At 27.7% G+C, this 288358-nt stretch overlaps 8 protein-coding genes and 1 pseudogene across 18 annotated transcripts; 5 read left to right on the top strand and 4 right to left on the bottom strand.

Moving 5' to 3' along the window:
• The first annotated feature begins 8536 nt into the window (after window positions 1-8536).
• On the top strand, window positions 8537-30828 carry LOC107161358 (hemicentin-1-like). Of its 2 annotated transcripts, none has more exons than XM_089217045.1 (14): window positions 8537-8655; window positions 9514-10191; window positions 11352-11581; window positions 14536-14901; window positions 15119-15269; window positions 16919-17091; window positions 21197-21269; window positions 21373-21514; window positions 21600-21721; window positions 23952-24098; window positions 24212-24346; window positions 24449-24555; window positions 25332-25595; window positions 30330-30828. In XM_089217045.1, the coding sequence occupies exons 2-14, from the start codon at window positions 9939-9941 to the stop codon at window positions 30516-30518; spliced, it is 2352 nt and encodes a 783-aa protein (XP_089073171.1). In that variant the 5' UTR covers window positions 8537-8655; window positions 9514-9938; the 3' UTR covers window positions 30519-30828. The 2 variants fall into 2 exon arrangements, with proteins under 2 accessions (XP_089073171.1, XP_089073172.1); XM_089217046.1 differs by having other exon boundaries at window positions 9955-10191.
• A 9138-nt stretch (window positions 30829-39966) lies between these two features.
• Window positions 39967-45444, top strand: LOC107161360 (kynurenine aminotransferase-like). Of its 4 annotated transcripts, none has more exons than XM_089226888.1 (8): window positions 39967-40078; window positions 40847-41008; window positions 41907-42057; window positions 42136-42372; window positions 42454-42700; window positions 44645-44998; window positions 45089-45252; window positions 45320-45444. In XM_089226888.1, exons 2-8 carry the CDS (start codon window positions 40941-40943, stop codon window positions 45398-45400), a joined length of 1302 nt encoding a protein of 433 aa, XP_089083014.1. In that variant the 5' UTR covers window positions 39967-40078; window positions 40847-40940; the 3' UTR covers window positions 45401-45444. The 4 variants fall into 4 exon arrangements, with proteins under 4 accessions (XP_089083014.1, XP_089082572.1, XP_089083378.1 ...); XM_089226446.1 differs by having other exon boundaries at window positions 39984-40125; XM_089227252.1 differs by lacking the exon at window positions 39967-40078 and adding an exon at window positions 40337-40445.
• A 4814-nt stretch (window positions 45445-50258) lies between these two features.
• Window positions 50259-56251, top strand: LOC107161381 (kynurenine aminotransferase-like). Of its 4 annotated transcripts, XM_015507771.2 has the most exons (9): window positions 50259-50401; window positions 50579-50782; window positions 51476-51631; window positions 54367-54517; window positions 54581-54817; window positions 54887-55133; window positions 55251-55604; window positions 55672-55835; window positions 55901-56251. In XM_015507771.2, the coding sequence occupies exons 3-9, from the start codon at window positions 51579-51581 to the stop codon at window positions 55961-55963; spliced, it is 1269 nt and encodes a 422-aa protein (XP_015363257.2). In that variant the 5' UTR covers window positions 50259-50401; window positions 50579-50782; window positions 51476-51578; the 3' UTR covers window positions 55964-56251. The 4 variants fall into 4 exon arrangements, with proteins under 4 accessions (XP_015363257.2, XP_015363255.2, XP_015363256.2 ...); XM_015507769.2 differs by lacking the exons at window positions 50259-50401; window positions 50579-50782 and adding an exon at window positions 50911-51054; XM_015507770.2 differs by lacking the exons at window positions 50259-50401; window positions 50579-50782 and adding an exon at window positions 51163-51316.
• A 437-nt stretch (window positions 56252-56688) lies between these two features.
• Window positions 56689-175702, bottom strand: Ac3 (Adenylate cyclase 3). The gene is made up of 20 exons (XM_089228240.1): window positions 174649-175702; window positions 94249-94398; window positions 77404-77522; window positions 74840-74951; window positions 74560-74687; window positions 74324-74482; window positions 74107-74245; window positions 73958-74020; window positions 73652-73758; window positions 68268-68429; window positions 68075-68162; window positions 67074-67190; window positions 66738-66997; window positions 64790-64865; window positions 64468-64693; window positions 64273-64355; window positions 64089-64187; window positions 63860-63983; window positions 61897-62021; window positions 56689-60741 (listed from the first exon to the last, which is right to left on the bottom strand). The coding sequence occupies exons 1-20, from the start codon at window positions 175162-175164 to the stop codon at window positions 60484-60486; spliced, it is 3111 nt and encodes a 1036-aa protein (XP_089084366.1). The 5' UTR covers window positions 175165-175702; the 3' UTR covers window positions 56689-60483.
• Window positions 175703-193764: 18062 nt separating this feature from the next.
• Window positions 193765-199293, bottom strand: LOC107161361 (alpha-tocopherol transfer protein-like). Its single transcript, XM_015507734.2, has 7 exons — window positions 199182-199293; window positions 197477-197568; window positions 196466-196616; window positions 194760-194953; window positions 194185-194295; window positions 193986-194127; window positions 193765-193849 (listed from the first exon to the last, which is right to left on the bottom strand). Exons 1-7 carry the CDS (start codon window positions 199291-199293, stop codon window positions 193821-193823), a joined length of 831 nt encoding a protein of 276 aa, XP_015363220.1. The 3' UTR covers window positions 193765-193820.
• A 3790-nt stretch (window positions 199294-203083) lies between these two features.
• LOC107161366 (uncharacterized) lies at window positions 203084-209496 on the top strand. Of its 2 annotated transcripts, none has more exons than XM_015507742.2 (7): window positions 203084-203529; window positions 203838-203964; window positions 204033-204201; window positions 205699-206310; window positions 207326-207400; window positions 208127-208195; window positions 209051-209266. In XM_015507742.2, the coding sequence occupies exons 1-7, from the start codon at window positions 203417-203419 to the stop codon at window positions 209164-209166; spliced, it is 1281 nt and encodes a 426-aa protein (XP_015363228.2). In that variant the 5' UTR covers window positions 203084-203416; the 3' UTR covers window positions 209167-209266. The 2 variants fall into 2 exon arrangements, with proteins under 2 accessions (XP_015363228.2, XP_015363229.2); XM_015507743.2 differs by lacking the exon at window positions 209051-209266 and adding an exon at window positions 209304-209496 and having other exon boundaries at window positions 203086-203529.
• A 6029-nt stretch (window positions 209497-215525) lies between these two features.
• On the top strand, window positions 215526-229098 carry Acsl (Acyl-CoA synthetase long-chain). Of its 3 annotated transcripts, none has more exons than XM_089216234.1 (14): window positions 215526-215687; window positions 216121-216284; window positions 220471-220597; window positions 222895-223110; window positions 223677-223854; window positions 223984-224238; window positions 224304-224504; window positions 225161-225297; window positions 225372-225511; window positions 225590-225762; window positions 225835-225960; window positions 227295-227432; window positions 228427-228711; window positions 228793-229098. In XM_089216234.1, the coding sequence occupies exons 2-14, from the start codon at window positions 216277-216279 to the stop codon at window positions 228945-228947; spliced, it is 2139 nt and encodes a 712-aa protein (XP_089072360.1). In that variant the 5' UTR covers window positions 215526-215687; window positions 216121-216276; the 3' UTR covers window positions 228948-229098. The 3 variants fall into 3 exon arrangements, with proteins under 3 accessions (XP_089072360.1, XP_089072361.1, XP_089072362.1); XM_089216235.1 differs by having other exon boundaries at window positions 216142-216284; XM_089216236.1 differs by lacking the exons at window positions 215526-215687; window positions 216121-216284 and adding an exon at window positions 217103-217476.
• Window positions 229099-229182: 84 nt separating this feature from the next.
• Window positions 229183-239007, bottom strand: LOC149060567 (lymphocyte antigen 75-like). The gene is made up of 5 exons (XM_089216237.1): window positions 238636-239007; window positions 237039-237158; window positions 235876-236118; window positions 232023-232229; window positions 229183-229304 (listed from the first exon to the last, which is right to left on the bottom strand). Exons 1-5 carry the CDS (start codon window positions 238952-238954, stop codon window positions 229183-229185), a joined length of 1011 nt encoding a protein of 336 aa, XP_089072363.1. The 5' UTR covers window positions 238955-239007.
• LOC149060568 (uncharacterized) lies at window positions 232499-233561 on the bottom strand (annotated as a pseudogene).
• Window positions 239008-288358: the final 49351 nt, after the last annotated feature.

Raw genomic sequence — 288358 nt, forward strand, 5'->3', positions numbered from 1 at the left:
AGTTTTCCATAAGTTTTACTTCAAATAGCTATAGAGAAAATTTGAAGCGTCATTATAGGAAAAATGTTTTGAGCGTTTGAGTTTTAAATTTTTATGAAATCGCGTAATGATAACGATTTATCCTCAAACCAGGTATTCGTATATATAAGGTATTATGAATTATGATAACTACATGATAACTACACTAATTGATTAACCATGCCATATGCAAAATGCGTCTTAATTGAAAAATAAAATATTTGTTTCAAAATAGAATATATGACAATATTTAAATATAATATAATATAATATTATATCCTAGACTGACAAATCATCTCCGTTCAGAATCGTTTTTCGTATACAATGATACCTATCATTGCATTCAAATTTAATCCCATCCATTACAGTAACCTACAGTACAGCAGAGCGACATCCATGACTTACCCGCTTTTTTTTTTATATACTTTTAGGTTTATGTTTTTCTAAAATCGTATAATATTTAAATTTTTTTCACCCTTATATTTATAGGTGAAACCACTATCAACTTTTGATTTTAAAATGGTAACATATAATTAGATTATCATAAATTAATAAAAATGATAAATTCGATATTGCTGAATCCAATGTAACAAAATAAATTCAGTTAGTTCAAAAGTTAATAAATGATAAGGGTTTAAAGTACAATAATAATCTTTAATCAGTGGCGGACTGGACGACTGGGATACCGGGAAATTTCCCGGTGGGCCGCTGCTGGTATAAAATATATATTTATTAATATTATAATGGTGAAATAATAAATTTAAATATTATCTTATAAGTAATAAGTATATATGTAATATAAAATATTATTAAACATAAAAACCTAGATTTCTGATTAGGTATTTTAAAATGCAGGACTGGCTTGTGTTCGGCCAGACCAGGCTTACAGTAGGTTACAATAATAGTAGGTCACTGTAATGAATGGTATTAAATTTGAATTCAATGATATAATATTATTGTGATTAAAGTATTAGGCATTAGTATCTTCTACAGTAGGTTAAATTCATTTTTCCCCCAAAAAATACATTTGAAAATGTCATTGTGTGTATAAAATACAATAATATGTCAATATATTCTTAAAAGTTTCTTATATCCACGAATAATATTTATTTTTAAATTACAACAAAATAACCAAAATCGATATTATTGGATTTAATATGTAATTTCGTCCAAATTTTTGTTTAATAATAATAAATTTATTTATTGCTTGTAGTTGATAAATGTGAACAAAGTGTATGGTTAACATATGAATTTGCTAGCTTATATCTTATCGTAGAGCAAGAATACTTATAGAGATGTAATTAAAAAATTTTATTTTATTTAAAATAAAGAAATAAAAATTCACAATTTAAATTTAAAATGTCTATAAGAAATAATTGTGTTAATATATATTTTTTAGATTTGTTGGGTCATAATAAGAACAATTTATGAGAATCTATATTTTTAATTTTTAATTCTTAGTTATAAATACTGTCCTAAAAGGTGATAACAGACACAAAAAAAAATTAAAAAAACACATATCATTGTAAAAACAATACGAGTACATTCATCGCTCCGCTCAGAAACTAAAATAGTTATTAGGTATTGTATAGACCGTTATAGCATCCTCATGACGTATAAAAAATATATTATATATTTAAAAGGCCGTTATAGTATATTGAGGGCCTCTACAATTATGATTTTCCCGGGCTGTGTTTTTCTCCCAGTCCACCACTGTCTTTAATTAACTATTATTTATTTTGTTACCTTGGATTCAGCGATATCGAACTTATTACTAGCTCTTGGTCCTTACAATTATTGGAAAAATAGTAAAAACTACCAATACTTTGAGGAGCTGTATCAAACAAACCAATCAATGAAAATTAAAAATGTTACACGCAAATTTATATAAAAAAAAAATGGTTTTATTAATTCGTGATAATTTAATTATATGTTACCATTTTAAAATCAAAAGTTGATAGTGGTATCATCAATAAATATAAAGATGAAAAAAATTTAAATATTATACGGTTTTAGAAAACCATAAACCATACACTAAAAAAAATGTATACTTTTCAAGATAATTAGTTTACACACTTAAATGGATCAACCTGCATAATAATGTCACCAATACCTAATTCCTGATGGTTATTTTTATAAATAATATTTTAGTTCAAATGTATAATATTTAATATTTAATTTGAATATTTCAACAGGCCTTTTTTGTTAGTTCAAATCAATTGGCTGTCGATATTTTTACCTAATCCTATCCAGTTAACCAGTTAAGGATCAGTTGATTAGCTATTCCCACTAAACGAAATGGTTTTGAGAACTGGGTTGTCAAATCAATATATTTAGTTACCAAGTTTTATTAGTTTTCTGAGTTTTTTACAAGTCCTAGAAACTTATAAGTTATGATTAATGTTCATAAATAAACACAATATAGCAGTATAGCAACATATCCAAGGTTTATTAAATTAGGTATAGAAATAGTTATAATATTATAAGGTTCACTATCAAAATATTACCTGAGTTACCACTCTCTTAAGGGTGATATACATATATAAGATCAGGAGTGACATTATCTTTAAAATGTCAAATTTAAAAATTTAGCTTCAATGTGAAGTGCTAGGTTAGGATCTATAGTTTATATAATATCACCTATAAATCACCTACCAAATTTTAGATTTACAGAGAGAGAGACTCATATATATTACGTCGACGTCGCGATCACTTGCATTGATTTTTATTAAAATAGATTATATTATATCAATAGAGAAGCTTATAACAAAAATTTTAAAGTTTCAATAAAATTATTATTTTTTTGAAAAAACTAAAAAAAACGTAGGTATCTATAAAAATTACATTAAAACTTTTTTGAGTTATTCTGAAATAAAATACTTTTTTTTTAGTTATGAAATGAGAATAATACAAATGTAAATTACTAGGTAAAATTTAATTTCAAAACAAAACTATGTGTAGGTATATTTTTATTGGAAAAATGAAGACATGAGTTTAAAATTGAAATATGAAACTCGATATAAAAATCCTAAAAAAATATGTGAGTATAAGTTCTTCTGCATCAGTATAATATTTGATTTTATAAAAGTAGTTTTAAGATTTTTATTTTGAAGCCATATAGATAAAGAAACCTAAACAAAAAAAATAAACGTTTAAACCTTATTCAATTTCCAAGAATCCAGAATCGGTGTCATGCACATCGATTAAATATTTTATTTGAATACTGTCGAACAGTTAATATAAATTTTTACTTTTACTAGAATTATATTATTATCGTTTAGAATATCACATTGCATGTTAAATATTAGATTTTGAACGAATTGATGAATGTATTGATTTTACAATGATGTGTTTTTTTTTTTGTGTGTCTGTGTACAGCATTACTAGTCGAAATATTGCTTCAATTTCAAACTTTGGGGGTGGTTTCCGATGTAAAAGTGAATATCCTTGGTACATTATACAGGTCAAAAGTAAACATTTTCCAACAGTTTTCAAAAAAATCGAGAAAAACAAAAAAAAAAATGACAGAAAAACGGGAATTTTTACGCAAAACCAATTTTCGACCAAATCGATAATTTTATATGGTTGTAATTCAAAAACTTATCACTGTAAATACTTGAAATTTTCACCAAGTGTCGGTTAAAAAAATGTTGGACAACCAAAAAAACATGAACATTTAATATAAGGTTTCTTATGAGTTGTTCTAATTGTAGCTAAAAAAAATTAAAAATCGTTAGTCACAATTTTTTTTTATAAGCGTTTATAGTTCAAATTTTTACGAAATCTGTCGAAAACGCGCATATTTGCAAGTAATTTTGAAGTTGAAAAATCATAAAATTGTTTGTGTTTATAACTAAGAATTAAAAATACAACACTAAGTTTTCCATAAGTTTTCCTTCAAATAGCTATAGATAAAACTCGAAGCTTCATTATAGGAAAGATTTTAAGTGCGTTTGAATTTTAAATTTTTTCGAAATAGCGTAACAATAACGATTTATCCTCAAACGAATTTAAATATTTGTTATTATTCAAAAAGTATACAAGTAGGCACATAAAAATTTTACCAGTTATTAAGATTGGAATTTTCTTTACATGATTTAATTTTCAATATATTTTGACTTTTTTTGAGATATTTATAGACAACTGAAATTTTCAATTTTTCAGAAATTTTTTTTTTGAAGGGTCGATAAAAATTTTTTGGCCCTAGCAAAATACTTGAAAATTGTATACAGAGTTTGTCATAAGTTAGTCTTATAGTGATTAAAAATTATAAAAATACAAAGGCACAATTTTTTTTTTTAAGCGTTTGAAATTCAAAAATTGACTTAATACGTAAAAATTACGAAAATTTACAAATTATCTTAGATAGAAATTAATAAAAATTTTCTTTTTAGATCTAAGATTTGAAAATTAAATACAAGGCTCCTAACACATTGTAACAATAGAATTTGAAAAATATTAAAAATACATTGACATTATTTTTTTTTATAAGCATTCAAAATTCAAATTTTGACTAAATACGTAAAAATTATGGGAATGTTCAAATTGTCTTAGATAGAAATTCATAAAAGTTTTTCTTTTTAAATCTAAGATTTGAAAATTTAATACAAGGCTCCTATCATATTTTTACAATAGCAGTTGAATAATAAAAGAAATATTTAGTCACAAACTATTTTTTATAAGCATGTATAGTTCAAATTTTGACTAAATACATAAAACTTACGGCAATGTTCAAATTATCTTAGACAAAAATTCATAAAAGTTTTTCTTTTTAATTCTAAGATTTGAGAATTTAATACAAGGCTCATAATATATTTTTTACAATAGCAGTTGAAAAATAAAAGAAATATATAGCCACAATTTTTTTTACATGCATTCAAATTTTAATTTTGACAACATACGTAAAAATCACGAAAATCACGAAAATTCGTAAATTATTTTATCCTAGAAATTCATAAAACATTTTCCTTTTATATCTGAGATTTGAAAATGTAATACAAGGCTCCTAAAATATTTTTACAATAGCAGTTGAAAAATAAAAGAAATACATAGTCACATTTTTTTTTACAAGCATTTAAATTTTAATTTTGACAACATACGTAAAAATCACGAAAATTCGCAAATTATTTCAAGCTAGAAATTCATAAAATATATTCTTTTTAAATCTAAGATTTGAAAATTTTTAATAATCTATAATATATCCTAGACAGATAAACCGTCTCCGTTCAGAATCGTTTTTCGTATACAATGATACCTATCATTTCATTCAAATTTGACCTACCCTAGTTAGAGGTCCACCCCACCCCCAATGTACAGCAGAGCGATACGCACTTATTCGCTTTTTTTTATTGTAGCCATGTGAAGATCAGTTGCTTAAAAAATGCAATTTTAAAAAGATAATATTCCCTCATGGCTTAATGGTTTTATACTTTTGATTATTGGTAAATCTTATTGAAAAAAATTATATATATGAAATAAATTTAAAATGAATTAGTTCATTTTATATTTATTTCCATGTTAATTTAATATAATGAAAAAATATACGGTGATCACGTGCAAGGTTTTTCAATGACTTTCGCATACCTAAATTTTTTTATTTTATACAAACAAATGAAATGATGAAATATGCATGACTACACCGTAAAGGGATTATAGTATAATATTATATTTAAATATTTTGAACATTCTCAATCCTCAGTTAGATTTTCTGAGATCGTTTTATTTTAATATTGTTATATTCACGCAGAGTATCTGAGTGTATTTGATGGTAAATTTTACTAAAACTAAAATGATGCCTCCCCACAATAATAGCCGTCGATATGTTCACCACTACCATACACCTACTGGCAGTTGCTCTAAAACATGTCTTATTATCATGTGATGCGCGTTTCCTGTCTTTGTGTAACTAAAATTATGTATTTTTAATCTTTAAATTTTAGCATCGAAATTTTTTTTTTCATTTTAATAATGACATAAATTAAAATTTCTATAATATAATCTCAAACAATAGCAATACGATTATTACAGTGACCCAGTATACATATATGTAACTATTTAACTTTAGGTCACCTACGCACATTATGTATATAAATATATATATTGAGTGGTATATGTATATATGTATATAAATACTATCACATAAAATATACTATACTATAATATAATATGTATGTGGTATATATTATATACCATATGTTGAAATTATGTACCTATATACAATACATTATATACCTACCTAAGTACATAATTTTAGTTTCTGAGCCGAACGATGAATGTAATTTTTAAACGTTTTTTTATAGTGAATGTTTAGTGTTCATTTTAATAAAGCAATAATTATTCATTATTAAATCGTGAATTTCCCTATAGTGTAAATATATTAAACGCTGGTACTTTAAATAACGATTATTAAAATACTAGTATTGAGTATAAAGTAGTATATTTACTTATCTTACTACTTATACTTCAAACATATAGGTATAAATAAAACAAGATAGCTGATATATCTAGTAAGTCAATATAAAATATTTTTAATTAAATTTAATGGTATAATGTAGAGATTTTAAACACCTAACTACCAATTTCCCATATTTTATTATTAATTAATTACATTAATATCATCTAATTACAAGATTCTAAAATTTTTAAGCCATAAATTTGCTCTGTCCAAATATCACGATAAAACGTAAATAAATAAAATCTATTCCCTACAATTTAAAGTATATACAAAATAAACATTTTTTTTTATTATTCAACATTGCCCTCAGAAACAGTGGTCACTGATCATTGTGGAAAGTTTACAAGTTTAAAATTATAAAAATCTAAAATGATTTATAGTATCATTATCGCACGTTTAAAATTTTAGACAACACGAACCCGGCATTTAACACACCATTTGCCGTTAAGTTAGTATCTATTATAAGTAAGGGCGATGCCCGTTTCCACCAAAAGTGTACATTTCCCTTTTCCACCAATACCCGTTTCCGCCAAAAGTGTATCTTTCCCTTTTCCACCAATATCCGTTTCCACCAAATAAAATTATTTACCACATTTTTACAAAAACAATTGTAAACTACTATATTCTACGATTGAAAAAAAAAATATCAACCAATTATATATATATATATATATAAGTAGATACAATATATATACATAACTAAATACACTAATATATCATTTTTTTCAATCCAGCATTAGTATTTTAAATAAACTTATTACGGTATTAAAGATTTTAATATAAGCGTAGACTGCGTAGTATACAATTAATTATTTTGGTGAATTAACCGTGGTTAAATTATAGGTAGATCTCATTTGATGGTAACAGATATTGGTGGAAAGGGGAAAGATACACCTTTGGTGGAAACGGGTATTGGTGGAAAAGGGAAAGGTCAACTTTTGGTGGAAACGTGTTACGCCCATTAGTAAGTATCTAAAATTAACTATGTAAGACGTTTGGATCGAACTATCCACAAATTTTGCAAATTAATTTTCATCTTAACTATATTGAAATCTTCAAAATGAATACAATTTTTATAAACACGAATAATCAATTTAACGTAACAGTTCAAAATACGTTATATAGGTAATAATTTAATTATTCATTCTTTTGATATTTTTCTTACCCCGAGCTGTTTGAAATTTTGAATACCAGTAAAAGTAAGATTTTCATTAAATTACTTTAAGTGCTAAAGCCACGGGCTATTTAAGCACGAATCTTAGCATATTTCTTGTTTACATTGTTTTCAATTATATATGAATTATTAATAATGCCTAGAATAGGTATTTAACTTATAATATATATGCTACATAGTTTAGTATTTTATTTGCATTTGCGTATATGTAAGTGTGCTTAATTTATTTAACTTAATACATATTATATTATCAACCTTATATAATTAAAAATAGGGCCACAGTGGTAAGGTATATTGTATATTAGGTACATTAAATGTTACAATTACTGTGCATAATTTAAATTACATAAATATACAGTATAAGTACATAATACATAGGTTTCATATTTTAATTTGTCTACTTAAACCAATATGTAGTGTTGGTCACGAAGACGATTTACACTGTACCTACCCAGTACCCATACTGTGTCAGCGTTAAATTATGCCGTTAAAATTATGTTTTGGATTTTTTGAATTGTGTTCATGTGTTATGCATAATTAAAACGAGTCTCTAAAAAGAAGAAAACTCGATTGAGAAAGGTGTCAATGTATAGTACTTTAATACGCATTGTCGTATAACTCTCGCCATAGAAATCTAAACGTTTATGCTGAGCAAGTATATTATGTAATATGTACATTTACATGTATATGTATATGAACGTAATTTATATTACCTACTACCTATTCTATAACAAAACACGACCTTTGATCTGAAACCAAAAAAAAAAAAAAATAATATTTATATACATATCGTGTGGACTTACTGACCTTAATTAATGATACAATTTTACACTGTCATTCTATACCTTATTGTAATCGACTAACTATGTATAACATAACATTTGATTAAGAGCACGAGAAGAAGAACGATATACCTACCAGTGATCCAGTAATCCTTCAATTCTTGTTCACGTTTTTGTTTATCACTCGTCTTGTTCAATTCATTCAAATATTATTTTTACAAAAACAGGTAAGTAAACAGTCATAAAATACGCATATATTTTTATATCTAATATATATATACATGTTGATACTTGTTTATACATTTACATCATTTGTATATGATCATTACTGTATTATGAATATAGTTACAAATTATAATTATAAATGTTGGTGAATTATATTATAATGATAATAATAATTAGATAATTATCATTATTAATAATAGCAATGTTAGGTGGTAATAGATACCTAAATCATATGAGCTATTTACAAAAACAAATACATTAATATTGTTTAATGTTTATTATTTATGTATTTATAGTTACGGACATAAGTCAAAATACATAGTACATAGGTAGTAGATAATTATAGAAGATAGAAATTACAAAATAACTTAATAACTAAAACAAAACCAACCAAAATATATTGTAAAATGTCATATTTTGTATATTTGACGTTTCTTACACACTTGAAGTATTTTTTTTAATATACCTATTATTATAATTTCTATACATAACTAGTTATCAAATTTCAACTGGAACAGTATATGATATACCTATAGATGCTCTAAAGAGAACCCTTAAAAATGAATTGGATTACGTAATTACTATCCAAGTTTTGTTGTAGTAGGTATTCATTAGATGTACTAGTCAAATTTGCATTAAAAAGTTATAATTAGTAGGTTTTTTAATTTGTATACATAACTTGGGCGGGTACTCGCGAAAAGTAAATTAAATAATAGAATTTTTAAAACTGTACTCTTATATTTATAAGCCGAAATAAGTGCTATGGTCTAAGATAAATATTTTTTAAGTATTTGTGTTTTTGTTATTTGGACATAATAAAATTAAATCTATTTTTCATACAGTTTATGAATTTGTTTCAGGAAAAGCCAGAACTTTTATTCATATTTAAATTAAAAATACATTTATTTTCACGTTAATTAATAATAACTAATACCATCACTATGGTTGTTTAGAGATAATTTTATGGCCATGTATAAAAAAAAAAACTTATGAGTATAACACTAAAACGTAAATGTTACATTGTTACTAATCTATTATATTCGATTTTACTACTCGATTAATTACACAGACATATTTTTTTACACGCGTTTTTAAATTAAACATTTTTTTAATTATCGTTCTTAAACAGCAGACATTTTTTTTTTCAATCGCATAATAATATATTATTATTATATATAATATATTGCAAGATTGAAGCGTGGTCACTACATTATATTGATATTGAAAAATAAATAAATAATAATTATCAGTAAATTGGAAATGATTTATACACTTTATATTAATAATGACGTTTATTCAAGCAATGACTTGGTTAGTCTCGCTGACCATCGTTTGCTTGGCAGTGCAGTGCGGCACTGTTGCAGTGCAGTATCCGGAAGATGTGTACAGCAGCTTGGCTTTTGTTTTCGATACGACGGGTTCCATGGAAAATGACTACATACAGTTGAAATCACACGCGGAGAGCATCATGACTTACGTACTGGCAAGGAACAACACTGATATCAAGCATTTCGTTTTCGTACCGTTTAACGACCCAGGTATAGTGGAAATACTATATCATTACCGATGTAGTGTAATCTGTATGTATATATGATATATATATATATATATAATGGTACATTTAAAATGTCCCGTAGTAGAAAAAGAGAAGTTTATCTATACATTAAACATTTAATAATAATATTATATTATATATTATGTGTGTGTATGCGTGTATGAATGTATATTATAATAAGTAGTGTGAGAAAGTCGCACGACAAACGCAAAAACGATGTGACACCTCGAATCGTATGAGACTTTTGCAAAAATTATAGTGCTTATTTTTATATTTAAAATAATATTCTTATATTATATTGTTTTGTTGTATATATTATTACATTTACTTATTGTGTTTTTGTTAATACAGATTGTAAATTTTCTAAAATAAAAAAAAAAAAGATAATATTCTAAAATTAATTTTGATAAACCTAAATTTTGAAGACAGAAATAAAAATCTTTATTAGGCTATCATAGTGAGTACGCATATACTAGCGACCACATTAATTTAAGAAACACTTAGTATATATTATTATAATATATATTACAGAGTAATTGTTTTGTTGTTAACCTGGAAATATCTTAAAAATACAGTCTTTGAAGTATAATATAGGTACGTACAGTCTTTAAAGTATAATATACTTAACATAACAATAATGCATTATTTTATTATAATGCACTATTTTTATTTTAAAAATGTATGTGGTTTATATATATATATATATGTATATATTTTTTTTTTATAAAATACAATTTCTCAGAATTTATATAACTCTACAAAAGAAAATTTGTCTTTTCAGTAGTAATTTTTCGACAAGAAATATAATTTACCAAATTGTTTGTTGTTTTATAAATTAAAAATGTTATTACATCTCCGATGCATTTACACCATATTGCTTTCGCGTGTAAAGTAAATATTATAAAAGTTTCTTTTCTTTTATGCGCATTTAAAGTAATGATACCGGAATAAAGTGCTATAACAGAGTTTAAAATAACTATTTTTGTTTTTCTGATCGTATACCTATACGATTATCTGTAAATAATAACATAATATATATTTTTTTTTCTTAAAACAAAACAATATCAAATTATCCGCTAACTTATGGATAAAATAATATTGTAGAATGTCTTAGATGAATTGTTATGGTTTTTTTTTGAACAGATGTAGGACCTGTGACAGAAACTTTTGACCCAAAGATAATTATGTACAAACTGAATCAAGTGCTGATACGCGGAGGTGGAGATTGTCCGGAAATGGGCATAACGGCAGTGATACAAGCATTAAAAGTTGTGAAGCCCAATTCGTATATATACGTATTTACTGATGCACCACCTAAAGATTCGCATTTAGTTTACGACGCCCTCGAGTTAATCCAAAGAAAACAATCTCAAGTAATTAATTAAAACTATATTATCGTTGGCAGTCTTTTGCATATGTTATATCGCAAAATCAAATTAAAATGAGTTATAGCTTATATGTCTACTAGTTTTTGTATAGGTAAATATTAAGCACTTATTATTTTTTAGCATAAAATAATATTTGGTTATTTTTTTTAAAAGTGTTAGTTAAGTACTTTAATACTTAACTAACTTTTCGAATAATCATGTCAAAATTTTATAATTTAAATTGTTGATTTCTGCCGGCTCACATGGGCTCCTAATATACACTTCAAACGTTTAACGCTCAATGATGATCGTAGCCATGAGCTTCTACACCTACTGACCTCTAAACATATTTATCTGAACAACTAACTAATTATATACAAAATGGATCTGTAATCTGAGGATCAGCGAAACCTACTAACATCAATAGAATACAAACCTATCAATCTAAAATTCTAAGACAAATCACTAAAGCGCCATATTTCGTTTCCGATCACACACTCCACGACCTCTCCATACCCTTTGTACCCTTCATACCAGACGTCGCTAAAACACACTACAAAAGATTTCATAACCACCTTTAAAACCACAGAAACCCACTCACGCACGATATCTCTTCCTTGAATATCCCTAGAAATCATCCTAAACGGCTCAAGCGTAAATAGTGTAGAAATCTACTGACAAACTAATATTCAATTTTAATATTCATGTTTTTTTTTTCATAGTAGCTCCACGGGGAGGCGGCTTCTATACTCTGTTTAATCTGTCATCTTTATCTATTTGTTCATTATTTTTTTTTCTTCTATTACTTCCTGTTATTCTTTTTGTTCTTTTTTGTAACAAATTGAATAAACCATTTTAGAAACAAAAAAAAGTTGATAATTCACGTCCCTCTATTTAACTGTAATATTTTAATCATCTCGATGATTTGTTTTATCGTATGCAATACTTAAAATATATGTTTATATTTTAAGTAGAAAACGACTTCTAGGTATTTTTAAGTTTACATTAATATCTGAATTTTTAGATGCCTAGTGGATCAATGAATATTAAGTCAGCGGACACTTTTAAAAGCAAAAAAATGTTTCAATCTTAAATGTTGAGTGATGATTTTGGTAAAACATTGGAATTAGTTTGTAGTATGATGGGGTTGGACATGTTAAAAAGAAAATATTCTGTTAGATTAGTTATTAAAATTGTTTAAAAAGTTTCACCTTCAGGTTTCAACTATATAGGTACCTACTTAGTAATTTATTGGCAGACACACCGTCTTTGTTCAGAATTATTTTTCGTTTTTAATAATCTGATATCATTGAATTCAAATTTAATACATTTATTACTGTGATCCACTCGACATCTATAAGACATTTTTTTTTGTAGAGCGATATACCCTTCTTTTTAATTTTATTGTTATAAATATATATTATATCATATTTTTAAATTTGATTGATTGTGTCTAAATATAAAAAAATACGAAATAAATTAATTATTATAGTAAATCCATTTTCTTTAAATATTATGTTTCATAATAAAATGACTTAGGTACTTCAAATTTTAATTAATATCTGTCTTGTCAAATGGAAATTGAGGTTAATTGTTTTGTCATAGCGTCATGCATGCCGATATAATATATTAGTATTGCGTATTTAATTAGTAATTCGCTTATACAATCAAGGATTATAATTATAGAAATGTTCACATTTCACAGATGTTCAGTTCTAAACTATTTCTATTATTATATTTATTTTTGCTGTAGTTTTAACTCCTATAATATTATTTTAGTCGTGAATATACATGTTTTAGTTTCTCAAATGATATCATCATAATTTGTACCATATGAATCAAGTTTAGATTTTAATAATTATATATTTTTAAAGTATACAATACAAAGTTAAAGTGTATTATATAAGTTTCAGTCATTATAATACATTGTTTTATACCTAGTATGGCACCAAGTATTTCGTACCTTTTTTTTTCCCCCGATTAAACCGACAGCAGAGGAGGATCTGTATGAACACTACTACTCTTCTGCTGCCATCGTTTATTAATGTTAAGTAAAAACGCTAATAAATACACATACTTAATACATAACTAATTATGGTTGCTTCATCTTACAAATCAAAATATTAATACAATAGATACAAGTATTTTGTACCTAAAATAAATAATTCTACATTTTTTTTAGCTGTCAAAGTTAACCATGTTTTGAATTATGAGCGTAGAAATAAATAAATAAAATGGTTTTACAATGCTGTGTGTATGTGCGCATTAAAAAAATGTTTAGGTGTATGATAATAACATTTTTATTTCATATTAGTCAAAAAGCTTGAAAATTTAACACGTGGTTCTTCATAAAGTGATTTTCGGTCATTCAAAAATATCAAATCGATGAAACATATTACTATTTTTTTTTATAAACACTTGAAGTTCATATTGTGACCAAATTCTTCAAGAGGACAAATATTTGCAATCATTCCTTTTTTCTAAAAACACACTACACTATACCTAGAAAAATGTAGAAGAGCAATTTCGTATTCATAAGAATTTTACTCTGAAAGTTCCAATAAACAACTACACTAAATGGCTATGAACTATACACTTTTGAAACGTACAATGTTTTTTTTTTGTAACTTTTAAAGTACATAATACATAAATCAAAACAAATTAGATTTCCATGTTAAATTTGATACGCTATTAGTCTATGATAAAACATTTAATCAGTCTATTTGTTTCATATATAATAATAAAATATATATAATTATGAGTGTGTCTTTCTTGCTTTTTCAAGATTATATATCATATAGACTATAGACTATGATATAGTTTAATATTTCATTAAAGTAAATATACGTGTTTTGGGAAGTCTATGTTTTATTAAACGAATCGAAGAATAATTAATTAAACCACAACACACATGAACGATTGTAATTTGATAGTACTTATTGTAGAAAAAATATGTATAGGTGGTCGTTTTAAGAACAATGCACGACTGCATATCATCGGATAAGAGCTACGAAAATATAGCATCATTGGGATCAGGTAATGTGTTTAATGTCAACAAGGAAGATGTATCAAAAGTTCTGCAATTTGTCAAGACATCAATGGACATAAACAGAGTAAATTTGATGTCTATCAATATCCCACAAAAACAATTGGTACCACTCCCGAAAAGACTGAATATCGACGAAAGCATTAAGAGTCTACAGGTCTCCGTCTCGGGACTGAATTCTAACATTGGCATGGTAAGTCCCGTAGGTGAGGAAATGGATGAAGCACATGGGTTGATCACTGATTTAGACTTGAAAAATGTAAAAATCGTCAACATTCTGGTAAGTTGTTGAGTTTTTTAATGGTCATTATTTTGTTAGATACTATATAATTTATTTACATTTTAATCATCGTTTTGCTAAACATATACATTTTTTTATTGATTATGTTGGTTATTAATTCTTATACTATTTTTATTTAATTTATGACGTAGATGTTTATAATATAATATAAATGTTAAATATTGAGTAACGTTAATGAGTATTTTATTTTACTAAGGAACCCATACCCGGCGAATGGACTTTGTACATTACTAGTGAATCTGCACATACGATTCGTGCTTGCGGAATCAGCACAAAGAATTTTGATTTCGGATTTGCTATTGCAAAACCAAAAAATATGACGCAAACTAGCCACAGACCACTCAAAGGTATTTTGTTTATCCAAACATACTGAATCATCAACTGAACAAAAATAATAGTAATGCTCAAAAATACGATTAAATTAATATTAACGTCAACTGATTTGCACAGTACATAACAATATGTAGGGAGAGTGTGGTATGCAAGTTAGCGAGACGGGTAAAATGACGAATTGAATAAATTGCTTAACAATAATAATGATATCAAATATCAATTCATATTAGTAATTGATTGCATACATGATGTTACCAACACTTATTTCTCGATACCGAAGTGATTTTGATAAGAATTAAATATTTTATTAATGTTTCCCCTCTAAAACACGTTTTGATAACATTGTTGGTACATTTAATGTAAAAATTTCTAAAGCACCATTATTATAATTACTAAAAAAAATCGTGTACTTTAGAAAATTTTCAAACTATATTTTGAGTTAATTAATGATAAATATGATAAACCGAATTGACTGTTGGGCTGATAAATAATAAAATCTTTTAAGAAATATATGTGGAGAAAGATGACATTACGTTGTTAATTTTGACCGAATAAAGGTTATTGACTCATTTAAATTTGTTAATAATTGATATTTGATTGAATAATAATGTGGATTTCAAATTTTATCGTGTATACAACTTGTATAAAAATGCTTGATGGAATAATATAAGTTAATTAATTCCTCAAGTTAGTATAATTTAATTAAGAATAATATTCATTAATTTACTTACAATAATTTATTATAATATGTTTAATATTATCATACGTTAACTATACTTAATATTTATTCTATATTTCATTGATTTATTTATGGAATAATAATATACACCACTACACCAGTCAACTTATCCCAGGTATAGCAGTAAGATGACGAATTCGGATTTTTTTTTTTGTAAAATTTACTAGTAACAAACCCTTTAATATGAAGGTTCAACGTTATTAGTTTATTATATATTGTTCTTGATATTTAACACAAAATGTTCAGTCTAATATTTAATGGTGTAAATATTTATCATTCCATAGGTTCGTCAACTTATCACACACTCCCTACTTCTATGACATAGACAATCATATTATATATAAGTTATCTTAGAACACAGAATATAGCATTTATAATTTATTCATTTAAATATAGTTTTTGTAATTGGTTGGTAAGTATTAATTTCATTGCGATGTTTAGAAATGGCGTAGCCACTAACAAGTTTGTAGGTTCGTTTTTAAAATAATCGATAAACTTACTTGTACCTACCTGCAGACTGAAGTAGGTATACACACAAATTATTCAATGAAAATCTACCTTTTGATTTTAAACTATAACCATTTCGTTGTTTAGAATAAAAATGTATTTTGTAATAGAAAAATAAATTCTAAAATAATAATTACAAAAGAATTTAAAATATAGTATTTTAGAATTTATATTAGTATTTTTAAAATATCTACAGTACCTACATTTTGGAATCTAATTTTAAATTAATAGAAATCATCATTGACTATACATCCTAATGTATAATTAAACCTGATAACAACATTTTTAAATGCATTAGAACTAGATATTACTTAATAATTACCTATATGTTTCATGTAGTAAAGTAAAAATAAAATATTAAGTTAACATAAACAAAAACATTTTTAATACCTAACTCAATGTAATTCTGTATTATAGGTGCCAAAAACTATATATTAGTAGACTGTCCAGACGTTAAGAAATTTGTATCTTGTAAAATTCAAGATTTAAGCAGTGACGGTAAAACAGAGGCATTGCCAATGTTAGAGTTTAGAAAAAATTCGTTGTTATGTGGTCCATTTATACCCAATGATAATCCGTTTTACGTTCAGGTAAATATACGTATTTCATTATTATGTAGAAAATAGTATCTATAGTACCTTAATAATACGAATACTTAGGACAATAAAATAATAATAATTAGAATTCAAAATGTAGTTTTTATACTTATCTAGTAATTATTGATTAGAAGTACATCTACATGTACGGCGGTCTCTATGCACGGTATTATATTGTGTTCAGAGCGTATCTATTATATAACAAATTATTATTATTTGAATAACGTAATAATATATTCTATAATAGAGTAAAAATTAGTTTAATCGACTTTAGTAACTAGTTATTTAAAGTTTAAACGTACGATACCTAGAATGTAATTCTCATTTCTCGGCATTCTAAATTAACTTTTTGCATGAAATTAATATATTTTGAATTCAAATTTCAGTAGATAGGATAGTATGTCATTAATTATGAATATCGAATTTAATATAAATGTAAAGTTTGTCCCGCCGTATTATTCCGCGAAAATAATGTTTATTATGTAAATATTATTACCTTGTTTGGTGTTCAATAAAATAATATAAATTTGATTGTCTATCTCCACTAACAATGTAAACAATAAATTTATTGGCATCATTTTTTTACAACAAATTTATTTTTATTTTATGTATTTCGCCAACCAGCTTTTACAAAAAGAATTAAAGATAAATATAAATGTAATATAGTATGATAACAATAATATTTTATGATTAGTGATAAGTGTTGAAGTATATAACTATAGGTAAAGTAATATTAAATTGAGGCGGCGAAGATTAAACTGAATTGGCAGACTGAAGTTTTTTTTGAATGGGGTGGTTGTAACTGAAGAATGTGATTACGAATATTGTAAGAGAGAACTTTAAATAAAAGGTAAGGCGGATTCATATAATTGTTGAGAAGTGCATAAATAAACTGAGAACCAACATAATTACGCGCGACGTGAAGACAAAAAAATAGTTATGATTCGGTGAAGGTAATTTAAGAATAAAAGTAACATGTTTCGATAAAAATCGTGTCTTCCCACGTCGCCGAAACCCAATTTGACGACTCTCAATTCGCCGACACCCCATTTCGCCAACTATTTTTTACATGTTCCCAATTTTCCGATTCCCAATTCGCCGAATATAAATATTGTATAAAAAAAATTAACATTATATTATACTAGGACTATGATAAAAGTCATCATCTCCTAATTTCATTAAATGCCTTAGGTACCGGTTTCGTGGGATTTTGAGTAAGTTCCTCCTTCATTAATCAAAGTTTAGAAAAAAAAACAAACAAAACTCGGAACATAATGCACTTAATAAGTACTATAATATATTTGATATTATATTTTTATAATTTCTACTTAAACATTACTAAATTTGTACTTACTTTCAATTTATTTCGAAAGCCACGATTAGCCAACTCAACTCCGTGTGTTGGGTGATTGTGAGGCTTCGATAATATTACGTCAGTTTTATTTTTCAAAATAGCACGAGTGCACAACCGCCGCAATTTTGTATGCATTTATAATATTCGATTTTGTCCCGTATTCTATCCACTCGATGAATAAAATTATTTATTACTAATAAATCATGATTTTTTTCTGATTTTATTCTAGACCATTCCATTTTAATTTTTAAGTGGCTAATTATTAGATTTTGAACTTTACAGTACCCACGGCTGGAACGAACTAAATTCACCAATCTGTACTTCCTCTGGATTTTATATGTGGGAAATCATTAAGTCATAGAATTTATCGACAACATACTGTGTTATCGCTGTCATAAAATCCGTTTTTGATAAAAATTACTGTCACCTGTCGGTCAATCGGGAAAATTAAAACTATATTTATAATTTGTTGGCAAACCAAGATGTCGGCAAACTAGACTGTCGGCGAAATGGGAATGTTTTTGAAATATTTTAAAACTGGTATATTTGTCGGCAAACCGAGTTGTCAGAAAATTGGGATTCGGCAAAGTGGGTATGAGCCGATAAAAATTTATGTTGAACACGCGTATGACGTAACTGATCCTTAACACGGCGAGGGCACCAGACTATAAACACATACTAGAATATGGGCCAAACAAGAGCTAAATTCAAAGAACGGAGACAATTAAATGACGAGAAGAGCTTTGTACCTATTATGTTTAATAAAACCTAGAACCTTTAGAGCATGATTGGTTATTACATAAATGTGATGGTTAAAAAAGAGAGTGGATGAGTAATAAATACCAAGATCATTAATAATTGATACACGTTGCATCAATGAGTTATTAAGTACGTAGGGAAAGAGTAAAGGGTTTCGAGATCTAGAGAAAGAGATAAAACTACACTTATTAAAATTCAGAGAAAGACCCAAGTCATAATTCATAAATGAGTTATACCTTAAAAAATGATTTTTTATAGTAAATTTTTTGAAAAAACCACTTATTTTTTAACATGACTGTTAAAAAATCTTTAATGAAATTATTGAATACAGTAAAATATCTACACTTAAAATTGAAAACATACTATTATACATTAAACATGGTTTATTGATACATTTTAAGAAAAGTTTGAAATATATTATATTGGTACATAATATTATGTATGCTATAGTTCTATAGAAATTTCAGTTAACATCCATTTATAGTCTTATAGACTGTTTTCGTCATCTTCGAGTAAATCAAGCTTCGCTCGGAATAGTTTTTTTTAGTTTCAATTAAAATGATACGTCATTGTTTTCAAACTTCCTAGTAGCTCCTTTTACTCTTGTGTCGCATTCAGTTTTAATTTGTATACATCAAATACAATTGCGTCGTAAATTAAAATTGGAACTTTAAAATGTTTGACGAAAACGGAAATTTTTTAATATGTGCCAATCTAACCGTGGTATAGACAGTTCAAGGAATTTTAAAGTTGCTTTTTCAGGCTAAATGGATTTTTTCATTCTGATGTTCTGATCATAGGCGTGTCCAGGCCTCCATGGCTAGAGAGGCCATTTATAAAATTTAAATTTTTTACTTACTACAACGATCTGTATTTTATAATCTATATTTGTAACTTTTTATTTTTGTATGGAAATTATATAGCACTACTATAACTATAATATAGAAATAATATAGAAATATAAAAATAAAAAATATAGAAATAATATAGAAATCTGTGTTTCAACCAGTCCAGTGGCGTATTTGGGGGGGGGGGGGGGGTGTCCTCCATGTCTTGATACCCCCCCGACATTTAAAAAAAAGTCCTAATATATTGTCACTTATTTTATAGTATACCATTTTTTATCAAATGTAAGACTTCGTGTCAATTCCTAACATATTAATTTGTTAAAAAATTAATTCAATATCTTTTTACATTAGTAAATAATACTAAAAATTTTGTTTTTGAGGTTCAATAAATGTTGACACCCCCCGATAAATCCAACCAAAATACGCCACTGTCAACCACGGTAGATTATACGCCAAGAGGCTAAGAATCAAATCACTGGGGAGGCCGGGGCCCACCCTGCCTCCCCCGTAGACACGCCTATGGTTCTGATACATATTAAAATCGATTTGGATTCAGTAAAACCATACTTATTCCTATAATTATGTTGGAGAATGACTTCTACATATTTTAAAAATTTTAAACGATAAGTACATCTGATTTAAAAAATACTAAAAATTCATACTAAGCTAAGACATTAATTGAAAAAAAAATTTATCTGAAGGTAGTTATTGGTAAGTACGTCAGTATGAGATAACGTATCTATATTTGCCTATACTTCTGTAACTTCTAGAAATCCTTACAAAATCAACAATAAAATAAAAAATGGGTGAACGTGTATCTTATCATTTAACTTACTATATCAATTATTACGCTTATTATTTCTATTAAAATGGTCATTTTTGAAACATTTCCAATTCATAACTTATTTCAATGATGTTACTTGTGCATTTGCATTATGCCTAAATATATGACAAAAATATTAACAATAATTTATTTTATATTCTGATTAAAATAGTTTGATCGTTAGAGTGCTTAATTACTATTTAATATAGTCATAAATAATAATTAGGTATATTGAATTTAATAAAAAATAGTATTTGATCATAATGTTTAAAGTTTAAAACACTAAAACTTTTATTGTTCTGTCGCTTAATTTAGGTATTTGGTATGAACAATAATGGTAACTATTTCAGGCGCATTTCTAAAACAAGCATTATTCCAAATGAACCTGGTAAATTAGAGTTATATTTTATGTATCATGCATGCATATCTTAATAATTATTATAAATTGAAACCATACGTATGATATATACAAGTATACATATTATAAATAGATGCACCTTACATAACTACAACGAAAAAGTCGATTGGAATAGTTGGCGGTGAATTGCGTATCAATTGTCATGTCGAATCATTGGTTCCATTTACAGTTACCTGGGAGTCACTAAATTACCCTCAACAAACTTGGAACTTTAGGTATTGGATATAATATTAATGTATTTATAATGAAAAATACTAAACAAATTCACTCATAAAAAATTTTTTTATAAATTTATTTCAGCCAGAGTTCAGAAATTGAATTAGTCGTACGCAACGTAACATTCCAACATGATGGTATTTTTACATGTGGTGCACGAAATATTGCTGGCTATTCCGAATCAACAACTAACGTCACCATAATATGTAAAACGAATCATAATTAATAATATTTATAGGTATATTATATGTTATTGTATACATATGTGATACAATAATACAAAAACAACGTATAAAAACAGTTCTAATCTTGCAAAATGAAGATTGATGAAATACGCTTTATGGATGGTAAAATAATGAGGATACCTTTACATAAATATTAAATATATATAATAATGATTTAGATGCCTATAAGTTAGGTAATAGGTAGTTTGTAAATTGTATACCATTAGTTTAAATTATATATTATGACTATTTTATTTGGTTTTCAATATAGTTTTGTATTATAAAATTGAATATATAATATTTGGCTTAGCTCAATTTTATAAAAATCTGAAAATATAACATAATATGGTATTATATTTTATCTTTATTGTATTGTGTTTATTAGTTTTGTATATAATATGCATGCGTTATGTTTATTGTTTTCTTTATTAGTTAAATTCAGTAAAAATAATAATTTAACCATGTATTGAATTTAACTGGCAAATGAAAAACCTGAAATGTATATTTTAATATTATGCTATACAAGTAGGTATACATTAAGGTCAAACAAAATAAAATATGATATGATATTACAAGTTTCATACTAATCATGTTATATAGACACATGTTTACACAAAACATACACAACCTTCGAATTTAAATTAAGTCAAAACTAATTTTTATAATTTTTTTCATATAAAGAGTAGGGAGACTACTATCCGAAAAATTAATATAAGATATCAGATATCCAGTTTTATAAAATTGTTCTAAACATGTCTATGATGCGTTACTAATTAACATACCTACTATAATGTTTTGCTTTATTTTTTTATTAAAAATTTTAATTCTTAGTAACTACGATGTTTATCATAATATAAAAACATCTTGATCACAAAATAGGTATAAGGTAGGAACATTTTTTAAACTACCAACGTCGACTCATCTCAGAACAACAAAATTAGTTGGTATTTAATTAATAAAATACAATTAAATTTACAACTTGACGATGATCAAACTATTATCGTACTATCGGTACCTATTAATTAGGTACCTATATATAAATATTGAACTACTTACACAGTGCGTACGCATTAGAAAAAATAAATAATTTAAAATATTTGCTCGATCATAACTTATATGCATAATATATTTTTCATAATAAATTATCCATAAAGTGTATTGTTGTTTTGAGTGTATAATATTTTTAAATTACGTATCACGTATGTTTATATAACAATATAATTTAAAACCGGAGTCCATATATTATTGTTATGTAAATTATGAATAATTATTCTTTGAATATATTTTTATTTAAATTACTCGGTTTTTACAAATAAATGTGGGGTGAAGCTGGTAAAAGTGGAACAATTGTAAATTAATTATGTAAGCATAATGATAGAAGTTGTTTATGCTTTTTTTATGCTTCATTAACTATATTTAGTAAGTTTTTTGAATAATAAATTTTGAAGACAAGTGATTATTTTTTAAATTAAAACTAAATATTTTATTTTTATAATATTTATCGAAATAAAATGTTTATGTGCTCACAAAATTTGATGGATCGAACAACATTATTATCCGAGAGAGCATATTATCTATATGTACATTACCTATAACGAATATTAATAAACAAGTTTAAACATTATAAAAAAAAATTGGTGGTTGATGGTAAAATGTCCAAAATTAAGAAAGACCATGTTAATATGTTACCACGTATCACTTTTGAGATCACAGATTTCATAAATAATAACTTGTTTTTTATTGTATATTTGTTTCAACTGTTTCAAGCACACGATCACAAACTTAATTTATACTTTCATGTAATTTAAATAAAACGATTTTTCAATGACAAGCATTTATTTTGAATGAATGCATTTTGATATAGTTTTTCCTAACTTATAATAACCTCAATTCACCTTATATAATTTTAAATTTATAAAAGCGATCGATTTATTTATTATTGGTGGCATGAAAAGAACTTAAAAATAAACTCATTTACTTGAATAAGCTATACTTTATGAGTAGATTAATTATCATTTAACCATTATATTATCTCTACAGGTTCACTTGCGTTTATTTAGGGTTAAATACGCAAATAAATACAACTTATTTTGAATATATTACTAATTACATTACCTAGATTCCTGTTAATCAAATATAGTATATATATATATATGAGTATGTGTATAAATATAATAATATGTCAATGTGCGTTATTTTTTCTTATTTTTAGCGAAGCCGACGATTGCCGAGGGAAACGATAATGTAACTGTAATATTACCAGAAGGTGGAGATTATTCGATGACATGCACGGGTCTCGGAGTACCCTCCCCCAAAATGATTTGGTTTATGAATGGTTCTCCCATTTCTCATTACAACGGCAAGTACAATACAATTTAATAATATGCATTATACAGTGTTATATTATACTAAAATTGATTTTTTTAAAGTCGATAAAATCACAACTTCTGATGATAAATAATTCTGTATTAGACCATATTTTAGTCATAAACGACATCCTGAGATTGATTATTTACGATGCTTCGTTGAGTGATTCAAACGTGTACACCTGCAGAGCTTCAAACGAGGCCGGGGCGATCGAGAAAAGCTATAATATCATTGTTAAAGGTGATATATATATTTACTGATTTTTTTACTTAATATTATCGTACAATATGCTAGTAAAAATCTATAAATACTGATATGACATGTATTTGAATTTAATTATAGTTGAAACGCCCATGTCGATGATAGCAAATGAATCTTTGATCATAAATGAACTCGATGATGTTCTTATGAATTGCCCATTAATAAACATGAACCATAAATGGTTAAAGGTGAGTTAGATTTAATTAAGAAAAAAAGTCATAAAAATTAAATTTTTCACTCATAATAAAATACAATTTAAATTGAATATTGAATTCTAAGAAAGATGATGTATTGATGCGTCTTATAAGTTGAAATCGAATGGATAAACTTAAAATAATAGTTTAATATAAAATCCAAATAATATAAATTGATAAAATGTAAGTACCTATTGTTATTAATAATTTGTTAACATTATCAAAATTCAGTTTTGGATAAGTATTCTTACCTTAGTATAGTAGTAGTAGAGTAACAATTTCTCTAGACAGTTTAGCGAAAACATATTTCAACACGTCATGGCAATGTATTGTTGTCGATTATTATAGGACTATGCCAATGTTTATAATTTATATTATATTCGATTACTTTTTTTATCCTTTAAAATCGTTGGGAATGTGACTGATTTTTAACATATGCTATTTAGTCATACAAATTTAATTTATAGTTACTGTTTTATGATTATATCTATGTTATAAGTTTTTTGAATATTGAAAAAGGCCATGTAGGAATCTTTCACCCTCATATTTGTTTTCCTACCACTGGTCATTCGAGTCACGAGTATAATGTAAATGTATTAACAATTAAAGTGAAGATACATACATAAGAAATTATCTATCATTTGACTATTTTAATTGTATAGACAATCCAATAAAATAGGTCATATCATCACATCGCTGGCAATGATGATAATAATTGTTTATATTTAATAGTACGCATATTATTTGTATGATTGTATGTTAAATTATAGGACAGTGTCAATATCAATGACTTAGTTTACAAAAGAGCAGATGAACAACATTTCAAACAAATAAACCGTACGTTAAAAATCTATGAACTGGACGAATTAGACGGTGGTGTATACACGTGTATGAGTTCTAATGAAACATATACATTTCACTTACAAGTTGCGTTCGCTCCTTATTTCATAAAATATCAGCCCGAGACAATGATGATCGGGAGAAACGAAACGGTCGTATTTGACTGCAAAGCAAAAGGATTTCCAAAACCAAAAGTAAGCATCACTATACAATATACATCTACGTTATCATTATTATTATTATTATCTAGGATAAAAATAGCTCATGCCTAATTAGTACTATTTAGAAATCTGAAATATACCTGCATATATTGCATATAGAGTATAACGTGAATGTATAAATAGCTATAATAGGTGCGTAATTTAGGTTATTTAAAAAGTCAGATACTCAAACAACTCTCAATTAAGTGACACTAGTGGATGGCTTCTTATCAAGTACTTATGTAATTTATAGCCCTTATCATGTTTGCTTATTATTGTGCACCAATTGTACAGATTGTACGTATATATTATTGTGAAAAATAAAAATAAATATCAAAAATAATTACAATCCATACAATCAGTGTATAAAAGGCAAAATTTAGAGTAAAAGAAAGGATGTAAAATATAGAATTTAAATGTGTATTACACTGTTACGGTTGCAAACCAGGGGTAGATCCAGGAATGTTTTACGGAGGGGGTGCAAAATTGTATTTATACTTACGACTAAGCTGCCTGCATTGTAACATAATACGTAAAACGTAAAAGCAACAACAATTATGTTGTCCCTTAGCCTTCAGGAATATATAAAATAAAAAAATTGAATCAAAAAAAATTTTCAAGTAATTATTTTTAAGTACTTGAAATATAAGGTATACTAAGAAAAATAAACAACAATAGTTTACAAAACAATCTTTTGTAGTACATAATTCAAACCTATTTTAGGGATTTGGGGGGGGGGCGTGCGCCCCCCCCCTTGAATCCACGCCTGTTGCAAACGAATTGCTTCCCGGGTATTTTTTGGGATCGTACTAGTTGCATCTCGAATTTCTTTTGGTTGAGTTCATACCAATTTCGTCTCGCATATTATAAAAACTAAACAAGATTTCCTTTTTGGTTTTTATACAGACTTATACTTTATACTTACCTGACTAACCTTACAGATTTAACTGTTATTATAATTACTTTTACAGTTAGGTTAAAAATTTTGTTTTTTGTTTTTATATTATTATTGTATTATTGTATTTATAACTGTAACTGTATAAAAATATTAACGTTATCAGTTATTGATAAAAAATGCATGGTTTTTTTGTATGTATTTTGTAATTTTAACTTTGGTAAAAAATGTTATGGTATCGATAAAAATTTTAAAGATAACTTTTTGAATTAATCTATTAATTTATTTCGATAGAAAATCTGACGTTCTTTATTTCAAACATTTTTCTTCATCAATTATCGAGGTGTAACATTTTTTTGTTTAAATAATGCATTTATACGTGTAGAGCGTGTAGAGTAGGGAGCAGTTTAAATTACACTATGACAATAATTGTTTGTCTACAGAACATAAATATAACTTACAAGAAAATTATGAAAACTTTAACGAGGTAGTTTTTATGAAATCGAAAATACTAAAGTACTAAAATAATTGATAATAATATTCTATAACTTCGCCTCTAAACATTTTAGACAGGTATTACAGGTAATAGGGATACGATTCAGATGTGCTAAAAAAAAAAACAGGATGCAATTATTAGGGCTGTAGTCCATTTGCACCCCAGAGTAGCCCATTTGTGCCCCGAGGGGTATGGATATTTGCGCCTAAAATAAAAAACTTAACACTCCGATTTATTTGGAAATGCGTCCATTTTGCATGCAACGTTGCCGTCAGTTATCGTTTAAAATCTTTTAAGACAAATCAGAAAAAAAGTAATAATTTTCAAAATAATGATAAATACTACACAGTATACCTACATATAATATACATAAATATTATTTATATTGTATTAAATCATAAATTTCAAATAGTTAAATTTTACGTAAAATCAAAACAATTAATAAATACAATTACAATACTACATATATATATATCTAAATTACTATTATTGTATTAAATTAAAATTATATAGATCCAAAATAAATATAAAAAATAATACACATTATTCAACAATAAGAATGTCAATAATACAACAATTAATTACCTATAGGTAGTCATAATAATAAAACAGTTTTTATAAATCGAATCCCCGAAATGTATAACAATTTTTTTTAAGTATTCTACTCTATTTAAATGTTTTTCATAGTACTTATTCCACGCTTCGTAAGTAAATTGTATTCGTTCTTTTTCGTCTTTATATCTAGGTTTTATTTTACCCTTCTTGACCTCATTTATTTTCAAACATGATTCCACTTGTATTAATTTTAAATTTTCAATAACACTACTAATGGAGGATGAGGTGAATAAAATTGAGAGTTAAAGTGTTTGTGAAATGATTCAGCGCAATTTGTAGTGCGAGGTGCGTCAGTTGGTAGTTCAGCCCAAATTGATGGTGGAAATGGAAAATATAATATTATATTCAATATATAATCAGAAAATTCGGATAAATACGTCAAATTTAAATTTGGAGTTAAGTTTTGTAAATCAAAAAAAGCATCTACCACTTCATTTGATGGTAAAAATTGTAACCCAAAAAATAATGTTGACCTAAATGGCGATATTACATGACTGATTCTTGTACAATTTTTTAAGATCTGACAAAAAATTTATTTTTTGGTACCAAGATTGACCTAAATTAAATCTAAAGGCTTTTATTTTGCTGTATAGAAATACATTTAGAAATGCTTTATGTACTGCAATTCCAAAATCTAAATGCCAAATGGATTGATAATGAGTAAAATTTTTTTGTATTTTATCTGTACATAATTGGCAAATAAAATTTCACATAGCTCGATAACATTCAAATGATTTTGGTGGCAAAAACGCAATAACAAGTGATATATAAAATCTATTTACATAGATATGAATGCCATACATTTATAAAAATGTGAAGGTCTATAAGTAAAAGTACCATCACCAAAAAAAATTGTTGAAATCACATAAAAAATTTAAATTCATTTTGCATGTATTCAAAATAATATTATTTACATTATCTGCATTATCAATATATGTAAACTCTTCGTTTTTATTTGTTAAAATTACTAAATTAGAAATTTCTTGAATTGCTTCGTTGAGTGATTTTTCGACGTTCGTGGTATATAGATTTCCTGATATTATGAACATCAGAATGCTTATAGCTGTACTGCACGTAAGAAAGCCCTGTACGTATTATTTTATCCGGTCATAAAGTTAAATCTTCGCACGTTTTTCTTTTACACCTACCTTGAACATCCTGCAGTAAGTTTAAACTTTCTTCAGTTTCCTAATCATGATTATGACTGTCTTTAATTTTGGTTAACTTCGTGTTTGAATTATTGGTTTTGACATGTGTACTACAAGTTTTTTTTTACAAAACGCCTACTAATATCTCCAGAAACGAGGTTTTTACTCACGTGACATTTAAAACAGCGAAAAAATAAACAAAGGTTTTGTTTACTTGAAATAGTTATATAAAATTCCATTATATTATAGCAGTATTTACTGTTCATGGTGCTGATGCAACTAACACATACAATACAACTGATAAATGCATTTTATATAATATAATCTTTATCGATTGGGATTTTACAATTTCGATTAGCACGACTGATGACAAAATATTATTGTCTTTATCGATTTGGATATTGGTTTCGATTAGCATGGGAAACGATCAAATATTATTTTAAATTTTACAGTTATACCAATATACTCAATAAATGGCAACGTTGCACGATTTTCACCTGATCTGAATCGGGCGCATATGGGCTATGGTTTGGGGTGCAAATGGGTTGCGCAAATTATAGGCTGTAGCTTATAAGCACAAAATATGACACAAACGCAACCCAAAAGTGCAAAAATAAATATCACATAAGCACAAAAAAATTACCTTTTTAACAACCCATAAGTGCAAATTAATTTTATAAAAAAAAATGTGTTTTATTAAAATCATATAGTTAAAAACATATAATTAAAATCTTTCAGTTATTAATATACTATGCTATTCGTGATTATAAAATGTGTATTTAAATATAAAAATATATAAATTATTATAAAAATTGTATTTAATTTAATAGAAACAACTAATAGATGTTTTGTTTAAGATCAATAAAAAAAAAATAATTAAATAAGTACCTTAATATTAAATTTGAAATTTGAAGCCAACAGTTTTTAAGTAATCCAATCTTGAAATATTTTTTATCGTAATTTGTTACGATAAAATTCGATAATACTAAATACTAAATTAAACTGAAATAATACTACTATAATAATTTTAAAATGAATACCCTATAGTGTAATGGGTACAATATTGTATCAGGTAATACAATTTATTTTTGCGCTTTTTTACTACTACTAAGGTACAAAAGCGCAAATTCGTTTTGCGCTTTTGGTTTATCGAAAAAAATTGACCTTTTGGGCTTCATCGCAATTATTAGTATACCTTTTAATGCCTTTTTTAATGGGATGCAATTCGTAAACAGTGGTATGTCACACACTAAGTGAGTGGAAAAACCGTTCCCCTCTATTAAATTATCTGGTTGTAGCTATGAATATGGTGTTTAAAAAAGTATGTATTAATAGTGTTTTTATTTCTTAAGTATATATTATATATATTAATAGGTAATAAAAATAAATATAAAATAATATGTAAGTACCTAGGTAAAATCTACATGGTTATACACACACATACACATATACATATTTATGCATACAATAACTAATAAATAGGTAGGTAGCTTATTATATTGCTTTTATGTATTCTTACCTAACCTTGGTAAGATACATACTAAAGTTTTAAAATTTCAATTTTGTGTGTTTAGGTGTATTGGAGAAAACTTGAATCATCATTACCTATAACTCGTTGGACTTTAAAAGATACAGAATACTTAGAAAATAAACATGTACTTAAAATTCATTCTGTCGACTGGATACATAATGGAACTTACAGTTGCCTTGTTAAAAATAAATTAGGAATCGAAAAACGTCATTTTGAGTTGTATGTATTCTAATACAATTTACCATGCTATATACGTATAAACGTATATTGTTACATTTCGTTCTACATATATACTTAAGCTAGGTACTCATTGCCTCTTTTAAATAAATCTTATTATATTCGACAGTGAACACTTAAAAAATAATTGGTAAATATTCGTACCGATGTGTTGTTACTTATAAATGTTTAAAACTAAATATGTCAAAACACTTTTATTTATATTACAATAAATATCATACAATTTATATTATACCTAGGTACGTTTGAAATAATTATATTGAATGAAAATATTTTGTTGTTGGGAAATAAATGATTTAATTTAACCTGTGTGACAATTTTATCAAGAAGTTATATTTTATTTTACCTTACACCTTATAAAAGGCCTTTGAAATTTTTTAAGTTATAAGTTATAACTAGCCTTAAAACTATGTTTTGTTAGAAGTTTTTTAAGATATAATATGTCTCATCTAGTGTTTTATGTATCTAAAGATAGTTAAAGTTATAATCATATTAGAGGTAGCTATCTAATTGGTATTCATAGACACAATAAATAAATAAATAGCCAAAACATTTTGGATTTCTTTCCAATTTTAGCCCCCTTCGCCATAATATTTTCTAAAAATTATGAATACTTAGACGCTTAGTGCTAAGAACTTTTGAATTTGGGTCCCAAGTTCCCCTGAGTCCTCTGTATTTGCAACTATGTTGGTATTATAGTTGCTCTAGATATTTCTAAAAAGTTATCTACACAATTTTGCATCGATACACAGAGAGTAATGCATATTATAGTCGATAAAAATTAATTAAAACCATAACCATGAATAGAAATTCATATTTTGAATTTTTAAAAATTCAATGAAAATTAAAATTATGATAAAATTGTATAGTGTAATAATGTATTATATACCATTATACCTAAAGTTAATATTCGATATTTTCTAATATACAGTGTGATCACGATAAGTGGAAACACTCAATAACTATGTGCAGGCTTCATATATTTCAATTCTGCTTTTTCGGCTAACTAATAAACATTATTATACACATTTTCAAATAATTAGACTATTTTTTTGACACTTAACTTTGCGCATGCGCACAATAACTTTTTTTTTTTAAATGGCATGATCCATTTTTGACCACAAATTATTTTTTTTGGGTATTTTTTTATGAATTTTAGTGGTTGAATTTCTTTTCTAAGTCAAAAAATGACCGAGTTACAGCAATTTGATTTTACGTTATTACAATAGGTAAACAGGTATTTCATAAATTGGATTAGTTATTTTTATTTTTTTATTATTAACTAAGTATTTTATAATCTGTTATACCCGTGCAAATAACAAATGACAAAAAGATAATGAATCAATGAAAAAAGTAATTTTAAAAACTGTTAATTGAGAAATTTTAGAGTGAAGAAGTAGTTCAATTCTAAGTGAACTTAGGTATGATCAATTTAATAAGAGAGGAAGAAGTGTGGAGGGTGCTTAGAAAAATAGAAAATAGAAAATCAGTAGGTCCAGATGGAATACCAGTAGAAACTTGGAAAGTGCTAGGGAAATTAGGATTAGAGGAAAAATTCCAGACGCTTGGAGAAAGAGTTATGTGATACTAATTTTCAAAGGAAAAGGAGATGTACAGGAACGTGAAAACTATAGAAGTATAAAACTTATGAGTCACACTATGAAGATTTGGGAAAAGTAGGGAACTATAGACTGGAAGAATTGTGGGAAGCACTTGAGAGTAAAGGGTTAAAAATTGGAATATTTAAAACTGTGTATATTGAGTTTAATTTTCATTTTGGAGTTCAAAGAGTCTAAAAAGTAAATCAGGATAGGCATGTAGTGAATATGATGGGCAAGGTAGTGGGATAAGTTGATAGTTTTAAATACTTAGGATCCATATTTCAAAAGAATGGTGGTTTTGACAAAGATATTATGCATAGGATTAATTGTGGATGGATGAATGTGAGAGAAGTACCAGGTGTTATATGCGATAGATGAATCCCAATCAGGTTAAAAGGTGAATTTTATAAGATAGTAGTAAGGTTGGCGATGATGTATGGATCGGAATGTTGGGCTATAGATGAAACAATGGAGAGAAAAATTAGTGTTGCGGATATAAGAATGTTAAGGTAGATGAGTGAAGTGACGAGAAAGGACAGAATAAGAAATGAGTATATAAGATGTAGTATAGGAGTTGCTTCAATAGTTGACAAATTGCGTGAGAATAGGTTGAGATGGCTAGGCCATTTTTAAAGAAGATAAAAAACTGAGGAAGAGGAAGAGGACCGAAAAGAGATGGTTTGAAGTTATAAAGTGCGATATGAGAATGACTGGTGTTTGTGAGGAGTATGTTAAGGATCATAGTAAGTGGAAATTGAGGACCAGGGTGGCCGACGCCAAATAGTTATGGGAGAAGTTGAAGTAAAAGAAGAAGAAGAAGAAAATTGTATTCCATAGTATATTATATCCAATTAATTTAATAGGTATATAGACATCATTTCGATTAAATTGAAGTTTGACACATTCAAATTTTCTTAACATTTCATAAATATTACTTCAATTAAAAAATAATATTCATATTAATATAATTTAAGCACCTATATTAATAATTGTATAGCCCCCCTTCATCCAATATGCAGGTTAATCAATCAATGAATTTTACAAGTTTAATCACAGGTTAAGTCATTGTAGTTCGTTGTTCGTGCCTAATGGCTATACCTATAATATATTAGGTATTATATTATATTATATTAACCATACTAATTGAATTCATTTTCATATTAATCATTGAGTATTTAACTTGTTGATCCGTGGACTGCACTCGTCGTTTGTTTATCTACAGCAAACTTATGGTAGCTATGTGTGATTTTACAGTCAAAATGTTTCAAAAAATAAACACACACGGATCCATTTTATAAAAGCACAAAGGGTTTCATTTGAAATATGTCGGCCATAATGAATATAAATTTTGTGTTTGTTTTTCACCGAAAGTCGAAACGTATAGTACATTTATTCTCGTTCGGTGACAGTTACCTATGAAAAAAAAAACACCATAACTGCCTACGTAAAACTATAAACAAGGTACAGTAGGTACACCTTTTACAAACATAGACACAATATTATTATATTGTGTATCATGTCAGTGCAGTGTGTACCTATACGATAAAAGCGACCGTTCACGCTCAAAATAATAATGAGAATAAAACCACCATGTGTACGGAATAGTGTTATATCTATTGCAGTTATATACACATGACATGTATTTATGAGTACATTATACGGGCCTACACCCTATTAGCGTAACAATTATAAGTGGAGACTTCAGAGGGTTTCGCAATAAAAAAATTCTTCGCTCGAGAAAATAAATGTTTGATTTACTCGTTTACAATAATAAAATAAATTAGGTAGTGTAAGTTGGTATAGTTAATAAAAGCAACAAATCATTTATGGACTTATTATACTAAAAAACAATAATATTATAATTTCTTAATTCTGTGAATCAAATATTTTTTTAGCTCTTACTATATTATATGACCTACATTCCTATAGTTAAGGGTAACTATAATTTCTAAAGTCGTTATTTATTCAAATAAACCAATAGAACATGAAAAAAAATTTCTTATTCTATGTTAAATTGTTAAGTGACTTACTGTATTAGTTTACAGTTAGATACATTATAGTATTGAAATGTACATCGGTTATCAATTATCATGCAAAAATTTTACATTTTACTGGTCACTTGCTTTCAGGGCTTGGAACCGAAATTAAAAATACCGGTATTTTAACCGGAACCCATTGAAAATATTGGAACCGGAACCTTACCGGAACCCTTTTTCGATTTTCCTAGGAACCGGAACCGGAACCGATATTAATCGGAAGAGAATTTTTCGGTTAATTTCGGTTTTTTTCGGTTATAGTTTTATTTAATTATTTAATATATTTAGGCAGGTAATACAATATATTATTAAATAATAGTTGATTCTTAAAATTTGGTTGTACTTTATACGGGTAATTATAATTGTACATTTCTATAATCTAACAGTTCCAGGAAATAATAAAATATGAGCATTTACCAAAATAAATATATAAATATTGTTATTTGCCCGTTGGTTTGTAAAGCATGTAGTTATGATTATTTCCATATATTTTATAACTTATAAATAGTTTTGTATACAATTTTATTGTAATGTAAGTTGATGAATGATGTCTAAAAATATAAAATGATTATTAAAACGATCAAAATACACACCCGTATAAATTGTTATCAGATTGTGACAAGGACTAATAATTAATATTATATAATGGTATACATATACATATTAAATATAATTTCTGAACAGTTTCTTATAATAATAAAATAGGACTGATGGGCGGATAACCAATAATTTTTAATATCGCAATATGCAATGTTCGTTTATTCTTAATTTCTTATTATAAGCTATCGATTAAAGTGCACAATTGAATATTTGAATTTTGAATACCTTTATTTTTATTGACCATTCGAATAACACTATCGAATTATTCGATAGTCGTTATTTGGCAGTGTCCACCACTAAAAATAGCATATCATAGTACCTATCATACAAAACAAAGTAACAACCAATCAATTATTGTTTTGGATGTTTTTAAAACAAAATAGTAAATTTACTAAGTCCTTTAAGTTTTAACCCAATAAGCCTACTATAATTTGATTTTATCATTTTCGATAATTATAGGTAAATGCGTAGGCACAATTTCAACTTTTGACTTGGGGGGCTGAATATATTAAAGGCAAGCTGATGACCATTGCAATATAGCATTTTAAAATTGTATGTCATAGGATTTTGGGGGAGCTGCGGCCCCCTACCCCTAGTTTACGCCTATGGGTATATGAATTAAGTTTATACTTGGTGTTTTTTACTTTTTGAAAAAAAATTAACCTCTAAATACCGGTATTAACCGGTACCAGAACCGAAACCTTAATTCTGTAATTTTAAGAACCGAAACCGAAACCGGTACCGAATTTTTATTTTTTTGAAGAACCTAATTGGAACCGAAACCGAAAAAATCATAAAGGTTCCAAGCCCTGCTTGCTTTAAAACTATATTAAATATAACTTATCGATACCTTATAATTTGGATACAAACGGAATAAGTCACCTATCCACGACCGACGTTGTTATATAGGTATTATCGAAGGAAGATTAATTGAACGGTTCACTTATAAAATCACTATACCTAAAAGTGTTAACATGCTTGAAAATTTTAATTTATAAATTATTCAAAAGTATTGATAGTTGAACAATAATTTACTATTGAAATTTAAAAAAAAAATTTATCTGAAACGAGCGTAAGTATTCGAAAATTGAATATTAATATATAATTTCAAAGGTGGGCAAGTTAATGAAAATAATTAACTCAAGTTCAGTTAAGTTAAGAGGACACAAGATCGATAAGTTAAAAGTTAACAGTTAACAAATTATAAATTTAACTCGATAAGTTAAAAGTTAATAAAGAAAATAAAATTAACTTAACTCAGTTTAAAAAAAGTTAATCTATTTTTTTTTTTAATTATCAAGTAAATCACATAAAGAGTGAATGTGTCTTTCTAGTTTCTAATTTATAAATTATAAATCAATTTGATTTAACTTGTATCATAATGTACACTGTATACTTTTTTACTTTTTTATTATTTATTAAATTTAACTATTTTTAACTATTTTAACTTATTAACTTATTAACTTATTAACTTATTTATTTTTTAAATCAACTGAGAAAAGCTAAGTTATTTCAACTGTAAATTAAACTAGTTAAGTTCATAAGTTAATTAGAAAACAAACTAACTAGTTAAGTTAAAAAGTTAAAACAAAAATTAACTTTTTAACTTAACTTTAACTTTTTAAATAGTTAATGCCCACCTTTGTATAATTTCATATAATATTATATAGTTATAATTTAATGAATAATGACACATTTTTAGAAGATGACAGCTACCTATTCTAGAGATTTTTATAATTTTAGCACTTATAGTATAAAAGTTTTTTGTTATAAAGTATTTAAACTTTAAAGACAAAAACTCATCAAAAAGTAACAAATACGTGAATTTAAAACTTCAAAATTCACATTAATTATAATCTCAAAAATTGTTTTTCAGATAGTAAATAAGATTGTATTTAGATCTTTTATATAATAAAATCAACCCGTGGAAATTGCTTTATTTTAATATAGATGTCGACAGCTGAATTGAATTTTCCATTAAGTATAGGGCCAAATGGAGATGATATGTTCAATTAGATATGAATGAAATTATTGTATGAGAAAATTCTGAATGAGGACCGTAGGATTTATTATAGGTACATATGAATATATTAAATATACCTATATTATTATAAATAATTATGTTATCTATTAGGAAATTGAACTTTTTTTATAAAAAAAATTGCATTTACCCATTATTTTATAATAATTTATTTATTATTGCATATAATATTACTATTTTATAGCTGTTACTATAACACAGGGTGTTGGCAAAGTATCTCAAACTTAGTCAACATTTGAACTTTAAATATTTATAAAAAAAAATTGTGCCTAGATTTATATATTTTTAATATTTTTAAATTGCTATAAGTAATTTATTTTCAAGTGATATTTTGTTTTAAATGTTCATGGTTTTTAAAATTTTAACTGTACGTAAAAAAATGTTGCGATAAAAACATCTATAGAGATTTGCTATTTTTAGAAGTTAAAAAAGTTCCAAGGTCCAATTCTATTTGGCGATTGCAGCCCCTCCAAAAATAAACTTCAAATTTTAGAATCAACTGTCAAATAATAAACTATATATTTGATAAAGTCGAGATTAAACTATAGGGAAGCTGGTAAGCATTTAATGTGCAGTAACATTGAATCTGGTATCTATAGTGACATGTTGGACATTTGAAAATTAATTTAGAAGGATTTACAAATGTACTTATTTGATAATTATATTGTCAATTATGTTCAATCAATGTGACATTATGCCTTTAACCGTCTACTAACTAGATACCTACCGACAAGTTAATACCCATCCTATTCCAGAAAGACTCAATTTAATGTTTAAACAGAGATGTTTAAAACAGTTTAAAGGTATTTTCTATACGTGGCAATAGTCATATTGAAACGATTATCTTCATAAATAATATTATGTAACAAAAGTTATTATTATCATTCATTTATTCAATACTTGGACATTTTAGCCACAATTTACCCAATAAGCTATAATTTATTGTGCGACATTAAATTAGTTTGTTTTATTATCTCAATTCAAAATAAACGATAAATCTGGTACATTCAAATCCTACAAATATATAGGTAAAGTATATTAAAATTAAATAAGATAACATTTATGACTTCACATATTATAATAACATGCTTTATTAATTATTATTGTTGAAGATTCTTTTATTTTGTTATTCTATAAAATGGGTACCTATATAGATAGGTACCTATGTTACTTGTTCTAAATTAAATACGTGCATACAGGTGCATACACAAGGGGATATGGTGTTCTCCCTCCCTCCCCCCACCAAAAAAAAACAGGAAAATTTAATTTAAGCTTAAACCACCCAAAATATTTTTTTGTCTACGTATCTGTATATGCTATAGATAGGTCTAAGGTAGGTACATTGAATTTTCAACATCATAAAAATAAAAAATATTTTAAATTTACTAATATACAATTTAGATATTTTCAATTGGCGAGGTTTTAATTTATATTCAACCTATTCAAGTGAATTATAATAACAGTCAGTGTGTCATCAAGTAAGTTAATTATATACCTAGTTATGACTTATATTTTTGTAAATAGATAATAAAAGTGTTTGTTTTTAGTTGATGAACTAATAACATTATATAGTATCATCATAATATTAAATATTAATACTTGTAACTTTTTTTTTTTTTGGGGGGGGGGGCTGATTTATAAAAAAAAAAATATAGGTATTAAAAAAGTAGGAAGTAAGCATTATAACTAAGTTGCTGCACAATTTATAGGTGTCGGGTCCCATGGTGTACTTCGGTAATCGGAATTGAATAAAAAATAGTAAATCACTTAAATATTTGTTAAATTTATATTAACTATTAAATGATAAATCATTGCTTACAAAAAACAATTTAGAGTGGAGACTGTCAGTTTTCATTACCTAGTAAAATGTAAATAAGTATATTTTAAGAATTAAGATTTATTTATAATAGATAATATTCAAATTGTGTGTTTTTATACCTATACAAGGTTGAAATAATTTATGCCAAAAAAATTTAATTTATAAATATCATTATAATATAATAAGTACAGATGGGTTAAAAATTTCAAGTAGGTGCCTAGGTACTGTATTACAATGAAATGACCAAAACTGTTATACTTTATACTTCGTTGAAGTATGAAATTAAATAGGTACTTTTAGCCTAAAATTTTCATAATTAATATAAATTGTGTATTTGTGTTAATATACTTTTTAGTTTTTTTTGGTTTTAGTATAAACTACTCATGACTCATGAGAAACCTTGTGTTCATTTGTCAAGACTTAGCTACTTAGCTATAAAAATTGAAAATTTCATACATTTTTAACTACAAAATAATGTGATTTTGGTTAAAATTTCGATCTAGTCTAAATTATAAGAATACATAGATACGTTATATTGATATCTAGATCTATTAATACAAATAACTTTATAATTTAATTTTAATTTCATCCAAAATTCGAAACCATTACCTACGTAATTGAATTTTATCCATAAGCAATTAGGTTAGGGTATACCTACCTAAATGTCGAGCTAAATGCACCTATAACTTTTTTATTTAATTTATACTATAAATATTAATAAAACCTAAATTTGCCGTTTAACTTCTTAAATCTTTCTAATCGGCAATTGCTACATAATATTGATTGCTACTGATTAGTCATCATGAAGTTAAAATTTATAATAATTGAATGGTAGGCAGAGGCGTATTTAGAAATGTCTTAAGGGGGGGGGGGGGGCACAAGCAAAAAGTTCAAATTTGCGTACATGGGGCGTAGAGTTGTAAAATTTCTCATATAATAAAAATAAGTATAATATACGGCGAATGGGGGAGGCACAGGCCCCATGTGCCCCTCCCTTAAATACGCCCCTGATGGTAGGTTAGGTTACGTAACCTACCTACGCTATCAAAATAAATCAATATGACTAGTCAACACTTCGGATATTAGATAGATATAAGTGATATAACCTATATTATGTTCACAAGTCAAAAGTAGGTATAAATTACATACCTATTAATATTAATTATATTGATGAATAATATTGCCACATCGGTAATAATGATTTTAACAACCGTAAATATTGTTATTTGTTTAAAAGTTGCGTTTGTGTAGGTAATCAATCTGACTCGTAATCGATTCTTTTTTTTTATTATTCTTTGATAATAATATTTTAATATAATAATACTATACTTTATCTTTTTGGGTCATAAACTCGTAACAGTTTATCACGTTCTGAAACGACTGAAATGTTCTAAACAGCTTACGGATAGATACGTCGTAACCTACATACAAATATTAATCATACGGCCACACTAGCAAGTACGTAGAAACAGTGTATTTTTCTTGTACCTACTGTGGTACAATATGTAAGTTCTTTAAATTATTTAACTGTTTTATAAAATGTTTATAATTTCCGATATATCGGCGTTTTGGATAATTAATATTATACACTTATCATCTATATACTTTATACACTATATCTATATATCTATAAACTAAGAAATTAAGAAACGAATATCAATACTATATTTAATATACTATTCGATGTATATAATATTGTAAAGTATTAAGTATTACATGGATTAGGTACAACTTGTAAGAAAATGTGACTTGATTTATAATTTTATAAATATCTATAATATATCTAGGAGGCTATGAATAAGTATTGTGGGTGATTATTTTAATAGTGAGTTCTCAATATTTAAATTATTAAGGTTTTTCAAAACGTATGGACACTTATATTATCTTTTAGGTATTTGATATTATCTAAAAACACTACCTTGTACCTACCTACCATAAAAATGTTTTCTTAATTTTTTTATATTATACTCTGAAACAGAGTAGATGGTACGTTGAAAAATAAAAAATAAAATATTTGAGAATAATATATCACCATTTTTAGGAAACTATTTTGCTAAAGATAAAAAAATTTAAATTAGAATTTAATGTAACTTGTAGAAAAAAAAAATTGAAATAATGAGAGCTCCTAGCTGTTCGATTAATTGATCTGTAAATTGAAATATTATTTATTAATTGAGGAATATATGAATGTTTTAATTGTATTTTACTGTACTGTTATGTTTAAAGGGTAATTTTGTACACTAGTTCTACTATAAGAGCTCATAGTTTTCGAACCATTACAAATTGTTTATTAAAGAAAAAAATATCGACATCAGTTAATATGACCTCAAAAATAACAGAGAAATTCAAGTTACCGTCTCGCCATGAAGCAGCCATATACAATGTTTGGTGAGTATTTATTACCAAAGAATATTATTTAAAAAATACTATGTTTACTGGAAGTCTATATCTGTTTTTTCTTGCTATACATTTAATTGTTTGACAGATTGTTAGTCTACAGTTGAATACAATTTTAAATAAATAATATTCAAAATTCGAAAATATGGACTATTAACTAACTATAAAGTAAAAGCTAATTAAAAAAAAAATATTCATTTTATAAACTTTTAAAATTAACTGGTAAGTTAATTTTCTAAATTTAATAATTTAACCAGTTAAAAGATACACTGTTACAACTTACATTTTTCCAGTTAATTTGAAAAATAATTGTAATAAAAGTAAAATACATGTGCCTACAGATACCTATTTATAATAAATGTAGATAAAACGACAAATGAATGACTTTTTTTTTTAAATTTGTTGTACCTACATACAAATTTAGCCATTTTTAACCTAACCTTGGTTTAATAATTTAGTTGATGCAAATGCGTTTTTGCTTAATTCACTACACAGAATACAGATAGTGTGAAAAAAAAATGTATTGGATGCAATCTTAAAAGAATTTTAACTTGGGTATTATGTAAAAAAAATTTCTAAGTTGCACAAATTAATATATAATATTATGTGTGACCCAAAAGCCTATAAAAAAAAATGTATTCATTTATTTTTAAATGAGTTTTGTTAATATTTTATACCATATTATAACCAAGTACCAACTTGTATTAATACTTTATTAAGTAATGACCAATATTTAATTTTTTTCTATTATAATCATAATTTAATCACCGTTAAGTTCCTTTATCATGATTCTAGACACACTTTATTATTAAGATTATTTTTAAAAACAACTGCTACATTTTTATATTTTAAATATATCCTACATATTAAGTTACATTTATTTTTAAAGGATTGAGTTTAGTCAATTAGCTGTAACTACAAAATGTTTAAATTTGGGGCAAGGATTTCCGGATTATGATCCACCATCACGGTTTTCAAATTTCTTATCTGAAGTGGCTATAGAAAAGAATTCATATTTCCATCAATACACACGCGGATTTGTAATGTTATATTAATTTGTAAAAAATAACATACAGGTACTCTTAAAAGAATTTAAAAAATAATTTTTTAAATTCTAGGGACATTTACGTTTAGTGAGAGCTTTATCTAACTTATATTCACAATTGATTAACCGAAAAATTGATCCCGTAAATGAAATATTGGTAACTGTTGGAGCATATGAAGCACTTTATTGTGCCATACAGAGTAATATAGAGAACGGAGACGAAGCAATTATCATTGAACCTTTTTACGACTGTTATGAACCCATAATACGTACAGCTGGCGGCATTCCTAGATTTATACCATTGAGAAATGTAGGAATATAAAAAACATACTACAAATAATTGATTTTTTAGAATAAATAATTTGTACATCATTTCATATTATTTTTAAAGACAAGACCGAATGCATCATTACCAAAAGCAAGCGATTGGAAGCTTGATCCAGAAGAACTGGCATCATTATTCAATTCCAAAACCAAACTCATCATCGTAAATACACCACATAATCCATTGGGAAAAGTATTTGATTACGACGAGTTGATGATGATAGCAGATTTGGCCAAAAAACATAATGTTCTAGTCATTTCTGACGAAGTATATGAGTGGTTGGTATATGAACCAACTAAACACATAAGAATGGGTAATTTCATATTATGTATTATACTTATTATTCTTTATAAAATCAAAAAAATATTTATAAAACTGATGATATGATAAACTATATTACTACTATTTATATAATATTATAAATATATTGGTTAAGTTAACCTTTTGGAGCAGAAAATTAGAAAATTTAAAAAAAAACTTAGAAAATCTTCAAAAATAGAGGGTGGTTTCTTGTAGAATTGGTTATTGGTAGGATACTATTACTTGGAGTGAATTAAAAGCTGAGAAATATCAACAATTTTCCTAATAATTTAGAAATCTAAAAAACCCGTGATAAAATAGGAGTTATCAAACTATTTTAAATATTCATTTTAGTTTTCATTTACTTTTTATAGTATTTAGAAACGAATCATCATAAAGATGTCTTTATATTTTCAAAAAGTGTTTACTATATTATAATGCTATTTGAGATTATTTGGTTTTACAATGATATCCTTATTTCTTTTTATTTAATTAATTATTTAAAAAAATATTAATTGCCTAAACTTTCAAAAATAAAGCACCATTAGTTATATTAGTTATTATCATTTTCTGTAAACAGTTACTCATTATTATATTATCATTTATTTTAAAATTTCACAATTTTATTAAAATATAGAGTGTCATTCATAATTTGCTATAAAATTTATTCCTATTTAACATAATATATAGGTATATAATATATAATTTTAATTTTAATAAAATCATTGCTTTAAAATTACATTCATTCTCAAGTAGTTAAATCTAATATAATATATTGTAGTTTTACTCAATTCGTTTGCATCAAGCAGATTGCAGATAATATACTGTCTTGTAGAATTGTAGTCTTTACTCTGTATCTTCTTTTGGAAAAACATTTTTTTTTTTTATGATACTAAAACATATATGTTTATAGATACCTAGATGATAACACTAAAATTTTTTTTAATTGTTAAGAGAAGAATAAACCAGGCAAACAATATAATATATGAATCATTAGGTTTAATTTGTTGTTTGTGATGAACAAATTTAGATGGATATTATAACAAATATTAGGCATACGTTTTTTTTTTTATATAGAGCAGACTAATTATTAAAAAAACAAAAATAAAAAAAATATAAAAACTTTAGTTATAATATAGGTACATATTTACATTTTTAATATAACTACCATTGATTATAAATACTAGTATTTATAATCAATTTAACTACTAATAAACATTTCAAAATAAATATTTATACTGCTTATTAAAAATAATTATGAGTTAAAGAATTTATTTTGGCAATGTAAAAAAAAATTATTTGGTAGTTTCAAACTGTTATATTCGGTGTTAAATAAGTTATTAAAATTCTTATCTCAAAAAATTAACACTTTGTATACATACAGTTTAAAACATTTATTATTAGTAGGCGGTTTGGAAGTTATAGAGCTAAGAAATGCAAAATATACATGCAAAAAAATTATAAAATATGTTAAAAAAATGTGAAATAAAAAAAATCAGTAAATCTGCGAAATATCAATTAAAGTTCATTAATCAAAAACTTATATTGTTATTACATATTAATTATTATTTATTAATACAAATATATATATATTATTGAAAACTAAAATATGGCGCATAACTAGTTAGCATTTGGCATTTTATTGATCTGAAAAAAAAATATATCTTCATTATTTGTGAAGTTAAATACAAAATTAATTTATATTATATATTACCTGTTAAATTGTTGCATTGAACCACTTTATTATTTATACATTATTATACTATTATTTATGATTATTTAAAATACATATAGTTTAGGAAAGAATAAAAAGCAATTTTTACGGTTACTTTTTTTAAATAATTATTTACAGAACATTTCATAAAATGTATAGTTAGGTGATTCATGAATTAAATGCACAATTTTGTGAGACATCATTTTTTAGTTAAAAATAATACAGATTTATTTTTTTAATCAGCAACACTTCCTGACATGTGGGAAAGAACCATTACAATTGGATCTGCTGGCAAAACATTTAGTATGACTGGCTGGAAACTTGGATGGGCATATGGCCCAGCTAATTTCATAAAAAATCTAGGTGTTATTCACCAGACTGCAATTTATACATGTGCGACAACAATTCAAGAAGCTGCTGCAAGAGGATTTGAATACGAAATTAATGCTCTTAATACACCGGAAAGTTATTTTCAAAATTTGTCAAAAGAGTTGCAACCAAAAATGCAATATCTTTTTAAAATATTACAAAACAATGGCCTCCATCCAATTATGCCTGATGGAGGATATTTTATGATTTCCAACTGGACGAAGTTTGGTGGGTATTTAATCATTTCTGACAATGGTTTACATTATGTATAAGTTTTTTAACTATTTAATTTCATCTAATTTACCTTTTACTTTTTAGAAAATAAATTAGATTTAAGTTCAGAAACTGATAAATACAAGGACTTTAGATTTGTTAAGTGGCTCTCTAAGAATGTTAAGCTTCAAGGAATACCATTTTCAGCATTCTACTCAGAACCGCACAAAAAGATGGCTGAAAATTATCTACGATTCTGTTTTTTTAAAGTAATTTTTTACTAGGATTGACTTTATTTTTTTAAATTAAAAAATATACCTATTTTCTATTTAACAGAAAAATGAAACTTTGAACAAAGCAGAAGACATTTTAACAGCATGGACTCGCAGTTTAACAGAACAAAAGTCTAAACTTTAAAATATTTTGTAAAGATGACAATAAAAAAAAGATTACCTATCAAATTTTATAATTAGTAAAAATTACACTAGTAAAGTATCCTATTTGTAGAGTATATCAATTAAAATTAATAAGTAGTTGGTATTCATTTTTATTATTTTATATTTATACTTAGGATTTAAGCATAGTAGAATTACAATAACTAATCAAAAAATATAGGATAACTAATTTATACAGCCCTAATAACATTTTTTTATATCTAAGTCGATCAATGTGTTTAGTTAAAATAACTAAACAAAAATCTCGGATATCTAGTTTACATAATTTGAACAATTTTATTTTTTTTTGATACTAACAGTTTCATATTTTTACTTGCAATAACAATAATTTATAATTTGTTCAACAAAGTAATATAACTAAACCTGCATGATAAGAACTACTAAAGTCTAAGAAACTAAATAATTAGCTGTAGCTATATTGCAAACTGAAATGTTGGTTATGTAATCTGTTTAAATGGTTAACACAACCATTATTTTTTCCATGATGACGCCTAAATGCCTATAACATATAGATATGGGTTAGATAAAATAATGCTTTTTTTTAAAAAAAAACTGTTTACTTATAATAATAATAGTTATGTAGTAATATAGTATAAATGACAATAAAAATATATTTTGATGAGGTATAACTTCTTTATTTATCTAAAAAAGAGGACTAAGTACTACTTTACATAAATATTGATAGAAAATTGATAGATTTTTACACTATTCAAGGTATTTTTTAATGATGTTTTTTTTTTGTACGTACATGTGTACATTTTTCTACAAAAAAATGCACCAATTTTCAAATTTGGAGAAGGTTTCTGGTAAATGAACTAGTTGGTACTTTGTATCTAACAGGGATCAAAATTTAAAAATTTACAAGTTCCATTAAAAATAATTGGGGGTGATGAAAGAAAAATTGGAATTTTTACTAATTTTTGAGAAATCAATTTTGTTATTTTTTTTTTGGATTTACTTCTACAACAAAATATCCTTAGATAGGTCTTGAAATAATCATTTGAGTTTATATAAACATTTTGTAAATTTAATAAAATTTCATTAAAACTTACCAGAAATCATATAGTTATCATTTTAAAAATAGTAAGGTTCTTTTTCTGGTGTTAATAGATATTCTTAATTTTTTAGTTTTTAAATTTTGTTTTTGTTTATGTACAACTGAATTATTATTTGTGTTTGAAAACCTAGGAAATAAAATTTAAAATTTCACATATGGTTTAAAAAAGGAATATATATACATGTATATTTTTACAAATAAATACAAATATTTTTTCATTGGCGTTTCAACACAAAAACAAATAGACTCTGGCCCCTATTTGTATTTATAATCATGACCCCAGTTACTTCTGTCGGTCCTTAAAATCTAAATCTTATGGTAATTTAGAGCTCTTTACTAATTTTTCTAATTTTACCAAAAAAAAAATAAATAAATAAATACTATCTTCTAATAAACTAATTGCACTCAGGACCAAAAATCGCCAACCCGCCATTCTTTTATCACTACCTACTTATGTCTTATGATAATAAAATATGTAATTAATATAATGTTGGAATGTGGAATCACTATAATTATTGTATCCAGCCACCCCGATAACTGTGTATGGATGCCAGATATGGTCTATACATTTTGCTGGTTCATTATTATACTAATACCAACCTTTGGAAGTGTGAACATATTTAAGGGGAACGCAAAGGACTCGTGCCATTAAAAATTTATATGTTATACACTCCTGAATTTACAAACTTATGTTTTTGTCTTTTTTATATCTAGTTTCGGTCTATTTCTCTCTCTCTCTCTCTCTCTCTCTCTCTCTCTTTCTTTCATATATCGGACCAATCATTAAAATAAACTACTACCTAAGCCAGTGATGCAAAATTTCAAATACAACTTTAACAAGCATGACACAATGACAGAAAATACCAGTTGTTTTTTATTTTTGATTGCTTGAAAAAAAAAAAAATATGTTAAAATTCACTTGGAAGTGCCTTCATTGGTTGGTTCTTCCAGTTACGCTCAAGCTGCTACATTTATTATAATTAAAACATCCTTTATGCTTATTGTACTTTTTTAAGTAAAGGTTGTATAAGCATTAGATAAAAATAAAATAAAAAAATTATGTTAGAGTTAAATTATATAATAAATTATAATAAATATTTTAAATACTATTTATCAACTGCTTTTTATTTTGGTTAACAAAAGAGTACAAAGATTGGAGAATGAATAAATCTTATATTGTTCAAGCATAGTATCAAAGGGTGTGCCAGAAAAATGATTGATCTAAAATTGAATACCTAGTTATTGAATTAATAGTACCAAAAATAAAAAATATTTTAGTCTGTAAATATTTAAGATTTAAATTATTGTTTAATTATATAATAGTATTTAATATGCTACTTATTAATTTTATTACCAAATTTTGAGATTAACAATGCCCATAAGTTTATTATATAGACCGAATATAATAATTTAAATTATTACATTAAATGATAACAATGCTCAATTTTTAATTGTATAGACTCTATACTATAGAGCAGGGGCGGCCAAACGGTCGATCGCGGACAATTTCAAAGTCGATCATGTTAGAATTTATTTTTAGGGCAAGCGCACGAATTGTTATCGAATTGTTGATAAGTTTTATGTGTTTGTAGTGCCACACTTCAACAATGCCCAGATCAACAAAATAATATGTTAATTAAACTTATTAAATTAGATTTTAGAAATTATTATTTATTATTATATTATTTTTAGTAATTAGTAATAAGTATTAATTAATACTTATTGTATGTTTATATGCACTTTATGCAAGTATGTTTCTTAATAATTATAGTTATTTAATAATAAAAAAAATTTCTATAAAAGTCGATCCTCAAATGTGAAGTATATTTTTAGTAGATCGTGAACAAAAAAAGTTTGGCAATCTCTGCTATAGAGTCTATATACACATACTATTGACTATAGAATTCTCAATATTGTATGCTTTTCATACACTACCAACAGAATATGCATGATATTTCCATTTTGTGGTTAAACGTGAGTGCTTTAGAGCCTTCTGAATTGTTCAAATATAAAATTGACATGGTCCTTTATAGTCTTCACTTGACTATGATTTTCAACAAAAATTTAAAGAACCGTAAAGAAAAAACTGTGTAACATGAAAGCATGATAGAAAGTTTAAATAAAGGTTCTTAGAATTCTATTTATATGCATATGACTTGCTTATGGTAGGTAATTAATTACAAGTATCTACAATTGGTGCAATTTATAATATTAATGGTGTTTTATTCGATTTTTCTGTCTAGAGAAAATTAGAAAATGGTTATTATTTATATTATACGTGATTAAATTAATTTTGTTTATAACAAAGTATAAAATATACAGTTTAATGCACCTATTGTAGTATAGAGACAACGACTGAATTTAGAAGAAATTCAATTCACCAGAGCTTTTCCGAGTACCTACAATTAAGATTCATTAATTATATTTGATACTTTTCCTATAACTTCTGTTACCCAGGAACATGGATTTTCTGTTAGGTAGGTACTTAAGAATTAAGAGTTACTTTTGTTGGGATATACGTCATTTCGTCGCGGTAATTTTGTTGCACGTAAATTCGTTGAGGTCAATTGGGCGCACAACAATTATGGACGCATACAGCATTTCGTCATGTGTAATATCGAGGCATGCTATACCTATTTGGTCGCATATTATATTTATGTAGGACGTAGGTATATTCTAAATAAAAATAATAATTTTACATAATATCAGTCATTTAAGTTTATTGTTATATATATTTTTATTTATAAAATGTAGAATTAAATTCGATCAAAATAATAATAATAATAATAATAAATAAAAAAAATAAAAAAATATTATTATTTATAAAAATAAAAATAGTGAGCAATACCTTTCAAAACCTCGCATATTGGATTATTATTAACATTTTTCATATCTGCATTAATCTAATAGACGAATCATTATATATATATTTTTTACATGGTTCATGCCCAGCAATTATTTGTTTGTTTGAATATATATGCGACGAAATGTCGTATGCATCCAATTGTCGTGCGACCAAATGACCGCGACGAAATGACGGGATACCCTCATCCTGTTGGTACCTAATCGAGAGGTTTTCATCATAATATAGCCCTTTTAAAAATTAACATTAAATATTGTATTCTTTTTCGTGGGACATTTATCTTAATATTTTTTTATTAATTATGTGTATTTTATTTCTGTCATCATCATTCAGGGTAATAAAACTGTTTATATATTTATACATATATATTATAATACCAATTTTTGACGAGATCGATTTTATTTTTTCTTGTATACCTAACTTAATAACTAATTACCGTAGACAATCTAAATTTTCATAAAATAGTTATATTAGCATTTGAAATATATGGTGATATTATCGAAATATTTCTTCAAGAGTTTTTTTTATTTTATAGCCTGGAGAATTTTTTTTAAATTTTGTCTTTTTTTAGAAATTATTGTTGATAATAAATTAATAACTTTTTCACTTTATCACACAATATTTTGAAAATTAAACGCAAGAGCCAAGGGTCATCATCATCAAAAGACTCTTTAATAGCAATTCAAAAGAGTTCAAGATATATTGGCAGAATTATTTTTGACGTGCATTTAAAGTTCAAATTTTGACGAAATTCATGGAAATCTAGAAGATTACTATTTTTAGTAATTTTACATAATAGAAAATAAATATTTAATACCATGATAACTTAGTGATAAATGATAATCCAAATTATTTAGGTAAATTGTTATCTGATGAACGTTATGTTATCAGATTCTGATGTGCCGTTTCATTATTTTATTTCCAATACATAATACCTAACCTTTTTTTTTATTAATAAGTATAATATTATGTTTATTATGATTAAAGGAGGAGTTAATATTTATCGTTAGTTTGATTAGCTCGTGACTTTCAGATGTGAATAGGTAATTATACAAATTTAAAATTTTGTCTGCGATGTAAACAAGTTAAAAAATTCTTTAAAAAATATTTGAGTGTAATAATGTTCTAACGAGCTAAGTGCCGCATCGTTTTACAATTAATTGAATGTTGTTCGAAATGTTCGAATTATAATCATTAATGGGTTATAATGTGTTCGTTAGGATTTCAAGACCACATTTGTTGCATCAGCCATCAACTTTATGAAATCACGAACTGACATTACTGCAAAGTACTTACAAGTAACAACAAAAGATTAAATAAAGTGCCAACAAAGACAAACCATCGAGTGTCAACAGTTGATGCGAATGCGTTATCAACACGATGTGATAACATTATTGTTATAACTTATAAGCAAATCACCGGCGGTAATAAATATTAAATATTAATTATCAAGCCTTCACCGTTTTTCTAAATCGTAATACAATTTTTTTTTTATCTGAAACAAAACAATTTCATTACTCATTATTATTATTATTAAATTATAACATCATATTATCCACTCTTAAGGTCGCACATTATCATTTCGCGATGCTTAAATTTATAATTAATACTAAATTAATTTGTACATAATCTGTTACTATAATTAAAAGCAACTTGAATTAAAAAAATAATGTATTTTAGTATCTAGTGTTAATATGTAAGTGCAATAAACATATAGCCAAACATTGTGTTTAAATTACATTAGAATAAAAATAGGTCAATATTTTATGATACCATGTAAATTAAATTTGATATTTATGCCCAATTTTATATTATCAGTTACAATTATTGTTGTGGATTTAATTCACTACTGACTATCTCAGTCATAATGCAAGTATGACTGGCGATCAGTCACATTTAACTTATGGTTAATACTAATTTATTAAAGTTGCATAGTCTTCAATATTTATTCATCTACTGTATGTACCTAATAAAAAATAACTAACATATTTTTTTGTAGTTAATACAAAGCTACCTACTGTAAAAGTATTTGTATTTTTATAGTTATAAATTTCACATATTATACTCTTAAAATACTTAATTTTAGTTTATAATTTATACTGTTGTTTTTTATTCAGGACAATATTGAAGAATATTAGAAGAGTTAAGTTTGTGCGAATAAATACAATTATTTTTCAAAAAATACATTTATACTCATCAATTGGTATTAATCAAAAGAAAATGGAAAAGTTCAAGTTAGCATCTAGATATGAACCGGGCCAATTCAACGTTTGGTAAGTGTTTTATTTGGTATTTACTAAATATTAAATTACGGAGATATGAGATTATTTTTAATTGTTTAAATACATTTTCAATGATTAAAATTATATAGGTAATATAGTTAGTTGTATTTTGAGCATTTGTACAATTTTTAGTCTTTTATGTCTTATTAGTCTTATATTTTCATATTTTTAGTCTGTGATTTTTACTGGATACATTTGCAAATTTTTCTTTACCTAAATTTCTTACCTATGTGACTTTTATGCTTCTTAAACAATGCACACACTTTTCATTCTAAGTATAATATTTTAAGTTTACAGCTGTTTTGTCATGGGTATAAAAAAACCCAAAATTTGCAGCAATGTAAGTTAAATTATTTTTTAATTATCATTTTCCATTAAATTGTTAGCTTTAATAATATTCCTAGTGGTAGTAATTTCAGTAGCTTTTATATTTAAAATTATATAAAGTGGTTTATAGTCACATATGTTGGTTAAAATAAGATTTGTAAGCAAATTTAGGATTGGGACTGAATATTTGTCATGCCAGTATATTGTTTTTACGAACTGTTGAAAAAGATATAAAAGTTGTAGGTGTTAAACATTTTTGTTAAATTTATTTTGACTATTAAACTTATCAATTGCACATTTAAGACTGACATATTGATACTTAGATGCTGTTTAGATACAGCAGATAATGTTTGTTGTCTATAAGTCCATAAACAAATTGGAAAAGAAATTAAAAATTACTTATACATTTACAAAATATGTTAAGTACATTTGGGTTTATTTCAGTCAGAATGATTTAAATAGTACAGTGTTTTTTTATCTAATTAAAAATATCTCATTCCGATATAAATATTTAATATTTACAATAAAATTCATTTCTTACGTATTATATATTTATATATTTGTTTTATCCAATATAATATAACATATTGATTAGGTATTTTACTTATCCTTGTTTATGCTTATGACAATATATATAAAATTTTATAAAAAGGCAATTGGAATTGAGATCAAATATCTAAATATAACTGAGACTTATAAGTTTGTAAGTGGTTTATTTTAATTATGAGCCTGTCAAAACTTTTGTCCTCTCAAAAACGAATATGAGGCTATTGTGTGGTCAACTAAATATTTATATTCCGATAGTGGATTTTAAAAACTTAAATTTTTATAATATTACTGAATTCTACTAGTAATTTTGAGTTATAGTATACATTTATGTATATAGTTTAAATCATATGAATAGATGTTGACTTTCATTCATAGACAATAATACGTTTTTATATGATAAGAGGTATTTTCAAGCAAGGTGGATATACAGAGGTATAAATACTGCTTACAAATTAATTGAAATATGCAAGCCTGGGTAAGTTAATGCATTTTTAACTGAATTAATTATTTAAGTTGATGGAAAACATTAAAAAGTTTAAAGTTAATAGTTAACCTAATTTTTTTAAACTCGGTTTGGTTAAAAGTTATATGGAAATTTTCAATTAAGTTATTAATTAAAGTTAATTTAAGTTATTATGATTATTTTTTTTTTTAAATTTCTTTATCCCAGTAATTTGGTTTAAAATTAATAAAATCATAAATATTATTGAAAACTGGAAATAACCAATAGCTTTTCAATTCAAAGAATTGAATCAAAAAAATAAACATACTTCACTAGACACTGATAACTACATCAAAACTACACAAAAATTAAAACTTAATATTCTATATTCAATATTGTAAATCTTGAGTGCTGAAAGAGCAAAAAACGAAAAATGAACCCATTTGGGTTATGAGCCGATGACTTTTTTTCTATTGGCAATATTGGATTTATCAGTATAAACAATTTTAATAAATAAGTATATATGTTCATACAAATATAACCCAAATGGTTTTAATTTACAAACTTAATACAGTAATAACTTATTTATGGCAAAGATATTTTATTATATGTTCTTTAGAATTGTAAATTTGTGATTACTGATTTATATATAATATTACTTATTAGTATTTACTATTTATTACTTATTATTATTGTCCATATTACAACATGCCTGAATTCCAGGGTATGGTATTATAATATAAAATAATATAATATAACCTTTTTTATTTATTATGATCATGGTCTGCTATGGATTAAAAAAAATCAAAAAAAAATATTTATTTGGATTTTTTACAGCTATTTATTTTATTTTATATTTTTGATAAATTTTGGTGGTTTTATATGTGTGTAGAGGAACATATTATATATATATATATATATATGTGTGTGTGTGTGTGTGTGTGTGTTACAATATATAACTGTAGGATATGGTGGATGACTATTATCTGGTTCTTGTTTAGTACTCTAGAATATTGATATGAATCCTTTGAAGTATAATTTTAATAAGTTTAGTTTGGTATATACATTATAAATATATAAGTATAGATTTTAATATAATAAATAATATTGTTTGGCCGTTTGGCGGCATGAATACATGATAAAATCTATTACATAATTTAAATTTTTGATTTTTATCCCAGATAGTGGAAATATTCATATCAATATATTAATCATATCCTTTCTGAAAAACTAGCACCTCTGTTAGTTCAAAAACTATTAACCTTTTTGGAAATATTATTTTGTTTATTTGATGCTTAGATAGATGAGCTCAGTGCAGTGGTACATGAGTACCAGTATCACCTATTGTTAGAAATATTATCAGATTATATTGACAATGAGTTTCATCTAATCTATTTTTGTTTTATAGGATTGAATACAGTGATTTGGCTATGATTACTAAGCCTTTGAATTTGGGTCAAGGATTTCCAGATTATGAACCACCATCACGATTTTTAAATTTCTTAGCAGAAGTGGCTTCAGAAAATAATTTATATTCTCATCAATATACACGTGGATTGGTAATACTATAGTGAAAAATATATTTTTTAAGTTAACATTTAATTAAATTTTTTAATTACTAGGGTCATGTACGTTTAGTAAATGCGTTATCAAAACTTTATTCAAACCTAATTAACCGAGAAATTGATCCACTGAATGAAATATTGATTACGGTTGGAGCATATGAAGCACTTTTTTGTACTATACAGAGTAATATAGAGGTTGGTGATGAAGCGATTATTATTGAGCCATTTTTTGATTGCTACGAACCATTAATACGTATAGCTGGCGGAACTCCCAGATTCATAGCACTAAAGAATGTAAGAATATTTTTACATCACAACATGATGTTACAAAAACAATAATAACATGTTATTATTTTTTCGAAGACTAAGCCTAATAGTTCAGAATCACATTCGAGTGATTGGAAGCTCGATCCTGAAGAACTGGCATCATTATTCAATTCCAAAACCAAACTCATCATCGTAAATACACCACATAATCCATTGGGAAAAGTATTTGATTACAACGAGTTAAAAATGATTGCAGATTTGGCCAAAAAACATAATGCTCTAGTTATTTCTGATGAGGTATATGAGTGGTTGGTGTACGAGCCAGCAAAGCACATAAGAATTGGTAAATTAATTTTTATATCATTTTTTTTTTATTTAATCACATAAATTTACTAATGATAAAAAATACAAATGACAATACCCAAATCATAAATTTAAAATTTAATTTTTTTATCATCAGCTTCACTTCCTGACATGTGGGAAAGAACAATTACAATTGGGTCTGCTGGAAAAACATTTAGTATGACTGGTTGGAAACTTGGATGGGCATATGGTCCAGCTAATCTTATAAAAAATCTAGTTGTTGTTCATCAAACTGCAATTTATACATGTGCAACTCCAGTTCAAGAAGCTGTTGCTAGAGGTTTTGAACATGAAATCAGTGTCCTTGGCACATCAGAAAGTTATTTTCAAAATTTATGCAAAGAATTAAAACCAAAAATGCATTTTCTGTCTAATGTATTAAAAGAAACTGGCTTCAAACCTATTATCCCTGATGGAGGATATTTTATTATTTCAAATTGGACCATATTTGGTTTGTCTAGACATCTTTTCAATAATAATATCTTATAATAAGTAATGATTTATATTTGTTGATTTAGAAAATAAAATAGATTTAAGCCTGGAAACTGATAAATACAAGGACTTACAGTTTACTAAGTGGCTTTCCAAAAATGTCAAACTTCAAACTATACCATTTTCAATCTTTTTCTCCGAAAAGAGTAAACCAATGGCTGAAGACTATATGCGACTTTGTTTCTTCAAAGTATTTTTTTTAAATACTTCCTTCGTTTAAGTATATCATTAAATTTAAACTTATTTGTTTTACAGAAAGATGAAACTTTAAAGGAAGCTGATAAATTGTTAACTACATGGACAAGGAAATTATTTTGAAAGCCTAAAAGTTAACTAAACTTTAAAATTGTTTTTGGCAATAATTAATTTTAGTACAAGAATTATTCTTATATATACATATTAATGTGTATAGAAAATTTTTAATTTCATAAAAACTTAAATTTAAAATTGTATTTTATAAAATGCGATAATACCCTAATGGAAATGTTTTATCCTAAATTAATTAAAATTATGCATTTTAGAGTTTTTATGAAAATTTTTGTAATTTATAAATTATAATATGTAATATGAAAAATACTAAATAAAAGTAAATGGATTTAATGTTTACAGATGTGATATTAAAATATAATGCTTCTGTTATTTTCTCCAAGTGTATAAGGTAGAGATACAAATACACCGGTATAATGTGTGACAATCCAAGATCAATAATTACAACAAGTTATTGATTTAAAAACACTTAAAATGTATCTTGATGGTTATCAAACTAATAAATTTAATGGGATTATTGTTTAGATGAATAATATACTAGCTGATCCTGCACAATGTTCCATGACAAATTAAACAATGACAGTGAATTTATGCTGAACTCTATTAAATGTAAATTATATATTATATTATATCATGGTAGTTTAGAAGATTTAAATAAATTTTAAAATGCAGGTTTAAAATTATATACAAATACAATAACTATTTAAATACTACTACTATTTTAATTTATGTAATTAATAACAACTACATACAAAGTAAATAAAAAAAAAAAACCATTTGCTTGAGTCAAAATATATTTGTGAGTCCAACTGTATAATACACAATTTAAAAATAAGCATGTGAGTTGCATATCCTTAGGAATATGAGATATACAAGTTTTATAATTAAGTATAACTATCATAACATTAGGTAATAGGGACAGACTTAGTAGTTATTAAACAATTGTGAAATGTAGTAATTATCAAACATTTAGTATTATGCAAGAAATTAGTTTCAACAAAGTACAATCCCAGAACTGCATTAAAGCACTTTTTACATAAGATGAGGGATTGTCCTAATTTGATTTAGATATAAGGAAGAAGAATGGTAATTGAAGGCAGTTGGGAGTGGAAAGTGCCTATTGTCTGTATATGTTCAATTAATAAAAACTACTTATTAGAATGTATTTGTTATTTAAAAGAATCTTACTTACATTCACACTCTACAATTACGAGACTACGGTCAACCGACTTGTAACACAGAGAAGGCAAATCCATGACACGAGTGCTTACAAGACATATAAAAAATTAAGATATTTATTATATTATATTTTATTTTTGATACTTTAAATAATAAGATTACAATCTAATACTTTTTCTTAATTATATCAATGGTGTTCTCCCTCCAGAATAATTAATTTTAGGTACATTAAAACTTAAAAATGTAGATAATATAGTAAACGTTATTTGACTTTTAGTATGTTATAGATATATCATATTAATATCTAAAGATATAATTTAGCAATTCTTATTAACTGATAAAATGGTTGTATGCCCATATGTACCATTACCTAGTATGATCATGTCTGTCAATATACCAGATGATGTTAGTGCACAGTTAGTTTTCTCTTTCAGGACCTCATATCACTTAGATTAAATTTATTTACACAGAATGATTTTTTTTAATGTTTTTGAGTATGAGTGATACGTGTATCACACGTATATAGTGTATGTTTATGAGTGATGACATGTTGGTTTGGTGGGTACGATAAAGTGATTTTCCATTACAATTGTAAACTACATTTTATGAATGATGCTTTATTACCTTACCACGTCTCATAGTTAGTAACCCTATAACTTTGGTGGATGTTGGGTGTGAGAGAAAAAACAAACATTATGCCGTCACACTTAAGTGCTTCTTCCATTGACTTAATAGGAAAATGGTTATATGTGAATATATAAAACAGTAATCATGTAACACAATAGACAATAGTTATTATAAAAATCAGAAAAACCGCATAGTCTGTACATAATAGTTATAACAATTATCACTACCTATAGGTTTCATCTTGATAGGAAACACTAGTGAGTAGTGGGTATCCTAGATGCAAGTTCAATAAGTTGACTGTAACAAGTTTTTAAATTTTGTAAGTCGTTGAGTGTTGAGTGAGGAGGAAAGTCACCTGGAAATAAGCCATCAATCAATTCATCTACGTAAGTTTACATTTTGATTGGAACTCAAATCTACTTTGAATTGAAACTATTGTTCTGCTTAATATGCACCAAGTGCCAAGACTTAAGATTTATATTTTATTTTTTGAGACAAGGATAGGTGTTGAAATAAAATCGAATGCTAATTCTTCGAACTATCAAATATCAATACTTATTGAGATAAAAAAAAAAATTAGTGTACAGTGTAGGTATATAACATATCAAATCTATATAGATTTTGTACACGAAGAATCTCAATCATTGTCTAAAATGCATTATCTTATCGTAAATAAGGATACACTAATAATAATAATAATAATAATAATAATAATAATAATAATATTAATGATAATTTTTAAGGTAACATTAAAACCATCTTAATAACCTTATAAAATTTGATTTTGGTTTTCTTATAAATTATTTTTAGGTATATTGGCTATAAAATGATGTATTATACATAATTATTAAAAACAAAAAAAACAAAAACAAAATATAATATATTACAAATTAAAATATATGCTCCCTAATAGTGTCATTAAGATTTTAAAAGCCACATACTATACGACTAGGTAATAAATTGTCTAAAAATTAAATTAAAATTATATAAACTGATAATAGGCAATTTGTGAACAAATTCTATTATTTATTTAACATGATAAAAAAAAAAAAAATGAAAATTCTAAATTAGTAATGCAATATTAGGTATTTTTGTTTTTAATGATTTATCTTCGTAATAGGTACCTATTGGTAAAATTAAAAAAAAAAAAAAAAAAAAAAAAACAAAATATGTTAACCACCATTGACTTAAGAATAATATGTATCCTAAAAACAACAGTAGGTATTCCTATTTCTGTACCTAGTTGGTCATATTAATCATTGAAATTGTATATTATTAAGTAAATTTTAAAAATTGAATACAATAAATTGTAAAGTGAAGTCTATTGTAGATCGTAAAATTTAATAACATAAATGCATAAAAACTATTATGAGTATTTACAAATAAAATATCATTCAGGTAGATGAAGGTATAAAATAGGTATACTAAGTATTAACTATTTAGCCTAAAACTAGTGAACATATAAAAAAAAAAATAAACAAACAATAATATAGATGAATAACTTAAATATAATAACAAATAGATGAACTTAAATTGTTAAAATGTTAAAATGCATAGGTAGGTATTATGTAGGTAGGTAGTCAAAAGCTTGACTATTATTAGCCTACCTACCTAGTTGTAATAATTTGTAGAATTTACCTACCATACTGATACTTATATAAAATATTGGACAATATTGGGGTTGTTCAAAACAAACAAAATTGTAAAACTTTATTGTTCAATGTGTTATTTAAGTTAGTTAAATTGACAACAAATTACAAAATTAAAGGCCAGGTTTTACTTTTAAAAATAAGCAATTCAATTATCATTCTCTATTATATAGTAATGGTAAATTTATTTGTAAAAAAAAAAATTAACAAATCTATTATTATGATTATAAATTAGTAATTTGTAAATATGTCTCCTATATAGTAGTATAGACAGTATAGTACTAGTACTATAATCTTTATGCATGTGGTCGCAATCATTATATTATTTGCGGTAACAATAACTATAATATATTGATATTAAATAGCAGGGGTAATTAATAATAATTATTATTAAGTAAAAAAAAATAAATATTAACTCAGAAAAGATCTAAGCATAGTGATGATGATGGCAATAATAATCATAATAATAATAAAATACTAGTAATAGTAATAACACACGCATTACTTATATTTTAATACAAAAAACTATAAGTTTGAACAAAATCACAATTTTATTCTGCTGTGTTTTTATACTAATTTGTTTTCGTGTTCAATATGAACAAATACAATCAAGGCAGAAGGTTTTATTAAACGATCCCTTGGTATGTTTAACATTAACGGTGGTATTATCGATTAAAAATAAAAAAACGAGAGAAAGAAAATGTAAGTAAACTGAAACCGGCATATACTTATCTAGGAAATAATAATAAAATTATAAAAAGCTCGTTTAGCGAATAGATCAATAAGTGCACGATCGTAAACACATTGATGGTAGCAAACATAACAATAAATTACACTTATATTGTAAGATTATAGTAGGTAATAATTATAATAATATGACAAATCAGCTATTTTTAAATAATTTTTTTCGGCACATAGCCGTATAATATAATAATTATATAAATTAATATGAAATAGCTGACGTTTTCGCGTCTCGATGGCCTTTGCGACGGAAATGGGTAATTTAAATATAATATATTATAATATGTATTGTTATATATTAATCGATGTCATGTTGTCCTAGTCATCGTTATATAATAAATATAAAATAATAATTAAAGTCGTTGTTGGTGTTCATTAACCGGAAGCAGTTGCAGACCCGTTGTGATCGGTTCGAGGTAACAGTGCCTGTCTGACCACCATGCATTCGTCCGTGTCCTCTTCTTCCACTTCCGGCAGCGTCTCCATGATTGGTGGCGGTACCTGACTGGGTTGGAGGCCTTTGCCAACCAAGTAATAGGTCATTAGCTGTCCCTTGCCTTTGACCGCTACTAGGCCACGCTGTTCGAACTTGAACCCGAAATGTTGCAGAATATTACACGTTTCTTCAGTCACCTGTTCCAAAAGTATAAAAATATTATTAACACTACCTATGCTATAATACAGCAGGAATTTATATTGAGCGTACTAGTGTTGGGATTAGATAAGTACTTTTTTTTATCTAGATAAAGATAAATATAACAGGACAAAAATGTATCTAGATAAAGATAAAAGATAACACAATTCAAATTCATCTAGATAAAGATGAAATATAAATACATTATTATCTAGATAAAAAAAAGATACATTTTTTTAACACATTGAAATCCAAAACATTTTAAGAGTATACCTTTGATACTACCTAGTACTTCAATATTAAATAAACACCGGCTATATGAGTAAATTAATATTAGCAGTAGACATTATTGTTAATAAATAACTAAGGTAAAACTGAAAAAAATTTTTTAAATTAAGTATAAATATCAAGAAAAAACTACATATTTTACAAGACTCGTAACAATGTAATGTAGGTGTCGGTGTCACCGTGTCCAGGCCCTTAACGAAAATATCAATAATAAAATATAATACCTGTATAATAAATAACATTATTATGAATATAATTTTTTTTTTTTACTGAGATGACTCGACAATTAAAATTTAAAGTATTGGCTAGTTATCATAAAAATAAATTGACAATCAAAATGTGTATTTTATTTTTTTGTATAGAGATGAATTTATCTAGATGAATGAATTTTTTATCTTAGATAATTATTTAGATAAAATGCAACTATTTATCTAGATAAGATAAAAAATAACTTAATAATTAACTAGATAACTTTCTAGATACATTTGTCTAGATAAGTTTCAACACTGCTCTCTGGACATACCTACTGTTGGTAGATTATAATATGATGAAAATATATAGTGTCGTTCGATTGAAATAATAGCACGTTGCGTAAATGTATATACTTTCTTATAATAATATCCGAAACGTAAGTGTCAATAGTATGTGACCATGTACGAGCAGAATGTATTACTATAATAATATAATATGCTTGAATAAAATATGCCAACTTGACATATAGGTAGATACGTTGGTATACGTCGGATGGCCATAGACATGTTTGATATGAAATTTAATAGGTAGCTACATTAATTATATCGTTATACTTAATTGAAAAAATTAATAATTGTGCACTTAAATTAATTTTTGAGAAAGACTGAACATACTTGTATGCATCCAGCCTTTCCAGTGCTCTCCATTCTTGACGCCACATTCACAGAATTTCCCCATATATCGTAATGAGGTTTTCTAGCACCAATAACTCCGGCGGTTATCGGACCATGATTGATTCCTAAGACAAAAATTTTAATTTGAGTTTTTACATACATAGAAATACATGTTAGACAAAAAAAACAAATTGGTATAAATCGAATTTATCTATGTTTACACGCTTAAATTGGTTTCATTTAAATTAAACACTAAAATACAGTACAAACTGGATTAAACGCAATATTAGATATAAATATATAATATATAAATAATATAATATATATATAAATAATATATATATATATATATAATATATAAATATAAAAACCTTAGATCGAAATTAATTTGAATATATACCTACTGAGTTAATAGTTATAAATTTATAATATGGCCAATATAAGTATTGTTACAATTTAAAACAGCACAAAAAATGGTTCCTATCACAACATAGATATGCATTTTAGATGAGAAAACACGACTAACTATTCTATTTTGACAAAACAACAAAAATAATGAAAATTGAAATATATTATAGGTACATCTAGGTAATTGTTTCATTATATTTTTTTAAGTGAATTATAATTGATAAGTGTGGTTTTTTAGTACATTTACCTAGTAGGTACTCTATTAGGTATAAGTCTAACGACATATTTTCCTCTAAAACATATTTTGTCTTATTTTGTATGTATCTACCTATGATGATTCGCAGAATGATCATAAATCTAAATTTTTTTTGTAGAAAAAATGTTTATTTGTTTTTCTTTTAATTGGTCTTATATTCCAATATTCTATAATATAATACAGATATATGCATATTATACACACTAGTTGTTGTTCTAAATAAATGTATTTTCCAAATAACATAGAATAAAATAAAATAAATTAATGAATAAAAAATTGTCTTTTAACCATTTTACGAGTCTACAAGATCAATAAATAAAACGAAACGTATACAATATTAATACTATATTACGATCTCAAAGAGGCCTATAAAATGGAAGGAGTCTATATCTTATATTACAACTGATAAGTAACTTTTTAATTTCTATAACCGTTTAACTGCCAGTAAGGTGTAATATTTGAACAGTACCTATGTATTCCTCTGCAAAGCATCAAAGTGTCTACGAATAATAATAATAACCATTCACATATATATGTCGCATCCACTTAGTGTAATCATATTTTTCATGAAATGGATATCCATTTCATGAACTACGATCATATCGTGTAAGTCAAATTTTAGTTGAAATGGGCATATATTTTATCCATTTCATGAAATGAAAACTCTTATTTTACACTTTGTGTAATATTTTAAATTAATTACATCAACAGATAACTTTTTGTGAAATTGAAATCTTTAAATTTAAAAAAATTCTAAAATCTCTAAATTCAACCACAGTTAAAAAAATGTAATTGCAGTTATTGTCAATCAGAACAAACATGAACTTCACCAACTCGGAACTCAATATGGTTTAGTAAAAGGGTGGTACAATTCAGCAAGTTTGAAACCCGCGATAACTAATTTTTTTAAAACTACCTACTGAAGTTAATAATGATAAAGAACTCATATTATGTGAAACAGTTTTTCATATTTCTAGGGGACAAGGTTTTTTAAGTTGTACTTGTAAACGCCAATGTGAATCAAAACGACATATATACCTTGATATATGTATAGATCAACCTACTGGAAACCTTTCCCCTAATCTAACAAACAATAAACTAACCATTATCCTCTTCTTATTACGATCCTATACTGCTATGAGCCACTGTAGCCTGTATAAGTTGTAATATTGTTATCGTGCTATCGAGAAATCCATGGTAGGTAGGTACGATATTCATAACATGAGTAATGGGAAGTAAAAAATTTCTTTTCCAAACTATGTAGACAGGTAACAAATAAATAAAGCCTGACGTACGTACCCATTTTCAATACAAAGTGGTTAAAGCTTTGTTCATTTATCCCCTGTAGTGCTTTTTTGAGATCGAAAGCAAAATCCACCAACAATGCGAGGTGTGCCCATCTAACTTCAATTGGATCTTCAGGCTAAAACGACAGATTTATAGACCAACAAGATATTGAATGAAATGTACCAAATTGAGTATATCATATTAAAAAATATAAAACTGTAAAAAAATAAATCAGTATTACCTTTACTACACGCGAAGGGTTTAGTCCACTTGCAGCCATATAAGTTGAACCGATTGTTTTAATCTTAATAATATCCTGGTAGCGTGGTTGTTCCAGAAGCTGTAAGTTATGAATTATTTTGTATTAGTTTATAGTTATAACAATAATATGGTGCAAGTATACCTAATATGATGTGTTAACTTACCGCATCAAAATCAGATATAACTTCGTTGAGAAATCTTAAACACTCGAGGCCTTGATTGTTAACTGTCTCCTCCGAATAGAAATCTAAAACGATTAATTTTGTTTGCAAACATAAGATTATACATGTATAAGTACTTAAAACAGTTAATAAATGGTTATATCAAAATATATAGTGAACATTTGACTTGAAAGTTACCTGAAAAGTTTGGCATTGATGCAAACAAAACTCCAACTTCGGCATAACTCTGACTGTATAGTTCTTCGTGCTGACGCTTGTAACTACCTAAGAAATGTTTTGCTACGTGCGGAGGTAAAATATTGTATACCAATGCTTCGTTTCTCCTTCGTATGTCTGAAGCCCTTTCCCTCTGTTCTTCGACTTCCGTTCGCCATAGATATAGGACTCTCGATGATTTGTCCATCTGAATGAATATCAAATATTATTCATATTCTTAGTCATCAGTTAGTGGATAATATTATGTGAGCTTTAGTTTTTTACAAATTATATAGAATCTTACATTTCTAGCCAAAAACACTAATGCCATTGTGACGGCTATGAGTAGAAACGACAACGCATACTTCGATGGCAAGACTCTGAAAACGATTATAATTATCATACCTATATTTATATTTAGTTACAATATAAATATAAAATTGCGTGTACGTTTACAAATAGTGTCTATTGAGCAATTGAGCCTAACACCCAGATAATTACTGAATTCATGGGGAGAAGGGGGGTAAAAATAAATTAAGCAATAAATAGGTAGTATTTAATTTTGAATGCACTCGAAAGTCGAAATCAGTTGCATAATTTTTTTTTTCAATAAAAATTTAAAATTACCAATTTGATAATTAAAATACATAATTATCTATTTCTTTTAAGCATAGCTTGAGTTAGAGATAGAGAGTGTAACAATGTTCAAAGATCAAAAATATTTAAAAATTTACCATTATAAATATATAAATACATAAATAAATAGTGTACAGTTTTGTTAGTTATTTAAATAAAACACTTATAAAATAATAGGTATTATAGAAAAATCAAAATTTCAATAAAAATAATAGATTTAGTTTTAAACAAATTTAAAATTAAGATTTTTAATACAAATAAATAATAATCCAAAAAATAGAATATTATTCTGACATTATTTGGTTAAATTACTTGAAAAAATAAATACGAAATTTATTGTAAAGCGGGGATGTGGGTTATTATACGTTTAAAATGTAATCATTTTATCGTGTTTTCAAATCATTCTAATTTTTGACCATGCAATTTCATAAAATATCATTTATTTATTTATTGGTATATTATTTTAAAATTGTGCAAAAAAGTTTTCACTAACAACTAATAATATGTGACCAGCAATAGAAAAATTAGCTTTTTAATTTTTTTAATTTTACAGTGAAATAATGAGAAAATTTTTAAGTTTCCAGTTTTTTATTTATAATTTTTTTTTTACTATTCACTTGGTATCTGTAAAAATATTCTCATTGTATGTATAATATATTAAAGAATGTTCAGTATTGTTTTTACGATAATGCGATAATCATTTTTTAATCTGCCATCATCATTTGGGGAAGTAAAAATACATTCATCATAACTTTAAGGGTGGCTAAAAAAAGTTCCTGAAAAGCAGTTCAATAGTTCATATTGCATCCAAAAAATCTAAAAAATACATATAAACACGAATTTTTTTATAGACCTTTGAGCTAAAAAATTTACAAAATTAGATATTTATACGTAGAATAACAATTTTTAGTTATTTTGTTGTAGGTAATTAAAGAAAATCTTTTAGGAAATTGAAACTTTTAAAACATATTCTTATACTTTATACACACATTGAGATTTAAAATATGTAATGTTATCGATAAAAATTACTTTCACTTATCACATTACAAATCGTAAAATAAATAAAATGATACAACAATAGCAATTTATATTTTTCATAAATTTGACTTAGTGATATTGGCTGACAGACCAAAAGCGCTTAAAATTATGTTTTGAAGCAATGACACCTATACAACTGCACTGTTACCTATCAACTTTCCTTATTTTTATTTATTTATTTTATTTTAAAGCTACATATTATGTTAGTTAGGCTCAACATTTCCACGTTAAATGGTCTTATTGGTCTTTTCATGGTTTGTTGTACTTTGCATTCAGATACTCTACTAAGTTTAAAGTTATATGAAATAACTAAAAATAATTTTGGAATAAATTAAAGGTGACATTCTAGGTTTTAAGTCTTAGGTTTTTTAATTTTTGGACACCTAATATAAAAATACAATACCTTGTGCCCTAATAGGTTCGTGTACGCAATCTATATAAGTACTATTGTTATGATTTATAATATATCTATATATCTGACGTGAACACGAAAAACATATAGAAATGGACTAATGAATGCAGTGTACCTAGGGAAGTAGGAACGTAATTAGGTAAATGATTATCATATTATATTATACTTGAATGGTTTGTAAATTATCGAGTCTTCGCAGTCAATAGCAGTGCCCACTGTAACTATGTTGACAACGCAATGTACCAGAGTGATGACGAACAGTATGGTTGCTTTGGTAAAATGAGATAACTGAGTCAACATGGACGTGGCTATTAACGCCAAAACCATGAAGTAAGTGAAGTATGACGGATACATACAATAAGTCGATGGATCGCTTTGGCCATGCGTGCAGTTGGTTAGTATTTGATTGTCAGACCAACACGATACCTGTGAAAAGAATTTAAAAAAAAATCATAAATTTTGATCGAACCAATGATAATAATAATATGATCCTTTGACTTACTAGTCCCACGAGATTGGTAGACGCTAGCAATGACGCGGCAGTGATACCAAGAATACGTCGTATCCATAAAGAGTCATTAATGGTCTCACTGAACCATACAATTTTCGATGGTAAAATCTAATAACAATTAAATTGTAATCGTGAAATTTAATTTAAATGGCAAATATTGTCAACTAAATTTAGATTTTATTGAGGTTATACTAGAAGTGATTAACCATAGATGTATGGTCACAACTATTTTTCTTCAATAATGAATTAAATCAATTTATGGTTTTTGGATTTTTGATATAAACTTAAGAAATGTATTTTCAAATAATTAGAGTTTGTACATTATTTTAAGTGTGTCATGTATCCATAAAAGTTCCTTTTATCAAACAAGAGTCAACCTTTTTTATCGTAATAACATGTAAATTATAGAGTAGATGATGTTTTTGAAAATGTTGATGTATCAAATTCAGAATTTGAATGTATAGTCTTATAAAATAATATTAAGTACACAAATACACAATACACAAAATTAAATACCCAACTCAAAAACAACTAGTTCAGATTTTGAATTGGAAAGGTATGTATATGAACGTTTTTATTGAAGTCATCTTCCCAGGAACACTTCACTAACACTGTATAGTAAAAAAAAAAAACGATCTAAGTATCGGTTTGAAAAAAAAATGATTTTAAGAATACTTAAATATTTCATAAATCAATTAATTCGTTATTAAAGGAAAACATAAAGGGATGAGTATGCTCAGTGTATTACCAATGGGTATCCCAATTAAAAATGTGTTACATTATCGCACACGCACTATATACTCGTCTATTATAAAGGTATTTAAATATTAGCATGGATAAATTTAAAACCATACTTCAAATAAATATTGATATAATACCTATACTGAGGTTAAGTGAATTATATTATTTTTAATAAAAATAAATTACATGAAATTTAAATGTTTAAAATGTATATTGCTTTTAATACAAAAACTACTGTTTAATTTACTTACTCTTGGAAAAATGTCTGCGACTGATACTATCACAATAATTAATAGTAATACTAATGCGAGACAACTGGACATGTAGCTTAAAATATCTCTACAAAGTATAATATAAAATATTATTAGTGTTTTATAATTTTAAAACAAATTAGATTTGTTCATTTTATTTTAATAATATGAGTATTTTATTAACTATACAAACCTGGGCAACATAATAATTTGTGCGGAAGACGTTAAAAACAGCACTAAAGGACAACCTATAAGAGACACACCAGATGCAGCTTCTTTGTGGTATTTGTATTCGCGTTCTTTTGCTTCATCATTAAATGCCAAAGTGAAAAATTTTGTATGTTTGTTTAAATCCCTTTAAACAAATCATAGACGTAAATTATTATTGATATATTGATTATATTTAAATATCAATTTATAATTTGAAAATGATTGTGCTCTTTGATGTTTATTAACATTGTTATCACATAATATATTCAGTGTGAAAACGTTCGGGTGGGAGCGGAGAGAATTGTCCATTTACCCTTAAGAGGACGCTATATACCTACATATATTTATTGTCTCCGTCTTACAAGTGCGTGACATAGCAAATTTACGTTTAGCAGATAACGTTTAATTCCGCTAGCTTAAAAATTAGAGTAAATAGACTTATTATGAAACTTGATGGTATGGACAATATCTGAGTTAGTATGTGGGTTTTTTACGATAACTTAGTTTTTAAGTGATTCGTGAGTATTTCTAATTTACGCTTTTGTAAACATGCATAACTTGCTATACGAAATTCGATTCACTCTAATTTTTAAACTAACGGAACTAACGTGATCTGCTGAGCTTAAATTTGCGTTAATGTATTATGCACATGTAAGACGTGGACAACAAATGGTTGTTTAGCGTCGTCTTAAAACTGTACTTTTGGCGTAAGCGAGTGAAATAAAACTTTGTCTGTCATTGGAGTCCCACCTATCGAGTGATAAATTCTGAAAAATTTTGAGCGGCTGTAGTACCTACTGCAAAAGTTATAGTCCGTAAACTATAGTTTATTCTGGTATGCAGAACAACATGAAATCAATATCTTATTCGTATTTTTGGTGGTCTATGCTCTAGATCGAAAACATTGCGAGTCATTTTGAAAATTACCCATATGTGTCAGATCTGCTGGACTGATTTCCGTATCTGCATACTGTGGAAATGACCGAAGCAAGCTTTAAATGCACCTATATTTTTAATTCCTCACGAAAATAAAGTGTCCTCAATTATGTGATACTGAAATGGCTCTAAATTTTGGAAACAAAATCGCGGAAGTAATGCTATTACGCATTACTAAAATGCGCAGGAAATATATTATTCGCACGTTTTTGAGTATCCAGCATCCATCACGTCGATCACTTCTGACGGTATAAAACGCTTCATGGAGATTGAATTCAATACGTTGTGCACCAATAGAGGTATTAAACATTTGATCAATGCACCTTTCCATCACAAAATTAATGGTACTGCAGAATTGAGAATAAAAATAATAAAAATAAATTAATCTATCACTAGCATATCAAAAAATTATGAATGTTTGCTTTTATATCGTAATACGCCTTGTTCCGTTATATGTCAGTCACAAGAAAACTTTTGTTTGAGCATTATAAACAGACGCAATTCAACAAACTGATTTCCATCATAATAATTGTATTTACCTAGAGTAATAGTATATAGAGTAATTTGATTATACAAATCATTAATTAAAATAAAATATGTATATAACTATTAAAAAAATTACAAAGAAGTTGATTAATCATTAATGTGAGACAAGGAGTGGAAATTTTTCGTATCAAAAGTTGTATAAAAATATTTTTCCCTTCTCACTTGGCGAGCTTTAGTTAGTATACAACTGGGCAAAATGATTAATGCTTTTCGAAGAAAAAAAAATTAATTCCGACATTTATCAATATTACTAATGACGTTTGTGATTATTTCTATTGTTTAATTAAAAAATGCATATAGTTTTTTATGTATTTACTAATGACGTTTGTGATTATTTTTATTGTTTGATTAAAAAATACATATAGTTTTTTTATACATAATACTTCAGAAGCTAGGCTTTGTGCCATTTTTATTGGTTTATTATAACTATAACTGATTTATGAGTTGAAAATTAAATTTGAAAACGAATTATATTATAGTATGGATGGTATGGTACCTATATATTATTATATAGAGCGCATAGTTTTTTATGTTATTTGTTATTTGATACTAAAACCTAGGCAATATAGATTATAGTTGATATTCTTTTATTATCATAATAATAGTGTATTCTGATATTCGATAAGATCCATTGGGGTTTGGGGAATGAAAAAAATTACAAAATAAAACCATGAAGTACTCGCAAGTAATTTGTATCTTAATTCCCAGTAGGTACATTCGAGCGAGACTTAATATTTTTTTTAATCGTTTTTACAACATTTTATCAAGCAAAAAACACAATGACAAAAAAAAATTAAGTTGATCTTACTCTCGTTATTACCAGAAGACATCATACATAAGCTATTGTTTTGGTTACCATTAGAGTGTCAGACTCAAACGATCGGTTGTCAATTATGTTATCCAAAAATATTGAATCAACAATGTAAAATTTCGTCGAGCGGTATAAATTTTATCAAGAACGGAAAACGAATAATGAAATCGTTGTTTAATGGGCCGGACGTCTAAGAAACTTAGCATTGGAGCACTAGAGATTGTAATTCGAGATATTTTCGCGATTGGAATGAGTCCAGGAAAATACATGATTGTTTACTTGGAGAGTACGCTTCGGACATAGTTATAACACTAACAAAATTATTGGAAATAGCAATAAACGAGGAGACAAAGGTAGTAAGGAGTTTGTGATGTACTCTGAAAAATATTCATTGTTGTAATAAGGAATTAAAAATGGATGATGCCTGGTGCTATTAAAAGACAAAATTACCCATAATTTTTATTTTTAAATGTTATTAAATAACGGCTTCAAATTATATATAATATAAACATTGATCACTGGGTAAGTTATGAGTAACACGAAACTAAGTATTTTGCAATGGGACAAGTATAGGTGTGCTAATGGTTTTCCACCATGTGATGATAACACAGTGAAAAAAAGATATACAGGGTTATTTTTCAAGCATCCTCGCCCTGGTTTTATGTATAATTATACAATATTCAAATTCTGGTTCTTGGAATTTTTAACATACTTGAAGATCATATTTTCGTATGCTTGAGATGCTTTGTACCACTTAAATATGATCCTGTGACAGTACCAACTTTTGTTTTTCAAAGAAGAACTCCCCTTATTTTTAATTTTTAATTATTAAGCACATGTTTTGTTTTGTTTGTTGTATCGAAATCAAAATTTAAATGAGTACCTAGTTGTTGAGTTACATAACTTTGTGTACTAAGGATAATATATTTATGGTAATGGGTTAAGTAGATATGGGTCTTAGACGATTTGAAAAAGTTAATACATACTATTGATCTATCAATATAAATAATTTATCTAATTCTAAATTTAGTTTATATTTTTAAGAATTATTACCCTTATTATAAATATTTTAATAATTCAAAAACTGCCTAAGACGAATGGTCCGGTGCAACAACCGGATAACTCCATTTTGGAAAAATGTTCAGGGTGAAGATATAACACTTTCCTTAATTGTGCATTGAAGATAGGATTAATCTGTCGGTATATTTAAGTTGAGGACATAACAATAAATAATTATATCTAAATATCAAAATCCTAGTTTTAAATTTTGTAACCGAAAATATTTTTCAAAGTTGAACATAACATGGAGTTATCTGGTTCTTGATCAGAAAAGTGCTAAATTTCAAAACTAAAAAATAGATATATTTTTTTCATGATAAAACAGTTTATTTTTAAACATATTTTTACAAAGATTTCTTTGATTACATATGAAGATTATAGTTTTTCATAAAAATAACAGATGGGTAAGCATGGGGAAAAAATTGTTTTTTTTTTGGAAATATTATGTTTTAATTTTTATATAAGTTTTATAATAACAACTTATTTAGAGCAAACAAATTTAAAAAAAAAACAAATAAAATATTTAGTAGGTACCTTCCTAAAAGTTAATAATAAATAATAATAACCCAAATATTAATCTTGAATAGGTGAATTTTAGTATTAGGTACATTTAAATGTTTAAAAAAATGCAGAATATTAATTTATAAATCATTTTACATGAACATCATCTTTTCTGGAACAAAAAAAAATATTTATCTAATTAAAACAAATTTATTCTAGTACTATTAATTTGAATAATTATTGAAATCTACCTTTTGTTTAAAATAATTATAATGATTTTCAGTGTGACCAGCTGGACGCAACAACCAGATAACTCCGTAGTTATCCGTTTGTTGCACCGAATTACAAACACGGATAATTCCATTTTATGCATTATCTCCGTATATAATAATCGGAGATATACTGTTGTTGCACACATAGATAAAGAATTTTTTCGTTGTTATTATTCAATCAAAAAGTCAATTTCTAAAAAAGTGGAGTTATTCGGTTGTTGTACCGGACCCTTTAATTTTGATTTAGTTACATCAGAATTTAAAAAAAATCTTTCATAAAACAATTTGCATAAAAAGAAGGGGGGGGTTATAATTTGAAAAATAGTAGTTTGTATGGGACACTCCTTAAGTAGTATAAAAATATTAGTTGTTAAAAACATGGATAGTAGAGTAGCAATAAATATTTATCTACTTATTATTGCTGGTGGGGTGGGGGGCTTAATTTTTATCTAGTTTTTGTAGAGTTAGAATACTTATCCTCTGTTACTTTATGACATCATTGTTCATAGACACAATTCAGGAAGGGAGCGGCACTTGCCCTTGTTAGCCTATTATATCATTTCAGATTTATCTAATTTTATTTATTATTAAACAACCACCATCCAGTGGTGTGTTTATGTATTTAAGCAAAGGGGTGCACCTAATTTTTCGGGCCCCTTATAAAGTTTCAGTTGCTACTTGTTGATTAGGCCGATTAGGGGCTCAAGAGCCCCATTTATAAAACACAGCTAAAGGGCCCTAGTGCAATGCGCCTCCTGTACCCCCTCTAAGTACGCCACTGCCACCATCGTACGGGTAGAATCAAAATACGTTTGAATATTTTAAATATTCGACATAGAAGGGTAAATGCAATCAAATATCAATAATTGCTCTCACCAATATAAATTTAAATTAATCTATACACATTGACTAGAAACTATTGTAATACTCGATCCGCAGAAATAATATATTCATTTACAAATTATCTTGAATACATTTTATAATGACTATAGCGCACGACAAAATGTCATACGTTCATGGTGGGGGAGAGGGGGGGGGGGGTTCACCTGGACCACGTTCCAGAACGAAATTTAAATTCAAAACATAATATATCATAATATTTATCTATGGAATATGTATATTATAATAAGTCATAATATTGTTAATCAAAGCACCTCAAAAATATGTAATTGGCCAAAGTGAAAAATATAGTTGTTATACTCAACTGGTACATGGACATGGTGTATCTATCTAGTCAATTACCTGTGGCCATCTCTGTTCATCAAGTCCTTTCTCAAACGCTTCTTAAAGTTATCGGAGTCCTCTTTGGCCTGAGCCATTAAATCGGCGTCATCAATCGGTGTTGCACACTGTTTACACAAACACCGAAAATTGTCAGTAATTATTACAAATAAATTAACGACGCTTGAAAACAGCCTACGGATCCGTTTTACAATCATAGTTTAAACCTCGGTTATGCTTGAACCACTGATTTTACCGGCCGAATACCGTGGTTTAACCAGAGTTCAACTATTGTAATACGGACCCTAAAAGCTACAAACTACTTACCACAGATTCTTTGCTGGCACTGTGCTGATCGGTCAACGATCCGTTTTGCACATCCATTTTGAACTGCCACGCAAAAACAAAAACATTGTTTAAAAAAAAAACCATTTGACAGTGTGAAAATTCTATACTTGAATAACAATTATTATTACCGGTTTGATCGTTTTTATGATGAAGAATGTTTTTATGCTGGCCATCTTGAGCGCTTCTTCACGGCGTTCTCCGTAACCGGGCTCGACTTCGAATTCTCCATTTAAGAAACTTAACGTTTTTTCGGATATATGCACTCGTCTGAAAGCACAAATCACATTTCATCAAAAATAAAAATAAAGATTACACATATTTTTCTTATTTCCCGTACGGACATACCCCGGCATTCCACTGCTTTCCATTTTGTTTGCCAATTCCACATCCTTAGAGTAAACGTCGAACTGCCACTGTCTCTGACCCAGGACACCTGCTAAAACAGCTCCCGTGTGTATGCCCACCCGCATATCCACCGGTGAATTAGTCGTCTGTTGTACGTATCTGGTATTGTGAAAAAAAACAAACAAATATCAATACCTACACCAGATGGGACTTCAGCCCAAAATCGTAATTATTACTTGATAGCTTTGACCATGGAGAGTCCCATGTGCACGCTGAGCACAGCGTGATCGGGTCGTTCCTTGGGAGCGCCACTAATACAATAGTAACAATCGCCCAAAATCTTAATCCTGAGCTGTTGGTATTTCTAGAAATTGTAAAGGTAACAGGCGTGACATACATTGTATGATATACAATGTGTTTTGTGTTTAATAATAATGATATATAGGTTAGGTAGGTACACAGATACACAGTATAGGTAATAGGTATAAGGTATCGCACAATAAAAAAAGAATTCACCTCAGACAGTCGATCGAATCTGGCGAACAGCTCATTGAGAATTTTTACCAGGTCCGATGCTGAGTATGTAGACGATATTGCCGTGAATCCAACGATGTCGGCGTACAATATACTGTAACACAATAAAATTTATTATAAACGATGACAATATGTAAATAAAAGTTTTTGTGTATATAAATAAAGAAAAATGGAATTAAAATTGATAAAATATAATAAAAAATACCTTTTATGACAAATAAAAAAAAAAAACTAAAACACAATGTAGAGGAAGAAAATTTAATATGAACGTTCATTTTTGTATGCGAGTTTTTTTCTTTTACTTTACGAAAGAATGTGAAGAATAAATATTTTAAAACTATATTTTATGTTGTATTGTGCACACGTATGTCGATAATTTAAGGCAAGAGTTAGGTACATAATATTACCGAATAGGTAGCTATATATTTTCAAGTCATAATTTATTTGAAATGGATACTATAGGTTTTTGAATAACTTAAAGGACTAAGATTACTATAGATTGGGTTTCAACAAAAATAATCTTAGACGTTGAAAAACAGAAACAAAACTCTCCTCCTTGTTCTTTTTAAAAGTTTACTTTACGTATTATAGCACTCAACAGAACACAAAACGTAACAATGAAATTAACCTACGTACCGTTTAATTAATTTGTTTGACATAGTTTTCGTTATATTATATAATTTATTTCTTAAGTTAAAATACCATTGTTTGGACTTGATTAATTCCACAACCTCGAAGTAAGAAAATATTTGCAGTGCTCATAAATAAATCCACTAAATTAATAACGATCACGTGGAGCGGCAAAAATATTGCTCAAATTAGAATATAAATGTTTTATATTGTTAAAACATAGCAAATGTCAGGCGTATAATGTATGACGTGCCATATGCACATGTACAGTTGAAATTTTGATTAATTTAATCATCGTTCTGTGGGTATAACGTTTTTTTTTAAGTTTTCGAGTTAAATGTTATAAAATTCAAAAATGTTATCCACTACCATACAAAATTATGTACTATATTTTGTGTACCTTATATTATTTTATACTTAAATAGTTGAAGTTATGCCACAATCCGTATAGACCAAAAATATTTTTTTACTATTCTATACCTATCAGATAAATTCATGGGGATGTCCTGTGAATATACCAGTGGACTAGTCAGGATTTTTAAAATTTGGGAAGGGGTTATACAAAATATTAATAAATACTATTTCTATTGCTATATTATATATTCATTTTATTATCATAGGTACTGGCGTATTCATATATTTTATAATTGTCTATGGGGGTATGGACGTACTGATATAAAATTTAAAAAAATACAATTAATGGACCGGGGAAGGATGGCTATTCTGGCCACACTGGCTACTCCACTATATAACTGTGCTAAATGTAGGTATTTTTCTAATGGCCTAATTATAGTATTCTACATTACAAAAAATATGGTGTGTCGAAATCTATTTCACAAAATATACTGAACAAATGTCCAAACGTGATACACATAAATATCAAAGAAAATATATTGCCTTCATATGTAGAGAACGCTATACGCAAATGTAAAATTCTATTATTTGATCGAAACATATTTAGTATAAGACGTTCGTGTATTTGATATGAACGATTGAATTCAGCTCAAATTGTAATTTGTATGTCCAATATATTACTATTTTTCTTATTCCGTGGCATGTATTATTTTTAAATTTATTGTCGACAATAAACAATACATTTAATTGGTGGAATGCAATCTGCTTTACACATTTTACTGTTGATGACTCACAAAATCATACGACCGCGTCATACTGTTTTAAATTTGTTGTTAAAACTATGTAATATTGATTAAATAATAATTATACTTTGTAATAATCAAATTAAAATATTATGTTCGTTCATTTAAATTTTGTGTAACATATTATAATATTGTCTAGAAGAGTTATACTTTCGATAAACCGCGTATAATTGTATAATATTGGTTAACAAACTAATTAATCCAATCTACGAACGTATAACTTTGGGCCGGGCTGAGAATGTTTCAGCAATACCCATGCGTGTTTGTATTTAATTTGCGGTGCTGTGCCTTAATAACGTATACATGACATCATTGCATTATTATAATTATTTTATCAACCAATTAAAATATAAGACCACGCAATTAAAAGCATTATTACAAAATATTATACAAGACGCACGTTTGTGTTTTCGTCATTTTAAATTTTCGTAAATTAAATATATTGTGTATAGGAAACGAGACGGTGGTGGTGTGTACGTTTTAGTAATTGCATTTTTAAGGTCATCATAAAAGTTCTTTGGATAATGATTTTCTTTTGACGAAGTTCGACTTTCATTATTTAATGTTTAACTTATAACCGAAAATACACACATGAAATATATTATTATACACCTAAACTATATTATATGTATATACCTATATAAATACGTAGGTATGTACAGAAACATAAATGGTATAGTCGCATTACATTGTATATATATATGCATTTAATATTACATACATAAATAATATTACAGATTATAGGCGCGTATTACATACCTCACGTTTTCGTGTCGACTCATGTATATCTTTTTGAATTGACTGTCCAATGCCTCACCCAAATCCTGGCGCATTTTGACGGCTACGTGTTCCGGTAACACGGACAACAACAGCCGTTCCTGAAAAAAAAAAAATTGAAATGGAAACAACGAGTATCAAAAAGCTATACATTATATATTGTTGTTACTATTACTATATACGTGTATATTAGTAATATTATTACAAGGATACCCACGCGTTCGAACGAGACGATAATTAATGGTGTTTTGTTGTTTTATCCTCGGGAAATATAATAATAAATTTCTACCGCAGAGCTATTATTTTTGCACCAGTCAAACAAACGCGCGGTGGGCAAAGACCGCATCCGTGGTCCGTCCGATTCACTTAACATCGTCGAAACACGAAGAATCACTGGCGAGTCGTAATGGAAACTGACTGCGGAAGGAACATTGTTGACACACAAGAACCATTGGTAATTCGTAATGAAAACCTACTGCGGAGGGATAGACTATATATTATATATTATTGTTATACACAGAGGGCGTGAGGTGAGATGACAAAGTGTCGTATTATTTTCTGGGACCATATTTTTCGGCGATGCAATGACTTCCTGCGAGTAATATATTATGAGATTTATCATTGAATTGGATGCTCGCGATACGAAAGTAGGTAATGTAACATATTCGTGGGGTATATACGAGTATTATGATAATAGGCCGTTAAAAAAAATATGTATTCGTACACATATTGGTTATGTGATGTGAAATTTGTAGGTATTGCAAAAAAAAATTGAACTTAACACGTTGAATAGTAACAATTGTACAACGTTAAACATTAGTATATATTTTTTTTAGGTATAAAAAGAAACTATTGCTATTATTTTCCTTTCGTTCAAATTTCCGATCATATTATTCTATTATTGTCACCAACATGGTAATAATATTATGTATTAATATGTATGTACATATTGTACCTATTTGATCACTTTTATACAGTATTTTTAGATTTTTTTTTTTTTAAATATTTATATGTTTTATATTTTTAAAATACATTGTATTTATTTACAAAACAAATTTTACTGTGATTTCATAATATTTAAGATTTATTTTAATATTTTATTTATGTTTACAATCATTATTTTTTTAAATGTAAATTCACTATACAATTTTATATTCATTTTTATTCATTTCTAACAAGTATTCTTAAGGTAATTATTGTTATATTTTGTAAAAACAGCTGTTGTATAAAAGTAAAACACGAAATAAATTTAATTCACAGCGCTAGTAATGTGTATATTGAGTAATATAGGTAGTACCTAAGGCTATATTATATGGAACTAAAAAAGATAAACATAAATAATATATTTTAATGATCGTAGAAGGCAGGTTATAACTTATAAACTAAAATTGATAAATTTTGAAAGCCATAGTGACATCTTTCGGGTAGGGATCATCTATCATATGTATAGTATTATTATAGTCTATAGGTATTATCTTTGTTTACAAAATGAAAATATAATTTTCGAGTGTTTTCGAGTGTTATAATATATAAATTATAACATATGTTATGGCTAGCCAACAATTATGATTTTAGAAAACACAATATTTGTTTCTCTTTTTATACTTGAAACGCATTTTATAATAATACAATAATTGTTGATAACCAATACGGAAGACTTTATGCAGATGGGAGATTCTTCTGAGTAACTGCGAGTCTTTAACAAACATTCGTGTAGAAAATAATATTAAACTGATCATATTTTTGTCGGTCATGACGATTTTTGAGATAAACAGATATAACAGTTGTGGTCACGCCAATTTAGGTAATATTTTAATAATTGCAGTCATAACTTTATTATACTCCAATTCCAGGCGAAATTTATATTATACGATAAACATATTTTTCGATATAATGTACACAGCGTTTAAATAGATTAAATTGTATACTCCGATCATAGTTTCGAATTTTCGAATAATTTAAACATAAGTATCAACATTTTAACCATACCTACACAATAAATAATAGTGTGTAGACAGTCCTAAGTGTGTTATATTTTCAATATAAATGGGAAGGAAAATGTTGATTGATACATTTTTCTAAATTAAATAAATAAACGAAATATTAATTTCATATTTAATCATTATATAAAGTATATACTATATTATATTATATTATTTAGTATACTTAGTTATTATTATTTTAGTGACCGCAACTAGTGTGTAACCTTTTTGAGGGGTGACCGCAACTAGTACATAATTTTTGATTATGACCGCAACTAGTACACACCGTTTAGTTTATATGACCTTATAATTCCCATGAAATATACCTACAGATATATATTTGATGCTATGTGGTAGAGGAATCCGAAGTACAATTATTTGGCATTATTTCCGAACCCACGACAATTATTTTGGCTGAGAATGGGTCGCTACCGAATTCGATCATACGGTCGGGTTCGTCCAGAAAGGGTTTAGTCGGTAGACAGTAATAAGTCGATGATTCCACCGGTAATGACCCGTTGCAGTGACTATGCTAGGACGACCGACGTAAAAATCCCACCGTAAGTATATAATAGGTGTAAGATAATATATACATCACCATACCAACGCAGTCTTATGAGACCTAAAATTGAATGAATCAAATGGACTGGGTGGTAATCACCTGAATGGATCAGGTGATTATTTTATCATTTAACACTACATTTTTCATCAAGTATTAATGTTTACGGAAAAAAAATTTTACATGGTAACTATAGTCATTAATAAGGAACGGAATTTGAAGTAAAATAATTTTTTTTGTGCGTAGCATAGGGAAATGCTTCCCAAGTATATAATTAGATTCATTCTTCAGAGAATTTAAAAATGAAACTTTAATTTTGCATTTTTTAACATTTTTAGAGTATTTTTCCAGTTTTAGGTCATTTTATATATATATATATATATATATATATATATATATGTTGCTTTGAATTATAAGTTTTAAAAATATACATTAAATGTAAATTGTTTTAAATGTTTCGTTTTGTCCGTAAATAAGTTATTTTTACGAAGATTTGATTGTATCTATCTATACGGCTATACATAATAAAATTCCCATCAAATCATCTCAATAACGTTACGATATGCGATATAAAAGTAATTTGGTGTCCGATTATTAGTAGGTACTCGTAGAGTTGTTAGTCGAATGTCAGTGTTTGCTTATTATTCGAATATCTAATGTCGTGAAAAATGCCAAAAATTAAACCGTCCGACTGTTGTCGAATACGTGCGTACGTAGGTACAATTTTTATAAGTTTTTAGTTATAAGTCTATAAGCTATAACAATATTTACCTATACATACACAAAACATTTCAAAATTGTGTTTTTATCGAATTTAATATCATTTTTCAGCGAGTTGTTTAAGGCATTTGGTCGTATTTTTTTAGAATATTTTTCTTATTTTTTAAGACATTAAAGTCCGCTCCCTGGTCATTAAAAATAACATAAAAAAAATATATTTTTCATCCTTGTTTTTTAATTTTTACTTTTATGAACGACAACATACAGTTTTAGATTTAAAGTAGAATATTTTCCAAGTATTTCGATTTTTAATACATAAAAATTTAATTTGGGACGAGTTCCTAGTTATATTACATAATTATTTTAAGTTTACATGAGCAAGTAGAAAACAAATATTTTAAAGGAGTAGGTAACTGCGTACCACTCCACCCCGATTATCTAAACTTTAAACACAGGATTGCGAAAAAGGCAATATTCGTATTTATTTATAAATAATAATCGCTCTTTTCGCTACCCCATTCTCAATAACTTATTATAAGTTATTAATTACTCGTCCTAAATTTGATTTTTTTTTAATAGTAAAAATACTCGCGGTGAAATTCTGTTTTAAAGATTTTCTTTTATGATGAATTCGATGGTGACCGTAAGTAATGATAAAGTGGTTAAGAGATTCTGATAGATGTCCAGGAAATTATACGATCTTCTTGGCTCGGTGTATGTACGACATTCCTATCAAATATTTAATATACTGCTTTGGAATATAAAATCAAAACTTTACGTTATCATTAAAAAAGTAAGAAACTTAAAAAATATTAAGAATAATGACTACTTATAGTATGCAAATTTATTATTTGTCAAAAAAATCAATACTTTTTAAAATTATGAGTGTTAAATGAGAATCATACCGTTCATTATGTTATTGAATGTATTCTAAACTTGAATAATGAATGGAAAAAAATATTTGAAAACTTATCTAGTACTCCAAATATTATCTCTCGGCGTCTCATTGTACCTCAAACAAATGAACTAAAAACAATGATAATCAATACATAATTCATAAATATTATTATAAAAGATTCTTAGTAGCCACTAGCCGCTTTAATAGGTATTTGTGCGGCTTTTTATTTGTCATGCAACACGCATTTACAGAATGTATTGCTAATTGAAAGCGTACGCACTTTGCAAAGGTCAATTATCGAATTTTTCTGAAATAAACTAGCTTGTTCTATTAACGTTGGTTCAAAAAAAAGAAAAAGAAAAGAGTAATCACTAAAGCGTTAAACCTATAATACGCAAGTTGTTGAAATATAATGTGAATTGGATGACAACCTTTGTGCTTTTTATACCATATTATATTGTTAAATGACTACAAGTCCATACATATTATGTTGGGTATTTCAGTATTTGACTACTTCATTATTGATTAAACGAGTACGGATATGAAAAAATACGTATAATAATACTCAAGAAAACCATAATTTGTTGTGGTTTATAATCTTATATAAGTACCTATATATGAACTATTAATATTTGGTCTTTGGGATTCTAAATGTCATTCAAACGAAAGGAATAGGTCTCGGATAAACAAGGTCTGGACAGAGGAAAGATGAAGCTTTGTCCAAATACTTCCTTTTTTACTACTTCCATGTTATTATTATTATTATAAAAAATGACGTAACATTTCTTTAATAATACAACAACATTTATTTTTTCATTAAATTATTCATGTATGGCATAGTTATTATATTCCTATTTTACAAACTTAGAAAATATACTTATGAGTTATGAAATACAAAACATTCAACAGAACATTTGATTAAGAAATTAATTAACTCAAGACTTTATTCATAATTTTTTTATTTGCTCGGACTTGTTTAAAAAAAAAGGACATTATACTATTATAGTAAGTGGACGAACTATATTATATTAATTGATGTACTGTATACCTAACTAGAACTCATACTTCAAATTTCGTACTATATTTTGTTGGCAAGACTAGGGTTCACTAACAAAACGTGCTTGTTTAAGGTTTTATATGAAAACTATCTAATATAATTTGAAAATTTTTTTCTTTTGAAAACCATTTTTTTGGTAGCTATGTAATTTGAACAAAACCTCACCAAATTCCCTACAAAAATTTGAAAATTCATCATAAATCGTACGATATTAAAGAAATGCCTTTAGAATAGATGCATAGGTATGACTGTATATAGTTTTCTAAGACATATCTTAAATTTCAACAAGGTATTGACTAATGAAAAATAAAATAAATACCTCCTAAATGTTGTGTTTTGTGTATTTTTTAATAATAAAAAGAAAGAGAGAGTATTCACACTCCATGTAAATATATATGTACATGTATATTATTATGCAACTACTTATTTCATTCGAAATCGGAAGTAATAAGTTATTGTTATCATAAATTATGAATTATTATCGTTAACTTTAGAATCTAAAAAGTATAATGTGGTAGCTATAGTAACGTAATTGTAAAAAAATACAATAATGTTTTACTCTCCTAGCCTTAACACTCTGGGTATCGCACAAATTTATAGAATTACCCCAGACATAAACGTTTCAATAATAAATAAAATTAATTATTAAAGGTTAAAAGTAGACCAGTTAAAGACATGGATTTTTATTAATAATTTATTTTATTATAACTACCTAGTATGTATTGATTGGGTAATAATTATTGATGAATTTTGAGCTAAATATAAGTAGATACAAATTTAATTTTTTTAATTATTATTATTTAAATACCAAGTGGTGTCAAGTGTTCACATTATTTCAATATTCCTCAAAATACAAGGTCAAAAATAAATTGTCTTCAATTTTTTTTTATTTCTATTCTTGTCATTACTTATTAGTAGTAGCTAGATGTACTTTAGTTTTTCTACCTCAAGTTAGACTTATACTGTACGATATTATAGTCGATTAAACCATTCGGTCGAACTGAAAAAATCCATGTACCATGATTTTTAATTTTTAATTTAAATTAACATTTAATTACATAGACTTAGTCAAGATGTTCATAAAGATTAAGAAACTATATATTTCCCGAAACCCTGTAATTAAAGTAAAATGATAATCCTTTTTTTCTTCGTTTGAGAGCTTGTAGATATTTTGGAATGTTTAAAAATTTTTCATTAACACTTCAAAACTTGAATAATGTTAACTTTGTTCATAAAGAAACACGAGTTTATAGAAATTATTATTGAAACTCCGTTAAAAACACACTAGGTACTGCTGTTAATAAGTTATTAGGGTTACATGCATACCTTACAACGTTAACTTTTTATTTTAGTTGTTGTTTTAAATATTGCTAATCTGAACAATTTTATTGCATTTTAATTTCGTAAAAATCCATGCAATAGCAAATTTACTTAAAAACTTTTATAACCTCTAGGCGTGTTTACCGTATTAATTATTGATCAATTTGTTAAATCACATCAAATTTTTGAATCAATGGTTAAATGTTGAATCTGTAGACGTTTATAAAAAATATTTGTATTTAATTAAATAAACCTACTACGGTTAAAAAATAGGTCATAATATTATGTAGTTTAAGTCTTAAATAATGAATTTACCTACGATTTTTAGTTTGCACATTTTGTGTTATTATTAATTTGAATTACTAAGACTAACTAAATCTAATTATTAAGTTAGTCTTTTCAACATTTATAAAGCAATTTTATATCATCAGATTTTGTGTGTTCGGGTATTGTTTATTCATATAATAATTATTCGTTTTATGGCCATACTCAACCGACCATGTTTTAATATGTCTGTATACACGAAGATACATAATTCACGTATCAAAATATATTGCATTAATATTTTTAGTAGCTTTTACACTATTCAGTAGTACAACTGAACAGGGCTATTACAATAAAAAGATTAAATCGACATTGACGAATGACGAATTTGTTGAAAATAAAACAAAAATAAAATCATTATGTTGATTAATATTATGACATACCCAGTTAACACGTATTTAACGTAGAAAGTATGTTTTTAAAATTTAAATTCATTTTTTTTCCTTGGAAAATATTTAATTATATACTTTATATCTATAACATGCCCACTTCATTATACAATCGTCATATTCATTTTTTTTTCATTCATTACTCCACGAATGTTCTAATTTTAAAATTATGATAAAAAATGTGTTTTATTATGAAGCTAAATATTTAATTAGATAATATTATTTATTTTTCAGATTAAATAGGTACCTGCAGATGATTCAAGAAAATGATGTATCCTGCAGGCTAATGATTTTTATATTATTATTATTATCATTTTTTTTTTAGTAACACAAATTTTCCCTTGGCGACATAAACCACTGGGTTATAATTTTTCAAACTTTAGAACATCTACAAATTATATTAAAAATTATACATTATTTATATTTTATTTTGCAGTTTTGCCTCTGAGAGAAACTTGAAGGTGGCTGAGAGCGATGAATTGTTGAGGCCATTATTTTGTTTTATTCATACTAAATTATTATTTATTTACAAACAATATTAATTATAATATACTTATCCAAGATACCTACTAAAAAAAATAATACATTCTTAAGCATAAAAATTAAATAAGCTGTTTTTATAGGAAGTTTTTTTGGGCGACAACATAATAATCCTATTATAAACATAATATTGCTACGGACTATAAAAATTGAATGGTGAAAGCATCGTCAAGATAAATTAAAATAAAATGTGTGAAATGAATATACATTTAAAAAAATACACCATTCCAACGATATCAATGAATTTAAAATCTGAAAATAAATATTAAACCGTTAAAACCCGTTAATACCTATTATCTACTAAATATTATTATTAGGTACTTATTATTCACTATGTACTATATTGTTTTAATTCATATACCCATTCACCTCTTAAAAATAAATGTAAAATTTTATTTTTGCCCACCAAAATGTGTCTATGTTCATTGTTTCTTTCTTGTTGATGGATAATAAGAATAAACAAGACAATATTTATTAGATTCAAAGTAATAAATGCTTTTTCATTTAATTCATATATATATATATATAAATATTAATTCTTTAATGAATTCATAACAATTCATAAGAAATTTTATTTAAACTCTATGTAATATGTAAATAAGAAATATATTATTCAAAATATATTTTAATATATTGTTCTACATTACCAGCATATATTTACTTACTTATTTTGCTTGAATACAAAAAAGAAAAACTTTTAAAGTCATACTGTACATAAATATATTGATATTATAATTGAATTGACTATACTTGTTTTTAAATTAAAATTAACAGTAATATCATACTTCATATTATGTAGGTTATGTAAAATTTAAATATGCTATATAAATTACAAGGTATTGGAAGTTCTGCATATTGTCGAATGTGTGTCGTTTATTTCCATAAACAGTGTTTCGAGAAATTAATTATTATTAAAATATCTGAAGATGAAAATACTGTTTTTACATTATTTAATGGTTTTGCATTTACAATCAATGTTTAAAAAATTTTGAGTGGGTATTGATTTTTAAATTTAAAAACCTAATTTTTAATAAAATGCAAGAAAAAACCTGCATCATATTTATGTAAATTTGTAAATTAATACAGTAATAAATATTTGTCTTTTTTCATAAGATATAACGGTATCAATAAAATGGTAAATTATATTTTATAAATAATAAAGCCTAATGATTTACAAGTATCGTTTTATTTAATTTAATATACTTATACACATATAGTGTTGGGTACGTTGTTAAAAAAAATTACACTTATACCAAAACCAAACAATTAGTTTCAATTATGTAATTTAGGAAATCTAAAGAATTTATTTTTATTTTTCAGTAGAATTCATCAGCATTCTTCTTTATTGATTTTCACTTAACTTTTTCTACTTTTACTCTCAATTCTTACCTATTGTTTATTATAACTTGAATAAAAGGACCAATACAACTGTAGATATAGAATAAAGGATAAGAATCTATTTCTTAATATAACTTAAGAAATAAACTAATATTACTAATGGAAATTTAACTAAACTTTTGTGCTTAGTGTTAAATGACTATACACAACAGATATATTTTAGTATATATTTTACTTTTCAGCATTTTATATATTTATGAATATATTAATTTAATGTTGTATCTATCATACTAAAAAGTTTTACATAATATTATGATCTTCATATCTATGACATATATTATTTTTGTGTTTAATCTTACACAAAAATTTTTTTTTTAAATAAACTGTGATATCCGAGGACAATGTATGATATTCGATAATTCTTTAAAAATGAAATGAAATTATAATAAGTATACTTACATTGATGAATCGTTGTTAAGAACAACTAAGAATGATCAAACTAAGGGCTAAAATTATTAACACTGTATAAGCGATAAGCCATAACAAAAATTACCAACATATCAATGTACTTCAGCCTAACTTGTCTAAAAGAAAATATAAATTAATCACAATTATCTATATAGTTAACATTATTTTTTTTAATTGTCTAAACAAGAAAATTATTAGTTAACAGTATAGTTATTAAAAATAATTAAATATTAAATTATGTGTAGGTAACGATGTATAACATAATAATTATTTTAAAACTTAAAGAAAAAAATTCTTTTCCGTATACTTTTAGTTGAAAAAATAATTTCAAACAAAGTGATTTTGTAGTATTGAAAATACTTTAAATAATTTTAGATTTTAGTCACTTCAAAAAATTTAAACTTTATCTTTCATAAAATATATTTTATTAATAATGATAAATATTTTACCATTATTCAAGAATACATTTGAAAAACAATAGTCATTTGTGCTATTGTGTATGTAACAAATGAATGGGAATAGTTTGTTTTATATAAAACCATAATCCTATAATAATCCTAAAAAAAATTAAAATACACATTCAAGAGTCAATAATATTATATTACTCTTATTCTGGTATACGCATTAATCCAGTCTGTATTCTACAGTCATTAGATACCATTTGTCGAATCCGGAGGAAATCATTTTTATATAATTACGTACCTACCTACGGAATTGGTTTGCAAATAGCTATAGATTAAACTTTTTAATGTAAATATTGAATGAGCTGAATGTTACGTACAGTTAAAGCGAACGTATTAAAATTAATATTGTGAATGATTTCCTCAATTTTTTTTCGTTCGTTTAATATTTTTAAAATTTTAATAATTATAAGCTGCAAGACTCGTCATCAATGTATTTATTTTTTTGGAATGCCGCCGTGTTGAAAACTAACGAAAATGAAAAATAAAATAGTGATTCTTCTTTATCTGTCACAGAATTTAAAACGTAACGGTCAGAGATTAACGATCAAACCATAATATTCAGACAATATTATTTTTCTTGTATGCAAAAATGCCACGAACATGCATTTTTTTTTTTTTTGCTCTCTTAGTTTTCTCAATTCCAATTGTTATACAATATTTGGTCTATGCTATTATTGTATACACAAATACACAATAGAGTGTAGGGGTTATACATTCACAACTCGCGCGGATCATCTCGGTAGACTGTCCGTTCTTTAACGTGTCACACAAATAACGAGAAATCTTTTTGAAATTGATTTATAGTTTCGTAAGTTATATCTTAAACCAATTTTTTTTTTGTGTAAGTAAAACGCAAATAAAAATACTGTGGAAGCTTAGCTCAAAAATCCGAACCTTAACCGACCGAAAGTAATAAACACGAGGAATAAATATTTTAGAAATCGTCGTAAATGTTTAAATACGTTAACAGATAAAAAAAAAAAAAGAAAAACTTATATTATGAAGGTACCTAAATATAGTTCATCAAAATAAATTGCTATTGCATTAAATATTTTATATTATTTACATTTAGAAAATATCGGATGGAAACTTTGTCTGTTAATAGAGCAATCGTTTCATTTTGCTTATCATGACGATTCGTAGTGTACATAGAATACTTATATTTATATAATTGTAACTATAAAATTCGAAGTCAATGATAAATCATCGTATTGGAAGAACGATTTTGAACGTAACTCAATTTTTACTTTATTATAGCGTTTATGTCGTTTTTCAAATAATTTTAAGTACTCATAAAATAAGTTGCTATAGTGAGTGACAAATTCCAATATTTATTGAGTACACAAATACAATATAATATAGGTGTCTAGTAAATAGTAATAATATTAAATGATTAGAGTTAGGTACTTATATAAAAATTATGATTCACAAAAAAATAATAATAATAATATTATTAAAATAAATATTTTTATTTGAATTAAATAGACCCGTCGTAATTTATTGTCTACAATTATTAATCGATGAGCATATTGATAATTAAACAATTATAATCAAATTTATTAATCACAAAGGTACTAAGTTCAAATAAGCATACTTTATTATATAATTAAATTAGTTGAATTATTAATTTAAATATTGCAATCGTAAATTTTATTATTTTGTTTATTACCTACCTTATTTTGTCTGGAATTTTTTAACCTAACCTCACCTTGAATGATATATATTTGTCCTTTTCTGTAGTTGCTGACAAACAAAAAGATCAAATATCATCAGTTTCACATCCGTTTGAATTTATAACGATATATTGAAATTTGAAACTGAGTATTCACTGATCAACACGTCAACATCTGTCTACTCAATTATTCTATTTATTGGTTATTACTAGAATGATCATCACTAATCTAATTTAAAAAACCTTGGATCAGATTCTTATCGGATACATAAACCCAAACTATCAATATTTACAAATTACAAGTTTTGAGGTAGTGCACATTTTCCCGTGTGACTCTGTCCCGTTTGATGATTTTGAGTAATATTAATTTTGGTACTATTTATATGCCAAATACTTAAGTAATTATATATATATATATATTATATTATGATAATCACATAAGGGGTGATGAATTTGAATTCAGTTAATGGCACAACGCACAATAGTACCTGATAAGGTGATTAACTCAGGTGGTCGTCGCGAGTGTCAAACACTACTCTACAAACGTTATGCGAATACAGTTTTTTGATTTACAATGTCACTAATGTCAGGATGGGATCGTTGTCTTTCCCATTTCGTCTTGAATATAAGTGGTGACGGTGAAAAAGGGTAGGTACTAATTTGTTAGGAGTTACCTTAGTTGCATCACGTAAAAAGGTATACTTGAATTGCGTCCCAAAAATACAGGAGAAAATTCGTGCATTTTAATTAGTGGTTCTTAAACAACTAAAAAAAATAAATAACAATCATAAATATAATTACAATTCATTTAAAGCATTGCTTTTCAAATGTAATAACAAAATAAATAAACGTTAAATCACTATTAGAACTAATAAAAATCAATATAGTCCATAATATAATAAATAAATAAATAAATAAATAAATGAATAAATAAAAATTTCAATTAAAAAATATGTTTATTAGATATACTTTTTCAAACATCTAACCTTGTTATTAGAATAGAAGTCGTGTCTTATTATTCACAATGATGATGAACGAACTTGCTTATTATTGCTTATCAAGAATCGGTAATGAACTCCATCCATTATCGTTATTTATGTTATTATTGAAACATCATATCAGATCCCAGGCTCCCTTATAATTAATACACATAGGAGAATCCCTCAAAACAAATGGAAAATTTTACTAGGTACATAACCAATATAGTGATTTTTACGGGATGCGAATAAGGTGCCCCACTTTGTTAGCAGGAGATTCCGATTTTATTTCTGCAGGTAATATTATGTAATAGATAATAGTAGATTAATTTAAATCTTTTTTTCTTGAAACTATTGCTCTTGGTACAAAATATTATATACCTACCTACTATTGTTCTCGCGTACCATAACTTTATATTTTGTTGAATCAATATTTAAATAATCCAGTTTTACAATAAATTATGATTAAATTCATTATTGATATATCTATTGATATTATAATTTTTTTCATATTTAGTAAAAGACTCTATTGGCTATTGCACATATTTAGTAATGTTTAATTTATGTTTATTATATAAATATAAATTAGACATGTTACTTTTACAGTAATGATTAGCAAATAAGCAATTTAAATAGTATCGGTATAATATGTACCTATTATGTGTTTGACGCATAAAGTGTTCACAGCAATTTGTCCTCAAAATAGAGGACAGTCAATTTTGCTCTATAGTAATAAATAATTAATACACTTTTTTTGTTGTGAACGGTATGCATGTATATATTTTTATTTTGTAACTTAAAAATTTGCTGTTTTTCTTTTTTTTTTTTGGAACGATGATTGATTTTACATTGATGTGTGTGTGTTTTTTTGTCTGTCATTACATTTTATAGGAGTGAACATTTTTATATTGCATGTTTCAAAACATATTGTTTGGTAGAAAAATAAAAATAGTCGATAAGGGTTAAAAGTAATAATGTATAGTTTTTTTTTAAATATACAAAAAAAAAAAATTAAGAATAAATAGATATATGTATTCATAACCATTGATAATGTTCTTCCTATAGTTAAGTAGTTTTAAATTTTAATACAAGGTTCCTTAAAAGTAGTTATTATAGATATAGAAAAATAATACAAATACATATCTACAGTGGCGGCTTGAACTTTTTTCCCTCGAATCACGTTTAATATTTTTACACCACCCAACCTAAAATATAGTTATTAGTTATTAGTTATTACTGTACATTATCTGCTGAGTATACATTACGGCTATATATTATATTTATTATTTATAATTTAATATTTAAATTACCAAACTGCAAAATGGTTCAGTCTACCTTTTCCAACCATAAGACCCACCCACCCATCCATTAATATTTTTGTGAATCACATGATTAAAATATACTCCCTTCGAGCCGCCACTGCATATCTACTGTATTACTATTAACAAATTAACTACTTAAATATAAATATAATAAATTATATTTTATATTATACTTGGTATTATATAAGCTAACAAATCATGTTCACTCAGAATAATATTTTCGTTTACAATAATTTAATATTACATTGAGTTAAAATTGTACACATCCATCATAGTGACCAACACGACACCTAATGTACAGCAGTCACTGCCAATCAGTAATCCTAGTAATACCTATCATAACTTTAAATCAAACTTTTTTTTGTTTTATTATTTTTGATAGTTTAAAAATTAATACAAAATGTATGCTGCGTTTTTTTTATATGAGATATAAATATGGTATTACATATCTATTAAATATTTTGACACACTTTTACTAGATGGTATGTTTTAGAAAAACGTAATCCTGATTTGATTTATATCAATTTAAAATATAGGTACGACTGTGAAGTTAGCCTTAACACTTTTTCAAATCAGGTTCTGAACAATGAATGGTACCTACCAAAATTTTGCGATTAATTATCAAAATGTACAAAATCCCGAGATTCGCAAGTCAAAAACAATACAGTTATTAAGGGTTGAACCGAAGAAGGGCTAACTTATCACGCAGTCCTTATATATTATCCTAAACTTTTCAAACAAAATAGTGTTGAAATCTCGCTATGATATTTAAAAATAATTTCTAATTTCTCTATCGTGATTTGCGAGCCAATCCCCCCACTCGGGGGTTAGGTCGATATGATATTAGGGGATATGATTTTTCAAAGTTTTTGCCCAAAATTAATTATTAATTAATATTTTCGACAATGTGCTGATATATAAATATCACGCAATTTGTTTATCGTGAAACCGCACGTACAAACTCAAAGGTAAACAACTATAAATATTACTTTTAGGATTATAGTTTATACATTTTAATCTCTCATAAAATTTATTACGATTTTACTGATTCTAGTGTAATTAATTTTTTCATTTCAAAATTGTATTAAGCTTATTTCAAATAACACATAACTTTAAATTAATTTCAATTTCAATGATTACATTAAATTTTTTTAAAGTTAATGAGTGTTTAGTGTAAGTACTTTCATATTCATTTTTTAAACTTAATTAAATTAACTTAATTTAGCCAAAATAAAATCTATAATTTATATACTATAATAATATGAATGACGGCCACCTTATAAAATTCAATTTAAAATTACTAAATTAACTCATATTTATTTAGTAAAAACAGCATACCTTATACTTTTATGCAATTTCAATATATTAAAAAGTGTAAGGACAGTTGAAAATAATAATTAATTTCGGTAATATACTTGGAAAAATCGTAGTTCCAGAGGTTTGACTTACAAATTGCGAGAGTGGACTTGAAAATTCTTGCTAAGTATGGCGAGTATATTGACTTTAATTTGAAAAGTTTTGGACAATATGTAATGGCTTCTAGAAGTTAGTCCTCATTTAGTTCAATCTTTAATAACTTCTTTGTTTTTGACTTATAAATAATTCCGGGATTGAGCTTGAAAATTCTTTTTAATTACTTTAAAAAAAATTGGTACTATTCAATATTTATCATAAAAAGTGTCAGGGAAATGAATTAAAATTTAAATAACATATTCAAGTTCATATTTTCTTATTTTCCACTGTAAAATGGAATAATTTTTATAATTTTGAACTTTCAATATTTATAATATAATTGGAATCGTATAGCTTTACGTTGTATAAGTTTTGAAAGGATCGATACATTCGATACATACAATATAATATATATTAGTATATATTATATACTTGTATTATTACTTTCATTGTATTTAAAAATATATAAGCCATATATATTTAGATTGTAGATAGGTATTTTGTAAGTTTAAAATTCAAATATTTTTCATAAATAACATTATTTATACATGAAAATGATTTCTTTTGAAAAAAACATTTTTTCTTAAATTAGACAATTAATCATAGACTAGATATTTTTTTTTTTTTAAATAAAACAAAATCTACGATATAAATTTAAGTATAGTGTCTTGTTTAATAGTGACCTATTTTATAATCAAGGTGAATTCGGGTGTTTAAAAATTAAATTTAGAGACATTCTAAATATAAACCAGAGCTAGACAGATGATTTTCTTGGAATATATTCCTAGAAAAAAATGTTATGTTTTTTTGTATTCTATAGAGTCTAAACAAAACAAGTGATTTATTGGTTTTGTAGTTAATTGTTTTTAAATTAAGTTAAGAAAAATGTACTATAGGTATAATATATTTGATATTTCTATGAATTTTAAATTCTACTTATGAAAGTATTTTTTTAATCTAAAAATGTAAATATAAGTCTATTAAGTACATAATAAAATATTTATAAAATGTTCTGTAATATAACATATTATGATGAGTGTATAATAATATTATATTTTCAGCTAGCAACAGTATAATTGAGACGATATTATATTGTTCGTAATATGCAGAGCTTATGACATTTGCGTTGTAAATAAATGAAAAAATGTGATTGGTATACAGTCCAATAAATTATAAATTATATTATATCTTTGCGTTGAGATTAACATAACTACCTAGGTAAGTATTAGTAGTTTTGTACCTTATACCAATGATAAATATTTTATTCCGGCACGAAAATGTTGACTTTAATAAATTGTGAAACGAATTTAATATTTATTATTGTCATTATTTTATTATTAGTTACCTGCTCGGTCGATTGTTCTTCTATGACCATTTTCATCTCGAGACATTGCCGGGTTTCCAGAAAGGCGGTCCGCTGCTGCTTGTCGGCCAGGAAATAGGACAAAAGTCCCAAACAATTGGACGCCAAAAGTAGAACGCTGTTCGTGGCCAACTATAAAATAATAATAAAAAAAAAACACACATATAATATCATTTAATACAGAAACGCACGATATAACAAAAATCATAAAAAAAAAAAAAAATAATGATATTATATTAGGTATATGAAATGAAATCATTGTTTATATGATTTGTTTATATCGTATTGTATTGTGTTTAACTCGGTTTATGGGTCTATTGTAATGCGTAGACGTATACCAGACACCAGAGACCGTATAAACCTATATAATATATAAAGTACACCACACTCCCTAGCTGTGCACAAATAATACCATTCAGGGTCTGTAGCAGTGTAGCATCCACCGCGGTTACCGCGGTTACGGGCGTCGGTTGGTCGTCAAATAATAACGATAATAATATTAATAATTATTATAAATATTATAATTATAACCTAATAATACGGATTATGTTCAGGTAAACGTCCTCAACATCTCATCTATAATATAATACGTCCTGTAAAACACGCGACGGAGTGTGTGTGGATATGTGTGTCGACGACAATCATCATTTCACGGCAGATTATACCGACAAAACAAAATGCGTATACCTATTATACGCGCGCGCGTGAACACACACACACACACACACCACGAAGAGACAATAGGATGCATTGAATTACTTATAACACACACACATACACACACCATTCTGATGGGGATTTATGACCGTATCAAGTGCGCTTTCATTTTATTCCGTAAAAGCCATAAAAACCGTAAATCGATCAATGTCAATCGGCGGAACGACTTCGTCGTGTACACGAAACAATAATAATAATAATAATAATAATATATAGTGTATTGTTGCGAAAACGGTCTACATAAATATATTTCACAGATGGTTATTACCACCGTAAAATTATACATAGGTATTATACCTATAATAGGTGGTACTTGGGTAATATAAGGTATACATTCGGTCATTAGATTAATATTTTATTGCTCACTGAGCCGAGCGCCGACGCTGTGTGGGCCTTTATTTTTTTCAACGTCCACCTCTGTCCCTCTCTAAGTCTCTCACTCTCTCTCACTCCCGATAAGCTTTTAATAGTGATCTGCGCCTGTCCGGCTGTAAGCTATACAATTTAATGTTGTATTCAAATATTATTATTATTGTTGTTGTGTAGGTACCTACGTGTTCAGCAGTGCCCACGTTCATTACCCGTGCGTATAACATTGTAACGTCACGATACATAATAATAATAATAATAATAATAATAATAATAATAATAATAATAACATAATAATATATTGTCCGATCTGATTTTATTGTAATTATACCAACAAATCGCATATGTATTCTTCCGGCTTTCGATATTGTGTTGGATTTATTAATCACAGAGAAGTTCTAATATATTATTATGGGCATATATTATATCATTACATAATTGGCTGCGAGTTTTGAAGTGTATTTTCTGAACTGTGCACCTACGTGTACATATACCGCACGAGTATTGTTTTATCCGCACGTAGGTTTTAGGAAGGTATATACTAGCTATTATCAAGGTATTACACCACGGCGAGTATAAATTTTTGAATTCTTTAAAAATCGGTTTGAATAATTGAACGTGGGTATTGCATGTATATTTCGTAATAAAATGACTAATTATAACGATTTACGAGCATTATTTATGGGAAAAGAAACAGCGTAGGTAATAATAATATCAAGAAAAACAAAACGAATAAAGTCGTTGTACATCTAATTATATTATATTATGAAAAATATATCTGTTACACAGCTGCATGTGTGATAATAAAATCAAAAATATACTACTTATATTATAGGTACGTGCACCTATTAGGCATAACGTAAAAAATAATAACTTTAGTTTTAAAAATATAAAAATAAAACTTTACTTTTAAAAATATAAAAATAAACTCAATATTGAAATACTGGACCAAAAACACGGAGGATTTTTTTTACAGAGGTATGAGGATCACTATAATTATAATTATGCCGTTTCCCTATAATTTTTATATTTGTTCAACAATGTTTATGAATTATTTTTAAACTTAATTCGTTGTAAAATGTAAATATATTACAATGAAAGGTAAATCTGAATAAGGGATTTGAATTAAAAACTCGATAGGTATTTAAAAATGGTAAAGCGAATATGTTATGAATTAATGGCTATTGTAAAGCTCCAAAACGATGATGAAAAAGTATAACAATAAAACGTTATATAATCACTCAGCGTTGACACTTGACAATATTACCTGAAAGGTACAAACGGCTTATTATAATAATATACTGAGCAACTTTATGGAACCTTTTTAAGACCCGACAAAACACAAACTGTGAAAATCCATTGATTCTAGCAGGCTACCTACTTGCATAATAATTACCAATAACGCCACTGCGCACATGGCGAGACGAGAATCGCATTTCACAATTCGCTACACAACACATTAATGTAATATTATATTATACGCTTATACTGCTAGTTATACTTTTGAAATATTTTCGATTATTTGGAATGTGCGAAATATATGAACACAAAAGTATAGATAATTTACATGTTCAGCAGGCGGCAAAACCGGCCACAATGTATAAACTTCTTCAAATCAACCTTAACGCGAACTGGGCAGCGGAACAACTCATGGTTCAAACGACGGACGAGAGGGAGCGGATGTCCTCATAATTATCGAGCTTGCTACGGCCGGGACGACATGTGGTGCTTCAGGTACGACCGTAAGGCCACCATGGGTACATCACACTATACCCAGTTCAGCCACGACAGTCGGGGCTCTGGAAGCGACTTCGCCTGGATGTCTTTCCAGGAATTGACCATCTTCAGCTTCTACCTCCACCCCGGTCTTACGACCCAAAAGTTCATCACCTCTCTGAGTGATCTCGACGACGCAATCAGAGCCAAGGGCAACGCCTCCATCATACTGGCTGTGAATTTCAATGCATGGCACGTCGAATGGGGCTCCAGAATCAGCAACCCTAGAGGCCGGGTGCTTTCTGACCTCGCCTCTAGCTTAGGGCTTATTCTTGCAAACTCGGGTACCACCCCCACGTTCAGACGTGGACTCTCGGGACAGAGAAGCCCTAATAGCAGACTCCTAGTTCCCTGCGGCCCCCGTCACCGACTGGAACTTGGCACCCTTGGCTGCTGTAAATGACATATTCCAGGCATTCGACCAGGAGCGCAATATACTGGAGTTCCAGAGGGTTGTGCCCGAGTTTACCATTTACGAAATACGAGGGGCCACTCGTAGGCTCTCTCCAGGGAAGGGTCTTCGTCACCACCCAGACTCAAGCAGTGCTGAACTCGATGAACGACCTAGAGGCTCTGGTGTTTCCACCACGTTAGAAAAGGGCCCACCTAGTGCTGATCAGGAAAGGCGAGGACAAGCCCCCTGACGCCTTATCAAGCTACAGGCCAATCTGCATGCTGAACACGACGGGAAAGCTCCTCGAACGGCTTTTGCTCCAATGCCTGGAGAAGCACCTCGACGAGCATGGGGGCAGTTGGAGAGCGCCCGACCAGTTCGGTTTCCGCAAGTGCATCGGCACTGAGTCAGCAGTTACCAACGTTCTCAGCCTCGTTGCCCAAGTATCCGTCACCCATGACAAAAAGAGTTTGTGCATCCTGGTGACCCTCGATGTCAAAAATGCCTTTAACTGCTCGAGGTGGCCAGTGATCGACCCCGCTCTTAGGGGTATTCAAACGCATGAACACCTGGTAGAGATGTTCAGGTTATGGCCTTCCAACAGCGCGCTGCTAATCGGAGCGGAGAGGACCTTCAGGTCAGTGACGTGGGGGTTTCACAGGGATCCGTCCTCGGACGGGCTCTGTGGAATGTCGCATATGACGCTCTACTGAAAATGGACGTGCTTCCCGGGGTACAGCTCATAGAGTACGCTGACGATCTGGCCGTCGTAGGAATGGCATATACTGGTCAGTTACTGGATGATCTTGTCATCCCCACCCTGCAGAGAATTGACAATTGGGTGACGAACCACGGCCTGGAGTTGGCCCGCCAAAAAACGGAAGTTGTTATCCTGCCCAGGAGACACGCGTACGTCTCCCTGAGGCTATAAATCGAAGGACACCCAATGTCCTGTTCTACAGGATCAGATACCTCAAGGTGATCCTGGACAAGAGGCTCATCTTTGCGGCACACGTGGACACCGTGGCCAAAAAAGCCATGCGCATGGTGACTGCGTTGGCTAGGCTCATTCCCAACATAGGTGGCCCCTGCGAGTGGAAAAGAAAGCTGCTCAGCTCCATAGTCGATAGTAAGTTGCTGTACGACACCCCTGTCTGGATCAGCAGGATGGCCATGGTAGCCAAGACCAAAGTGAACCTGATTCGTCCACAGAGATCTTCGGCGCTGAGAACCATCTGCGCATACCACACCGTCTCCGATGAGGCCTCTCTGGTCCTGGTCTCCACGGTTCCCGCCGACTTACTCAGCCTAGACCGAGCCAGGATCCTGTCCCGACTCCTTGCTGACATCACGCCTGGAGAGACACGTCCGTCCAAGCAGACCGTGAAAAGGAAAGAAAGATCTTACACCGTCGAGGATTGGCAACAGAGAAGCGAAGCAACCAAAAAAGCGTCCTGGACTCGATCTTGCATCCCATCCATCGGACGTTGGCAAGGAAGAACGGTCCCGCTAATTCCCCATGTCACAGGCGCAACGGTACATGGCTGTTTCCAGTCATAGCTCTACTAGAGAGCCAGGGTTGCCAGTCCGATGTGTCTGCAGTGCAGGGGTGGTGAGGACACGGTGGAGCATACTCTATTTAAGTGCTACTACTGGAACGCTCTCCGCGACCCTCTGTCTATCCAGCTGGGACGCAGACCATGTACAGCCGACATCCAGGACATAATTTGTGGGTTGCCATTTGACCAGCTTCCAGCAGACTAGGATGAAAAGTCAGCTATATTAAGGAACGCGGAGGAGTCATTTCGGTTAATATATGGGATGGTCGAACATATCTTCTCACTCAAGGAAGAAGAGGAGTGAGTTTGCCAGGCCGCGGAGGTACGGCGGTGAGATCCAGACATCAAACTGGTTAAGCTATTCATTGTAGCCGAAGACACCTAGGGAGGTAGAGCCCCCCAGTATTGTATCCATAACTTGTAAAATTTTGTTGTAATATTAGTGAGTGGGGGATTGTCCCACCGCTAATAATTGTTGATGTAATTGTAATCAATAAACAATGGGAGTTAGAGGAGAAGTAATGCTAACGCGGTTCCTTCTCTGGCTTTCGATACAAAAGAAAAAAAAGATAATTTACAAGTGTTATATCATGATTAAAGGTCATAAAATGTACTCATACTTAAAAAGATACAAATAATATTATCATAATAATGTTATCGATTCACATCTACATATTTATTTTATTTGTAATAATTATTATTATACGTACCTAATAATATTTTCAGTCAATCCGAAATTGATTATAATATTGTAATGAAATATTGAAGTGTCATGATTCACTAAACATCAAACACAAATCAGATGTGTATGTGAATGAAAAATGTATATAATTTTCTCGAAGAGAAACAAATGGATTCCGTTTTGTAACTCAGAAATATAAAGAAAATACTTTCAACTTGCTTTCAAGAAAAACAATTATAAGATATCTGCGCGATGAAGTATGACCTACGAGTGGAGTATATATCTGTTTTTCTCAACATAAATAATAGTATTCCTATATTCATAAATTCATTATATGTTTAATAACTGTTGTTTGACTACTGTTTTTAAATTAAATTACATATTATGTTATTATAACATTATATTATTGCATATATCAACATTTACAAGTAATTTATTAATACATTTATTTGGAAACGAAAGCATTGGATATGGTTAATTATTCGAAAAACATTTTGTCCACAAAATAAATATTATATCACTCATTGGAGTTAACAATCTTCATCAGTGTTTTGATTGAATATATACGATACGAGGTATAGGTTTATATTATCTAGTGTGTTTATTTAACGATCTCGTGTTCATTATGTTTTTGATTTTTATTTCTTTTGCCCCATGAATTAAGTACTTATAGATATGTTTTTGTATAAATATTTCTTTTTTGATAATTACATTTTTCGAGAGTGCACAATTTGCTGATTAGCACAACGTATAGTTTAGTGGCAGATTGAAAAAATTGACACAAATGGTATATTACCACAAGCCTAGAAAAATAAAATTCGTCCATTTTGGATACGAAGTAAATAATATCAATGAATAAGTTTTTTTTTTTATTCTATTAATAAAATAATACACATAAATCGAAATTTTTTAAAATATCATTTGTAATGTAATTCCTCGTATTTTATGCTGATTAAATATTATTTATTTAGTCGTTATGGACAATATAAAATGAACTAGAATCAGAGAATTTTTTAATGGTCATTACATTTACTCAAGTGGTCAGTTAAGTGTACTGTGTATGGTATAAAGGTTTGATTAATTATATATTATTTTGAATCGGTAAATATAATATATAATAAATTACAAAGTGTTATATTATGTCAATCGACGATGAGATCCATATACGAGTATAATACCTATTTATATAGTGTCTACTGTCTATAGTGTACAATACGTTGGAGTATTTACATATAATTATAATAAGGCATTCATTTATTTAATTATCTATCTGAAAACTTAGTCATAATAATTAATAAATATAAATACATATTACTGTATTGAAATGTCCAGTATATTTTCGAAACCGCTTCATTGACAATAATCAGATATTCATATGAAACTGTACCATGTGTATATTCGATTTTTTTGCCGTAAAATATAATTTTACCTAAAAATAAATTACTAATGTGAATTGAATGATTATATCGATAACCGATTTCAGATTATTGTTTAATTCTCAATTTTTACTGTGATAAAAAAAAAAAAAATCTTAATAAATATTTAATATAATACAGTGTGATATAGGTAAGATTGCTAATTCCTACAGTTAGATTATAGACGGGATTTTGATGGATTAAATACCAATGTCGTATATTACACGGAACAGTTTTAAATTGAATATTGTCAATTAATTGTATGATAAAATATAAGTGACTGAGTTTTGAAAACAACAAGTCGACACGGGATGTATTTTACGGAAGCTCAATCCTGGAAAATAAATCAAAAAGTGTCGTTAAACTCTACGTACATGAAGAATACTATATAATATACATTTTATATAGATTATAGGAGAACGAATTTATAAATTTTTCTCTGAACATAATGAATTTCCTAATAGAAAAAATTGTACAATCTCATAATATATTTTACGGTCGTCGCTCATAAGCGGCCGGGGCTCGGAACTTTATACGCTAAAAAACAATGAAATATGTGCATACGTATTATAATATTATGCAATAAAACAATCTTAAATAAGTATTATATTATAAAGCAATTATTTATTTTTAATTTTATATATATATATAAGTATAAAACACACATTTATTTAGTATCTAGCATGTAAAATGCATAATTATTCATAACTATTTTTTAATTCTATGCTATAATACCTATAATAGGTTGGTATAATGTGTATATTATGTATTATTGTATTACACTATTAAATAAAAATTAACCTTTTTAACTAAACGTAAAATATTAGTATTAAGTTTATTATATAATGTACATAGAGAATAAAAAAAATCGAGTCTTTTGGTTGGTACTCGCATATTAAAATACAGATGACCACGGAAGCCCTTTATGTTTTTTTAATCAGATTTTTTTTTTATGGTAACATATTATTTTTTTTTAAATAATGATATAAAAATATATACCTACTCGTTAAAATGTATAAAACGTTAAAATAATATATTAAATTACTTAAATTTGGTAAAATATGAAAAACATGCAATATTCATTTTTGGATTCAAGTTGTGTTTTGTGTATATCTGTACATGATATGAAACGAATTCATGTCAATTAATATTTCGAATAATTTCAGCTATTTAAGTGCTACAAAATATGCAAATGCACGAAGTTTCAATCCCAGACTATGAGTTAACTAACTCATAATTTGCATTAGTGCTTTAATTCAATAATACCAATTTAACATTTATTTATAATAAATAAATAATCATTACCTGCAACCTCAAGTAACAACACGCAGTTAATAATTTTGTGTGCACACTTATGTGTATAACTATAATAGGTATTTATATAAATATATATCGGCTCAAATAAGGTAAAATATATTTTACCTATAAAATATCTATTTTAAATTATGAAACATAATCGTTAATAACTAATGGACCACTTACTAAGCAAAAGACTTATGATTGGAATTATTCAGCTCGATTTTATGTTAATATATCATTGTTTTTTTAATATTAGGTAATTTAGAATATGCATAAAAGAATAAAGTAGGTTTTCAATCAAAACTTAAGACTAATTTTGAATAAACAAAGCTCATCAAGTCTAAAAATTATTTTATTTAGCACCCTTGTTAAATTGTTTATAATATGAAAACCGTCCTACTTTCCTGCCTTCATGATCACTTTGAACACACTACTGGTTCCATGAAATAATGATTAGGGAATATTTACTATCTAAAAAATTGTTTTAAGTTAAAATAAATAAATAACTTTATAATTAAAAGCAAACAATTTAGCACCCTTACGGCATTGCACGGAATTTGAAAATGTAATGATTTATTTTTAATTTATAAGGTATATGATCTATTTAATATTACATATTAAAAATTATAACATAGGTACATTGAATAAAATATAAATAATTTTTAAATGCGCATAACGTATTTAAGATTATGTAAAATATCTACAAAATTTATTTTATTTTATTTGGTTTTAAGCATTTACATTGAGTAATTAGATTCAAAAACTGTCCTTTTACATATAAATTAATTCAAATGGTATTCATTCAAACATTATTATAATTTAATAATGTAGATAGCTGTGCAGTGAATACGTATTATTTAACTTAATTCGTAGGTACTTGCTGATTTGTGTGTGTGTAATATTTTATTTTTTGTAACTGCTGGTAATTAAAATAAAATACATAAGTTAAATCTAATCAGTCCATTTCAAAAATAAATACTTGGAATTTATGTTGTAAAAATGTAGAAGATGTGTTTTGTATATTATTATTACCTACCTATCTTTCCAGGTACATTATTGCTCTCAAACAGGATGTGGGGTGAACCCAAAGTTTTTTTTTAAATTTAACCGAAAACCGTAGGAACTAACTTTTACACTAATATAAAATACAATTTTCCACTTGGGGTCGGGATCTGGTGAGTTATTCGTTCTAAACCTTCTTTGTAAGATACAAGATTAATTGGAACGATGTTCATTTTTAATTGTATAAATAAATCAAAGCATCTACACAATTTTTTACAGTATATAAATATAAATTATAGGTGTACATATTGGGATAGAGTTTTTCTTGAATTATACTGTCAAGCAGATAATAAAATGGTTTGGACAAATTGGTTTTTCTGTGTAATTGTCCATGTATGAAATATATACCTGAGTAAATTTATCTACTTTACAGAAAATTTAATTTTAGATTCTGAGCAGAGTGATGAATGTATTGATTTTACCATGATGTGTGTGTTTTTTTTTTTTTTTTTTTTGTATCTGTCATCACGTTTTGGGGCAGTAAAAGTGCTTCGATTTTTGTCTTCAGTACCTCGTTCGATCAGAAAGTGAATCTAATTGGTACTTTGGGGGGTCAAAAGTGAAAAATTCTTAATACTTTTCTAAATAATCGAGAAAAACAAACCAAAAATTAAGGGGAAAATGGGACATTTTACGCACACTCATTTTTCGACAAAACCGATTTTGGTTTTTGATTTAACTTTAAAACAAATCACCATAGATAAATGCAATTTTCACCCAATCTTTATATAAGTATATTCTATCTCCCGTGCAATTTTCAAAAATTTTCGACTTGAGTTAAACTATTCATAGGCATTTGAAATTGTCGATCATTATAAAACAAATGACCACAGATACTTAAAATTTTCACTGAATGTTTAAATAGGCATTTTCTATATTTGATAATTTTTTTAAAATATTTAGATTTATTTTGAGCTGTTTACTGACATTTTAATTTTTCAACTTTTTTATTTTATTTTTTCTTTAAATATCGATAAAAATGTATTTGTTCGGTAGAAAAGCTTGAAAATTTAATACAAGGCTTTTAACACATTTTAACAATAGCAGTTGAAAAATAAAATAAATTCATAGTCACAATTTTTTTTTACAAGCATTCAAAGTTTGAATTTTGATAACATACGTAAAAATTATGAAAATTCGTAAATTATTTTATGCTAGAAATTCATAAAAAATTTTCCTTTTATATCTAAGATTTGAAAATTTAATACATGGCTCCTATCATATTTTTGCAATAGCAGTTGAAAAATTAAAGAAATGTGTATTCACGATTTTTTTTTACAAGCCTCCAAAGTTTGAATTTTGATAACATACGTAAAAATCACGAAAATTCATAAATTATTTTATGCTAGAAATTCATTAAAAATTTTCTTTTATATCTAAGAATTTAAAATTTTATATAAGGTTCTTACATATTTTTACAAAAACAGGTGAAAAATAAAAGAAATATATTGGAACAATTTTTTTTTACAAGCATTCAAAGTTTGAATTTTGACAACATATGTAAAAATCACGAAAATTCGCAAATTATTTTAAACTAGAAATTCATAAAAAATTTTCTTTTTAAATCTAAGATTTCAAAATTTTTAATAATCTATAATATATCCTAGACAGATAAACCGTCTTCGCTCAGAATCGTTTTTCGTATACAATGATATAACACCATTGGATTCAAATTTAATTCCATCCATTACAGTAACCCACTTGTAACCTATTGTACAGCGGAGCGACATCCACGACTTACCCGCTTTTTTTTATCTTCAAAATATCATAAAATAATATAGACTGCATTTCAAGTCAGAAGACATAAAAAATATATATTTTTCTTTAGATGTAAGCTGGTGAAAATTTTTCCTGGAAGAGAAAATCATTTTAAATACAATTATTACAATTATTGGTACATTATTGATGTTTTTAAATTAAGTTTTTTATACAGGTACATTAAATGTAATAGAAAATTATAATTATATTATGGATTAAATAAAAAATATATATGTTATATATAGATTGGCTGTATAATATTGTATCAAAATAAATGGTTGGAGAGTAATTTCGATTTTGTGTATTTATATAAATGTAATAGTTATATTATGCAAATCCAAAGTCTACCTTATATCTGGTCAATATTTTGTTGACTTTGTGAATTTATTTGATTTTAAAAGGAGAGCAAATATTTAAGATTTCCAAGTTGAATAACTTAAAATATAGATGGGTAGTGGGAATCTCCTGTAAGATGTAATGAACCAAACATTTCACATATTACAAATGGAATCGAGACTTTTGCACTATTGAATAAGGGAACATTTTATTGAGAGGACTTTGTACCTGCATGTCTCTGTCTTTCGAACACATAGTATATTATAACATATTGTTTGTTCTGAATAATTCATTTAACTTTATATGTTTAATTTTACAGTGAATTGATCTACCAATTTTAGGGATAAAAATATTATCTAGACGATGACATTGGATATTTTATGATTAAATTTGAAAGCAAGTTATGAATATTTTTAAATATACAAACAATTAACTACCTATTTTAAAATGCTTAAAAATGAAAATATAAAAATAATCCAATTCCGACTAGAAAATATTCTTAATTTTAAATTTTGTAATAGATTAATTCACTCTAAAATTAAAAATAACAGAGTTAAATTTGTTATTAACGTTAATTTATAAAGCTATATATGTTTCGACATTTTCAGAGACAGAGACAACTGCATGCATGCGACGGTCACTTAAAAAAAATCCATAACGAAATCCAGAAATTTAAAATAAAAGTTGAACATTCATAAATGTTTAAAATAGAATATAAACACAGGGTTAGCCAGGGGAGTATGTTATGATGTTTTAGAATTGGCTTTAGGATATTGGGATGTGTGTGTGTGTGGGGGGGGGGGGAGGGAGAGAAATCATAAGTGATTCTATCAACTATGCACAAGAGGACCACTAAAAACTTTGTATCTAGTTTACGTGAGTGCCTGTTCAAAAAGTTCAATATTTAGACAAAACTATTTTTAGTTCATAAAATAAAAAATAAAAATATTTTTTCATTTTCTTTAAAGGCGTATAGTACATGGGGATTAATAAATTGTAAAAAATGAACTAAATTCATACTTTAATAACTGAGTTTCAATTTTTTTTTTTTTTATCTAATTAGGTGTACTTCAGTGTCTATCACCATATTATATAAAGTGTTAACAATCTCGCGTAGGTACGTAATATTTTATGGTCGGGAAAAGCTCTTTAGTGATGAGTTAGTAGTGGGTTAAAAGCGTTGTATATTTTTAAGTTTACGTCACGTTAACTAAAAAGTTATAGTATTTATACCAAAATTAATTATACGTAAATTAATTTATTCATTTTTTAATGCGATTAAACAGTTTAGATTTTTCGTGTACGCCAACAATTTTAACAAGTGCATGGTAAATGGACTATTGATGTCATAATTATTTTTAAACCTATAACGGTTTAAAATACTTTTTATCAATTAATTTTTGCGCCAAATACACCTACATGAACATAGCCGTTTATCAACGAATTATTATTACTTAATATGAAGAGCTTGATCGGATAATCTACATCGTAATTTACAAAATGTTGTATACGCATAAAAAATAATAAAAAAACCTACTATATTGTTATATTATAATTTATATAATTTTACTAAAAGTTTAATAACTAGAATGAAATTGTTGATTAACATTCATAATTAAATATATATTTATACACAGGTAATAATGAAATAACCTTTCAGTTTGAAACATTAAACGATTTAAATATAATGGTTTCAACAACTTTCAGATGTGATCTACCTAATATAATATGCTCAATGAATATCATAATATTTTTATATTCAAATTTGGTGTTACCTACTTAGCTTATATTCAAACACTGTGTTACAACTTTCAAATTAAACGTACCAACCTATTTGGAAAAAAATGATTTAATCAAAAATCCCTTTAAAACGTGTTGAATTATTAAATGAAATGTTGAAATGTTATTTATTTTTAGAATCTATTTTATAACGTTATTATCTACATTGTTGAAAACAAATAATAGAATATTCATTTATCATTACATTTTATAACCATAGATATATTATACTAAAATAAAGATAGTAGAAAAAATTATCGTAATTTTTATAATCACAAATTTTTTTCAATCACTGTATGATAAGTAAATGATCTAACTGAAAAAAATAACATAAATTTATCTTTTTACTGTTTTTATTTTAGATGGATGTATTTATTGTCTCGGCACGAATACATCTAAATGTTTATTTAATGGTTGCTTATTTTCATTTAATTTAAATTCAGATGAACGCAAATAGTATTTAAAATCTCTCAATCATTTTTTCTTATTGAACTTATACAGCTGTTCAAGATGGAAAAGTGTTTACCGTTTGAAACCATTTTAGAACGTTGTTTGTAAACAATGAAGCCAATAATTGTAGTGGGCAGTCGTTTACATAATAAAGGGCTTTTGATTCGAAAAATAATGGGTGTAATAATTTGGTTGGGAATACGAGTTCGACGGGTCAATATTTGTAATAAATGACATTTTCATTTTTATTGCTTCGGTAGTTCAGTGTATTGCAGTAGTAGGGCATAATGAACTGAAAGCAAGTCACAGTATAAGTTCAAAATTATACTAAACAGTTGTTTGTCAACATAAATCACTGTATTGATGCATTGCTAATGTTCTCGAATTGGTTTCCATTGAACACAATGCAATATAATTTACTCCAATGCTGGTTATTTGTTTAGTAATTAAGTCGACAACAAACAAATTTACGTAGCACTTTTTTTTTTCTGCCATTATAATAAAATATATTCTTTCCATTCAGATGCATTATGACATAGTTACATTTTGTCAAACGCAATGTTTTATTTTTGTCCCGGGAGTATAAGACGAAATATATTATTATTTATAAACATGATTTTTCTCTTTTATTCTCATTTTGAATAGTTTCCTTGGTCAATTTAAAAACAAATTAATGTGACTTATTTAATAAATTTGGTGAACTGCGTCAAAAAATATCACCGACTTGTATTTTTCGTTCTACTTTGTTTAATTAACTAACTAGAAAGTTCGTAAGAAATGACAATTGTGTCAATAAAATTAGTTAAAACAATTTACATTCATCTTTTATTCTATTTTATCTCATTTTATCATTCATCACGTCGTAAAGGGTCATTCAAGAAAGGGTAGGTTCAATTAAATTTCTTGACAGCCGGAAGGGTAAAATCGGTGTCGGATTTAAAGAAGTGGAAGTGACAGAGACGAATGTCAAGAAAACTTAGATGGAACATTTCATAATTACAAACAAATTTCATCGGAAATTCCTTTGGAGGACGTCTGGTGTTAAAGCTTTTGTAATAAATGTGATAATTTCTCCAGTTGTCTAATAGTTGTTTAAGAATTTGATTCGTAATTAAATTCAGACCGCTCTAAACAATAATGTAAATTACCTATAGTCACTATCGACCAAGAAAGTGACATTTCACACGTCATGTGAGTTTTGTGTGTGTTTTTTCGCACAACTTTTGAGTTAAAACGATTGGGACTAAACTCGTATTTTCCACAAGATTTTTCTTATAAATAATTAATGACCAAATTTTTATTTTTTTCATAAATCAAAAAAAAAAATAATATATTTAATAGCTGCACTTCTCCATGAAAAATTACTAAATAAGACTGTTGACATATCGACAAATCGTTTAAACAATTGTATACAACACGTGTCTATAATAATATTAATATAATTGAAGGTTTGTATGTTTTTATACTTTTACAGGCGCGATGCCTCCGAGATTTGCGAATAAGTTCACGATAAATTTTCATCCTGGTAGGCAATGCACTGTTTATATAGTAGCGAATAGGAACCTATTGCTTTAAAACGATTCTAAAAGGTGTCCAATAATTAGTATAAATACTTGACATAATACGTCTATATTGATTGTTAAAATTATATAAAATAAAATAGATAAATGATAGGCTAACTTTTATTAATTATTTTAATTATTAAATATTTCACGATTTTTTATTCGTCGCAGAGTGAAAAAATGGTACAATATATAATATAGTGTTCAGTTTATGATAGATATATTTTAGAGTTCTAAACGTGCTCCAAAAGTTTCATTTAATAACACATATATACAAGTAATATACGAAAAGGATCAGGAGGTTTGTAGTGCTACTTTAGGAAGATTAAACTAACAAAAATGTATAAAACTCACAACTTATTTGACCCCATACAAAATTGTTTAGTAATGATAGTTTCACTTATCACAAACAGACAACGCTCTTATAATATATATATATATATGTATATACTAGCTGATCCCATGCGCTTTGCTACCCGTTAAATGAACTAAATCTATATGACTCAAAACTTTGTTCAATTTGTTATTTAATAATCGGTGTATGGTGTTCAAAACTTATCTTAACTTTTCCATTAACTGGAATAAAAATTCTGATTCGCAGAAGTATAACACTATCTGGTAGCCAATCTACCTGCGGTAGATCGCGGGCCTCGTGCTGTTTATACGTAAGTGTATGATTTAACTCTAAAGTATTAAAGTCACACCAAGTTTGTCATTTTTACTTAATTCCGCCAACAGTGGATTAATATAATCAATTAATACAAAATCCTTGATTATGCTAGCAGTATATTTTTATACATATAAATAGATAGCTGAATTACCCGGCGTTGTCAGGGGAAAAAATAGTGGTTTCGACTGTAAGTGATAGCCGCTTTCTTTCGTCGAATTTTTCATTTTGATAATGCTAATACGTATGTGCAGATGACAACCCTCTCTGTCTGATGCATATAAAATTTAGGTAACGTATGCGCATTAAAATAAAAATTACGGCGAAAGAAAGCGGTGAATACAACATAATATTATCTAAATTGAAATAGGCTGACAACTAATAAAACTCATACCTCGCGTTTTATACTAAATTTAAAAAAACTACGTTTTTTGTAAAAGTAAATTTTATTATTTTGAAAAAATGCTACATAACTATCGATCAACTAATATAACTAATATTTTTTTATAATCAATATTATTATTATTAGTTTTTTCTCCAGGGGCATATATGTATAAGTTTTTTTTTTAGCTTATTATACGGGAGCAGGCAACATTAAATTGTCCACGAGTGAAGCAGCAATTGCTGATGTTAATTAAGTGTATCTATGGAAATATAGTTTTTTTTTATCAGCTTCGAACATGGAAAGAACATTTTCGTTTATGATGTTAACGGTGTCATTTTTAAGGGACAAAATCGCACGTTCACGGAGCCATTCATACGATTTATTAGAAAGATGAGATATTTTTTTAAATTTTAAATTTTTTTTATATTTTTTTTAACCGTCGGCCGTCGGACATACTGGGTGGTCAGGGATGATCAAATTGTAGTGATTGTTGCAGAATGCTTGCCATGTTACCAAGTCTACGTAACAGGCCACTATTTATAATAGTTGATAATTCCTTTGTTTATTAAGTTAGAGAATCGATCAAATGCCATTAACCTTCTCCGCAATAAGCTCTTAAATTTTTTTATAAAGTCATAACGATCGGTTCAGTAGTTTCCCAGAACATATAGGCCTCAAATATTTTCATTTTCACATTTATATAATTTATATATATATGTATGTAATGATTTAATTAAAATTAAATCCTCGGGAAAATCGGTCTTGGGAAGCGAAACAGATGAGTTCATTTCCGTTAAGTTAAGAATTGGAAATCTGCAGTATTTCAATTATTCAAAATCAACCTTATAAATATTATGAAAAAGTATTAGGTCAAATTTTCAATGCTAAAATATTTATTTTTAAAATATAACCTTACCTACCTTTTTATGCAAATATATCATTATTCAAACATGGGCTAAATTATGTATTTAAAAGTGTATTATTAAGTGTATATTTTTTAGACTCAGTGATGCAATTAGCCTCGACGCTTAATGGATAGAAATGAATGAGTATTTTAAAAATTAAAATATTAAAAGCTAAAAAGTCTACAGTTATTTATCATATTATTATAAAATCTTTTTAGTCTGTGTGACAATAAATTACTGGGACTAGGTACTAATGTATAGTTTATTAGTTTTAAAATAAATAGATTCGATTCCCCGGCTATTTTTGATCTTTGGAATACTCTAAATTAAAATATAAGTCACTTCGAACAGGAATTTTAAATTACAATCATATATAACATGCACTTAATACCCATATTGAGTCAACATCCAATTAAATCCGTATTGCACGAATAATATAAAACCTACATAACCTAAAGGCTAAAATGGGGTTTTTTTTAATTAGTTGGCTAATAAAATAAAAATACATGGCATTGTTAAATCAACAGTTTTACTATTCCGCTAAAAAGAATTAAAATATTTATCTTACTTAGCTGATATTGTATATGTATAGGTATTAATATAATGACACTAACGAATTTACCTACCTAAATGTTTTTAATTATTAGTAAATAATAAAAGCAATATCTATCGATTATTATATGTAATATGTATGTATATTGTTAATAATATATGGAATAGTATATGATAGTTTAAAACCTTATAAGTTTAACATGGTAAAAAAGCATTAATATTAAAATTATTTTTTCATCAGAAAATATATAATAATACATGCTCAGAAATATGAATATAATATAAATCATTTTTCTTGAAATCGGTAAGACGACAAGACGTACAACAGTGGTTAAACGATGTACGTTATTTCTTGACGTTATTGTATAATAAAGAAATAAATATTGACGACCATCAATAGTTAGTGATTTTTTAGTGTGAGCACGTCAAACTATGAAAAGGTCACTGAAGAATACGTAATATGTATCTGTAAATATGTTGTATATTATACATCACCTTAAAAAGTTAGATAAGCCATGATGACAAAACATAGTACCTACAGTATATATTTACCTATCGGTATTTGCAGTAATAAAGGTCATAGTAATGCATTCAACTGAGATGCTACATATAAAATGATAAAAAGGTAAAAATGTAATGTAAAATGAATGAAATATGAAAAAATTGATAGAAATTCTATAGGGAATTTATGATAGAATTATGAGTAAAAAGTAAATTGATTTCAGGCGTTGACCTTTTTAAAAAAAAAATAATAGGTTTCTAGATCATCATCCATGCACATATAATAAATGTTATTAAATTTAATCTGATTAATCTGAATAAATAAGATCAAAGCCATATGACATTTTGTTTCTTTAAAATAAGTATGGAAAATGTATAAAATATTTCAATAATATGATATAGTAAACTAAAATATGGTTAACTTGGTAAGATATCAGTAAAATCACATATTAATCAGGTTTTAAAAATGTATTTGAATTCTCTTAAAAAAAAACTGTTTATTTGTTGTTTTATACCTTACAATAAGAGTCAAAGAAAAAATGGTGAAAACATTATAAGATAGTCAATGTAAATTTTACTTGCCCGAAATAACTCCAGTCTTCCAGAATAAAGAATAAAACCAATCGAAGGAACAACAATAATTTGTTCTAAGATATTTAATACATATTTATACATAGACATTTATGATTTCTTCAACAGTAAATTAATGTAATGTAATAACGCTAATAAAATTATTAGCAATAACGGATTTTGTATTATCATTCCGATTTGTTGTTAGTTATGAATTTAATAGTTTGAGTACTTTATATGTTGTTATTATAAAAATAAATTAACTTATGCAATAAACTGGTCTCTATAAGCCAATTATATAAATTACAATAATTATAATTAAATTTGCATAAAGATATATCTCTTAATAGTAAATACTATTTAAATTCATATAATTTTTTTTTTTTTTTTAAGAAGGCGAATGTTTTCTAAAATGGGGATTATCAAATTTTTTTTCTTATAAAGAAACATTAAATATTAATAACTACTCTTAACTTATGAAAACAAATTTATGATAGTGGTATACAATTTAAATTATTTGCATAAATATGCCATATTATCATATTGTAAGTGATATTATTGATGATAAATAGTCTATAATCAACAATTTCATTTAGAAATGGAATATTTATGAATGGATATGACACTAATATGTTTGCGTTGTAAAAATATACAGCGTGATTCACCATGATGGCAAACATACTACTCCCCTTGAATGTCCTACAGTCATAAGAACATTTATTTTACTGACGATAATTTTTTTTTGAAAATGTTGACCGTTGACCTACCTAAAGTGATTTCTCGGTAAGGTCATTCAAAATAATTTTATACTAAAGATAATAGTTCTTAAAAATGGCTTTACAAGCATATAAAATAGACGTAATATTGGATCTAGTATATACTATCCTTACCTGTGTCACTTTTACAAATTATTAATGTTAATATCAATCACTAAAATCTTCCAAAACTATGAAAATTGTAATATTATTATCCTTAGTACATAAAGTTAAATAACTCAAAATATACTTCTGTATTTAAAAATAAATATTAAATAATAAAAGTTTTGATTTTGATACATCAATACTTTTTAGAAAAATTATCCGTTAAATAATTTACAGTAGACAATCTTAATAGTGGGACGAAAAATTTTAAGAATTTGAAAATATTGTTTATAAATATATTTGAAAATTACAAAAATTAGATTTAAATAACTGCACAATTAAAGAAAGAAAAGTGGAGAACACTAAGCATACTTGGTGCATCACTCTATATAGGTTTATTGGTACAAAATAAAATAAAATTTAAATATAAGCATATAATATAATATATTATAGTAAAACATTTCTATTGTTTAACTGCTGATAAATATATAATATATATTAAGAGAGTTTGAGATACTATTTTCTTCTTAAATTAGGTCTTCTAATAGTTTTGGTTTAATTTCCTTTTCGTTTATAACTAAAAATTATGTGTTGATATTCCCACAAACTTTATATTAATGTATTCGCGTATTGAAAACCTGTTAATAAACTTATAAACCGCGTTCGAATTATAATTTAACTTGAGATATGCAATATTGTTTTTATTCAGTAGTAAATAGATAGGTTTCATAACACAAATCATAATTAAAATCGACGTGAATCATAAACTTTAAATAGGAAACAACATGCTTATACCACCTTTAGTATTTACCTATCTAATTTTAAATGAAAAAGCTAATATAAGGTGTATTGTTCGTGTGTCGTGACACCTTTCATAATCTAGCTGTGATCGGTATTATTGTATAGAGTTGAATTTAATTTTAAACCAAATGATTGTTAAATTTACTGTAGATATACTGTGATACGATACCGTTATTGAATTTTGTTAGTTTACAATTTATATTTGAAATTAAATGTTTTAAAGAAAATACATTGTAATGCTATAATATTTTGACGTCTTGATCAATAAAATATCTACTTAAATTCTAATTATTTTTTTAAAGTATGTTATACATATTACATTTCATTTTTGAACATTGTCATTCCTGAAATATTTTCAATACACCTATAGAACCTATTAATGACTTTAATGAGTAATTGTATTTCTAATATGTCCTTGATAATAATTATGTCATAACGTTAATTTTTAAATTGAAATATTCAGTATATTTTTAAATTAAATATTTTTTTAGACTTCACTGTTGTACCTACATTGAAATTACTGTTAATTTAATTTCATAACCATATCATACATGATGGATTTAACAAAAATCTATTTAATTTTTTAAAGTTTCAAAAATATTTTATCAAATTTAAAAAAAGATACATAATAATATATATTTTGTACGTATTTTAGATTCTGAGCAGAGCAATGAATATGTTGGGTTACGAGTTCTATGAAGTGTATGGTTTTTTCTTTTAGAGCAGCGGTTCTCAACCTTATTTTTTTCTTTATTATCCCACGGCAACTAAGGCCATTGGGAAAGGGGTAGTACTGTTATTTTTTTATGGAACTGTAGGTTGGTTTTACACGTGGGTGAGAGTTTTGGCAGAATTTCTATTGGGGCACCCGTAGGTTTCTGCCATGCCCCAGAGTGGAGGATGGCGGCACTTGTTCTCCGGACACCGTGCCTTGCCCGGAGAAAAATGCCGCCCGATGGTCGAGGATCGAACCCGGTCCGGCTGAGCCACAGCCGACGCGGTAGACCACTCGGCCACCTCGTCCCCCTCTCAACCTTTTTTTAGTCACGTACCACCTACACAATTTGAAAATTTTTGCGTACCACCTGACCATATTTTTGCTTATTAATAATATATACGTTTATGTCATATGTTTAGAATTTTGTTAGTAAATTAATTTTTTATAACCGTAGATTTCCTTCACGTATCACCCTATGAGCACCACAGGTTGAGAACCGCTGTCTTAGAGTATTATGTAATCATGGTACATCTTTTTTTATTTGGTTATAATATATTCTAATTTTCATTTAAGATATGAAGTAAAAAAAGAGTATAATATTACTATAATAATGTGCAGAACCCCTTTTTAATAGAATTGGATAGAAGACGGAAATCAATCTTTTGTTTATAAATAATTGTAAAATTTTTTTGAAAACGCCTTAATTAATTTACAATAAATAAAACTATAAATTTATATCTTATTTATTGAAGTCAATTTTCCTAAAGACATATCATTTCATTTAGCGACATAAGTTTAAATTTTTGTATTTGTAGTATTGAATGGTTCGATTTGGGCGTACCCACGTCGGCTAATCATAGCGGTTAGATATAATTATAAGCTTTACAATTCATAAATTATTCATCGTATTCGACGTATTCTGTTTCAAAGTCTCAACCTGCTATTTATCAAAATGTCAATCGTCCGGAAATTGCAACCATCTCCGAAAATCCAATCGAATTGGTTTTAGGCATATTATATCACTCGTACCTAATCCTTTTCCTAAAAGCATGTCGTTAGTTGCAATCTTATCATTCATCAAATTACTTAAATATTGTATGTACATTGTACATTGTATACCTATTGAATATGGATATTGCGATTGGCATCGCTTAGATACATTATTATTTCTCAAAAAATTAAATATTAGTAAATTAATTAATTGCCCACTGTGTAATAGAAATGCATAATATACATATTATGTATCCTTGTCTTATTCTCTTCGAACCTTTTTTTTTTGAAGATGAAATACTTCAAAATATTTTTGTTGTATTGAATTTAAAAGTTAATAAAGATTATAAAAATAAAAAATATTACTATAACATATACATATATCCATCATAATAATTTATAATCCAATCACATATTTCCAAAATCTTTGAATTGCTGGTCTTATTGTATTGTATTCAACTATCGATAAATATAATTATTATGCAGGAACAGTATGGCTTTTGCTCTGGCCTTTCTACCGTTACCTGTAATTTAGTCTTTAATAACTATATTTACCAATCTTTTAATTTTAAAACACATGTAGATGCCATTTACACTGATTTCAATGAGGCATTTGATTCAATTAATCACACGTCCTCGACGTATCTGGAATCGGAACTTGTCCTGGTTCTCGTCTTACCTTTCTTGCCTTTACCAATGGGTCAAATTATTTGAAGTAAAATCTAATGTGTATCTTGCTACGTCCGGTGTTCTTCAAGGAGGTTGCCTATCTTCGCTCTTGTTCCCTAATATAGTGAATCAAGTACCAGATTTTATGTTTTGCATATGATATTAAGCATTGCTCTTATATATCCATCTTGGATGACTATATTTTGTTACAGTGATTTTGATAGCTTCACTGAGTGGTTTAATTTACTTGGTTTATCACTTAATGTTTCTAAATGTAAGACCATAACTTTTTCAATGATTCAGTTCCCTGTCAAATATGCTTACCATCTCGGACCTATTACTATTTCATGTTCTAATGGCTGTGTAACTGATCTAGGGTTTATTCTTGGTAGTGATCTTGATCCGAGACCCCACATTGAGCATATTTGTTGTAAGGTTTTTATAACTCTAGCGTTTGTATTAAGATTATGTAGGGACTTTCGGTCAGGCTTATCTTATAAAGTGCTTTATTGTGCAATTGTTCACCCTATTGTTGAGCATGGTGCCCGTTATTTAGAATCCTCACGACCTCAATGACTCTCTTAAGCTTGAAAGGTTTTAGGGTAAATTTATGAGGTATGCTAGTTTTAGATTGAATATCCCCTGTGAACTAAATAACTATGGACCAGTTGCTTTTAAACTAGGTTGGTTTCGCTGGCTGAGCGTAGACGCATCTCGGCTATAAATTCCTGAATAGTTTGATACAAGGTAATATTGACTCTCCCGTTTTGCTTTCCTAAATTTGTTTTAAAGTTCCTCAACGTCATAACCGATCTATTGCTCCTTTTTATGTTTTATATTAAAAATTTACCTATTACACGTATGATGTCAAATGCCAATGTTGACCCTTCGTTTCTTCTATGCCTATAATTTACTGCCTAGCTATTAATTTTATTATTATATCATACATTTTACAATTAATGTGTAACTATACATGTATAATGTGTTTATCTGTTCAAAGGGTGTATCTCGTATATTTAACAAATAAAAGTAAATATAAAATAAGTAGAACTCAAACTTAGATAATCAGAGATATTTATTGTCAAATAATCCTACGTTTTTCTTTGGGTTATTTTTCCTTTAGTATTTTTACCAAGTTTGAATTGCTAAAACAAAATAATGGTGTTTCCATAATATTTAAATTTTTAAGTATATGTATTATTTATAAATACAAATTAAAGGGCAAAAAGTATTTTTCTTAGCACTTTAAAGATTGTTATAGCTAAGATAAATAAATGCATATTGTGTTTGCAAGTTTATATTTTTATTATTATAAATATTTTTTTCCGTGAAAGATAATATTGATCTATATCGAGTTAAAAAAATAAAATAAAAATATTTTCTTGTAATCACTTTTATGTTTAATAAACGGAACACTTAACTGATCTTGTGTTTTATAATATACTATAAAGTACAGACCCATACTAGAGGGAACCTAAACAAGCGAACAGTGTCATCTTATTATTTTTAATTTATGAATGTTGTTTAAACCTTTCATATTCAAGATAAATAAATAATTGCATGGCTATAAATTTAAAGGCACACTCATATTGGCTAATTTGGTGTAAATTCCAAATGATAAAAAAAAAAAATATTAATAATAGTAATTTATAAAATATGTAGAAAATTAATGGTATACCTAAATGTTTCACTCAGAGTTCAGAACCAAGCTGCAGTTTACTCTATAATGTGTACAGATATTTATTTTATAATTTACATTTTAATATAATGAACTCATTATTTTAAACATACAAATAACACAAGTAAATTCACTTTAATTATATTATGATATATTTATTATACAATTATATTTACATGTTGATATTATTCATTAATTAATAACGGTGTAGTTACAATATTATTTTTGTTATCGCATACAAACTATATTTTATTTTTATTTTTTAATTACCTGATGAATGCCAATAAACATTTTACCAAGAACTCTTTTGTGTATAGAATAATTTGAAATCAGAGTTTATTTTTTAAAAGCTTATAGTGTACAAGCATCGTGTTGTATCAATCATAAATAAATATTTTTATTGAAGTATATTACTGTCAAATATGAGTACATGTATATGTATCCAACAAAATATTTGTATTGAATAGGTTTTATTTGTACTCTTAACATTTAATTTACTCACAAATTATGGCAATTCAACCATCTAAAAATCTATTTCTAAAAACTATTTGAATTTTATCATTGATATTATGTATTGTGATATTTTTTAACAATTACATTAAAAGATAAGTATTAGGTGGTATAGGTGAATATGAAAAAATATGGTTACATTTCATGTTAATATATCAAAGAGTCTAATATGAAGACAATAAAATATTTTATGTAATTCGTAATTTTTATTAGCTGTAATTAAAAAAAAGAAACACTTTTTACCATATGATATAAGGTATTTGATTGTCGAGTGTACTTCATCAATGAGTAATCATAATAGTAATAAATAATAATAATCACTCAGTTATTGACTTATTGTAATGTAAAATAATAATTAATAATAGATAATAGCTGAAATCGATATTAATATTTTGAAATCGTCATTGTGTATATTAAAATATAAGAACATGCATAAAATATTCAGGTCTTCACGAATATTTTTGAAATACAAGAAAATTACTAAAATCGTTATTCTTTGTCAAAATATCGTCAATATTTAAACTTCAAATTTCTATAATATAAAATACCCTCAGGTACCTTTGTATATGTCTCAGTTAAGACAGTAGGCTACCAAATGTGCGACTAGCAGTTATTATGGAATATAGTTGTGATAACGATAGTTTATAACTATTGCACAGAATTCAAATAAAATTTCGATAGCAATATTTGCCCTGGGAAATGATGATGAAATTTTCGGTTTTAATACCCCCCGTATTAGATATTGATGATAAAATATAAAATAACAAGAGTTTTTATTATTATTATAACAATATGTATTTATACCCTTAATTGCTCAAAGTTTACATATAGTGTTTGTATGCAACTCGATCCAGAAATAAATATAAATATATGTATATATATATATATATACAAGAATATTATTCAATACTCAAAGCACGTGTGAAGTAAATAAACAAAAGATGGAGAGAAATGGAGAGAAATGGCTGTGACAGAGAATAAAATCCTGTCAACAATACCACGGGGTTGTTTGAAGAGAGGGATCGTATTTTATGAAGATAGGAAATTCATTTTTCTGCGTGAAAGATTTGTCTATATATGTATATATATATATATATATATATATATATATATATATCGATCGCTTTGTAGTATTTTTTTTTTCATCTTTCATGTAAATTGTTCAAATAATTCTATACACTGCACACATTATAAATAATAAATGTTGTATATATATATATATTTTTTTTTTGTCACATTAATTTTCCTTTTAGATTTTAATATTTTAATATTCTTAGTTATTTACTCTATAGAATGTCAAAACTTTTAATACAATTAGTTCAGAAAATTTAAATTTAAAACATCGCTGGGTTACAAAATATTATATATTTTTTTAATATACTCTCGTTTTTAAAATTATTTATTTGTTTATTGATATACAATCCAAAATATTTTACATATTTCAAAATTCCACTTTTAAATTAATTTACATTGTGTGCTAAAATATGAGTAATAATTTAAATAACTTAAATAACAAATGTCGTTATAAATTTAAACGGTTCGAACAATTCACATAATAATGTACACATTTGGTAATCATTTTTAGTTGTTAAATTAGAAAAAAAATGAATGTACAATTACTACTATATACAACGGTAAAACATTATACAACTTGTATTTTTTAAACATAGAATATCATATGCCAGATTACTGCATAAATGGTTATGAACAAGAGATTAAAATATTGTTTATTATATTGTTATATTCATTGTATCCCCTATAAAAACGAATAAAAATGAAAAAAGTGTATACCTACCTATTACCTACGCATGTACATATCATAAATAATTATCTACCCGTTTGATAACCACAGAATATTTGTAAATTCGTAGCAAATGGATTTTAAATTGGAACTCATGACAGAATTGCAAAATGTTTTTTTAAGTGCCTATATATTTCTTTCCATTAGTTTCACTAAAGTTTCAATTAATGACAAAAAAAACATTGATGTGTAAAAAAATAATTAAAGTTATCAAAGGGTGAGTTTATAAAAAAGGCTGTAGTGAGTGATAAAAAAAATTTTAAATGAAGACCACGGGATTGCTTAAGTTAACGAAGCATTTTAAGTTTAAATTATAAGTATAAAGTGTAAAGTACAAACTATATGATAATAATATAACAATATTATTATGTGCAGCCGTAAACATTTTTCCCAGCAGCAACCATAAATTAAATCGTGTAAAATATATAGTTCTTTTATTTCTGTAATAAGGTTGTCCATCTACCTTGACTAAGTTGTATAATGAAAAACCATATAAATCTTTAATATGTTTTACACTTAAACTAAGCTATTCTCTATGTATGATATTAATAATTTTTATACCAGCATAATATACGTCTGAGTTATATCACTCATCATCAAACACTGTCATCAATTATGTTTTTCTGCATACTCGAGAAATAACACATTAAAAAATATAACATTTCAGTAGTTATCAGTACTATATCAGAATACAATATAGGAATAATTAGTTTTTTCGTTATTTTCTATCATTTTAATCAAAATAACATTAATAATCAATTTTCTTAGGCATTTAGTAGCGACGTATGCTTAATATGTTGGTGCATGCTTGCGGAATTTTAAGTGGACAAAAATCCGAACAATTTACGAGGCACCGTAATGGTGCCTCATCGGCACTTAAACGTGAATAATTACGGACATGATTTCATATAGTAACGATAGTCACGTTTTTCAATATTAATGTAACCTGCTGTAAGAATATTAAAATTAACCTGGGTATTACTGTCCCATTTCAAACACTATAATAACAACCAATAGGTATTAACACGACACAAGATAAATAATAGATGCAGCGTGTACGCGAGGAATACATAATATTCCGCGTTATAATATATATATATATATATAAATTGTAGGTATTCCTGCCGTTAGTTTCAATACCATTTTACGTACTTTATGGTTTGATTCAATTTACCCTAAACACAGTTATTATCCTCCTGTTAAAATTTAAATAATCAAGTTAAAAACTTAGACTTGTATGAAATGGACATTTCCATAATGTTATGATAAAAGGAAAAGTTACTTTTTAAGTTGAAATTAGTTTATAAACGGAAAAAATATACAATTTATTTGAAAATACAAAAAAAAAAAAACTACGCGTTTCCAAGCATATCAATGTGTATAGTAGGTACAACTGTATACAATTATGTGCACAAGAATAGTTCAGAAATATATTTCAGAATAATTGAGATACCTAGGTATTTAAAAACTATCCAAGTTTGATTTAATTTTATAAAATACACGATTATATCATATATTTATTAAAACATTTAAGTCTGTAATATACTGACTACTATGCGTCTGTACACGTCACTGTGAATCCAAGACAATATAAAAATAAAATTATAAACGAATTCTCCAAGTAAGTAGTAAGCACTATATAAATACACCCAATGCACATAATGGCATTAAATTTCAGGAAAAAATCACATTGTTTTTGTAGAAATATCCAAACGTATGTTTTCGTGAAAAGCAGAACATACATTTTTTTGTTTTTTGTTTTAAAATTGTGTACACATTATGAACAAATAAATGATGTTACATACGCAATAGGTAACTATATGTACTTATGTAATCTATTATATTTATCCTGTCGAATTATTCTTAAGTAATTGGGAATTGCCGTTTTTTTTTTTGTATATAATATACAAATAAATTGTTCTAAGAAACCATTAAATATCTTATTATCACATAACGTATTAAAATCAATGCGTTTTACCGCACGTTGAATCCTTAAAAGTTTTTTTGCCCTGATAAATGGGCATGCCTCCTGTAATTGTAAAAAGCAGATTTATCGCCACATGTTCCGCCGCATCGTTGTATTGCGTTACCATACCGTACATCGCGTATACCGTAGGTGCGTTATATACCTATGTAGGTTCCCGTCTTTACTATATTAAAAAACCGTGTCTTTTTTGTCACGAAATAAAATATGTCTCGCGCGTGCGCATTGAATCGTGTTCGAAACATGCGGTCGTTTTAAAACTCGTAGTCATCACTAAGTATATACGACACAGCTGCAGCACAACGATTGCCTGAAAAACTCGTGAATCATAGTTTAGCGTTTTTTTTATAATACAACATAAGCTTACTCAAGTCTATAGTCTATATAGACCATTATATAATGGTACATTCAATGTGAGGGTGGATGAAGGCCGAAGGGTCAAATCCTCTCATTATATTGTCTTTATGTTAAGTATAATTTTTAATGAGAACTGAACTACATTTATAAAACATTTATAAATTTATAAAACAATATTATAAATACATTTAATTAGAATAAATATAGTTTTAAGAATAGTATAATGTTAATTATGTATAAAGCTAATGGCCCATGTCGCCGAAGCTATAAAGATCAATAAAAAAAAAAAATTATAAATGAATATAAAAAAAATAAAATCTAAACAGAGTTTTCATTATGGTCCCATTGTATCGTAATTATTTGTAATCTTATTGCCAATCGTTATTCAATGCTTGTATAAAATTAAAAATATAATATACATAGGTATTTCAGTAGGTAGGTATTGAATTTCTCACTTAATTTTCATTAGACTTATATTTTGCATAATAATAATAATAATAATAATAAGCCAACTCATCTTGTAGCCATATTTTCATATTTTAAAAGCATATTCGTTTTTAAATTATAGTTTTATCGATATTAATAACAACTTTGTATGTTAATAATATTATAAATATGCCTATTCTGTTATTATAATTATTGTTTGTTTTTTTTATTTTTTTTATTGCACAATCAATACATTTAAGTTAAAAATTGGTTTTTTTATGAGGAGGTATTATAATATTTTTAAGTTGGGAGGTTGAGCTTTAAAATGTGTTTGCTTTGGATTATTATACAATTATTTGGCCTATATAATATAAAACCAAACTATAGAAGGAAATTGTTAAATTTATGTCATTTTTATAAAAAAAAGCTGACGTAGTTGTCAGAAACACGTGTAAACTCAATTTAGCATTTAAAAAAAACCTTAAGAAGTTAAAATTATGTTATATGTTTTCCTTACAAATTTTTTTTTCTTAACAATACTGAAATCGTAATTTCAAAATCATCAAAAACACTAAAGAAGATCACATTTCATAATCTATCACATTTAGAATACCCAAATTTATTGTTATTATTACTATGGCACACATTTCTAATTATTAACGTACCTAATTAATAATAATATGATGATGAAAATTAGCACTTTTTCACGCTACTCCCGTGAGCCTATGATATTAATATTCTACAACATATTTTGTAGTGTATTTTGTTTTCATCAATGATTCCCCGCCTCCCACACCCACCGTCATAAAACCAATAAAAAATCATGTCTACGCCACCGACACGGGTATATCTATACAATATAATTATAAGCGCATATTATGACGATGACGATTATCATAATGATAATAATAATAATAACAATAATAAGTAATAATACACAAAATTACAGAGCCAAGAACGTTTTGGGACTCACGTATATTCCGCGCATTCTACGGCGCAGACGTTAATTTGTCTGGTAATCGTTCGTATATTTCGTACGCGCCGTTTCTATTTTCGCCCAAGTCGTCGACTGGCTGCACGCGCTCAGACCTACACACATTAAATTCATCGTACAAAATAAATAATAATAATGATAACAATATAACATGTTATTATGTGCAATTCAAATTTATGTGTAATTCACGGTAAAAAAAAAAATAAATAAATACTACATTTTTTGTTTTACACGCGATTAAAAATACAATTAAATAGTAAATAGGTTAACTAAAACGAATAAGTATATATTTTTAAAATTTATATTTGATTTAAAATTTAAATACTTTGAGATATTTCAAGTGCATTTTAAAAAGTATTTAAAATACGTCATACTTGTGTAGGTAGGTACTTAAAAAGTATTTTAATACTTTTGTTCAAATACTTTTAGTCGAGTATTTACTTTACAAGACTGAATCTGTTTAATTATTATTAATATACAATATGCATTGTGTATTTTCAAGTTGCATAATAAAATATATTATTATTAAATAAACTTAATGATTTTATGTATTATTATAATGACACATGGTACATCCGTCGGAATTCCACGAGGGATTCGCACTCCGTCACTTTATTGGGAAACTACGACGACGATTATTATTTTTATTATATTTTTTATGTGAATTTTTGAATGTCATCCTCGAAATGTAGCTGATTTTCTCAGACTGTCATCAAATATTTTATGAACCGAACCGCCAAATAATATCATAAATTCCGTTTTTCATAAAGTTATTAATATAATCCATACCGAAAACTCAATGTCATCATCATTATTATAATAATATTGTATAGATACGTGTAGTAGCGTCCTAAAAACCGCTTGCTGCAGATAAAATCAATGGTGTTTTCAAAGGTGGTGAATGGTGATTGTTTTAAGGGGGATTGTCCTCGTCCCCAAACTGAGTTTAAGGCATTGGATTTTTTCTAATTATATCTTTATTATGAAAATTGTCATTTAAGCATTAAATTTTAAAAAAGAATGAATATTAATTTTATAAAAAAATCATAAAGTTAATTAAATTGGGGAATGGAGGGAGCTAAAAGTAAACTAACAATTACTTGTTTACTGCAGATACTTCTTCTTCTTTATAGCAGCCACACTGAGCTTTAAATATAGGCTATTGATAAAACCCAGTAAAAATTCCTTGCTGCAGAGTTCGACATTAGTTTTATTTGATCTTGTAATATTCCGATATTCCCGAAAGCGTACAAAATTATGGGCCTGTATAATGACGCGGTAACTAACACAGTTCTGAAATATCGATGTCATATAACGATACCAAAATATCACCTTTCAGATCATTACCACTGCATATCGCTTTGAAAGGGTACGACGCTGTATTATTATATACACCACCATGATAATAATATTCTACTGCCCAAGTTTATCCATAAAAAGAGATAAGACTGCGACGACACATCAATTCAGCAGCCCGTCAGCTACAACTATATATAGACAAGACAATAGACATTTCGGGGGACGTCAGACGATTCAAACGACTAAAGCTTTTTGATTTAGTTTGATACGGCATTAAATTAAAGAGGAATGAAAGAGTGATTTCAATGTAAATGTAACTCCACGTAACATACGCACGTACATTCTGCAGTGGCGTGTCTAAGATTTTTTTAAGCGGATATCCCAAAATATACGTAAAAAATATTTATTAATAATGTATAATATTATACTTCAAAAAAATCTGTTTTTGGTGGTAGGATATTAATAGTAGAAATCCGTTATTAAGCTAAGATAAGCAAAAAGTTGTCGTTTGAAACTTATAACTTGTGACGCACTTTCAAAACTATAGCCATGATAATATTAAAATATTGCTCAATAATACGGTATAAGAAGATATGCCAACTTAAAAATATAAAATATAATATTATAATTCTGCGGGGAAAAACATCAATGTTAAATTAATATTTGTATATCATGCTTAATTATAATTTATTTAAATGACGTGCTTGAAGAGATGCCATATATAGTATCCCCCAAATATCCCCTTTGCATCATACGCCACTGCATGTATGTATATGACGTTTAATTGTTTATGGTTTGATTTAGTTGTACGAGAATAATTAAACTTATATTATAATAAATCTAAATACGCATCATATGGCTCCATTTTTTTTTTACGCCAGAACTTGATTTTTTTTTTTTGGCGATCTCCGCTGGGCTCGATCATATATTATTACTATCGTAGTACAAACTGTTTATTTTTAATTTCTTGACACACAACTGTGCCGCACAAGCACTGACCGCAAACGATGATAGATCGTACACTCAGATGCTCGTGATAATAATTATTGCGGAGTAGCCCACGGGTGACGCGCGTACCTATATTTATATATAGTAGGCACTAGGCATTATGTATGTATAATATTATAATTTTATGATATTATGATGACTAGGTACGATGTTAGGCGTGCGCTCAAAAATGCACTTCGTTCCGTCTCGGACGATCGCGATACGGACGTACACACACACTTACATTTTTTTAAATATACATTTTCATTATATGCGACGTGAGCGAGTGTACTGAATTGTTTTGTTATATTTTTAAATTCATTGAAAATGCGGTACCTGCAGCTTTATAGTTGCGCATCTGTTTTGAGTTATTTTTTTCTTACGTTGACCACCTACATTATATTGCAGTTCATGCTTAAAAGTATAAGCCTTTTGAATAAGATCTATAAATATTATTTCATTGTACAATAATATTTAATGTTAGGTACACGCGGGTTATTGCATTAGTGCATATTAATGAATACAAATGCTGTTCTGTTTTCAATCGTAAAAATATTGTGATATTCATAGGGGGGGGGGGGAGAATAAAATATAATACTATGATCGTTTACTATAATATATTTCTGTACTGAATTCCGTGATAGCAACAATTGGAAATTTGTAGGCGATTGTCACAAACGCTGTTTAGGTTGCGTTGTAAATTAAATTGTACAAAATCGTCATGGCGGTTGTTTTATTATTTTTAAATGCATGCATTGAAAATCGGTAGATGGGCGTCACCGTTTTCGGCCAAAATGTACCCTTCCGTTTTCGACCAGTGTCACTTTTCGACCAACACTTACCCTACTCTTGTCGGCCACTGTCACTTTTCGGCCAAAACTTAACGTTTACTTTTCGGCCAGCACAGTTTTCTTTAAAATTTACAATTTTAACAACTTATGAGTTATGATTGTATCAAAAAATGTGATTAAAAAAAAAAAAATATTACATAATACTTTGTGAAAAAATAATAAAATAAAATGTTAGAATATAATACATCAGTCGAATAAAAATATAATAATAATTAAATAAGCATCTAATACTTTTTGAAAAATAATAAAATTAATAAATTGAATAAAATGTTATAATATACGAGTAATACATCAGTCGAATAAAAATATAATAATAATTAAATAAGCATCTAATACTTTGTGAAAAATAATAAAATTAATAAATTGAATAAAATGTTATAATATAATACATCAGTCGAATAAAAATATAATAATAATTAAATATGCACAAAAATTAATTTTTATTTAACAAATGTAATAATTTGTTCAGTTGTTAAAATTGTAAATTTTAAAGAAAATTGTGCTGGCCGAAAAGGAACAGTGGCCGAAAAGTAAACGGTAAGTTTTGGACGAAAAGTGACAGTGGCCGAAAAGGGAAGGGTACATTTTGGCCGAAAAGCGGGGCCGCCCCGGTAGACCTGCACCTATACCCCATCAGCTGTTTTCACACGTTTTTATGCCTACGTATCGTGCCGGTAAAACTTTTAGTTAAGAATGTTAAGATCTATAAATCATCTAATTTTATATTGTACGCATGCGGGTTACCGTGTTAATGCTTTATAAAATACTGTTCTGTTTTCACTTTTCAGTGTAAAAACATCGTAATAATTTATTCATATCGGGGTGAGAATATTATGATCGTCTATACTCCTTTTGTGACCTACGCGGGCTAATATGTTTAGAGACTATCCTTTTGTACTGGATTCCGGGGTGGCAATACGCGTTACATACGTATACGGATGTCACAAACGCTGTTCAGAATGGATTTTAATATTTTATAAATCATGGTATAAAATCTTTACCGCGTTCACAAATGTACGAAACGCTGTGAAACGTGTGTACAATATTAAACGTCCGGTGAATGAGCGGATGTAATCATCGTTAATGACGACCGATGCGAAGTTCGTGTTTGCATCTGACTGACGATGTGCTAATATATAATGAAACTTCCCCCAACGGGTACAACCCATAAAAGTTGACAAAATATCAGCGACCCCCATTGTCTGGTATACATGTTTAGAGGTTTCACTGTATTATTATAGTATAGGCCCGTATTATACAAACATCAATATTATTGGTTCGTACACGGAAACAGTGAAATAAATATAATATGAGTCTGTCACCAAACTGAATGATGAATATCTATGGTTTTTTTTTAAATAAAAATAGCATTATACTAGGTATATTTTAATCGTTATTCCGTCACACGGACCATCAAAAATGGCAATAATAATACAATAATCAGAATCGAGTGATTAAATCATTTATATTCCTAAAAAGCTCAGATGTTTGGCTTAGCTATACGACAGCCCTGCGATGAGATATTTTAATAATACGCCACTTATACTTAATTTATTTATAGATTATGCTGAGTGATTAATTTAACGTAAGATACTATAATTTATCATTCAAAAAGAATTAATATTTTTGATAATATTTTTCAAATTGTTACAAAACAACATTAATTATTTATAAGATTTAACTTTTGTGAATCATGACATACAGTTTAAATTTCATGTTTGAAAGGAGAATATTTTTCTAAGCATTTTGATTCATTATAATCAAATTTATAGAACGTGGATGCATCAGTCCTGACATGACAATTTTATGTATAAATATATAATGCATAGGTACCTACCATATGTCAAGGAAATTATCTGTAATATGTAGGTAATAGAATTAAAGAAACTTAACTACCGTTGTTCTTATGTCTCGTATAGAAATATATAATATAAAAAAAAAATATGAAACGCTTTTTTCTTAAAATTCTTAAAATTAATTTTTCTATTGTAGGTATACCTGCTACATAGGCGGAATTTTTTTTCAACCACACAAATCGCGTTACACAAAGATTTTTTTCATAAAAATAATACAATATATCATACTTGTCTACCGAGAATGCAATTTACAACGAGATCGAATCTATATACGTATAAGTAATAAGTATACCATATAATATTTTATATTCATGACGATGATCTCTTTCAAAATAACGGCTTTACATAAGTATTATAGTTATTTTACATCTATCATATATATATATATATATATATATATATATATACCTGTACGTTTTAATCCTGTAATACTATATACATACCCAAATATAATTATATTATGATGTGATGTGTAATGTGATCGTGAGAATTACACTTTTCATCGCATATTGTCGTAGTAATATTTTAGAGTAGGTACCTATCTAAATTTATGACAGGTATCACAAGATGGTCTTGAAATATAGCATGAAAATATTTATAATTGGATAGGTAAAAATAGGTAAAAAAAAAATGAAAATATTACTGTCACTCGTTTTCAATGGTTTGTATTTAAAAATATAGGGTGTCTCAAAAAGAACGCCGGATTTAAATATGCTATACATTATATTTATTTTTCTTAAAAAAACATTACAAATATATCATTCTCTTCAGAATAAATTGAGGTTTAACAGTGAAAAACAACATAGGGCATATAACCCCCCCCCCCCTACTAGCCCTACAGGCGATTATTCTTTCCATAAAATTTACCATCACTCGATCACACATTGCCCCATCAAGTTCATTGAGGACACGACTAATTTCTTGCTTAAGTTCCAAGACGTTTCGGACTTTGTTCTGGTAAACTCGTGACTTAGTGTATCCCCATAAGAAAAAATCACACGGCGTCAAGTCGCAAGATCAAGGTGGGTAGCTTTGGTCTGGTAGTGAGTTTTCACTATTAAAATACGCTGTTCTTTACTGTACCTTTCCATTGCGATACAACATAAACAATGACTAAGAGTCTAAGAACCACAAAACCCCTTTTCAACACAAAACCTCAATGATAACAGATAACAAAACTATCAAAACCAGCGCAGCCAACAAAAAAAACAAAAATGGCGGCCTTTTCAAATCCGGCGTTCTTTTTGAGACACCCTTTATAAAACCTAGGTATATTTGGTCTTGAACTATACCACTACATAACCACTACATACCTAATATTGTACGAATGTAACATAAATATTTTCTTAATTATTATATGTTCAAAATACAGTTGAATTGAAAATTTTTAATCACGAGAATAAAATAAAATAATCATCACAAGACAGTTATTTATTTTCAATGCAACAGTTCCAACTTTAAACACATCAATGTACACTGTGGGTCTCTTCATCCCTTGTCCCTGTAATGGTATTATCATATTATTATTTATAGATTCTAGATTTCAAATTTCCAGTTTGTGTATATTTATTTATTACATTATAATATTATAATATTTATTATATAACTACCTAATTATTATAGTTGATTATTTTATAATCGAATGGTTTTTAGTTTCTCATTTTTAATTTTAATTTTAAAAAGTTTTATTTGATGTATAAAATGAAGGGGTTATGACTATCAAGCTATTGGTGAAAAGGGGGCGTATAGGTTAAAAACCACTGCAGGTATAACCGATTATATCATGTTATTTATTTAACGCGAATCCATTATGTGAACCTAAGTTTTTGTATTCCAATACTTTATAGATAGGTACTGCGAAATCATTAGTCGTTTTACGTTTATCATTTATTGTGGTAACGGTGATACATAAAACCTACACGGACCAAACCACTTACCCGTAACATATAATGTAAATAATATGTACTATGTATTGTTTCAATGTTGGAGTATATATATTTAGGAAAGATTTCAGTGCCATTTCCGGGGGCCGAGAAAATAAGCAAGCTTTCGTTGTAGGTACACATACAATACATTATATTAATATCTGTGCTATTATAATCGGAACAATGAGGCGTCACGCCACCTTGCGGAAATGCAACGTTCGCACAATGTGTTCGAGGAGGTTGACGAGCAAATAATGTCCATCACGAGCACGTTCACCGAGATCGATAAAATAATACATATATTTATATTGCTGCAGCAGTACACAATATTATAATAGAATACCAATAAATTGCATTTAGGCGGAGGGATAGCTCATTGTAGTCACTTACTTTTTTTCGACTTCAGGAATCTTATTGTAATTAAAACAGAATAATTACTCAATTGACCGAGCTCGAGAACGGCGAAAATTTAAATACATAGAGAAAAAAAAAATCAATAATTGACGCGCTACTGCGTTTCTTTTGAAATATAAATGGTCTTATGTATTTGATATACTTATGTGAATTTTCACTAGTAGTAAATGAACCGATTGATTAAGTATCATTCAAACATAACATTGTTTGTAATTTATTTTGTTTTTACTTTGAAATAATATATACAATATACACCTACATGATATTGATACACGTGTATGTGTGTAATATATATATTAAAAAATATATAAAGGTTAGGAATTATATAGGTGAAAAGCACTTAAATGGGATTTAAAACAAAAGAAAAACAAACCAAAGTATCTATAACAGAATTAAAAACATTTATCGTTAACATTCGAGTTTTTTGCCCTAAACTTATTGACGTTTCAACATAACAAAAACGGAATAATATATTTTCGCCATTTGGTTCATATTATAAACGAATAATAATATTATGACAACGCTTATTGCAGTGCATAAACTATATAAATTATAAATGTGATTTCCATGACATAGGTAACACCTGAGTTACGTACGTACATTAAGCACGTATATATTATACAGTATAATTTATACTAATTTAGTAATGTACATATGTTTGTATATTACCTATATTTTATATTTAAATACGAATTAAAAACCAATAAAATATGTTTATATAGGTACCTACGATATCGTTAAAATCGTACATTGTAAACGTGTGAGAGTTGTCCAATTATAACAAAGAATTAAAAACATAAATTCATAAAATAACACGAAATAACAAGCGTCCGCAATTTATTCTGAGTTGTTGTATAAATCATGTATTCATGAACATTTCAATTTAAAAGCTGTTTTATACTATGATTTTTTTTTTACACATCCCGCCAGACTGATATTTATTTAATGTTATATGTGACGATGTCTTTGAACGACTTTTTTAATATTCAATACATATTCTATGTGATTTATCATCCAACCATAAACATTGGTTATTCAAAGGTCTTGTACGAATTGCATCAAATTTACAAATATATACAATTGATGTACACATAACCATCTACTCACATACCCACACCAACACACGAGTTCTCAATAATAATATAAAACATTTATATTATATGCTTTGATTTCTAATTTTTTAGTGGTCACTGATCACGTCTTAACTAGGTTAGACCAAACGTATACCTACAGGCTACAGTTAAAATCTCTGCCAAATACTTTTTTTTTGTAGGAAGACGTAGGTAATCATATAAAGCTTCAGTATTAAAAAATATAAAAAAAAATTCCACATTACATATTAAGTTGTTTTTTTTTATTTTTCAGCTTGGCAAAGGTTAAAGAGCTCTCAAAAGATAAAATATATGTATAGGCAATAAAAGCACAGTCAATAGAAATAAAAGTTTTTTTCAAAACATTTTTTTTTTTTTTAATTTGTATATCAGATTTATTTTATATGAAATACATATATTTTAAGCTATTATATACATATGTAAAATGTACCTAACCTATACAATATGCATAGTTGATATAGTTATACTAATTAGTAATTTCAACTGTAAATATGACACTCTAATTATTATTTATATTTTATAAGCATGTCCACTACATAAATACCGTTGTAATTATTTTTCAAGTCATATCAATATAATTAAAAGCAAATGCCATACCTTCTGTTAAAATTCTTTAACAATTAAGTTCCTAAAAATAATCCCAACTTAAAGCGTGTTTTTTAAAATACAATAATTAAATAATGTGCAGTTTAAACCGTTCATGCTCGATATTTGTTTTTATTTTAATTACAATTTACCACATTGGGTATTTTTTTAAATCTTTTATATGAGGTTATTATTTTATGATAAGAAATTCAATATATATTATACTATATTGGTCTTTAACCTATTCATAATTTTACTAGCAGACATTTCATGAACAATATAACTAATTAGGAACCATAACATGTTACCAAATACTTAAATAAAATATAACAATAAAAGACAATAAAAGACAATAAAGGATTTATTTTTGAATTATTCATTCTTTTAGTACAAAAATTAACTGTAGGGTTAATACTATGAAATCTTATTAACTAAGATAATTAAATAATTTTTATCAACATGTACGAAATAATCTACATTTGATATACAACGATACTTATATAAAAGCTTTTAGTGCGAGAGCTTTTAAACTTAATTTAAATTCAATTTCGCTTTTAGTCATGTAAGTACTTATAAAATTGTAACCATACGAATTACGTAGGTATCATATAGACTATTGAATATAATATGCATGAAAACGTCAATAACTATAGGTAATGCTAAGATTCAAAAAATAAAAATGAAACAAGGAAGGAACAGGAAAATATTTTAATAATAAAAAAAAAAATATTTCCACCGGTATGACATAAAGGTCAACATAGGTAGAATGTATTGAACTACACTAAATTGTTCGGATAAATTGAGTTTACAGACTACGTTCGTTATTAAATATATCCCATAATACTTAAGCGTAATATTTTCCCACATCCCCATTTAACTTACATAATATATTCAAAGAGTAATCTTTAATATTTAATCACTGTTATACCTATATCCCATTCATTAATCTTAAATTTGAGTGGATATAATTAAAGTTCATATACATATTATATAGGTGTGTATATACATCACACATCACAGTGATGCACTATAAGAATTACTGTAGTGTCTACAGTATACAATATAGCAATCATACATTTTCATCATTATCGTTACATAGTTTTATTTAATATTAATAACTAGGTACAGTAAAAATAATATTTTTTGTTGAATTATTGAAATATAAAATTTTTCTTATGAGTTATAATTTTTTGTTTATCTATCATGGAATAGTTTTAAGTCAACAAATAAATAGACGCGTAAGCATTTACATAGGTCTTACCTATACATGTACAATGTTATAACCTTACTTAACTTATAAGCTTTAAATTAGCTTAATAACTATTGGAACTAAGTATAAAACAAAACAACAACGATACTTTAATACCTATAAAAAAAAAAAAAATTTTAAGTGTTCATAATATTATCATACATTATATAAATATAATTATATAATATAGTATAATAATAATATAAATATAATATAATATAATTATATAATCTGTGATATTATCATCATCCTTTGGAATCTGCTGCTGCTTCGGAATACGCTGCTATATCCATAGTTGTCATAACAACAGATATGTTAAATGGTGTATTATTTATTTATATTATTATTTTGAGCATGAAAATGATTGTATTGAATCTTTTAAACATTTAAACAAATTGCATTCGTTGTTACCAACTCAACATATTTTAAGCGATCCTTGGAATCGGCACCAAAATATGGGAATTACGAAAAATGTTAACGCTAATAAGGTACAGCAATAGCTATTGATTGACAAACATTTATATATTTTAATTTGAGATTATAATTTTTTAATTCATTTACATAAAAAAATATGATATAACATAATAATCGAGATTTAAATTACATTGAACCAATTTAATGAAAATGTACCATGTAGCATTGGATTTCATAGTTATATAATACATAGTTCCAGTTCAAAGCCTAGAGGTATAATAATACTATATAGGTAGAGTCGTATACTAATAGTTCAATATCGAATTAAAAAATACAAAATGGTATGAAAATATGCAATTTTATCTTAACGAATCGTAATTACACAGGATGAGTAATTTTATTTATGTTAGTGTTGTACACAATTTGTTAGATACTGTTCCAATTTCAAATTAAATATAATTATACAACACTCTTTTATTAAAATAGATTATTCATTTTGATTTATGGTCTAATAATAATTTCAGCCATTTTTATGAATCGATATTTTTTTATTAGATGTTGGTCTGTATAAAACTAAGGATAAGTTAAATGGCCTGGAGCCAATTATTAAGTAGGAATATTCAAATCGTTAACAAAAAGTTAGTACATTATATAATATTTAACATAACTTTCGGTAACTTTTTCAAGTAATTATATAATATTTCTATTTATTATTTTTTAAGGTTTGACAACCGCTAAGACGTATTTTAAAAGATTCTTTATGTTAGGGTTACAATCAACACACATTTATATATACCTGATGATTCACCAAGCATGCTCACACCCCCCTCCCACTTTTTTAAAAATAATGAAGTTATCCAATGACTGATTTTTGGAATCTTTAAATATACTCAAAGACCATATTTTAAAATTCTCGAGATTTTGTATACTACTTAAGGAGTGTCCTGTGGCAATACAAACTTTTGTTTTTCAAATGAGAACCCCAATTTTTTACTGTAAATTATTTAACGGATATTTTTTTTGAGAATTTTGATGTATCTAAGTCAATTTAGTTACGTATTAATGAAAAAAGTTTCAAATAAAAATAAAGTAATATTTTACGCGGCAAAATGTCAAATCACTAAATAATCCCACGTACTATTTTATTTTAAAAAATAATATAATATTTTAATGTTTTCGTTATCTTTAAGTACATTTATATACATATTTTTTTAATTTATAAATTATAATCCGTGAGGTAGTAGTTTTATTTAATTTAATACATTCAATAATTTTTTGGTGATGTAGGTATATCATTACCAAGATTACCATAAAAAAACAATAATTATATATGAACAAAAAATAATTTTTTATGAAAGTAAGAGTACTTCTAATACATTTGTGAACAACTAACATTGACTATTCTAACAAACGTTTATTGCCATTGTAATTTGTTATTTATTAATAATTATTTTTAATATTCATTTTTCCTTATTTATAAGACGTAATATTTATAATATTGTGTACATTTCTTATTTTGTGAATTCACAAGAAAGTGAATATATATATTTTTTTAATTTGAAAGGAAAAGGTCGAGTTCAGTTGATAAAAATATCACTCATTTATATTAATGATGAAAGTAAAATAAAATAATAGAATTAACTATATCGCAGAATAGATTAGGTACAATAAAATTGTTTTTTGTGATTTATCATTTGTTTAAATAATTATAAAATAAATAGTTTAAATTATTCTAGTTTGTGATACGCAAAAAAAAAATACGCATGTATTCATTATTAGTTCGATAAAAAGTAACATTAATATCAAATGTATTATTACAGTAGTTGGATCAAAATTCTAATGAGTTTTTGAGTTATTCAACTTTGTGTTGTAAGGATAAAAGGTTCATTATGGTCAAAGTTTATAAGATATGTGATCAATGGTGGATTTGAAAATATTAGTCATTATTATTAATATATCAACATAAATAATTTGTAAAAATGACCTAAGTAAGTATCATAAATACTACCTACGTGTATTTTATACTTTTGTAATGACTATTATATTACCCTTAGTATAAACGTTTTAATACCTATAAAAAACTACTCGTTTGAATTTTGATTTCGATATATCAAAATGCTCAAAAATATTATACGTTATAATTATAAATAACTTACAGTAAAAAATTGGGGTTCTCATTTGAAAAACAAAAGTTTGTATTGCCACAAGAAACTTCTTATGTAGTAAAAAAAATCTCAAGAATTTGAAAATATGGTCTTTGATTGTACACGTTTTACTTGATGAGGACATATTCAGTTCGAAACTTTCACACAGCTGTAGTGCATTACATGCATGTAATCAACAATCGTGTAATAGAGGTCGTACATTTTACGGTAAGTACGGTTATACTAACTAATATTATAATATTATAATTACAATATTGAAATAGAAAAATAATATACAATTCCCACTCGTCTCGTGCTACTGTGTCGCAGGTTTACAATAACCAAGCGATACAATCACGATAATAACTGCACCATCAGACCATAATAGTATGAACATGACCGCGTTCAGATTATAGGTATCTAAATATCAGTATTTATAGGTATTTATTTGATGCACCGAGGAGAAAGGGTAATTTTAAAATTTATTGTTAAATTTTTTTTTCAAATCGCTTGTTCATAAAGCATACGTGCGGGCACACTCGTGTTCTGCAAATTACGTGTAATTATGACATTTAAAAAAGCAATGGCCAATTATTAATTATTATTATTATTATATCATTATTAATGAAGAGGTTCGTTAATGTTCATAATATAGCCATAAGCTTCACGTATTCCCCTCACCCTTCAACCTCAAATTCAACTGAACTACAATAATTCTATTGAATAATTGAACGTTATTCAAAACCAACCGACAAAATTTACACCATTTTGTATTTTATTATAATATATTGTATGTATATATTTATATGGGTGCATTACTTATGCTTATACATTATTGAATATAAAACGTATTTTTCTCTATACATTTTTTAGTCCGGACATAAAACACGACCTATTGATTCTTGCTTCATAAAATATAGGTAGGTACCACTCGAATATCCGTGGAATCTGTTGTTTATGGTGAGTGGAGGAAGAAAACATTGTAAATATAACTTTCGTGTTAATGAGGGAAAGTAATTTGAGTCGAATAACGTAAAAGAAAAAAATAATAATTCTTTTACAAATTAAATTTGTATTTATGAAGTTTAAGATATTAAAAAATATTATAAATGCGTGGAAATTCGCATTGAATACAAAGTAAATTAATAAGTGTTCTAATTATTCTGTCCATAATATATAGTCATAGCCTATTAGGTATATATGTATTATAATTTATATAGAGCTATACAAACTTATGCCTCTTGAGATAACGAAATATTAATTAATATGTAGGTAGGTATAGTATAATTTTAATAAGTCATAGTTATAGCTAATAGTGTATGAAACGAAATAACTTATACAAGTATGTTTTTATAATAATAGCGCATAGGTATTCATTGTTGTGCATGAAAACACTTAAATGTTTTTTTTATATACACCTACACTAAAACCTCCTTTAACAGACACCTCTCAATAGTGGTCATCTCCAAACAACGGATGGAAATTTAGAAATGTCGAAATGTAATAATACTCACTGTGTTTCATCTCTTAATAGCGAACACCTCCAAATAGCGGATGACATTTAAGCGACCGAGATTGTTTAGGGCCCGTATTACAATAGTTGAACTCCGGTTAAACCACGGAATTCGGCCGGTAAAATCAGTGGTTCAAGTATAACTGAGGTTTAAACTATGATTGTAAAACGGGTCCTTAGAGGTTTCACTGTATATACTAATTGGTTTTAAGGTTTTATAATGATTTTGATCAAGTATTACTTTTAGGTACATAAATTGAAATAAGAATAAATACAAAAAGTATAGTTATTTATGTTATACAATACCTACATATTATACAGGTTGATTTTTTTTTTATCGAAGAACACTCATTATTTGAAAAAGTATTGACTTTTTTCAAAATATTTTTTATCCTTATCATTTTTTAAGTTTTTTCTTTTTTGAATGACAACATAGAATTTTAATTTCATATTCCAAAGCAGAATATTTTTCTAAGTATTTTGATTCCTAAAAATCGAATTGAGGACGAGTAGGTAGTTTATGAGTTATAAGTATTCAAAGTTTAGATTGGCAGAGTGGAGTGGTACGGGGTTACCCCGCAAAATGTTTGTCCACTACTCCGCTAGTCAACACTTTTAAAAAGCCTTACAAATATAATATTACACTCAATATTCACTGTTTTCTAAAATATTGGTAGGTACTTTTAGTTTTGAAAGTATTGATCATAAATCATGTAAAAAGATATCAATGCAATCTATGGTTAATTTTACGTATTATTTACGTCATTAAATTCTCGAAATAAAAATAATCAATTATTTTAAAGTTTTATTGATAAGTTTGAGGTTCACATTTGAATGTTATTCATACAGTAATACTTCCTATTGGGAAATTATTATAACCTATAACATAATTATTTTTCAGCATAATTTATTTAAATTAAATGTTTATTTCATCAAATTAGTTTGAAAAAAATAGCAAATGTTTAATTGATAGTTAATGACGTATCCAGCATATTTCATCATAGTGATTATAATTACTGTATTATAAATGATTTTATTTTTCTCAAAAATTTTTTTTTGTTAGTGATTTATAATAATTCCCATCTAAAGATTTAAGAAAATGTTCGTTAAATATAAATCTACGAATTCTCTAGATCATACAATAATATTAACTCCATTTCATACATGATAATTTCCTCACTGATATACCTATTTTTATACTTATGGCATAACAAGTTCATATTATTAAATTAAATTAAAACTACGATTATAGTAAGAAGTTTTAATTATTTATTATTTTATTGTTAGTAGGTATAATATTCTCGTAAATAATTAAACATAAATAAAATAAAGTATGTATTTCTATTTATTTAGTGTACTTTTATAAATGTTTTACAATATATATAATGCAGAATAAATATAGATTTTTAAATAGTTTAAAATTATGTTAAATTTAATTCTTAACAATACAGGTAGGTAGGTATGATATTATACACCAAGCAACGACTATACATTTATATCAAATAATACCCATGTGCACTGGTATGCCAATATTAAATACCCATTAATTAAAATGTTAACATTATTATCTTGTAAATTTGGTTAATCTTACAAAAAATATAACCAATTTCGATGGTAAAAACAATACCTTTTACTTCAATAATGTGCGACCACACTTGAGTTACACTACCGTGGGTTAAATTGCATAATTAAAGCACGTTGACGTTCCATGTTTAAATAATGGCATTACACAAAAGGGCCAGTATAGCAATGTGCGTTATAATGACAAAACAAAAAATCTACCCTTATTAGTAATGAATGATACATCCCAAGGGGCTAAATAAAAACAACATAATCGCTAAGAAAAATGTCCTCTCGTTTATAAGACCCATGTTTGTTTAAATCAAATATTAATTGGACAACGAAAAACGTGAAGAACACCAATTAATGCCAAGTCAATCACTGTTTAATTTAATTTTTCAAGACTTTTTTAGTTCATACGTTGATTATTATGATATTTGTATTCTTAATTTTTTATTTTTATTTATTGGTTTTGAGCCAAGCAACTATGGTTATTAGACTTTTGACAAATTTCTACCTACCAGTATACTACCGAATCTACTTCGACTATACCGTCCACCAAGAACGACGTCAACCTGGATCGTCAGTAAATCGGCGGTAGAAAGTTGTAGCCGTCAGTGGCGTCCAAAGTTGGTATGAGGTTGTCCGGTAAAAGAAAACAGCAACTATCTAAATAACACACGAGACACTAAATGCATTTCAACTGGTGGCATGGAAACGCTACGAAAACTCTATGACTACAACGGGTGAGACGATTGTCACAAAAGAGATTGTCAAGAGATTGACTGCTGAACTGAACCGGAATAAGGAACAATCAAAACTACGGAACAAATAAAACGTTTAAATTATAGACCTTAACGAGTTGAACAATAACAACACCATCACATGAACAATAAATACATTTTGTACCGATTTAACCTTAATTTACTCTTTACAGGAATAATGAGAAGCATTGACCTGGTCAAAAAGTAGCAAAGGTTGGCAGATCTGATCTCTCCGGCGGGAGCTGTTGTTGAATAATCAGGACGAGCCATGGACAGCCACCCAGGTTAGAAGAATGTCGACGTACCACCTGCTACATTACCTGGTATAAGCAACCATCCACCATCAGGGCTAGCAGACATCAAACGACCAGTTGCACAAGGATCATCTCACGGTCACACGGACGCAGCAAGGCTAGTCAAAGCAACCACAACGGCAGCTACACCAGCAGCCAGGACCATCCCGTGACAAAAAGAGCTGGCAACGGTGGCCTGGCCATCAGAGACTTTTCTAACACCGAAGATAAAGGCAAGATAGAGGCACAGCTGTCACGGAACTGAGAAAAGTTTCAACAGGTAAAGAAAAAGAGTAAGGCCAGGAAGCAGGGGGAATCCTAAAACACCGGCTATTCAAACAACTTGCACCAATCTTTTACCAAAAGACCGCCAGCTTACCATTATCTCGGCCACTACACATCATTGTAAAATCAAATATTCATAGTTACGCTTAGAATCTGCAATTGAAAGTTTTTTAATTTAAGCATTATAGTACTCTCATAACTAAAACACATTTTAAAAATTGTATGCAAACATTTTTTTGAATATAAAACATTAAGTTTGATTTTGCATAGTAGTGCAGTATTATAGGTAAACGAATACTACAGATATTCACATTTACAATATTCACAATTTGCATTTTAATTGAAGTAATAAACACTCAACATTTCGTTAATAATTAGCTTTCATTTAAAATGTGTGATACTCAATGGTATTTTTTTTAAAACCATCATTATTTTAGTTGAACATCATACATTTTTAAACCGAATTACAGTCAAATCTCTATTAATGGTCACATTCCAATAGTATTCTCTTTAATACTGGATTGATTTTGATTCCCAATAGGAATATACGTGTAATGTAGTTAATACACGCATATAGGTAGCTAACCTAAATAGGACTTTCGGCTTTCAACAGCAGAATCTACTATTAAAATGCGAACATGGTTGGTAGATTTAAGTTTTAACCATGCCACTAAGGTTTGTATTCATTTTTGCCTCAATATTGGATAATTTAAAATCATATATTATATTATATACATATATATATATATATATATATATATTAGATTCTGAGCGGAGTGATGAATGTATTGATTTTACCATGATGTGTGTGTGTGTGTTTTTTTTTTGTATCTGTCATCACGTTTTGGGGCAGTAAAAGTGCTTCGATTTTTGACTTCAGTCCCTCGATCGATCAGAAAGTGAATCTAATTGGTACTTTGGGGGGGGGGGGGGGGGTCAAAAGAGAAAAAATCCTTAATACTTTTCTAAATAATTGAGAAAAACAAACTAAAAATTAAAGGAAAAACGGGAAATTTCACGCACACTCATTTTTCGACAAAATCGATTTTGGGTTTTTGATGTAACTTTAAAACAAATGATCATAGATACATGCAATTTTCACCCAATCTTTATATAAGTATATTCTATCTCCCGTTCAATTTTCAAAAATTTTCAACTTAAGTTGAACTATTCATAGGCATTTGAAATAATTGTCGATCATTATTAGTTTTTTTTAAATTAATATAGATAAAAATATATTTGTTAGGCAGAAAAGCTTGAAAATTTAATACAAGGCTCTCAACATATTGTTACAATAGCAGTTGAAAAATAAAAGAAATTCACAATAGTCACAATTTTTTTTTATAAGCATTCAAAGTTTGAATTTTGACAAAATACGTAAAAATCACGAAAATGCACAAATTATTATAAGCTAGAATTTCATAAAAAAATTTCTTATTAAATCTAAGATTTGAAAATTTAATACAAGATTCCTTAAAAGTTTTTCAATCTTTATCACAAATAAAAAGGACACCGGAATTTCAAATTAAATTTTTATGAGCGTGTTAAATTTAAATTTTTACAACATTGGATTTTCACTGGATTTCACATTTAGCGATTTTCTTATTTTGGTGTAACTCTAAAAGTCTAAAACAAATGACCGCAGATACTTGAAATTTTCACTGAATGTTTATATATGCATTTTATATATTTGATAAAATTTTCAAAATATTTAGATTTGTTTTGAGCTATTTACTGACATTTTAATTTTTCAACTTTTTTAGTTTTTTTTTTCTATAAATATCGATAAAAATCGATTTTTATGCTAAAAATTCATTAAAAATTTTCCTTTTATATCTAAGAATTTAAAATTTTATATAAGGCTCCTAACATATTTTTACAATAGCAGGTGAAAAATAAAATAAATATGTTGGCACAATTTTTTTTTACAAGCATTCAAAGTTTTAATTTTGACAACATATGTAAAAATTACCAAAATTCGCAAATTATTTTAAACTAGAAATTCATAAAAAAATTTCTTTTTAAATCTAAGATTTGAAAATTTTTAATAATCTATAATATATCCTAGACAGATAAACCGTCTTCGCTCAGAATCGTTTTTCGTATACAATGATATAATATCATTGGATTCACCACTTGTAACCTACTGTACAGCAGAGCGACTCCACGACTTACCCGGTTTTTTTATAATGCGTATAAATTATATATATTTTTTTAGCTTTATCAGCTTGAAAATTATAACAAATAAAAATAAAAATATAAAATATGGATTTGAATAAATGTAAAATAAATGTTGCAAATTTACTGAGGCCAATAGTAGGCTAGTACAACACATGGTAACTATATCGATATTTACATTTTAAAAATAATATGAATTTAAATTTATTTTAGTCTGAATAGGTGTGATCGAAAAAAAGCTGAGAGGTTTGACGTTCGTGAGCTTAATATTTCCATTTAACTCGATTTACTATTTTTATTTCTTTTATGTATATTCTGCATAATATATGATATATATGGATTGGTAAATACACTTATATATGTATAATATTAGTGAAAAGGGAGTCTATAGAGGTTAGATAAAAAAAAAAAATTAAAAATATAACATTTTTGGGATGAAAATCCTATTATATAATTTATGTATTTAATAAATATAAAATAACATAACGGATGACTATATAATCGATGGAATGTCACAAATTAATTACGATTTGAACACGGCCACTGTACGGCTCATTGCGTATAATATGAAAAAGACCAACTGCGTCTCACGTCTGATTATCGATTAGGCATATAATATTATAATGTATTACAAGAGTGACGCAGAACTTAAATAGCATGGTATTGTATATAATATACATAAATATATCTATATAGTTACTACGTGCGACAGAATAATATAATCCGAATAAAGAGTAAGGTAAAAGAAGTGTGTTAAAAACTAAACAGTTTGATCGGTAGGTATCGTTGAATTGACGCGTTACGCATCGAGCAAGTATGAAATTACAAACATGCTAGTCACCCATTAACCCATCTGGACTTTCCTCAACTGGACACACTGCTCATCCAGGAGAATATCGAAGTTTAAATGATACGATCATGGTGGCTCATAATTACGCATCCGCCAGTTTGCGAGTTCAAATCACGTACCGTGCGTATTTTTTTCATTTTATTCTCTTTATATCTCTCTCAAGACCGGCCAATTCATATGAGGCAACGTCAGAGTTATGTAAACCTTGTAATGATTTGAATATGGACAAAAAAAAACATATAACGAAAGAGAATATTGTTTGCAGAATGAAATTATTATCTGCGAGACGCATGCTACTTGAGATGAAAACAAACAAATGGAGGTTTCGAACCAAAAAGTTAAACTCCCGACAAACTTTACAAACATGCATTTCATCAGTCGCTTTTTCCTCAAGTCGAAAAATCGTAGTTTATTGCTCATCATTAATTAGTAAGAAATAAGTGTGAATTTGTGTGATGATGGTTTTAGAAAAATAATTTTAAAAGTTTTGAGGGAAACGTTAGATTGTCTATAGTCATAAAAGATGCAGCATTATTATCACAGACCATATCCTAATATACGATCTTCGATCAGATTACATTTTTAAGATTCGATTAAAAAAAGTAAAATCCTAAACTAACAATTAAACAAAACCTAATTCAATGTTATACCTAAAATAAAGTCTTTAATTGTTATTATTTGCCCTATCATTCGTGTTTATATTGATACAAATTTTGTCCGTGATTATATTATACTTATCCATATTCCATACATTATTTTAATTCTATTTTGTGTTGAGTAACGAACTCAATAAAACCAAATATATAAATAACACCAATAAAAACACTTTAAAATGACAACTCTTTTAACATATCAGTGCTCCATCTCATAATCGCTTTATTTAGTTTATTTGCATGGTTCACAGATTACATCAACAACCAAAAGTGACTTCGGAAATCACACATGAAATACCGACAGTGACAGATCTCTCATTTTAGGTACTACTTCAGTTACGGATCTTCGAATAGTTTCTGATTTGAATTATTTCGTAAACATTTTTAATAGTAAAGACACATAATAATATACCACCCTATGGTTGTACGTGGGAACAGAACTTGTTGAATTGAACAAGTGATTGTTTAATAATTGTGTGCAAATTGTTCGTACTTATCTGATGGTTACAGCACTCAGTGATATTCTAGCTGTCGATTTTGAAATCAAACAGGCTTTGAGATGCAATTCAAATGGATGTTTGTTTGAATTATGCGTATGCTAGATAAGCAGAAAAATAACTGAATAGTAGTGATCAAAGAGAACTTAATTTTTAATGGATTCAAGACAAAATTAACTGTGCATAGACTTAAACCTGATAAAACGTTCGATAAAATTAAAGATCATAATTTGTTAAATGGATAAATACTTGGATTAGTTAACTATATATATCTTTAATTGTGTTTGCACAAGTGGTAGATAAACTTTTGAGGGACATGTCGAAGAAATTAATCAACCATTATAATATTATGTAGTTGGAGGAAATATATACTTTTGGTACGGTAGCAAATGGATAAATTATTGTCGATACTAGTGTCGTTTCAGTGTATACGACGCATTTGTATGGCTGAATTCATAAATGTATAGACTATCAAAAATGATTTATAATATTAATTTATGATATCTTCAAATAAAAAATATAAGATTGGCATACAGATCAGGTATCACAGCATCAGATGAACAGTATTTTTCCAGAAACTAATTTATGAAGATAAAATGAACATTGCCAACAGCATAGATACATCGTGATTCCAATATTGCAGGGACAAAGTTAAGTTAGGTTAGGTATTAGTAGGGTATTAGTTAAAAAGTAGTAATGTTCAGGATAAATAAAAAATAAAAAATCTCAAGATGTAGGAAAAGAAGATCGTAGTGACTTAAGAAATTTAATTAATTGGTACCAATACGAGAATATACTAGTATTAACCAACTTAAGGCAACACTGCTGTGTCAACAGGAACCATTTTTAACTTTAAATTTAAATTTAAATTCTAATTGTAGAATGTATGTGCTAATTTGTACCTACATACTAATAAATTCAAGATATTATAATGAATTATGATATTCATTTACAGATTATTCTTTTTTAATCGTTTGACTATAATTATCAATTGTTATATATATAGCTTATTTTTATATTATGCATAAAAACAAGAAATTCACAGGGCGTGTTTTAAGTTTTTGCCTCGTGATAAACCACTGAGCTACACCCCTAAATTTACTAAATAGTAAATTTACACCAAATTGTGTTTGTGTGTATAATACAACATAAATAAATGTTAATTAATATATAGTATATAATATTGTGATGTTACAGTAACCTATGTATAGACGTACAAGATAGTAGACGCAGAATTATTAATAACATAATATAGATGCGTGTCGTGTGTACACATATATATCAGGTTAGGTTAGGTCATAACTCATCGATGTGTATAACTACGCGGAATATTGTAATTAATATTCTAATATAAATTAGTGTTTGTGATAATACATAGGTATGTACAGGTATGTACTTAGTAATGGCGTGAACATCATTGTGTATTAAAGACCGCGTTGTTAGATATTGCGGAAATATATTCAACTAAATTTGGGTCGAACTTACTAGTTATTACTACCTACCTATAAACCTCCGTGCAGGTATGTGCATAAACGATTTACAAATTATACATATATATTATGATTTATTATGTTGTGTATAATGCTCGAATATTTTGAAATTAATATCGAACATAACGTCGTACAAAGATGTTCGTGGTATGGAGTAAATATGTATTAATAATAATTCCAGTATGGTTTCATAACGTGCGCGAAACAGAGAAATGTAGACAGTTTTTGCTCATCAGGCTCAGTCCATAACATAAGAAAGGTCTGTAATATAATAATTTATGTCGAAGTATTGTCCTGTAGGACTTATATATTTAAAATTAAAATTAAATTAAAGCTTTATTATATATTTTAGTAATTATTCTGATGATTTAATTAATTTGAAACAGCTAGACATTTAAATCAGTGAAAATGACATTTGTTAAAACAATTAATGGCACGCACAACGACTCGACCGAAAGTATAGAAACTGAAATATTGAAACCAATAACACTTCCCGGATATGATTTGTAATCTGTGCTTATTTAAAGTGGTTCTATTATGATTGCCTACCCGGAAACCATACATCGACATCAAGTCTTACCACCAGCTGCAATTAATGACGTACTGGAACGTGTAGCAGTTGCTTATCCCACAGCGTTATATTCATATCGAGACACACTGACGACATATCGACCGGTGAGTATGTTGCAGCCAAATTATAGAATGTGACTGACATACGATATGCGTGCAAACCAAAACCGACGTACACCGGGCGTCACCGTTTTCGTCCAAAATGTACCCTTCCCTTTTCGGCCAAAAAATATCCTTTCCTTTTCGGGTACTATCGCTTTTCGGCCAGTACCTAGAGTTTTATTTATTATTAGCTTAGTTACATAAATTAACAATTAGTTTTGTTTGAAACATATTATTTTTTTTTTATAGTTATAACACTCTTCAATGTAAGTTTAATTTCATTCATAGTTGATTTTTTTTGAATTAAAGATAAACCAGTATTATTTCTTGTTAGTTGTTTGAAATAATATAATGTAAAACGTGAACCCAATGAGTTGTAATATAGTATCAAAAAGTTTTGTCAATGATTTTATGTCACAGACTGTCCTATTGGGGAAAATTAAAAAAAAAAATACTGTGATTACTTGATTTTCAATGAATGCATAAATTGTATCTAAATTATTATTATATAGGCATTATAAGATTATATTAATTTTTATTCAACTATTGTATGGGAAACCTTCAACATATTCACGAATGCATATTTTATTAGTATTATTGTAAGACTATATTAATTTCTATTCGATTAATGTAATATGTTATGATATAACAATTTATTATCAATTCTTCAATTGTTTTATTTTATTCACTCTCTCGGTACGAAAAAAATTCATACAAATTAGAAGAATAATATACGAGAAGATAATATTCTTCATGTTAAACTGTATTCTTTAAATATTGAACTAACAAAATTAAAATCCATGGTATGCAATGATAACACTTATCCCTTCTGCCAAAGCCTATATATTCTACGAAAAAAATATGTAAATTCTTCAAATATATTAGTAGTTATGGCTACAATTACTAGAATTAAAAACGGAATTAGTTCTAACGGAACTAACTCAATAATTATAAAGTAAAACTTACGTGTTCCGTTATTTTATAATTATTATATAAATATAAGTCAATATCCTGTTGCGATGTAATTCGGAGTTCACATAAATCTCGTACAGTTAAGCGTAGGCAAGAAATTTCATCCCTTTTATTTCATTACAGTTGTAGGTACTTGTTAAGTTTAAGCTATACCTACATTGAAAATTTTGTCTACCTAGTAAGCACTAAGCTGATTTCGTTAATTAGACATGCCTCTTATACATTTCGATATTGCAATAATGGTAATATTATATATTTATAACTAAACTTTTATTTCTATCGTCAAAATATATTAAAATTCTACTTTGTCTACATTTATTATCAAATGATCACCGGTTAAAACTATATTATCAAAGATATTGGTTTATGGGGATCACTGGATCAGCGTATAGGCTGCGACCAAAATTGAAGAAAAATGATGGCTTCTTACATTTTCCCAGTTTATATAGGTATACGTTAATGAAATTACAGAATACCTACGGAACATAAATGATCATACTGACTAAACTAACTAACGATCCTAGTAAGACTGAAAAGACTTGCACGTCGTGATGGATGTATAAAAAAACTTGTTTAATATATTTAACTATAACTATCATTACCTATGTCGGTAGCGTACTTAGACCTAAACTTTCGAGCAGGTACTTACATAGTTTTGTCATAATTTTGTATTTTAATTATACATATGCGTACTATTATATATAGGTAATTTACAATATGTATACTATGTATATTATGATCACGCCTCGATGGCAGTGTGTATATTATTATATTGTCATCGTGATTAATAGCCCCAATAATCATCACGTACGCCTAACAAACATGGATCAAATATAGCAGAATAACGTCCAATTATGATGTACTGTCATTACTCATTAGTCATTACCGCTTTATGATCCGTCAGAACGAATGTTTTTTATTTGTTTTTTTTTCGTATATGGTAGATGTTTCCGCGGCCCTGCACATGACAAGCTACATATCGAGCAAAAGAGAACAATCTGCATAATATTGTTTTTATAAATATCATTATACTGTAGGTACATAATATCATATATAGTTGGCAACGCTGCGTGAGGCCATCCCAGTGGTGACATTTTTTAATTGGCCGTCGTCTTGAAAACAAATGATGAGTACATGAAATATGTGATACATATTGTATGCCGTTGTTATACTACGTTTTATAATATCACATGGCATTATGTTGCACGTGCTCATATGAGAAATTACGGATGACAACGGAGAACGGGGGAAAAAAACAAGGCTTCGGGTGAATAATAATTGGATTCGAAATGGTTTGCAAACACCGACCGAGTACCTACTGCGCGAATACCAGAACGAAATATACGAGCTCGAGTTTTCTCTAGATATGCTGTCGCAGTGTTTTTACATCGAATTCAAAATCGCTTGTAACGTCTATACACACTATACCTACCAAATTATTAGCACCTTGTGCGTATTCCATTATAATTGCATTGCTCTCTTCATCGCGAGATTGGTTAATAAGAATTCGCCTTCCGTCTCTTTCACCCCTCCCACCCAGATTACTTACTAATTTATTAAGTCATTTAATCAGATACCTAACCTATCCTAACCTAACCTGCAGTGTATATAATTCCGTTCTCTACACAGTGCACATGCCTCGGTACGCTATGTTTGTGTATTATTATTATTACTATACGTATAATTGTATGTGTAATTAAAACCGAAATAAAGTGTATGTACCTCTGTAATATTTTAACGTATAGATTTAGTCAGCCGTATAATGCAACAGTCAAACAGGGACCCTCGGTTCCGATCCCTTTCACCATTCTTCCATTAACTATATTATATAGGTAATAATTTTTAAATATATTTACGTATTTTATTTAGAATATAATCGTAACACGGATACTTACTTCTGGCCTATTATTTTCAAATAATAACAATGTTATATGACTTATGATAGTTTTGCGTTAGAATATCAAAAACAATTTTAGCACAACTATGTGAACAAACGTTCAGAGAACGTTGCTTGAAAAACTTCTGGTTACGACACTGTCTACATGGTTGATTTCAATTTATACGCGATGCTTGCTTTCGTCCTTCCAAAATTGTTTTTAACGAAAAGTGACGTTTTATATATTAAAATATAGAGTATACAAAAAAAAGGTTAACTTGTAGCGAAAAAAATGTCTCATACAAACTTCCAGCGACGCAAAAAAAAGTCAACGAAAAGGAGAAAAAAATCACTTTATACACGAAAATTTCACTTAGACCCTTCTTGCCCTTCGTAGTTACAATGATATGTGTAAGATAGAAAAAATAATATTATATATATATATAACATGTCGCAATAGACACGTGATGTTATACCGCAAAAGTACGATTTATTATATTATATATTATACACATAAATACTTGTATTGGTATATATAAATATAATGTGTATTGCGAGGACGTAAAAAAACGTTAACGCGTAAAGTCTTGTCGTCGACACAATATATACGCACTATACCACCACTCTGCAGTATCGGTACTTACCGCAAAACCAGCTATATATATACATATGTTTTATATACGCAGATCCGTGTTGTACCATCAGTCGCATTAGAATAGTTGCTCTTGGGAGATGACCGTAAAGTGCGTATAATATGAGAGCAGTCTGCCTACACGTCATATTTTACTATTAGGTAGATACCTATATTATAGTTTATAAATATTCTCATTCCTCAACACTCACTGAATACGTTGTGTATTCATGTGTATTGTTTTATATATTTTTAAATTTTTAATATCATCATGTATAAGGTATAACATATTTAGTCGTGCATATAGAAGATAATAATATGTCGTGAGCGAGCGAGCGACTGTAAGTGTTTTTTGCATTCGAATGTGTGAAATACGCCTTGCGAATACCCTATTATATTATGATAACATGACAAAATAAAAAAAAGAAATTGCTAAATAAGGAGCAACGAGCTTATTGAGAGAAAAAAAATACAAAAATAACAAGTGGGATGAACGTGCTGCTTGTGGTTGGCATCGTAACGGCTCTGATTGGACAGAAATCACGAGACGTTGTAATAGTTGTGTGAAATTAAAAACAGTAAAAATTATTGAAATCCTGTGTACTTATTTATAGAAAATAATAATTTATTATTAATAGCTGCAGCAGTCAATACTACTAAATTTTGATCGATCCAAACGTGATAACGCAAGTATAGCAGTGATAATAAATGAGTGGTTACCTATGTATAATTCATGATATATAAGAATTTATAATAATCCTACATTACTTATCTTACTTTTTATAAACGTATATATTTATTTATGTAATAAATTATTTGTCAAAAAGTTATTATTATTATTTAGTATTGTATTGTTGTACCAATATTATAATATAAGCCATATTAAATAAACAATTAATTAAATGTATAAATAAACACACACACACGCATATATATATTATATATGTATATTGTATATATTATACAAAAGCCCATCCACCCAAGTATTAGTTCTATCATAAATACCTATTATTACTTAATTAATGTATACACATTTATGAACTACTTTATACTTCAAAATGAATATGCAATTTTACATCACAATGTTTATCCAAAGTTATAATAGGTACCTATATATAGTAAATCATTAAAGTGCAATCGGACGCTTAATTTCTTCCTCAAAGTTTCCCATTGATTCACGCTAGCGAATATTTTTAATTAGTGTAATAAACTTATTATATCCATTTCTAAATAACAAAATAGTATCTACTTGTGTAATAAACTTTTGAGAATAATGTAATATAATTATTGTTACTGACTTGTTATTTTTAGATGATTGACATAAAACAAAAAGTACGAGTTCACAAAAACATGTGTTTTTCCATATCCCTTATGTGCGAGATATTATTATTTTGTTGCAATATTGTGTTCGGAAATTAAACAAAATTGAAAACAACATTAAACTAACCTAACGAATAATAAAAATTAGCCGTCATACCATTTTACCGTCTACCTTCTACGTATAAAATGTACACGTGTTATGTGCTGCTTACATTTATTATAGGATTGTATTAAAATATTTATGGTGATGTAAAACATTTGAGTCGTAACAGTAGCCTACTATATGTATAATATATGAAATACATGTGTGCGTTACTGGATAGGTACACAATTTTATTTTGTTATTAAAAAAATAAAACCTTACGATATTTTACAAAATAAATGATGGATAGTTTTTACCAACACAAACTTTTCTAACGATATGCGATAAACCATACAAGAAAAATATAATCTTTTACTCACACCACAAGCTGCCTATAAGAAATCAACTTAAATGGGCTTAGTAAGACTTAATGATAAATGTATTTTGATAAGTATAGTATAGTCCTTTGGAATACGTACAGGTACATCTAAATTTAATAATAATAATATAATGGTTTTTTAACGTGAAAAGTATATAAAATAATTTAAAGGGGAGTATACTTTATATTATTATTATTCTTATGCAGGAAAATTTAATCTAAAGGAATCAGTTTTTTTTTTTTGTTTCACGACCATAATAGTTCATGTTTATGAGTTTATGACTATGAATATAATTCGCGGCCAGAGAGTTGGAAATAAAATGTAACTTCCTTGGGTTGTTTTTGTTTTTCTTTGATAAAATATTTATTTGAGCTCAGTTGGGTAAACATTTACTGTTCGCACCATGTTAATTATTGTACAGCAGTTAAAATATTAGCAATGAAACTGTAACACGCAGATCAACCAATATTATACTATATATAGTTAAACTAAACAATGCGTATAATATAACGACCAAAAATCCTGAAAACATTACACATTTTCAAATTTTCAAGAAAAACAAAATGTGGATGTGATGATTGAAAAAGAAAAAAATAATAATGTTAAACGGTCATATTTGCTAATTTTAGCATATATTTTTCTAGAATCTTTCTTTCATATAACCTCTATATTTATGTTGTTATATCCAAGATAAAGATTTCAACAGTATTGGTTTATTTATAACAAACGTGCTACCTGATGTTTTCTAACAACATAATAATATATATAAGTATAAATTAGGAAAGTAGATGTTATTATTTAAGTAAATTTGAAAATTCCAAAAACCACAATTTGAATTAATTCATTTAATAAAGTAAAAAAAAGAGTGAAATTTGAACAAAATTCAAAATAAGAATGGAAATTTTCGAAATATAACAAAAAATTTGGTCGCAAAAATCTGTTCTATCATCATTCTAAGATAGCACTGGAAATGTTATAATAACCACGAAAGCACGAAATAGACAATAATAAATACATAATAGGTATTATGTAATATATTATTTAAGAAAGTCAGTGTAAGTGGAAATATTTAATAAATATAATAGAATTCATATAACGGCCAACGATGTCACTATGTCTAATGGAACTAAGTTAATGGATCAAATGCTTGGATATACAATTTTTCTAAACTTCTAATATGAAAATTCCAGTAGTGTCAATTTTTAAAATAACGGACATGTTACGTTATTTTTTCTTGAAAAATTGTTCTTTAAGTTATTTGGACTATGAAATAATTGAAATAATTAAGAATCAGAATATAGCTTGAAATAATGGGCTATACCAAGTTTTGAAAATTGTATCATACATTATAGGTAACATTTTTAATATAAATTATAAAGATTGAGTACTTATCTATATGTGCATGTATACCTATTTATTAATGTTGTAAGTAATAATCATTGAATAGCCAATACTTGTTTTTCTTCACATTATCCTTGATGTGTTTGATTTCAATAAAGATAAATGAGAGTAGGTACTCAAGTATTGATACACATTCCAATAGAAAAAAACATGATTACATAGAAATATAATATATAGTAATGTTTTAAAATTATGTGAATGTCGTTGGAAAAACAAACACCTATAAAACATAACTCACAAAACGAGGGAAGTATTGTATACTATTTTACTGGCAATTACTATAAATCCATCGAATCATAAAGTTGAATTAAATGGTTTCTACGTGCATATAATATGAAAACATAAACATTTGGCACCCTACTAATGTAATGTAAAATTAACACAAAATACAATAAGCATTTAATTTAAATAACGTAAAATAACAATTATATTTTAATTGAGCTACTATATATCTTATGCAAGGAAATATAGTTTGTAAAAAACTGTTTTTACCTACATAATATTGATTATAAGTAAAATATTAAAAGAAAAAAAATCGTGAAAAATTAATTAGAATATTTCATGATTTCATATAAGACATTAAAAGTAGGTAAGGAAACCCATGAACTTAGATTATTATTTAATTTAAATTAATCTAAATATTAAAGAATAAGCGTAAGTAATCCAAACATATTTAAGCATCGACGGCTTGAATTTTTTTCCTTGAATTACATTATTTTTACCCCACTCACCCTTAAATTTTTCCACTGCTCTTGAAATAATGAGCTCATAGATTGTTTTAGTTGTTAAATAATCTCTAAAGATTATTCAAACTAACTTTTCCAACTATAAGAGACCTATCCAGTTACCATGAATCACGTGATTTAAAGCATATTATACCTTCTTCAGGCTACCACTGGATAACAGAATTCAAATAAATAGTAAATAAGAGTTATCATAAGAGCAAGAAAGTATATTTAATTATTTAAATTACTAAAATGTGAAAAATTCCACTTCAAAACTAAATAAGTATGCCTAGGTACAATTTATTCAATCATTAAAGTACTTAAAAATAGTTTCGATAAAACTCCATAATTATCTCATAAAAATTATTTCTAACAGTTTTTTCCTAATTATTAAGAATTAACTTAAAATTACCTTGTTTGAAGATTATTTGTGATGCCTTTTAATCAATAAAAAGGATTAGGGTTCTACATTTTGCAAATAGAGTTTTCTTCGAAAATAACATAATTACTGCACTATAAGATCTGTGAACTTAGAGACAACTGACAAGTTTATACATAAGTTAACTTTAATCAATACACGCGTACCTGTTATTAATTCACCGATATTTCATTCAAGATTAATAAATACGATTTATTTGATACTTTATTCATGATTTAAATATTTAATAATAATAATAATAAATATTTTATTCATGGTGTACAGATAAAATATTTTATTATCATATTTTCTCCCAAAATCACGGTATCATAAACATTTTTAAAAAAAGACATGAATTATTTATTATTGCTATATTATTATTACTTGATTTCCATAATAAATAATAAACTATTTCATATGCTGGTCATCGGCTATGTGTATAGGCTTACAGCAACTTCTGTAGAGATGATACATATCGTACAATAGCATTTTAGCAATAGGTAGTAGCGGCACATAAAAATATGTTACGAATTCACGATGATGTAAAATAGAACCGCATTGGGTTTGGCCCCTAAATCTGATAAATTTAATTAACTCGTACGACAAGCTGTCGTGAGGTTTATGGCAATCAAAAAGATATTTGATGGTACAGTTTTAACGGTAAATATCTATTTTATCGGTTTTCGCGGACATTTCAACGCATTTTAATTTAACGGTCTCGTGTCTGAAGACGTTTATCGACGTCGAACTATGTGTTGCAGTGTTTACTTTAGATCAAGGTGTGCGTGGCCCACCATAGTATGTTCCGGCTTTAAACCAGCCCGCCCAAAATTTTCAAAGGGACTCATTATTATATAATGGCTTTTAATTGTTTCAAATTTTTAATAGATTTTCTATAAAACATAAAAAAAAAAAAATACTTTTATATTAGAACTTAAATTATATTTATTGTATTTCATTTAAAAATTGTGTCTATATATTTGGATTTTATTAATATTATAATTATTAAAAGCATTATTTGTATTTGATTTTCATTTATGTATTTAAATGTATTTTTTTTAATTACATTTTTACTAACAAAATTATAAAATACGTCAGCTTTATTATTTCCATCTATTCTGCAATGGTCTGGTGTCCATATACCAGTATCATATGCTCTTGTTAGGTTTTGCAATAGTGTTACTTATTTTAATAGTTAGGGTTAGGTTGTTTACGGCGCTGGGTGAATCTGAACAAATTTAATGTTGATCAGGTAGTTGAACGACTTGGTGGACTCCTTAAAGAAATGCAATGTATTCTGTTGTATAGAAACTATTTTGGTCTAGTAGTTAGTAAAATATGGACAAGTCGTCGTATATTATAGCAATCTCCACATCTAAGTTGTTTTTGGAAGCATCTGTATATATTAGAGGGTTTGACGTGGAAAAGGTAAAAATTTCGTTAAATAAGCTTTTATATATAATAGGTAATGTTTGAGGTTTTTTTTGCATAACCTGCTAGATTGGTGTTCACAAGAAAATTTGGCGCACTTCAATCAGGCGCCATATTTCTTTCACGTTTGATTATTAATATTGGGTTAATATTTGGATAGAAAGTGCCATTTCATTTTTCATTCTTAAACCAAAGGGTTTTTCAGATTAAAATTAGAATAGAATAATCTGGCATAACGATTTTGAATTAAATATGGCGATGTTGAATTTTCTGGAGACGATAGAATGTGAGCTATGTAATTTAGAGATAATTTAATTATGTGAATGTGAAGGGGGTTCTTCAGAAATGGATAGAATGGTTAGAATGGAGTTGCTTCGAAATACTCTAGTTCAGTGGTTCTCAACCTGTGGTGCGCGTACCACTAGTGGTACGCGGAAAGCTCATAGGGTGATACGTGATGAAAATCTACCTTCATAAAAAATGTATTTATTAACAAAATTCTATACATATAATTTAAACCTATACATTATTAATAAGCAAAAAAATGGTCAGGTGGTTTGTAAAAATTTTCAAATTGTGTAAGTGGTACGTGACTCTAAAAAGGTTGAGAACCGCTGTTCTAGTTTCTACTCTTAGGCCATTGTTATAAATTATATCAATCGTTTTTAAAATATTAGGGATGGCATTGTTATAATAGATTGATCCGTAATCTAATTTAGATTTAACTAGAGATCTATATAAGTTGACTAAGACAATACTTTCAACGCCACATTCAGCACGGCTTAAGGTTTTTTAGATATTTATACTTTTGATGCATTGGTCTTAGTTTTGATTATATGGGGTTTCCAAGTGAGTTGGCTGGCAAAAATAAGACCTAGACTTTTTATAATGTTCACGAAATGGTAGGAAGTGTTTCTTAGAAGTAATTTTGGTGATGAACTTTGATTTTTTTAGAAAACATGATAAATTTAGTTTTTTTCGGGTGAGAGGATAAAAATCGTGAGTGGAAACACCTTAGACAGATTGTTTAGGTAATCTTGAAGAAGATGAGTCGTGGGCTTGAAGTTTTTTCTTTTGAGATAGAAATGAGTACCTATCATCAGCAAATATAATTGATTTAACAAGAAATTTAATTGCAGCTTGAAAAAAACAAAATGCTTATTGGGAACCTTGGGGGACTCCGTTTTCAAATACAATTTTTCTGGAATATGGTCATTTATTTTAACTTGGAAAGATCTTTCGTTTAGAAAACTTACTATAAATTGAAGCATCTGCGTATTGATATTCCATTTGCTCAGTATATTTAAAACTCTATGACGCCAAACTGTGTCGTATGCTTTTTGAAGATCTAAGCTAACGAGGATCATGGTTTGTTTGTTGGCAAACGATTCGAGTATTTCTGTTTTGGACATGGCTATCTGTTGTGGAGTGAAATTTCCTAAACCAATGTTGGTTTGGAGATAATAGATATTTTACATACTAATTAAGCCTGTTGTAGACTATTTTTCCGATTATTTTACTCATTTTACATAACAATAATATAATTATATCCACCACTTTTTGTGTAAAACTACTGCTGCCGATTCCCGTTGTAAGCTGGATATTATGTAATCTCATCCGAAAAAAAACCTGAAGACGGTGTAACTTAATCTTATCCTTTAATCGGACTGTCAGGTAACGGAGGTAAAAAATCAAGCCCTCGACTTTAGACGTAGTGTGTAAGGTTAACACCGCAGGGTTAGTTTTTCAGAATGATCCCGAGATAAGAATATAATATAAGGGACGCCTTATGATGTGTATATATAGGGTCTTTACAATCGTAAATCTTAACCATCGTCATGTATTGTTCAGCAGAATGAATGGCCTGAAACATAATTCAAGTTTTTTTCATCCCATTCAATCGCGACAACCCGTGACCTAGAGAGCAGAATAAAATTTGACTTCTGAAACTCTGGAGAATTACCTGCGACAATATGATACATCATACCTACATAGGCATAGGTAAGTATGTACGGTGTTGGTGTATATATAGGTTACATATATATATATATATATTAATACACATATTATGTAAAATATATACATTGTACACAGATAGTTATTCGTCGATATAAACGCGCGAATTTACATATTATGTCACATTGGGTACATTATTTAATTATGCGGTTGCTGTATTATCTTTCGTTTCGGGATCGTGAATACGCGAGTCACTGCAGGATTGTCACAAAATTTCGTGTCTTTCGTGGTTACCGTTTTCTAAACGGAAAACTACGACAGACGTTCAATGGCAAGGATAGGGATGTAAATTCCATGTATTTATATATATATATATATATATACGCAATCTATTGCAGTGACGTTATTATTTTTTCACCTGTATCAGAAGCTTTGTGGATTTAACGTATAAAAACGTTGTTTATTTAAGTGAAATAGCTGTGTACCTTAATAATTATTATAGTCTCCGTTTTACTCGAGTCCGTAGAAAAAAGTATTTTTATTTTTTTATGTTCTTCTTGTTAAACTTTAACACCCTTTTTTTATCCCACAGAGCTTCAGGGTATGCGGCTGCATACCTTGCATACCCCCTGCGTACGTCTATGTGTTGAAGCAGATACATACATTATACATATAGTGTTTGATGAGATTTACGAGATACACGGCATAGCGCTTAGGTGATTTTCAATTATAAAGAGCACAGTTCGTGCAAAAGCCCCCTTTTGCTTTCAAATGAAAAATACGAAAGCTTATATATACAATCGCAATCAAACGTAATTACAATGATCATATTAAATTTTCAATTACACTCTACGTAAATGTAAACGTTCGTATTTTCGCTCGATTTATTATGATACCTTCCCAATAATTATAGATGCTGAAACAGCTAATCAAGCTGATGAGAATTTTAGTTTATATCATATTATGTGCGTGATTACTCGATGAAAAAATAAACGATAATAAATTAATAAAATTACAATAATATGTAATATTATGTCTCTCTGGACGAAATGTTTCTTGCAACTGATGAGAATATACTCATATTTGTTGGATCAACAATCAAACATAGTGCTATTTTCAGACAAACTTTAACAATTTTAAATATGATTGATGTTATAAATATAATATCATCTATCAAAATTAATCTGGCACTACGCAAAGTATTATCAAATGTAATAATTTTAAAACACTACCAGCTATCTTCAATAAGAGTTATGGTGTTACTGAATCAGTCGGTTGACTAAATTTCAGTATTTGTATTCTTTAAGATTTCAAATATTGGTGTACATAAAATTATTGTTATGCGATTAATGGAAGATATAAATAGTATTAATAATCATTGATAATATTAACCAAATATGATGTATTTTAATAAAATTATTGTACAATAGTTTTAATATTTTCAAAATCATATTTTTTGTCTTCTAATAAATGAATAATTTAAAATTTTAGTTTTGTTAATGTACAAGTCAAATCATAATTAAATAAAGGTAATATTCTAATGTAGTGGTTTATTTAATACAAGTAGTCATGACTCAAGAAGTCATTACAGATTTAAATCTCTTCCACATTTCAACTTTTAGCAATGTATTTTTACGACTGAATATTTTTCTTTTTTAAATAGAATCACTCCAATGAATCCCGGAAAATTGTCTCCTAACAAGAAAGAAAATAGCTCATTACTGGTTATAATTACTGGATCATCTCGATAATATATTTATTTTTTTCAATATTTTTACGAGATAATATGTATAGCTTTTACTTTTAGAGTATGAGCGTAGCAATGAATGTGTGTTGGTCTTATAATGTTGTATTATGTGTATGTATGTGTGGGCTTGCGCATGTTTACACTCAGCAGACACTTTTCATAAAAAAAAACTTGAATCTTCATTTTCAAGGGTGGTTTCTGGTAACAAAAGTAACTTCAGGAGGTTAAAGCTCAAAAGTAAAAAATTCCCCGTACAAAATGTTGACCATCGAGAAAAATAATAATATTTATGCACCACATTTTTTTGATACATTATTTTATGATTTTAATGAAATTAAAAACCATTTTGAGCTGAGTCTAAAAATTTAAAGTGAGATCTTTCGTAAGATTTCTTATCAGTAAAAATTTGAAATTATTGAAAAATCATAGCCACGTTTTTTTTACAACATAATCTTTAAAAGTTAAAATTTTAACGAAATTTGTAAAAACCACGACAATTTGAAACTATTTTGTACTTTATCATCAAATATTGTCATAACTATTTGATAACTTATTCGTAAAATAAAATATAATCTCTTTTATGTTAAAAATATAACTAGGTATTATAATTAATATTGATAAATTTATTTATAATATATACTATTCAGAACCGAAACTATGAGTCTATGAAAGTTGTTCGTAGTTTTTTTTTTTTAATACTGTATAGCAGTGTGCAAGTTACCTAACTAGTTTGAATTTGTATAGGCAATAGATCCCTTAGTATATAGTTTATAGTTTCTATAAAAATGATAACTACAGATAGAAATAGAACTTGTTCAAAATGAAGTCAGAGTGAGGTCAGATAAAATATTACTCATGTATAGACCAGGGGTGGCCAACATTAATACGTCAGCGAGCCACATAGATAAATACACTAATACCAAGAGCCAAAATGTTTATAAATACATTTTATAATTGTCATAATTTTATCGTTAAAAAGTAAATATTGGTTTTTTTTTTTGATGAGGCGCGAGCTGCTTACGATTATGACGCGAGCCACAAGTTGGCCATCTCTGGTGTAATAGACTAATGCCGACTGGCCAAGATGGCTTAAAAAACAATATTGACGTGTTATTATCCAAAATTCTGAACAAACTTGGATAGTAATGACTTTTTTAATAAAATTGAATGAAACAATGTTGTAAGATTGAATTCTTATATCTGATTTATTTTATTTTATTTTATATCATAGTAATAAAGTTTTTAATTACAAAAAATGAATTGTAATTTTTATGAATTATATTTTTTAAAGGTAAACGGTTTATAAAAAAAAATAATATAATATCTATACATATTGTAAATAGCTAATAGCTATAAAATAATTGTAGGCAGTTGGAAAATCAATAGTCGAAAATATTTGTGGATCCACTTTGATGATAATGGTTAAAAAAATGTACGTTTCAGTTATTTATGCACATTAGTATGAATTATGCACATATGTTATAAAGAATAAATGTATTTAGTAAAAATATCAAGATTTGTCTGTTTGTATGTGTTACAGTCAAATAGATCAAATACGATGTAAAGTATGTTTTGGTATACGGTATACTGTATATTAAATACTATATGTGTAAATCGGTTGTAATTTTGGACTAGTGAATAGATTTTAAATTATCTCTTAAAAAATATAGTCGTCCTATTAAAATGTTACCGGCGACAGTATATGAGTTAAAATAAGTCCCGGTGCCATCATTGTGATAATATTATCGTATAAAATAATATCCTGATACGGTATACGTCCAATCGAACTGTCTTCGCCGATTGATGCAAACTTTAGTTAACGTATTTTTTTTTACTATATGGATGTAAGTATTTATATAATAGATACTCTGAAATAAATGCATAATACAATAATATAATATACGCATAGAATATTAACGTCTAAAAAAAAAATTCACCCTCGAGGCTTATTGAAATTAAGTATACCTAGCTATATTTAAACGAAAATACAGTGTCTTTGAAGTTAGAAATTGCTATATTACCTACCCGAAATGCCGCGCGCGCACACTCACACGCACACACATGAATGCACGCACAACAGAAAACGTGTATCTTTCAATGCATCGCATACATAAGCGAAAAACTTAATTAAATATATTTCCAAGCACACTATTATAAGGTATGTCACTATGTTAGTAAATAGCTAAGTAGGTATACCATACAATTTTGTTATACTTTGTTATTTAAATACCGGCATAAAAAAAGTCATAGGTAGTTATTTTTTTATTTGTAGACACAAAAATTTCGTTTAATACGAATAACATATTTAACAACAAAAAGAATAATCGCAAATTACAACCAACACCAATAAGTATATAGGAACTAAACAATTTATTAAATTTCATTGTGCTGGCGAATACAAACAAGTAATTTTTTTTCTCAAATACTTTGAATAAGTAAAATAAAATATATTTTACAATCGATTATCGTTCATCATATTTTATTAATTATTCATCTTCGTGATATAAGAAGATATCGAAAATATAGGTTCAATGGCGTATGCACAAATATCTATAGGTAGCTAGGTAAAAATGATTTAACATTTAGATTCAACGTTTTAATATTCCATTTAACAATATTGTTTATTTTATTTATTTATTATAGATACTGAATATAAGTACTCTTTTTTAACTGTAACTAATTTTCCATCTTATGCCCATTACCTACTTAATCAAAAAACTGTATCAAATTCACAAAATATTCTTCAAATATTTTTTTAGTTATTCCTGCAAAAACATAGATATGAATAATATTGTATGGATATTTCATATTCTAAACGAGGCGAGTGACAAATAACATTTTTCAATATTATTCTGCATTTCAGAAGCACCCGTTATAGTGGCCCACCAAGTTCTTGAATGTCATACTTCCTTCAGAATTTCTTTTTATCATATAGGTACCTGGTACCTAATACGAACCTTCTTCATTCCGTAAAAATAGTTATTATTAACTATAGGTACCCTGGGTACCCACCATCACTCATGCCAGGCAACAGTCAATTTTAAAATATTTAAGTTTATTTTCTACTTAGAATAAAAATATATTATCTATACACATTATATTGTGAAGGAATTATGCACACGTTTATTCAAGTGATTTAATTTCATATAACTGTTCCGTTAAAAAGGCTTATCATTTCATTTCGTCGTAATATTTAAATACCTTGTACCCATGTATAGAATATTTTTTTCCTAAAAGTATGATGCTTTGCATCTGTTAGCATTTGTATATTTATAAACGAGGTTCACACCGTGTACATATATAGGATCATTACTTACAGCTTAAACTTTTACACATTTGGTAATTAACTGTTTTAACGTCATATAAATTATATTTAATTACCACTTTTGTACGCACATCTATCAGCCTGCAGCTGCTAAAACGCTACAATTATGCAATAAATATAACAACGCAAGAACTTCAGATCATTACCACCACTATAAATTTAATTTGGATTGAAATCCTTTAAAAATATTAAACATAAATTTATAAATATTGTTAACCTTGCAATTCAGTCTTTTTATAGACGTGGTTTTATAATGTATATAGTATTGTATAGAAATACTTATTCATTCGAAAAATGTCAAACTCAATTTAATATTATGCACGCAATCGTAAATGGATTGAGAAGAATTTTGAATATTGTGTAGAATAACTGAAGTAACTTTAAACACTATTTTTTAATGTAAATTTTAATTATAAATAATCAAAAGTGATTTTAGTTATACATTTTAATATTCAGCGAGTAAAATATAATTAAGTATTTATGATTTTGGACATTTCAAAAACGTTATGTTGATTTAACTAATTTGTATGGAGTATAAACCTACTAAGATCAATAATAAAATGGTATATTCTAAAAATTATTTTTGAAAATTTAAAATTTTAGAAATATAATTTGGAAACATAAAAATAATTTATTAATATTTTTGAATGCATTTCCCTAACCTTTAAGCACTAAATGCATTTTTAATAAGAGTATTAAATATAAATCAAACTTAAATATATGATCATGTAGCGGCTATAACGGTACAGTCAAGTACCTATATTTATTTGTACGACTATCACGTATTTACCTAAAACCTTCAATATTGTTTGATATTTTAATGAAGGCAATATTTTATTCAAATCAATATTTAATACATTTTAGAATAATTTACTATATTATTATAAAATGTATCAATGTTTGTTGATTTTTTGTTGCCAAAATGAAAATTATTAATTTAATTTCAAGTAAAATTGTTGTATTTGCATGTTATAACCTATATTTATTATAATGGCTGTTTAAATAACTAAATGGAAAAAATATGTAAAATATAACTTATACATAGCATTTTGAATAAGGAATTATCTATTATTACGTTTATATAGAAACTTTTAATACAACTAAAGTTTATCTAGTTACCTATTCTATTCCCCTTCTGAATTCTATAATAGGTAGCTATTTGATGTTAATGAATCGACAATGGAATTCAATAATACACGAATGTTGCTGGGAATTTATGCATCCATCACGACAAGATAATATAGTTGAAATTTGTCAGGATGTCAAACAATTTATAAACCAGTACACTAAGTAGGAGTTATTTTTTTTTTAACTTAAATTATTTACGCTAGGTGTTAAATATATACCGGAATAATAGTTTTAATTAAAATCCAATAACGTATAAAAAACCAGAAAAGTAGCTTTGTTTTATAGTCAAAGTCAAGTGTCAAGTTTACTCGACATTGTTAATTGTAATGAACGATGTGTTAAACTTGAATGCAATATAAATGATTTTGTCATGCAAAATAATTGTTCTGAGTAGAGACAAAACGTCTGCCTATTATTATAGTTCTCTGAATATTGAATTATATATTTATATTGCTAGCTATATGGTAGGTTGAACTTATGTTTGACAGAAGCAAATTGCACTTATTATAATAATGCTATTTCATATTAATATATAACATGGCTAATTGTTATTAACTTATGAGGAAATAACGACCACAATATACTTTATGGAATGACGTGGATAGGTACATGGTTCAATGGTTCAGTAGCTCAATATTAATCTAAATATTTTTAAAATATTTTAAAACTGCATTGTTTATATAGTTATATATTGTTACCTCTAATTTTTATAGCTGTGACATATTAATGTACTAGTTAATAATGTTTTTTGAATTATAACAAAACAATTAAACTTGTTATTTTTAATTTGAAATCCAATTTAACTAAAATATCAGAATTTAAAACTATCGTTTTAATATATATTTAAATATTATAATGTCATAGTATATGAAATATCTATTTTTATGTACTTATTTACATTTTGAATACAAATTATGTAACATTAACGTTACACAAATAACTTTATTATATTAGTAGTATACTATAATGTAAAATACAGCAATTTTTAGTATGTTTTTTTGAATTCATTGTGAAGATTTCTTTTCGTCATAAACGAATCGTGTTCGTTCTTTAACGCAATGTTAGCTTAATTTTTTTTTTAATGCACACTGTTATATCAAATATTGTCCAGCTTAATTTGGTTATTATCGTTTCACCGTAGAGTCTTTTTGAATTCTATAATACAACATTTATTAGAGTGCTATTATTAACATTTTAACGCCTGGGACAACTATAAAATATACGTGACTCAACGATTCGCTGATAAAAAAAACGTTTATCCTGAAAAATAATGGAAAGCGATAATAAACTTTTGTTCTTTAACACAGACAAACTTTTTAATACAGTATACGTAGGAATTCAATTGGCATAATATGCCAATGTAGGTACGCTAAATAGTAAATGGTAATGACATTGGAACTGTTCAAAAGAAATATTTAATAATAGCGTATTGTTTTCCATCTATAGAGGGCATACAACAAGCGAAAACTTTGTCGATTCGAAAATTGTTTTATTTGGCTTAACAACTATTTACACGTTTTTAGTTTAGTGCAGGAACCTATACTTTTATAATATATTTTCCCACCGTACCTAGCACTATTCCTATATTTAGTAGGAAGGTAATGTTAGTATTTTTACAAAAACAAAAAACAATAATTAATATACCATTACACATAGATTATTTAAATGTTATTGGATACCTTTTAAAAGCGTTTATTTAAATATAATATTATTTAAGTTTCCTAAATGATTCACATTTTCACTAAAAATGGTTTTAAATTTTGGTCAAATATCTTTTTGACAAAGCTTACAATTAACTGTTAGTACTATACAGTTTGTAATGGTAGGTTTTAGGATACCTTTAAATTTTTCTAAAATTACCTATATAATAATTAAGTATAGGTACCCATAATGAGTATATTACGATTATAAAATTCTAAAATCTTTTTAAGATAATTTATTTTACTGAGAGTCTTATATTTTGTATGTACCTACTTACTGTAATAATAGTACATTGGAACTCTAAAACTATGACAAAAGAGAAAATTCTAAAGATTGTTGTTCCCTAACAGGAATTCATTTTTTTTTTTTTTTTTTAAACCCGTATTATTATTTTTGCTAATCAGACGAATATCACGTTTCAATGTTTAATAAATATTTTTGAGAAGTGAAAACCCGTCATGTGAGACAATAATGAGACTAAGTTTAAAATACGGAAAATAATTTGATTTTATCAAATTTAAATAAAATATATTTTTTTACGAATTTGAATGATTGTATAAGCGTACATAATAAGCGATTAAGTATGATCTAAGAATAGTAGATAAAGGATACCTATATATATATGAATGATATATTTTGTACCTACTGTAAAATATCAGTCCTATTATTTTATTATTGTACTGTACAAATGTACACTCTAACGGTTGCAATGACGATTGTGATTTGCAAAAACAGTCGACTTCCAAACTTTCCAGTTAATTAGCTGGGGCCTGCATGTTCGGACAAAATTGTTTTATTAAAAAGGCTTATACAAAGAGATGATTGCCATAAATGCTTGCAACCCTTGTGCACAAACATAAATTGAATAGAGTTAACAAATTCAAAACAAAAAATTCTTCTACTTTTGATCATCAACAATTTTTTTTCTTAAGTAAATAAATTCTATGTAAATAGGATAGGTATAATCCTATAATAATAATTAAATAATGATTTGTTAAAAATTATATTATTGATGCAGTTTGAATAGGTGTTATTATCTCAAGTCTGGATTAAGATTCGACTGGGCCCAAAGGCACCACACACTTAGTGAGCCCCCTTTCAACTTTAAATTCATAAAAATTGATCACTACATTTTAAAAACTGTATACTCATATTATTGTACCTATAATCTTGTACAAAACAAAAAAATATAAATTAATAGTTAAGTAATAAATTATTATACGAATATTGACATATTATTATTTATATACATACAAAAAACATTGTTTTTTTTTGTTATAAAGAATAAAAATAATAATAGTTAATTTGATAAATATTTAGGTACAATATGTATATTAGTTTTTTTAGTATAATCTACCTAATATATTATGTGCTGACTGACTAAAATTGCTCTCCTTATTTATATAATAATTATCTATTTATTTACTAACAATATTAATAGCTTAATAACCAAGAATACTTATTAGGTACCTACCTATTTTTCTATAACACTGCAGACGGATATATTGAAGAAAATTTTGAAATATAATATGATAATTTATAATCGAGAACATTAAATGCCAAATTTAACGTACCTAAAATACCTGCAGGTAAAGAAGTAAAAGTATTCTTAAACTAGATGTTTTGCCGTAAAAGTTGTTATTTATACACAAGCCATACAAAGTTAATGACATAATATTAGAACGCATGCCCTTCATATATGGTGCAGGTAGACCACCTACTTACAAGGTAGGCATCAACGAGTTAAAAGTTTTAAGTCGAATTAAATTATTTTTTAACTATCAACTAAAAGAAAAACGCAAAAAAGACAAAATCGAAAGCGAAAACCAAAAGCTGGGACCAAAGAAGAAACTTCTAATGATGGTTTAGTTCTTTCGCCAGAATCTTTCTTTTAGAACAAGAAATGTAGAATTACATTGTATGATTTCACGATGGTTGATGAGACGGAAACTAGCTGGCATGAATTGACAAATTATTATATATCTATTACATGCATAGAAAATTAGAGTAAAAGATTTTATTTTTTTTTACAAATTGAATACACCTAATTATATTACATACATTACTATAATATACATATTATTTATCAAAATATTTTATATTATTATACTCGTCTTCCTGGAATATACTTGTTTGTTACAGATCACGTGCACAAGCTAACCATACCCCATGTGGCGGGTCAATTGAGTAAACATTTACTAATACAGTATAGAAATAAATATGAGAAAATGTCCAATTTGTCTCACACTGCCAGTCGTGGTGTGCAAAAATTAATTGATATCCTGTAGAGAAAGTCTTTATTAGCGTATAAAAAATATAAAAATAATCGTAGTGCAGTCGTATCACAAAGACGGAATTTAATCGAATTTTTAAGAATAGCTTGAATAGACAAAATATTGATTACTGTTCATCAATAATTTTAATTTCTGGTTTTAAATCTATAGGAATTTACAATTAAGATGAAAATAAATGTCATACAAAATATACACTCAAAGTACAAAATTAAATTTATCAGTAAATAGTGAAGCTTTTAATCGAGTTAGTGAAAAAAAAAAACATTTAAAACAATTCTAAAGTAAACAAAACATTTAACCATTGAAAAAATAAGTACAGAAACATATTTTTTTATCTAGGAAAGAGCAATGCTTCAAAAAAACCTAAGTGATGAAAAATATTTTGACATAAATCAATCATGTATCGCAATAATCATAAATGTGTCTCAAATACTCCTTCAGAGCTGGAAAATATATGAAAGTACAAAAAGCATTCACAAATTCAAGAAAATAATATTCCTGCAGGATTTTACAAAGGTGATTTTATAGCTTCTGATTTGTTATACAACGTGAATACTACAAAGGAGGAAATGTAGACGTTTTATGCTCACATCTTGGATATCGACGGTAGGTATAGCATTACAATTCTATAAAGCTAAAACTGATAAAGCTCAAGCAAATGATTGGATCGATAGATGTTTAGAAAAGCACCTAGCTACAAAATTATATTATTTTAATTTTAATTTAATGAGTTAAGTTTGTTTTTAGATAATTTTAGTAACAATGAGATTACAAATAGTAGTTAATTCATTTTAGAATCACCATAAATAAATTCGTTTATAATATAATTCCTACCTATTTAAACATAATTCCACATATATAAATCAAAAATTATAATTTCGTAAGAAAAAAAAACCCCATAATAAACAAAAAAAGGTAATATTTATTATTTATAAGATTATACCTACCTTTAATAAATATTATACACTGTTGAGATGATTACAAGTGAATACAACTACCAATGTATACAAATTAAAAAAATTATTATCTTAGTATGTAATCTCATAAGAAGATATTAATTTAAATTTTTGAAACAATAACTCTATCACCTAACATAGCTGATGTTTAAATAAACGTTGGAAATTGTTCCATGATTTCTTAATAATTAACCTAAATAACTTTAAACTAAAATTGGGTTCTATCATAAGATGCCCTCCCTTTCTGTTATTTTCCCATCAACCACCCTGATATGTATTATTTTTACTGTACCTATATTTCTTGTTTTATGTATTTATACATATAAGTACTTAATACTTATATGAAATTTGCATAATGTGCTTTGGCATAGACTGTACCTAACAATTAAACAAAAAAATATACATTGCTTAATAATATTGTTAGGTACTTTTTACAATTAACAAGTTTTAAACAAAAGCTATTTTCAATTTTAAACTTAATTGACATTCGTCTTTAAAAACTTAACTCATAAAGTTGAACAAACTAGTTATATTTCCCAGCTTAACCAACTAATAAGTATGTAAAAATGAAAATCGTTATACTTTACTTGTAATAAAATAGGTAAACGTAATATTACATTGTTGGTCATTTAAGTATAATGAATATATTATACGCTGCAAAAATATTACAATTAGTTAATAAGCTGATGTCCTAATCAATGTGTGTAAACGACAATATTGATTTTCATCCGTACGTTAAAATTATTGACAATTGTTACATTTCTATGAATAATTTCAACTTTAAATGGTTTGGTTTAGTATTATAAGGTTAGCTGTCTAATTCAAGTCAAGTATAATCATATTCAAAGTGATCGAAACATAACTATTACACGATTTGCAAGCTTCGCATTGATCGAATATTCTTTGTTTAGAGTTTAACAAATAAATGTAGGTACCTTTCTATACCTACAGAATGTACAGGTAAGTTTTAAAATGTCTTTAATTTTTTCTATAAGTACTAAATATAATGTGTTATAGACTTATACGACGATAACATTCAACAATCTTGTTAATAGAATTTATTCATTTGGAATGTAATTTTGTGCTGTGAAGTAGTAAATCGGTTATTGTTAGGTTTAAATTCTAACGGTTACATATTATAATAAATGATTCCAACTAAAATAATTGAATCCCAAACTATTTAGTAATCAGCGCTCCATAATATTTTGGCTGAATATTAAATACCTGTTAAAAATTTGTTCACAAAGGTTTGATTTTCAAAAATGTTTGTAGATATATGTGTAAGTAATGTAAATAACGAATTAAATTGGGTTAAAAATGTCTATGTAAAAAAAAATTAACCTTTTGGCCATTCTATTTTTTTTATCGCAGGCTATGTAAATATGTAAATACTAAATAGGGTAGTTACATAATATTTCGTTTATAATCTTAAAATATTATGCGTTGATATCGTAAGAAATTTAAATAATGATTTTGTGAAAATTATATTATTGATCTAGTTTGAACAAGTATTTTTTATAGCTTTTTATTATTATTAACATAATTAACACTGTTGGTATGAAACTCAAGTATACACCTTCATAATTATAACACCACAGAAGCATATCATAAAGAAAATATATAAATGTATAATAACTTTTCAACATTGTGTAATTTAATGTATCTGCGGTCAATGAGTAAAATTATACTTAAACTTTATGTATTAGTGTAAAAGCGGCTGTTAATTATATATAGGTACAAGCCAAAAATAAATTTTTGGAATATAATAATATAAGCTGCAGCTAGCACTCACGTGCTTGCATGTGTGTTGGTACCTATTAAAAAGACGAGATCGACGAGTTAAAAACTTAAAGTTGAGGCAAATAATTTTTCAACGAACGTGAATACGTGATGGAAACGTGAAAAATACGGAGTAAAAAGCGGAAACAGCGGAAGCTGTAACAGAAGAAAAAAATTTTAATAATGATGGTTCAATCCCTTCACCGGAAACTTATTTTTTTTGGAACAGTACGCGCATTGTATGATCAGACGGAAACCTGCTGATTTGTTTTACAAATCATTGTATTTAAGAACTATGACAATGTGTTTAGACGATTAGGAAATAACCAGAATCAATGGTGAAGCGTCATTGGAGACAATGGGACCAATGACTATACCTATTGAGAATACGGACGACGGGACGAATAATAATTTCATTTCATTATAAATTGAAAAAAAAAAAATTTTACAAATCTAAATGTTGTTATTGGTATTACATTTAAGGTTTAAACTTCTTTGATATTATATGTTTAGTAGTCTAATCAAGTGAAGTGTAGGTACTTACTAAAATGATCGAAACATACCTAAATATAGTTATCTAATAGGCATCGTAAATCGTTTGCTTTGCGAATACTGAAAGTATAAATTGTTTTTTAATTATTTATTTATTTGTTTTTGGTGGAGCTATGTAAAAATATATTTAGATTTTAACTTTTTTTTTTTTTTGTAACATCGCTTAACTTAAAAAAATCTCAAATCCACGATGAATAGAAATATATGTACCTATATATTTTTTTACTCATACTTTTTATAGATAGAAAACTACATCAATAATATATTTTATATCAATAAAAGTAAATTGAACACCACAGGCAATGCTCGGATACTATACTTTATATAGTATATATTATATATATACCTTATACGTAGGTACCTTTATATAATATAATATTATACTGTATTATATTACGTTGAATATTACAATTTGGGGCAATTTGCCCATTCAAACACTAAATCGGTTGTGTATTCATGTGTACGCATATACGCACTCAAATCAAGTTCCATTTTTGTGATTCCTTTGAGCTCAATGTGTACAGAGCATTTTGGCGTCAATATAGTTTATAATATACTATAATATATATTTTTTTTTTTTTCGTGTGCATGTATAAACATGTAGGTAGCAAATATAACTCAATACATTACCATCATATAGGTACATTGTTTGAATTTCATAAAACATTAAATAAATAAAACTGTAAACCGATAAAAAAAAAAAATGCATAGTAGTTTTCGTCGTCGCCGTCGGATAATAATAATAATATTCACGTTCGTTGAGATATAGGTATTTATACGATATACCATTATACATATATATATACATACATACATATAATTGCCGTTATAGAGCATTCGAATTCGAATGTAGAGTCGTTTGAAATGCGCGCGGTTGTCAGATCTCGTCTCAGAAGTTCTTTCGCGCGCGTTCTTTATAGTCTATATAATGATAATAATTACTAATTAGTAATGTAATTTATATATATATATATATATATATATATAGGTACACATATCATATTATAATATATAGAGTGAACATAATATAGACGACGCGATACTTTATTTCCGTGGAATTTCATCAGGCACATGCACAATTCAAAAAATATAGATACGTGCTCGAGAAATTCTGAGACTGGTCCGAGGGGAAAATTACACTCAGCCAATGACATCGCCGCGATGCTGCGAATATCGAATGCGATTCACCGCCGCACAATAACGCGTCAGAACGTCGCACGTCCGTTGAATTATATTATACGTAATAATAATAATACGCTGCAGCAGTTATTAACGTCGTTAGCACACAACTACGCGTGGCTAATGTGATTTTGTATTATCGCCTATATCGTGCGCAAAACTTACGACGATAATACGCGTATTACCCGTGCAGTAATACACGAGGAAATCAAATCAAATATTTCGTCGTATGGTACCGCGATAAAATAATAATAAAAATAACGACGAGTCGCTTTCTCGAACAAAAGGTACACAATAGTTACACGAATCGAGTAGATTAAAATAATATATTGTAGGTACATCGTATATGTCTTGTAAAAGCAACAATAAAATATCATGCAATATAATAAATGTATTTATATATATATATCACCTGTCGGGCGAGGTACGCGTGGTGACGGCCCAGCACGGCCATGGTGAGCACGTAGGTGACGCACGTGGTGGCGCTGAGGGCTATGCACAGGGCCAGAGTGAGCGGCAGGGACACGTAGGCCAGGTAATCGTAGAGCAGTATCCATCCGAGCAGGTCGGCGCCTTCGGCCGCGTTGGCCACCATGTGGAAAACGACTTGGACGTCGGCTGTGAGCCAGGCCAGGTGGGCCACGGCCGTCCAGTACCGGCGCCGGCCACCTGCCAGCCGGCACCACAGCAGCGTGCCCACGTTGGTGGCCAGCAGGCACCACGTCCACGGAGACCGGGCGTCGTACACGGACAGGCAGTACACGTCGAACAGCACGGACGCAGACACATAACATGCGAACGCCGCGCGCTTCTGCTTGGCGTTGTAGCTCTGGTATAGGCTCTCAGTGGCCCTATCCGTGAACCGTCCGGCGTTCGTCGACGAGGATGAGGCGCCAGCCGCCGAAGTCGGTGGTGACGTGGATTCCATCGGTCGGTCCGGGCTTACGTATTCCGCGTTTAACGAAGTCGTCTTCACGCTGCTCCCTTGTGACCGGCAGAGCAATCGACGGCGATGATATTAAAATTATATAGGTATATTATGTGCCGTACTGGGTGTTGATCGAGAGATGCAATACAACAGTATTTATATTATTACAATTTAATAAACGGTCCGTCAATACGCATTATATACGACTGCGGTCGTATAATAACTGTAATAATTATAATTTGATCGTTATTATTGTCATTATCGCCAGGATGATATAATATTAATTACAACAATTAATAATTATGAACATAATATTTTTATTGCGATAAAAAACGTATGCCGTATAACACAGACGCGGTACCGGCGCGTGTTGGGCCCCTTCCCCCCGAACGGTGTGCGAACGCGTGCGTTGGACCTGTGCTTAGGACCCGACCGACACACGACCGATACACGACCGACACACTCGTCGCGCCCGGTGCCACTGACGCTACCGTCGCGATCGCCGCCGTAGCCGCCGTGTGCTCGCCGTCGGCCGCGGTGATCGTCGTGGTCGCGGTCGCCGTCGCCGCCGTGGTTGTAGTCGCAGTCGCCGCCGTCGACGTTGTCCGTAAAATCGCGGCGGTAGTCGGCGTCCGAGTCCGCGGTGATGCCTGCCGCCGCCGCCGCGAGCGTTGGCCGTCGTCGTGGTGTGAGCGGTGGGCACCGGTCGACGGTGGTGGTGTTGCCGCTCGTTGCTCCAGAGCCGCCTGCCGCTGCTGCTATTAACGAGCGTCCCCGCCGCCGCCATCACCGCCGCGAGACCACAATCGATATCAAACGCGCGCGCCAAATAACGTACGCTGCTGTTTCGCTCACACGCGCGGGCGCGCCACGCGGCACCCACTTATACCGTGGTATAATAGGTGTGCGAGCAGTGGTAGTATAGTAATACAGTAACACGCGTGCGAAATCCCCTCACACCCCTGCCGCCATCATGACGGGCCGCACTCATCCAGTCGACAATGAGTGGCGGCGTCAATCCGTTCTTTTTGTCATTATTGTTATTCTTTTTTTCATTTCCGGTTGCCCCCGTATAGGCACACACGCGGTCCTCGGAGACGCGATCGTCTGCTGAAGACTACCCTCGCCTTGCGCGCATAGTGTGTACGATTATTATTTTAAGAAAAATATATCATTCGGTAGGTATACTGATTAATCCGTAAAATAAAAGTAATATATCTTGTCCCAGTTCAGATAATTTATCATAACCCCTCCCACCCCCTGAAATTTGTAGAATGAATTTTTTATCACGAGAAAACTAAAATTTATGGTGACTTATCAATTACAAATTATAACACGAACAAAAGTTAGTAGTCTATTAAACTTGACGATATATTTTGCCATGTTCAGGTGTCTGGTCATCCAATACGATAAGATACGTTTTTGTTTTGTGATGCGTGTTGCTTCACTACTTCAGGGATCTGGAACTCGTAATTAGGAAGTTTTTTCTACTTTAATCAATTGAGCTCCAAATACATCTATATTACACTGATCGGTTGAAGGTTTCTATAATATTAAAGGTAATGACGTGATGTAACAGATAGACCGGGATAAAAGTGATAAAAGTTTTCCAAGTATTAGACAAAATAACATCATTTATTATATTATAGATAAAACGGTACCTACCTATATAAATAGTACCTACATAACCACGCTCCTTCGATTGAACACTTGGAATGTGGCGTAATTATACGCCTAGAAGAAATGGTGCCATTGGGCCATTAAAATTACTACAGTTCTCAAATGTTTAGATATTAAGAATAGTAAATTTATTTAAACTGAAAATATTGGTAAAAAGGGTAAGAGTAGATAATTAAACATAATAGATGATTAAAAATCAATCTAAAAACCATGGCGGAGACAAGCAAAAGCATGGTAAAGAAAACCAAATTAATCAAGACCATCAACACACCACTGAATTGTCTAAGAGGACTACAGCTTAAATTGTGTCGTGTTGGAGATTTACTTGATCACGATAACGAGACTTGACGATTAAACATGTCCATTTTAAACACGGATTGTAATAAACACAATTAACGCTATTTTTCAAACTCTGAATAACCAAGATTTGTATGGAAAGTGAAGATAACTCAGATATCCAGAAACAATGACGGAGAATAAATTAAGCTAACACCTCAATGGATAAAATTACGTAAATTAACCTAGACACTGTAAACAAAAATCCTTTATTCCCATAATTGTATAGTAGAGCAATAATAACTTCAAAATAAGATAAATATTAAATACTTCTATCAATAGTCATATTAAAACTGAACGGCAGGAATATGATGACCAGAGAGAGACAGCTATAGGTGTCTTTATAAAAAGGTTTTTGCGCATCCGGGAACAAGATTTTTCTTCAGCATCAGCGCAAAGACTTTTTCTTTACCATTCCTCTTCTCTGGCGATATATACGAAAGAAACATGCCTTACGTTTTATTGTTACAAGTATGTGTCAATCTATTAATTCGTAATCGTATAATACAGATCATCCCTTCTTGTCGATGACCATGATTTCATTGAGGATGTCCGATTTCTACGCGTCACAGTCTGGCCTTTATTTATTAGTCAGTTACATTTTATTAAATGTGTTATAATGATGTGTTACAGTGTTAGAATATCATTACAGTGGAGTAATTACAATTTACAATCCATAGCCAGTGGCATCATTTCAGGTTTTGTTAGATTAGATAATTAGGGCAACCCTCACTAATTTGCCGATTCAATATTTTTCAAATTCACATGTTGGTAACGTCTTAGTAAAAACATACCTTTAATCCAGAACGAAAAAATTCAAACAAAGCATATCTAATACTATATACCTAAAAAACCAAAAGTTTCTATCTAAAGAACTTTTGGTTCTGATCGGACATTTTTCATATTTTTGTTTTTTCTTATTTTTATATCAAGTTTTGACTAAAAGAATAAAAAATTGCTAGTGTTAACGCAGAACAAATTTTTGAATTATTTGATTTACCACTGGAATTAATTAATTGAGAAAAAAATAATAATACAGTTAAAAGTTTGAAATGGTTTAAAATAGCTCTCCTGAATAATATGATATATCTAGATCGTATATTTTGGTTCTGAGACCATGAATTTCAGTACAACTATCTGACATATTAAAATTTTATATCATGTGTCAATAATAATATCCACTTATTTTTTAAGTTCAAGTGTATTTTTCATAATATATCTTACAAAAAAACAAAACTTTTGTAATGTTATAATGGCAGTTTATCACCTCCAAAATCTTAATAAAGTTAGTGCGCCGGTGTGTCTATCAATATTAATCATAAAAGCTATATTGTGTAGCTTCGGGTATAATCTGATTCAGGTATATGTATTTATGGGGATACTTATTTTGAACTCGAGGGGTGTATTAAACTCTGACCAGCACTCCCTCGGTCGAACTTTCGATTATCATCGGTTATTGTAATCACAACGAGATTTCGTTTTATACCCGCCTGATGGCTTCTACAACATCGCGGAGGAACTTATTACCTCATATTTGACAGTGCCATTGCTCCGAACGTTATAAATTTATAATATAATATGACATATTGACATGATATAATTATTATGTTATTATATTCTTTTTTTATTAATATTATTATAAAATCAGTGCTTGGAAAGGTCCTTTAAAAAAAGGAATTAGTTCACGTTTGCGATCATATCGTTAAAAATTTTCGTCATAAAAATTATTTAAATTCTCTATGCAAGTAACAAAAAAAGCATCAAAGTCTGAAAATTGAACGAAGTCGTTGGAACAATTTCCTTTTAACGAGTTTCTTCCCAGCAGTGAATACAAAATATATTATAAAATATTATGTAACTTATGATATGAATAATATCGTAACGACGCTTTTGATGCGATTTCACTGTCTAGCATCCCTCCGCGCCACGAGAGTCAACGTCACGCGTGCCATTTGTGTTTCTCGGCCGTATCACACGAGCAACCTTGACCTATCACCACGCAGACAGTTGTACCATAGTACCTACTACATTAAATGCACTATAGCTCATAGGTGTACATTATTTGATGTTTATTATTATTTGTTATTTTTGTTATTTTTGTTATTTTTGATATTGTTAATAGGTATTACTTTAATTTAATTATTTATATTTTATGTAGGTACGGCGAGAAGGCGGTGGCCGTTGATACCGTGGTGGCCGTTGCGGTATTTTCGAGTTGACCTCTTCGTCACCACCGCAACGGTACTATAGGTACCTCTTAAGGCGCGTAGAACCACCGATCACGCACACGCCACCGACACGCAACGCGAACCCTGCAATATAAATAATATTTTAGTGTCTCAACCATGGGAGATAGAAGGAGACATGTTGTCACAACATCTTTCATATATTTTTATTTTTGTTTGTTTGATTGAAGCCATTATGTATAAAAAAAAAAAATGTTCAATAGTTACATAGTGTCACCTAGGCTATTGATTATAATCTCTCGATCATAAATTTATCACCTAGGACGTGCGTTAATAATACTTTTTGTATTCATCATCTACTTCATCCAAAATCAATATATAGTATTGTACCATACTACACGTTATTATTATTACTATATAGGTATATAGGTAGTTATTATAGTATACTATACAATAATTAATTGCATTAAATACGAATATTAGTACAATTTATGTGAAGGTAGCTTACAATAAAATGTATTTATTTGTATACTTGAACCCTTTGTACCTAATATATATATATTTAAGTATAAGTATATAGTCAGTTATACTATATAGAATATATAGATACTTAAAAATATTTCTGATATACGAGTATATAATTTTTTATTTATCTATTTATTTAAAGCCACAACAACTATGGTTATTGTTTTAAATCATTAAAATATACATTATTAAACTATATTTAATTTAAATTATTACGTTGTGGTAGGTTTGAGAGTATAATACAGTGAAGAGAAGGATGGAAAACGAAAAAAACAATATAATTATATACGGTTTAACGGTTATAAAGTTTAGTTCTTTGTAGAAACGTTATAATGTTGCAGAAGTTTTCAAGACTAGCTGGGTCCATGCGTGCTTCATATAAGTGACCCGGAATGTTTAGCTATTTACCTACTTTTATTATCTATATAGTATATAGATAGATATTTTTATGCTTTTTTTTAGAAAAAGTATAGAAGTTTAGTGCCAAGTCCCATTACCCCTAAATCAAGTTTAATGCACCATTACTTATTACTTTATTAGGTACTGATTCATTCAATTCTTATTGATTGTTTATGCAACACAGCATAAGTATAATATTATGATTTGTAATTTTTTTCCCTATAAACTATAAAGCCAGCAAAAAATATCTTGTACACTAAACATTTCAATCTTCTGCTCGTCTGTACGCATATAATAATATAATATTATGTTGAACTAACTTTAATTTAATCATTTCAAAAGATTATGAGTTTTTAAAATCTATGTATAGTATCAAAATCTACCTAAGAGACATATAATCAACGTAATAAATGTTTTCTGTTTTCATATACTTATTTTATTACAATTTACTCCTACTTTCGCATAGGACTAATATTGTACTCATAAAAATCTAAGTAAACATAGCCCATAGGTAATTATATTTTAACAATATCTGAAATATCTTCGTTATTTTCAGTACACTGCAACTGCTGATAAGCTATAATATAAAAGCTAAAATTATGAAACATATTATTTTACTTTTTGGTTTTAGATTAGACATTATATATTTTACGTTATCACTAATTCACAAAATATAATTGCCTATACCAAGTACGAAAGAGATTTGTTTAAAATATTGTTTTGATATTCAACTTCTCTCCATTTTATTCAACATTTTACAATTTAATTTATATCTATAATTATTTTATAATGTTTATTTCTTTTCAATTATAAATAAACCCTAGAACTCTATTCTCGCATATACAGTCTATGGTAAAATATACTAAACACGCGTTCATTGAAAGATGCAAAGCAAGCAAAACTGTGTAGGTATGTATAAAAAGTTTTATTACAAGCGTGTATTGAAGAATATTCGTATATATTAAACAATGAGTTGTTTTATAAATGTATCATGTACCTACATACCTAATTATTGATATAATGTGGAGCTTACCTACGGATTTCATTCAATGTGATTATTTAATAATCTCATAAATAAATATAATACAATTTTTAATTTTTATCTAAGTTATAGGTAATATTGTAAAAAAAATTATCATTTCTATTTATTATGAAAAAAAAACAAATTCATAAAAATTGTAATTTTTACAGGTATGCCAAAAACCATGTACCTATTACCTATTGAAAATAATAAAACAATGTTAACAGGTATAATGTAAATGTTTTTACTAGGTTGACCATGAATAGGAATCCTGATAACGTTAAGAAATGTTCATATATAATTATTATAACGTACGTATTTATTTATTTAAAATATAAACGGACGTGAGTCCTTAAAAATATTTTGTGCGTATACACTTTAAAAATAATACAATAATATCATAGGAATGACAAATTTTAAACTGAGATGTATTGTACATAATATAAGTCACAAATATAGACAAGAGAACAAAAAAGTTAGTATATATTTTTGACTTCAGTGCCTCGATCGATCAGAAAGTGAATCTGTTGGTACTTTGGGGGGGGGGGGGGGGGTCAAAAGTAAAAAAATTCTTCATATTTTTCTAAATAATTGGAATAAAAAAACTAAAAATTAAGAGAAAAACGGTAAATTTTACACACAATCAGTTTTCGACAAAATCGATTTTGGTTTTTGATGTAACTTTAAAAAAAATCACCATAGATACCTACATGAAATTTTCACCAAATGTTTATATAAGTATACTCTATATACCATGCAATTTTCAAAAATTTTCGACTTAAGTTGAACTATTCACGAGGTATATGCAATTTTCGATTATTATTAGTTTTTTTATAATTAATATCGATAAAAATTAATTTGTTGAGTAGAAAAGCTTGAAAATTTAATGCAAGGCTCTTAACACATTGTTACAATAGCAGTTGAAAAATAAAAGAAATTCAGTCACAATTTTTTTTTTTGTAAGCATTCAAAGTTCGAATTTTGATTAAATAATACGTACAAATCACAAAAATTTGCAAATTATTTTAAGCTAGAAATTCATAAAAATTTTCTTTTTAAATCTAAGATTTGAAAATTTATTACAAGATTCTTTACAAGTTTGTCAATGTTTATCAAAAAAAAAAATGTCCACCGGAAATTCAAATTAAATTTTTATGAGCATTTGAAATTTAAATTATGACAACATTGGATTTTTACTGGATTTCACATTTAGCGATTTTTTGATGTTGGTATAACTCTAAAATAAATGACCTCAGATACCTGAAATTTTCACTGAATGTTTATATAGGTATTTTCTATATTTAATACAATTTTCAAAATATTTAGATTTGTTTTGAGCTATTTACTGAATTTTAATTTTTCAACTTTTTTAGTTTTTTTTTTCTATAAGCATTTGAAGTTCAAATTTTGACTAAATACGTAAAAATTACGGCAGTGTTCAAATTATCTTAGATAGAAATTCATATAAGTTTTTATTTTTAGATCTAAGATTTTGCCTCCAATGGGCGGTTTCTTATTTCCAGCCTCTCAAAAACCATATCACCTCCATCACATGCACTTATTGTAAAACAACATTTACAGATTGTGTATATTTAAATAAACGTTAAAAAAAAAAAAAAAAAAAAAGATCTAAGATTTGAAAATTAAATACAAGGCGCCTAACATATTTTTACAATAGAAGTTGAAAAATAAAATAAATATTTAACCACAATTTTAGATTCTGAACGGAGTGATGAATGTATTGATTTTACAATGATGTGTGTTTTTTTTTTTTTTTTTGTCTGTGTACAGCATAACTAGCCGAAATAATGCTTCAATTTCAAACTTTGAGGGTGGTTTCTGATGTAAAACTGTAAAAGTGAATATCCTCGGTACATTTTAAAGGTCAAAAGTAAACATGTTCCAACAGTTTTCAAAAAAATCGAAAAAAACAAAAAACAAAATGACGGAAAAACGGGAATTTTTACGCAAAATCAGATTTCGACCAAATCAATTTATTTATGTGGTTGTAATTCAAAAACTAATCACTGTAAATACTTGAAATTTTCACCAAATGTTTATGTTAGTGTTATCTTTATACACTTTAATTTTCAACAATTTTGACTTTTCTTGAGTTATTTATAGTTATTTATAGACAACTGAAATTTTCGATTTTTATGAGAATTTTTTTTCTTGAAGTGTCCGTAAAAAAATTTTGGATGACCAAAAAAACTTGAAAAATTTATACAAGGTTTCTTATGAGTTGTTCTTATTTAAACTAAAAAAAATTAAAAATCATTGGTCACAATTATTTATTATAAGCGTTTATAGTTCAAATTTTTACGAAATCTGTCGAAAACACGAAAATTTGCAAGTAATTTTGAAGTTGAAAAATCATAAAAAATTGTGTGTTTATAACTAAGGATTTAAAATACAACACTAAGTTTTCCGTAAGTTTTTGTTCAAGTAGCTATAGAGAAAACTCGAAGCATCATTATAAGAAAAATTTCAAGTGCGTTTGAATTTAAAGTTTTTATTCAATCGCGTAACGATAACGATTTATCCTCAAACCAGGTATATGTATGTTATAGCGATTGTCGCGAAAGTCGGACGTAGATGGTAGGTAAGCCGCGCTCCGAGAGCATCACTCCTCCACAAACACATGCACACGCACACACATGTACATATTACATAATCACAGTGTTTGGAAAGAACGTCGTTCATGTACGCATGTTCACACGTTCACGTTCATAGTTAGTGAACGATACGCGAACGTCGCTCATTTTTTAAAAATAGAACGTGAACGTGAACGACGTTTATATTTTTAATGAATTTGAACGATTTTGAAGACGCTCAATTTATTTACTATTTAATAAATATAACATGTTAATATGTATATAATTTAGATGCTTTAGAAAATGTATATGCTCTAAAGTCTAAATTGTTTTTATTTTTGGGTTGAGACCTATATGTTTATGGGTTTTTATTCAAACTGCTGGTAAACTATTTTATAAACAAAAAATTATATGAACGACCTTATGAACGCGTCATTTTTTCAAAGAACATGAACGTGAACGCGTTCGTTTGAAAAAACATGAACGTGAACGTGAACGAGTTCCTTTTTAAGGACTGAACGTGAACGTGAACGAACTCATTTTTTTAGTGAACGTTCCGAACATTGCATAATCAGCAGTATTGGTGCAACTAAACAGGTATTCGGGTAACTCGTACACAGCCCACAATAGATAGTTTCTTTTATCTCTGACTAATATGATATTAACTAGACGAAGAGCGATTGAGGTAGCATCAGGAGAAACGAAAATGGAGCAATGAAAAGACGTCTGAGGTATCACAGATCACGACTCCTCTCACTATCTATCCTGATGAGACACCACAGGAGCGATGCGATCACGGCAGCAAGGTGACGGATATATTATGCCTTATTTGTTTTATATTTAATCTTGTAATGTAGTTTGAATTATTTTGTTCAATAAATGATGTTGCATGGAGGTAAGTACTATGTACTTATATACTGTACTACATATATTATGTACTATATACTTTGTATAACGAAAGATTATACAAATTATTGTTTTCATATTTGTACAAACTTAAGTGATAGTAGACAATAGTTGATATTAAGTAGCTAATAATAAATGCGTTAGCTTGATTTCTAACTTACATTATTTTATTTTATCCTAATATTTAATAGATTAAAAATAAGGTTTAATCCAAATTTTGTGAAGCTGTATAAATTTAGGAATTCTCATTGTAAATCAATTATTTATTTATATTTACAATGAGAATCGGTCTACCTATAGGAATACTGGACGTTTAAAATTATGGATAACGAAAATCTTGGTGTAGAAACAAGGGCCAGTGACCAGGTACAATCCATCAATACATATAAAATCTAAATAGCACTGACACACTGATTGCTGTATTTCAAAAAATAATCAAAGCATTTTCAAAATTTTGATTTTAAAGGATGAAATCGGGTAGAATGTGAAAATTGTATATTTGTATGCATATTGTGTATTTATATAACAATAGCTATTAAATACCTAATCATATTAGTTGGTTGATAACGTTTGACGTTTGTTGCACGTTGGAACACTGAAATGTAATTTATTATTAATGTTAAAATATTATTTTTCATATAATTATTGACGTTTTTTCGGTTTAATCTTTGGAACTACTTACAATTTGGTTTACCATCAGAAAACTACAATAATCTACATCCCAAGGATCTATTGGCTATATTTTATCTAGATCACTGGTCTTTAATTTTTTTTATTGCAAACTTGGAATTTTTATAGAAATAATAGATATATATATATATAGCTAATAATAATAAATTTAAATATTATTTTATTTATTACAGGATTACTATTGGTTTTACGATTCATTATGGATGGATAAGACATTATCAATTAATTATTAGATACTTTTACAAAGCAATAAATGCGATATAATAATATTATGATCACTACAGTTACGCCGGATATCAAACGACGAATTAAACACAAATTTTGAATCATTTAGATATATATAATATCGCGTATTTTTAACGGGCAACGAAGTGCACGAGGATCAGATAGTATATTAATATAATTATATATCTATACACAGTATATGAATTAATATGAAAGACATTTTTGTGACTAGAAATTTAAATTTTCATAAGATTATTATTCGTATGTGTTGGTCTTATTATTACATATTTCTTTGTACGTTTAACATACACAATAGTGTGTAAGTAACTATTTACCACTCAAATTATAGTCTTTTTATATACCCATATTATACATAACATTTTTGTTCTCGTTCGTGTTTTTTGTTTTTCTATTCACACAAAAAACAAAGACATTTAAAGTTCAACTAAAACAATATACTTACAATTAGTATATGCAAACAATAAAATTATACTAGCTTGTTTAATTTTTTGAAAATGAGTAAAATGAAAAACAACAACAATTTATTATTGTATCTACTAAATCTCTATCTGCAGCACTAGTATCACTAGGATTGATTTGGAATTAAAAATATTAATAGGTATTTAGTAGGTAGTTCAGTGTTCAACATAACTATTCTTTAATAGCACTAATAAATATATTTTATTCGTCTATATTTATTTATATTTGAAATAATGACCAAGACCAACGACTCATGTGTAACAAAATTTATATAATTAAATTAGTCTACCTACATAAACATGATTAACTCGTAATTATAATTTGTGTACATAATATGGTTTAATTATAAACAATATATTAAGTGTATTGTAAAAATATGAAATTCTACTTCAGTAAAAAAATGAAATACATAAACGTAATGCTAATAAAATGTTTCTGAAGATGTATCATGTATGTCAGGTAATTAAAATTCGGAAAAGGTCATCGTTTATCAGAGTAATATTTTAGTATTAATAGTATTAATAATTGAACCAAACTATAAATAATTGTGACCACGAATTTAAAATATCTATAAAATAAAAAAGTACCTATCCAATCTGCGGAAACGCACCGAGCATACGTACCAGATAAGTGAACAACCGGGATATCTAGCAACATATCCTTGCTACACATACAAAACACGTGTTATAACTCTACAAACTTAAGAACCACTTCCAAACCTGCACCCTACACCATATGTTGCTGCAGATTACCACTAATAAAAATATATTAGGTTTTTAGTGGAGAGTTGACTGGTTTATAGATATATAATTTGAAAATATACAATATATATCATAATTTATTAAAATTATAATAAAATAACGATTTTTTTTAATACAATATGGTATCTACATAACAAAGTGATAGAGACAAGTAGGTCATAAGGTCAAGGGACAATATATTTTTGCCTGGAAGGTGTATGGCAAACATATGTATAATATATTAATGGCGAAAAGGCCAAGAGCCCACAACAATGTAATTTAAAGGTTTGTAATTAAACAATTATCCAAGGAAAGTAAAATTTGATTAGTAAGTTTATTTTTAAACATCCACCTATTTTAATAAATAATCATACAGTTAAGAGTGAGAAATGATTTATAAAATTAGTCATTAAGCTTCAAATTGAAGGATGTGGAAGGATACATTATTTGTACATTATGAAAACAAAATATAACTTGAATGTTCAATAGACATAACCCTCAATATAATACACTTTAATAGATAAAAGTATTTATTGATAACATTGAAATCCTTAGCTTTATGGACGGTTAATGGAAATCATAATCAATTAAATACACAGTATAATATTATTATTATTATTATTTTACAATAGATAAATACAATGTTTAAAAAAAAATCGCTTTCTGTTCCAAAAAATATTTTTGAAAATATTAAAACAAATTTCCCATTTTTTTAACTCATTTATTATTCCATAAAAACACATTTTCATCTTGCATGATATCATAACTGTTCACTACAGTATGAAAATTCATATATAAATGAATTAAAACAAAATACCTGCAGTCTGTCACCTGCAACAATATTTACCCGGTTTAAACTCGAAACACAAAAAACTAACCTAATCTTATTAAAGACCTTTAAAACACATTGCTTCAATATCGGAGAGAAACTTTTCCAAGTTAATTAAAAAAATAAAAACTTGAAAAGGACAGGGTGATCTTTTTCCGGTACAGTGAGATGTAGACAATATACATCCATTATGATAAACTGAATGTGTTGATGTAAGAAAGATACATAGCTGATAACAACTACCTATGATGTTCAAGAATTTTAATTTAATGAATGACAAAAAATTTTAATAACCTAATTAGTAATTTATATAATCTTATGGATTAGAAAAAGTAGCGTGTTATATCTTATATAATCCTTTTGTAAAAATATAAACTTGAATATTTTTATAACTTATCACGTACCTATTCTTTTAGTACTTGGTAAACGAACTTAGTGAAGCTTCTGGACATACAGTGTACGAAAAAGGAATATTTCATTCATAAACACTCATTTTTTTTTAAATTTAAATTTAATGCCCTGAAAAATTCTGCCTGTCATATAAAATTTTTCAAATATTCGACCTATATTAAAATATGCCATATCCCGTAATCATTCATTTTGAGTTTACTACAAACTTTAAAACATATAACATTCTAGTAGCTCACTTGTAAATAACTATATAAAACCTTTATTATTTTATAAGCAATCAAAATAAACGTACGTTTGGAAAAGTTACCGAGGTTTTTGAGAACGCTGTTGAAATAAAAAATATGTGGTTTCTTAAAATTAGAGAAATTGGCCACTAGCGCTTTGAAATATTATAAATCAATCAATTTTCTTAGGTAACTGATAATTATTGTTAATTATTTAAAAAAAAAACTTTATTCCATTATTAATTATAACGTATTGTGTTTACAGAATACAGATTAAGTTTTATTTGAACTCGATCTGGCTGTTATGCTCTGGTGTATATGAGCAATGTTGAGACTTCAAAGTTGAAAATTTGAATATATGTTTATTCTCCAATGTTACCCAGTCTTTAGAAAGCGGTACCAGAACAATACTCATCACAGCATTCAAAATGAAGGTTTTTTTTTAAATTTAGATAATCCACAACAAAAAAGGTCAATGGCTTAAAAAAAGGGTTAACATGTTTTTTGAATTTATGCTTCATGGAGGTTATAAATTTGGAGATTGGATATCTATATAGATTCGGCAGAAGCAAATTATGTGATTGACTGAAAGTATTTCTCCACATATAGACCACATTGGTCTGGTTCCGTTCTGGTCATAAGGTGTTTGTGGGTCAGCCATGTGTGTCGTCTGGATATTGTGAAGGTTGGACATGGGGATGGGAATGGTTGATTTTATTTCATTAAGTTTGGTGTGAAATGTTGACCACGATTGGTGCAATTGATTCAGAATATGCGTGTGGATGGACTGTTTTATGTCTTGAAATAAGCTCATAGAAATATAACAATAGTTAGAGGAAGATATTGCTCGTATAGCGTATGCATCAGCCAATTTGTTTCCGAAGATTCCAATATGACTTGGTGTACTTGGTGTAAAGTTGAATGTTTTTTATGGAAGCCAAATTGCGTGTTAGTAATTATTTTTTTTGTCATTTATAATTTTTGAAATATGTTTAAGTATTAATTTTTCAGTTAATTTTTCAAAGAAAGGCAAAAGGCTAATTGAACGATAGGTTGATGCAATGTCTGGAGGCTTACCTGGTTATGGAATCAAAATTATAACTGATACTTTCCATAGTGGAAAGAAGGAGTCTTAGTATGGAGTTTAATATGTGAGTTAATCTTTTTTTGAAAGTTCTCAAGTTACTTCTGCTATTATTAAAACTATGCCAGGTGCTTTTTTAAGTGGGAAAGATTTTATCAAGTGATGAATTTCACCTGGAGAAAAAGGTTTTTGAGCAAGATATAATGGTAAAAGAGAAATTCATGAATTCTCTATTTTGTGTGTGTGTTCGATTGTTTTACGAAATTTGTCCCAGTTCATTGGGTAATTAATTAGAGTGGGTTAAGTATTTTGATATGAAAATAATACATCGATAGACAGAAGAACTGGAAAGTGATCAGAACATGGGTCCAGTAAGTTTTGAATTTGGTGATTGATATTATTTGGAATTTTTATTACAAATATATTTAAGATGTCTGGACGTTTTCTAGGGTACGTTGGCCAGTAAGTTGGATTGGAAGGTGTAATTATAGAGTAATGGTTCAAATCAATGGTTTGGAGTAAGTCGTGTCCTTTAAAGTTTGTGGAATGGCAGCCCCAAATTTGATTTTTGGCGTTTAGTCAACCCAACGATAAAGTAGTGACCGAGAGAATTAAAGAATATTTAATATTGTGGTGGTGTGATTTTTTGTTTTGGGGGACAGTAGGTTGCTGAGATTGTGATTAGTACATGATTGAAGTTAATACAGTGGAACCTCTCTTAAAGGACACCTCTAATTAGCGGACACGTCTCAATAACGGACAAAATTTCCAGTCCCGGCATAGTCCCGTTGAAAATAATAGATAATGCTCCTCTAAATAGCGGACACCTCTGAAAATGGACGCCGACAGGTTTAGGTAGTCTGAAGTGTTTAAATATATCTAAATAATGGACAGCTGTCCAAGAAATACGAACTTATTGTGTAGGTATACAATACAATAAGTGTATTTCTATTTTACCGATAATGACATTTATCCAAATCTTAATGAATACGATAAGTTATGAAAAATTACAAAATTAAATAAGAACCTATACGAACGATAGTGATGTTATGGCTTAGGTACTGATATTAATAGCATTGTCCGTTAGTATCGTATTTACCATGGCTCCGGTACGGTCGCGTTTGACGTTGAAAAATAAAATCGACATAATAAAATGTTATGATGCAAAAAAACAAAGTGTTCGTGAATTAGCGACTCAATTTGAAGTTGGTAAAACTCAAATAGGAACCATACTCAAGTTCCGGGTAGATCTACTGCGTAAATAGTGTGATGAAAACGTGAATGGAGAGACAAAAAAGAATTTTATTGAAGATAAGGGCTTTGAAATAGACCATATTGTGTGTTATGAATGGTTCTGCCACGTCCGTGCTAAAAATTTGCCCATCTCTGGTCTTTCCATACAGGAAAAAGCTATAGAAATTGCTTAAACTTTGGGTAGAATTAATTTTAAAGCGTCTAATGGATGGCTCGAAAAATTTCGCAAACGTCACAACATTGCTTATAAAGCTATATGTGGAGAAAGCAGTTCCGTTGACCATGATATTGTGGACGACTGGAATAATAAATTAGTCGAAACGTGTGAAGGATTTGTTCCGAAAAATATTTTTAATTTAGATGAAACTGGTTTATTTTTTCGTGCTTTACCCAATTAAACAATGTGTCTCAAAGGTAAGAACTGCAGTGGTGGAAAAATAAGTAAAGAACGAATTACAGTCATGTTGTGTGTTAATATGGAAGGTGATTTTGAAACACCTTTGGTGATTGGAAAGGCGTTAAAACCCCGGTGTTTTAAGAACATTATCGTCAACGATCTTGGAGTAACGTGGAAAGCTAATCGTAAAGCTTGGATGACACAAGAATTAATGAAAGAATGGTTACATATAATACAATAAATACATACATATTATTTTATCAATTTTTCCCAATAGCGGACACCTCTTAATAGCGGACAATTTGGTCGGTTCCGTTAGTGTCCGCTATTCAGAGGTTTTATTGTATTTATTAGTGCTGCTTGTAGGAAATCATTATTTATTATAGGAAGAGGGGTAAATTTTAGAGTTGATTTGACAAGAATCGCGGTGCCAGCGTGGGCAGTATTATCAGGGTGGTTTGAGGAAATTAAGTTATAGTCTGGAATTTTAAATTTTGTGTTGGGAGTGAAATGGGTTTCAGAAATTAGGACGAAGTCAATTCTTTTATCATTTAGACTCTAAATTTTAGAGTAATAATTAGTTCGTTTTTGCGGTTTTGTAATCCATTGTAGAAAAACTAAAGATGAATTGGCGAGAAAGTTATTTAGAATTTTAAGCGAGTAGGCGACCTAACCTAACCTAACCATAATGAGAAGAGATAGCAAGGGATTTATTGGTGCTTTGAATTCATTTATGAAGTTTTAGAGATTCGCGTTTTCATTGTAATTAGATACATTAGGATTTTGGTCAGATGTGACCTGCGCATAAGAGCGAGTAGGGTATGGAGAAGAGTTTGGTTGCATTGATTGCTGTTGGGTAGTTTTTACATTCATTATTATTAATACTTACATTCTTTGCGTCAGTTGAATTTGAGTTAGTGAGGTTGGGTTTGAGATTATTTGTGGTTGGTTTGCGAGAACATTGGAACTGCTTGTAAACTTGGCATCTTTTATAGTTCGCTGGGTGATCGCATTGGCACAGGACACATTTGGCTGGAGTCTCGTATGATTTGGTACAAATGCTGGTCAGATGATTTTCACCACAATGGACACATCTAAGCTGATATGAGAAGTATTTTTTTGAGTGGCCGTAGTCTTGACAATTTTGACATTCAATGATGTCCCTTCGTTTGTGTGGCTCTTCTTTTTTTACTTTGGGAGTAGGGATGTTACACTGAATATATCTTTATTGATTGGGACTGGTTCTAGATCAACAAAAAACATTGGCAATTCGTCTTTTATTATTTTTTTGGGTACGTTAGTGACCTTTCGGACTAAAAAGCCTATTTCTTCAATAGCCATTCCTATTTCGTCTGGTAGTGTCGATGGATGTAGGTTACGGATAACTATCCGGAAGGCTTTATCCTCTTGGGGTTAGTATGTGTGATACTGTGCTTTTATATTTTAAATAATGGTAATTTATGGTATGACTTCTGTTTGGTAGTTTGTATTTTTAGATCGCTTGTTGACGATTTGAAGGAGAAATTTTTGGAACCAATTAGCTTAATTAATTAGTTGCGAAGTTTTACAAAGTTTAGTAGGTACACCTCGGACAAATACTGGTGGTGGAAGTTTGGTGGTTTTAGCATTAGGAGAATCATTAGTGATTTCTGTTATGTTTTCTTGAAAGTATTGTAAAGTATTTTCGTTATTTTCGTCCTCTGTGGTGAACGGTGAATATCTATTAACTGTTATAAAAATTTATTTATTTTTTTTTAGGTTCTGGGTTATCGGTAGATGAGTAGTTACGTTTGGATGTAGTCAACGTATGTAATGGTACATGGATTTCATCCATTTCAATTGATGAATCAAATACGTCGCGTGAGGCACTCTGTATACAACTTTTAGTAGGACTATTTTGAGATGTAGATAGACTAAGTAATTTTTTTTTTTTTGATTTACTTTGATTTGTTTTATTGATAAATGGGTTTGGAGCCATTGTGTGTTATGAAAGTAAGACACTGTGAAAACGCAATAACAGTGTAGACTAATGACCACCAGCTGTCCGATAGCCGGAATGGTAGTGCGAGTAAGATAATTATAAATGTTAAGATTTTTGAAATTAGTGACAAAGTTTAGATTTTTCGATATGTTTAAAAACACTTAAATGTAGAGATTTTTATTACGCATTCAATGGTGTAAAATGAATTTTTTTCATTTTGGTTAAAGTAACACGAATTTATGCGGAGTGATGTACAAACACGTGTGTAGTGAACGGTGTACGAGGCATGAGTGATATTAAATATAGTTATTTTATAGTGATCGTGATGGGCATCTATATGACATTGTGTATCGATATCAAAAATTAGTCTCAATATCAATAACATATCAAATTAACGATACCATTGTTTATCACAATTTATAAGTTATTACTTATAACAGTCAACAGATCTAATAAATTATTACTAATCAATATTTCCCCGGAACACGCAACATTGTCGATCGATAGAAATTTTTATTTATTACACAATACAATACAATTTATCATTTTTATTACCTAGAACCTTCTAATAAAATATTAATTTCAATATATAAACCAATATCGATATCGTATCGAATTATCAAAATTATTGACCAACACTTTTAACTTTACTATATTTTATAACTGGGTACATATATTTTTGAAAATTTTATCATCATCTGTTGTATCCATACTGTCCTTGTTCTAAAATTAATAAAAAATTCAATAAGTCTAAACAACCAACAATAATCAATAATGTATTGTATTTAATAATTTGTACATTTCAAAAAGTTGTGAAAGTTTAATAAATTATATTAAATAGATACTAGTTGTATTTTACCTTTAAGATACTGTTCTTTACTCAAGAGTTGTTGTACCCAAGTTAAAGGATCAAACTCCAGTTTACCATTAAAATATGTTGGCAAGATATTAGGAGCAACATACTTGTGAAGAGAATTTAAATTACTCCCGTGAAAATGTACCTTTAAAAAAATTTTTAATGTTACACCTAAAATATTTCAACGCGGGAAATAACTAACCCGACAACGTAATTTTTCTTTCAAAAATGGTTTTATGATTGAATATACAGAGTACAAGTATAATGGTTCATTGATAAAATGAAAGCCTTGAAATCTCAATGGGAAACACTCCTTAAAGTATGAATACATTATGTTATTAATGAATTTGATCTGAATAATACAATTATTATCATTACTATAAATATACTTTATCAAGTTTATATACTTATAGGTATAAGCAATTATAAATAAGTACCTATTTTAACAATTATATTGTACATGTTAGTACAGAATTTACCTGAGTAATGAGCCACTAGAAATGTATCTTGCCAAGTATTAATTTTAAACCTTATAATTAGTCATTTAGATTTAAACACTTAAAACGCAAAAGAGCTATATGATTAGAAAAATTCAAATAATAATAATACAAATATCTTTAATACCTACAGGTTTTAAATATATATACATTATCACATAAATTGTGTCAATTTTATAATAGGTACGTAAAATTTTTGGAACATGAACTGTGCCTGATTAATTTGTTTTTCTAGCTGTTTTCTTAAAACATTATTATACGGAAAATATGTGTTTCTTACTTGCACAACTTCAGCAGACTTTTTAGCATAGTAAGGTGATAAATATTGATAATGTTTCAGCCACTTGAATCCTGTAAAATCAGCAATTACAATCATACCAGCAAGCTGAGTTTCTGGGTGTTCAGAAACAACTTCCAAAATCATCAAGTTTATCTTAAAAACATCTTCTATGGTCATCTCAGATAAAACCTTTTCTAAACAAAAAAAACTGTTTTTTATTATAAGTGGCATTCGTTTAATAATATGTAGTGATGTTGTGTGCACCTAAATAATATAAAATTATCAACAAGCTCAGAATTATATACATTAAAAATGTACAAAATATGCCACAAACTACAAAAATATTCATATTTATTGAATTAAAACAAATAAATTTAAAAATGTATTCAATTATATAATCATATTTTTTAGTTCAAATATTATACAGTGGCGTCGATATCTATAAGATTCGGGGTTTTGGAGTATATGACAATTTAATGCCTTCATTGAGCAGTAGGTATCATATTATTAAATTATACTATATACGTATTGTCATGATTTATTGATCGAAACCAATATATTATAATCGTAAAAATATTTTTGTTAATTAAAATCAAAGTTATAGTTTGTATGAGTAATATTTAAAGTTAACATCCCCACCCCTCTTTCAAATATTTTAGTTGTGCTACTGATATCATATGTTACTCTATAATATAATATATTAATATTATAATAATAATATATAGGTAACACATGTCTGATATCGTTAAGTAGGTGTTGTTCTTTACACAGTTATTTATTGACATTACCTATGTCTTGGTTTGTTTTGTTAAATTTAAAAGTACATTCACCCCCTCCCAAATGCATATTTTTATAAAAATGTCTAAGAGGGATGAAGGGGGATAGAGAAATGTGAAAAACGGAAAATCGGGTTTTTTTAGTATAACGGGTGTCACTAGGTAATAATACTTATAAGAACTTGTTTTTTAACTATAGGTATTACCTATTGGCTAATTTATTCCGTTAAGACCAGCAGTAGATAGGCTCAACGGCCATCAAGATACCTCGAAAATTATCGATGGGCTGATCATCATATTAAAACTCTGGGCTGATGTACTTGAATTGCAAATAATTTAATAATATTTAACAGAGCTTTTCGTTGTTTGTTAATATTTTTACGAAATGTATTCAATATTTTGTATTCAAAGTGAAGCGATGAGAATATATAGTTTTTACAATATTAAATTATTAAATTTAAAAAAAAATGTTTTGAACTGTCATAACTTATATTGAGATACTAAAAATGCTTCGATTTTCTATTTCCAGGGCCGGCTCTAGTTTTTTCAGCGCCCAGTGTAAGTATTATTTCGGCGCCTTTCGCCCTGTTTTTAAATATATAAATAGGCAACCGCACGCCCCCTTGATTTTGGCGCCCCTGTGCCGTCGCACACGTCGATCGTGTCTAAAGCCGGCCCTGTCTATTTCCACATATTTTGTGATAAGAAAGTGAATCTAATTGGTAATTTGGGTAGTCATATAAATAAGTTACGTAAAATTTCTAAAAAAAAGCTACTTATGAAAAATTGTTTTTAATTATTAAAATATAATATAATGGGTGCAAATGTCACACGGTAATTTCCCGGATCAAACCTATAACTTACTTGCTTTAATAATGCAGTTTGTTTTAAAAATAAACTTCACTTATCAATATTATAAAATATACCAACCCATTCTAAAAACATATATTTCACGTCCGTGCTGATCTCTATGGGGTAACATAAAAACTGCTCCGCTTTCCAAAAACACTTTGTTCTTTGATGGAAAAATTAAGTTGAATAATTTTGGGTTCTTTTCCTTAGCTTCATAATAATTTTGTATCTATTATTTATTATAAAAATAAATAAAATATTTTATAGAAACAGCAATTTATTTATTTAAATTTTTATTTTTTAGAAAAAACAAAATAATTGGATATTGTAATTTAAAATAATTTAGTTTAAAATCAGAATTTTTATCATACAGTAACTACCTATTTATGTTTAAATAACATAAAGGTGTGTAGAAATTATAATAAAATTAATTTCAAAAAACATCACATATTATTATCAAAATCCAACTTTTACATATTTAATTAATAGGGAATACAATGAAAATTGTCTAAGGCGGACCCTGAATAAAACGGAAAGCTATCAATCCTGGAATTCTTCTTTGGTCCTGGTGTGTTCCTATTTAGTTTCTTATGTACGTTGAACCTCAATAAAACGAAACAATTTTGTATGTTTCTACCGTGCATATAAAAATCTCTTATTATTCGGAAATATAAATAGCGTATATAACAAATAAAATAAAACAACATACATCAGTGTCATAGCCTAAAAGATAGATTGGGGGAGCGTGTGAAGCATGAGAACTACCAAAATTTTTATTGTGTAATACGAATAAGTAATATGAATAATATTGAATAATAGGTACACATACAATTTGGAATCAAATTGAATAAGCTCGAATTCTGCTTAACACTAAATATTTGGTCGATCCCGCACAATTCCACCCCAGACAATTTTCACTGTATAATAAAACCAACATTTAATACCTACCTACCGATGTATCATTAAAATCATTAACATTAACAAACAACATAATATTTAATTATTCGACCACTGCAATTTAATGTTATTATATCAATAAATAATAATATTTTGTTCATGAATTATGAATTTTAAAATGTTATGACTTACCAATTTAAATGCTTTATTAACTTGAAATTTTCTTGCTCTTAAGAATTTTAGCATAAATGTATCATCCATTCTTGATTTCAAAAAAATTTCACCTAAATAATTAAACAAGCTATGTTTGCAATAATAATATATTTTTAAGTACCTACCTACGTAACTAATGTATTATTCTGCGCATGTACAATATACACATTTACAATTATGTTACAACTATTTTTATTGATAATAAATAATAATATGTAATTCAATTTCAAGAAGATACCTAACCTAACCTAGAATTTTTTATAAGAATTACATAGGTAGATAATATACATAAATACCATAGTAGACACCAAACTATATACTAGACTACAAAGTAGATATAAAGGTACCTAAGTTTGTTAGTTAGTATCTGAAACTAATTTTATTTTCATGTTCAAATTGCGTAGCCATATTAAATAATATGTAAGTTGATATTATCCATAGTCTATTCAAAGAGTTATATCTTAGTTCTGATACACAGTATAATCAATATTACAATTAACTTATTTTAATCATTAATGAATAGTACGAGACGTGTCCCAAAAGTAAGGTCTCCATACTTCTAGATCAAAAAATAAATACATTTTTAAAAATTTGGAAACACTGTTGTATAGCATCGGTCGTACCCTTTCCAACTAAAGCTCAACTATAGATCCGATGTTTAGATTGCGTCTGATACGCATTTAAGATGGACGTTAAATAAATGAATAAATAAATAAACAACCTAACCAATAAAATAGATGTAGTGTGATCTACCTGATTTTAAATGTTTCAGAATTATCGAAAATGATTTGCCTTGGCAAATAATAAACAGTAAACAAAACTGGACATTCAAATAAGTAAGAAAAAAAACCTTTTAAAAACGGAATATAACAATGGTACGTAAACACCATTGAAAACTCAACAATTTTATATAATTACTTTTAAAAAATAAGTAAAAATATAATTGGTAATTAGGTATATTGTTATTCACGTATTACCTATAACAAGAATATATTTATGAAATATTTTAGGTATTACTATAATTCATCATTATCTTCAATTTATTATTAAAAATAAAAAATATTACAGAACAATTATTAACAACATAAATTATTATTTATGTGACTTATTTAAGTTTGTTTACTAACTACTAAAAATAATAGGTATATTGTGTTCGGGAGGTTGTAAGATATAGGAGCGATGGTGATTTGAAAATTTTAGTGATTAATATTAATTTATCAAAATGAATAACTTGTGAAAATGACCACAATACAATCAACACTAGATTCAAAATTGCATATTTTATTTTATATTATGTGAAACCATTTTAAGAACTATTACTTTTAGTAAATACATATTAATAACTGAAAAACCACCTATTTTTAAAATTTAAAATTTATTACATCAAAAATTAAAATTAAAATTGAACTTTAAATAAATTACAACCAAAACAGAAGTTATCATTTAAAAAAAAAAAAATATTTTTCACCATAGGACACTCTTTAACATAAAAATATCAATAATTTGGAAATGTGAACTTTGTACTTGTATTTAAAAATTTCAAAAATCGGAATTTGAATAAATGTATTACTAAAAAACAACACCTCCATTTGGGTATTGCCTTACATAATATATAATATGTATATATATATATATATATGTATATATTAGCAATGGCCAATGATATATAATTATTAAAGTTTACCTTTAATTAATGTACGTAATTCATCAATTGCTAACTGTGGATCTGATGGCTCATTAAGTTCTTTTTGTAATTTAAGATTCCATTCAGTTGAATAAATTTGAAATTCTGACATTTTACAATAAATTTAAATTTATATTTATATATATATATATTTTGGAATATAAATCGGAATTGTGCGAATTTTCGTAAAGTTATATACCTACCTATAGTGAAAATTGAAGTGAAGGAATGAAATACACAATATTAGAAATAAACTGATTATTGCATAAAATTTTAAAATATATATTTTGCCAAAAAGATTTCACCGGAAGTTGATTAATATCTACACATTTAATATATAGCTAGGTACATTGTATGATAAAATTATCATCTGCATCCTGTTTATATACAATTAAAATAAATATATGAGTGTTATATTTATTTTTTAACTATAGCTGTATTTTTGTAAAGCATGATAGTTAAGCAAATTCCTAACCAGTTTAAAACAAGCATTATTGTAAATATATAGAAATATACTACGATTCAATGTATTATTATTAAAGTACATACTGAAAATGTTGACACATAAAATATAAAAGCCATAAAGCATAAATATGATTGAGAAAAATAATTAATATTAATATTACCTAGCTACTATCGAAAATAATCAAAAATCGAATTAACCGTTTCACCTCAACTATGAGAACAAATATTTTTAAAGAAATAATATATCTGTGTATATAAAATAATATATATATATATATAGTATGCGGGAAAACAAAATTTAATAAAAAATATTGAACTTCAAACGCTTATAAGCAATTACTGCAGTGAATTTACCTACTCTCAATTTTTGATTTCAATAATAACAAGTAACAAAAATCACAACCATTATCAAAATATAATAATATCATTATAAGACAATTATTTATTTTCATAAAAATACAAACAGGATCTAAGCCTCTGTTTTGGCCGTGGTGATGGCTAGAACGAGGGACGAGTTGATGGCTTGTTAATATTATAACGATTTTATGAGTGATCCACCGTGGGTGTGAACTTTTTTTTTATTCTAGGTACTATTATAACTTATTGAACTTCGGGTGGTTCAGAGGATTCATTCGTAACATTTTTGCAAGGTTGTATCTTTTTAGATGTATTAACTAAAGGTATGATAACTCAGTAAGTCACAAATCACTTTAAGTGCGAAATGTTTGTAATTTAAAATATAATCCTAGCCCTTGGATTATATTTTTTGTCATATTCTTATATTTTTAAATGCATGAATGTATTTTAATACATTTAAAATCAAGCATAAGTCTTGAATCCATATTAAAATATTATAAAATAATATGGAAGAAGTATAGAAGTATTTGTAACATAAATAATGGATGAAAACATCATAATAAGTTGCGTATTTAGATTTCACAATTGTTATTGAAAAAAAAAATACATGTTAAAAATCAAAATAACTTTGTAACAATTAAAATAATAATAATAGTTTGTTGTTGGGTCATGTGAAAAATAATCCTATGTCATAGACCAGAAATTCGATCATAAATTCACAATAATTAATATTATATTAGATGAAAATATTTTTTTTTTTAATGTAAAGAATAAATTAAATGTTTTTAAATGCCAATATAACCAATTATTTATTATTCTTGATGTATTAAATCAACCGTCCATTTACCAAAATGTATTAATTACATTTTTCATTTTTAATCCTATGCAAAATTTACAATATTTTGTTGGATTATTTTTTAAATAAACTATAGTTATTATGTATCATATAACACACATAAATATTGACCAAATAAAAGTTCATCCAGCTCCTTTTCTAATTAGGTAGTAATTAATTAAATATTTTGATATTTGATTTATGACTATTCAGTAAATTAACTATTGATGAAATATAAAAATATATTTAAATATATCTTTGACGATTTGTTTTTAAAAACTAGTCAAAAGAGGAAGGCACTAATAAAGGATTGATTTAAATATTTTACTGAAAAATCTAATAACCATATAACATTTTCTTAATACCTAAGATTTTATGAAGCTATATTTATATGATCCATATAATATTTTCAATAATATTCATGACTGGTATGTGCACAAAACACATTACTTGAACGCAATCTATGTGACATACATGCATTATGATATACCTAGTTTATATCTAAACTGTTACAATCGTAAAGTTAAAGTTTATAGTTTATGTATATAATTTTCTCAAAAATAATTACAAAATAATTTTTAAAGTCGTTCCAAATATTTTTAATGTTTTATATATTATGTACTTAATTAAAATTATTAAATAATTTTGTGTTCTCGTACTTAAATAGTTTCTATCTGTTTTCACAGAGTTACGTTTGTTAATTATCATGTGGCACGTTGAACATTATTTCCTGCAGGTTAAATCTCATTTCGATTTAAGTAAGCCAAATTATAATTTACTGAAAATGTGAATTTGTCATCGGTTGGTAAAGTATGATTATATTTATCATAAAACGATTGAGTTTTACCGTAAACATACCTTTTCAGCAACACGATTGAGCATTGAACAGTGTAAAATCACATCGCCGAAATTTCGTAATTCATTATTTTCATGTATTATAATTACACCAATTTTATTATTATGATACTGAACTTAAACGAGCCTCGAACAGTGAACCAAGCTAACCTTATCGATAATGTTATCGACTAATAATAAATTAGTTCCGGAGCAATAAACATTAGTTTTATCCGTAATATACAGATCATTAATACAATTTTTTTTTTGTCTATTGTCTAATTTTGGCTCAATACAAAATAAATGTCCAAATATTTTTATAAATATAATAAATTAAGGATGTATATATTTCTGATCACTGTTTTAGAAACAATATAATTTGGTATTAAAATAATAAAATAATTATAAGTTATGTTTAAAACGAGTATTTGAAGTGTTGTATTAAAAAATATCTACAATTGATATTATAAATAATAATATCCAAAAAACATAATTTTAAATAAATGTACGCAATACCTAGCTATAAGATTTTCTAAACAAAATATAAATACCTAACAGTTAATGAAAAATTTTGGATTTCTGTCTTTAAAAAACAAAATAATAATTTCATATGAAATAATAAATACCTAATATTAACTTATATACCTATTATTAAGTTTTAAAAATAGCATGAGTGGAAAATGTACCCTTAATAAATGTATCGGTGGAAGATGTCCAATTATACCGAAAACAGTAGTGGGAGGGGGAAGTGTCCGAGAAATGTCTATCAAATAATATAACTATAATACGAGACTATTACCTGGTACCATATTTTGAATTATTAATGATTACATTTTTTATATTATATAATTCAAAATTGAAAATGCCAATATCGTAGAGTTGTTTATGCTCAATACTGTAGGTTTTCTTTTATATTGCAATCCTCTGATATGCTGACAAAATATTTGCTCAATCATATCGTAAGAAACGTGTTTTATGTTCATTAGTGTTGTAACCGTTCTTCAGTAGGTATGTCCAAAAGTGATATATTGTGATACATTAATTATATAGGTACTTTAAATAACAGTTTTATTTAATATGTATACTAGATACCTATACTTACGCCTAGCAATATGTAAAAATGCATCTAAACCCTAAGTAGGTACAAATTTTAAAATCTACATTAAATAAAAATAGGTAAATATTATATGTACCAATGTTATTACCTAACTTCAGATACCATTTAGGTATATTATTTTTTTCATACTGTGAATACTATTTATTGTGTAAAAGACGATTTCAATTTGTGTCATATAACGTACTAACTCGTATAGATTAAATACACCGTTTAACATTCCCCCTTCTTCGGACGAGATCACTTAATTGACCCTTTCAGAGCAAACCGAATTCACTCTCTAGCTACTACCAACAACCACAATATACGTTGTTAGTCGTTGTCGTGCGTGTTATTATATTAATGTAATATTAGCGACTACCGGTAGTCTCCCGGCGCTCCATCGATTTATATAAACGTGTACTAATTCAATAACATATGTACATGGTCCTTATTTTTTTTTTCGTTTAATCATCTACCTATTCACGTCTCGACACCACGCGAACTCTGACTACGATCATTTGCGAGTATACTGCACCTATATATATATATATATAATATATATGACATACTTGAGTATAAGTGTGGTGAGTATAAGTATCCGGTGGCCGACGGACAGTTGCATCAAGGTATTTACGAATTATTTTAAAAATGCATCGAACGACGTCGTATTCGAATGCCGCCGTTCTGTTTGCGATCCTGTGGGCAACGATCCCGTTGAGGCCATACCTGTGCTACAACATTGACTGTGATTTCACTGAAAGGTTGGTACATTTTTGAAAAAACAGTCGCTCTTCTCAAGTGGTACGAGGATGACAGCTACAACTTTTGGTATAGTTGTGGTGACCTAGCTGTGTCTTATTATATTTATTATAACAAAGTGATTAAGGCAAGAACATGTTTTGACCATATTTAAAAAGTATAAGAACTAGTTGGTGGGTATGTGTTTTCAAAAAACACCAACCCACTGTTAGCCCTGACAAAGGAAGTTTGAGCTACTCTGTAAATAATATACGATATTAACGACGTGGAATCCAGTTATGGATAATATATTAATATTATGTGTTTAAAGTTACGATGAGATTATCACAGTAAGCATCAAAGAACCGGTGCAAGTTACAAAGTATAAATGGTGCTTAGACATACCACCGAGATGTCCAGACAACAGAAGAGAGTTCAGGACTGTACACAGGAACGTTGTTAGTGACCGATAAACGACGTTTTTGTATTATTTTTCCGTATTAAGTTTAATTTTTTTTTTTTTTAGACAGTGCCTAAAATGCGTAAGGTAAAGAGATGTTGCAAGGATCAAATCCAGTTATACGATAATTGTGTACCAAAATGTTCCGAGGAACAGTGTCCAAATATTCAATGTGCATCAGGTACTGATAGATGCAAATGCAAGTCCGGATACGTAGGTCATTTATGTAGACAAAGTTAGTACCTATTTATTTTAATATTGGTAATTTCTAGTGATATTATACAAGAACCAATAGTTTTTTTTTTTTTTAATATAAGAATTTGGCTTATAATTGTTTTGTATAAAATTTAAAAAAAAAATTTCTTTCTTATACATATAAATAATAATTTTAAAAAGGTAACTATATATAATAATATTAATATGTAGTATAATATTATAGGTTAGGTATAGGTATATATACCTATATTATTGATATTATGAGTGTCACACTCTTTTCTTAAGACAATAATATACCTATCTATACTTCATAATAGTATGGTTGGTACTTATCTATTTTACAAATGTATTTAAATATTCAAATTATTTTAAGTCTAAATAAATTATGTGTTTATGATGAGTAATAAGTATGTTATGATGATAATCATATTATATATATATAATCTACTCTTAAAATAATATATTGATATAGATAATATTATTTTTTTTCAATTACTACCACGGTTCCCAAACTGTGCTCCACGAGTTAGTTTAAAAAAAGCCACCGCGGTCTTCAGCTCATAATAAATAATTTAAAATGTATAGAATTTTTTTTCAAAATTAATTCGTTATTACTTATCAATGAGTATTGTTTTATTCCGTCGTTCATGGTATTCTGGTATTCATAGTAGGGCACCGTGATTACATTAGGTCTAAAAAAGGACACCACGGAAAAAAAGTTGAGGAACAGCTGAATTACTATCAATGCCATGTTTTGTATTTTGTGCAATTTAATTGAAATTTTGAAAAATCATTTAATTTTACTTTATAATAAATTGTACGCTATCAATAAGTTGAAATCAATAACATTTATAAATATCATAATTAATATAGTTATTAACAAAGTACGTATTATTAAGTACACAAATTACTATCTTAATTATTATTATAATGTGATTTCATCTTAAACGTGTTCGCTGTATTGAACACAAACATTATTAGTTAATTGTATGTGCCTATAGGTACAAACTGCAAGTATAGCATGTCGTATACGTTGTGTACAATGTGTGAAAAATACAAAAGCCACAGGCCCTTAGATAGTGGCGGTAGGGGAGGGGCTTTATTAGCCAACGTTTTAAAAAAATGAATAAATAATTGTAAATATTGTAATACTACACAGTCATACACGTAAATTAAATACATTTAGTATAAGTGTATTTTATAGTAATGTACAAAATATATTCTGCGACGCTTTTACTTCTATATGAAAATAAATAATAGCTTATATCTACATTTGTCAACGACTGAACGTTATTTACAGACTATATGAGTAAGATTTTACTATTTAGAACAGAAGTATGGTTAATTACTTAAACCTTATAGTAAAGGTTCCCCATATAATATGATACAACTTAAAATCAAAAGGGATCAATTGGGAGTTTTTTTTCGCACTCGGGCTCATCTATTTGGGATGAACCGCCATTATACAAGTACACTTAAAACGTTTAATACTCGTGGAATCTATGATGTGTTTCAGAGTGTGACATCGGACGCTGGGGCTTGAGCTGTGCGAACGTCTGCGACAAGTCGTGCCCGGACTGCGACCACCGCACCGGATGCTGCAAGACGGCCACTGCCGGACTGTCGATTTTCTGCGGCGCCGGTAGACTGCCCGCTCGGCAAACTGCAGTCTCTGTCGGAGACGGAAGCGGCAACGGCACCGTACGCAAACCCGACGACGGCCGCAACGACACATCCGAACGCAAAACCGACGAGGCTGTTAGCCGTTCGAGCTCGGCGCGATTCCGGATGCTGAGTACTACCATACGACTCCAGACGGCCACGTGGGAACCCACGGCCGTGGACGAGGCGAACGTCACGAAAATCGAAAGCGCCACAGTTGACGTGCGGAAACCAACGGTGGCGACCCAGAGCGGATCCGCAACGGCTGAGGCGACGGCTCTGAAGTACGACGAACTGGTGATGAGGCTCGTGTGGATATTCTCTATGACCGTGATTGCAATCGCCATGGTGTTCGTCATAATGTTCGTAGTGTTCTTCAAGTGTTATTGGGCACCCAAACCGGAAAAACCGAACACCGTGGCAGCTCGAAACCCGTGGCCGCAGCCGATCACCAACAAAGTCCGAGGTACCGTGGCAAACTGCGTCACTGTGGCGAGATACCGCTTTATCATACACAACTTATAAGTCTATAGACGTCGTTTTTGTCGTTGTCATGTATAATATTACATAATATAAACCATGACAAATTAGATAGGTATTAGGGGAAGCAAAACGCTATTTAGCGGAAGTAATGTTTAGGGGAAACAATGCTAATTATATAGTAGTCACTCCACCGGTTCTCGATGCCACGAGAAAAAAAATTAGATAGGCATCATCACGTTTTTTTGATACGTAGCTCCTGCTCAAATATTTCGTCACTTCCCTTATATCGTAGTTATCCACTTCTTATTGGCTGACTTTATTAATGTATAGTTTGTGCAAGAACGTTTATTCGATTGAATAGTTGATAATATGTAACACTTCTCTATGGCAAAAAACCGTGTAAAAATTTAAAAAAAATTAACTTCTTGATTTATTAGTTATAATAATACACCTATGTAAATACAGTATAGTATATAGTATAAATTAATAATTGTTGTTATTTAATATTATATTGAACAACCTAAATTCCTAATAAATTATAAAATACAATTCACGGAAAATGCACACAAAAAGAAATCAACCAATCAGAAGTGGAAGACTACGACATAGGCAGGAAGTGAAGGAGATGTGCATACTGCGCAAAACTAGTACAACCGTGATGGCACTTATCTAATTTGTCATGATATAAACTATCAATTTTTTTTTTTTTTCAATAAATGGAGTTTAATACAAATGCCAACGAAAATTTTTTTGTTATAAATTCGAAAACATTTTACTCATTAAACATTGAAGACATGCAAAGTTAAAACACATCCATTTTCTTCTATACTATTATTGTTACTCATCTTTATCGATACCTCATTAAACATGATCTATGTCCTTATTCAATTTTTGTCTTCAGTGTACGACATTTGTAAATTCTTATTTTGTTAATTATACTAGAATCCTTATTAAGACACTTTAGATTATTAAAGAGTTTTAATTAATATATTTTACAGAAACATGTATCACAACACAAAACCTATGTCATGTGCCACCAGATAGATATACGAAGACCCCTACATTACATGCGTGTAAGCAATGATTATATAATATTATATATTATGTTGTATTTAAGATAAACCTGTAATGCACATTACAATAATTCAGACACCCTTACTGTATTTAAATATATTTAATAAGTAATAAAGAAAATTTTTAATGAAAAACTACATATATTAGTACGGGTATGACTGGTATGAATAGTGAGTAGGTACTATAGGTATGTTACCGTGGTACCCCAAGTTCTAAATTTTGATTTGAAAATTATTTTATACTAAGTTATTTATTATGTAACAATTTGGTAGTTACTGAAAAAAATAATCTTGTAATCACACTAATGCCCTGGAAAACCACGTTCCAAGTTCCGAATGCCAGTGTAACAATAATTAATAAATATTGCATAATTCTCCCATGAACTATAAAAATTAATATATGGATAATGAACTTCTCATACGAGTTGAATTGTCACGTTATTTCACATCATTGTTGAAAAACGGATACATTTTCAAATTGAAATTGTAACTTTTTTCATAATTATGTAATGTTTACATGTATGTACATTGTATGTAAAACAAATACCTAACGGACAATCCAATTATTCCATATTTATTATAATTTATAATATAATATATTCTTACTATTTAAATCAATTTATAGTTCTATGAAATAATACATATTTATATTTTTAAATATTTTATCTGAAAGTAAATCAATAATTTTATTTTTTTACTAAATATTACTTATTCATTCATTTTTAGCTACCAATGTTGATTTACCAATGCATCCAGATATATTTTGTCCAGTTTTCTCAGCACCTCATTACACAGGTAATAATAAAAATCATTTAAATTCAGTATAATATAGTATGCACCCATATTGAACTATATATATTTAAATAGAATTAAATACTTTTTTAAATAATAACTTTAAATGGTAACAAATCGGCACCAACTCTCTATGATAATTATGATAATTTATGTCGAGTGATGTTACTAAAAAAAAACTTAATTTTTTTTTTAAATTAGAAGTTAGGTGTACCTAAATTTTTGATTTAAAAAGCTTTAAGTTAATTTCAAATTTTAAAAGCAAATATATATAATATAATAAAACTTTACTGATTTATGAAGAAATTTACTTAGGTAGGTACCGTTTCCACAATGAACGATCATGGGCCTTGTAAAAATAAATTTTCCTTAAAAATTATATAAAGTTAAATATTTAGATGAATACTTTACAAAGTTCCTACTCTCTACATAGAACAGGAACACGTTAAAAGGAAACGACCCAAAAAATGTAGGTACTTAAATAATTCACATTATCTATGAAATCAACTTGCAAACAGATCCGATGATTTACTTGTGTTTGGACACTGAATGTGGGCATCAAATTACCATACCTCACAATATTCGTTGCTTCAAAAGATTTTATTTAAAATCATCAGTTGTATCCATTGTTTAATATGCAATAACATCTATCTACTACGAATAATATTTTTAAAAAATCTGGGCAAAAATTCCTACAGCAAAAAACGACATTGCTAAATAATAAAAGCCTGGCATATCCTAAAAATTTCAAAGTTTATTTACGTCAAGATTTACTGGAAGCAAAACGTTATATTGTTATATATAAATCATCGCTTTACAGATACCTTTTATAGTAAGATGGTTCTGACATTTCTGCAGGTACTGATGACCTTTTTGTTTGGGACGAAGTTTGCGTTGTATCACTGATGGCAAACGACCTTGCAGGCAAACGGTTTAGTGATAGAAACTTATCTATATGTTATGAACATTTTTAAAATTACCTATGTGTTATAAAAGTAAAAAAGGCTTAGTTGTAACCGCTGTTAATCACCTGCGTGTTATTGTTAAGAGTGACTAAGAAAAATAATTATGCAGGTTATATTTTATAATATTAATTTAAAACTTTTTCTAGGTGGATCGTCACTATATGATTCTCCACAACCGTTGTATGAAATTTTATGTTGAGTTACATCAAATCAATATATATAACATTAAGATTCATATCTAATTTCTAAGAATTATGAACAAATAAGTACCTACCTATGTAGTATTAGTAGTATTTTGTAATAGTGTAATAAAACATTGCATAACATATTTGTTAATTATTTATACTGTTTTTATTTTGAAAAATAATATTATAGGTATGATGTTAAATATACTTCCAAAATCTTGAAACACAATAAAAAAGATTTCATTTAATATACGTATTATATGATATATTGTTAGATGTATTATAATATAGAAATGATGGCCTCCTTAGAAAGTAATAAATTATTTTTAAAAACCATTTTATTGTGGTAAAAATTATATGTAATATCTACCTATTATAGTTACACCTATGAACGGGAATTATTGAAATTATTTTCAAAAAACAAACCAAAACATATTAACTATTATTTTAAAGTTAATAATAAAAAAATGAAAATATACAAAATAAAAATTATATTTTTAAATTTTTAAGATTATACATAATAAAAATGAATACTGTTGTTTATATCGGTGTCTAGTGTTTAAACTTTAAATATATGGGAATGTTTTTTATGTTGCTTGAAGTAAACATTTTCTCTCAGTTTCTAAAATTACCAATTACATTAACCGATAATCGCCGGGAACGACACCAGTGACAAATAATTGTACAAGTATGGCGATCCGATGGCATGGCAAGTAACCACCAGTACCAAATATTAGCCAAGTACACCAGTCATAGGAATCTGGCTTAAGAAATAAGTCTGTTAATTTTTATTATTCTGTTGTCATTTCAGCATGTATACAATTTGTTCATTTTGTAGACTCAATATAGGTTATTAACGTCTTTTGATATTTATCATCACAAAATTTCTTCTTTTTTTGGTGTACTCATCGCTAGTTTTTAGTATGAAAATTAATCGAATAATTTTTTATTCGAATAATTAGTTATGAAAATCATTCGAATAATTTTTTATTCGAATAATTATCTAGATAAAATTTTGCCCAACTCTGAGTATACCTATATAATAATGTAAATTATTTAAATGTAAAAATTAAATATAAAAAAAGTCAATTTATTAAAAACTTAATTAAATATAGTATATTACTATTAGTCAAAAAAATAAAATTAAAAATTTGTATACTTAAGTTGCCTAGTAGATACCTTACTGGTTCTATATGATTTTTAGACACTTTTCTAATACACATAGTGATAGAACATTTCCAACGTATATCATTTAAATTTTCTCTTAATGTTGTGTAGTCAAAACCATCTTTAAAAAGTTTTGGTCTTAATTTAGTAGACTTTGTTGTTGCCATCGTGAAGATGTGACAGTCGTCGTCTTAGTGAAATGCAGTTCAACGATAATTTGATTAACTTTGATATCGAGCTTGGGATATATATGTATAAACTTAGAATGTATAAGACACTTAGATTTACCAAAAAATATTTAAAGTTAATAACATTTTTAATAAAATTGTATATAATATATACATATGTATAGTATATACTGTAATAACGCAAAAATAAAATAAAATAAAAATATAATAACAATATATAATACAGCTAAAATACCTAATACAGCTATTATATAACTAAGGCTCCTGCCAATAGTTATATTAAAATAGTAAAAGATAAGTGGATATTATAAATAGAAAATAAAATGGTGGTTGATTTATTGAGTTACACTAAAGGATCTGTATTGTTCTCTACTCTTATAAGAGCTGGAGAATAAGCTACCAGATATAAATATTAAAATTGCGCTATTGCCTTCCTCCTGATCGTCGGAGGGTTCTCGAAGTCGTGATTCGTGAACACCGTAATAATAAAATGTTAATTATTAAATTATAAAAAATTTAATAAATACAATATTTTAATATATAAAATTATATAAGTATATGAGTATTGATGCGCATGCACCTTACCTTATTCGCAGCTGTGTTTGATATGCAGTTGACGCAATAAGATAAATAAAGGTTTTTTATTAAACACTCAGATTAAAGAAAAATAACACTGTTAAATTTCGATTTTAAAAAAGAAACGGTCCAGCTGTCGCTCGCAATGTCTGGCGTTGAAAAGTTTTTAGGTGCTCATGCACTCTTGATGTTGTTTTAGTTTTGGATGGTGCTCATTAATTCGCAAGATGAACTTATTGACCAGATATTTCCCGATATACACATACAATACTTGAATCTTGAGTAGCTGGCAGAAAGAGCGATTTTGGCTGCAAAAACCTAACCTAACCCAAGCAGAGCATGAGACCTCTATGATTTTTTCGATTCTTCGAAAAAAAAATCGGTTCCGGTTCTTAAAATTATAGAACTAATAAGGTCTCGGTTCTGAAACCGGTAAATACTGATATTTATAGGTACATTAATTTTTTTAAAGGTAATCAAAAATTATGTTCAAACATCTTACACAATGTGTCAATGTTATCTATATTCTATAATGATAAAATCAAACTATAAGTACCAATGTTATTGGGTTAAAATACATAGTAAATTTACCGTTTTATTTACTTTTTTAACTTTCATAACAAATAAAATAAAAATAAAAAATAGGGCTGAGTTGTGTTATATGAAGTGGAAATTAGCAGTACCAATGCATTGTATAATTTGATGCAATCAAACACTTAATGATATCTATCAAAAGTGAATTTATTCAAATATATTATCCTGGAATTTTGTGAACAATAAATCTCCATACCTATACTCTTAAAAATATTTTGTATTGAAATAATTAGGTATGTACATAAATCATAAATGTTGTATCATTATAGTTAATTTTAAATTAAATTAAATTGTTTTCAACTTGGCAAACATTTTTGCCTTGGGACCTTGATTGACCAAATAAAAGATGCACCCTGAGATCCGCAAAAGTTCACTATCTAGGTTTTTAGGTGTCATTTTTTAATTACATAACAATTTCTTTACAAATATTAACTTAAATAAGATTAAAAAATAAGTCATACATACAAATTTACAATAGTGAAATTTGTGTCATGAAAGCTTTTATACATTTTTTGCGTAAGTGTAATAGCTAGATATCAAATTTAGAAATCAATTTAGATCAATTTTTTTAGATTGATATCCTAGATTTAAATTTCAAATTGAATGCGTTTCTTTTTCAACTTACCAGAAAGAGTTATAAGCATATGTTTATTAATTTTTAAATAAAAAATTCTTGAAAAAAAGTTTTTCATGGAAAATTAATATTAATTAATAATTATTATTTACTATAATATACATAATAATATGTCATGCACTCATATAATTTAGACATTTATTGTTATTGTTATTGTTATTAATCCTTTTATTATTATGTAACACCTTTCAAAAAAAAAAATGTATCTTATCCCGGCTACCACACGATTGCGTACGTTAACACGATTGTGTACGTTAAACCATTAACTTTAATATTTACCCTAAAAGTCTAACGATTGCGTACGATTTACTGTGCAACGTTGCCAAATTTATGTTTTTATTTTTTATCAGTAAAATTTAAATTTTGGAAAAATGACTTAAGTTATGGTACCACTTTAAAATCTCAATTTTTGATAAATACCTATGTTATAATATAGTATACAAAATAAAATAATTAAATGTTAAAATAATATAATAAAAAATGTTATACTTGGTACCACTTGAATTTTCGTACATGTTTCCACTTGCGTTTGTTTTAGAATTGAAATAACTACATGGACAGAAGGATGGGAGCTATGAAATTGAGCGTTGTAAGTTCAATGAAAACTTTCAGATCCATTTTGTCGTACTTAAAAAAAAATAAAAAAAAATACAAAATCATAGTTATTATAGCAATTATATAGTTGAATATTTACCGGGGATTTTCGGATGGCTCTTGTGCCCAAATTTCTGGTGGAAATAAACAACCATTCTCCATGTTTGTATTTAAAATGCAGTCAGAAAACAAACATCCAATATTTAAATCTGGACAAATTTATATGAGTTCACCAAACGCATTTTGGATATCTTGAAAAGGTAAAAATGGTAATCCAAAAAAAAGTTTTAACCATTTTCCCAAATCGGAGTTAAACATAATATTTTATTGAGTGCGAGTATCCTAAAATATCCTAGTAAAATAACCAATTTCGTTATCGCCTATCAAATATCACATATCGCATCTCAATTAATTTTAAATTGTATGTTCTATATTATAGAATAATTGGATGGCTAAACAGTCGATCGCAATCGACCGGTCGATCTTGGACAATTTCAAAATCAATCATATTAGAATTTATTTTCGGGCCACGCGCTCTATATTATGATTCTTAATAATTAGTTATTCAATAATAATAATAAAAAAAAATTATGGAAGTAACCCCTGTTCTATAAGTTCAAAGCAAATGGTAACATTGCTTCAAAGCTGCAGATAAAAATCGTACGCAATCGTGAACATTAAATGTTCAGGATTGCGTATGTCGATAAAGACCGTACGCAATCGTGTTATACCGTTTATCCCAATGGGCAAGTTGCCAAAGGGTTATTTCTTTAATAAAAAAAAAAAAAATGAATATATCATGCAATTATATGGTACCTACCTAATATCTCGGGGTCAACATTTTTAGCCGACCCACTGCTAGTATTTTGTTATTAAATGGTAAATAGTTGCTCAAATATTTTTTGGTTAATAAAAACGTGTTTCGTTCTAAAAATCAATTGATTACATAAAATATCTTAAATTCGCAAATATAATATTAAAGCGGCTAGGTATATAATATTTATACCGATTACTATTGGTGTGTGTCCTTAAATCAGTGGTTCCAATATTTTGTTTTTCATGGTGCTCTTTTTTAAACCAAATATAGCCACAATTCTCTGCTGTGAATATCATAAAAAACAGAACGAAAAAACACTTGTTAATGACAACTTTTTGAAAAAAACCATACACTATTATTTACTTATAGACCTCGCCACCTTGGTGTCTTAAGAATGTGCTTGCGGACAGTGCACAGTTAGGGAACCACTGTGTAACAATTATAATATGTTACATGATACCTGAGTATATATATATGTACTACACGTCTACACACTTAATATTATGTACAATTAACTGCTGACCAATACAATAATATTAACACACACTCATAATTGTAAGGCCTATGGTCAATACACACCATGTATGAAGTAAGTTAGTTCACTGTGTAAACCTCAGACCTCAACACTCAATAAATATCGAACTCCGTATAAACTACGATGCAGTCAAATCAAATAGTTGGATAGAATATAATTTATATAGCTTGTGAGTATTATTATTTGTAGGTGTTTAATCTATAATAAAACTTAATGTTAACTGAAACGGAAACCTAGTTATTTAAATATATTTAAGATCCTGTTATTTATATATATCTACCCCTGGCTACGGTAATTATATCTATAGAGTCCTACGACTCTCACTGGATATCATATATTAACTGGTCGTTCCCCCGACCACGTTACAACTGACTTAAATAATAGACATGTAAAAAGTTATTGTCACACGATAATTTGGCACTGGGTATATTATATTTTGACCTACAGAATCTATGGACACGCAAACATAATGTCATAATATTATATAAGATAGGTAGTTATTGTCAACCTAGCTAGGTGCCCAGATATATTGCCAGACGTCAATTTACGTTTCTCAATCCAATCATCGTGGTGATGGATAAATCCAGTTACTCCCGTTACCAGTGGTGTGTAATTCATATTTTATATATTATACAATATGTGAAAATACGATTGGTCCTTGAATAGGAGGCATGAATATCATTCAAAAATTCAAGCAAAAAAAAAAATTTATAAATAAATACATTTTACACTAGAATTCACTATACAGTCGTCAGTCATACAGATTTTAGACAAGTACTTACACAATATAATATTGTCAATATTATAATAATATGTAATATAAAAAATTCTCCGCTTATGCTTTTGCTTTTGTATGAAAACAAACTTAAGTATTAACACTCTGTTGTCCGTGCTTTATTATTAGGGCAGTGCTCTCTATGACTCGTGTTTAGTACCAACAGTATATGATCCACGCCTGCACTATATATTGTCGAAGGCCGCGGTCATGTCGTCGAGGAAATCGATCGAACCGGCGACGGGCGGTCATCGCCGTAGTCATCAGTATAGTACCTATTCTCTACCTACGATCCGGTACAATATTATATTTTTATATTTTAATATATATATCAGTAATAATCGCAACCGCATAATATTGAAGTCGCATGACAGTAACAATAATTGTAATAACAATAATAAATAATTATACACTTAATATTGAATCACTTGACTTATCTGCACCACCACGCCGACCGACAGACAGGTATCATGATGCTTCGTAGTTCGTTTACTAATTTAATAATTTATAACAATACAACTATGTAGGTAACTAGTCTGACAGTGTTATTAAATATTAAAAAATTCTGAAATTAAATACTTATAACAAGGCAACAATAGTCACTAAGCATCTATTCCTATAATACATTTTAATATTATTCGCCGCAAGTATAGGTAGTAGGTATAGTGATCGAGGGTCTCTATTATATCTATATAAAATACCATATCCGCATATTTAATGCAAAGATAAAATAAAAAATAATTTAACAGCAAATAATATGTATACATATTACGTATGTATACGGTGACCTAGCTCGGAAGAATATAATATATTAAATAATATTATAGTCACGTGCGGTTTTTGTCTTAATATAACTAATATACGTACAATATTATTGTTACTGTCGTCGATTTAATAGGTTTAATATTGCTGTCTGCAGTGTATACACGCATGTCAATAATATTCTGGGCCGACAAAACGAACTCATAGAAAACAGTATATTAAATATTATAACAATATATATTATATTGTCATATAGGTACTCATATCTACTCTGCAACTATACACAACAGTCATGTGGCGGTAAGTAAAATATTTATAAATATTTTTTGACCCTCTCCCTGCTAGCTAAATGCCTAAATAAGACGCAAGTACCTATTACTATAAGACATAAGTATAGGTTTTTATAATTTATAAATTTCTGGCACCTCTCCTTCATCACATATTTCGAAATTGGATAGGTATCTGTAGATGTGTATTATAGTGTTTATAAAATAGGTATAAGAACTAAGAAGTCTATAATCGTCAATCGCAGACAATAGCTACTGTCCAGTGTCCGATTATTAATTACCTATTCCATAATATAGTTAATATCATCATTCACTATCAAATATTGATGATTATAATAATAATATATTCATCGTCGGTCACGAGGTCACGTCTCTCTGCGATTACTAGTATCATAGATATAAAAATAATAATAAAATATAAAATAATTATAATAATAATTTATTCCACCACGCACTGTGACAATAATAATTGATTATTATTATTATTGTTATTATTAATTTTACCTTTACTATTTCACTGGACCTCGACGGCAATTATAATTTATAATAGCTTATACATTTGCTATATTAATATGTACCTACCTAGCTATATTTCGTGTCGGTAGAATAATTTTTGTTTAACAATAATATTATTATTATACCTAAACGCAAGCTACCACCACTCCGGAGCCATGAATGACGTCGTATGACATTATATTATTATTTATTATAATATAATATTACCTATTACAATAAATTATTATTATTCATCAACCCCTCTCCTGTGTGTGCGTGCGTGCGTGCGTCGCGTGTAATTGATAGTGTACACCGTACCAAAGACTGTACAGTACGTTTGTTTGAAAATCATTATCACCGAGTCGATCCGTGATACCAGTCGAGCTATATTTTTCAACAATATTATTATTTCTTTGGTAGGTAACATTCTACGATTTTCCGACATCATTCGTAAATCTTACTTGAGGATTCCACATCATCGTAATAGTATCGAAACTTTGACGATTGGAACATCTCACATCTCCTTCATTTATTGTATATTCTCACAGTTTTGTGCGAACATTGGTTTAACCTCCACTGTTACTTTTGAACACCTCACCGACCATGTATTATTTCTAGTTGCTATATATTAACTTTAAAGTGAAAACACAATAATATTCATATTTTTGTCCAGTCATCGTTTTTCGTCTTAGTGTGCATACATAATACAAGTGAGTATATACTACTATAATACCTCATATAGCTACATAACCCTGAAATCTATTATTTTATTACTGTTTTCGGTACATTGTTTTATTTCTGTCATAATCGGCTTATTATTACACTAGCATCAGTATCTTTTATATATACTACATAGGTATATACTTCGGTGTATACCATCACACCTATATTTTTATTAATAACTTAGAACTCAAGTATTTAAAATTTTCCATTGATTATAATTTAAATAGCAAGAGCGTATTGATATATCTATTAATATTTTATTTTTTTTTTTAATAGTAAGAAAATATGTTACCAAGCATTATAAATTATAATAGATAGGTACATTGTTGAAATTATGATTTTTATGTTTCATACTCTTAGTAAATTATGTTCAACCAATCATTCCTTACAACTTAACTTATTCAATAATTCAATTGCTAGATACTCGGCTAGAAATATCCAATCATGCTCATAATAATATATCGATAAATTGACATAATATAATTACCATAATAACCATAATAATCTCATAATATTGTTTATTTGTCATTTAATAATGATATATTGGTACACTATTCAATGTTCAATGTGGGTTTCATGTTATTAAAATTACTATTTTATAATTATTTCTATATAGGTACTTGTTATTATTCATGGCCATCAAAAATATTAAAAATGAAAACTTACATTTTCTGATGAATACAATTTTTTAATTGGAAAATATTACTGCACTAAAAATAATATAATATCTTGCATCAAAGTCCATGCCCTAATTATTTTATTTATTAAAAACAAATTATCTATGTGAGGTTCAAGTGTTATTTTGAAAATATAAAACTGTGCAAGCAGGTGCACCATAAATAAATGATAGGTGATTAGTTTTATTAAGATTAGGTAGTAAATGTTATTGATTTGTAAATACTAAATAGTTATCAGTTTAGTGTCTTTGTACTTTGTAAAATAACTATTCTTTATCTTTAGGTACCTTAAATTGATCAAATATAATATATCATAATTGCATACCATTATTTTTATTTATCAAATATCGATTAATGTCATGTAAATGTTTTTATCACCTATATTGTGTGTTCTGCCTTTAAATTTAGCTCTCATTTTCTTTAATAAAATTGATTAATTATTTTATTTTGTAGTATATCACCTACTTATACATTATTTATGCAAAGATTTGAAACCAAAATTGTTTTTTTTTTTGTAATAATAAATTAGGAAATAATATTATTTGAAAATACAAAAAATTGATAAGTAGGTTCATAATTTATTAAAAAAAAAAAAAGTTTAGGGAAGAATAGGGTTTGAAGTTAAAAGATGAATAAAATAATGCTCAATATAAAGTAGACAGATTTATATTTAAAGTATTCCTACCTTTAAGTAAATTTAATTATTTAAGTAGCTAATCACATTTATACTTGGCCTTTCATATTAATATGAAGGTTAAAGTAAATAGATTAAAGATGCATGCATTATTAAAAAAAGAAAAAATTATTAATTCTTAGGTCTACCTAATAACCATTATAAATATTTGATTTGGTAAAGCTGTTTATTATATTAACATTAAATAATTATAATTTATAATTTCCTGTATACAAGGTACAAATAAAAATTTTGTCATTTAATTATCTTATAATATCTATAATTTCAAATTACCTTTTTTAAACCCATATTAAATAGGCAAATAATTTTTTTATTTGGCTGTATGTTAATATAGCTAAAAAAAAGGTATTATAGCCAGGTATGAACTAGCTTAAATATAAATATATTTTATTTATAAAATCTGTTATTTAAATCAATATATTAAAGCAAAAATACATTTTACCGCAGTATAATATAATTTAAGAACAAGTTTTATCTATTGTGTTTTATCAAAATAAACCTTTAAAAGTTCATAGTCTAATTATTGTGTTGCAAAGATTTTTAGTACTTATAAGTTATACCTAATCATAATAATATTATAATATGATGTATAAAATAAATATACCTATATTAGATTTTTCACGCTTTTAGTTGTAGGTACAAAAGGCATACAAATAAATTAAATTTTTTCCCAACTGATTTCAAATAATTAACCATTTTTTTTTGCTTTGAATTTTATAACATAAACAGGTAGGTATAACCACTGAGGGGCGGGTTTAAGGGGGTGGCTGAGGGGGAAGCCCCCCCCCCCCCCATTGAGACTAACCTAACTATTTTACAAAGCCAAGTATTATGGAAATATATTGATATTATATTAATAATTGTTTTTCGTTCGACGACTGACGTCTGACATGACATGTAATATTATTATGAAAATATATATAATAGAATATAATATAAAATTTGTCACTATTGTGAAAAAAAAATAACTTAGGTACTTATGAGGGACTCAAAAACATAATTTGTAATTTTACATTTTATATAGATTCAAAAAACAACTAACTAAATTCTTGAACCTCAATTAGCCCCCCCCCCCCTTGGTGTGTGATAAAACCCGCCCCTGTAACCACTTATTTCTAAGTTTAAAAATAGTTTTTAATGTAGACTTGTATTGTATATTCTTAAATTATCAGTATCTACCTATATCCAATATAAAATATAAATTGATTATTTTTTTTGTATAATATTATTTTAAAGTATTTTGAGATTAAATTCCTATGAAATATATCTTAATATATTTTTGTTTTACAATTTTTGGTGCTAATAAACTTTAAAATTTATTAAAATTACTCTTCATACAATAGGTAACCATAATTATTTACAATTAGGTAGGTATCTAGTTATTTATTAATATTGTATTACCTACATTATTTAAATTGAAACAAAGAAGTTAGAATTAGGTTCCATTTTGAAAAAAAGTTCAATCAAAATGATTCAAAATCAGATTGATATCACTATTGACCGTCTGAAAATTCATTTTTAATAATTTATTATGTACCTTGTTATGAAGCCTATTTATGTATTGTTAAAGCTATTTAATATATCTAATTGAGTTACATTTTTTTTTTCAGTATGGAAAATGCTTATTTATTGTCAGCTTTCAAGACGATATCCTTCTTATATGATGTCATAACATATCCTGTGTACTTAATATTACAACAGCCATGGAATAAGAAGTATAAGTCTAAGCAAATAAAAGTATGATTATCTATAAAAATATATACTAACATAATTTATCATTTATCTTAAGTAAGGTTTGGAAGTTATTGTATTAAAAAGCTCTGCAAATTGATTGCATTATTGTACTAAAAAATACTCTAAGTTGCACTTAAAAAATTGCTTTTAAAAATGTGTTTATTTTCATTAGAAAGTGACATTAGGCATAATTAAAAATAAAATATTTCAAAATTTAAATTTAACTAGTTTTTTTGAATTGAATAGTTGAATAATTCTTAGGTCATTTATTTGCTAAAATTTTATTGTTGTACAATATTATGTTTCATATTTCTTGTATAACTTTAAGATCCTTCTTTTTATTATATTTTTAACAGGGCTTGAAATTGAAATAAAAATTTTCGATTTTAATTTCAATTTTGCTTATCGATATTAATATTTTCCGATTTCGATTTAAACATAATATATTGATTTTGTGATTTTATGATTTTTTTATTGATGCAGAATATCGATTTAATTATATTATGATTTCGATTTTAAATATAATTTTCTTTTCTTACGATTTTAGTTTAATTTTAAAATTTAAATAACATTATTTCGATATCATTGATATTAGTGAATTATTTTCAATTTTTGAACTATGGTTTATATTATTTTTTATTACTTTGACATTTCAAACAAAGTTAAAGTAATTATTTAGTTTAGAATGTTTAGATCTTAAATTCTAATATTGATTAACTATATCAACTAAATTGCTGTCGCACCATTTAAATAACAATGCCTAAGGGCTAATGTTTAGAATTTTAACAATAAAAGTATAAAATACTAGAGCCACCCAAAATAACATAGGTACCTTATAAGTTATAAGTAATGAGCTAATAAATTTCCATACTTTTGGACATTTTCAATTTCTTAAAGAGAGATTTTTAAAAAAATAACAATAAAGACACACATTACAAACATCCCAATCTTTTATTTATTATTGTTAAATAATACTTATATAAATAATAATAATACTAATATAAATCTATAAAATATAAAACAAATCATATTTTTATTAAACTTTTTAGTTATAGTTAACATGACATATGCAAGCCAACAACTAAGATGTTATCTTATCGCCATAATACAAAATATCTAAATACGAAATAAATCATGTACAATATTGGAAAAAATATTTTTCTGAGCATTTTATTTAATGAGACAAATGTGTGTAGGTACCTATCAAAATAAAACATGCAATAACAACAAGTCAACAACAAACGCTCGTCGAACCCCGATTCCTATTATAGTATTATTCTATAATATGTATACAATGTTGTAAATATTCCATTCTCAGAAAACAAAATATTAGACATAAGTTATTAATTATTAGTAGTTATTGCTATACACACTATTGTGCATGATAAACAATATGTATAGTCAATGTTATTATCCAATTTAACAATGAGTGTGCATATGAATAATATTAAGTATAAATAGACCTGATATCTGTATGCTTGTATACTTTTGATTTTTTTTTTTAAATTTATTTAAAATTGATTTGATTATGTAATGATTTCGATTTCGATATAAAATATCGATTTTAACTTTTTTCAATTTTAATAGAAATTTTGAAAATCATTAAAAAGCATTCACATTTTGAAATTGATATCAAGCCCTGATTTTTAAACTTGTCATTGATTATGACCATATTCATTAACCCCCTCCCCCTCCAAAAAATAAAATAAAAAAATAAACAAAATGTGCATTACATTAAAAATGGCAAAAAGTTTTACCAAAAATGTTAAGAATTAAATTTTTACTTTCATAAAACGAATTTAAAACTAAAAACAAATCTAAGCAGTAGTAAAAAAAGTTGAGGGTGCAAAAACATCCAATCCCTAATTTTAATTATTGTACCATGTGGTGTATTTATTTACTCATATATTTTGTAACTATATCATAATGTCACATACAACTTTATGAGTTTGAATTTGGAGATTTATATTATAACTAAATACCTACCAAACTTTCTGAAAAATAAAAATCATCTTATTTACATTTTATATCTTAATTTTTAGCAGAGTATTTTAACCTGATAAATAACCATAACCAAGTCAATTCAGTTATCATATTTTGACTCATGTAAATCACTGAACAAATATTTTATCAGTTTGTTTAAAAGAGTTGTATTCAGTATTTATAAGATATACTGTTGTATACATATTATATAGTAATCAGTATTAATACCTAGTATTAATTTAAATTAAGTGAATTTACCAGGCTTTTAGAATATTCATCATTTTTAATAAGAAATTTTTGTGAATATTTTTTTTTAGTCTGATATTACCAAATTTGACGATCACACGATTATCATTAAAACCTTAAGTAAACCTACATCTAATCATCTTACTCTAGTCAAAGATAAGATAGATACGTTACAAAAAGTATTTCAGTATGCTGTACATAAATATACTGATTCATATTGCCTGGGTACTAGAGATGTACTTGCTGAAGAAGATGAAGTGCAACAAAATGGAAGAATTTTCAAAAAAGTAAGTATCTATTTACATAAAATTATGATACTCAAATTTTGAATTATACCTTAATGTACGATAAAAAATAAAAAATGGGTGGAATTTATGAAGTACAATTTTAAAATTATAAGTGACATATTCAATTTTTCATATGGAATATGTTAAAAATAAAGTGGTTTTTGGGATGTTAACTATTTAATATTTATTTAGAATTGCATCTTTGATTTTAAATATTTTAGGGACTTTAATTTTGATGAACCAAGAAGTACTCTTATATTACATATAGTACTAAACTAGCTCAAATCAATAATTTCTTAATTTACAATTATATATATTAATAACTAACCTTATTTTGCATGATTTTGTTGACTTTTGAGATAATCAGATAATAACATAATATTATCAAAACTGAGCGTTTAATTAGCAATTTTTAAAATTATAACATAATATGTTGTTAAAATAGAGTTAAAGTATTTATTTATATTATTAAAAGGTTGATTTTTAGATAAAATGCAGTTAAAATTATGTTATAGTGTTTTTTAGATTTTCTAAATTTAAAAATTGGTTTTAATCATTTTTTTTAGTATGTCATGGGAGATTATAGATGGATGACATTTACAGAAGTGGACAAGGCATCTGATAATTTTGGAAATGCTTTAGTCTCTCTCGATCAAAAACCTAAAGAAAATATAGCAATATTTGCTGAAACAAGGGCTGAATGGATGATATCTGTTCAAGGTTGTTTCAAACAAAATATACCTGGTGAGTTAACACTTAAGTTAGCAAAAAATTTTGTTAATGCTGGGTAAAATTTATATATGTATGTAAATTATCTATTATAATACTATTTATATTTTATGATTGACATAATAATATATTTCTACAACATAGTTGTAACATTATATGCGACCCTTGGAGAAGATGCAATAGCACATGGTATAAATGAAACTGAGGTGACAATTGTTATTACTTCACATGATCTGTTACCAAAATTTAAAAAAATTTTACAACTTACTCCTCGAGTTAAAACATTGATATACATGGAAGATCAATTAGCTGAGACAAACACTAGTGGCTACAAAGAAGGAGTTGAAATAATATCATTTAAATCTATTTTGAAAAGAGGGTCAGAATACACAGTTACAGGTTAGATTTTAAATATATTTTTATTTTTTAATAAAAAATATTTAATTTTTTAATTGGTATTGTAGAAAAACATTTACCAATAAAAAGTGATATTGCAATAATCATGTACACTAGTGGATCAACTGGCGTTCCTAAAGGAGTTAATTTAACACATACTAATCTTATATCCACGCTCAAAGCTTTTACTGATGCTATTGATATAGATTACAAGAAAGACGTATTTATGGGATATTTACCATTAGCGCATGTATTTGAATTGCTTGGAGGTAATTATAATTAATTTATTTGACATATTTTTATTTATTTATGTATATTCTAATTCTAAATTGCATGAATGAACATTAAACATTTAATGAATTTACTATTAAATGATCCCTTAAACATAGTTTAGCATCACATGCCAATCTATTAAATTTCTTTGAATTTTTAAATTCATAAATCTTTTATGTGATATGATGTGATATAAAAGTTGTACATGAAGTATTATAGCATTTAATGCTTTTTCATTTACAGCTGGCTTATATAAATCAAAAATTAATAATTTTTTTTTTTATTTTTGTAAAATATCAGATACCAAATTTGCATCTTAAGAGTACGTAATGTTTTAATGTATTGTATATTATATGCTCATAACTCACTTAAAAATTGAATTATCGTAAAAAACCAATGTACAAACACAGATAATGTTCTTACCATCAAGTTTCATAATATGTCGATTCACTGTAATTTTTAAACTAAAGGAGCTACAAGTGTTCTGCTGAGTGTAAATTTGCTATATTACCCACTGGTAAGACGGAGACAACAAATTCCACTGTTACGTACTCTTAATTTTGTATGAATTCACTATTTATCAACTGTGTATTTAGACCATGTACTTTCATTAACTTAATTATGTAAATTCATATTTATTTATTTATTACAGAACTTGCTTGTTTATTATGTGGAATTAGAATTGGATATTCTACACCATTAACTATGATTGATACATCTAGTAAAATCAAACGTGGTACAAAAGGTGATGCAGCTGTATTAAAACCAACTGTCATGACTGCAGTTCCTGTATGTACCTTTTTTTTTTCAAATCAAGTAGTTTTAAAACTTATTTTTAATTTTATGTTAATTTGTTTATATAGCTCATATTAGATCGTATCTACAAGGGTATTAATGAAAAAGTTTCTAGTGGGACTATATTACAAAAAACGTTATTCAAATTTGCATTTGAATATAAAAGAAAATGGATGGAACGTGGATTTCAAACTCCACTAATAAATATGTATAAAAATATTTATAACAATTATATTTATTTGAACCTTAGAATACATTTTATTTTAACTTATTATTTTTATTTCAGGTTTGTATTTAAAAAGACAAGTGCATTATTGGGAGGTCGTATACGTTTCATCCTATGTGGAGGAGCTCCTCTGTCACCAGAAACTCATACACTTATCAAAATTTGCCTGTGTGAAATCGTTCAACAAGGTTATGGACTAACTGAGACTAGTTCATGTGGATCAGCAATGAGCCGTTAGTACAATATTAATTTTGTAAAATAAAATAGTTATATAAAATACTCAGATTTAAAAATAATTATAATAGGGGATGATATGTCAACTGGTCGAGTTGGAGCTCCACTAACGGTTAATGATTTCATGTTAGTCAGTTGGGAAGAAGGTAGCTACAGGATAACAGATAAGCCATATCCAAGAGGTGAACTTATCATAGGTCAGTTATTAATTAATTTATGTGTATATATTTATATATGTTACGGGCAATGTGAACTACGATGTTTTTTTTCCAACTAATAATATTGACCGAATAAACAATAATTCATTATATTCATGTATCATATTAATATTATATTACAAATATTTTGATGAAATAACAAAAAAAATATCAAATATTATCATTTTATTTAGGTTAGTCGAAAATATAAATGATTGCTCATAATATATCGTTAACTGATTGTATCAAAACAGCTATTAATTTTATCATTCCGTTATGGCCATATCCGTATAGAAAATATATGATTTAAATAGGTTACGATAGTAAACGATAGTACAATAGCAAACAAAAACAAGTTTTTACAGTGTGTTTAAAAATTTTTGTAGTTTATTGTGAAATTTCATTTCATTGAATTTATTATAAATTACTTAAATTATTTAACAATTATTATTATTATTATAATTGTTTTAAAATATTCAATATATGATAAGATTCAATAAAATTAATAATAGTATTAAACTATTACAAAAAAAAAAAAATATTGTGGTTCACATTTGCCCGGGCAGGACCACATTGACTGGGCAATGTACACATTGCCCTTAGCATATACAGTGTGATCACGATAAGTGGAAACACTCAATAACTATGTGCAGGCTTCATATATTTCAATTCTGCTTTTTCGGCCAACTAATAAACATTATTATACACATTTTCAAATAATTAGACTATTTTTTTGACACTTAACTTTGCGCATGCGCACAATAACTTTTTTTTTTTAAATGGCATGATCCATTTTTGACCACAAATTATTTATTTTGGTATTTTTTTATGAATTTTAGTGGTTGAATTTCTTTTCTAAGTCAAAAAATGACCGAGTTACAGCAATTTGATTTTACGTTATTACAATAGGTAAACAGGTATTTCATAAATTGGATTAGTTATTTTTATTTTTTTATTATTAACTAAGTATTTTATAATCTGTTATACCCGTGCAAATAACGTAAAATCAAATTGCTGTAACTCGGTCATTTTTTGACTTAGAAAAGAAATTCAACCACTAAAATTCATAAAAAAATACCAAAATAAATAATTTGTGGTCAAAAATGGATCATGCCATTTAAAAAAAAAAAGTTATTGTGCGCATGCGCAAAGTTAAGTGTCAAAAAAATAGTCTAATTATTTGAAAATGTGTATAATAATGTTTATTAGTTGGCCGAAAAAGCAGAATTGAAATATATGAAGCCTGCACATAGTTATTGAATGTTTCCACTTATCGTGATCACACTGTATATAACTTAAAATTGAAAATATTTAATGATTTATGTTTTTGTTAGGCGGAGACAACATATCACCTGGTTATTATAAAAATCCTGAAAAAACGAAAGAAGAATTTTTTGAAAAAGATGGCATGTGGTGGTTTAAAACTGGTGACATTGGTCAGTTGGAACCCGACGGTGCCATAAAAATAATTGGCAAGTATTTTTGTTAAACTGTTACTTACGGTGAATCCAGGGGTGTATTTAGACTAACTTCTAGGGGGGGGGGGACTCATTTTTTTTCTTTAATTCAAGCTCAAATTTTACAAGTAAAAATGCATGGTCGTGAAATGGATATAATAATAATATACAGTAATAACAGTATTAACTACGATTTATGATATAACAACTATCTTAAATCATGTTATTATGTGATAATAAAATAATTATAATAATAGAACTCTGTGGATATTGTGTATAAGTATCTGGTCTTCCATATGAATAATTATTATACAATATCAAATAATATTATGTAATAATTTTTTCAGTGTTGCCAAAACATACTACTACACTTTATTTTCGTAATTGTTAAAATATGTACTTTTTTAAATTTTTGCAAATTAACATACCTATTAATATCATAGGTACAACTAGTATCCTGTTAATATATTTTATCAGAAAGATTTTTAAAGAATTAACAAACAAACGTTTACAATTATATATATTTATAAAATTACAAAATCAAGATTTCTTTTTTTTTTTTTGAAAAACGATCAAATATTTTATTTACATCAATAAATATATCTTGATGGATAATCATTAAAGCCAAACTGGTCTGTCTTTGGTACTGATACTGTTGCACATAATAATACATTACATTTTGAATCATACGCAATATGTATCCATTCGCCTTCAATTACATTTCAATATTACATTTTACTCATAGACATATACATGTCTATGGTTTTACTGTAATTTTTCTTATCACTAATTCGTATTTTATAACAAACATTTTTAGAGAAAATCAAAATTGATAACTCAATATTCGTTATACAATTATCCATATTAAAAAATTTTAACTGTGTATTTTGCATATAATCGATTTCTTAAATAAGGATTCAGGGGGAGGGGCGATCGTCCCCTTCACCCCCCCCCCCCCCCCTAAAATACTACCCTGGGTGACTCTTTAACTTTACATATTATATTACAGATCGTAAAAAAGATTTGGTAAAATTGCAAGGCGGTGAGTATGTATCTCTTGGTAAGGTTGAATCACAACTAAAAACCTGCCCAGTCGTTGATAATATATGTATTTATGGAAATCCATATCATATGTATACAATTGCATTGGTTGTACCCAACAGACATCACTTGATAGATATGGCTAAAAAATTGAATATTGAGAGTACAAATGAAATTAGTATTGAAGAATTGTTTTCCAATAAGAAATTGAAGAAAGCAGTTGCCGATGAGTTAACTGCCCATGGTAGAAAAAGTATGTCAATATTAATGTTTTTGATTATAAATAATCATGTTTTAATAATATTGTATGATTGTAACTTGTAATTGATTTCAGATAAACTTGAAAGGTTTGAAATACCTACAGAAATTATATTGTGTAATGATGTATGGACACCAGACAATAATCTAGTGACAGCTGCTTTCAAAATCAAACGAAGAGAAATATATGATAAATATAAAGTCCAAATTGATAATTTGTATCAATTTTGATAACATTTATTAATTGAAAAAAAAAGGAAGACCAAAACTACTAAATTTGATATTACTTTTAGAGTATGTTTATTTTACCAAAAGCAATTAATTAATTTTATATAATAGTATTTTAGGATGTATACATTAATAAATTATATATTGTTATTAATTCTTGCAAATTTAATTTTAGTTTGACACTTCATTCTTATTTAATGTTTATATAACATTTTTGTGTAATGTTATTTATCAAAACTTAATTATTGTCATTTATGGCTACAGATTTGTTCATGTTGATATTTCCATTACATTGTTGTTTTAATTGCTCTATTTGTTCAAATTGTTTGTGGTTACGTAAAATACAATTTTTTCTACGTTCTAAAACATAAAATGATAATTTATTATTTATAATTTAGTTTAAAATATTTTTCATGGTATGTATTTGAAGTTAGTCACTAATCATTTATGACTATAATATTGTCAAGTGATAAATAACAAATGTTGTGTACATTAAGTATTAAAATTGATAATTTGTATTTTTGAAACTGGATTTTATTAGTTTAAAAAACCAAGTTTTAAGTTAAAGGTTTCAATATATCCCCAGTGGCGGCAAAGAACTCGTTAACCTTAAGATATTAAAATATTTATAACTTATAACTAGGGTTTGGATTTTAAAACAAAATAAATAACAAAAAGAGCACAAAATGGTTTTGAAAAAGCAAAACTGAAGCATATTTATTTTTAAAAAAAGTAAAAAGAAACATTTATTAGTTTTAAAACTGAATAAAACCAATTGAAAAAAGAATTTGAATTAAAAAAAGAATTCCCTACCATATATTTGGCAAGATTTTCAGTAGTTAAACTGACTATTGTTTGACTTAATATTTTTATACATATAGAAAACCATGTAATATACTAATTTAAATAGTCCGTACTGCGTATTCTGGATTTTCTTATTAATTAAATTAAATATTTTTATTACTCTAACATAATAAACATAATATACAAATTCCACACCTAAAATAACTGAGAAGTGCATTTATACAAAAAAATACTAAAAATAAATTGGTTTATTTGGAATGAGAATGACATAAAACTAATTTATGTATAAAAATTCATTTTTTATCTCATATATAAAAAAAGAAGCATTTGCTTAAAAATTCGAGCCCTACATATAAATGATATTTTACATTATACAAATGCTCCAAGTTTATATTGAAAAAACAAAATGTTTAGTGCATGGATGACAACGGAGTATGTGTCTGCAGTAGGTGTAATCTGTTGGGTATGAATATCTAAGAATATTATGTTTGGTTGACCAGTATATTATGCCAAGTAGTGGAAACGGACTACCTGCTGTCACATAGTCCGTGTAAACCGTGTGATCAATAGTTACTACAATATACCTATTAGTTGAAAATATTCAACTATTGCATGATAGATAAAGTGATTATTAATGACATTCAAGATTATTTTTACCTATATTATTAAGTTGAATAATGAGAAAATTCTGAATGAGGACCACATTTATATGGCGGTAGAAGTTTTGACAGAACCGCGATTTGATTGGGAATCCAACTGTGATTCTGTTATAAAGACCTGTTTGAAACTGTGAAAATTGACTCTGAAGAAGACATGTGACATGCATGCAAACATCTCAAATTCTTTAGGTATACTAATCAAATCAGCTACGAGTGGAATATCCTTACTAAGCACAAATGTGTGTAAATAAATTTATAGCTATTCGATAATTCTTTTAACTTTAACTTGTAAGAGTACACTCAATAATATCTAGGTAGGTACCGTCAAACTGACTAACTTTAGGCCAAAATTATATCTTATAATTTTACCTCCATAATAGGCTTATAATTTAATTAATATAAACTAAATATTCTGTTGTTATCTTAAACATATTATTTAAATTCACTATAGTAGAATTGGAGTATCAGGTTTTAAACTTAAGTATTGATTAAATTAAATTTAGATACTGCTCTTTATCTCTTGTGTTGTTAACACAAGTCCTTGCTGTCCCGTTAAAAGGTAGGACAAGAATACACTCATTATTAACGAATTTTCGAAGAAAAAAACCATACATTTTAAATTATTTAGGATGAGCCGTAGACCTTGGTGCCCTTAGAATGTGCTCGCGGTGACCCTAGTGTGGTCTACTACGATTGAATTAACTAACAAGAATATTATTTACTTTATTATATATACCATATAGGTACCAGGTTTGGTAAAGTACCTATAGTTACTATTTATTGAAAATTAGTTCCTACATAAACTAATAAGGACCTATAGATATTCACAAATTATAACATTTTACTTATACTCGTAACTAACGAGATGGTAATTATTTTTTATTTAATAAAGTTACCTATTAAAAATTGTGAAATTAAGAATATTATTTTATTTCCTGATGTCATTATCAATTACAAAATATATTGGTTTATTAAATTCAGAAAATGGTCTATTATTTTATAAAATGTACAATATCTGCATAGGTAGCTGTTATAAAGTGTTGATCTGGTAAAGATCATGTTAACACGGAGCGTTATTTGAACTAAAAATAAATTTAATAAACCAGAAAGTAGATTTTACCAAGAGCCGGGATTTTTTTTAAATATCTCATTGATCCTAAAGTTATCGACTGATCTACACTGATAATATAATTTCTCTAAAGTACCTAGGTACTAACAAACATTCAGTAGGTATCTATTTTGTGTGATCTAGGTAAACAAACGTAGTATGGTAGTAGGTACCTATAATATTCTCAGAATTACTTTTCCATGAAAAATAAGCATTAATTTCTGGTTGTTTTACAGTAGGTATTAGATATTTATATAAATATATAATAAATATTATAGCAATAGGTATCAGTGGCGTAATTACACAGATATTTTCAATAATCAAATAGGAAGAATTAAATAAAATATAATTTTTTTTTTTGATAATGTTCATTTTTAAATATCTAGGTATTTATAGTGAAAAAAATATTAAAGAGAGGGATAATGAGGTTTATCACCAAAACCCCCTTGTGTGTACGCTACTGATGTATACCTATAGAACAGAATGTAAGTTGCTGTCGATTCTTACTGATGTTGTTTATCGGTGCGCAGTATCGTTCCACGGGGCTTAACGGACCATCCGGCACGAGTTCGCAAATGTAAGGCAACTTTCTTGAACAGTCCTCTGTTTCCCAGTACCTGTTGCCCGCGAGAACTACGCACTCTTTTCTTGGCTTACCAGTTTTTGGATGACCTGGAGCCCACGCCCTAAACGGCAAACAACTCAACGGTTCACCTTGAGCACCAAAAGATTTAATACGTTGTTAATATTATAAGGTATTATTACTTGAAATATTTTTTTTATTGCTTTAACTATAAATGTACACCGTGCAGTAGTAGTTCAATTAGTCTAGCTGTATATATTATTTATGATAACCTAGGTAAGCAGGTCCGGTAGCGGTGTCGTATGCTATCTACGCACTAAATGATATAAAAAAATCTTACTTCGTTTTAAACCAGAGCACTTTATAAATAAATGAAGATTGTCAATGAAAATTAACTTAATTAAAGTTGAAAAGTATTTTTCATATCAATAAAAAATGTTTCGAACGTATTTATTGTGTTTATGGAGTGCCACCATTCTTCTTTAAGCTGCCTTTCCATCAAATTAGTGGCACCAGCGATTTTATACCATATTTCACCTTTATATGTCGCCAATAACATTCCATAGTTTGAGTTTCAGCTCCTGTTTGTGGATCAATAAAATTATTTTTATGATTTACGATATTGTGGATATAGCCATGATCGTTTAAACAGCTGTAAGCTTTCCATTCATCTGAAAAAATGGTCGTCCCTGGCTCAATTTCTCTTTTAATAATTGGAAGCAAAGTGGCGCGGTCTCTTTTTTGAACGATAAACAATCGACGTTCTACTATATTATCACGTCTACAACACATTCCAAACACCCAGGGCCCCTGTACGCGTACACCGTAATTTCGATTAGTTATTTCACTATCAGTATCAGAACTGCTAGATCCTGATTCTACAATTTCTTCTCTAGGTTGACGATCTCCTAGACGTAGACGACCACGGTTATACTCTTCCGCTTGCCTTGAAATAAAGATTCGTCTATTTGCACTACGAATCCTACACCACCCATTTTCGTACGTTTTTCAAATTGGTCAACACAAATATCACGGCAAAGATTGTACCAATCCGACACAGTGTGTTGACTTCTGCCTGTCCATTTCATAGTTTGAATTACTTGCATACCATGTGCCCAATACCATACGAGCTCTACTATCTGGCATAAACTTAATCCGCTATTACATGTTCCATTAATATCGACATATGTAAAAAACGGATTTTTTTTACGAATGGACTGATAGATTTGACAACCACGTGTTTGGCAACGTAAGTATTTTGTTTTCACAAATTGCCCATCGGAATCTCGTTTGCGGCTATTTTTATAACATTCTTTGAGAACGCCACCACACACTTCATTGCTAACATTATTGATTTTTTCACAAAATTCTTGTTTAGGTAAGACACCTTTTTGTTTTAAAAAATTCACACAAGTATCATCAGTATAAATAATATGTCTATATAAATCACCAATTGAAGTCATTTTGAACGCAATACAAATGACAAACACACGCGAATAATTCACAGACACAACTAATCGACAATCGTTAAAAACCCGTGGGATCTAACTTTATACTTTGTAGAGTGTAGATAAATATTTGTAGATAGCATACGACACCGCTACCCGATAAAATAGTATTTGTAGATAGCATACGACACTAGTATTTAGTGCGTAGATAGCATACGACACCGCTACCGCAAATCCTAAATATACCAGGATGAAGGAACCGGACCGCAATGCCTTTAAATAAATTTAATAAATTAATTAAAGATTACCTACGTTAAGGGTTCAAGTCTTAAAAATATTTTTGTAGGGGTTCAGATTAAATTTCGATATTTTATGAAGTCAAACATATAGATTCCAGTTAAAATTAATTACAACCTATATCTAACCTTTATTTTGGTGTACTTTTTACCAAGCAAAAAATGTTATAGATGTTGTATGTTGTATGTTATACTTTATACTATCATGTAGGTACTATGAAAGTTTATGTAGAAAATTTGAAACATTTAAATTATCATTATGTCGTTGTAAAAAATTAATATTTAGTAAACAGTTTATAATAATTTATGGATAAGTTTTAACAAAATATTTTAGATATTTTCTTCTACTTCACTAGGTAGGTACCTACTAAAAATAGATAAAAACCCTAAAAAACTGTATTTTTAATTTTTAATCAGTGTTTTAGTATTTGGGGCGTCGCCTGAGTGCGTTCCGAAATAACCCTTTTTTAATGTTCCTAGTGCTTCCAGGTAAGGTATCATCCGTGTGCTCCCAAGAAAAAATATCATATTTTTTACATGACCCGAATGCGTCCAGTGGGGGTCCAATGGGTGGATCCCCACTTTGGTTAAATATAAAATTATCACATGAAATAAATTTTTTTACGACTTCTATTTTTGAGTACTTATTGTATTTAATGTGAAAAATATTTCCCCCCCCCCTGGAATTGGTCAAGGACCGAATGCGCCCCAGTTCATTTAGAGTTACCCAAAGTGCACCACTAATGAACTATGTACGTCTTGAATATTAGTTGGTTTTTTAGGTAGTATTGAACGGCGAGCAGCATAAATCCCTTTTCGAATATAAGATAATATGTCAGTCATCGTTAAAAAATCCGTTTTTTATTTTTTAGTTCCAAATGAATTAATTTGAGTGGACGTTCACAAAGTTCTTCTTGAGCTTTTCGTTTTAAAAAGTTTCTTATTACTTGTCTCATCGTTTTTCCTTCAGATTCTAAATTATGATTATGATTTAAGTTACTATCAATAATTGTCTTCTCACTCATATCTGTTTTCATGTAAGTTGTACACGTTTTGTTTACACAGCACCATCGTTTTACAACACCATTCAACATTTTATGAAATCTCATTTTATAACCATCAATAATTTTAAGTTCCTTACCGTGTTGGCTGATCATACTCGACGGCAACGGCATCGACATCTTTCAAGTACATTATAGTATGTAATATTATGTTATAAAATAAATTAATGTAAAATGTTAATTAAATATATTTAAATAAAACGTTTAGCTACATACACATCACAACACGTTGTTGTCAAAGACTCGTTACGAATAGTAGGTTTTTATGTATTAAATATAGTGTAAATGCAAACTAACACAGTGTATTATTATAAGTTATCGATGCATTTTATCCATAAAGATAAATATTGTTAGCAATAATATCTCGGACGCACACGGGATATACCAATATTATTTGTGATGTTATCGCGGACGCACATGGGATATACCAACATTTTTAGCGAGGTGCATTACGATAAACGGGACGCACTCGGGAGTTGCCCAGTATTTGTTTGGGTCTTTTAAAAATATTAAATAAAGATTAATACTGTTCTTTTTGGTTCTTTAATTAACACAAGGTTTTAGATATTTTTACCTATTTTTTCGGTCCGGTCTCAATTCCTGAATTCATAATGCACCTCGTACATAATCAAATCTTGAAGTAAAATAATCAGTATAATACAGTAATATAGTAGTAATAATTAACAGTATTATTGTGTAATGTGTTGCATTTTCACAAATTTTAATTTTTAAATAATTACGTTCTAGCCGATTTTGTAAATATTAAGTGGGATCAAAAACGCCGTATCGTGTCTTTTATTATATAGATACCTACTATTAATAACCCGATCACAAAATGTTGCTACTCGTTAACAAATATACATTTAAATATTAAATACAAATGTATGTTATTCAACTCTACATGGCATGGTATATAGTGGAAATCCGGAATATTATAAATTATAATAGTATATAATAATTATGCACCTATACCTGTGATAGTTACAAAGCCGTTTTCGAAGAATAATCCAACAAATGCTTTGCGGTTGCTTGGGGTATTATTTTTCAAATCTGATGACACCAACGTGGCCAAAAATGAAGTCCGAGGATCAGATACAACATTGGCAAGGTGGCCGCCAACGTCCTCACACGCAATCATGGCATTTGAATAGTTCAAAGGTTTCGTCACCATTTCGAATACACCAAGGCCTGGTGCACAAGTGTAGTTTTCACTGGCTGTATATAAAATTATAATATAATAAGAATACTCTGAATTAATTTTTCAACCAAAAGTTTTCAACTATCTGCAATTCGTTCTATTTGGGGAGTTGTGTCAGAAATTATTATCAGTACCTAGGTGAGTTGCGTCCCGTAAAAAACGATTCAAAAAGGATCATAGTCTATTTGCGTCCTGGAATACATTTTTTTATAACCTAATCGTATCCCGAAAAGGACCTATCCGAAATGATAAAAATGTAAATAAAAAAAATGCATTGAAGTTAATTTTAGTTTATAATATAGAAGTATAAATAATAATTAAATTAGGTATACATTGAAAATAATATAAAACTTCATAAATGTTGTCATGATAATAGTAATTATAGTTCAATTAAAATGTAATTCTATATAATAATAATAATAATATGAAAATTCATGTTATATTATATTAAGTTGAATCTATGAACTATCGATTTTAGTAATAGTCGACTTGCGTTAAAACTGGACGCAAGTTTAAGAGACTCAATTATTGTGTATCCAAATTTCATTTGTATGACAAAGCTGCGGAGGGAGTAGATTATATAGATGTTATTCAGCACCTACATTAAAACTAGACTCATTCAAAGTTTCTGCCGTTCGCATCGCAGTCGTCACGTACTTTTCAGTTAACACCTAAAGTCTGTACAGCGCGTCGTACTGTCGTGCGTCCGTATTAGACGATTGAATTTAGTTATTCACCATTGTATCGTCCCGTGTAGTAATGATATTATTATTATTTATTATTGGTATAATACACAAGTCACAATCTTAATTATAATATATAATAAATTACATTATAAATTGTCAGTCTCCCCAATTAATTTAATTGTGATCCGCCACTGGAGAGTGGAGACATATAATATATGTCAATATGAAATTAGCAATTTGTAGGTACTCACGCAAAGGTTTTGAGTACATGCTATAATAGTCGTACACCGACTCATCGGCAGTGAGTAGAAACGGGTGGAACTCCGGGCAATCGAAAACATTGCAAGTGGAACTCAACGCGGACGTGACACCTGTTAATAATATCCATAAAAATCTGTGTTTAATATATGTTTTTAGTACAACCGTTATGAAAATTAAACTTGTCGTATATACCTATATACTGAAAAAAATATTAATGACAGTTTCACTTGTATTATAGTAAGATATATTATGATGGAACAGAAACAACCAACGAGTATTAGGTAATGGTACTATGCAAGGGTGGGTTGGTGGGTACGGTACCCAGTAATAGTGCCCTTATACAACTCCTTAATAGATTTCATACAATATGTTCGATAACACTTTGATGATTATGAAAGCAAATCTATAGAACTTTTAAATAAGGATATTGAATATCAGAGTTCAAGAAAAAAAAGACACCAAAAAATTTTTTATTTTACTCGAATAAATATTAAACATAATAATCATATTTTTAACAATACATATTTATTCTACGATCCAACTACTCATATACTAATTATATACAGCATTAATTAAAAATATCTTATGCGTACATTTTTATTTTAGCATTGAAGAAAATAGAGATGGACAATTTGGGGCCAAAAATTGTAAAATGTACTGGGCCCACGAAATGGTAAATCAGGCCCTGTGTGTACCTATGAAAAATGTGTCTTAAATTTTAATTTAACACTAAATTCGTCAGACCTATAAGGTACCCATATAAACAGCCTAAAACAGAATAGTTCATTTAGTCCTATTTTTTTTTTTATTAATTACCTACCTACTATCACTCAGAAAAATAACGTTCTTCGTTCTTATAACAATATATCATTAATTTAATGATTTACTAACAAATTAAAGCCAATGTTTCAAAGTCATATTTTGCGCGGTCACATTAAAATATTAAATAATTGCATTACGTTATTGTCTCTTATCATATATTCAATGAAATAAATATATATAAGATGTTTAAAAGTTCATTTATTTTTATTTTGTTCAGAGATAATTATAATATTATATGGTTAGGTTAGTATACTACTACTATATACTATTATATATTGTAATAATAATAATAATAATAACATAATATTCCATGTTTATAAAATTAAACGCCATAATAATATGATATACTTGTACAAACGTAAAATGCACAACAATTCTCAAAAGAAATTAGTGTTTATATTAATAACTTACAATTTTAAAAAATGTTTTTCCCACCTTGACTTATCTCAATTACAAATAATTATTTACTCGACCTTGTTTTGTCATAGTTGTAATTTTAATATATAATACACTTCAAAAGGAAAAATACGTTGAAATACTTTGAGGAAAATATAGTCTGGGAAATATATATATTATAATCTATAAACACTGACGAAATTTCTAAAATAATGGAAGATGCTCTTCTAGCAATTATGTTTGCATACCTACGTATAAATATCTAGTAATTTAATATTTAACATTCTAGTCATTTCAATAAAAACTGCACGTTATTACCAACAATTAATCCGAACAAGGACCTATTAAAGATTATAATTGTTGTTGAACCTTCGGTAAAGTTTGCATACGTGAACGCAAAAGCGTTTTGCGTTGTCGCCAATTGGACGCAAGTTTCCAGTTCCGTCGCATTTGACGATGCAACAGTACGCATATTAGACGCGGCACATTCCTTTGTTAGGTGGTATTCATGTTTCTGCCTTTGTAAATGTCGCGAGCAAGACGACGACTGTTTGCTGCCTGTCTGTTTAATGCTCACAACGATGATCAACACAAACAATAACATTTCGTTATTCATTTTACAGCTTTGAAATATAATATGTTGCACAATATAGTCGAAAATATATACGATATTTGATTTTTGATTCATACCAGCTCTTATTATGTAAAAAATATTAAAATTGTAACGCCCGTTGTCGAATACACTGGATGTAGGTTATGAATACACTGATGCAGTTTGCATGTTTTTGTACGACCTTATATTATGAGCCAGACAAAACTACGATAAAACAATTAAATACACGAAATTCAACATTAGTAAAATCCACAAACCACTGAATTTGTCTCTGCGGTCGTGCCCGAGTGCGTCCGATAATTCCCGCTTTACAATATTATAGCAGCACAATAAAAATCTTTATTGCACGCACAGGATTACAATATACGACATCATTAATGTAAAAGGAAACAACGTCAACCAAAGTACTTAAGTACCGTGAAACGGGGTAACTCAGAACTGATTTTGATGTTTTTATAAAATCATTCTCAAAATATCTATATAAAATTTATAAAATACTGTTATTATTATTAATTTAATCTATTTAATATTTATAATATAATATATTGTGTTACCAACATACATGTAAGATGAAAAAGACAGTTCAAGCACAGTCATTATTATCTCGATCCTCTCAGATCATCCAAACCTCAATCATCTCAACCCTCCTATGTATCCTACCACCATTCCGCTCTCACTAGAAATCTACGGCCCAAAATTAGATCCAGATATGTACAGTCCGGGTTGTTACGGTCCAGATTTATAAATTCCAGGTTTATACATGGACCCCCAGTTACCACCACCACCAAGTGACAGCACGCCACAGAAACTACCTAAATCATCACCAACAAGCCCATGCATGCAGCGCCCTGCATCCATATTAAATAATATTTCGTTGATACATTTATATTACTTTACTTTAAATCATTTAAACCGTATAAAATTGTGTATTATTTAGAACAAAGTAAAATCGTATGTACTCGTTGACCGTCAATCCGTTGAAACTGTATGCCTGTTCTTACATACACACAGTTACTATTTGACTACAATGACCACTTTACAAACTAATCGTATTTGAAATGGTCTATTATTAGTCTTTTATTAAGGGGGTTCTAGTTGGTTATTTTCTAAGGAGTAAGATTTAGGCAAATTATTTATCACGTATAACCTGGTCATATCAATGTGTGCGAGTGTAAATGATCATTAGTGTGTGTGCGCGCTGGTGTACACTGTATCTCAATAATGCATTACGAGTTACGACACGTATCCGCATTCGAAGAATCAAACAATAGACTACATTAGGTACTTATAGTCCACCGGGTACCCACCATTGAACTATATAATAACTGGAACGTTCACCACGCAGTGTGGCCTGAGCGAGGATGTTAAAAAGAGATAGCGTATATATTAGGAGTATCTATTCTTGTTTAACATACGGCGCCTATTGCCAAAGCACAATTTTATTTTATATCGCTATTTATGCGGCTTGAATCATAATTATTGAACTACGAGATATTTATTTATAATATAAATATATGTATATATACGTTTTATACGTTTTATACGTATTATACGATGCATATTTTATTTAATTAGCATTAAATTAGCATTCAGAAATTAAATTGTCCGCTTGATAAATTGACGAGCAATTTATATTTTTTTTAGCAATAAAACTCTATGATATATTTTTTCTCTGTTGATATATAAATTATTTACTTATTTACCTGATACAATTATTTTATCATGCTTATTTATTTATTTAAAAAATGTAGTATACCTACAGAAACAGAATGAAATATAATTGTCTAAAATATGAAATACCTAACTATATATTTACTTATCCATTCAATATTTATTAGTTTTTATAAAAAAATTTTAAATGTAATAATTAATAATATTATATAAAATGTAAAAAAAATGTCGACAACTATTTATGTTATTATGATTTCGTGATTTAATTATTAACAAGAATTACAATACCATTGCTATACCTATTCTACTATGAAAATTAACTTAATATAGCCATTGATTTTATAATTTACAAAAAAAAAAAAAAATAATAATAACAAAATTAAAATCAATAATCTCTATTCTCTAATGACTATTTGATTTACGTGTATAATATTATTTTTTAATGTTATTGTTAATTGCTTAATGTACCTAAATTGTATACTTTATAAGTTATAATTAAAGACCGGATTTATATGTTTTTGCATACCGTTACTGAGGGTATTATGATGAGGGTAAAAAATGTGTTCGATTCATTCAATTATGAATGCGTAGAAAAGTTTTTTTTTGCATATTTGAGAATATTTCATCGGTTAGAGAATATTTAACTCAGGACATTTAGCATATTTTGGAATATTTCGTAAATTATGAGAAATAATTTGTATTTATTTTTAATTTTAATATTACGGTTGCCAGAAAATTTTTTTTTTTAAATTTACAATTTATTTTTCTTTTATCATTTCGATGGTAATATATTATACCAAAAGAATATTGTTTTAATGTTTTAATATTATACTGCTGTCTGTTATATTTTTATTGTGTTAACAAACACGTCAATTCAAGCAGAAAGAACAAAAAGCTGAAATTGACGAACATCAATCACAATATTCACAATATTTATGTCAGTAAACATTTAAAATGAATACGGTACGACGTATTATCAATAAAGACAGAGATAGAAATACCCAAAGTATTCGCAATCTCTTTCTAACACACTCGCTCGGTTTTATTTACACACTAGTCATATGGGCGGTGAGCGTTCCAGTTATTATATATAATATATATAGTTCAATGGTACCCACACGCATCATACACTACTTAAACTATTATTATAATATAATATTATTTTTGTATTATTTATAAATGTATAGATAAAAATAACGCACAATAAATCCAATGGTAATCGTTCAAAAAGTCCGGTATGGAAATAGTTAGACAAAAAGTCCGAAAATACAAAATTGTCTAATTTGTCATAATTGTGTAATTATAATATTATATATATTTTTATATTTTCTTATTCTTATTATTTCTTATACCTAACATAAATACAACAGAAATCTACTGGATTATGATTTTTAAGATAAAATATTATAAAACATTGATAATAATAATTATAATGAAAATAATATTGAGTTATATGTTTTAAAAAGCGGGTAAGTGGGTATTGCTCTGCTGTACATTAGTGGGTGGGGTAGACCTCTGACTATGGTTGGTTAAATTTGAATGCAATGATAGGTATCTTTGTATACGAAAAACGATTTGAACGGAGATGGTTTATCTGTCTAGGGTATATTATAGATCAGTGGTGGCCAAACTACGGCCCGCGGGCCAACTCCAGCCCGCCATCATTTAATATCTGGCCCGCGAAAGATATTTGATTCAAAATATATTTGTGAGCAAGTATTTTCAACGATGAAAATTAACAAAAGTATAAAACTCGATCTCGCATCACAAATCAACATCTACACGCCGTTCTCCGGGTAAATACCGGATCGGATCTATAATATAGATTATTAAAAATTTTCAAATCTTAGATTTAAAAAGAAAAACTTTTATGAATTTCTATCTAAGATAATTTGAACATTGCCGTAATTTTTACGTAAAAAGTCAATATTTGAACTTCAAATGCTAATAAAAAAAATCATGCCTATGTATTCTTATAATTTTTTAATCACTATAAGAATAACTTATGAGGAACTTTGTATTAAATGTTCAAGTATTTTGATTGGGCCAAAAAAAATTTATCGAAACTAAAAAAAATTTTTCAGAAAAATTGAAAATTTCAGTTGTCTATAAATACCTCAAAAAAAGTCAAAATATTTTGAAAATTAAATCATGTAAAGAATATGCCAATCTAAATAACTTGTACAATTTTCAAGTATCTACGACTTATACTTTTTAAAAAATAATAAATATTTAAAATCGTTTGAGGATAAAATTAAAAATCGTAAGTCACAATTTTTTTTAATAAGCGTTTACAGTTCAAAATTTTACGAAATCTGTCGAAAACGCAACAATTTGCAAGTAATTTTGAAGTTGAAAAATCATTAAATTTTTTGCGTTTATAACTAAGGATTAAAAATACAACACTAAGTGTACCATAAGTTTTCCTTCAAGTAGCTATAGAGAAAACTCGAAGCATCATTATAGGAAAAATTATAAGTGCGTTTGAATTTAAAATTTTTACGAAATAGCGTAACGATAACGATTTATCCTGATACGATTTTAAATATTTGTTATTATTCAAAAAGTATAAGTCGTAGATACTTGAAAATTTTATCAGTTATTTAGATTGGCGTTTCTTTACAAGATTTAATTTTCAAAATATTTTGTCTTTTTTTGAGATATTTATAGACGACTGAAATTTTCAATTTGTCTGAAAATTTTTTTTCGAAGTGTCGATAAAAATTTTTTGGCCCTATCAAAATACTTGAAAATTTGATACAAAGTTCCTCATAAGTTATTCTTATAGCGATTAAAAAATTATAAGAATACATAGGCACAATTTTTATTTTATTAGCATTTGAAGTTCAAATATTGGCGAAAATTCGTCAAAACCATGAATATTTGCAAATTAGTTTTAAGTTGAAAAATCATAAAATTTTTTGCGTTTATAACTAAGGATTAAAAATACAAAACTAAGTTTTCCATAAGTTTTCCTTCAAGTAGCTATAGAGAAAACTCGATGCATCATTATAGGAAAAATTTTAAGTGCGTTTGAATTTTAAATTTTTACGAAATAGTGTAACGATAACGATTTATCCTCAACGATTTTAAACATTTGTTATTATTCAAAAAGTATAAGTCATAGATAATTGAAAAATTTTACCAGTTATTTAGATTGGAATTTTCTTTACATGATTTAATTTTCAAAATATTTTGACTTTTTTTGAGGTATTTATAGACAACTGAAATTTTAAATTTTTCTGAAAATTTTTTATTGAAGTGACGATAAAATTTTTATGGCCCTATCAAAATAATTGAAAATTTTATACAAAGTTCCCCATAAGTTATTCTTATAGTGATTAAAAAATTATAAAAATACATAGGCACGATTTTTTTTTATTAGCATTTGAAGTTCAAATATTGACTGAATACGTAAAAATTACGGCAATTTTCAAATTATCTTAGATCGAAATTCATAAAAAATTTTCCTTTTCGCCTAAGATTTGAAAATCTAATACAAGGCTCCTAAAATATTTTTACAACAGCACTGTAAAAATACAAGAAATGTATAGTTACATTTTTTTTTTTTTACAAGCATTTAAATTTAAATTTTGACAACATACGTAAAAATCACGAAAATTCGCAAATTATTATAAGCTAGAAATTCATAAAAAATTTCTTTTTAAATCTAAGATTTGAAAATTTAATACAAGATTCCTTACAAATTTGTCAATCTTTATCACAAAAAAAACGTCCACCGGAAATTCAAACTAAATTTTTATTAGCATTTGAATTTCAAATATTGACAAACATTCGTCAAAACCATGAATATTTGTAAATTATTTTGTAGTTCAAAATTCATAATATTGTTTGTATTTATATCTAAGGTTATAAAATTTAACACCAAGTTTTCCATAAGTTTTGCTTCAAATAGCTATAGAGAAAATTTGAAGCGTCATTATAGGAAAAATGTTTTGAGCGTTTGAGTTTGAAATTTTTATGAAATCGCGTAATGATAACGATTTATCCTCAAACCAGGTATTCGTATATATAAGGTATTATGAATTATGATAACTACATGATAACTACACTAATTGATTAACCATGCCATATGCAAAATGCGTCTTAATTGAAAAATAAAATATTTGTTTCAAAATAGAATATATAAGACAATATTTAAATATAATATATCCTAGACTGACAAATCATCTCCGTTCAGAATCGTTTTTCGTATACAATGATACCATAGCATTCAAATTTAATCCCATCCATTACAGTAACCTACTGTACATCAGAGCGACATCCACGACTTACCCGCTTTTTTTGTTGTTGTTTTTCTCGATTTTTTTGAAAACTGTTGGAAAATATTAACTTTTGACCTGTATAATGCACCAAGGATATTCACTTTTACATCGGAAACAACCCCCAAAGTTTGAAATTGAAACATTATTTCGACTAGTTATGCGCTGTACACTGCAGACACAAAAAAATAAATACACATCATTGTAAAATCAATACATTTATCACTTCGTTCAGAATCTAAAAATTGTCACTACAAAAATTGATCCAAATATAATAATAATAATATTTTTAAAAAAAAGGTATCTATACGATGTATTTACAGATATCTACACATTATGTTTGCTAATACAATAATAATTTTATCTACATTACGTTTTCTTTAAGCAATGACCTATCTTATTTAAAAATTCTGCTATTGTTAACTCGTTATTAACAATCATTAATTATAATATTAATTAAATAACGAGAATAAGAAAATATAAAAAAAAATATATATATATATAAAATATTATAATTACACAATTATGACAAATTAGACAATTTTGTATTTTCGGACTTTATGTCCGACACTAAATATGTGTTCGAATTTTTTATCCGGCAATCAAAAAATGAATCCGGACTTTTTGTCCAACTATTTCCATACCGGACTTTTCGTCCGGAAGTCAAATCCAATCAAGCTCAGTGATCTGTTTATTTTTAATATTGCATGATTTAGTATATCAACATAGGTACGTAGAAATTTAAGTTGCTATAGTGTGATAATACTCGTAATTATTCAGTGTAGCGTTTTAAATTTTTAAATTTTTAAACAATTCATATTTTTTAAATACATATTTTTAAAAACGATTTATCTTTTAAAAGCATATTTTATTTTATAATAGATAGTAATAAATATGATATTAAAGCAAAAAATAATAATAAATGTAATATGTACCATAGGTATACCGTTACCTACCTTTCATATTTATATATTATTATGTAAATATTATTTAGATAGAATAACTTATGGTACCTAGTAAATAAATATAAAAATGTAAAAAAAAACTTATGTTGGACATAATTATAATTCAATTTATACGAAGCATAAACTGAAAAAAGTATTCAATAAAAAAAACAATAGGTACCTAGTTTATTAGCTTAACTCTTTCAGTTCATCTCTTTTGTGGTATATTATAGAAAAACATTATTATTATTATTATTATTGGATTAATATTATAATCTGATAATTATCGAAAATTGTTTCTCGGTGAATGGTCGGCATCCGGTCGACGCACGACGATTCGGGTAAACGTCGCGTAATTAATTGGTTATCGGCATTTAGCGTTCTCGCACTCGCAGGCACATGTCAGGTTAAGTTATATTAGGAAAAAGTATTCAGTTACTCTTCGTGTAAAACATACTTCGACTGTGACAAAATTGTGCGACTTAGGTTGGTGTGATTTTAATTCTTAAAAAAGTCAATTAAAATAAATTATCTAGATATTTTACTTATAGATAACTAGAATTTTATCTAGATAAAGATAAATATAATATAATTTAAATTTATCTAGATAAGATAAAAGATGAATAATTTTTATTTAGATATTTAAGGTGGTTCCAGTCGATAAAAAAAATCGTTTTTAGATGTCCCGCTATGACAAAATTGTGAGACTTCGGATGGTTCGATTTTAATGCTCTGAATTCTGTTTCCCCTACGTCGCACAGTGGGATGTTTTCATAAAAACCTGGCCAAAATAAAAATACTAATTAAAAACCTATTTACTTAACTTCATTTAATTATTTATATCATGTTATTTCAGTAGAATAATATTATTTTACGGAAATCATAAAAATTAAATTATAAGTCACGTTTCTGTTGAATTTATTCCCTCGACGACATGGAAACTTCATTTTCATTACTAATGTCTGGAGGCAAAATCATTTCCAATAATTCTGGGTGAATATGTTTAATATTTTTTTGAGGTAGTTGTCTTAGACTGGAAATAAATGGATCAGAACTTACTAAAAGTCTATTAAAAACATCCTCTAAATTTTTAATTCTAAAACATTTTCTTGAAAATCCTTCTCTATATTTTTTTATATCTTTATTTCTAGCTTCTTGTGACCAAAATTTGATTAAAATATGCATTTAAAACTTTCAAAATATGCAAATATATACCTTCAAATATATCAAATATACCTTTTTTTCAACAAAAATATGCAAAAAAAATATACGCAAAAAAGGGGTTATTATTAATTCAAAATAAATTATAAAACAAATGCATGATAAAAATAAATTACTATAAATATAAATATATAAACTAAAATACTTGTTACGTAAGTTAAATCATTTAAATATTAAGATTACACTATATAAAGATTTGGATATATTTTCGTTAAAACGTAGATTTGGTACTCAACGGCTTGATGTTAATGGGAGCTTATGATTTATCTTATGAAGCAATACATTTAAAAATTCAAAATGTAATTTAATTTTGTGCTCATAATATTACTTTTTATTTAAACCAAAACTTCTAACATAAAATTTTATATCACGAATATCTTTGCAAGTGTGATATTTATTATAATATCTACCTATAGTAAATACAAATAGCTTAATAATGTCAGAATTAAGAAATTACAAAAGGAACGTTTCATTTTATTAACGTTAAAGAATTTGATATTCAAAATGAACACATGGCAATTATAAACATTACGATTTGGAATAAACCAAAAACAAACATAAAATTATTGAATGACCTCTGCTTAAGTTGCGAATGTTGAAATATGGTTTTGATGGCGACGGCAGGGGGTTCTGAGATTACCGGTCACATGTGCCAACTGTCGTAGTGTGGTGATGTGGCCGGGATACATTGAGATTCCAGTTAGAATCAAGTGGTATGGGTGATGCTGTGATAGCTTTTTCCACGGATTTTTCGTCTTTAAAAAAAAGAAATGCGTAGTTGTGCAACATCTTAGCACCGGTCTGCTTGTTGTAGCCCTCGTATACCTTCACGTAAGTGACTTCGCCAAACTGTTCAAATAGTAATTTTAGCTGCCCGTACTTGACGTGTAACGGCACGCATCCGATAAACAACTGACGGGGATTGAGCTTGTTGGAAGTTACGTTTTGTTGCGACTGACCACTACTACCTCCAGCTCCACCACCAATGGCAGGAGGGCATATTGTCGCAAACCGTATACCGAGAGCGTTGGTCGTGAAACGTGACCGGAGAACGGCCAACTCGTTTAAATCGGGTTTGTGATCAACATTTTCGTTTGAAACTCCGGTGGATATGGTCGGCCAGTGGGCATCAATTTTTTTCGATGATGGTGAGAGTGACTGTAATCGTGAAAACGTATAAAAAACCGAATACATTGGATTTGATGATGTAGAGGTGGGGTGCGACAATGAAAGTGGCGGCGGTGGCTCTGATGGTGGTGTGGATGGTGAGGATATTGGTGATGATGGAGATGATGGCGTCAACGATATCGAAGACGTTGAATATGACGACGAAGACCGGGATGATGATGACACACTGATTCTGGATGATGACGAAATTGATCCGTGCTGACGCGGTTCGAAGCACAACACGTCATTGAGGATCTTTTTAGTGCGCACGTCGATTACGAATAGCTGGACAAACTTGCGGTACAACAACGTTTTCTCCGGCCGCGCTACCTTCGGCACGACACCTACGATCAGTGCCACTGTTGTGTTAGGGATGCTGCCACTGTATCCAGACCAACAAGTCTCCACGGCCCGCAGTTTCACGTAACGAGTATCTATGGCCAGCCGGTCGTATTGGTTGCGGATCGCCCGGGGACCAGTGTACACGCGTCCACCGCCACCACCGTACGCCCTGGTGTACGAAAACCGAGCGGTGCGATCGTAGTGGTGGTAGTCGGATCGGTCGATCAGATTTCCGGACAGAATTGTATAATAGTCGCGGACCACTGTTAAGCCGGTACACAGTGCCGTCTGGAAACGGGCCAGAGAGCCATGGTCCTGCTGCTTGGCCCAGCTCTCAAAACGGCTATGAAACGATGCAGCAACCAAGTCACCATCCTGTTCGTCGTCGCCGTCAGACATGTGGGTCAGATAAAAGTGGTTGGAGACAATAGCCTGGTGGCTGGCTGCTCGCCAATAAACGATCAGTATCTGTCGCCGGTACCCGTCCTCGGCTTCAAGTACAACAATCAGCCCGTCGGATCGTGTCCGCTGACACGTTACGACCGGCCACCCACAACCACTTGATACGTTCAGCGAGATCAGCCGGTCGGTGATCTTGTGTACACCGGTCGCCGGCTCTGTCCACTTGCCGTCCCCGGTAGCCTCGACAAACACCGACTGCTGATCGTAGTACTTAGGCATGTGGTCGATTGTCGTATTTCGGTATGCTGACAGAAAGTCTTCACACCACATCATCTGCGTTATGAATAAATAAATGCGTTAAATTTTTTAGTTCGTAATGGGTAATACAAAGTGGAAAAATTAAAACGCGGTTATAATCACGTGATGATAAACTTAACTATGGTTTTTTTCGGTTGTTAGGTAGCTTGGAAAACCATGGTAACGATAGGAGTATAAAAAATATTTAATAGTTTTGGTAGTAGTTCAAAAAACAGGTATAGTAATACAGGATTGATAAAAATTTTAATTTCAATTACCTATCCTATATTTTTATAACAATTTGAAATGTATACTATTATATTTATAAAAAACGTTCATCAATAGGAAAATAGAAATATTTAAAAAAAGGATATAATATAACATAATAAACTTATGATATTTATAATAGAATAAGATTGTATTAGTAAAATACGTGTTCACCACCACTGCTCCTTATTCACGCACACACGCCAACACCGTCTTATTATTAGGAGTATTTCCCATGATTTAGTGCATTTTTTTATTTTCATTTAAATTGATATGTAATATGTATCGAGTAGTGTCTGATTTTCAATATATATATATGTTACGGGCAAAGTGGAAAATTCGGACAATGTATACAATGCCCGGGCATTGTATACAGTGACCGGGCATTATATACAATGTCTGAGGTATATTGGGCAATGTAAATTGTTAAGTATTTATACAAAATAATCTGCATAATATATTAATGTTTAATCATCAAATGATAAATTAGCTTAAATTATACATTTAAAATATTGTGAAGTACGTTTTATTCTAACTTCTAACTTATTAATTTGTCGTGTTTTAATTTGGTTAAATACACATAATTATTCACATTTTTTTCATTTAACACAATATTCAATTTTGCATTAAATTTTTCCATTTTAAATAAAATGTAGAAAATAAATAAATGTTAGTTTAAGCACTATCGGGATGTATAGACGTATAGTGCATTCACAAAATGTCATTAGTGTTTAACCAAAGGATAGACGTTGTAGCATATAACTATTCATACTTTATAAGAAAAAAAATGGTATATAAAAATGATTTGATAAAACATAATATTAATATATTATATTATGTAATATTAATAATTTGCAATAAAAACATAATATATTATTATATTATGCAGTAATAAATAGGTAGAAGAATTAGTAAAAAAAATTTTAAAATTATTTGAAATAAATAAAAATAATAATAATATAAAAATAAATAAATTATGATATATATGATAATTATTGATTATATAGTGTGTTTAATTAGAGAATAGACGTAGGTAGCATTTATAATGATTATTAATTATGTAGGTAATTGTTAGAATAAAACGTACTTCACAATATTTTAAATGTATAATATAAACTAATTTATCATTTGATGATTAAACATAATATATTATGCAGATTATTTTGTATAAATACTTAACAATTTACATTGCCCAATATACCTCGGACATTGTATACAATGCGCGGTCACTGTATACAATGCCCGGGCATTATATACATTGTCCGAATTTTCCACTTTGCCCGTAACATATATATATATATATATATATATATATATATATATATATTATATTATTATTATTATTATTAGCGATATTTTCGATGACTGATATTTTGTTATCGGAAATCGGTACACTGTCGAATTCGGTGCAACACGACTGCTCAATTTTTCATTTTTTGACCTGACTAATTACACCACGACTGCGCAAATAATTTGTAACATGATTGCGCCCCGATCCATTTTTACCTGTTAAAATCACAACACCATTGCGCACCAAATGATATGTGTATATATTAAATAATATAGTACTATAGTATAATATGCTATGTATAATAATTTATATACAACATAAAATAATTAATCAATTAAATTAAAAATAAATAATTAATTTACAATTTTCCTTCCCAATTATTACAGGGTTTTGACTGTCAACAATTTATCATCATTGGCTTGGTTGAAAATTGTTTTTTCCTAAATTACTTGACGTAATATTATGCTAAATGTATATACAGACATAGTCAATAGTCGATATTTTTTTTGTTCATATAAAAATAATTCATTATAAATTTAATAATAAGATTTTAAAAATTACATTTGGTGACTAGCACAAAAACATGGCCCCATTGAGAATAGTCATTCATTGATTTTTTGTTGTTTTTAAATTTTTCCCAAGTATCCATTATAAATTTAATATTGTTTTCTTGCTCTTTTCGTAATTTATTTTTTTCATTACGTTTAATACTATTTATTTTTAAATAGTTTTCAGTTAGAATACCTAATTATATCGATATGTTTATTACTTGGAAAGTAGATGGATGCGAGGTATAAAAACTGCGAATTAGTCATTAGAGTGCATATTATGAAAAGATTAAAAATAAAAACCAATGCAGAAAAAAGTTACTCGTTTAATTTGATACCTATAATGTATAATATAATATCGAAAAACAAATAATATTGGGTATTGACTTTAATATAATTTATAATATATAAGGAAAATTGGGAATTAATTATTTATCTTTAATTTAATTGATTAATTATTTTATGTTCTACATAAATTATTATACATAGCATATACTATGTTATATATATATATAAGACTATATTATTTAGTATATAGGTACACATATCATTTGATGCGCAATGGTGTTGTGATTTTAACAGGTAAAAAAGGATCGGGGCGCAATCGTGGTACTTATAATTATATTATAAATATTATATTTAAATAAACATTTTTATTTTTATTTTAAAAATGTTATAGTAGTATAATTAATTTTATAATTAAATCTTTTTGAACCTCAGATATAGGTAGGGTAGACCAGGTATAAAGTAATATGTTGCATATATTTAAATGTAATGATATGCTCACATATCATGATTGTATGTTGTTTAAATATTCAATAAAATAAATAACAGTCAAGTTTTCGCACGCAGATAACAGTTAAATTCCAACAAAAAAAAAACACCATTGTCCACTGATGAAAGGAACGATTTGTATTATTTAATCACATGGGAACTTATACGTAGTTGTGACTATCTGGCACAACACGTGTGAGCTATTTCGTGTGCCACCAGAGCAGGGGATGGTCCAATGAGGATCTCTGTTGCCAAAGACAATGCTAAGTCTTTGGAAACGCAGTGGCCTTTGGTGGAGCCACCTACAACCCTGGCTGGCTGGACCACGTCGTCTCCTTCCATCAGTGCATGAGCACCACTCTACAGTGCATGAGCACCACTCTACAGTGCATGAGCACCACTCTCGAGTGCATGAGCACCACCCAAAACTAAAACAACTTCAAGAGTGCAGGAGCACCTAAAAACTTTTCAACACCAGACATTGCGAGCGACAGCTGGACCGTTTCTTTTTTAAAATCGAAATTTAACAGTGTTGTTTTTCTTTAATCTGAGTGTTTAATAAAAAACCTTTATTTATTTTATTACGTCAACTGCATATCAAAGACAGCTGCGAATAAGGTAAGGTGCATGCGCATCAATATTCATATATTTATATAATTTCATATATTATATTGTATTTATTAGATTTTTATAATTTAATAATTAATATTTTATTACTACGGTGTACTTGATCGTTCTCGAATCACGACCTCGAGAACCCTCCGACGATCAGGAGGAAGGTAATAGCGCAATTTTAATATTTATATCTAGTAATATATAACTATTGGCAGGAGCCTTAGTTATATAATAGTTATATTAACTTAAATATTTTAGTTATATTATTACTTATTCTAGAATTTTATTTTTATTATTATAACTTCTTTTCTTTTATTTTTGCGTTATTACATAAATAAAAATAATAAAACGTTTAACCACATGTAAAAACACTTTAAATTTTTTAAAGACTTAGAGAGAATAAATACGTGTCAACGGTTTAACGAAATCCTGGTGACTAAATCGGTCATTACTAAGTTATTCACTAATAGGTATTTTAATAACGAAAGTGTCTTTCAATATAAATGCCCATTGTGGACTAATGTTAAGACGGGTGCAAACGTGAGAGCCGGTGACATCCTGACGACCGGTAAGACACATTAAGAAGATCGTCAAAAATAGATATTTATTTGTGATTATTAGCGCCTAATGGTAGGAAATGTCTTTCAATAATAATAATGGTTTTTGCAGTGTGTAGTATATTCAATTGAATAATGATACCTATTATTGTCAATACGGGTAAAGTGTCTTTCAGGGTCATTGTGTGAGGATGTCTGTATTTCTAAAAAATATAAGAAGGATATTGTTAGAATATTTATTTGATTATGGGATAGTATTCGTATGCATATGCGCGAAACCCTGGCTCACGATAATTCTTTGCAAATGTGAACATTTTTAAAGACGAACAATATTATGTAGGTGAGTACTCCTTCGTTAGTTATCAGTAATACTTCTCTTTAATCAATATCGCTGATGTTACTAACCCAAGCATCCCATAACTTCACAAATATTTATCTAAAATATTAGTTCGCCCTAATATAGAAATGTTAGTATATAATTAAAAATAATTAATTACACTAAGTAATATCATAGAATATATAGAAATGTTACTTATTTAATACATTTTTACTTACAATTTTAAACATTTCTTATTTTGTACAAATAATGTGTTATTGAAAGCGGAATAATGCGTGCTGTCAGCTTATTGAAATGATAAATGTACATAATATATAGTCATGAGTATCCGAATACTTAGAATCCAGCATATTCGGAGATACGTATTTAAAATCCCCATCTGTATTCTACCAGTCGTTGTAAATTATTATCATGATTTCATGAGCATCACAAAGGCAGAGAAAAAAATATACCACAACACATGTGTGTGCACATTGCCACATTATTTTTTTTATAGAATACCCAAAGTGAAATCGTGAATTGTACCCTAAAAACACAATAGCTATTATATAGGCCTAAAACGTTTGGTGCGTCCTTTTCATGTTGGTAGGTAGTCGATTCCATGTGTAGGTTTATTGGCAGATGTTTTTTCCTCTTTCGATAAGATTATCGATATTATAGTGCCGCCCGTAATGGTATTAATATTATTATTATATACCCTTATTATAATGATTCTCGTACCCTCTACCCACCTTCATAATATACGTATTTTAAAAGGTGTTTTTCATTTTACAGAATTTTTGTGCCGCAGGGGGTTTAGGTGGCATCAAGTCGGGTCAGCAAATATGTAGGTACATTAAGCCTCTACATACAATAACACCTCAGTTGGAGTTCGACTATACATTGTGTGTACCTAAATAAATAAATAACAATACCGTCTGGCTACATTTTATTTTTGACAGTTTAGAAAACGACTGTTATCGAATAAGAGATCTGTGATCGACCGGCGCCGGCAAGTCATCCCGAATTAACGACGACGCCAGAGTGGTCAGGTAGGTATATACAGACAATATATAGGTATGGACGTTGTATTTAACCGTGATAATAATGGTATGTATTGTTCGTCGAATACAGGGGAAAAATATTTTTTCCACAACACGTAATTTTATGTTTAATATCTATATAAATCCGAACTCTGTAACGTAGTCGTCATGATACTCGAAAAAAAGTTCCAAAGTATTGCAGCAAATCGCTGAAGTTTATTAACTATTCGTATTAATCAGTTGCGTCCACGTTGGGTACCAAGTAGTGCAATTGCTTTAGTTCGATGCGTGTCTCTGGTCCCGAGGCCCACTCTGGAGTAAACACTATACTCGTAAATGCATAACTACTCATTTGGAGCTTTAGATCATTGAATGGAACGTTAGGTGTTGGCAATGTCAAATATCTAAACAAATTTATAACAACTAAAATAACCAAATAAGTTAAATACATTTAGGTCATTTATAATTATAACTGCACTGGTACATGGAAAACCTGTGAGCGCCATTGAAGCTACCTAATAATGATGATTTGACATAACAATATAAAACAATAGAATTAATAATAGAATAATATAAAAAAGTTTAAATGAAAACTGTAGGTACCTACCTTCTATTGCATTTTCTTTACCGTATAATAAGCATTTAGAATTAACTAATATTTAATATAAATTATAAATTATAATTTTATAGGTAATATGCGTTATATTCTATAAGGTATTACCAGAGCGGTTAGAAGCGGAGGGCGATAGGTGGATCGCCCACCTTGGGATCTTCCTTGAGCATATTCGTATTTTACATTTTAAACACGGATAGTAACTATATGAATTTAGTCTGTGGTTTTTTCTGTTGTCTATGAAAGTATGAACTGTGCTTAGAATATGCGATAAACACACAGATTAACTGGGTAGAAAAATCAGTGGATACACACTATAGACATATAAAGCAATAAATCATGTACCTATTATATTATGTCTATGATACACACGGTGGTTTGATGGAGTGGTCTCAGCTATCTTCATAGCAGTGTTGTAATTACTGAAAACATATCATACGCTTTGCCAAGTAAAATAAAACGTATATGCTTTTATTATAAGACAATGAATTAACTATTAAGTCAATACATTTATGGTTGATACACTGTTTTTATATATGTTTTAATAAATTAATGTAATAAATATATAAACATTACTAAACCTATAATTCATATTATGTATATTTTATATTAAAAGCATACCTACACGATTTAAAAGATAGAATTGACTTTTTGAATAACTTTTGTTCAAATAAATATTTTTTTCTTTCATTAAGAGACCCAATAGCGCTACATGTATAATTCATTTTTTAGTAATGAAAATAAAAAAAAATTAAATTTCATTATAATTTTTTTTTGATCACTTCAAACCATTATTTGTGAATCTGATTATAAGAACATTTTTGATGGTAAAAAGATTTATCTAAGTCTATAATAGTAGTTTATTTTTTAGAATTTTTCTAAAATTCAATATTTTTTTAGTTAAATTAATTTGGAACGTAATAACTTTTTAAAAATATGATTTTTGAAAATTAGCTAACATGATTATATTACTTGAATTATTCATTTATCATATAATGTTAAGGATTTTTGCCATACGTTTAATTAGCATAATTTTTTTGTCAGGTCTTTATTGTACCTCACCCTATGTGGCTGTATACTATATTTAAAAATGCACTGAGGAGGAAGATTAGCTTTCTTGTACATCATATATGACCGCCACAGGGTATTACAAATATTTGGATGTATTTATCAATTATTTTATTTTTTGTGATTAATTATAGGTAATTTACCTAAATTGATTAGCCACTACGCGTCTTTATCGTATAAAAATAACTACAACTACCCAATGTCAAATAGGCGAGTAAAACTTCTTTTTATAGTTATCATTTGAACGACAGCAACTAATCAGAGCATGAACATAGGTGCTAGCAATCAATAAAACGTTATTTTTTTTTTTAAAGGTACTTACTGTTGAAGTGTGAAGCCTTTTATAATATTGAATGTTAAAATGTTTTATATTTTAGATACATCATTAAATACATTTTATATACTACACAAATATTCTATGGCTCATAAGCATGGTTAAATATCTCTCGTTTTCGATAAATTTAATGGTTTATCATCATAATATATATCTTATTATTGCGATCATAGGGAATTGTAATACAATTATTATAGGAATGTTACCACATTAGACGTCCGTGATTGTTGTAGAGGGGAGACTTGAATGCACAGAATAACCTTAATTTATTGTGATTAAAGCTGCGTTTAAATTAGAAAAAAATGTCTATTATATTATATTAAAACGTTATACAGATATCTAGTTTATCATTTAGGATTATTGACATTTAATTAAAGTTAAATTCCGCAATTTATTTTATTGTACACGACTTGTAACAGTAGTTAACGTATATTACAATAAAGACAATAATTTCTCGTTTATCATGTTGGTTTTTTACACTTAATGGACGTTAAATTCCCGCAGTGTTTTGTGTAATAGTAATACAACTTAGTAACGAACATAATTATATAGACTATAATTGTACTTTACAAAGATTCCGTTTTTAGGTCCCCTAACACTGCAGTGGTATAGCGGTGACAGAATTATTGTCTTTTTAGAATAAAAAATACAGATGTATTTATTTTTGCATTACAAAAATCTTTTAATTTAAAAATTAAACTAAAATATATTCCATTTAAAGTGAATAAAATATAGGAAAAGTCACAGAAAAATATGCATATATCCACGTTTATCAGAGTATTTTGAATCCATTGGTTGTACGTGCAATCAAGGAATAAATTTTAAAACGAAATAATTAATTTAGTTATTTATAATTTGTGTAGATTCTTTCCACATTTCGACCTGATATTATTCAATTTATTTTAATTACCCACATATCTGCCAGCATTTAGAATTTCAGCGTACGATTGCGGCTATAAAGTACAGACTATTGACTTTAATGACTAATTACTAATAATATTATAATAAATTATTTAATATTATATTATAATAGAAATTGTTATTGTCCGATCGAAAAATAGTAATAGAAAATAAAGAATACAAATAGTAAAGTATATTACCACAAACAGGGTATAAAATAAATTAATATTAAAATTAATTAAAATAATTTCTACTACGTAAAAAAAAAGACATCTAGATGAATTACAGCACATAACCGGAGTTTTCAGCTAAAGATTTAGATTTTTATATAGATTAGGTAATTGATAATTAATATATTTATCGTGATTAGTCATCCAACACTGGTTTATTGGAACAGTTTACTGTATGGTACCGCCGCCACGTCATGGCGGTAGTATCGTTAATATTAACATAGTTTTGGGGTATGGCGTGTTTGGGTAGGGGTGTGTGGCGTCAACCAGGATGCGGTTGCACCGCGTACTGCATTCATTCTGCAAACGTTTGCTCTAGCCGCGTCTCGTTCTCTGTTTGATCACCGTTACTCACCTCATAAAATACGATCCTTTAACGCATGTTTTACATGATTTTTCTTTTGATTTCGGCATCTTCACGCGTTTAACCAACTTCCCGTCGGGCCTTCCGCAATAATTTGCAATTTTATTTATCCTCATCATTTTAAAAAATGGCACGACGTTATATTATTGCTGTCCATCGAAATGTCCGGTCCAGATCATCAAAAATCGGGCAATCATCGTCCCGTTGGGTTCAGTTGAAATCTACCGGTGGAGAGGTTACTGCTGGTCGTTTTTCGTTCATTCGGCACACTCGTTACACTCGAACAGGTTTTATTTATTTCATCATTATTCTGTCGGTAATATCTTCATTGTTAATGTTATTAATGATTATATTCAGGGACTAATACGCTACCGTATTTTTCAACATCTTAATAATTCGATAAACTGCAGTAAATTACCAAACAATAATATAATCGTCAAAATAGTGGTTAATAATTCACATATTTGTTTTACTAAAATTCTACATAGATTAATATTGTAATTTTTCTTCGCTGATGTTTCAACATAATTTAAAATTATTGTTTATTAAAATATTTATATTATAGAAATCTAAACTTATAAATTAAAGTATATTTAATTACCGTCATAGATTTATTAGACGTTTTGGATAACCCTAACCTGGTTTCTTAATAAACAAATTAAATCTTTTATAAAAAAAGAACAATACAACGCGCTTATTTAGCAATCACAATAGCTAGTACCTATAACAATATTATGAATATTTTTTGTAAGATGGTTAAATATTTGTCTTTATATGGATGTTTATTTCAATTTTCAAATAACTATGCCATACATTTTATCATTCATGATTCAAATATATATTTCACATATTATGACGTTATTTTTGTCCCCGTAGCTGGTGGTCCAAACAATTTGTATTCTTAAAAATATGTCTTAAAAATCTGTGGCCCAAAAGTGGTTAAATAACGGTGGGATAGCAGGAGTGGAAGTAGGTATCTGCGTCAGTTAGCCAGTTGTGTAATGTGTACAGTGTAGTGATTTATTTAATTTACTAATTTACTGTCTTTTCCGTTCATGATCCGATCCGCAATAATAAGATATTTCATTAATCGATTAAAAATATGTTATAAAGAATTTTTTTTTTATTGAATAGTATGTGATATTTTTTCCACTGTTTTAACACAAATAATTATTAGTTAATCGTCTAGAAAAATACTTTGATTAATTCTTCACAACAACTTGATCAATTCTTTAATCGTTTTAATGATAGTAATCAGTGAAACACTTCGTTGGGACACGAAAATACCAATGAAGATCGTAGTACAATCTTCATTCCAGGTGCGGTGGCAAGCTGCAGACAAAGTGGTGTTCGAGGACAACTAGACGTAACCCATCCAGTTATATTGATTTCTTCATTCTACTGTTGGTAACTTTAAAATCATTAATAATATTTATATACGTACAATTAATGGAACATATATTTATTTTTATTTAAATTGTGAATAGTTTTTAAGCCATTATGCTTTGCGCAGGAATTTTTTTTAGGTTCCGGTGTTATGGGTATATACACTTTCCTGGTGATGGTTAAATGTAAATTTATTTGGGTTAATAATGGCAATTTGGGTAGTCAAAAGCTCATGTTGTATACCAATTATCCATATACTTTAATGATTGTGGATCATCATTTTCAGTGTATTTTATATAATCATATTATGATTTCTTCATGCTTCATTTTTTTTGTATTAAATTTATTACTATAATTTATATTTATTGATTTGTCTTTATCACTGTAATACCAGGAAAATACTTGCAACTACTATCAGGACATAGATTTCAGTACTTTTTATATATTAAAAATTTCTTGATTCTCCAATTTTGCATTGATACATTCAAATTTACATTCCAACAGCATTCTCATAAACCTCAGCAATTGGATTTATATTATTCTTGAGAATATTCGGTGAAAGTCATCTTCATCCAGTTTTACAGTTAACATCTGTATTGCATTTAATTTCCATTTTTTAAGGGCATTTAACTTCATTTTTAAGTTATGAGACATGTTTTTATACTGACTTTTATATTGTAAATTCTTATAAAATAAAAAATATAGTTAGGTAAGTACTCTTTTGAAATATTGGATGTGTAATTTAGTCCATGTATTCTTACAAACTCAGATTTGAGAGTTAATACTATGTCTATATCCTTCCACTTTACCATATATTAGTTGAGATTGCCATATATTAACACTGTATTGTAAACTTTATCTGGCACCATAGAATTAATTATGGATGGGACATACTTGGCGACAGTGCCACAACTAGGATTCTTGGGGTTCCGGACACAATCAATATATGGGGCCCTGAGATCTATGTATATATTTATTTATAGGTTACTAGTACAAAATAAATAATGATGGTATTTTTTTTTTTAAACAAGCCTAAAAATATAATGAAAAGCTCCACAACCGCCCAGTGACCGGTGTATTGTTATTAGAATATAACTACACATTTAGTGTACACCTATAACATACACCTATAACACACAAACACCACCCAAAACCACCTAACTTTGGGATGCTATATCTTGTAAACGGATTAACGAAAATTGAAAATTAAAACGTGAAAATTCATTGAAAAAATAGCCTTTTTAGTTTATGACATTTAAAGTATAGGTTGTCATTTGAAAATCAAAAGTTGATAATGGATTACCTGATAAATATAAGGGTGAAAATATTTAAAAAAATATATAGTTCTAGAACAAGATGGATGTAAAATTTTGAAAAAAAAAAAAAATTGAAAAAAGTCAATAGTTTTTGAAATAATGAGCGTTGTTTGATAAAAGAATCACCCTGTATAGTATTGACTTAAATTATAGTTATCATCAATATTTTTGCTGAAAAAGAATGTTGAGTGTTATTGGTTAATTTTTCATTCAAAAACATGATGACAGTGTTTTTTTTTTTATATTCATAACTTTACTCCATCAATAAAATACCTCTCTAAAAACACAATTTTATTTCATTTTGGTAACAGTATCGTAATTTAGTAATATGAATCATACTACTGATATGTATAGATACATATAACATTTATGTTTCTGTTAAATTTCGTTTAAAAGTCTATGTCTGATTTTATCCAACAATATAATATAACTATGTTACATAGAGTTACCTTTTCCAAAGCAATAGGTAACTGTTATTATATTGATGTAACCAATTATATATGTTTCTGATATACATTTATACTTTCATAGCAGGTAATACAGTTTTTAGCTGACAAAATAATCAATATATTAATAGTTAAATTTATAGCATGTTATAGAAACTTTTTTAAACGAGCTAGGTATTTTAAAAACAAGGTTAAACAATTAAAAAATTCATAATGAAACATTCTAAGATCTCTGTTTTTTGTCATTGATTATATAATGTTAGGTACATTCAACTCTTTAAAAGTATCGTACATTATCTTCACATACATCTTTTAACTCTATTGTCTATGAGATGCTTTAACATTTCACAAAAACAATCCATCGAGCCTCCACATTAATTATCTCCTTTTTATCATTTGAAATACTGTTGGCGTCCTTAGTTTGTTAATTAACTATGAGCGTTGAGCAACCATATTTATAATATTTTATAAGTATTTTAAATGCATAAACGATTATCATATACTACCTTTCTTATTTTATATACAATTTTTCATTTTGATATTGATTCAAGTGTACCTATCTTCATATGTCTATTTTATACAATTATATGATTTCTTTATTGTTCAGTATAATATTAATTGTTTCATAACATTGTTTATTATTTTTTGGATATTTTTTTATCATCGTTGACCACTGATGTAACAGGACAACCATCAATTCTGATATATCAGAACGTAAGTTCAGTCTTTTAAATCCCTATACTATAATTTTCTTTTATAATTGAAAAATATTGTAAGCTTCTGACGCACACAATGTGCAATAATCCATATACGTTAATGATTGTGGATCATTATTTTCAGTGTGTTTTATATAATCATATTATATTTTCTTGATTCTTCGTTTTTACAATCATTTTTTTGTATTAAACTTATTACTATAATTTATATTTATTGATTTGTCTTTATCACTGTAGTACCCGGACAATACTTGCTACTACTATCAGGACATAGATTTCAGTACTTTTTATATATTAAAAATTTCTTGATTCTCCAATTTTGCATTGATACATTCAAATTTACATTCCAACAGCATTCTCATAAACCTCAGCAATTGGATTTATATTATTCTTGAGAATATTCGGTGAAAGTCATCTTCATCCAGTTTTACAGTTAACATCTGTATTGCATTTAATTTCCATTTTTTAAGGGCATTTAACTTCATTTTTAAGTTATGAGACATGTTTTTATACTGACTTTTATATTGTAAATTCTTATAAAATAAAAAATATAGTTAGGTAAGTACTCTTTTGAAATATTGGATGTGTAATTTAGTCCATGTTTTCTTACAAACTCAGATTTGAGAGTTAATACTATGTCTATATCCTTCCACATTACCATATATTAGTTGAGATTGCCATATATTAACACTGTATTGTAAACTTTATCTGGCACCATAGAATTAATTATGGATGGGACATACTTGGCGACAGTGCCACAACTAGGATTCTTGGGGTTCCGGACACAATCAATATATGGGGCCCTGAGATCTATGTATATATTTATTTATAGGTTACTAGTACAAAATAAATAACGATGGTATTTTTTTTTTTAAACAAGCCTAAAAATATAATGAAAAGCTCCACCACCGCCCAGTGACCGGTGTATTGTTATTAGAATATAACTACACTTTTAGTGTACCACCTATAACATTCACCTATAACACACAAACACCACCCAAAACCACCTAACTTTGGGATGCTATATCTTGTAAACGGATTAACGAAAATTGAAAATTAAAACGTGAAAATTCATTGAAAAAATAGCCTTTTTAGTTTATGACATTTTAAGTATAGGTTGTCATTTGAAAATCAAAAGTTGATAATGGATTACCTGATAAATATAAGGGTGAAAATATTTAAAAAAATATATAGTTTTAGAACAAGATGGATGTAAAATTTTGAAAAAAAAAAAATTGAAAAAAGTCAATAGTTTTTGAAATAATGAGCGTTGTTTGATAAAAGAATCACCCTGTATAGTATTGACTTAAATTATTGTTATCATCAATATTTTTGCTGAAAAAGAATGTTGAGTGTTATTGGTTAATTTTTCATTCAAAAACATGATGACAGTGTTTTTTTTTTTATATTCATAACTTTACTCCATCAATAAAATACCTCTCTAACAACACAATTTTATTTCATTTTGGTAACAGTATCGTAATTTAGTAATATGAATCATACTACTGATATGTATAGATACATATAACATTTATGTTTCTGTTAAATTTCGTTTAAAAGTCTATGTCTGATTTTATCCAACAATATAATATAACTATGTTACATAGAGTTACCTTTTCCAAAGCAATAGGTAACTGTTATTATATTGATGTAACCAATTATATATGTTTCTGATATACATTTATACTTTCATAGCAGGTAATACAGTTTTTAGCTGACAAAATAATCAATATATTAATAGTTAAATTTATAGCATGTTATAGAAACTTTTTTAAACGAGCTAGGTATTTTAAAAACAAGGTTAAACAATTAAAAAATTCATAATGAAACATTCTAAGATCTCTGTTTTTTGTCAGTGATTATATAATGTTAGGTACATTCAACTCTTTAAAAGTATCGTACATTATCTTCACATACATCTTTTAACTCTATTGTCTATGAGATGCTTTAACATTTCACAAAAACAATCCATCGAGCCTCCACATTAATTATCTCCTTTTTATCATTTGAAATACTGTTGGCGTCCTTAGTTTGTTAATTAACTATGAGCGTTGAGCAACCATATTTATAATATTTTATAAGTATTTTAAATGCATAAACGATTATCATATACTACCTTTCTTATTTTATATACAATTTTTCATTTTGATATTGATTCAAGTGTACCTATCTTCATATGTCTATTTTATACAATTATATGATTTCTTTATTGTTCAGTATAATATTAATTGTTTCATAACATTGTTTATTATTTTTTGGATATTTTTTTATCATCGTTGACCACTGATGTAACAGGACAACCATCAATTCTGATATATCAGAACGTAAGTTCAGTCTTTTAAATCCCTATACTATAATTTTCTTTTATAATTGAAAAATATTGTAAGCTTCTGACGCACACAATGTGCAATAATCCATATACGTTAATGATTGTGGATCATTATTTTCAGTGTGTTTTATATAATCATATTATATTTTCTTGATTCTTCGTTTTTACAATCATTTTTTTGTATTAAACTTATTACTATAATTTATATTTATTGATTTGTCTTTATCACTGTAGTACCCGGACAATACTTGCTACTACTATCAAGACATAGATTTCAGTAGGTACTTTTTATATATTAAAAATTTCTTGATTCTCCAATTTTGCATTGATACATTCAAATTTACATTCCAACAGCATTCTCATAAACCTCAGCAATTGGATTTATATTATTCTTGAGAATATTCGGTGAAAGTCATCTTCATCCAGTTTTACAGTTAACATCTGTATTGCATTTAATTTCCATTTTTTAAGGGCATTTAACTTCATTTTTAAGTTATGAGACATGTTTTTATACTGACTTTTATATTGTAAATTCTTATAAAATAAAAAATATAGTTAGGTAAGTACTCTTTTGAAATATTGGATGTGTAATTTAGTCCATGTTTTCTTACAAACTCAGATTTGAGAGTTAATACTATGTCTATATCCTTCCACTTTACCATATATTAGTTGAGATTGCCATATATTAACACTGTATTGTAAACTTTATCTGGCACCATAGAATTAATTATGGATGGGACATACTTGGCGACAGTGCCACAACTAGGATTCTTGGGGTTCCGGACACAATCAATATATGGGGCCCTGAGATCTATGTATATATTTATTTATTGGTTAATAGTACAAAATAAATAACGATGGTATTTTTTTTTTTAAACAAGCCTAAAAATATAATGAAAAGCTCCACCATGGCCCAGTGACCGGTGTATTGTTATTAGAATATAACTACACTTTTAGTGTACACCTATAACATTCACCTATAACACACAAACACCACCCAAAACCACCTAACTTTGGGATGCTATATCTTGTAAACGGATTAACGAAAATTGAAAATTAAAACGTGAAAATTCATTGAAAAAATAGCCTTTTTAGTTTATGACATTTTAAGTATAGGTTGTCATTTGAAAATCAAAAGTTGATAATGGATTACCTGATAAATATAAGGGTGAAAATATTTAAAAAAATATATAGTTCTAGAACAAGATGGATGTAAAATTTTGAAAAAAAAAAAATTGAAAAAAGTCAATAGTTTTTGAAATAATGAGCGTTGTTTGATAAAAGAATCACCCTGTATAGTATTGACTTAAATTATTGTTATCATCAATATTTTTGCTGAAAAAGAATGTTGAGTGTTATTGGTTAATTTTTCATTCAAAAACATGATGACAGTGTTTTTTTTTTTATATTCATAACTTTACTCCATCAATAAAATACCTCTCTAACAACACAATTTTATTTCATTTTGGTAACAGTATCGTAATTTAGTAATATGAATCATACTACTGATATGTATAGATACATATAACATTTATGTTTCTGTTAAATTTCGTTTAAAAGTCTATGCCTGATTTTATCCAACAATATAATATAACTATGTTATATAGAGTTACCTTTTCCAAAGCAATAGGTAACTGTTATTATATTGATGTAACCAATTATATATGTTTCTGATATACATTTATACTTTCATAGCAGGTAATACAGTTTTTAGCTGACAAAATAATCAATATATTAATAGTTAAATTTATAGCATGTTATAGAAACTTTTTTAAACGGGCTAGGTATTTTAAAAACAAGGTTAAACAATTAAAAAATTCATAATGAAACATTCTAAGATCTCTGTTTTTTGTCATTGATTATATAATGTTAGGTACATTCAACTCTTTAAAAGTATCGTACATTATCTTCACATACATCATTTAACTCTATTGTCTATGAGATGCTTTAACATTTCACAAAAACAATCCATCGAGCCTCCACATAATTTATCTCCTTTTTATCATTTGAAATACTGTTGTCGTCCTTAGTTTGTTAATTAACTATAAGCGTTGAGCAACCATATTTATAATATTTTATAAGTATTTTAAATGCATAAACGATTATCATATACTACCTTTCTTATTTTATATACAATTTTTCATTTTGATATTGATTCAAGTGTACCTATCTTCATATGTCTATTTTATACAATTATATGATTTCTTTATTGTTCAGTATAATATTAATTGTTTCATAACATTGTTTATTATTTTTTGGATATTTTTTTATCATCGTTGACCACTGATGTAACGGGACAACCATCAATTCTGATATATCAGAACATAAGTTCAGTCTTTTAAATCCCTATACTATAATTTTCTTTTATAATTGAAAAATATTGTAAGCTTCTGACGCACACAATGTGCAATAATCCATATACGTTAATGATTGTGGATCATTATTTTCAGTGTGTTTTATATAATCATATTATATTTTCTTGATTCTTCGTTTTTACAATCATTTTTTTGTATTAAACTTATTACTATAATTTATATTTATTGATTTGTCTTTATCACTGTAGTACCCGGAGAATACTTGCTACTACTATCAAGACATAGATTTCAGTAGGTACTTTTTATATATTAAAAATTTCTTGATTCTCCAATTTTGCATTGATACATTCAAATTTACATTCCAACAGCATTCTCATAAACCTCAGCAATTGGATTTATATTATTCTCGAGAATATTCGGTGAAAGTCATCTTCATCCAGTTTTACAGTTAACATCTGTATTGCATTTAATTTCCATTTTTTAAGGGCATTTAACTTCATTTTTAAGTTATGAGACATGTTTTTATACTGACTTTTATATTGTAAATTCTTATAAAATAAAAAATATAGTTAGGTAAGTACTCTTTTGAAATATTGGATGTGTAATTTAGTCCATGTTTTCTTACAAACTCAGATTTGAGAGTTAATACTATGTCTATATCCTTCCACTTTACCATATATTAGTTGAGATTGCCATATATTAACACTGTATTGTAAACTTTATCTGGCACCATAGAATTAATTATGGATGGGACATACTTGGCGACAGCGCCACAACTAGGATTCTTGGGGTTCCGGACACAATCAATATATGGGGCCCTGAGATCTATGTATATATTTTTTTATAGGTTACTAGTACAAAATAAATAATGATGGTATTTTTTTTTTTAAACAAGCCTAAAAATATAATGAAAATCTCCACCACCGCCCAGTGACCGGTGTATTGTTATTAGAATATAACTCCACTTATAGTGTTTTTTTTTTTTTTTTTTTTTTATAAATATATATAAATTATATTATAATATTGATTCTGTCTTTAAATTAACAATACTTCCATTTTGCAACTTTTTTAATTTTAGTTATTTATCTTATTAGTTGTTACAAAAGAAATAACTACTTAACACTTTAAATTTTTAAGTTTTTACAGTTAAATAATAAAATACATTAACTGATGATAATTTGAATTATTAAAATTTAAAAAGGCAAAACATTTTTAAAAATGTTTTCAATTATAAATACAATTATTATTAGAATATGTTCTGCTTTTTCTACGTTAGCTGTGGCTTGCAGCTTGCTTCATAGCAGGTAATACAGTTTTTAGCTGACAAAATAATCAATATATTAATAGTTAAATTTATAGCATGTTATAGAAACTTTTTTAAACGAGCTAGGTATTTTAAAAACAAGGTTAAACAATTAAAAAATTCATAATGAAAAATTCTAAGATCTCTGTTTTTTGTCATTGATTATATAATGTTAGGTACATTCAACTCTTTAAAAGTATCGTACATTATCTTCACATACATCTTTTAACTCTATTGTCTATGAGATGCTTTAACATTTCACAAAAACAATCCATCGAGCCTCCACATAATTTATCTCCTTTTTATCATTTGAAATACTGTTGTCGTCCTTAGTTTGTTCTTTAACTATGAGCGTTGAGCAACCATATTTATAATATTTTATAAGTATTTCAAATACATAAATTCCGTAAAATTTTCAAAGCCATGTCCTGATATCGCTGGTGAGGATGACTGTAGACCATTGTTCTCATTGATAAACTAAATAATTATAATTTGTCAATATAAACATAAGAAAATTAAATGTATGTATAATACCATGTTAATGGATCCATTGTTTACATAAGCTACTAGGTTCGTTGGTGTTGTATACACTGGAGGCCGCTGCGCACAATTGTCTGAATCAATCCATAAGCTGTGTAGTCTATTAAATGTAAATATTACTGATGATTTTGGTACCTATGTCGCCTGTGTAGGTATGGTTGATTTGCGCTAAGAATTCATCGATAGCACGTTCCTCGTCAGCTACCGAAAAGTATATCAATTAATACTTGTATTTTATTTATATATATAAAAAAAATTAAAATTACTCTAGCTTGTGATAGCATTGGAGACATGCTCGAATATCTCGGGGGTAAAATGAGCCTCATTTCGGATTCGGTGAATAACTAAAAAATAATAATTATACATTAAATATTTTTACAAGCATTATAATTTAAAGGTTTACCTCGGGTGACGTTTCACCATTCCATCGTTGCGAGCAATGTTCAGCTAATTGAGTAGTAGCATTTATTTTGAGCTGACTGATGAAATTCACGTCTTCTTTAGGAGTGGATCCAATAATTTTGTCGTCATTTAAATTTTTGATTAAAATCATCATTTCATCTATGTTTTTCGGTGGTATTTCAACTTAAGTAAATTCATAGTCCAAATAATTGGTTACTGCTTGAAGTCTAACTGTTTTTGCTTTTACTGCAGTTTGAGTATTTTATATGTGCGTACGTTTACTACCTATCGTTGTATAATAATCTAAATTTATAAATATGTATAAGTTACTTTTTGAACGCTAGTAGAAAATAAACATTTCATTTATCATAAGGTGACTAGACCGAAATTATTAAGTATAAATTAACTCTGATTATTCTCTAGTTATAATAATGTATTCGTATAAAAACTAACCTTGCCCATTATGTGTATATTCGAATTGATCCATCGCATCCATACATAAATCATCGCCATCGGGTCCGATCACTTGTTCAGTTGACAGCATAGTATTTTGATTACATGACTCAGCTGGTATGTCAGGGACATATATTCCAGGAGATATTTCTATATCGCTAGTATTGCCTAAAAAAAAAATAAAAATAAAAAAATATTAAATTGTAGGATATAATAAATGGTTAAAATATTAAAAATCTTACTTGTCACATTGCATAGCCCTGCATCTTCAGCATTGTCCAGAATCTTAACGCACATATCATCATACCCATCGTTAAAATTATCAGACGGTATATTATTCATATCTTTAGGCTGTAATCCTGATGGCTGGTCTGTTCTATTCGATACGATCTCAATTTCACCTCGTTGTGGTCGAGCAAAACCTTATAAAATAAATATTGAATAAAATATTAAAAATATATAAAAAAAACTTACCATGAAAATTTTTCAAATGTCTGCTTAAAACATCTTTCCGAGAGCATTTCTTACTGCAAATACTGCACACTATTTGGTATCCATCATGAGTTTTCATATGTCTGAGCAAACTGTCTTTACGTGTGAAAACCGACGGACACTGTTCGCATTTAAACATATTTAAATAAAAATAATAAAACGTTTAAACACTTGTAAAAACACTTTAAATTTTTTAAAGACTTAGAGAGAATAAATACGTGTCAACGGTTTAACGACATCCTGGCGACTAAATCGGTCATTACTAAGTTATTCACTAATAGGTATTTTAATAACAAAAGTGTTTTTCAATATAAATGCCCATTGTGGACTAATGTTAAGACGGGTGCAAACGTGAGAGCCGGTGACATCCTGACGACCGGTAAGACACATTAAGAAGATCGTCAAAAATAGATATTTATTTGTGATTATTAGCGCCTAATGGTAGGAAATGTCTTTCAATAATAATAATGGTTTTTGCAGTGTGTAGTATATTCAATTGAATAATGATACCTATTATTGTCAATACGGGTAAAGTGTCTTTCAGGGTCATTGTGTGAGGATGTCTATATTTCTAAAAAATATAAGAAGGATATTGTTAGAATATTTATTTGATTATGGGATAGTATTCGTATGCATATGCGCGAAACCCTGGCTCACGATAATTCTTTGCAAATGTGAACATTTTTAAAGACGAACAATATTATGTAGGTGAGTTAGTACTCCTTCGTTAGTTATCAGTAATACTTCTCTGTAATCAATATCGCTGATGCTACTTACCCAAGCCCGTGTTATGTTTCAAATCTATTTCTAAAAATAATGTATTAACGATTCTATCGAAATCTAAAAACACATAGGTACCCCATATATCTACCGTTGCCCTTCCATATAGGTAATCCATCACGTAGACTAAAGAGTAAATTGTGTAGAGACTTATAAAATTAGTAAAAGAGGTATTACCAATAAGTTTCTTCCCCTACATGTTAATCAGTTTATTTTAATCTTGATTGTAAATATCAAATCTGCTTATTGTAATAATTTTATAAAGATTGTAAATTTTTGTTTTAATAATAAAAAGAAATATATATTATATTGTACGTATTAATACAAATAAAAAAAAAAAATGATTTTTGAAAAAAAAAATTAAGATTGATTCTAATTTAATTTAATTTTTGTTTGATATTATTTAAATATTTTAGTTTCTGTTTTATTCAACACTAATTAATTTTCTCATTTTCATACAATATTAATCTTGCAAAGAGTTAAGAATGATCTTAAACATTTACGTCATAATTGAGATTTTTTATGATATTGAAAAACGATGTGTTACATTTCTACTTGTGTAAAAAATTGAGTACACATGAAAATGAAAGTATTTGGAGTAAAGATAAAATTTTAATATACATATAAAAAAATTAAACATATTAGTGATGAAATTCCATTTTATCTGTTTCATATTTTTACTTGTAGTTAGTGCCTACCTACATTAAAGTTTACTTATGCATTGTATCTCGCCACTATTTACCTGACATTATCATGCTTATTGCCATTTGTAAGCAAGAGACCACGTTTCTGTTTTCACTCTGTATATGGGACTTGGGTATGTACTATTGTCTATTTGTGTTTACATATCCATGTGCCCAATAAAGTTGCGTTTGCATGCAAGAATGGTGGTTACAAGAATTAAGTGTACCTACTAAAATAATATGAATAAGCCTCTGGCATGGCCGAAAAGCTTGTAAGCTTATTTTATTTTAGTGGTACCTATATGAAAAATTTACCATTAGAAATGGGATTTGATTGATGTCAGTTTTATAATGTTTACAATAAAGTCGTAAATATATATATATACGAAGCCTTTAACCACTCTGAAACTTTTATGTAGTAAGTACTAACTACTAAATATATTATAGTGAAGTACTATGAATTCTGTATAACTGCATGTATCTAATCGAGAACAAAAATCGAATAATAGTAGAAATGTAACGTTTTAATATACTAATAAATGTACAAGATCATATTAATGTGACTTATAACTTAATTTCAATGTAAACTCTAAAAATTGCATAAAACCATATAATATTATAAAATACCATCAATCTGTTGAGTATAATAATTGATATTTTTATGTTACTCAGTATGTATTAAAAGAGAAAATCAATTAAATACTTTTAGAATCGAAATCAAGTTAATGTTTAATGTATATCTATCATAAATTTTATTTTATATTATATTAATTGTACAATAATATTTTTAAAACAAATTTAATTAACTATTTCTGTCTATACATATATATATCTCACATAAGTCCATGGGTTCACAACTTATTGGTTTACCTTTAATTCTGTAATGAATTGAATTTCTATACCAAAATTATGTAAATTTTAGTGGTTTCGACCCTTAATATAGTATATAATATTTTAATGTATATAGTATTGACTTAAATTGTTATCATCAATATTTTTGCTGAAAAAGAATGTTGAGTGTTATTGGTTAATTTTTCTTTCAAAAACATGATGACAGTGTTTTTTTTTTTATATTCATAACTTTACTCCATCAAAGTAATACCTCACTAACAACACAATTTTATTTCATTTTGGTAACAGTATCGTAATTTAGTAATATGAATCATACTACTGATATGTATAGATACATATAACATTTATGTTTCTGTTAAATTTCGTTTAAAAATCTATGTCTGATTTTATACAACAATATAATATAACTATGTTACATAGAGTTACCTTTTCCAAAGCAATAGGTAACTGTTATTATATTGATGTAACCAATTATATATGTTTCTGATATACATTTATACTTTCATAGCAGGTAATACAGTTTTTAGCTGACAAAATAATCAATATATTAATAGGAAAATTTATAGCATGTTATAGAAACTTTTTTAAACGAGCTAGGTATTTTAAAAACAAGGTTAAACAATTAAAAAATTCATAATGAAACATTCTAAGATCTCTGTTTTTTGTCATTGATTATATAATGTTAGGTACATTCAACTCTTTAAAAGTATCGTACATTATCTTCACATACATCTTTTAACTCTATTGTCTATGAGATGCTTTAACATTTCACAAAAACAATCCATCAAGCCTCCACATAATTTATCTCCTTTTTATCATTTGAAATACTGTTGTCGTCCTTAGTTTGTTAATTAACTATGAGCGTTGAGCAACCATATTTATAATATTTTATAAGTATTTTAAATGCATAAACGATTATCATATACTACCTTTCTTATTTTATATACAATTTTTCATTTTGATATTGATTCAAGACATTCAAGTGTACCTATCTTCATATGTCTATTTTATACAATTATATGATTTCTTTATTGTTCAGTATAATATTAATTGTTTCATAACATTGTTTATTATTTTTTGGATATTTTTTTATCATCGTTGACCACTGATGTAACGGGACAACCATCAATTCTGATATATCAGAACGTAAGTTCAGTCTTTTAAATCCCTATACTATAATTTTCTTTTATAATTGAAAAATATTGTAAGCTTCTGACGCACACAATGTGCAATAATCCGTATACGTTAATGATTGTGGATCATTATTTTCAGTGTGTTTTATATAATCATATTATATTTTCTTGATTCTTCGTTTTTACAATCATTTTTTTGTATTAAACTTATTACTATAATTTATATTTATTGATTTGTCTTTATCACTGTAGTACCCGGACAATACTTGCTACTACTATCAGGACATAGATTTCAGTACTTTTTATATATTGAAAATTTCTTGATTCTCCAATTTTGCATTGATACATTCAAATTTACATTCCAACAGCATTCTCATAAACCGCAGCAATTGGATTTATATTATTCTCGAGAATATTCGGTGAAAGTCATCTTCATCCAGTTTTACAGTTAACATCTGTATTGCATTTAATTTCCATTTTTTAAGGGCATTTAACTTCATTTTTAAGTTATGAGACATGTTTTTATACTGACTTTTATATTGTAAATTCTTATAAAATAAAAAATATAGTTAGGTAAGTACTCTTTTGAAATATTGGATGTGTAATTTAGTCCATGTTTTCTTACAAACTCAGATTTGAGAGTTAATACTATGTCTATATCCTTCCACTTTACCATATATTAGTTGAGGTTGCCATATATTAACACTGTATTGTAAACTTTATCTGGCACCATAGAATTAATTATGGATGAGACATAGTTGGCGACAGTGCCACAACTAGGATTCTTGGGGTTCCGGACACAATCAATATATGGGGCCCTGAGATCTATGTATATATTTTTTTATAGGTTACTAGTACAAAATAAATAATGATGGTATTTTTTTTTTTAAAAAGCCTAAAAATATAATGAAAAGCTCCACCACCTCCCAGTGACTGGTGTATTGTTATTAGGATATAACTACACTTTTAGTGTTTTTTTTTTTTTTTTTTTTATAAATATTTATAAATTATATTATAATATTGATTCTGTCTTTAAATTAACAATACATTAATTTTGCAACTTTTTTAATTTTAGTTATTTATCTTATTAGTTGTTACAAAACAAATAACTACATAACACTTTAAACTTTTAAGTTTTTACAGTTAAATAATAAAATACATTAACTGATGATAATTTGAATTATTAAAATTTAAAAAGGCAAAACCGGTGGCGACGCTGGTGACATCCTGACGACCGCTAAGACACATTAAGAAGATCGGCAAAAATAGATATTTATTTGTGATTATTAGTGCCTAATGGTAGGAAATGTCTTTCAATAATAATAATGGTTTTTGCAGTGTGTAGTATATTCAATTGAATAATGATACCTATTATTGTCAATACGGGTAAAGTGTCTTTCAGGGTTATTGTGTGAGGATGTCTATATTTCAAAAAAATATAAGAAGGATATTGTTAGAATATTTATTTGATTATGGGATAGTATTCGTATGCATATGCGCGAAACCCTGGCTCACGATAATTCTTTGCAAATGTGAACATTTTTAAAGACGAACAATATTATGTAGGTGAGTACTCCTTCGTTAGTTATCAGTAATACTTCTCTTTAATCAATATCGCTGATGTTACTAACCCAAGCATCCCATAACTTCACAAATATTTATCTAAAATATTAGTTCGCCCTAATATAGAAATGTTAGTATATAATTAAAAATAATTAATTACACTAAGTAATATCATAGAATATATAGAAATGTTACTTATTTAATACATTTTTACTTACAATTTTAAACATTTCTTATTTTGTACAAATAATGTGTTATTGAAAGCGGAATAATGCGTGCTGTCAGCTTATTGAAATGATAAATGTACATAATATATAGTCATGAGTATCCGAATACTTAGAATCCAGCATATTCGGAGATACGTATTTAAAATCCCCATCTGTATTCTACCAGTCGTTGTAAATTATTATCATGATTTCATGAGCATCACAAAGGCAGAGAAAAAAATATACCACAACACATGTGTGTGCACATTGCCACATTATTTTTTTTATAGAATACCCAAAGTGAAATCGTGAATTGTACCCTAAAAACACAATAGCTATTATATAGGCCTAAAACGTTTGGTGCGTCCTTTTCATGTTGGTAGGTAGTCGATTCCATGTGTAGGTTTATTGGCAGATGTTTTTTCCTCTTTCGATAAGATTATCGATATTATAGTGCCGCCCGTAATGGTATTAATATTATTATTATATACCCTTATTATAATGATTCTCGTACCCTCTACCCACCTTCATAATATACGTATTTTAAAAGGTGTTTTTCATTTTACAGAATTTTTGTGCCGCAGGGGGTTTAGGTGGCATCAAGTCGGGTCAGCAAATATGTAGGTACATTAAGCCTCTACATACAATAACACCTCAGTTGGAGTTCGACTATACATTGTGTGTACCTAAATAAATAAATAACAATACCGTCTGGCTACATTTTATTTTTGACAGTTTAGAAAACGACTGTTATCGAATAAGAGATCTGTGATCGACCGGCGCCGGCAAGTCATCCCGAATTAACGACGACGCCAGAGTGGTCAGGTAGGTATATACAGACAATATATAGGTATGGACGTTGTATTTAACCGTGATAATAATGGTATGTATTGTTCGTCGAATACAGGGGAAAAATATTTTTTCCACAACACGTAATTTTATGTTTAATATCTATATAAATCCGAACTCTGTAACGTAGTCGTCATGATACTCGAAAAAAAGTTCCAAAGTATTGCAGCAAATCGCTGAAGTTTATTAACTATTCGTATTAATCAGTTGCGTCCAAGTTGGGTACCAAGTAGTGAAATTGCTTTAGTTCGATGCGTGTCTCTGGTCCCGAGGCCCAATCTGGAGTAAACACTATACTCGTAAATGCATAACTACTCATTTGGAGCTTTAGATCATTGAATGGAACGTTAGGTGTTGGCAATGTCAAATATCTAAACAAATTTATAACAACTAAAATAACCAAATAAGTTAAATACATTTAGGTCATTTATAATTATAACTGCACTGGTACATGGAAAACCTGTGAGCGCCATTGAAGCTACCTAATAATGATGATTTGACATAACAATATAAAACAATAGAATTAATAATAGAATAATATAAAAAAGTTTAAATGAAAACTGTAGGTACCTACCTTCTATTGCATTTTCTTTACCGTATAATAAGCATTTAGAATTAACTAATATTTAATATAAATTATAAATTATAATTTTATAGGTAATATGCGTTATATTCTATAAGGTATTACCAGAGCGGTTAGAAGCGGAGGGCGATAGGTGGATCGCCCACCTTGGGATCTTCCTTGAGCATATTCGTATTTTACATTTTAAACACGGATAGTAACTATATGAATTTAGTCTGTGGTTTTTTCTGTTGTCTATGAAAGTATGAACTGTGCTTAGAATATGCGATAAACACACAGATTAACTGGGTAGAAAAATCAGTGGATACACACTATAGACATATAAAGCAATAAATCATGTACCTATTATATTATGTCTATGATACACACGGTGGTTTGATGGAGTGGTCTCAGCTATCTTCATAGCAGTGTTGTAATTACTGAAAACATATCATACGCTTTGCCAAGTAAAATAAAACGTATATGCTTTTATTATAAGACAATGAATTAACTATTAAGTCAATACATTTATGGTTGATACACTGTTTATACATATGTTTTAATAAATTAATGTAATAAATATATAAACATTACTAAACCTATAATTCATATTATGTATATTTTATATTAAAAGCATACCTACACGATTTAAAAGATAGAATTGACTTTTTGAATAACTTTTGTTCAAATAAATATTTTTTTCTTTCATTAAGAGACCCAATAGCGCTACATGTATAATTCATTTTTTAGTAATGAAAATAAAAAAAAATTAAATTTCATTATAATTTTTTTTTGATCACTTCAAACCATTATTTGTGAATCTGATTATAAGAACATTTTTGATGGTAAAAAGATTTATCTAAGTCTATAATAGTAGTTTATTTTTTAGAATTTTTCTAAAATTCAATATTTTTTTAGTTAAATTAATTTGGAACGTAATAACTTTTTAAAAATATGATTTTTGAAAATTAGCTAACATGATTATATTACTTGAATTATTCATTTATCATATAATGTTAAGGATTTTTGCCATACGTTTAATTAGCATAATTTTTTTGTCAGGTCTTTATTGTACCTCACCCTATGTGGCTGTATACTATATTTAAAAATGCACTGAGGAGGAAGATTAGCTTTCTTGTACATCATATATGACCGCCACAGGGTATTACAAATATTTGGATGTATTTATCAATTATTTTATTTTTTGAGATTAATTATAGGTAATTTACCTAAATTGATTAGCCACTACGCGTCTTTATCGTATAAAAATAACTACAACTACCCAATGTTATCCACGTTTATCAGAGTATTTTGAATCCATTGGTTGTACGTGCAATCAAGGAATAAATTTTAAAACGAAATAATTAATTTAGTTATTTATAATTTGTGTAGATTCTTTCCACATTTCGACCTGATATTATTCAATTTATTTTAATTACCCACATATCTGCCAGCATTTAGAATTTCAGCGTACGATTGCGGCTATAAAGTACAGACTATTGACTTTAATGACTAATTACTAATAATATTATAATAAATTATTTAATATTATATTATAATAGAAATTGTTATTGTCCGATCGAAAAATAGTAATAGAAAATAAAGAATACAAATAGTAAAGTATATTACCACAAACAGGGTATAAAATAAATTAATATTAAAATTAATTAAAATAATTTCTACTACGTAAAAAAAAAGACATCTAGATGAATTACAGCACATAACCGGAGTTTTCAGCTAAAGATTTAGATTTTTATATAGATTAGGTAATTGATAATTAATATATTTATCGTGATTAGTCATCCAACACTGGTTTATTGGAACAGTTTACTGTATGGTACCGCCGCCACGTCATGGCGGTAGTATCGTTAATATTAACATAGTTTTAGGGTATGGCGTGTTTGGGTAGGGGTGTGTGGCGTCAACCAGGATGCGGTTGCACCGCGTACTGCATTCATTCTGCAAACGTTTGCTCTAGCCGCGTCTCGTTCTCTGTTTGATCACCGTTACTCACCTCATAAAATACGATCCTTTAACGCATGTTTTACATGATTTTTCTTTTGATTTCGGCATCTTCACGCGTTTAACCAACTTCCCGTCGGGCCTTCCGCAATAATTTGCAATTTTATTTATCCTCATCATTTTAAAAAATGGCACGACGTTATATTATTGCTGTCCATCGAAATGTCCGGTCCAGATCATCAAAAATCGGGCAATCATCGTCCCGTTGGGTTCAGTTGAAATCTACCGGTGGAGAGGTTACTGCTGGTCGTTTTTCGTTCATTCGGCACACTCGTTACACTCGAACAGGTTTTATTTATTTCATCATTATTCTGTCGGTAATATCTTCATTGTTAATGTTATTAATGATTATATTCAGGGACTAATACGCTACCGTATTTTTCAACATCTTAATAATTCGATAAACTGCAGTAAATTACCAAACAATAATATAATCGTCAAAATAGTGGTTAATAATTCACATATTTGTTTTACTAAAATTCTACATAGATTAATATTGTAATTTTTCTTCGCTGATGTTTCAACATAATTTAAAATTATTGTTTATTAAAATATTTATATTATAGAAATCTAAACTTATAAATTAAAGTATATTTAATTACCGTCATAGATTTATTAGACGTTTTGGATAACCCTAACCTGGTTTCTTAATAAACAAATTAAATCTTTTATAAAAAAAGAACAATACAACGCGCTTATTTAGCAATCACAATAGCTAGTACCTATAACAATATTATGAATATTTTTTGTAAGATGGTTAAATATTTGTCTTTATATGGATGTTTATTTCAATTTTCAAATAACTATGCCATACATTTTATCATTCATGAATCAAATATATATTTCACATATTATGACGTTATTTTTGTCCCCGTAGCTGGTGGTCCAAACAATTTGTATTCTTAAAAATATGTCTTAAAAATCTGTGGCCCAAAAGTGGTTAAATAACGGTGGGATAGCAGGAGTGGAAGTAGGTATCTGCGTCAGTTAGCCAGTTGTGTAATGTGTACAGTGTAGTGATTTATTTAATTTACTAATTTACTGTCTTTTCCGTTCATGATCCGATCCGCAATAATAAGATATTTCATTAATCGATTAAAAATATGTTATAAAGAATTTTTTTTTTATTGAATAGTATGTGATATTTTTTCCACTGTTTTAACACAAATAATTATTAGTTAATCGTCTAGAAAAATACTTTGATTAATTCTTCACAACAACTTGATCAATTCTTTAATCGTTTTAATGATAGTAATCAGTGAAACACTTCGTTGGGACACGAAAATACCAATGAAGATCGTAGTACAATCTTCATTCCAGGTGCGGTGGCAAGCTGCAGACAAAGTGGTGTTCGAGGACAACTAGACGTAACCCATCCAGTTATATTGATTTCTTCATTCTACTGTTGGTAACTTTAAAATCATTAATAATATTTATATACGTACAATTAATGGAACATATATTTATTTTTATTTAAATTGTGAATAGTTTTTAAGCCATTATGCTTTGCGCAGGAATTTTTTTTAGGTTCCGGTGTTATGGGTATATACACTTTCCTGGTGATGGTTAAATGTAAATTTATTTGGGTTAATAATGGCAATTTGGGTAGTCAAAAGCTCATGTTGTATACCAATTATCCATATACTTTAATGATTGTGGATCATCATTTTCAGTGTATTTTATATAATCATATTATGATTTCTTCATGCTTCATTTTTTTTGTATTAAATTTATTACTATAATTTATATTTATTGATTTGTCTTTATCACTGTAATACCAGGAAAATACTTGCAACTACTATCAGGACATAGATTTCAGTACTTTTTAGGTATTAGAATTTCTTGATTCTCCAATTTTGCATTGATACATTCAAATTTACATTCCAACAGCATTCTCATAAACCTCAGCAATTGGATTTATATTATTACTATATACTATATATACTACCTTTCTTATTTTATATACAATTTTTCATTTTGATATTGATTCAAGTGTACCTATCTTCATATGTCTATTTTATACAATTATATGATTTCTTTATTGTTCAGTATAATATTAATTGTTTCATAACATTGTTTATTATTTTTTGGATATTTTTTTATCATCGTTGACCACTGATGTAACAGGACAACCATCAATTCTGATATATCAGAACATAAGTTCAGTCTTTTAAATCCCTATACTATAATTTTCTTTTATAATTGAAAAATATTGTAAGCTTCTGACGCATACAATGTGCAATAATCCATATACGTTAATGATTGTGGATCATTATTTTCAGTGTGTTTTATATAATCATATTATATTTTCTTGATTCTTCGTTTTTACAATCATTTTTTTGTATTAAACTTATTACTATAATTTATATTTATTGATTTGTCTTTATCACTGTAGTACCCGGACAATACTTGCTACTACTATCAGGACATAGATTTCAATACTTTTTATATATTAAAAATTTCTTGATTCTCCAATTTTGCATTGATACATTCAAATTTACATTCCAACAGCATTCTCATAAACCTCAGCAATTGGATTTATATTATTCTTGAGAATATTCGGTGAAAGTCATCTTCATCCAGTTTTACAGTTAACATCTGTATTGCATTTAATTTCCATTTTTTAAGGGCATTTAACTTCATTTTTAAGTTATGAGACATGTTTTTATACTGACTTTTATATTGTAAATTCTTATAAAATAAAAAATATAGTTAGGTAAGTACTCTTTTGAAATATTGGATGTGTAATTTAGTCCATGTTTTCTTACAAACTCAGATTTGAGAGTTAATACTATGTCTATATCCTTCCACTTTACCATATATTAGTTGAGATTGCCATATATTAACACTGTATTGTAAACTTTATCTGGCACCATAGAATTAATTATGGATGGGACATACTTGGCGACAGTGCCACAACTAGGATTCTTGGGGTTCCGGACACAATCAATATATGGGGCCCTGAGATCTATGTATATATTTATTTATTGGTTAATAGTACAAAATAAATAACGATGGTATTTTTTTTTTTAAACAAGCCTAAAAATATAATGAAAAGCTCCACCATGGCCCAGTGACCGGTGTATTGTTATTAGAATATAACTACACTTTTAGTGTACACCTATAACATTCACCTATAACACACAAACACCACCCAAAACCACCTAACTTTGGGATGCTATATCTTGTAAACGGATTAACGAAAATTGAAAATTAAAACGTGAAAATTCATTGAAAAAATAGCCTTTTTAGTTTATGACATTTTAAGTATAGGTTGTCATTTGAAAATCAAAAGTTGATAATGGATTACCTGATAAATATAAGGGTGAAAATATTTAAAAAAATATATAGTTCTAGAACAAGATGGATGTAAAATTTTGAAAAAAAAAAAATTGAAAAAAGTCAATAGTTTTTGAAATAATGAGCGTTGTTTGATAAAAGAATCACCCTGTATAGTATTGACTTAAATTATTGTTTTCATCAATATTTTTGCTGAAAAAGAATGTTGAGTGTTATTGGTTAATTTTTCATTCAAAAACATGATGACAGTGTTTTTTTTTTTATATTCATAACTTTACTCCATCAATAAAATACCTCTCTAACAACACAATTTTATTTCATTTTGGTAACAGTATCGTAATTTAGTAATATGAATCATACTACTGATATGTATAGATACATATAACATTTATGTTTCTGTTAAATTTCGTTTAAAAGTCTATGCCTGATTTTATCCAACAATATAATATAACTATGTTATATAGAGTTACCTTTTCCAAAGCAATAGGTAACTGTTATTATATTGATGTAACCAATTATATATGTTTCTGATATACATTTATACTTTCATAGCAGGTAATACAGTTTTTAGCTGACAAAATAATCAATATATTAATAGTTAAATTTATAGCATGTTATAGAAACTTTTTTAAACGGGCTAGGTATTTTAAAAACAAGGTTAAACAATTAAAAAATTCATAATGAAACATTCTAAGATCTCTGTTTTTTGTCATTGATTATATAATGTTAGGTACATTCAACTCTTTAAAAGTATCGTACATTATCTTCACATACATCATTTAACTCTATTGTCTATGAGATGCTTTAACATTTCACAAAAACAATCCATCGAGCCTCCACATAATTTATCTCCTTTTTATCATTTGAAATACTGTTGTCGTCCTTAGTTTGTTAATTAACTATGAGCGTTGAGCAACCATATTTATAATATTTTATAAGTATTTTAAATGCATAAACGATTATCATATACTACCTTTCTTATTTTATATACAATTTTTCATTTTGATATTGATTCAAGTGTACCTATCTTCATATGTCTATTTTATACAATTATATGATTTCTTTATTGTTCAGTATAATATTAATTGTTTCATAACATTGTTTATTATTTTTTGGATATTTTTTTATCATCGTTGACCACTGATGTAACGGGACAACCATCAATTCTGATATATCAGAACGTAAGTTCAGTCTTTTAAATCCCTATACTATAATTTTCTTTTATAATTGAAAAATATTGTAAGCTTCTGACGCACACAATGTGCAATAATCCATATACGTTAATGATTGTGGATCATTATTTTCAGTGTGTTTTATATAATCATATTATATTTTCTTGATTCTTCGTTTTTACAATCATTTTTTTGTATTAAACTTATTACTATAATTTATATTTATTGATTTGTCTTTATCACTGTAGTACCCGGACAATACTTGCTACTACTATCAGGACATAGATTTCAATACTTTTTATATATTAAAAATTTCTTGATTCTCCAATTTTGCATTGATACATTCAAATTTACATTCCAACAGCATTCTCATAAACCTCAGCAATTGGATTTATATTATTCTTGAGAATATTCGGTGAAAGTCATCTTCATCCAGTTTTACAGTTAACATCTGTATTGCATTTAATTTCCATTTTTTAAGGGCATTTAACTTCATTTTTAAGTTATGAGACATGTTTTTATACTGACTTTTATATTGTAAATTCTTATAAAATAAAAAATATAGTTAGGTAAGTACTCTTTTGAAATATTGGATGTGTAATTTAGTCCATGTTTTCTTACAAACTCAGATTTGAGAGTTAATACTATGTCTATATCCTTCCACTTTACCATATATTAGTTGAGATTGCCATATATTAACACTGTATTGTAAACTTTATCTGGCACCATAGAATTAATTATGGATGGGACATACTTGGCGACAGCGCCACAACTAGGATTCTTGGGGTTCCGGACACAATCAATATATGGGGCCCTGAGATCTATGTATATATTTATTTATAGGTTACTAGTACAAAATAAATAACGATGGTATTTTTTTTTTTAAACAAGCCTAAAAATATAATGAAAAGCTCCACCACCGCCCAGTGACCGGTGTATTGTTATTAGAATATAACTACACTTTTAGTGTACACCTATAACATACACCTATAACACACAAACACCACCCAAAACCACCTAACTTTGGGATGCTATATCTTGTAAATGGATTAACGAAAATTGAAAATTAAAACGTGAAAATTCATTGAAAAAATAGCCTTTTTAGTTTATGACATTTTAAGTATAGGTTGTCATTTGAAAATCAAAAGTTGATAATGGATTACCTGATAAATATAAGGGTGAAAATATTTAAAAAAATATATAGTTCTAGAACAAGATGGATGTAAAATTTTGAAAAAAAAAAAAAATTGAAAAAAGTCAATAGTTTTTGAAATAATGAGCGTTGTTTGATAAAAGAATCACCCTGTATAGTATTGACTTAAATTATTGTTATCATCAATATTTTTGCTGAAAAAGAATGTTGAGTGTTATTGGTTAATTTTTCATTCAAAAACATGGTGACAGTGTTTTTTTTTTTATATTCATAACTTTACTCCATCAAAAAAATACCTCTCTAACAACACAATTTTATTTCATTTTGGTAACAGTATCGTAATTTAGTAATATGAATCATACTACTGATATGTATAGATACATATAACATTTATGTTTCTGTTAAATTTCGTTTAAAAGTCTATGTCTGATTTTATCCAACAATATAATATAACTATGTTACATAGAGTTACCTTTTCCAAAGCAATAGGTAACTGTTATTATATTGATGTAACCAATTATATATGTTTCTGATATACATTTATACTTTCATAGCAGGTAATACAGTTTTTAGCTGACAAAATAATCAATATATTAATAGTTAAATTTATAGCATGTTATAGAAACTTTTTTAAACGAGCTAGGTATTTTAAAAACAAGGTTAAACAATTAAAAAATTCATAATGAAACATTCTAAGATCTCTGTTTTTTGTCATTGATTATATAATGTTAGGTACATTCAACTCTTTAAAAGTATCGTACATTATCTTCACATACATCATTTAACTCTATTGTCTATGAGATGCTTTAACATTTCACAAAAACAATCCATCGAGCCTCCACATAATTTATCTCCTTTTTATCATTTGAAATACTGTTGTCGTCCTTAGTTTGTTAATTAACTATGAGCGTTGAGCAACCATATTTATAATATTTTATAAGTATTTTAAATGCATAAACGATTATCATATACTACCTTTCTTATTTTATATACAATTTTTCATTTTGATATTGATTCAAGTGTACCTATCTTCATATGTCTATTTTATACAATTATATGATTTCTTTATTGTTCAGTATAATATTAATTGTTTCATAACATTGTTTATTATTTTTTGGATATTTTTTTATCATCGTTGACCACTGATGTAACGGGACAACCATCAATTCTGATATATCAGAACGTAAGTTCAGTCTTTTAAATCCCTATACTATAATTTTCTTTTATAATTGAAAAATATTGTAAGCTTCTGACGCACACAATGTGCAATAATCCATATACGTTAATGATTGTGGATCATTATTTTCAGTGTGTTTTATATAATCATATTATATTTTCTTGATTCTTCGTTTTTACAATCATTTTTTTGTATTAAACTTATTACTATAATTTATATTTATTGATTTGTCTTTATCACTGTAGTACCCGGACAATACTTGCTACTACTATCAAGACATAGATTTCAGTAGGTACTTTTTATATATTAAAAATTTCTTGATTCTCCAATTTTGCATTGATACATTCAAATTTACATTCCAACAGCATTCTCATAAACCTCAGCAATTGGATTTATATTATTCTCGAGAATATTCGGTGAAAGTCATCTTCATCCAGTTTTACAGTTAACATCTGTATTGCATTTAATTTCCATTTTTTAAGGGCATTTAACTTCATTTTTAAGTTATGAGACATGTTTTTATACTGACTTTTATATTGTAAATTCTTATAAAATAAAAAATATAGTTAGGTAAGTACTCTTTTGAAATATTGGATGTGTAATTTAGTCCATGTTTTCTTACAAACTCAGATTTGAGAGTTAATACTATGTCTATATCCTTCCACTTTACCATATATTAGTTGAGATTGCCATATATTAACACTGTATTGTAAACTTTATCTGGCACCATAGAATTAATTATGGATGGGACATACTTGGCGACAGCGCCACAACTAGGATTCTTGGGGTTCCGGACACAATCAATATATGGGGCCCTGAGATCTATGTATATATTTATTTATAGGTTACTAGTACAAAATAAATAACGATGGTATTTTTTTTTTTAAACAAGCCTAAAAATATAATGAAAAGCTCCACCACCGCCCAGTGACCGGTGTATTGTTATTAGAATATAACTACACTTTTAGTGTACACCTATAACATACACCTATAACACACAAACACCACCCAAAACCACCTAACTTTGGGATGCTATATCTTGTAAATGGATTAACGAAAATTGAAAATTAAAACGTGAAAATTCATTGAAAAAATAGCCTTTTTAGTTTATGACATTTTAAGTATAGGTTGTCATTTGAAAATCAAAAGTTGATAATGGATTACCTGATAAATATAAGGGTGAAAATATTTAAAAAAATATATAGTTCTAGAACAAGATGGATGTAAAATTTTGAAAAAAAAAAAAATTGAAAAAAGTCAATAGTTTTTGAAATAATGAGCGTTGTTTGATAAAAGAATCACCCTGTATAGTATTGACTTAAATTATTGTTATCATCAATATTTTTGCTGAAAAAGAATGTTGAGTGTTATTGGTTAATTTTTCATTCAAAAACATGATGACAGTGTTTTTTTTTTTATATTCATAACTTTACTCCATCAAAAAAATACCTCTCTAACAACACAATTTTATTTCATTTTGGTAACAGTATCGTAATTTAGTAATATGAATCATACTACTGATATGTATAGATACATATAACATTTATGTTTCTGTTAAATTTCGTTTAAAAGTCTATGTCTGATTTTATCCAACAATATAATATAACTATGTTACATAGAGTTACCTTTTCCAAAGCAATAGGTAACTGTTATTATATTGATGTAACCAATTATATATGTTTCTGATATACATTTATACTTTCATAGCAGGTAATACAGTTTTTAGCTGACAAAATAATCAATATATTAATAGTTAAATTTATAGCATGTTATAGAAACTTTTTTAAACGAGCTAGGTATTTTAAAAACAAGGTTAAACAATTAAAAAATTCATAATGAAACATTCTAAGATCTCTGTTTTTTGTCATTGATTATATAATGTTAGGTACATTCAACTCTTTAAAAGTATCGTACATTATCTTCACATACATCATTTAACTCTATTGTCTATGAGATGCTTTAACATTTCACAAAAACAATCCATCGAGCCTCCACATAATTTATCTCCTTTTTATCATTTGAAATACTGTTGTCGTCCTTAGTTTGTTAATTAACTATGAGCGTTGAGCAACCATATTTATAATATTTTATAAGTATTTTAAATGCATAAACGATTATCATATACTACCTTTCTTATTTTATATACAATTTTTCATTTTGATATTGATTCAAGTGTACCTATCTTCATATGTCTATTTTATACAATTATATGATTTCTTTATTGTTCAGTATAATATTAATTGTTTCATAACATTGTTTATTATTTTTTGGATATTTTTTTATCATCGTTGACCACTGATGTAACGGGACAACCATCAATTCTGATATATCAGAACGTAAGTTCAGTCTTTTAAATCCCTATACTATAATTTTTTTTTATAATTGAAAAATATTGTAAGCTTCTGACGCACACAATGTGCAATAATCCATATACGTTAATGATTGTGGATCATTATTTTCAGTGTGTTTTATATAATCATATTATATTTTCTTGATTCTTTGTTTTTACAATCATTTTTTTGTATTAAACTTATTACTATAATTTATATTTATTGATTTGTCTTTATCACTGTAGTACCCGGACAATACTTGCTACTACTATCAAGACATAGATTTCAGTAGGTACTTTTTATATATTAAAAATTTCTTGATTCTCCAATTTTGCATTGATACATTCAAATTTACATTCCAACAGCATTCTCATAAACCTCAGCAATTGGATTTATATTATTCTCGAGAATATTTGGTGAAAGTCATCTTCATCCAGTTTTACAGTTAACATCTGTATTGCATTTAATTTCCATTTTTTAAGGGCATTTAACTTCATTTTTAAGTTATGAGACATGTTTTTATACTGACTTTTATATTGTAAATTCTTATAAAATAAAAAATATAGTTAGGTAAGTACTCTTTTGAAATATTGGATGTGTAATTTAGTCCATGTTTTCTTACAAACTCAGATTTGAGAGTTAATACTATGTCTATATCCTTCCACTTTACCATATATTAGTTGAGATTGCCATATATTAACACTGTATTGTAAACTTTATCTGGCACCATAGAATTAATTATGGATGGGACA

Source organism: Diuraphis noxia, unplaced genomic scaffold (genome assembly GCF_037042655.1).
Source record: "Diuraphis noxia isolate RWA-SAM2 unplaced genomic scaffold, SU_Dnox_SAM2 contig0001, whole genome shotgun sequence".
Taxonomy (NCBI): Eukaryota; Metazoa; Arthropoda; class Insecta; order Hemiptera; family Aphididae; genus Diuraphis; species Diuraphis noxia.

Coding starts and splice junctions, on each gene's coding strand:
- LOC107161358 (XM_089217045.1), top strand. CDS start 9,939: ATGACGTTTATTCAAGCAATGACTTGGTTAGTCTCGCTGACCATCGTT. Junction 21,515..21,599: donor CAACAAACTTGGAACTTTAG/GTATTGGATATA, acceptor AATTTATTTCAG/CCAGAGTTCAGAAATTGAAT. Junction 24,347..24,448: donor CTATAATATCATTGTTAAAG/GTGATATATATA, acceptor ATTTAATTATAG/TTGAAACGCCCATGTCGATG.
- LOC107161360 (XM_089226446.1), top strand. Junction 42,701..44,644: donor AACTAAACACATAAGAATGG/GTAATTTCATAT, acceptor TTTTTTAATCAG/CAACACTTCCTGACATGTGG. Junction 44,999..45,088: donor TTCCAACTGGACGAAGTTTG/GTGGGTATTTAA, acceptor TTTACTTTTTAG/AAAATAAATTAGATTTAAGT.
- LOC107161381 (XM_015507769.2), top strand. Junction 51,632..54,366: donor CCGGGCCAATTCAACGTTTG/GTAAGTGTTTTA, acceptor TTTGTTTTATAG/GATTGAATACAGTGATTTGG. Junction 55,134..55,250: donor AGCAAAGCACATAAGAATTG/GTAAATTAATTT, acceptor TTTTATCATCAG/CTTCACTTCCTGACATGTGG.
- Ac3 (XM_089228240.1), bottom strand. CDS start 175,164: ATGGAATCCACGTCACCACCGACTTCGGCGGCTGGCGCCTCATCCTCG. Junction 74,688..74,839: donor GATTCGATCGACTGTCTGAG/GTGAATTCTTTT, acceptor TACAATTTCTAG/AAATACCAACAGCTCAGGAT. Junction 74,483..74,559: donor TCCATGGTCAAAGCTATCAA/GTAATAATTACG, acceptor TCACAATACCAG/ATACGTACAACAGACGACTA.
- LOC107161361 (XM_015507734.2), bottom strand. CDS start 199,293: ATGTCAGAATTTCAAATTTATTCAACTGAATGGAATCTTAAATTACAA. Junction 196,617..197,476: donor TTAATAAAGCATTTAAATTG/GTAAGTCATAAC, acceptor AATAAATAATAG/ATACAAAATTATTATGAAGC. Junction 194,128..194,184: donor AAGAAAAATTACGTTGTCGG/GTTAGTTATTTC, acceptor ATTTTTTTAAAG/GTACATTTTCACGGGAGTAA.
- LOC107161366 (XM_015507742.2), top strand. CDS start 203,417: ATGCATCGAACGACGTCGTATTCGAATGCCGCCGTTCTGTTTGCGATC. Junction 203,530..203,837: donor GACTGTGATTTCACTGAAAG/GTTGGTACATTT, acceptor ATGTGTTTAAAG/TTACGATGAGATTATCACAG. Junction 203,965..204,032: donor GGACTGTACACAGGAACGTT/GTTAGTGACCGA, acceptor TTTTTTTTTTAG/ACAGTGCCTAAAATGCGTAA.
- Acsl (XM_089216234.1), top strand. Junction 223,111..223,676: donor ATGGAAGAATTTTCAAAAAA/GTAAGTATCTAT, acceptor CATTTTTTTTAG/TATGTCATGGGAGATTATAG. Junction 225,298..225,371: donor CTGTCATGACTGCAGTTCCT/GTATGTACCTTT, acceptor TTGTTTATATAG/CTCATATTAGATCGTATCTA.
- LOC149060567 (XM_089216237.1), bottom strand. CDS start 238,954: ATGAATCAAAAATCAAATATCGTATATATTTTCGACTATATTGTGCAA. Junction 232,230..235,875: donor CGGCTTTGTAACTATCACAG/GTATAGGTGCAT, acceptor TTGGTGCTCAAG/GTGAACCGTTGAGTTGTTTG. Junction 229,305..232,022: donor CGCACCGATAAACAACATCA/GTAAGAATCGAC, acceptor TTTATGTTTTAG/AACGTAGAAAAAATTGTATT.